This window comes from Ischnura elegans, chromosome 6 (genome assembly GCF_921293095.1).
Source record: "Ischnura elegans chromosome 6, ioIscEleg1.1, whole genome shotgun sequence".
NCBI classification, from domain to species: domain Eukaryota; kingdom Metazoa; phylum Arthropoda; class Insecta; order Odonata; family Coenagrionidae; genus Ischnura; species Ischnura elegans.
This window is the reverse complement of record NC_060251.1, coordinates 469,529-757,886: the sequence shown is the minus strand read 5'-3', so window position 1 is coordinate 757,886 and position 288,358 is coordinate 469,529. Positions and strand designations below refer to the sequence as shown.

Below are 288,358 nucleotides of genomic sequence, written 5' to 3'. Positions count from 1 at the left end.
TTATATATAGTTTAATAAGAGCTGAATGTAAAATATATTAACTAAAATAATTATAAGATAAAATTCAATAATACTACTTCGCTTCTTTTCTTCCCACAGAGCATACTTGAGCCGTAACAGAGACGTTAGCCGATACCATACCAACGATTATCGCATGTTGTACACCTATGTTGGTAAGTGTGTTTGGAATTTCATACGGAAATATATCAGAATTAAAATTTTTTACTATGAATCTTGCAAATAATTTCTTACCTTAAAACAATACTCGCACTACCATGTATTCAAAATATCTCCATTTTTAATTGTTGAACGCGAATGGAGAATAAAAGAGTATAAGTAGCATTTTTGTTATCAATTGACATGCTGTAATGCAAAATCAGCAAACCGGTAATGTGAAATGGTTATAAAACCTGTGATAAGGAAAATGCATAAAGGAAATAAATGTTTTTATTTTTATATCAAACAAACCGATACTTCTTGATAAGACTGCGCAAAAAATTACAGAGAAATATGACGTAAAAAGGCGTTACTCAAAAAATATTAATATTCTTCAAAATATGTTTCTGATAATAGTAATATGGATTGAATTGAGGGGAATTGGAATTGCACTGCCATGTGCCTGAGATTGTTTAACAATTCCCACACATCTACATCATACCCTATGCGAGCCACCTCTAGGGTGTTTGGCATGGGGTGATCATTTATTAGCATGCAAAATGAAAAAGGGTTCCCACATGCACTCCATAATTTCATAAAAATGCTACACAGTGTTATAGCAGTTAGTAGTACACACTTTGTTAGTATGCTAACTAAGTGTAATTCATGCCAAGGCAAAACTAGCCAATAACTTATGAAGGAAATCAATTCTAATACTTCGCCCTCTCTTCTTCAGTTGAAGGATTGGAGTCAGCAAGGGACACAAGGTCCACGAGTCTCAAAGGCGATGTCGATGAGCCCAAGAGAAAGAGAAAAGGTGAGCAAAGCGAGCGATAAGGAAGACTGTGGTTTGACTCTCACACACATTGCATCAATGATCATATACAACTTAACATTATTTCGCATATTTAACACCTTCATTGGTCTCATACCATTAATCGGCAGGCATTTCAATAAAACCGCATCAGTTGCGCTTTGAGTCACTTCCACGAGTGTACAACAACTTCAATTTAAAATTTTATGAAAACTTGGATTCTAAAAATCTCCCATAAAGTAAAGATTCAGAAGTTATACCAATCTCTAAAATCCGAATTGTTTTTGCAAATAGACCACCCAATTTGAATAGCCATTTTCCTTTACGGCAGAAGTCTAGAATAAGTATACGTGAATATTCTAATATTGTTCATTTCTCTTTGCAGTGACCTTCTCAGACAGCCATGTGGAATTTGCCTACTTGGAGAGGGATCCTGGTAAGTTCGAGAAATTGGGGCTTTTTCGGAGTGAAGCTAATTCCATTCACATATAGTCATTTTTTATCGTGTATGTCTTTAGTACAGTATTTAATTTCGATCCCTTTAAACCAACCAGCCATTCAATGTAATTAAAAATAATGGTTTCTATAGTGCAACTGTATCTATTCTCATTAATATTATGTATACCATGAGAGGATAGGAAATTTTTGCGCGATGAACTGTATGTCAGCAAAATTTATAATTATGAGCTAATTAGTTTTGCAATCACTGGAATTTTGGCTGCCACGTCAAACTAGCAATAAATTCCAGTTCCTCATTCAAGTTGCATTTGATTTTTAATTGAAAATTATCAACGATATGGTACCACTTGGAGCAGTATTTGAGAAATCAGTCACCTGTCTTAGATAGGTGTTTTATTCATGCCATAGCTGATTTGTACCGTTCTCGTTCTTTGCAGTGGCTCCCTACTTGCTATTCATCCCAGAGCCTGAATCATTGCAGTGGCTGCACTGTGGAGAAAACTGTGTATGTGGCACTGTTGTAGAAAGACATGGCATCAAGACCATCTAGACAAATCATGCATATGAATAAAAGTTTTTATTTTCCATGTGAATGTGTTTCTTTTTTTAAATATTCTATCAAAAAACTTTATGTTAGCTATATTAATGCCATTTTCTCTACATATATATACGGCACGGATATGGTGGAATATTTCTTTTAAATCACATTTTCACAGTACCGCCCATGAAATAACGGACATTGAAATAGAAAATTTTTCGGAGTGAAGCTAATTCCATTCACATATAGTCATTTTTTAATCATGTATGTCTTTAGTACAGTATTTAATTTCAATCCCTTTAAACCAACCAGCCATTCAATGCAATTAAAAATAATGGTTTCTATAGTGCAACAGTATCTATTCTCATTAATGTTATGTATACCATGAGAAGGTAGGAAATTTTTACGCGATGAACTGTACGTCAGCAAAATTTATAATTATGAGCTAATTATGAGCGTACAATTAAACATCGAAACAAAATGAGTAAAGATGTTTCCCTTTTTATGAATCTCCAAACTCCAAAGTTCATGTATTTTACCAATTAAAAATCAAATACAATAATTTACTTTGAGAGATAGCAAAAGTGTAATTATTTTTCGAGAGATTTTAATCTCCCATCTGAAAGTGAATGTGTTTCTTCTTTATTTCATCTGGAAAATTATATAAGTGTAATGACTGCTCTGCATTTTCCCCGCCTCCCGTCGACTTCCGTTCGTCGCTCGCTGTTGCTGACTCGCAATCCCACGGTAGGAGTGAATGCTCACCTCAAGGGGTGGGGGGTGGAAAGGTGCTGATGATGGGTCAGCATACACGAGGCGGACGACGGTTGCGCGGGTGGGACGCGCGTGGAGGAGGCGTCAGTCGGTTTGGTATAGTGAATAAAGCATGTCGTAGAATGTACTGTTGCCTACTTAATTCATCATCCCGTTCCCTTGATGCGTCTCCGACGAACTACTAATAATCAATCGATTTACATTGGTGTCAGAAGTGGGATGATATTGATTGATATCGATTGATCGGAGAGCACCAATATCGCGGGTGGTGAATTAAAGGTTACGACATGGCGGGCCGCGTGAGTGTGGGAGGCCGAGAGGTAGAGCTGCAGCAGGTGATCGACGAGTTTGGCGAAAGGCTGGGGCTCCTGTCGGAGGAAAACGCGAAGCTAAAGAAAAGACTGTCAGAGGATGACGGTGCGTCGTCTCCGAGACGAAGTTTCGCGCTCCTCTCCACGGTTGACGCTTTCTCGGGGCGACCTGGAGAATGCGTGGAAGCCTTTTTCGACCGCCTCGAGCAGGTGGCCGATCTCAGTGCGTGGACGGAGGAGGAGACGCTCAAGGCGGCAGAGATTCGGCTGACGGGAGACGCAGCGGAGTTCTGCCGGGCGAAGGAGGAGTGCCGCGATGCAGACACGTTTGCTGCCTTGAAGGAGCACCTGGTGGGGAGGTACAAATTGAAACGTACCGCTCGTTTCTACCGGGAGCTCTTGTCCACGATCAGCATGGGGCATAATGAAGACATAGAAGCCTTTGCCAACCGGGTACGCGTTGCTAATGCGCGTACGTACGATGCGACGGGGGACGCCAGTCGGAGAGAAGCTATGCGCTACGAGGCCGACCAGAGAGGACTGGACGCGTTCCTTAGGGGACTTCCAGGGGAGTTAGGGAGGCTAAGTCGATTGGCCATGCCTGAGACCTTGGATGCTGCCGTGGAGACTGCTGTCCGGACTTGCGAGGTGGAGAGGACACCGCGGCCGCCATCACCGGCTAGGAGAGTATTCCGGGCGCCGCGAGATGCCGCTTGCTTCAACTGCGGGCGGCCCAGCCATTTCGCGCGCGAGTGCGAGAGCGGTCGCCGCTGCTACGCGTGCGGGGGCGCCAACCATCTAGCCAGGGACTGCGGAAGGGAGAGCCAGCGCCGCAGAGGGCCTTTAAACGACCGAGGATCTGGCGGCGCCGTCCCCGGTGGATCCCTGTAAGTAAGACCCTTCCCCGAATCGCTTCGGCGGCGGCGGCGAGAATGGAAGACTTAGTGGCGGAAGTGACGGTGTGTGGGGTTCCCTCGAGGATATTGATAGACACGGGGGCCCAAATTTCCCTTATTTCTCGCGATGTGTGCGGATTGAGTGGCTTGAGGAAACCCTCGTGTAGGATAAAGGGAATCACGGGAAGACAGGTGTGGAATTATGGGGAAAAGACGATACATTTTAATTTTAATGGTGATTGTTATGTTGCTAATATGCAGGTGGTGGACTCGGTTGGGGGATATCAGGGTATAATAGGGTTAGACTTTTTACGTAAATTCCACGGTGTTGTAGATGTTGTAAGAAAGACGTTGAGTTTAGGTGAGCGTCAAATTCCTTTGATGGGTTGTGATGTGGGACAAAAAAGGTCTTGGGAGAGAGTTCCACGAGCGAGCGAGAGGCCACGTGACACAGTAGAAGAGATCCCAGTGATGTAAGCTCAATCCGAGGTAATACCCGCGAAGTGCGAAAGGTTGTTGAGGTTAAGGGTGAAGGATGAAGGGGTCAAGGAGGGCGATGTCTTTATGACAGAAACCGGGGACCTAGAGATAGAAAATTGTGCCATCGCCCGTAGTCTTGGAAAGATTTCTGCGGAGGGGGAAACATTTTTGCAAGTGGCAAATTTCGGCGAAGGGGCGCTTACTTTGACAAAGGGGACCAAGGTGGCTACACTATGTAGGGTGGATAGAGTAGAAATACAGGAAGTTTCCGATGACGAGGCCGTTCTAGTGAGAACCGTAGAAGGCGTCAAAAGGGTAGACTTCGAGAATAAGCTGAGCCATTTGAAGGGTCGGGAGAGGGAGGAATTACTTGCTTTATTGCGAGAATTTGAGGGAATTTTTTGTGAAACTGACCTACCGCCGGCGACGGATATTATTTCCCACCAAATACCGACGGGAAACGCTGCCCCAATTTATCGGCGCCCCTATCGTTTGCCACATCATCAAAAGCCATTAGTTGAGAAATTCATTGAGGATCAATTGAAGGCGGGAGTGATAGTACCAAGTGAAAGCCCATGGGCCTCTCCTGTGGTAATTGTCCCAAAAAAATCTGCCGACGGGGCCCCTAAATTTCGGTTCTGTGTAGATTTCAGGGCCCTTAATGCGGTAACAACGCCCGATGTTTACCCGCTCCCCAACATTACCGAAACCTTAGACTATTTAGGCAATTGCAGATATTTTTCGACATTAGATCTTACTTCGGGCTACTATCAGATTCCAATCCATCCGGAGTCACAAGAAAAGACAGAATTTAACACAAACAACGGCCATTATGAATACACTAGGATGCCATTCGGGCTTAGGAATGCCCCTAGTTCGTTCCAAAGATTGATGGACTGTGTGTTGCGTGGATTGAAGCCATCGCACTGCCTTGTGTATTTAGATGACGTCATCATCTTTGGGACGAACATGGAGGAACTCGTTTCTCGGTTAAGAGAGATATTTTCGAGATTGAGGAAGGCCAAACTATCCTTGAAATTAGAAAAGTGCAATTTCGCTTTAGAGGAAGTCAAATACCTGGGGCACGTTATTGGTAAGGAGGGTGTGAAGCCTGATCCAAGCAAGATCGAAGCCGTAATTAATTTCCCGACTCCCACTTGCGTTAAGGAAGTGCAATCCTTCCTTGGCTTGGCCAATTATTATCGGCGGTTTGTCAACGATTATGCAGTCATCGCGCGCCCGCTGACGCGCATGATGAAAAAGGGGGTTGCTTTCGTGTGGACGCCGGAATGCGATGAGGCGATGAGAGCGCTAACGAAGGCCCTGACCACGAGCCCTGTGTTGGCTTATCCAAATTTTGATGAACCTTTTATCATTTCGACAGACGCCTCCAACTTTGCAATCGGGGCGGTGTTATCGCAGGCAATTGGAGGCGTTGAGAGGCCTGTCGCGTACGCATCCCGGCAGCAACACGCAGCCGAAATTAATTATTCCACTACCGAAAAGGAGTTGCTATCTGTGGTCTGGGCTGTGACCCACTTCCGGTGTTATATATTTGGTCGAAAATTCATAATTATTACGGACCACGCGGCCTTAAAATGGTTGTTTGGGCTAAAGGACCCCAATGGACGCCTTATGCGGTGGACCTTGAAGCTATCCGAGTATGACTATACAGTGGAATACAAGCCAGGGAAGTTGCACTCGAACGCAGACGCTCTGAGTAGGAAGGTAAGAAGGGTAGAGATTTTAGAAGAACCTGACTTGAGAGCTGCGCAGGCAAAAGATGAAGAGTGTTCTAGGCTGATGAGTGAACCAGGGTTTGAGATGCGTGAGGGCCTACTTTGTAAAATTGTTCGAGGAGAGTGCAAAATAGTTGTTCCGAGAGAGGTGCGGGTACAAATTCTTAAACAGAATCATGACCATCCGATGTCAGGTCATTTGGGATTTAAGGCAACGAGCGCACGCGTAGGAGATCAGTACTGGTGGCCCGGTTGGAAAAAGGCTTGCGAGGGGTACGTTAAGGGTTGCGTGATGTGTCAGCAAAGGAGCCCGTATGGTAGAGGCAAAGCCCCTTTACACCCTCTGCCCATGGCTGATGGGCCATTTGAATTTATTGCGCTGGATATCGTTGGGCCCTTGCCGCGGACTGATTTAGGAAATAAGTATGTTTTATCGATAATCGACCATTTTTCGCGATACCTTGTAATGATACCCTTGCGGGATCAGATGGCTGAAACGGTGGCAGTGGCTCTAGTGAGGGATTGGATTCTTAAATTTGGTGTGCCAGGTAGACTCCTCACTGATCAGGGAAGTGATTTTACTTCCGACTTATTCAAAAGGGTTGCCGAACTTTTAAAAATTTCCAAGTTGAGAACTTCCCCTTTACACCCTCAATGCAACGGGAGAGTGGAACGAGTGCATCGAACAATCGCCCAAATCCTTTCCCATTACGTGAACTGTAAGTCAAGCAATTGGGATTCCTGGGTCGATTATGCTGTCTGTTCATATAATAGTAGCTGGCACTCTAGCATTAAGTTCTCTCCATGTGAGGTAATTTTCGGGAGGAAAATGAGGGGTCCGTTTGAGTGTGCAGTGCGGGATCACCCTGTTTTGGACAACACTTACGTTGCCACTTTAAACGAAAGGTTGCTTACAGTGTCGGATAAGTGTCATAAAAATAGTGGGGAGGCTCATCGGAAACAAGCGAGGTCTGCGAAGGTCACCAAGCAAAAACATTATCAGGTGAATGACCTCGTGTACCTAAGTGACCCGACGGTGAGGAGTGGGGGGGTAAAGAAATTTCACAAACCTTGGAAAGGACCTTATAAGGTAATTGAAATTCTGCCACCCGCTAATTTAAAATTGCAACTGCAGCATCGCACAGTGGTTGTTCACCGTGATCGCGTTAAGCCCCATCCCACCCACTTGTCACTTCCGCCCCCTCCCACTGGGGAGAGAAAAAGGGGAAACCACGGAAAAGTGCGCCGGAAAATAAAGAGGAAAGCTCGGGGGAATGGAGTGATTTCGACAGTGAAGTTTGCCCCCGACGCACCAACGCTTCACTCTTAGCGGACGAAGGCGGAGACTCCACCCCAGCCGTCCCTTTCCGTTCCCGCTCTGACCCCCCCTCATCACCGGGCTCCGCAGACAGCACGTCGCCTGCCGGTACAGCTGATAGCGAAGAAGAGAGAAGAGTTAGCCCCACTGCCCTCCCAAACCCCCTTGTGGTGACCGCCCCTGAAGAACAAGACGCTCTCGTCGAGCGCACACCCTTCCCCTTGCCACCGCCCCTCCCGCCCAGATCCCCATATGCATTGAGATCCCGAGGACCGCCGAATTCTCCCTCCGAATCGACCGAGGACCAGGGGGAGGAAGAGGGAGAGAGGAGCGATTTCCCCATAGAAGAAGGTTATAATTTGCGCCCCCGTAAGTAGTGTGAGAAGAAGAAGATGGTGTGCTTTACGCTGTTACTTGTGCTATTAGCCTGCGGGCTGGGGGCCATCACGGCATACTTGTGGCGTTATGGTTTAAGGTGGGCATGTGACGGGGGTATCGAGTTGGGGTAGTGGTGTTAAGTAATTGATTGTCACGGTTATTTCAGCTCATGAAGAACATTGAACTAATGTGTTAATTTGAAATGTCTTTTGTGTGTATTCATTTGTTTTTAGTTGCAGAAGAAGTTGTGGTGAAGGATGAGAGAGTAAAATATTGTGAATTTTGGATATGGGTGTTTCTGGGATTTGTCTCTTAATATTTTGTCTGTGGATTTCGTGGGTTGATTAAACATACGCCTGAAGAAATGGCGAGTTATTGATTAGTTAGTGATTAGGATCATCAATATTTTAATTTTGTGTCAAACCTTAGTTCCGTTATCTGCCAGTGGAGATTGTACTCACTGTATCTCTTTTTACCATTTAGAAATTTTATTATTTTGCTGGCTGGACTTTTCAATGCAATTTATGATTTGTAGAAAAATTTCCAGTGTGTCAATTTTTCTCTTTGTGGGGGGAGTAATGTAATGACTGCTCTGCATTTTCCCCGCCTCCCGTCGACTTCCGTTCGTCGCTCGCTGTTGCTGACTCGCAATCCCACGGTAGGAGTGAATGCTCACCTCAAGGGGTGGGGGGTGGAAAGGTGCTGATGATGGGTCAGCATACACGAGGCGGACGACGGTTGCGCGGGTGGGACGCGCGTGGAGGAGGCGTCAGTCGGTTTGGTATAGTGAAAAAAGCATGTCGTAGAATGTACTGTTGCCTACTTAATTCATCATCCCGTTCCCTTGATGCGTCTCCGACGAACTACTAATAATCAATCGATTTACATAAGCCTACTAAATACCTTTACCATGGACATGTCATCAAACTCTAGTTTATTGAATGGTTATTATTTCTTACATCCATTCGCACGCTCCTAAGGGCAATTATAATACTCGTGGTGCATTCATTGTCATAAAGGCGAAATGCAACTACTCTTGTAAATCTTCTCCGAGAGATGGCACTACCATCGGTAAGGTGCGCTCACTCTTGCTGCAATATCTCAGGGACCAAAGGGCAGAAATTTAATATATTTGAAATGGTACTCTACGAATGGGTAGAGAGTCATGTTAAAAGCAGGAAAGAAATAGAATAATCCGAGATGACATCATCTTCCGTTATGTCCAAAAAAACACCAAAAAATACCACAATTTCGAAACCTTAAGAGCAATGCGGCATGTTTCCCCGGTATCCGATTGCAAAAATAATTTTCACGATTTATTTTCTCATCAAAGGGTACAAAACAAAGGGGTTTTCTAAAATAAATTTGAAAAATAAGGGCCAATGTAGTGTTTCAACCCTCCACTATTGTCTTCAACTTACCTTTTTCACCTTACCTGATTTAACGCTTCCAGTTTCATTGGTCCTACTGCTACATGAGACACCTAGTGGACTCAGAGAAGGCTAATAAGAAACTTTGACATATTTGTATTTTAACTTCATTCAAATGAACTACTAGTTGCATGCAAAATATCTGATCATCTCTGACGTATTGAAACAGAAACAACAGGTATTTCAGAAAATGTTGAAGTACGTGGAACAAAGGAGCAACCGCCCCATGAAATATACTTCCCTTCGTTTGCGTCTAATCACTTTAATGCCACAATATCTACTCCTAACTCTTCGGAAGTACACATTTGCATTGAGTAATTATTTGAGTAGACCACATTACCTGCAAGAATGCGTATAATTTATGATTTGGCTAATACGGTTACTCGCAGGTAGAATATGCGTACCTCTGTATGGGCTGTAGGTATCAAATTTCATGAAAACTTATTTACCATCGCCGCGAAAAAAAAAACTAGGTACCCCGGTGGTGAAAAAATAATGTGAAATACTTAGGGAAATGTAAGTAAATAAGTGAGAAGGCAATAACGTAAAACGATATTCAGCAATGACATAGAATATAGTATAACATGGTTCTGGGGACGAGGCACAAATATTGAGAGGTATTATTTACGAATATTCATTAAAGGTACAAACATTAAAAATAAATAAACATATGCTGCCGGAAAAATGAAAATTCAATTATCATATATTAAAACATACTCTTCTGCAGGTAATTTAGTCAACATGAAAAATCGTAAATGCAAAAAAAAAAGCTTTTGACGGTATACAGAGCGTACAGGGATAGAACTTAGGAAAATAAGATGGAATATTATGAAGCAAACAGAAGTAAAAGAATTTGGCCATTTGCCAAATTTAGCCCACGCTAATGGTCACTCCCTCCGCAATGATCGGAGTTCTAGCTGTAACTGTTTGTTGAAAACTGCCTTTTCAGCACTGAGGTAATAATCTATTTCTTGCATTTAGAAGTTCCATCACGCTCAGATTCTATCATAATTTTCTCAAATTTCGTCGCCAAAATTAATGACATATGACAGCATAGTGAGATGAAGTAATCTATTGCCATAGGACTTCAAAAGGTGAACAGGGAAGACGAGCGTCGGGTCCCGAATCAACAATTCAAGACCGCGAGAACAATTTCCTCCCCCACAACCAATTGTAGCAATACTAGATGCAGTCAGCTGAAAGAGAGACGGATAGACGGACACAACGCACTAAATGTACGCTAAAGTGACAGAATACTTGGAAATTTGTCAAAATCACCATCAGTAAGTACATTAATCATTATGTTTCGTCTCCTTCTGCCATTATAAGTTAAATGTGTACACATTAATCCAAAAAATGCACGCTACATCTATCTTCCTTCTAGTGTGAAGTCGGAAAAAATGGACTTCAACTAATATTACAAAATGTATCAATATGTCTTCGCTTATTATAAGTGAATCTATGCAATCATAAAAACGTTACTTAATAATTAAATGCTACCGTACACAGTTTTTCTCTGAGGCTGAATGTGGAGACTAAAAAAAATCACTCTTAAACGTGAAAATTCCTTCATATATTAACACATCATGTATATTCACTCCTTATAACTGTGATATTTGTATCGGGCGTTTGCTAGAGAGTTGTGATATTATGAACGACGCACAGTGGCAAAAATCTATTAAATGTGGTCATAATTAGGAAAATAAAAGTACGGGGTCATAATTTATTATTACAAGGTTGGGAAGACACTTATTTGAGCCGCAAGGAAATAAATTCGAAAAGCAAGTAAGAATGCTCCCGTAGGTAAAAATCACTGGTGAAGTAATGGGTGCTCTACTGGGATGCATATTGTATAGCCTCCCTCTCCCTTAGAAATATCCTCATCTTCAACACTCCACTACAACTACCATATTGGCTAAATTTGACATTTAAAAAATATAATGGACGCAGCAATGTACAGTCACTTTCACAAGTCGGTCCCCACGGCCAGCGCGAGGAACTACGTTTTCCGCTGACCTCGAACTTCAGGTATTGCCAATGCCTTCTGTGCTTTGAAAGGGTCAGTTTGACTTACTCTCATCTTCCGCGAAAATCTTACGGAGGCATTCTTCTCTATTCCTAATTTCTTCGCCACTTCCCTAACTCCCGCTGTCAGAACACATGAAAAATTAAAGTTCTCAGTCACGCGATGCTCACCCTGATAGTATTCTATGATAGATAGTCTGAGAAGTCTGCCTTTTACTAAAAAATACTGCAACGAATATGCTTCCCAACGCAAACACAAGGAAGAAACGAAAATAGGAATTTACGTCTGAAAATGTATTCCAAAAGTTTCCTACAAAATAGCCTTCTAGGTTATGCATTTCCCACATTGTTAGTAAACACCATTGATGCAAAATGCTTTTAAGTATTTTAGACAACTGATAGGCGCATTCATTATTCCTAAGCATTGTTTTGGGGTATAAATATTATCCTACAACTTTCTACGTGACTAATCACACGAGAAATCAAAATACTAATGTGTGCTAAATTATTATTTACTTCGAAATGTTATTAATTCCAGTCGTTACTAAGTAATATTAAACTGAGCAAATACTTAAATAATTTCCAATAAATTCCAGATATCAGTAGGTAATTAAGCCACATCTTCATTTCCATCATAAGTTCTAACGTCTCAAATGATATCATAAATACATTTTCAATAACTACAAAACCATCGGAAATACTACTTATATGATATGTTTGCCTATTTATTACCATTTTAAGGCACATTTTGTACATCTTTTATCTTTGCCCCTTTCATTTAGAGGTCAAACGAAGCCATTTCTCGTTTCTTTTTTTGCTAAAATCACTCTTAGTTCGCACCAGATGATACCATGCATGACAACGTCCTCCACATTTTAATATATCAGTGGTTTAACAGAAATAATAGAACATATACTCACGTAATTTATACCTTGAGTCAGTCTTACGGGTGAACAAATACTTATCATCATGGAAGTTCAACAGGATAGGGGAAATTTTTTCGCAAGCATTTGCGACATCTATTCTTGTAGTTGTTGTTAAATATAATATTTGCAGCTATAAAAATGCATAATTCAGCCATGAATTTCCAATTTACGCAATGTTGCCTTTCATTATGATAATTAAATGTCTCTTTCTAATGATTTATATTTTCGGTCGAAGTGTTATAAGATAAACAAATGAAGGTAACATCCGCGTCCTCTCAAGTGAACTGTGCTGTTGCTGTTGTTTCGGAGTTCTGTAGTGAAATCGAAGAATTTCGGCATTTGCCAGAGTGCATCGCATTGTAATAGATCTTCAAAATTTGGAGTATCGTAAGAAATACGTTACAGTTGCGCAGTTAAGGACTGCCCTTCCAAGGGCTGTAAGTTTTTTTTGTTTTCCTCGTACAGTAGCCACGTAAGTCACATTCATTTTTATTGCACCTGCTGTCACGTGTTGGGAAATACTTTTCTGAAGACCGTTGTTGTTGTATGTTTAAATTTGGGTAACTTTATCCCACTCTTTAAGAGAACAGTGACATGTCAGTTTATTTCCTCTCAATTTATATAGACATCTTTCCCGTGGAGTAAGTACAGGAATGTTGAGAATGATAAATCCAAATGTAGTTCCTCTGCTTGAAGCGATTACTATTTCCTAGGGTGTCGAAAAAGGAATGCATAATTTTTACTCTGCTTCGCTAACTTCCATCCTTCGCTCGTCACATTGTTTTTATGCTTCTACGTGCTTGCACCAAACATCCAAACTCAGTGGTTTGAAGTTACTATGTATTAGAATTACTGTTTAAATCATTTTAATTTTCATTCATTTTTAATTAATACCTTTATTATTCACTTATCTACACCAAATTGTGTTGTTGGTGAAGTTAACTTTATGCATTTATGTGTCGGTGTCACGTGAATCTTTCTTTAATTTTAACCTGGTTTTGAAATATTCTTTGCAACAGTCTAAGATAGTTTTCTTATAAAAAATTACTGAGCTGTATTTCTACTTCCTTAAAAAGTCCTTTCCTCCATCTCCCATCGACATAATACATTATGCGCTACCACTCCATCGCTCTGATATCGTTTCCATTTCCTGAGGTTGGACTTTACCTAAAAGTTTTGTCGTCGTCAGGGATGCCGACTCACAAAAATTATTGGGTGGCCCAAACAGGGGATCTTGCCCCGGGAATTATAATAAGTAGTGAGTTTTAAGTTTTTTATGCATTTTATAAGAGTCATTTGATCATCATTAGAACCCTGATAACTCGAAACTCGATATCTGGACACTCCGGGGAAAATCGAAAAGCCTGGCACATTTTTTCCTCACACCCATAACGAATTTTTGGGGGGCTCGGGCCCCCTCAGGCCCCATGGAGTCGGCGCCTCTGGTCGTCGTCAACCAGAAATTTTCAGAGTAGGAATTTCAGGGTGCCCCAATGCAACATAAACGTTTTCCTCAAAGTATGGATAAGGAGGTGGAGGCGAGGAGAGTGTGACGCGCCCTCTGTCAATGGAAGAAGAGTCTGAAGGGGGAGGCACTCGGAGCAAAAACGAATGATTTGGACAAGCTAGGGGCAGACCGAAGGAAAGATAATTGCATTAAAAAATGCGAAAATTATAATGTAAGAAAAAGATACCAAGAATAAATCAATAATGTTAAAGTAGAGAATCATCAACTGATAAAATTATAAACTGATTGCCGGCCTCGGTGGCGGTGGGGTAAAGTCCTCGCCTGCCAAACGTAGGTCGTGGGTTCGAATCCCGCCTGAGAAGGTGATCTCTATCCAGGGCATGGATGTATGTGCCGTACTTTGTTAATGTCGGAAACCCTCGTTGTAAAAGGCCGTCAAGTGCTCTTTACGGGGAATGTGATAAATAAATAAATAAAAATTAATATTTCATTTATAACTCACATTTAATAATGTTGAGATTACCATATTTCACCAACGACAAATGTGGATTATAGGTTGATAATGCGGTCATTTATACCCACAAAAACATTGAAAACAAATTTTTTTTATCATCTCTAAATCTTCGTGCTTTTTCTGACAACGGCTTGAAGTCCTAAAGGAATCCGTTGCATAAATTTTACTTCACCGGATACCCAGACTACTTATAAGGTATGATATCTGTTACATACAAGTGATATCACTTCATTTATATCATTTATGCTACCAATTTGCCCACCAAAATATAAATAGGAAAGTACAAGTTCGCAACCCGGGAAAGTCAAATGGTCATTTACCTTCGCCATCGTTGGTGTTTATAATGTTTGAGCCCACGCGCGTGATTGCTATCACATTCATACACTGGTTTGAAAAACATGGACACTCTAAAAGGTTTCATTGCATCGATCTGCACTTAAAGGGCCATAAGCATTTTCAATAAGATGGCCTTCTTATTCTGGCCACAAAGGCACTGAAGGATAACAACATGCCTGCTCGCACAATTTTCCGATATCACACTCAGAGTGCTCAAACATGGAAGTGGGAAAATACTTCAGATGGCGACGCTGGCCGTTAGAGAATATTTCACAGTGTTTCGCGGTATAACTCCTGCGTATTTAGGAAACGCGAAGGCAACAACCTCCCGCAGGAGCCGACATAGCTTCAAATATCTCCGTTGTTGAAAGGAAACGCCCTCAGGCGAATTCTTGAAAAACAGGCGAACGGAAACAATAGAATAGCGAAATTATTGGGCGCAATTGATTCAAAACACATGCGATGCCCCAATTTGAAGAAGTCACGCACTAGTGAACGATACTGAACAAAGAATATGGAATTAGGACGATATTGAACAAAAAATATGGAATATTAGAAGGCATAAAAATGTGCAAAGTAAACGGAAATAACGACCGGAAGCAATGATCACTTTTGATGCATGAGTAAAGATCCCAATACACTTTTTTTTCAATACGAGCGAGAAATAAAAAGCTGCATCGCAAATTGCAAGAACAAGCAAGTATTTCACGAAAGGTAAAGGCCTTCCTTATTTCACACGACAAATACAAACCAGACGCGAAAATTTTCCCACAGAGTAAATTGTGAATATTATAAAGTAATGAAAAACCAGTTGATAAATGCTTCATTTTTATTCTGTCATCAGAAATTAATCCGAATTCGTAGTTGTAAGTTTTTCTTTCTCACAAACACTACATTACACTAGCAACAGAACGCGTGCGCCATTTTTAAATTAGATTGTAAACTGACTGGTTGGGGTGACTCTAGGCTCACCGGTACAGTTTTTATTCCCGCCTGCGGCGCGGTGACTCCGTGATGAAACATAGATAACAGTCACAATTCAGTGCTCCCATTCAGTAATAAATTCAACCAGAGTGCTAGTTTGGATTGGTGAAAATAGAGCCCAGCTAGTAGTAATCCACAGGCACGCGAATTTCACCCACCTAGGCTTTAGAGAAACAGTTCTTTTCCCTGGGGCCACCTTGCACGTACAGCATGTATTTTGGTGGGTTCAAAAGACTCCATCCGGGATTTGAACCCAGGACACTTCCAGCATCAGCGAACGCAGGTTAAAAGTTGAGCTGCCATTAGCAGAAAGGATGAATATTGAAGGTTTAACATTCGCAAAATTGACATTTCATTAAGTGAATGTTGCTGTACAGTTATCAACTTGGAGGCATGAGGGTGTGAAAACTGCATATTGGAATTTTTTTGTGACGCGTAGAAAGACAATGTGCCCCTCTTCCTATATAAGGGGCTTTATGTTTTGCTACTCCACTCATCTGGCAGGTGAGTGAGCTTCCGTCGCACAATATTGGCAGCAATTCGGAGGCGTGGCGGTGTGAAAACTGCTATTGGGACTCTTTATCACGCGTGGAGAATCAATCTGCCCAGCTTCCTTTAAAGGGATATGTGCACTGTTTTGCTGCTCAGCTCATCTGACAGGAGAGTGAGCTTCCGTCGTATCACATTGACACGTACCACATCTCCTTTTCAATACTCTCGCATGGGCCTCCTGTCATGTCCAGCGACAACACATTGATCCGTAGAATGGCAATGCTATCGGACGTGCATCGAGGAGACAGTGTGGCCATTCTGGACGACGTAAACGAAAAATCTGAAAAGGACTCGTTCCCCGTTTCATTCATAGATTAGTAATCAATATCATTAATTAGTAACAAAGATGCTTCAAATGGTTTCAAAAGGGAAATGTACGAATCATTTGATGATAGGAAATAAAATGAAATGAGAAAAAATAAACGTCGACACGGAATTATTGCTCTTATGGCAATGAGAGCGATGTTAAACTTTCCAAATTCCATGTGAATTTACATATCCAGTCCAACATCTGGCAGTAACAATTTGCGTTTTCATCTATTCATTACCACCTATATATTCTCAATTTGTGTTTGTCTTACAATTCATTCTGAATTTTTGCAAAATGTTAAACTTAAGGAGCGGAGGTGGTTTACAAAATCCGTTTTTGAAAATAAAATTCGTATCCGAGACCCTGGAATAAGTTAGGAACTTTTCCGCATAGGTCAAATTTTATCCTGAAGATAAGCCATTTATCAGCCGACCCTAATAGGCATGGTTTGTATGCTGGGAGTTGGACATTGACACGATTATTTGTAAGTTGACCTAAAATGTTCCGATTAAAAAAAGGTTTAAAGAGTGACTTTAAAGAGCTACAATGAAAAGCCAACATAGGAAATATTGCATAAGTATTAGAGAAGAAATTTATTTATTTTCCAATTCACCCTAATTCCTGCAATAAGAGTCATCTTTTTCTCTTTTAATACTTAACACAATGACATTGTCGACAGCTTTCACTAATATTAATAACGTTGTTCTCCATTCTCTGCAAATGGCCCATCTTCGCCCATGGGACAGATATGAAGGGGGAATGCGGAGGTGGGACAGAGATAGCGTGCATTACTATTCTCTGGAGATGACCACGTGCACAGTATAGAAAGGCAGGAGGGTACCATAACTAGAATGATAGGGGTGCGTCTCCTTGGAGATTGGTTCGAGAAAAATTTCGGGCCTACAATATTTCAGATAGTCCTACCTACATGGACATATCCATTGTACTATTGAAACTTCGAGCCAAGCGCTCCGATAGGGCGTGAGTTTGCCAATTGCTCTGGTAAACACATGACTTCGAATGCTTTGACTGCATTTGCCTTTGTCCGGCACCAGCGAAAACTCGCGTCCAATCGGGGCGCTTTAGTAAAAGTTTCTTCTGTTTTAAAATGGTGCGTTTTCGACTTAAAAATCATGGGTAATTTTCGTTCCAACTGGCATCAGCTACCTAGGTTGAAATGTCTTGACGCAATTGTTCTCCACTCTGTAATTTTCTCCCATTTTTGTGAGTGGGTTGGCTTTGACTTCGGGTGACAGTCACCGTGAGTGAATTTGCATCGATCGAACGAAGAAATAATAACTTCGCACAGTGGTGAAGAGGCATGCATTGGAAACATACGGTGGCCATTTGTTCCGTGGGAACGCCACTCAGCGCCCATCTCGACGAAGCAGAATACAAACTCCGGAGACACGGAAGAAAATAGAGCGGAAATCTCGGAGCGACCGGGAAGAGCACTTGAATAAATGAAGAGCAAAGCGAAGAGAGCTACGACGTGGCTGATAAAAAATTAAAATGGGAAGGCGGACATAAGTTTTCATCGATGAAGTGGAACACAAAGGTAAGCGAATGCGATAAAATACACGATTTCTGACGAAAGTAATTTAGTTTTTAATTCTAATTTCATTAAAAATTTGAAGCCATTTAATAAAGGCAAATTTTTATTGATACCACAGAAATAAGGCAATTGTGCGATACACCAAAAATAAAATCTATCTCTCGACCGTTAAATGAAATTAACTAGGTGTACTTTTAACGATTAATTTAAATTCAATTTTTTGATCGTTAATCCCAGCTATGTACTACCTGATAATCTGGAATCGAATCTTCGGCTCTTATGGAGTGATATTTACACATTACATTTTACCTATATCTATGGTGTTCATATCTTAACACATTACACAACACTGCAAAGTCCCTTTTACGTACTTTGTATCACTTGGGATGAAGTCCATTCATCCTGAAATTCGTTATTAACAAAGGGGTGAAAAATATAGACATTCAATCAACCGTTACGGTAATTATCGGTTATGATACGGCTTTTTCTATAAGCAGACGTTTTGCATGAAAGCGGTATTCATTTTTAAAATGTTTCCCGAGATTTAGAACAAAAGTATTAATAAAACTATCTTCTACAGTTCACAAGGGTGTGGCTGAAATTATTCATATTGAAATAAATACTTGCAGTTCTCAACGATTGCAAAATTAAATACGTAACCACGTAAATCTTGGTCGTAATACAATTTATAGTCGATTAAAATCGCAAGATTTATTTCAACACGGAAAAATCACACTCCATTATGAGTAATTATTAGATGAGTAATAATTTGTTTAAATAATTTTGTTTAACACATACCTCCAAAAGAATGGTCAATTCTGGTATGGCAACTGGGTTTGCTTGTGAATTGTTGAGGATATTTTTGGCCATTTCTAAGGCTTCTTTCACGGGTATGGAAGTGAAAAGGTTCTTAACGTCAAAGGAAATTAGTTTAGACATCTACAGATAAGGTCATTCCATCTGATTCGTGCCATGCCTTCAGTCACAAAATGGCAGCATTCCACTCTATGATTAATAGACTTATGAATATTCCACTTTCACGGGAGTCCTTTGCCAAAGAACTAAACTACATTCATCACATTGCTTCTGTTTACGGCTACGATGGGTATCTAATTGAGAGGATATTGCAGAATTCACGCAGGAAAAAAGCCATTAAAGAAATCACAGACCTTAAGCAGACCTCAAACACAAAGAAGTGGGTGAAGCTACCATACGTAGGTGAAGAGTCATACAAAGTTTCCAAGTGCTTCCCGAGAGACCGTTTTAAATTCTGTTTTTATTCCCTAGTGACGCTTAAAAAATTATTTGACAAATCATTAGACAAATCGGACCCTCTTTTAAGATCCGGCATTTATGCAATCAGCTGCGACTCATGCGATTCAACATATGTAGGACAAACTGGTCGGAATTTCAAAGTAAGGACAGCAGAGCACAAAAGATGTTTTGAGAAGAATGACACCAAATCCCAGCTAGCCACTCACCTTATCAACGAGAAACATTCATGCAGTTTCCAACCTAAAATACTGGCCTTCGAAGAAAAAGGACGTCGGTTCGACGCACTCGAGCAATGGGAGATTACAAGGAGGAGAAAACGTAAGGAAAATCTTTTGAATGACATTGAGTTCCTGAGTCATTCCCCGCTGTTAGCCCTCCCCCCTCTCAAACCTTCAACCGAACCCCAAATCCTTACGTATCCCAACCACCCCCCCAACCACCCCCCCATCCCCTTCCCCCATCCTTTACCCCCCAACCCCTCTCCCACTTCCGCCGACTCATAAATATACCCCTCCTATTTGCATGATTGTATATATATACCTATATATATGTATATAAATAATGTAAAGGAACTTCTTGCCCTGGGGTGGGCACACAAAAAAATTTAGAAATTGACAGAAAAACGAAAAATAAAATAAAAGTGAGGAACTTACGGGGAAAGGTTAATTTTACAAATTTTCGATGGGACGCAGCCCATCTTTCTCAAGTGAGAAGAGGAGGGAAAGTGAGGAAAGGGCATAAGGAAGGGTGCAAGGCAGAGGGCAAATATGGAGGGAGGAAAAACGGTGGACGGGGATTGGTTGTTCTTTCTAGTGGGCGCGGTTGATTCCTGGACCAGAAAACGCACGGAAAGCCCATATGCATTCCTGTTCCAAGTCCTTCAGTTCTAGGGGGGTGGTAGACGGGGGGAGGGAGGCTAATATTGTATGTCTGTAGTAGCCTATGTAGTAGAATGCACCACACCCATATCCATCCGAATGAACAACCACAGGCACTCCTGCAAAACCCCCCCCTTTCATGAACCCATCCCCATTCACACTGTCTCACACAATAGTTCTTTCGATTAATTTTTTTCCCTAACCATCATAGAAATTCTGCCAGAAAAGGCAACCATCATCGAGGTGAGAACGAGGGAAATGGCACATATTTGGGTTGAAAAGGCGTTTGAAACGCCCGGGCTAAACATTGCCCACTAATAGTCAAAGCAAACCCTACCCTCCCTTCCCCCCTTCTCCCCTTCCCCTTCTTCCACCCCCACTACTTCACCAAGGAGAGCTTCTGGAGGATCTGCCTGCAGCAGTTCACCTTCAGCACTGACGATAGCGGGTCAACCCGCTGAAACGTTTGCAAATGACTTCTTGACGAAAATATGGCATTTCGTACCTGATGATAGCGAAGTAAGGTCGCTGAAACGCGTCGTACCAAATAAAATTACTGTGGACATGCACTAAGTTTGCTCTTGATTTATCATTCTACCATTCCTCTTTTTAGACTTTTCCTCAAAAGCCTCGACTGTTTTTGCGAGATTACCAACCGTGATAAACGTGTATTGCGCTCAGAAAAATGTAGCGATTTGTGAAAAATTACGGCCCGCAATCCAGTTAAAATTATGGTGAATAAATGCCCTACTAGGTTCCTAAATCCGCGTAATAACGTATACAAGTGAAAGTAGAGCTACATCCATGACAGAGATAAGATGTGTTCTACGGAGTTGAGCAAACATTTAAAAATATATACTGCAAAAATTCTTAGTGACTGTACAATTTCTGGAAGACCAAATTAATATCTTTGGCTAAGGACCAAAGATAAGGAGCTTAAGAACAAAGAAAACACATGGAGATAGAATGAAGATAGCAATTCACATAGGAAAAAAATAAAGACGAAAGAGGAGAGATGCAATGAATGAACTGTCGTTGTGACAGAAGACCTTTCTCAAAAAGAGAGAGATTTAAACAATGACTCATAGGAAAAGAGAAAATGAAGGAGCATATTATTATCGTAAATTCAATGGGGGAAGGGAATAAAAATGGAGATGAATGCAGTCCTGCATAAGAGCGGAAATTCATCACGAACAGTATCCGGCATTGACGAAGTGTATGTAAGCCAGAGAGGTCATTTCCGCGAGAAAGAACAAATGAAATTTGAAGTGTCTTCATTTATTAAAGACTTGCTGTCTTTTGTTTTCCAGGGATGAAAACTATGGGAATATGATATAATAATCGCCTTAATATTATCACAGCGGAAATACTGCTAGCTTCGTCAGATGCCGTGAACAATCAAACGCCCTCTAATGAATTTCTGTTTCATCATATTTTCCTAGACACAAAGTTCCCTCCATTGTCGTTCCATGCACTTCGCTGCACTCGAGCAGTCCATATAAAATGGAATACCTGTTCAATACAAGGTAAAACTATAATACGAGCAGGCATTGTTTCTGAAGAGTGTAGAATCTCATTCCTTGTATGAAACTGACAAGGTCATTCACAATGAAAAGAGAAAGCCTCCGTGACAAGCATAGGATCGATTTTTGAAATACTGTTATCAGCTGCGATACACGCTTACGGACGCGGAAAAAATGAAGAAGTTAAAACACTAATTAATAATCAAGGAAAGAAGTTGGCTGTAGAACTTGACGCGTGGCCTGTTTTCTATCACTTTTTTGCCGTTGTCATTGGAGACGAACAGCAAAGGGGGTTAATAACATACCAAACTCAAATTCCTTCCCTCAATCCAACACTGGAAGATATTTCCTAGATTGAATCACTGAATATTCGAAGCAATAGACTGCACTGCAATGAGACACAAACACTGGAAATTAAGGGTATCCCAAAAGGTATATAAAACCGATTCAACCACTTTTCCATTACGTCCACTTACTTACTCCGCCATAAAAATCTAGGAATGAAAATAGTATTTGAAAATTTTCCGTCCGTCCGTATGCATTATAACCAATTCGCAAAAAATGAACGGAGATTCGATCCATCTTCCGCCATGCTCTGTCAATCCTCTTGTCGCAAATTCTTCATCTCACTCATCCTCCATCTCATATCGCCACTAAATACCCCCAATTTGCTTCGTTTCATTTGCCTCGAAGTGGTCAACGATAGCTCTCTCAGCCGAAATCGACACGGCGAGGCATCGGAAAACTCATTCGTGTGGAAGAAGGAGGCGATAAGCCACGCGAATATTTACACAGGCACTACACCCCGAGAGGCTCAAGTGAGTCTCAAATATACCTTGAGGACAGCCATGACTGGCCAATCCTCACCATATTTAGCATGCAAACTTGAGAATTTTAGAAAATGAATAATTACAAATAATTGATACATAGAGTAGTAATTTCTCATTGCTTTCTTCGTTTAATGACTCTATGCACCCTCCAATTCATTCAAGGGTAACTCTTTCGAGGCAATTGCATCACAATCAGTTTTTATTTTCATTGCGGCGAATCAACTGAGTGAATTCTTTAAAGCGATGGTCCGCGAATTCCCCTAGTGGAATGGCGACATGATAGGTTAAAAAATAAACGTTGTTATATTCGACAAAATATTTATATAAAACTCTACCGGTTTCAACCGGTCGTCGTCAAGTCGTCAAATCTAATAATGAAAATACATACACTCAATACAAAAGTTGTGTTACATGTTTAAACAATAGGGGTACTGGGTTTACAAAATTTGCATTAAATTTTTTAAAAATTATTACTTTGTTGTAAATCTCAGTATTTTTTCAGCGCTGTTTCCACAAAATATTTTTGCACTGAATGCGTACATTGGACGATTTATTCATCTACACCTAAATCTACATAGGTACTACCCCGTAAGTCACCTAAAAGGCGTGTGGCAGGGGATGCTAGGACACCAGCCATTTGCACATGAAAAGGAATTTGGAAAATGGAAAGGAAATTGGTGCAATGATTCAATGTGATGGTATTTGGCACCTTTTTCTTTTTTGCGCCCGTGGAGATATGGCTGCTGGATTTGGAGACGTGTAAATAAATTGATACATGCTATCCATCATATCTACTTCCCCTTTGTTTTTATTATGAAATAGGATGGTCTCTGGTATTCTTTTATTCGTTTCGGAAATAGTGTCGTCTGAGATCATGCTGCTGAGTGAAAGTACATTATTGTTCTAGTTTGCCTGATTCTACGAAAGAGTATGGCCTAAGGTATTTTTGAACACTCGCGTTGAATGGATTACATGGCTATTTTAGGGGTCATGGATATTAGTGCGTAACGCCTGTTTTTTTTCAGATCGTCCATGCAAGAGAAGTTTTCCATTTTTTTATGACTTCCTGCCAGCTGGATGGATGGAAAATAATTGTTACAAGTTACATTTATTCCTGAATTCTCGTATGTTACGGTCGCTTTAGTAACTATTTATTTCCCCAACGCTTGATTTGATGGCCAATTATCATCTTTGCCACAGAATGGAAATTCATTTAGGCTGTATTTTCATTTCACATCTGTCAAAACCCGGTACTCGATTCCAAATTTGTCTGGTTTATTTGGAATTTAGCTCATAACAGGACAGCTGCATTTTGTTGGATAGAGCTGTGCATTTGCTATCACGCCAAAGTCGCCATCGGATTCACTATCTTGGACTTCGTCGCTTCCATCACACGCAGATGTTGATGGATTGGTCAGAATGTCCTTGAACTGATGTTTACGATTCACTTCCAGACTGATCTTCATTATTCCCTACAGCTATTTGAATCGCGACGATTCTCTTTTATTTCTCGACTTCTTACTTTCTTCCTCAACTCACTACTGATATGCATGCAAAAAAATCTAAAAACGAAAGCGCATTATGGTAGAATCTTCTCTAATTGAATTGGAGATATAGAGAGCTGGAGAGCATTAGAAATTCGTACAAAAGGACAAAATTTTCAGAAGTAACGCTAATTGCCGTTAGAAAGCCAGGGACTCAAATGCCAACCGTATTCTGATTCGTATCTTCCAGGAACTTGCAGTAATGCTTCTTCTACGACCTACGTGCGGATTCCAAGGGTAGGATTTACAGTAGAATTTTACAGTCTACCCAATTCCTCCGCTCTCTCAAAAAGAGACAGGATTTTTCCCCAGGACGCAGCGTGCAGTCAACCCGCCCCAAACCCCGACGGGGTCAGGCAGCACTAATGCTGGACACACGGCAAAGGGGCTAGGTCAAGAGACAATGCCGTCAGGCCAGAAAAATGAAAGTTATTCGTAAACCTGATGAGTCGATATTGAAAATAATGTCTCTAAGAGCTCTGAATCTTGGACGACGGAAAACAATTCTTGGGATACGTGACGATTTTCCGGTCTGGGTAATACAATAATCATTGAACAATAAATAAAACAAAATTAAAATATCATAATTACATGAATTTACGCAAATCAAGGATTGAAAAGGTTTTATTTCCCTTTGCTGCCCAAAAAATATCGAAAGACTGTGCACAACAAGTCGCTATGCCTAGGTTTTCGAATACAGATAGGAGCCCTTGGGACAAAAATGGCATTGAACCGGGTACTTCCAGATTCAAAATGAAGCAAATCATCTACCACACTAGCCTCTTGCTGATAATATGATATACATAGCTTTAAATTGCCCACGGGCAAGAAAATAGCGCGAAGACCAGTAGTGGGTCAAATGACCCCTAGCCGTCCTTCTAGGTATAATACGTCACAAAAATGTATAACAAAACATTATTGTTGAATTTTCACTAATTTATCAAAATATAGACCAAAATGAACAAAGTCCAAAAGTTTCAAAATTTAAAAAAATATTTTAATGAGAGAAAAATAAATTTGAATTCTGAAAATGGGTCAAATGACCCCTGCCGTCCTTCTAGTGTTAAAAAATAACGCCAATCCCATCTTAAGATCTGCATCAAAAAACTTAAACGAATTCCGTTCCTCTTATCACGGATTGCCAGGATATTAGAAATTATTTAAGATTCCCATACACAGAGGCAAAACCCCAAAAAGCTAAATAAAATAGTTTGTTCACAGACTTATGTTTGTAACAGCAAGAATGTAAAAAATTGCTTCTATTAAGTAATTATTAGTTAATAGCATACCAACGGCAACATTGTGGCATTTAAAAATGATAAAATTTGTATCACATTGAAAGAATAAATTTGCTCACCATTCACCGCTCAAGATCACCCTCCGAAGTGGAAGAATTCCAAGAAATATCACTCGTAAAACTGAAACACCACTACTTCCACACGGACACGATTCACTAAAAATAATTAGAAAAAGACACATGTTAAAATAAATCAGTGAACAAGCTCGATCCGAGAGTAGTGAACAATGAAATGTTATCGCAGCAACATCCGGTTGCTACGATGATGAAAAAGTTTAGTAAGGAAATGGAATAAGAGATAAAATGATAGTTGAACCAATAAATTTTTTAGTCATCTTTCCTTATTTACTGCTAGGTCCATTTAAGTCAATAGGAAAGAAGAGAAAAATTATATAAGAAAACTAAAAGGTGTTTGTTGGTTGAATACAGAGGAAATTCCCGAATAATTGCAATAAATTTTAGCAATCACAGCCGCTTTCCGACTACACTAAGCACAGGCGTATATTTCAACTCTCAAAGCGAAATATTCAGAATGATTCCCTTACGCTCTCCACATAATACCATGCGAATGAACAGCAAGGCTACGTAAACCGCGCTCTAATGTCTCAGACTTAAAAAAATTTATTATCTTGTTGACAAGACCCCGACAGTTCTTACAGAAATTTTTTCCGGCAAAAGCTATGACGACGTGAAAATTCAAATAATTTCGCACATAGCTAATGATGCGAGACATATCTTTATATTTCAGCCATTATCAAACACTATATTTTATTTTTTGTACGGATTCAAGTGTATTCAAAAATGCTTAAAAAATTGTAGACCATTTGAAGGCAATGCTGAAAGGCAGAAATATGTACCAAATATGATTTGTTGTTCTACCTTTTTCTAAAGAATTTTTGAACGACCCTAGTACCTAACCTGGGTACTCAAAAATTCGCTTCTCAGCGCAGTGCAAGTAAATTGATATGAGGGCTGATGCGGCACATTGGATCAATAGCGCACGGCCAGGTGCGTATGCATTCTCACCACCTGAAAAACTTGCCTGAAATGAAAATTTTAGCAACTCAGTGGAGAGAAGGCTGGGACAAGTGCAGCTCAAAAAACAGAACCTCCGGCCAGGCGTATATATATTCTCCTCTATGATACTATGTTACGTATGCGTGCTAATTTATCCAGAGTGTACTTTTTAGCCATTTTACACACCAAACTTTTTTCATCCCTCTTTCTCTCCAGTGAATGGTATTAAGCTAGAGCTAGAAGTCGAGTATCTATACAGGGTTTGGCTCAACAACGGGTATCCATGGAGCTCAATGTCGGGGATACACGTACTATCATTTGCAAAAGTCTTCCAACAAATCGAGCGGCGCCACTTTCGCTCCATGGTCGATTTCTGGCCAACATTAAATTTGAATGATCACTATCTGGGTATGAATCTTCATGGTAGCTCGGGAACGACCCACGAACGGGTCATCGTGATACGGGAGGGAGACGTAGGAAATCATTACGATGCTCAGTTGAGTGAACGAGCGTCGATGTTGTTGCGTCGTCGCGGCGTTTGACATTATTTTTATACTCGTAGTTGACTAGTAGTTGACGTAGTTGGAGTAGAAAATTGAAAATATTTACCCGTTAAAAGAGTGGGTACCTATGAGGACTGGCTTCCAATGGTAAACCCCATAAGGCCGGCTGGGGGCACGATTTCGCCATAAGGAACACGGAAATCAACTCGCTCGTAAATTTTTTTAGTGATTCAACGTCATTCAGGAGACTTTATATTAAGCTGTTGAAGTATTTGTTCAATATAGGAGAATTAAGAAATGAAAAAAAAATATTTAATATTATTTTTTTTCCTTTTCTTGACCTTGTTTAATATGAACACAGTTTCTTCTCCTGACCTTCCTTATTATTACAACAATGTAGTGTTTATGATTTTGGAGTATAGGTCATGACCTATACTCCAAAATCATAAACACTACATTCTTGTTTAATATATAATATAGTATTTCTTGGAGTTAAGGTCATTAACAAAATAAGTTTCAGCCAACGTTTCGATTTATTTTCTAAATCATCTTCAGGGCTATGTAAGGAAAAGTGTGAACAATATAAAATACAGAGAATAAAACGATACACAATATTTATACATAAAAAAGGTACAATAGGTTTTTTTTTATACAATATAATTTAATAGGAACACACAGAAAAGGACACTCACAAAGAAGCTTGCAAACGTTTCAGCGGGTTGACCCGCTATCGTCAGTGCTGAAGGTGAACTGCTGCAGGCGGATCCTCCAGAAGCTCTCCTTGGTGAAGTAGTGGGGGTGGAAGAAGGGGAAGGGGAGAGGGGGGGAAGGGAGGGTACTCAGCGGTCGCACTCAAGCAGTGGTGGTCAGTAGCAACCTACAGTCAAACTGGATCCCTAATACCGTGGGGATAGTACAAGGCTCAGTTCTTAGCCCACTTCTTTTTCCTCTCTTTATAAACGACCTCCATGATGTGCTCATGCATTGCGACTACCACCTTTACGCCGACGATTTTCAAATTTACCGTCATTCATCGCCGTCCAGTATTATTAATTCAATCGCACTTATCAATGAGGACATCGAGAGAATTAATAGTTGGGCGCAGGCCAATCATTTGGTTCTTAATGACAAGAAAAGAAAAGCAATAATTATAGGGAGCAATTACTTCTTTTCCCAATAAGACCATGAAAATCTACCAAAAATAAGAATCGGTAGACACAATATACCTTATGAGGAAACGGTAAAAAACCTCGGAGTCATATTCGATCGAACCCTTAGCTGGAACCCTCAAACCCATTATGCGAGGCGTAAATTTTTGGGATCATTGCATCAACTTTTCAGAGCCAGAGAAATACTTACACCCGACATACGAATTTCTTTAGTTAAAACACTAGTCTTCCCTCACTTGGATTATTGTAGAGCCTTATTCACTAACCAAGACAACGTAAACAATAATAGACTCCAATTGGCCATGAATTCAGATGAAAGATTTATTTACGATTTAAAAAAATGGGACCATATTAGTAACTATTACAACCGCCTTAACTGGCTTAAGTATAAAGAGCGTCGCACCCTTCACATAATAACTCTAGCCTTTAGTGTCTTAACGACCGGTTACCCGCCATACTTGTACGAGAAATTCGTTAGAAAATCTGAGGTTCATAATATACTTACCCGTAATCATACCATTGACCTCCATTTTCCACAACATCACACGCCTCATATGAACAATTCATTTATAGTAACCGCCTCACGAATAAGGAACTCAATCCCAGCCCAAATAAGCAGTACAAATATCAATAGGTTTAAACATAACGCATATGGGTTTCTGAAGAATGCCTCCTTAACCCCAAGCTAAATTTCTTTTGTTTATATTCACTTTCTTATGTTCATATTTCTTGTTTATATTCAATTTCTTATGTTCATATTTCTTGTTCATATTTCTTTTGTTTGTCACCTTAAATTTTGTAATTAGTGTGTTATATCTGAGTGCGATTATTTGTTTTTTTGTCGAAAATATTGTTTTTTTTTTCATGCACTAGGCGATAGACACTGTTCAAATTTGACTGTATATACCTATATATTTATTTACTTTTTGTCTTTTATTTATCTATCTCAATGTGAATAGTAGAAACTTGTACTTATATTTTCTCATGGGCCCCAGTGACTACGAAAATAAACGATATTATCATTATTACTCCGCCGCCACCGAGGCCGGCAAATAACATTACTTAACAGCAATGATTGACATTAAATAGTTCTTTACGTAGGTTGAAGCTGATAAAGATAGCTTCATAAGCTTTCTTCTTCATTAATTATCAATTTCTGTTAATTGGATAAATATATTTACAGCAATGGAAATGTTTCCTCGGAAAAAATGGAATTTTGATTGCCAAAAAAAATCCCTTCGCCTCATCGTTGCTAGCAGAATGTTTCTTTATTTTTACTGTTTACATATCTAGGAGACGCTTAAATTTTTACGATAGCACGGATAGCGCTAAAATATTTAGTGATCATATCGCATTAATCTTCTATTTTGTTATAATAAATTAGTTATTGTTTCGATTTTAATATTTAGGTCATTATTATATTATTAAGGACAGCAAACTTAAAGAGTGACTTAATAGTACGACTTTTCCCAATCCATGTATGCCTCCATTGGTAAGGTTTCCTATAACAACGAAGGACAGAGATTAAATTGAAAGTCAATTTCAACCAATATTAGCCCTTTTTTAATTCCAGACTATCGATTAAGGAGGTAAAATATTTTGCGCAGAATTTAGCCGCTCCCTTAGCTCTTAACGCTGAATCGGTTGCTCCCGGGCCGTAGTTTTGGTCAGCTGATAGGTCCTGCAGCCTCGTCTTGCCCTACATCTTTATCGTAACTTTACCAGCCAAGGACGAGGAAGCAATTTACCTGGAGTAAAGCTAGCAGGCCGAGTGCGTGCACGATTAAGGATTACCATTACATAGGTTATTCGTAGGATTGAACTTAGTAGATCAGCTGGACTCTGATTCCGTCCTTTCCATCAAAATTCCTGTATTAAAAAAACGCTGATTATATAATATTGAGGCCTAAAGTTTAAAAGTAAAATTCTTCACTTAATGTATGTCTTTTTTCATCGAAGGATTTTTTCTTGAAAATTTTCAAAGAAAAGTTTCCGTCACTGCTCATTTACGAAACGGAAAAGGGTAAAATTATTCTGAAAAACTTTGCTGGAAAAATTAACGTAGTAGGAAATGGCGACACGTTGATGACAATTAGGTAGCATACTACATAGACGGACAGCATAATCGCTGCAAAATTTACAAAATATCACTCATAATTCTCTTTTTAATCAGCTAAAATTGATCTATTTAAGAAAAAACGTTTATGGAACCTTAGATTACAACGATAGTTCTCATCCCAAAGGTTAATAATGATGAGCAGTTACGGACCTGTAAAGGAAACCTTATAACACTGGGAATCACATTCACCAGTGATTCTGATTGGAGTTCCCTGAAGGGAAACGCAATGATTCGTCCTACCGCGCTATTAACGCAGGATTCTAGTCGCACGATTATTTAAATTAGAAATTGTTGCAAAAAAAGCTCAAATTCAACATTCGGTACCGTCTTAAGATACATTTTAAAAATATAAAAATTTTAAAATAAAATACGGCTCTGAGGAGGATAAAAAAGTTTTGGACATTGGAGGGAACGCCGACCCTCCCGTTACCAGCCAGGTATTCTTCCACTGCGCTATTCAGGCTTCAATTGTTGACGGCGATAATTTTAATTATTTCATGTGATTGTAACCCTGAGCTGCATTCATGTGCTTCTCAAGGGAACGAATTTTGATCAAAATAATCACTTTCTCAGTATTTTAGTCTTTTATTCGTTTATATGATTATAACTTGAGCAGGGAGGCTTTCGCATACTTTATGTTTCGGCTGGTTAGTATATACTATAGGAATATTATGATGTTGTTGCTCGAGTCGCCTGCGACTTCGGTATGGTATCGTCCTTATAAGTTATTATTATTTGTTATTATGTTTCTAACTCGTATTTGTATTTCTAATGAAGCAAGCGTATACATTCATTTCAAACAGAAATTCTGTTAAGATTTGCTTATGTCCTTCCTACTAGACTTGAAAGATTTTTTGAAATGAGCTGCAGTTCCACTGATTTCAATCTTGCCTTAAACATAAAACATATTGCCAACAAACACATTTCCGAATACCATGTAACCTAATTAATGCAAGTAGAGAAGTTAATTAATGATGCTAAGTAAGTATCCTACATTATCCCGAATTCATCAGAGTATATGTAAATGATTGCAGCTAAATATGATAACTGAATCATCAACGACATAGCAGCGTAGATTTATTATAGGTATTCACATTAACTCAGCAGCGGAACATATACCTGTTGAAATCCGAAAATCATTGATAATGGGACTTTTAGCTGGAATTATGTTTTCCTCGTCATACTTTGAATGCGTGAAAAGGTATACATATTTACGATTGACGGACGTTGGAGAACTCTGTTGTTACTTACGCCACGATTAATGCCCATCAGCTTAACAAATTTCATATTTTACGTGTTTGCTCAGATATTTATAGGATGAAACACTTGGAATAACAAAGCTGCCTCGTATCTTATGTCGTAGATATTGTATTAAAAACATCAACCCGAGTCGATAGATGAAAACAAAAGTCTGCCATGCTCACAGTGAACGACTCGTGATTTCCAGGTCTCTGAAAAGAGCTAAGATCACTCAAAAAGAGCCAAGCTACAAACTTTTTAAAATTTCTCCGAGGAATTACCCTCGATCTTTCCTCCCGCATAAAATGGTACAATGTGTTTGGGGGATAATAACGAACATTAATTTCACTTAAATGGAAGCGATCAAATCCCGAGACTGAAAAGGATGAAAAAAATACCTCACTCACCTAATGACCCGTTCTCCATATATTAAACCATGAAGACTAGTGTTGGATTGCTGCATACACCCTAAAACCATACATTTTCCGGGCACAATCTTTGTGGAGCGAAAGTGGCGCCGCTCGATTTGTTGCAAGACTTCTGCAAATGATAGTACGTATATATATTGCATGAGGAAATCATAGTAAATATACGGTTTTATTGACCGAATTGAATGTCTCCAATGTAGTATTAGTTTTCCTTTCTAATTTATTTCGTTCTACAGCTTACGTGAAGCGCAATTCATTTGCGTTCTATCGATCAGTCTTTGAAGGTTGTTCCTGGATCAATAACTAAGGAATAATATTGTTTTCTTCGGGGACATGGCGTCAATTCCCGGATAACGTCAGACTTCGCGGTAGCTTTCAATTAGTTACGGCTGAAGTAAGCTAAAAGGATTTATCTACTACAGATTTCACGACAGAACCCTTGGAAAAAACACTGAAGAACACCTTTCTTTCGTCCCAAACTTTTAAGGAGTGAATTTACATTCAACGACCTGCATATTGGAAAATCGATGCCGGAACAAAGGGATGCATTTGTCTTTGACACTGAAAAAGATTGAGTAAAAAACCTCATCATCATCGCTTCCCAGAAACATTTTCTCCCTCGGCGTCCGCTTATATTGGTTGAGCGTCTAAAAGAGGGACACACTCAATGGGCCAGAGCATCCGGAAGAGATCGCTTCCCACGAAAACGCATTTGAGCTCCACGGGGGGATGAAAGAGGACTCAGCTCCTTCCACCATATAAACTGCGATTCCTCCTCGGCTGAAATCTCAAAAATGGCGCAAAGAATGAGGTGCGCGCACGGCGATTCAACTGAGGACGAGGGGAATCGGACAGGGAGCAAAGGGGACAGCAACTTCGTTCGGCAACGCTGCACAGTGGGCTAGAATCGAAAAAAGCTTGCCAAAACCTCAAAAACGATTTTTTTAGCAAGGAAGTTGAAACTTTGCATACGTATACTCAAATAGGTTGTGCATAATTTTACAGATTATTTATTTTCTGCGTTTCCACGTTAACGATATATGTGGGGTCAAAGTTTGACAAATTTAGCGAAAAACGACCACCCTCGATTTTTTCTGTAAATTGCCATTTTTATCCTCATGCAGTGGTTTCATGAATAGTTTTATCGACAAAACTGTTACACCATTTTAATAAAAACTTCTTTTTCTTACATTAGAAGGGTTTTTAAAGATTTTTTTCATCAATACCCATAGATATATAACAAAATTGCGGAGCCTGTTTTCAGCCCTTTTTTTACATAAACGTAAAGAAAAAGTAGATATTACCACGGACTTCCGCCAATTGACTGATGCCACGTTATTCTACAAAGCTTCCACATTGTGGATCTAAAGTGAAACCTTTCACCAACTTGCAACGCTGAACTTTAAATCGTTTTTTCGAGCGTGCGGTCGACTCCGGTTCTGGCCGGCGGCGGAGAGTACGGCGACGTGGAAAGCGCGTGGATGCAATATGGTCTCATTCACTTATATCTGTGGATATTACATGTAATAGTGATGGAAAATAATCACCAGAAAGTAAAATTCATAAAACATTCTACGTATGACTCTTATTATACAATCGCTGGGCACTGCAAGAGGTGCACTGAAAGGTTTCTTTCTTTGAGTCCACAGTTGATAGCACCAAACTTCCTAGCAGAAGACAGAAATTTTTGAATTCCTTGCCGGCATGCCGCAACCGATTTTTAGAATTCCCTTCTGTGATTGGCTCTTCACCATGTATAACAGGGTTAGGAAAATAGACAAAAGCGAAAGTTTAGTGCCATCGACAGCAGCGTCTCTAGCAGTGCCGATTAAAGTTAGTTCCCCTTTTCTGCGCTGTCGAACCCCCCTCACCTAAGTCTCAGTTGATTCACGGTGGTGCGCGTTTCGCTTCGCATAAGCTCCCTCTCTCATCACGTTTTTTTCCCTTGACCACCTTCAATGGGGAAAAGAAGCTCCTTTTTTTTACCATGCAATGCAATGATCAATTAAAAAAAATGCTCTGTTCCTAAAACTATTTTGGATGGAAAACTACACAAAATGAAGATTATTCTCACCATTTTAACGACAGGAGAGAGACCAAGCTGATGTGGTGGAAAGGTTTTTTTTCGGCTTTTTATCTCGCCGAGCCGAGTTCAGATCCCGGCGGTGGCTGAGATTTTTCATATTTACGAATTCTACACCAGATACTCAAGTCCGCCACAAGAATTGTTGTTGCTCCGCGCGCATAAAAATCAAATTTCAAAATCGCCCCTCGCGGCGCTACCAGTCATCCGTATCCACTTTTCTCGAAGAAACACACGACAGTAATATGTAACAGAGGCAATAAATCATAAAAACCACACATGTAACGCACGAGAGACGATTATCAACTAAAAAAGATCACTTTCACCACGGCTAATGGTGAAAGTCACACCGAACGGGATACAGCTGCCTAGTGGCGCCGCCGAATAAAATACGCACGAAACCGCGACATATAAAAACGCTTAACCGCCATGTTCTTGATCCTCCTTTAGTGGAGTCCCCTTGGCCCGATCCCAGATTGAGTGCTGTGTGGAGGGCACTTCATGTACTCCTCTCTGATCATCAGGTGGGACGTTAAGCCGGGGTCCACCTGACACCTTTCTTCCAGAGCATGCTAATGCTTACGCCGGGTGTATAAGCCTATCGATAGAAATATTTTGAGGGGAATACATGAATAGTTCGTGCAACTGAGAAAGGTAATCTCAGAGCGCCTATATTCAGGTAATCGATAATCAGTGACATACAGGCAGGACAATCGCCTTCCAGGATGTAAATACCGCAAGACTTAAACCAATACTACGACTACAAAAGTCTTGGGCTTTATTACCGAAACTGGACTAAATTACTCCGACCACATTCACACCGTTAACAAAAAAGCTATGTCTCTACTAAGTTTTTTTTACTTTTGTACGGAAATTAAATATTCCAATGGACTGGATTCCTACCTCTAAACTATTGTCCTTCTCACAGTTTCGCATTGCTCCCCAATTTGGTCCATGGAAGCCACGACTACTCTTAAATCCCTTAAATCGAAACTTTAAGGTCGTACGCGGTGGAAGGACATCATGTTAGCAATGAAAGATACTTGAACAATTTTTTAAAATATTACGACCGGTTTCAGCTCTTACGCCATTATCAAGTGCATATAATGATGTACGTAAAAATGCATAAATGTATGTACTTACTTGATAAAGGCGCAAAAGCTGAAACCGGTAGTAATTAAAAACAAATTGTGAAAGTAATGACGCATCTTTCATTGCTAATAAAATTTGTTGATTGCATCTCTAACTTCTTATCAAAAATAGTGAGACAAAGAGTCCGACATTTACGCAACATGTACACTGATGCTGTGCTGTCCGCTCTCTTTATCTTGCCTACAGAGCCTTAAGACTCACAATGGATATAAAATTAATTCATAATACTCTAAACTCGACTTCCGACTGCCCTGAACTCCAATTATTGCTGAACTCCAGAATACCAACTCCTCCCACCCGCTCGCTCTCACCACTTTCCCATCTGCCTATTATTCCCTTATAGATATATCCCTAAACATGCGCTCACCTTTACATCGCCTCTCCTCCCTTTTAAACTCACTCCATCGATGCTTTTTACTTGCCACGCAAGAATTCCACGACACAAGCTTTGCCCACGTCTTTCTTGTGAGCTAATTGCATTTTTACTCTGTCCTCTGTTGTTTTTTTCTCTTTTAGTTTATACTTTATTATTTTACTTTGTCTCTTTCATGTTTTTTTAAATGTTCACCGGAAATTGGCGCCGCCATTGAATGTGAAAAACTATTCAAGCATATAAATGAATAAAACGGCCAAAAATAATGAAAATGAACTAGTGGAACGCTGCGGCGCAGCGGGCCGTGAGAAGTGATTTCAGCAAAAGGATCATGGGACATTTCGATCGGTGATATCTTAAGAAGGGGGTTCATTTGACTAAAAATGCCATTCAATACATTTTGGACCTGCAATGGCGATTTTAATTTTAATAATACTGCAGCAGCTGACGTTAATGATAAGTACGATAACTATTGCATGTTAACAACACTAATACTGACAAATAGAAAACAACTATTTCCAGTGAAAGAAAATGGGAAAATAAATACCAAACAATTGCACTTGTTCTTAACAAAAACATGTCAAAAATTAAAAAAATATTCATTCATTACTGAAAAAATCCACAATGTCCTAATGTTCAGGGCTATCCAGGATTATCGCCGTGTACAAAATTCACTTTGGTCGCACCATTTGCAAAGTACTTTACACAAACTCAATTATTTTGGCTTGCGTCCACAAAAATATGCTAAGAGTAAACAGGTTGAAGAATTTGGAACTTTGCATGCCCGCACTGAATGCAAAATATGTGCGTGGGAAATTTACACTTCCAAAACGAGAATTGTGGAGATCAGAACAAATTGGAGGACTTTTATTTCCCAGGCAGCAGAGCAGGAAAAACGGCAACCAGAAAATTGTGAGAGATCGGATATTGTGAACGAGGTTTTTTCCGAGGAGTTTAATTTATGTTTATAGGGGAAATTCCTAGCAAATAAGAAGGGAATAATACTACCAGAGGCACATAATCAGCAAACACCGCAGATGAATGCGCCAGGACACCAATGCAGAAAAAAGTTAACTACAGCGGTTAAAAATTCAGCAAGACCAATGGATCCCATGTTCTTGGGTCTCGCACAGCAAACAGCCGCAATGTGGATAGACACACCGCATGCTTCTTTGGCGGCACTGATTGATGGCAGAAGTGCTTTCATCACAACTACTGCTTCTGGGCGTGCTTGCTTCACCGATTCCAAGGCCAGGAGGAGAAGAAGGGCGGCGCGGCGTTGGTTGGAGGGAGAGGAGATATCTAGAGTTGAACGCACGTCTCGGAAAAAGGCCAAAATATTTGGCTATACGTAGCCATCCTTGCTAACCTTAGAAAAGGTCATATTCAAACATTATGAACGATTATCTTTTCTTTTTCGCCCATAAAATAATCGTTGGTCGAAAAAAAAACTCGTATGCGTCACCTCCCTGCCGTTCTAATTTACTCTCCAACTTAAGTACGTCTTCATTCATTCCGAGCATCGGCGGGGATTCGATGATGAGGGATTGCCTTCTCTAGCTTGATGCCCGGGGTTATACTTTTTCTTCTTACTTTCATTCAAGAAGCCTTCGCATACGAAATGGCCTACCTTCTATTCACACTATAGACTAGGAAAATGTGGACTACGGGTGTATCATTATGCCATGGCCACTGATCTAGAAGCTGGATGGAGTTTTCCTCGAAAACTGCTGACTGCTGATGGAGAAGCATCCCCCATCAGAATGTCTTTGCGCATGCCCTAATCATGGTGCTCAGCGACTGATCTCCAACCCAGACGCAAGAGGACGTAGGGGTGGAGCTATCTGGACCACAGATATATACAATAGATTGGCAGTGCCTATGTTTTCCTCACGGTGGCGCTGAAGCCGGCCGGCAGAGAAATTTTGCGCAAAAAGCCATCTTGTATTCACCGACCATTACTCGTGTGCCATTAACGCCCGTGTATTTGAGAGGCTACTTTTCCTGCTTTTGGAGCTTTTTAAAAGAAGAATGGTGAACCACTGCGTTGTGTGGGGGTGCACTTTTAAGTACACTACGAGGGAAAAATTTCCTGGGGGTGAAAATGTGTCTCTACACGCGTAAGTAATAGATTTAAGGAAAGCATGGTTTGCGTTCAGTAATGTCTCCGCTTCCACCTCACACAGCATGAAATCATTTTCCCATGCCTTTTTTTTGAACGTATCGCCACGAAATTTATATCACGTGAAGTGCAGGTTATGGTCTACCTTTGTAAATTTATTGTTGGCAAAATTCACATAGTTGTAGAAATAGCATCATGAAACTTTGACACATAATTTTTGCTGAAATGCAAATTGTTCTCGAAAACAAATTCTAAAGGTGTGTGACGGAAGCGGATATATACCGGAGTTTCTGAAAGCGATATCATTTCAAATGCAGTAGCTTCATATCTCTAGGATCGGTTATTAATAACAAGTGCATTCTCTGTCTCGGTACCTGTGTTTTGATGATGGAATCATGATGATTTTTCAGTTGTGTTTTTTGTGGTTACCAGGAAAAGACTTTCTCCAGTTTCCTTTATGTCATGTACTTTCCGCTGTTGCATTATTACATTGTATCGGTATTTTATTTCCGTTGCAGTATTATTATTTATTTAGATATTTAGAGCGTGTATTATGCACCTTTAACTCTATCTGGAAACTTACCGAATTTCTATCAAAAGCATAATTTTAGACTTTGTTAATATCTGTTGAGTGAAATTCCGAGAAACTGAACGCTTAAATAATGGTTTGTATGTGCTCGCGGTGAAATGACTTACGTTAAATTATAACGACCTACTCATGTCCTACTTAATGAGCATTTAAACGGAATATTGGTTACTTAAGAATTTAAACATGAAAGAATACAGGATGCAATCCTGTGAAATTTGCATATGGTTAATTCGACTCATTTCCCTGCTGTGATGAATTGCTACTGTATTTTTGTCATCTTGTTTGTAAGGGATGTACAACTGATTATTTTGTAAGTTATACGAGCTTGTACTCGACGAACTTGAATATAAACTTCTCATCTTTAGAAAATCGTGTGGATGCCCTCCAAGTGCATGTTAGATTTGCGTAACAGTTTTATGGAAACTGCTGACAGTGATTTCAAAAAGAATTTTATGCTGCCATGATAACATTGCTTCTTAGGTTTCGCCATGAGGCGTTAATAAACTTGATTCATTGTGAACCTTTAATCATTAGCAATTGTTGGCGCAGCTTGATGTATCTCGTAGTGTAGGAAATGAATCGTTAAGCTATCATGTTTTCGGATATTGCACCATGAGGAATATTTTGTGTTTCTCGGAATTGCATGCTGTCTAAATGTTGTATTTGCCTTCATTTAAATGTGGCATGTTTATTATGTATGAAATGCGAACATTTATATAATTCCTAACATTATAGATTTCCCAGTGAACGAACTAGAAGAGAACTGAGAGAGGCATGGGTGAAGGCCATTAAGAGGGACAAATGGGTTCCTACGAAGACTTAGGCTGTATGCTCGCAGCATTTTCGACCAGAGGATATGGACTACACTGGCCAGACTAGGCGGTTACGAGATGGTGCTGTTCCTTCTGTGTTCCCCTCATATCCGAGGTATTTGCAAAGTCCTAAGGTAATATCTCGTCCTGCCCCTAAGTTTAGGTCTACTCAGGCAAAGCAACCTGTGTTGAGTACCCCCTCTACGAGTTCCCTGGACTCTAATGAAGCCTGCGAGGAATCGACCAACTCCAGTGTTGAGGGTTCTGGATCCTCTGAGGAGGTGGGAGAAAGTGTTGGTTCATTCATTAGGGACCCTCACTTGTCTCCTACAGAAATGGCTCTTAGGAAAAGGAGTGGGGAACTAAGTACTTCCCTTGAGTCCACAAAAAAGAAAGTGAAAGTGCTCCAACAGAAAGTCAGGAGGCAGAGTAAAAGGCTGGATAGTAATAAAGAGGTCATTCAGTCCCTTGTTAGACAAAGTCTGTTAACTACAGAAGCTGCTGCCATCCTGGAGAATTCTTTACCACCTGGAGCCCACAGTCTGGTGGATAGAGCTCTGAAAGTACCTTCATTGAGTAGACATGAATATGACTGTGCCTTTGCATTAACCCTGCATTATTATTCCCCAAAGGCATATAATTTTGTAAGGGAGAAGTTTAATAATGCACTCCCAAGTCCGCGAACTATCCGCTCGTGGTATATGAAGGTGGATTGTGAGCCAGGGTTCAGCGAAGAATGCTTCTATGCCATCAAGATGCATGCTTTTCATTCCAGTCCTACAGGCGTCACACCATCTGTCTGCCTATCAATGGATGATATGTCGTTGAAAGAGAGTGAGGAGTTTGATGGCGTGAAGGTTGTGGGCTATGCAGACATGGGGACAGAAGTCGATAATGACTTCCTTCCCAGGGCCAAAATGGCATGTGTCATCATGTGCACAGCCATCAACAGCCATTGGAAGATGCCATGTGGGTACTTCTTCGCAGAGTCGCTCTCTGGTCTTGAGAGGGCCAACTTAATTGTTGTGGCTCTCGAGAAGCTACATGCGATAGGGGTGCATGTTGCATGTTTAACTTTTGATGGTGCAGCCAGCAATATCACCATGGCATCAGCTTTAGGTGCCAATGTAGCTGACAATGCTAATTTAAAGGTGTCTTTTCAACACCCCTTTGAAGAGGACTCGGAAGTTAACATTTTCTTGGATCCCTGCCACATGCTAAAGTTGATCCGAAACACTCTAACGGATGCAAGGGTCATCTATTATGAAGGCAGGGCAATTAGATGGTCGTTCATTGAAGCTTTGCATGAACTGCAAAGCAGTGAGGGTTTGCGACTTGCAAACAGCCTGAGCTCTTGCCACATCAATTGGAAAGGCAATAAAATGAAGGTGAGGCCAGCGGCTCAAGTTTTTAGCAATTCTGTGGCAGATGCATTGGAATATTGTGCAAATCATTTGCAGTTAGACAATTTTCAAGGATCTGAAGAAACTGTAGTATTCATTAGGTATGTAAATAACGTATTCGACCTTCTGAATTCCTCCAGTTCTTGTGGAAGATCATTCAAGTCCCCTCTGAGATGCTCAAATGAAGGCTCGTGGAGAGCATTCATAGCAGAGGCCATTCAGTACTTAGGGAAACTTTCCCTTGACGAAAATGGTGCAAGACCTCTGCTATCTGCGCCAAGGAAAATGGGTTTCCTTGGATTCAAGGTGTGCCTGTTAAGTGTGGTCAGTATTTTCAGTGCTGTTGTTGGCTGCAATACTAACAAGTACCTTCTCACATATAAGTTGAGCCAGGACCACCTGGAGATATTTATTGGACTTATTAGGCAAAGGGGTGGATGGAACAACAATCCAAACTGCCGGCAATTCAAATCAGCTTTCAAGAGGCTCATCATTAGGAATGAGCTTAAAACCAGCAAATCTGGAAACGCTGTTCCTCTAGGGGAAGTTAACATGCTCCACGTAAGCAGCACAGTGAGGGCTCGAAGTAGTCAGTTTCTGGTGGCCAGCGAGGAAAATTTTAATGCCCTGCTGAATGACTTCACCACGGGAGGAGATTTTGACCATGACTACATTCCAAGCTACACTTTCCTGACTGTGTATGTTAAGAAGGTGGTGGAATACATTGCAGGCTTCGTGGTGAAGGCAATGATAAAAGCCTTACATTGCGAACCTTGCCAAAAGGCTCTAGTATCACAAAAGGAGGATTACTCGTTCATCTCATTCAAGGACAAGGGTGGCCTTCTCTATCCGTCCAAAAACGTTGTGACTGTCTGTGAACTGACAGAAAAGTGCTACAGGGAGTTGGCAAGGCCTAATTTAAATACCCTTCTCAAGAAAAACATTCCTGCTGCTGTTGTCCACAGAGTGGTAGACATGTCTTTATTTGATTCCCTAAAATCACACATTTTAGATCTCGACCCAATGAACACACATCTAACAGACCTGATAAGAATAATTGCTTCAAAATATCTCCATATTAGAGTCCACCATACAGTCAGAGAAAGAAATAGATGTAATCCGGAGCACAGATCAAAATTCAATAGAATAGCCATTTTCAAACATTTATGAATGACCCCCTATAGACTCTGCTTGAGCCTTGTAACAAGTTATACCAGCCTTATTGGAAATTAAGAAAATGAAATTAAAGGCCCCACAAAGTGCATTTACCATGTGCATCAATACATGTTTATAAGTCCTGAATTATGTGATTTTGTGAGCACTGAAGGGATTGTGTTGATCAACAGTTCATTCAATTGTTGACATTTAGTGATGCCTAACCGGTGGACTTTGTGTTCTTAGGTATCATATCCTTTGTGATTAGTTCACTGACTATATTGATCAACAGTTAATTTAATTGTTGATTTTTTGTGATGCCTTCCTCTCTGACACTGTGGTTGAAAGTATCATTTACTTTGGGAATAATGCACTGCCTATATATGATGACCTGGAGTTTATTCAAATGTTGATATTTTGTTATGGCTGCCTCTCTGACTTTCTGAAAAACTGTCATTAACTGTGTGATTAGTGCAGTGACTGTATTAGAGATTAGTGCTCTGGCTATATTGAGCAACATTTCATTTACTTGTCAATATTATGTGATGCCTACCCCCTGGACTTCGTATTCTAAGGTGTCATTTCCTTTTTGATTAGTACACTGACTATACTGATCGACATTTTATTCATTTGTCGATATTTTGTGATGCCTGCCTCTCTCTTACTGAATGAAAGAGGTATTTACCTCATGTGCTGACAACGTTGGGTACCATTTCATTTGGTGAGTTATTCAGTTGTTAAATAAGGTGTTATTTCCATTAATTCTCCTTATATTGTTTGACGGATTTGAATTATACTTTTAAATTTTTCTGTAACCATTTAATTTATCCTTAGTTAACTAATATATACCCATATCATTTATGTTACTCCTCTGTTTTCCAATTTTGTTGCAGATCCAGAAATGGAAACATTTTTTTCCTTAATACCATTCTTAACTGGTTCCATAATAGTAAGAGGGTTATGCAGACTTGCTGAACCAGGCACGGGAGTATATAGCTGCATACCAAGCCTCTTGTGACCCCTACACTGACTTCTTTGGACAGTGTTTGGATCCGTGTGTTTTTGCATGTGTCCGCAGAAGCTTGGTTACCACATAATCTGCTTGCACATATTCGGTTACTCAATGTGAGGAAAAAACAGCTTTTGCACACATTAGTGATTTATGATTTTAAGTGCTTTGTTTGGAGCTATCCAGGCGTTTGTGGAATAATGCTCTGTTCTCCAATAGCAAGTAGCAGGTTAGTGGGCTAAGTTAATTTAATGGTAGATTTTAGTAATTCAGTTGTTAAGTAAGGTGTAATTTCTATCAATTACCATTATTCCTTTCGGCAGATTTTGATTTGTGTTTCTAAATTTTTGTATTACTATTTAATTTATCTTTAGTTAATGAATAGATACCCGTATCATTTATGTTACTCCTCTGTATTCCAGTTTTGTTGCAGAGCCAGAAATGGAAACCTTGTTCCTGAATACCATTCTTAACTAGTGCCATAATAATGGGGCTATGTGGACTTGTACAATCTTAGACGAGGGTGTAAGCCCTAGTCTTCCTGATGTTAGGGTTATGGACTTTGTAGAAGCAGCCTCTGTTTTTCATACTTGTACAAATGAACACCTGCTGCTGTTCCAGTGGAGTTGGTAAAAGAATTGATGGCATCATCCGATGCAATTGACCTACAATTTGTGGTTCAGTTTGTGACATGATTACAACGAATGTACAATGGTTGCAGCTGGTTTGTGCTAGTTTTTAGTTGTGCTTAGGCAGCAAGTGATTCCTACAGCCATCTTCATTTGTGTTATTTTCATTTTTTAATGTTGTTTAATATTGTATATGTTAAGGTAAATGACTTTAATTTTTGAATGACTGTCCCCTTTCTTAACATTCAATGCAATGAAGAGTTATTGGTAAGTGTTACAATTATGTTAGTGGATAAGTCCAACAGTTTATATTATAAATATTCATTAACTGAAAATAACCATTAACTATCTCATTTCAGGGTGTTTCATTTAACAGATAGGCACTAGGTTACTTTTCCATATGAAAAGATGGGAGTGGCAGCCTTAATCTCTTGCAGACATGTAGCAGCTGGTGTGCACATGCTTGTTGGAATAAGTTAATACTTAACATGTTCATTTAGACTTAATATCATAGATTTGCCCAATTCATCTGAGTAATTCTGGTATTTCTTTTCCTTCAAATATCTTAGGTATTGATTTACCGGCAACCACCCACTCCTTAATAGTTCGACATGCTATTAAACAGCATAAACTCCTGCAACAAGGCTTTCCATGAGGAGTTGAAGCAGGCTGTCACGAGGGATAGCAGGGCTGGCGTGTTGGCAGGAAATGAAGGAGAAGTTTAAATGCTGAATTACTGTGAGGAAACAGGTGGCCCCCTATTGGCGACTCAAATCACCACTAGCGGCGCTAGCGTCGGTGACGTAATTTTCCAAGATGGCGGACACACTGGTGATAAATTATGTTGCTAGATTAGATCGCAACGAGCTTTATATGGCTATTTTGCTCCATCTTCTGCTATATTTATCCTTAATATCTATCGATTTATTAAGTATCGTATTTGCACGTCACAGTACAGAGGATTTTCCGTATGTAGTGCTCTTTTTCATTCAATATATATCGTTTTTTGAACCGCTCTCCATTACATTGGTGCACATTTATCTATTCCGATGGTTCATTATTAACTTCATTTTAGAGCTTTATCGTAATTTTCAACTTGTAAAGCGTCATGGAAAACACTAACAAGGCGATGGTCCCACCGAGGAAAACGACGATGAGGAGAAATTAAGCGTTTCTCAATGTTATTCGGTGGTCTTATCGAACCCTGAAATAGGAACTCCGTTCCCATACATTCCCTTCAGATTTCTTTTTTGAAACAGGTTTCTCCATAAAACTTCCTCTTATTATACCCATAGTTTAACTGTGCTATTAATGTCCTCACTTATTTTTACTACAATGGCTTTGTAATTATGAAACTGCATGCTAACTAAACATTACTTCATAAACATTTTATCATTGCTCTCTCTAACAAATCACTTGTGTTACGATTGGGCCCATGATTGAACTGTGATTTAAATGTCCTCACTTTTGTTGACTTAAATGGCTTTGTTTTTATGAACCTGCTTTCTATCTGAACCTTATTTCATAAACATTTTTCATTTCTCATCCTAAGAAATAACTAGAGTGACGACTAGGCCCATGATTGAACTTGATATTAATGTCCTCTCTGTTGTTGACTTCAATGGCCTTGTATTTATGAACCTGCATAACAACTGAACCTTACTTCATAAACATTTTGTCATTGCTCTTCCTAAGAAATCTCTTGTTTGATGATTAGGCCCATGATTGAACTGTGACTTTAATTTCCTCGCTGTTGTTTACTTCAATGGATTTGTATTTGTGAACCTGCATGCCAACTGAACCTTACTTCATAAACATTTAATCATTGCTCCTCCTAAGAAATCACTTGTTTGATGATTATGCCCATGATTGAACTATGATTTTAATTCCCTCACAGTTGTTGACTTCAATGGCCTTGTATTTATGAACCTGCATGCCAACTGAACCTTACTTCATAAACATTTTATCATTGCTCCTCCTAAGAAATCACTTGTTTGATGATTATGCCCATGATTGAACTATGATTTTAATTTCCTCACAGTTGTTGACTTCAATGGCTTTGTATTTATGAACCTGCATGCCAACTGAACCTTGCTTCATAAACATTTTATCATTATTCCTCCTAACAAATCACTTGTTTGATGATTAGGCCCATGATTGAACTATGATTTTAATTTCCTCACTGTTGTTGACTTCAATGGTTTTGTATTTATGAACCAGCTTGCTAACTGAACCTATTTTATATTGACTTCAAAGTCCTTTATGTTATCCACCTGCCACTTCTCTATGTAGCGTACCACAAATGTTTTTCTTTCCTCCCAAGTTTACATCCCTGATCTGAGTGGAAAACCCATAACAAGTAATAGTCAACACTCATATAAACTTCATAACCTTGGTACTCTCTACCTACCTCTTTCTTGTATCGTGTTTTCAAAATGTCCAAAAAGTATAATAAAAAATAGAATCAGCATAAAATTTTCTTCAATTTTTCTTAAGGCCATCCTAACTTTCTGTGGTATTGCTGGTACCTTAGCTCATGGAATCTATTTTACCTAGTTACTTGTTCTTAGCTAATTTTGATGAATAATGGGGGAAAGAGTCGAGGACATTGACAGAAAGTAGTAAGTGGGCTGTGATAATGAAAAGTACATTGGAGTGGAGTGGTAAAAAAGTAGGTGTTAAGGTAAGTACTTGTAAACAAAGTGTTGCAGTATGGAGAAGAATTTAGTCCAAATTAGCAATTGCAACTGTATCGTAGATGAAAAGAAAAACTTTTTTGTATTCTTTTAATGTTAGGATAAGTTGTGTTCACACAGTTGATCCTGAGTCAATCTAGTTTATTGTCTACATGTTGCACCTTAAATTTATTTAATATATCCACTCCACCATCACTTTATAAGAGTCCAGTCACACCAAGTGATAGTCATCGAGGGGTATTTGTAAATTAAACTCAATAATGCTGGCCTTGTTGTGGTGGGGCAAAGGCCTCGCTTTGCAAGCTGAAGGTCATGGGTTCAAGAACTGCCTGAGATGGTTATCCTCTCCAGTGCATGGGTAGTTGTTATTGTACATAATTAATTTCTAAAATACTCAATGTCCAAATGGGTCCAAATAGGCTTTTTAGGGGTGCCATTAAGTTTTATAATTATGAATGTATTATCAGTACAGTTGGGGTTTGTTGCATTCTAATTTACCAATTTCAGTACATCATTTTAAAAGAGGGCTTTTCCTCTGTGAAGCAGTTGTAGGAATTAGGGATAAGGATTGCCCACCAATAATCAGAAAAATTCTGTGCTTCTCAGAACCCTATCTAACAGTAAACTCTCTATAAATATTTTATTGCCATCCCCACTTGAAACTTGTATTCACCACCAATGATAGGAAGCATAAAGTCAAAATTGCTTAGTCAACATTTGAGAGTAAAATCGTTTAGGTTGAGTCTATTTTGAGTATTTTTTTAAGGGAAAGGGGTCAGTGAGTAGGAAGTAAGAAATAATTTAGCGGGCTGGAATAGTTACTCACAAGTACAGGAACTGCATGATACCATTAGGTCGGGTCTGTTCTTAAGCATGCCAACTGGATGTTCATTTATTAATTACTGGAGAAAAACCAAAAAATCTCTAGGTGGAGAGGTAAAATAAGCTATAAGTGGAGGGAGTGATGAAGGAGAAGGTGCAATTGGGAGAAATGATTGCATTGGCTTATTCAGTCACCATATCTACAGAACAACTATCAGAGCTATATGAGTACCTATTGATACTGAGAAGCTTCTTCTAGGCAATAGGAGCATATATAAGAAGCATAGTGAACCAAATGGTACATGACGTATGGTTACAATAAGATACATTATTATCATCAAAGGTGGTGGTTTATTATTTTGCTCACATAGTAGGGAGAGTAACAAATGGAAAATATTTCAACTAAGTACTTATATAAATGATTTCTACTTCAAATATAATATACTCTGAGGAGCTCCAAAGAATATAATATGAATGCCCTAAAGGAGAGTCAACTATAGTTGATAGTAATATCACTTGGTTATTCTGTGGGAAGCTACTTCTGCAGAACTGGGATTAAAATGGAAGAAAGTTTGCATCAGTTAGAAATGGTGTTTTTTTTCAATCAATTAGCCGTAAAAATGTGATTCCCATGCACAATCTTTTTGATATTTCGATTGTTAAGTTTATTTATTTAAATGTTGTTGTCATCTGTATGTATCATACTCCAGATGGAGATATTAACCTTAATGTAGATAATTTAATGATCCTGCTTGATTAAGTGCTGAAAACTATAAGGAATCTTTGATTTTATGAGGTGAAGTTAACACTGAGTTTTCGACGGCTCACTGCACCATGTCTCCAATTAGGATATCAAAATACAATGAACGTGTTTTGGATCGCGATCCTCTCTCTTCACCTTAGCGCCAACAGGAACTATACCTACGCCTAGCTTTGACGACACATTCTCCCTAAATAATATTTCTTGAAGAAGAATTTCCACCAAAAAATGCGTCCATGACGCCGAGAGACAATCACCTTGCCGATCATTTTCCTCTTGAATGAAATATAGGATACATATGAAATGTACGGCGACAGTAAAATAAAGGTGGAATGAAAGGAATTAAACTATAAATACTTGAGACTTATTAAGAGGTTATTGCAGTTAATTTCCGAGAAGAAATAATGGAAATGACTGCAAGCGAAGTTCGAAGACGTGAGAGGCTGAGCTGTGAGAACAGAAAATTCAGTTACCTACGTTGTAGTTAAGAGTTACATAGAATATACAGTTTTAGAGGTATCACAGAAATGCAAGATAAGCGAAAGATCTATTAAAGAGGGATGATTGTCAGGAAAGAATCCATCAGGGATAACTATAAGGCACTACGCAGCCTATATTCGGCATATGAATTACACGTAAAGAGTCCACTCTCACCGCTATCATGAACATGCATGTTCATGACCGCTATCACCACCGCGCTGCTTACATTTTTCGCCGGTAGTTGGCGTCTTCCGAGCTGGAATCGCGATATTCGATATTCCTACCAAAAAAGGCTGGTTAGCATCCATTTGAGGGATGAGGATGCTATGGAAAAGGTTTTAGGGGGAAGGATCTCTGATTTTACGAAAAATTTTGACCAGGATCCAGTGGAAATGTTTTTTGTTTTGAGGCGATATTCTGGGAGAAATCACCATCTCAATGCTAATCAGTTCCAACCTGTCATCATAAGCACTTACATTAACAGTAGGGTATCAAACCTCACCCATTGAAACAAAGAATAAGATAGCTGCTCCTTGCTTCTGTCTGCTGCAATGGCTACTCTTAAGGGTGCATCCCCAATTGCATGCTCAATATCAAGAGTGAAACTCTTGGACACTATAACCCTATTGGAAAAATTCAATGGGAAAAAATTCAATTGAAATGTTCAATTGAAAAGTGACAAATTTCAATTGAATTTTTTTCAATTGAAAAAAAAAAATTCAATTGAAAGTGACAATTTTCAATTGAAAAATTAAATTGAAATTTGTCACTTTTCAATTGAGCGGTTCAATTGAAAAAATTACAAATACATAAATGCATCCAATATGGTAAACTTATTATTAGGTAGAATATACTTAACATCTAAATTTCACGAATCCCGAATTCTGAATAAATAAAATATGTGAACAAAAATTAAAGTTGAAATATTCTTAGAAGCAGTGTCATGAAAACTTTAATTGGGCTTTTCCACATGTTACAACACTTCTCACAATCATGAATAGCTATCGAAAAGCTGTATAGTTTTGCCATGATTATCAGAACAACAACTATACCACGAGAGCCACATCTTTTATCAGTTCGAACAACGTTGGAGTAGTTGTCGAAAAGAAAACGTTTTTCCGCGATTAGCGATAACAACTTCACCAACAAATATCTCACACGTCTTTATCTAAGAAAGGCTTCTTTAAAATACTAATAAATATAATTCTGGTTTAGCATGAAGCCAACATAACTTGTTTTTCACAACAGAAACATGTCACTCATGTTTATACTAGAACACGGGAATTTCACTTCACACAAACAAACCTGCGTGATACACACTATTCCGACAATGCTAGTAGTTTTTTGTCGGCGACGTAACGAACGTACGCATAATTAAGTTACATAAATATGCTTACATTTTAAACACAAACGTTAGTATAACCAGTCAAAAACTGAAGGCAAACGATGCATTACTAAATGAACACACTACAGCACAACAATCACATCAAGACTTCCACTATATCTCTGAAGAAACACACGAATGACCTAAAACAACGCTGTGGAGATCAAGCACAGGTTATAAATAACAACGATACTAAATAGTCTTTTCTCCACAAGCAAACAATTAACCATAACCCGGTCAACCATGTGCACGTAAACATATGAATAACGGTATAACCGGTATAACGGTATTTTTTATTTCAATTGAATATAGGAGAATTCCATTGAGTATTTGAGATTTCAATAGGATATTTGGGAATTCCATTGAAAATTTGAGAATTCCATTGAATATTTGAAAATTCAATTGTATCTTTTCTTCGAATTCAATGGAATTTCCTAATATTCAATTGGACATTCGTATTTTCAATTGTAAATTTGAAAATTCCATTGAATTTTTGGATATTCAATTGAAAACAAGGAAATTCAATTGAAAATTGGCATTTTCAATTGATTTCAATTGGAATTTTCAATTGAATCGGCTGATTTTTTCCAACAGGGAACCCCCCTCCCCCAACAGCAGAACATTATTCACAATATAAGTATCAATGTAAGTATGTTTTTCTACCTATTTATGTTAAAAATGCATTAATTATTTGCCTTTTCCCATAAGTAAGTCTTTCATTTAAGAAATCTCATAAGGCATTACACCATAAGACATTTGTGGCAGCTGCTATGCGAGTGATAATCTCCAGTTAGTTCGTACTGCTTACCACCAATGTTACTCAGTATTGCTGAGGACCAGATACTCATACTATGTATAACTTAAAAGTCAGTTTTCTTGTATGATCAATCCAACTAGATAAACTGAAATTGATAAGAGAATCGTCAACTTTTGCCTTAATATCATAGAAACTTCAGAAAATACAAAACCTTGCTTTCTGAGAACAAAGTCGTAAGGAAATTAGGTAATTATAACATTATATAGCAATATCTTTGTACAATGGAAAGGGATAATTTTTTACCAAATGATTGATTACACAGGTGTAAATTCAATGGTAGATTCAACATTATCTGAAATTTTGACAAATATCCATACTTTTTCTTGTGGTAAATATGCCTGCTGTTCTGATTTTTTTAATAGTCTGCTAATTCCATGTATATCTACATATGTGACAGAAATAGTTCCCATTTTCTGTTTTTACACATCTCTGTGTAAGTTCAGGTGTGTACACCATGTCATAATCTCTGAGGACATAGACTCACCATGACATAGACTCTGAGGACAGTAAGAATAGTTTATATGTTAGGGTTTCCCATCACATTTCTTTTGTAGGATGTCTTTTCAAGTTTCGTGAGTGATTGTCATTAAAATGTGCAATGATCAACAATACTATTGTTTTTTGGCTATGCCTAAAAATTAAGAAATCTGGATTTCACATAAGTTATTTTAGATTATGTTCCCTATCCTTGTTCATGATTATGTCATTCAAATTTACAATGCTTTAAAATGTTATGGACTTTTAAGGCTATGTGTAAAATTTAGAACTTTGGTTTCCAATTGCTGTAATTTCATGTTCCGCTGAATCTCTTCTCACACTTTGTTCATGACTCTGTCATTAAAATGTACAATGTTAAAATTTAATAAATGTGGCCTTTACAATCTCTCTGGAGTATGAACTGCCTTCTGAGGTACCTAATGTCCTTCTCCCAAACTTAAATCATCTGCTGCCAATTGGAAATTCTCGCTCTTAGTCTACTTCAAGGTCAAAATTATTGTGTGTGGGGAATTCATCATTGATATGTTTAAGAGAGAGGACTCGTGGACTGGAGACAACCTTGTGATATCTGAGTACATGCATTGTGCCAACTCAAAACCTACCAGAATTATGTCCTGTGGGTATATTATCTTGAAGGAAAATCCAAAACACTGCTTGTATAAAATATTGTAAATTATATTTCTGATGCTTAAGGATAGGAATTCAATCCCATTGACTCTTTACGACCTCAGAAAAACATTTTACAGCATCAAGCAGCCTGCCTTGCTCAGAAAGTTAGATCGTAATGGGTTTAAATAAGTTGAATCAAATTTAATTGGGTCATATTTTTGGCCCGATTACTTATGGTAGTGAAAGGTTAGGTAGCATTGCTTCTGCGTTCTTATGAATTGTGAATCTTTAATAAAAATCAGAGCAATTGATAACTCATACAGTCGGTGGAAACATCAAACCTTTGGAATTTTCGAATTATTTTGTTTGAATAGTTTGACAATGTCGCCGGTAAAGCTAAGGGTGAACAATACCATGTATTCGCGATTGTAGGCTAGCTTCCTACACTAGCAGACGACGTAGTTAACCATTTAAGCATGCCTTGTTCAGAAAGTTAGATCATAATGGGTTTAAATAGGTTGAATCAAATTTAATTACGTAATATTTTTGGCCCGATTACTTATGGCAGTGAAAGGTTAGGTAGCATTGCTTCTACGTTTTTCGTCTAATTGACAACTCTAACTGAGCAACAACTCTTTGACAACAAAAATACAGTAAGTGGAAGCATCAAACCTTTGGAATTTTCAAATTATTTTGTTTGAATAGTATGACAATGTCGCTGGAAAATCTAAGGGTGAACAATACCATGTATTCACGATTGTAGGCAACCTTCCAACACTATAGCAGACGATGTAGTTAACCATTTTCCCCATCTGCTACGCCCCTTCTACATTTGGGACACAATATTTTTTTTCGAGATAAATCATGCATTTGGATTCCAATTTCATTATATTGAGCAGGAACCGAATTAGTATTAATCTTAGCTCAGCTTATATTACCAATTTCATAACTTCGTCACGGTTATGTTCCGCTCAAAGATCGGTTAATTTACCACGTAAGTGTCACGATCGGTCCCTTTCTTTTTAATTGGATACATCTTAAACGAAAATGACAACGTTTTCTATAGTTCATAGCCTTAATTAATGCGCCATTATCTTTCACAATGTAATTTTCCTCCAGTTCCCTACTTACGCAAACGCATAGGTCGGTGAAAGCAACATGGCCGCCAGCAGAAAGGCATGGCTTCACCCCCCCCCCACCTCCATTGCCAATCTATTGTATATATCTGTGATCTGGTCGAGTCGTTCCGAATGGAGAAAGAGTCAACCGTCCGGTATACCCGACGACAGCGCCAAAACGGATGATAGAAGAACTACGTGAAAATATGCAGGGAAACCACACAAACAATAATAAAGCAATGGCGGGGAATGGACGAAAGGTTATGGAGGAATAAGAAAATATTTCATTGTATGAAACATGTTAATGAAGAATTTTTATGTAGGGACATAAAGTACATTTCTATTACTATCTGAATGAAAGAGTTAAATTTTTAGATTCACTCCACTATAAACGAATACGTAATTCCTCATTAATGCAATGAAGACGAATTGACAGAGTCCACATATTCGGTAGACTCATAGATTTTATCAATTCCTCAGAATTTGATAAAAACAAATCAACAGAAAGAATCAACCTTTTTCGTAGACTACTATATTTTATCAATTCCTAAGTGTGTAATCAAAACAAATCCACAGAAAGGGTCAACCTTTTTCGTAGACAACTAGATTTCATAAATTACTTCTTATATATGATAAAACAATACGACAGAAAGAGTCAACTTTTTTGGTAGACTAATAGATATCATCAATTCCTCAGTATGCATTCAAAACAATGCAACAGAAATATTTTTTTTTTATTATCCCGGTCAAGGCGAATGATTTTTTCTCTGTGGATTTTTCGCGCCACAGAAAGAGTTAACCTTTTTGGTAGACTATTAGATTGCATCAATTACTTCGTATATGTGATAAAAACAATACGACAGAAAAAGTTACCCTTTTTGGTAGACTACTACCTTTCATCAATTCCACAGCATGTAATCAAAACAAATCCACAGAAAGAGTCAACCTTTTTGGTAGACGACTATATTTATTCCATTACTTCTTATGTAATCATAACATTTCCATAGAAAGAGTCAACCTTTTTGGTAGACTACTAGATTTAATCCATTACTTCTTATGTAATCATAACAATGCCACAGAAAGAGTCAACCTTTTTGGTAGACTATTACATTTCATCAATTCCACAGCATGTAATAATAACAAATCTACAGAAAGAGTCAACCTTTTTGTTAGACTTCAAGATTTAATCCATTACTTCTTATGTAATCATAACAATGCCACAGAAAGATTCAACCTTTTTGGTAGACTACTACCTTTCATCAATTCCACAGCGTGTAATAATAACAAATACACAGAAAGAGTCAACCTTTTTAGACTACTAGATTAAATAATATAAAATAAATATAAAATAAAGTAGTAGACTACTAGATTAAATCCATTACTTTTTATGTAATCATAACAATGCCGCAGAAAGAGACAACCTTTTTGGTAGACTATTAGATTTCATCAATTGCACAGCATGTAATAAAAAAATCCACAGTAAGAGTCAACCTTTTTAGTAGACTACTAGATTAAATCCATTACTTCTTATGTAGTCATAACAATGCCACAGAAAGAGTCAACCTTTTTGGTAGACTACCTATTATATTTCATCAATTCCACAGCATGTAATAATAACAAATCTACAGAAAGAGTCAACCTTTTTGGCAGACTTGAAGATTTAATCCATTACTTCTTATGTAATCATAACAATGCCACAGAAAGTGTCAACCTTTTTGGTAGACTACAAGATTTCATCAATTCTTCAGTATGTAATCAAAACAATGCCACAGAAAGAGTCTACCTCTTTGGTAGACTACTAGATTTGATCCATTACTTCTTATGTAATCATAACAATGCCACAGAAAGAGTCAACCTTTTTGGTAGACTATTAGATTTCATTAATTCCACAGCATGCATGAATACAAATCTAGAGAAAGAGCCAACCTTTTTCGTAGACTACTAGATTTAATCCATTACTTCTTATTTTAATTATAACAATGCCACAGAAAGAGTCAACCTTTTTGGTAGACTACAAGATTTCATCAATTCCTCAGTGTGTATTCAAGACTAATCCACGGAAAGAGTCAACTTTTTTGGTAGACTACAACCTTTCTTCAATTCCACAGCATGTAATAAAAAAATCGACAGAAAGAGTCAACCTTTTTAATAGACTACTAGATTTATTCCATTACTTCTTATGTAGTCATAACAATGCCACAGAAAGAGTCAACCTATTTGGTAGACTATTATATTTCATCAATTCCACATCATGTAATAATAACAAATCTACAGAAAGAGCCAACCTTTTTGGTAGACTTCAAGATTTAATCCATTACTTCTTATGTAATCATAACAATGCCACAGAAAGAGTCAACCTTTTTGATAGACTACTTCCTTTCATCAATTCCACAGCTTGTAATAACAACAAATCCACAGAAAGAGTCTACCTCTTTGGTAGACTACTAGATTTAATCCATTACTTCTTATGTAATCATAACAATGCCACAGAAAGAGTTAACCTTTTTGGTAGACTATAGTACCTTTCATCAATTCCACAGCATTTAATCAAAACAAATTCACAGAAAGAGTCAACTTTTTTGTTAGACTACTAGATTTCATCAATTCCTCAGTATGTAATCAAAACAAATCCACAGAAAGAGTCGACCTTTTTGGTAGACCACTAGATTTTATCCATTACTTCTTATGTAATCATAACAATGCCACAGAAAGAGTCAACCTTTTTGGTAGACTACTAGATTGAATCCATTACTTCTTATGTAATCATAACAATGCCACAGAAAGAGCCAACCTTTTTGGTAGACTATTAGATTTCATCAATTGCACATCATGTAATCAAAACAAATCCACAGAAAGAGTCAACCTTTTTGGTAGACTACTAGATTTAATCCATTACTTCTTATGTAATCATAACAATGCCACAGAAAGGGTCAACCTTTTTGGTAGACTACTAGATTAAATCCATTACTTCTTATGTAATCATAACAATGCCACAGAAAGCGTCAACCTCTTTGGTAGACTACAAGATTTCATCAATTCCTCAGTGTGTATTCAAAACTAATCCATAGAAAGAGTCAACCTTTTTGGTAGACTACTTGATTTCATCAATTCCTCAGTATGTAATCAAAACAATGCCACAGAAAGAGTCTACCTCTTTGGTAGACTACTAGATTTAATCCATTACTTCTTATGTAATCATAACAATGCCACAGAAAGAGTCAACCTCTTTGGTAGACTACAAGATTTCATCAATTTCTCAGTGTGTATTCAAAACTAATCCATAGAAAGAGTCAACCTTTTGGGAGACTACAAGATTTCATCAATTCCTCAGTGTGTATTCAAAACTAATCCATAGAAAGAGTCAACCTTTTTGGTAGACTACTTGATTTCATCAATTCCTCAGTATGTAATCAAAACAATGCCACAGAAAGAGTCTACCTCTTTGGTAGACTACTAGGTTTGATCCATTACTTCTTATGTAATCATAACAATGCCACAGAAAGAGTCAACCTTTTTGGTAGACTACTAGATTTAATCCATTACCTCTTATGTAATCATATATGCCACAGAAAGAGTTTTCATTTTTAAAAGAGCTAATTTTGATGGGTTTAAGAGTCATCTGAAAAATGCTTTCCCCGAGTTTCAAGAATCAGTATTAAAGTTAAATGTAGAGAATACTTGGAAAGCTTTTCTTTCGCTCGTAACTTCGGGAATAAATAGCTACATCCCTAGTAAAATAGTAAAAGAAGGCAGCGAACCGAGATGGTACGACGCGGAAGTGAGAAAATCATTGAGGCGACAGAGAGCGTGTCATGCTAAAATGAAAAAAGTCAGCACGGATTTATCCGCTAATGAACGCGAGCTAATAATTAAAAAATATAGGATGACTAAAGCCGCCACGAAGGAAGCGTTGAGGAATGCGTTCACGAATTTTAAAAGAAAGACACTAGTAGAGCAGTTACAGGATAACCCAAAAGCATTTTGGTCATATGTTAGGGAAGTTCAAGGTAAACGATCTACCGTATGTTCGCTGAGAAACGACAATGGAGATGTGTTGACAAGCAGTTACGATAAAGCCAATTTATTAAATTCCTACTTTAAGAGCGTGTTCACGGAGCCTTCCGAAAACTCACCCGAGACTGATGACAATCCCTGTCTACATAAGATGCCAGCTATTGACATTAGTACGCTCGGAATAGAAAATATATTGAAATCGCTTAGTCCAAATAAATCACCTGGTCCAGACGAAATCCCTTCTCGCGTATATAAAGAACTAGCCTCAGAACTTGCCCCCTACTTGCAGTTAATATTCAGTAAATCCATCAAGCAACACGAAGTACCTAATGACTGGAAAATCGCTAATGTAACGCCTATATTTAAAAGTGGAGACAAGGAACAGCCATCTAATTACAGGCCGATATCTTTAACGTCCATCTCTTGCAAAGTCCTTGAACACATCGTAGTCAGCTCGGTAATGAAACACCTAGACGCGCAAAACTTATTAATGGGAAATCAACATGGATTCAGGAAAAGCAGATCGTGCGAAACTCAGTTAGCGCTTTTCGCCCACGATATTTTAGTCTCCGGGGAAGACAACATTCCAGTAGACGCGATTTTTCTTGATTTCTAAAAGGCATTTGATAAAGTACCCCACGGAAAGTTAATAATGAAACTGAAATCTTATGGTCTAGACGAAGATGTCATTTCCTGGATAAGAGAATTTTTGAGCGACCGCGTCCAAAGAGTAGTATTAGACGGTGCAGTCTCCAATGAGGTTAGAGTCACTTCTGGCGTTCCTCAAGGTAGTGTCATTGGCCCACTCCTATTCCTTCTTTATATAAACAACATTGGCGAAGTAGTGCAGAGTAAGTTACGATTATTTGCAGACGACGCTGTAGTTTACAGAGAAATCCGTTCCAGCAAAGATATAGATGAACTAACGAATGACCTTGCTGCTATCCAAGCTTGGTGCGATGCTTGGCAGTTAGAATTAAATTTGGAAAAATGCGTCGTAATGAATTTCTGGAAGAAGAATAACTCCCTAAAGCGTAACTATATCATTCGGGGCACCCAGTTAAAGGCAGTTGAATCCGTGAAATATCTAGGGGTTAGACTCAATAATGATCTATCGTGGAATAAACATATTCGAGAAATAACCGGTCAAGCTAATCGTAAAATGGGGTTTGTTAAAAGAATATTAGGAAAGTGCGACGACAAAGTGAGAGAAATTAGCTACTTTTCCCTCGTTAGACCACATTTGGAATACGCTGCCAGTGTTTGGGACCCTCATGAAAAAGGCTTAATAACAGAGTTAGAACGCGTGCAAAGAAGAGCTGCCAGGTATGTGAAAGGTCGTTACGATAGTCTTGTTAGTGTAACTGACCTCTTAGATAAACTCGGATGGGAATCTCTGTCGGACCGTAGATTGAAAAATAGACTAAACCTTTTAGATAAATTCAAGAGCAGTGTCTTTTCTGACGAAGTTAACCATATCTTGCGGACGCCAACGTACTACGGAAGATCAGATCATATAAATAAAATAGGAGAGATAGATTGCAGAACAGACAGATTCCGAATGTCATTTTTTCCACGATCAATAAGAGATTATAACGGCAGCAATAGAGCGCGTAAATAGATTGCATGACTTGTAGTGTAGCCTACTAACCTATGTAAAACTTACTGCATGTTTCTGAATTTCTATTCTATATTCTATTTCTAACAGCATATAGTAGTATAGTTTGTTATTATACGGGACGTTTCTTGGACGGTGTGGTGTGCATGTGGGAGTCCAAATGCATGCTGCATGCTGGTGATTGATCACCCCCTGCCAAACACCCTAGAGGTGGCTCGCAGGGTAATTTGTAGATGTAGATGAAGAGTTAACTTTTTTGGTAGACTATAGTACATTTCATCAATTCCACAGCATTTAATCAAAACAAATTCACAGAAAGAGTCAACTTTTTTGGTAGACTACTAGATTTCATCAATTCCTCAGTATGTAATCAAAACAAATCCACAGAAAGAGTCAACCTCTTTGGTAGACTACTAGATTTAATCCATTACTTCTTATGTAATCACAACTAATCCACAGAAAGAGTCAACCTTTTTGGTAGACTACGAAATTTCATGAAAAATGTCTTATTTATTGCGAAAACGGTAATTAGAAAGTGGAAGCAGTACCAATAGTAGCCGTACGTGGCGCTGCCGTTGGGTATACCTTGAGGTTGACTCTTTCTCCATTCTCTAAGACTCCAACGGGGAAGTTAGTCATCTGTCTAATCTCATAGGCAGCTGTCGCATGAATACCAATTCGATGATTCGTGATTCAACCGCATGGAGGCGCGATAAACGCTGTGGGTGTTTTCAATGTCCGTTCAGTGTTGGCGCAAATGAGCCAATGGCAGTGCGGGAACAAAAGCCGTCTTAGACGCACGTTATGCGAATGCAAGGAATCTATGAAGAGATAGAAGATAAGTGGAAGGATTTCCATGAATTAAGTGCCACGAGTGCTAATTTTACGTGTATGATAAATATTGAAATTTGGTTATTTTAAAACAACGACCAATTTCAGGGAATGTGCTAAAATAACACCATTAGACGAAGCCCTGGCGAGTAAGGGCGTAAGCTATTCCTCCTATTACCGTCGGCTGCAGTTGAAGCAAGGGAACGAAGGATTTCATCGCGTCAGCCATGTTGTTCCACCTCGGCCAAAGCAAAAACTCACGAGCTCTTATGGCAAATATTACTTTTGATTATTTTCAAACACTCTCTATATATAATTCTATTACTGATCTTTGAAATACGGGGAAAGATTAAAGAGAGATCATCAAAATAAATTCTTTTAAAAATGAAAACTTTCTGTTCTTGCGGATGCGCGATCCAGCGCAAATTAATGGAGTGGTCAATAGGTTAATTCACCGCTCCTACAAAATAAGCGACCAGAACAACTTTGCCGAAGAGAGGAAGAAGCCAGAGGCCATTCTACGGGCAAATGGATTCGACGACAGAGTTATCTCTCGAAAATTTAATAAAGTTATCAGAAAGAACAACGAGATCAAAATCAACACCGCAGAAGCAGCGAACTCCTCTGCAAATGACCTCAGCGACCAAAAGAAAGCCTTCCAGCCACACATTAAGGGGACGACGGACAGAATAGGAAATATCCTACGCAAATTCCAGATAAGGACAATATTCTCGCCTCACGTACAGATAAAACATCTATTGAAAACCGTCAAGGATAGAACTACACTACAAGTCGAAGGGGTATACCGAATTCCGTGCCAGACCTGTGGGAAGAACTACATCGGCGAAACAGTCAGATCGGTTAAAACACGTCTAGAGGAGCACGAGAGAGCAATTCGACTGGGGTAGTCAACGAAGTCCACGGTAGTCGAACACGCAGCGCTGGGCCACTCAATCGACCTTAAGGAAGCAAAAATTGTTGCGAGAGTGAAAGGCTTTAAACAGAGACTCGTAAGAGAAGCAATAGAAATATCTAAAGAGGAGAAAAACAACTTCAACAGAGACACTGGCCTTAAAATCAGCCGTACTTGGCAACCCGTAATCGGCAAAAATAATCGACAACCGACTCCTCCAACCTCTCACTCCCCTCCCCCCACCACCTGACACGTATACCTATATATATTAATTTTAAATCCCACCTCTTCAGATTCCCTTGCGAAAGCGACCAGCATCGGTCGGGAAACGTTGGGGCCACCGAAAATCTGACGCGGCGACATAGCCCAAAAGTTTTAATTCAACATGACGAGCACCCGCGAAAGTTTAAACGAAGAATTACGGATGAACATTGTTAGTACATTAAAAAAGTTAATGACCATTATAAACAAGCTTAGCCATATAATATGATAGCATCGCTATTTCTGTCTATTCCTGCGTTGATCAGCTGCATCAGTGCTTAAACTATCAGTTTAAATTAAAATAAACAGATGATGTTATCTTTAGTGTGCCGAAATACATGTTGTGCACCTATTGTATTAGTCTGCATGTGCATTTTCTTGTCTCTTGTTATGATTTCTTGAGAAGTATTCTTGGCATTAATTAAATAAACACTCCTTGCTGAAAGCCACTGTGAATTGGTGTTAATTTATAGGAAATCGCCAGGGAGGTTGTAAATACATAGTATATTTACAACCTCCTTGGAAATGGCCTACTTCGCTTGATATATTATCAGCACTCAATTGTTTAGGTAGCTGGGTAGGTAGTTGATTGATAACACATAAGATGGCTGCGCCGTCGAAGTACCGGTATTTCTAGTACCGATACTCTGGTAGTACTGCTAAAAAATACTGGCCGGTAATACCGAAGTAGAAAAAAAAGTACTCAGTACTACCGAATACCGGTATTTTTAGCGCATGCCTACTGATATATGACGACTGATATATGACGTATAATAAATGACGTTCGATAACTTTAGCACCTTAAATGATAATTTAAAAAATCTGCAAATTCTTCGATGAAAGACATTTTCATCAGCAATTCCGAACAATTTTTGCTAAGATTTAAAACCCTGAATTCGTTTAGCGTTAACGCTGAAATCACATAAAATACAATAGACGCTCACACATTCAACTCTCACTACCAGTGCCACATTTAGGCCTTCAACTCACTTTATTTTACTATTTCCACAATCAATAATCAGTCATTTTGGTTTGATTAATTTCCTAGACATTAAATATAGTATTCTACAGTTAACTTCAAACAGAGCTTTTATCTTTAACTTCTTCTAGTACATTCTGCTGACAACTTGTGAAGGTGTAATTTTAATTTTTACCTGTAAGTTCACTCTTTAATTTTTCCAGCCACCGATCAGAGCATCAGGGTGACTGAGAATAGTCAATGGGAGGCCTTGTGAAGCAAGCGCCGTCATCCATTCAAAAGGCTCTGCTGTGTCTCAGCGGTGGCGCGTGTTAATAGAGCCCAAAGGTGTCTTTATGGTTCCAAAGGTCGGTTGAAGCAACAACATTCCACGCATTGTTGTCGCCGTCGTTGTTGTGGTGTGTCCTATCGCTGTGGCGGCCAGGGACTCGCAACAATAGCCGCGAGGGACTCAATATCGGATCGGTGGCATGGCAACGCAGCATTACGGCCATGTACCGAGGACGTGTTCGGCCTTCCGAACCGAATATTCACTCTGATCCATCAGCGATAAGGCTCGATTCAATAACCAGGTAAGTCCGAAGGTATTTGAGTTTCCACTAACAGTATAGGTTTAGGCCTATCAACCTCAATCCACATAAACATCGCTTTCAAATGGAAATGAGGCTGGAACAACCGACAGGGTACAATTTCACGAATATAAGGAAGATAATGATTTGAAAAAGAATAGAGTTGTGACTCAAGTGGATGACAATGACAGATGCTCATGCGTCGTAAAAAAGACTGCCAGATATATCGCTGGCCGTTAAATGATATCAACACTTCGCCGTCAGGAGCCTCAGGGATACATTAGATCGCAATTCTAGAGTGGACAACTCAAGATAGATATTTCTATGGAATGCTAAATACGTTACGGACAGGAAGGAAATGGTTGCAAAGGAAATTATTGATGCTTGTGCAGAACAGCAAGTAAAATGGAAAAAGAGATTAAAACCCTAATATTCGAGGGGGATGGGGTGGCAATTTTGCCATATTAAATTAATTTTCCTCGATTTTAAAATTAATTTCAATGTTATTGCACCATTTTTTAGAATATTACGTCGTTACATTGATATCTTGGTCGTAATACATGTTAAAATCGTGGATAATTGCAAGTATTTACTTCAATAGGTGATGGGCTACGGATAATAGTTTCTTGAGCTCAGCCCTTGAGCGGGTGAAGCTTTTGACATCCGAAATGACCATTCTAAAACTATCAGGTGGCAGAGAGGAAAACACTGATTCCACTGAAGAGTGAAATTCACACGCTTGTGGTTTAGATCGGGGTGAGATCTACCCTCACCTATCAAAAATAACCTTCGCGTTGAATCACTGAATGGGTAAGTATAGTAGAAACACAAACAACTCATTGCCTGCCGACGTATCGCCCAAGAAAGTGGCTTTATCATCCTCCGATGCCCTCCGATTTCTTCCCGAGTTGGCAGAACGAGTGACTCGACTTAAAAGTAATTAAGGAGTATGAATTTTCTTCGAATGAGAACAATTGATAAGAGAGTTACGTGAGACCGGATTAATTAATTTGTAACATCTGAGATCGCGATATAAATTCATATTACTACCTCTCTATTTTTAAAGTTAGATAAAGTGTATTAAGAAGCGTTTTTGTGAACGACCATGAGTTGAGATTTGTATCCACACGTGGCCTGCTCGTACTAATTGTCAAGAGACAAGCCTTTAAGGATGGGTATGTTCAGTATACACACGGCACGAGAGGCCCAGGAAACACTAAAAAATGAAAAGCGAACTACGACGCAATTTATTTGCAGTCTAACACAGATGTCCAGGGATTGATTTCCTCGCTTATAATGATAATAGGAAAAAATGAGATGGTTGAGAATTTGTAACAAAGCAAGGAGGATTAGCATCAGATTTTACACAGACAATGGGGAAAACAGCTTAGGGGTCTAAATTCATCCACTGAAAATCTTGAGAGTATTTAAACTCACCTTGAAATGTAGGCACTCGCAGGTACCATGTATAGTGAATAATAGTTATTTCGATAAATTGAAATGCATTTGATGCCCATAAAACTTATTTTGAGGAACACCTAACCTTTTTTAATGCATGCCATAACTGCGGCTACCTTGACCAAATCGTGTTTCATTTCAATTTGGCGGAGGGCAGACTTCTCAATGAAGAGCAGAAAAGTGAAGTGGTTCTAATTATGGCACCACAGCATCGAATGCACGCCCAGCAGACGGAAGAAAAGGCGACGCGAGTCACTGTGAGAACGCAATTACCCTGCTTCTCCTCTTTATATTAATGGGAAGCGGCGAATATTATTAGTTGAGAGTTGAGTCGTGTAATATGAGCGATGCGAGAGAGATGCCACGCGTTTGGGCAAGCCTCCGCTCGCGTGATAAGATTTATGAAGAACAAGTAGTCTATTTTAATTACAGGAGGGAGGTGAGCTATGTTCCTTGAAACATCAGACCCATGGCCTCACAGCGGCAGAGAATCAAACCTTCGGGCAAACGAGACTAGAGATTTATTTATCCTCATCAAAATGTTATCATGCACTTAAGTACTATGAATGGAGACAGTAAATCGCATTCCACAACACACTATTAGCGATTTCAGGAATAATTCACTGTTAATCATTGTCATTTTCTTGCCCTTCATCGGGGCACGGAAAATATCTGGAAAGGGAAAGGAACGAGCATGTTATTTCATAAAATAAGTTATGTTTTGAATTAAATGGATCCGAGATATTATATTAACCGAACCGTTTGTTTTCCAGGCTATATACTTTTGAGGCCTTTCGAAAATTCAATAGTACAATCATAAATTCCTATATATTAGGGGTTAAATACGTGAGAATGGTTATAGAATGCCCCCAAATACAGAAAATATAATACCCCATTACAATGATTTTCGGATCCAATGCTAGATTTAATAAATGAAAATAAATCAACAGAAATCACTAGGGTTACTAGAACGGGATGCATGACATAGCGTGGTCATGTACACACAATGAAAGAAACACATGCAATACAACTGAATCTACTTCAATAAGCCACGTTGTAAAACAATGAATGCATGCTAATTTGGGTCAGTTAAGCGGAAGATATAAGTCTAAAGTGATTATTATAGAGTATAGCAAGTAAAAAAGGCAAAAAATGGCGACCGTGTCCAAGCCTTCATCCGCTCATCAAAGAGTGCTGCCATGGCGATATTCATTTCTCTTAGTTATAACGTTCGCAGCAGAACATCCTAAATTAATATAAAAATGTGATGACAAGCATACCATATCTTTTTAAATGTAAAAAAAATTAAATTCATGAGACGACAAAGGATCAAATAAAAAAATAATTATTAGCAAATATGACTGTACATAAAAGACGAAAACAGGGTCATTCCACTTCGATTTCGCAGGTCAATGTCTAAAAAGGGACAGAATGTAAACAAGTGAAAATTTTACAGAATGTTCTACACACCCATATAATATCTCACAAAAAAATGATGACTGGGACTCTACTACATTAAGAGTAGTGGAGAAGTGAATTTCAATAAAAATGCAACCACTTTATGTGCCTCTGCAGTGCAAACAAGGTCTCGGGCAGTGCAAGTTAGCACACAGGAGGAGGTAAGGGGAGGGGGAGGAGATGGGAATACCTGAAGAGGAAAGTGAACGGAATAGAATGGGGAGTGAAAGAGATGATGACGACAGGAAAAAATTGAGAAAGAGGTGGTGGGGGTTAGTAGAGGAGAAGATATGGGATATGCAGGTTTTTGGGTGGTTTTAGAAATATTTCCGCAGAAACATTCGAACATCCACGCGACGATCCTGGTGTAAATTCGGGGCTGTTGTTTTGGGAGGCAGTCCATGAATGGTGGCGGACTTAGTAGTAACATTGAAAATTAGGAAGTAAAAAATGTTATAATTGTGGAATAGTGTATGCAGATATGTATTTCGAACTGTTGCAAGGCTTATATGTTAACCTTATCTTGGGTGACTTTTCCCTCAAATTGAAAGAATTCAGGACTCAGTGCTTAAAAGAATGTAAAAATAGGTGCAAACTCGAATCATAAAATTAAATCGGTTGCTATAGAACCGTCGGGAGCTAAATATGGGTCAAATTTTTAAATGAACTCCACTGCCCCGAAAATAGCGAACTTGAGGCCTTTACAGCAAAAGAACCTAAAAAAAACAGCAATCAAGGACAATCAAAAACCCACATGCACTGGATATGCGCAACTTACCCAAGCGAGGCTCGAACCCGCGACCTTCGGTTGGGCGGACGACGAGTTAACCCCGCCTTCATCGAGGTGAGATATGATTGGTAATTATATTCAAGATGCGGGATTAAACCCAGGACCAAAACAAGAGTAGTGATAATGGTAAGCGTACCTCAGTCGGCTCAAATCCCGTAATAAATTCAAACGTTATAAACCACATTCACGAGGAACGAAGCGCCTCGCTAAGTAATGTGTACAGTGGGCAACAAAGAGTACAGAGCGCAACTTAATGTTGCCGAACGCCGAAGGATACAGCATTCACTATTCAGCACGAAAGAGAGGTGATTCGACGCAATAAAAAGATATTACTCCTTTCAGGAGGAGCAGCTAAAACACTGGAAATACCAGATCTCACGCTATGAAAAGATAATACGCTCATAACTAGAGTTAACGATCTGAATATTGGTATGACAGAACTCTTCTCCATTGTGGAGGGTTGGCGCAGAAGCCCAGTTGACACAAGAGGAACTACGACCGACCAAAACAAACTGCCCCTATTGACTGTGGGAATCACGGTTTGGGTGATAAATCATCGGGAGTATAGAACGGTTGTCGGAGAGTCCTATCTGATTATGACAATTGGTAGCGGAGTCATCAGGAGGAAACGGATGGCGCTGACCTTAACAGAACGGCTTCCAAGGTCTATCGTTTTAAATAGACAGCCCAAGAGTCCCACTTAACTGATGGGGTCGGGTCGGTGAAAACTTGAAGGCTGGAATATGATCAACCTCCATCCATTCCCTTGACGGCACCAAGAGCCGACGAGGATGGACGCGGATGCGACCGAGCTACCGAAGCTGGAGTCAAACACTCCAGTAGCAAATATAAGAGAGGCCGATGGAAAGCAGTGAGGAAACTCACGTCCACGCACACTTTGGGACCCCGGAGCGTTCTCTTTCGGGCTCCAGGATTAGCTGAGATTTTTACACGATATTTTCCAGAAATTGCTGTGATCAAAAATGATTTCCATTGCACCAAAAAAATCAAAATCTTTACCAGTAACAGTAATTCACATTAAAAAAGCTTAAATACTCACGTAAATTCCACGAAACGCCTCACGAAATTCAAGCATAGAAAATAAAAAAATGCCATGCAAAGGTTTTTCATGTGTAATTCAGTATCAACAAACGATTCTTTTAATGGAAATAAAAAACGTGTTTTTGAAATTATTACATTATAAACCTTAAAAAAGTATATTTGATTCTATATTATCCATAAGATGTGAATGCTTTCACTCAGCTATAAATGGAAAATTAGAAATACTAAGGGTGAAACGACTTTGAGAAAACGCATAACTAAAAACAGTATGCTAGCTTGAAATAATACGGCAAAGATCTATGACCCTTAAAATTCTGTGCTGTAAAATGCTGTGAGTGCTAAGAATAATTGTTGCAAAGGATATAGGAAGAGGTGGGAAGCCTCACATTTTAAAAGGTTCATCAACATCACTGGTCAACAATCCTAGGATTGGTTTGACGCAGCTCTCCACTCAGTTCTCCTATCAGCTAATCTTTTCACACCTACGTATTTCTTCTCTTTCACATCTCTCTTCACTTGTTCCATATATTTTGTTCGAGGTCTTCCTTTTCCATTCTTGCCTTCCACTTGTCCTTCGACGATTGTCTTCATCAAGCCATCATGCCTCAAGATGTGGCCTATAAGGTTGTTCCGTCTTCTTATTAAGGTTTTCATGAGGCTTCTCTTCTCTCCTACCCTTCTTAGGACTTCCTCGTTACTAACTCGGTCAATCCATTTGATTTTCATCATTCTTCTGTAGCACCACATTTCAAAGGCCTCTATCCTTGCTTTCTCCGCTGCGGTCATTGTCCATGCCTCACTTCCGAATAGAAGCATACTCCAGATGTAGGTTCTAATGAATTGTTTCTTTACTTCCATATTTAAGTTTCCAGCTGTAAGCAGGTCTCTCTTTTGGTGGAATGATCTCTTCGCCTGGGCTATTCTGCTGATAATTTCTTTCTTGCTTCTCCCGTCATTAGTTATCTTGCTTCCCAAATAACAGAATTCATCCACCTCTATCAGTTTTTGCCTTCCTATTTTAATGTTGGTCTTGACTTCTTCTCTTCTGCTGCATACTAAGATCTTGGTTTTCTTCGTGCTTATTTACAGTTGATATCTACTCATTGCCCTACCCATATTAACCAGTTTAAAAGGTTATTGTGATTTTATAAGGAAAGTAGATTGGCAATTTAATGAAAGGGTGTGAGACAAAAACCAGTTCAAATAGATAAATGAATTTACAAGAACCAATTTACGATGCTATACAGCACCACCACCACCAAGATAACACAAAAACTTATCAAATATTCTCAATTACCTAGTGGTCCTGTTTCCGGTAGCTGAGTGACAATGACTAAAGAATGGCACTGAGCCGTTAAAAACACTCGACTTGTTGGATGTTGAATAGGCAAAGTCAGACCGTCTAGAGCTCATATCAATGATAGTTGCAAGATTTTTCCACGCCACTGCGAATTATTTAATCGAATTTACGCTCGAAAAATTCCACTACGGAATGCATCGTTAATAGAATGATTTAGACAATCAGTGGATTTTCGATTAAAGTCAATTTTCTTCAGCCCTTGAATTGCACTTCAAGTTAGACGTGACCTGTACAATAGGGCGGATCGCAAAAACCGATTTTTTTCAAATCCATCTGGCCCAATGAAAAAAAGTTGTGGGACCGATCAAAAATAAGGCCTGAAAAATTTGAGACCTGTACGTGAACCCCTGACCCTCGCTCAAATGCAATTTAGGGGGGGAGGGTCAAAATTCGAAAAATATAATATTTTATTGTGTTTTCCTATAGATTTTGCCGAGTTACTGCCCTTTTAGGATAATAATTTCGTGCATTTTGACGTATCTGCCGCCGTTTAGCCACAAAATGCCTAATTTGAGTCCGCGTCCGCGAAGAAAATATTCCAACGCCCACGCAGCGTCGCAGATACCAGAGCCGCAGGCCGATCCCTTCCCCTCCACGCTCGCTTCTCCCCCTCCCACGCCTCTAACACAGCAAAATTCATCCCGCGCATGCTGATAGGAGGTCGTTTATCTTTCATGATATAAATCAGAAGATGGTACACGGTAAAAAACGATGCGTAGTGAGACGACTTGTCCCTTATTTGGCGCCTCGTCGGCGTTAAACAAATCGATGTTACCAACTTTTAGAGAAGTGATGAAATAATTTTAGACCTGCGCACGCAGGAAAGGAGACTACGGTCTATGAAGACGCCTCTCGAGTGGCTATGAAGGTTTGGGAACTTGGGAAGGTTATGCACTTCTATCCTTTCCCTTGGGCTACAACCTTGTCGCGGTGGAAAGGCTTGCGCGCTCCTATGACCCCTTGAGCTGCACTGGCGGGATTAATTCTAAATTATTCCCGGTAGGGCCACCCATGCCAGATAGGTCGAAGGGTAGGAGCCAGACGAAAGGTAGTCCACGTGATGGTGTCACGTGAAAAACACTGTTGGAATGGAAGTGGGAAACCCTACCAACTATCTCCTCCCTGAACACATGGAGTACAACCAAATGAGCCTCGGAATCTCATCGCCCGGGACCCGTCCGCAAAGGGCGGGTGTCGGGCACGGCAGCGAGGTCGGCAAGGTCCTCGGGGTCGTCAACATGCGAAATCCTTGCAGAGACTTATCATCATCAACATCAGTGGCAGCAGCAATGAAGAAAGAAGAAAAGAAGACCAAGAAGATGGAGAAGAAGAGGTCTGCTATAAATGTGGGGACGTGGAATGTGAGGACTATGATGAGGGCGGGAAAGTTAGAAAATATCAAAAGGGAAATGGATAAAGGGAGGATAGATATCTTAGGATTATGCGAGGTGAGGTGGAGGGATGGGGGGGACTATTGGAGTGATGGGTATAGGGTTATATATAGTGGAGGGGAAGAAAGCCAGCGAGGGGTAGCTTTAGTATTAAACGGGAAGATGGGTAAGCGTGTGGTAGGTATAGACCAGGTAAGCGATAGGATTCTGGTGGTAGAAATTGAGGCGCGGCCCACCAACCTTGTGGTGGTCCAGGTTTACATGCCCACTAGCAATCATAGGGAGGAAGAAGTAGACGAGGTGTATGAACAGCTCGAGGAAATAATTAGAGACACACCGGGTAAGAAAAATCTGGTAGTGATGGGGGACTGGAACGCCTCAGTCGGGGAAGGGAGGGATGGAAACGAAATAGGAGATTTTGGTCTAGGAATACGGAACGACAGGGGAGAGAAAGCAGCAGAATTTTGTAGGAGAAACAAATTATTCATCACAAACACGTGGTTCAATCATCATAAAGGGCGAAGGTACACGTGGAAAAGTCCAGGGGATGCGGGGAGATATCAAATAGACTACATTATGGTAAGACAGAGGTTTAGGAACAGTGTGAAAAACTCGCGCAGCTTCCCTGCAGCGGATGCGGATTCGGACCACAATCTAGTGCTCATGAAATGCAACGTAAGATTCAAAAGACTTATGAAAGTTAGGAAGGCGAAGAAATGGAACGTAGAAGCCCTGAAGGGGAGTATGAGGAGAGAATATCAGGAACTAGTGGACGTTAGTATACGGGAGATTGAAAGTACCAAGACGGTAGAGGAAAGATGGGATAATATAAAAACGGGAATAGTCAAAGCGGCGGAGAAGTCAATTGGTTACGTTGACAGTAGAAGGATAAAGAAGCCGTGGATAACTGAGGCAATGGTAAATGAAATGGAGGAGAGGAGGAAGTGGAAGAACGTGGACACAGAACAGGGAAAAAGAATGTATAGGGAATTGAATAATCGATTACGACGTGAAACTAAGAGGGCAAGGGAGGCTTGGTGGAAAAGACAGTGCGAGGAAATGGAAAAGTTCCAGAAGGATGGAGAAGTAGGCGCGTTGTACGCCAAAGTTAAGTCGCTATCGGGCGGCAAAAGAGGACAAGCCATGTCTAAAATTAAGGCTAAAGATGGGAGGATGCTAACCGAGCGAGAAGAGGTACAGGGTAGGTGGAAGGAATACGTGGAGGACCTGTATGACGGAACGAACAGACCAGAGAGATTGACTCTAGAGGAGGAAAGTGCAGTGGAGGAGGATAATCTTGGGCCGGATATATTAGATTCAGAAATAGAGAGAGCACTCCGTGATATGAAGGCTAGGAAAGCAGTAGGCGTGGACAACATCCCGTGCGAGCTTCTGAAGAGTCTAGGGAAGGAAGGTAAGAAAAGGTTTTTCGAACTAGTGCGCAAGATCTATGAGGAGGGATGCTGGCCGGAGGATTTCGTGAAGACGGTTTTAATTCCGCTTCCGAAAAAGAAGAAAGCTGTGGAATGCGGAGATTATAGGACTATCAGCCTAATATCCCATGCGGCTAAAGTAGTGCTGAGGATATTGAACAGACGAATGGAGGCGAGGGCAAACGAGTATTTGGGCGAAGATCAGTTTGGTTTCAGAAAAGGGAAGTCAACTCGCGATGCAATAGCAATAATGAGGGCCCTCGTGGAGAGGAACCTAGAATATGAGCAGGACGTATATGTGTGTTTCGTGGATTTTGAAAAAGCGTTTGATAGGGTGAACTGAGTAAAGTTAATGGATATTCTCAAGAGAATAGGTGTAGACTGGAGGGATAGACGACTGATTTGTAATCTGTATATGGCCCAGACTGCGCAAGTGAGGATAGCGGACGGAGAATCTGGGTGGGCAAGCATTGGCCGAGGTTTGAGGCAAGGCTGTCCTCTATCGCCACTGCTCTTTAACGTGTATGCTGAAGAGATGGTAAGGGAAGCGTGGGATGAGTTAGAAGCTGGGATAAAAGTGGGAGGAATGATGTTCAAATCAGTGAGATTCGCGGATGACCAGGCGTTGATCAGTCAGTCAGCAAGGGGGCTTCAGGCCCTAGTGGATGCGTTATACGAACGTTGCGAGGAATATGGGATGAGGATTAATCACAAGAAAACTAAGGTAATGCGGTTTTGTAAAGCATCACGAGCGAGGAATGTGAGACTCAAGATAAAGGTGGGTGGTGAAAAACTTGAGCAGGTTGAGCAATTCAACTATTTAGGCAGTACGTTAGAGGAAAACGGATACAGTAGTAAGGACATCAGGAAGAGAATAGCATTAGCGAAGGAGGCGTTCATGAGCAGGAAGGAGCTTCTGAGAGGATCGTTGTGTAAGAGTTTAAAGAAAAGGTTAGTGAAGAGTTTGGTTTGGAGTGTAGCTCTCTACGGTGCGGAAACGTGGACTCTGAGGAAAGAAGACGAGAGAAGATTGGAGGCGTTCGAGATGTGGGTATGGAGAAGAATGGAGAGGGTGAAATGGACGGAGAGGAAAAGGAACGACGAAGTGCTGGATATGGTTGGCGAGGAGAGAAAGCTTTTAGATGAGATACGCAGGAGACAGAAGGTTTGGATGGAGTTAGTGCTTAGCGGTGAGGGGATGTTGAAAATGGTGTTGGAGGGTAGAATGTTGGGGAAACGAGGGAGGGGAAGGAAAAGAATAGGATTTTTAGATAGATTGAAAGAGAGTAGGCCTTACAGTGAATTAAAGAAGGCAGTGCTGGAAGGAAAGGGAGGCTCCCAGATCACCTCTTTGGTACTCCATGGAAACCTACCTTAATCGGTAGAATACTATAATAATAATGCACTTCTATTCCGGTATTGTCCGACAGCTGTGACTAAATGGATGAATAAGGGTGAAGGCCGCCGGCGTACCCTCCCCGCTCCCCTCTCGAACGCCCCAGATGCAGCAAAATTCACACCAAGTGTGTCTTTCTTCGTTAGTCTTACTAATATTTGATTTATCAGCATCGTCCAGTGAGGAACAATCACGAAGGAATTATTCAATTACCTGCTTTCCAGTCTGTATTTCTTATGTTATTGTCATTCCTTGTGTTTTGCTGCTGTCAACAAAGTTTTGGTAAATTCTTTCGCGAATCTCTCGTCCGTATGTATAATAAAAGGAATATTGAAATTTAAATTTGAACTTTCATCAATAGATTTTTAAATTCCACAGCGCTAAGCTCGGATATAGCCGAAGGAACCGGAGTCTCTCTCCAATATATCATCGGCGGGTAGTACTTTACGTCGATATTAAAATCCAGCAATTAAAAAATATCTCGGATTGGTCGCCAAACGCATCCTTGCAGAGAAGCAAATTGCGTCCCTAGGTTACCCTCACAACGTTTATGTCGAAAATCCAAGTCAACATAGTGCAATTAGCAAATAGACCACTGTAAGGGATGAAATACGATTTGATGCTTTCCCGGCGAATGATGTGGGTAAACTCTTTCTGGGGTTCAACAAAATTTATCTCTTAGGATGAGCCCCCAGACGGAGCTTGAAATGTTGGCCATTATGGAAAAATTAACCCGGTGGGAATCCCGAGAAGAGTCTACCCACACTGCAAGGGATGTTGGAATTATGCTTATAGCAAAGGGATGATGCCTCCTTTTTGGGCGGTATTCGCTTGGTACCATCATAATCAAATCCTTTTTAATTCTGTGTATCTAATTTTCACTCGGAAAGGAATCGATAATCGCAGATTTTATGACTTTTGCTAATCCTCCGACGGGGGAGGCAAACCTCCAAAAGTGGGACCCTGTTTCTTCAACTAACACCACACATTCCCCTATAAACTTGTATTGATAAGTCCTCTTCCCTTTTTTCATCAGACAAGAGTATCGTCTTTCATTCCAATAAAAGGAGACCCTTTGATGACACCTCTCTTTTCTTATTCACAGAAATTAGCATATTTTTCTGTCTACGTAAGTAATTCCGGTACACTAGCTTTGATATATCTTACGAAGTTATGACTTTTACGTCAGCTAAAGTTGCGGGAACGATCATTGCTGTTGCTTGGTTCTTTCATATACCTCTATTACAGTTGGCAGACGCATTTTCCCCGAAGAAGTTCCAATTTGAGGTTATAGTCCTTAATGATTATTTCATGAGGAAAGTAGAGATACAAATCGGCTAATTTCTCGCCTTTTTAATTTTCTTCGGATGAATTGATGAAGAAAACTTTTGATACTATTTTCCCGTGCAAGAATTGACGATGATGACTCAACGCTCGCCTAGGATTCCCTTTTTTCCTAAGTTGTCGAGTTTCTATAGGGTTCAATCCAGCAGCCATCATCTTTCTTTTCGTCAGATTGTCTCTCAAAATACTTCTCATTGGGGGAACCTTATGCTCCTCCATGCACTTACACGCAAAAATATCGCATAATTTAAAATGTTCCTTTAAAATTGTTTGAGTCTTATACTTCAATAAAATCCTACTTTTGGCCTATTAGTGCTAATAGATTTTCCGTAAGTTTTAGTACTTCCTGTGGCACCGCTAAATCTATTTAGTCACATTCATAATGGAAGAGAAGCGCGTCACCATAGTTCGCACACCTTCATAGCCACTCGAGAGGCGTCTTCATAGACCGTAGTCTCCTTTCCTGCGTGCGCAGGTCTAAAATTATTTCATTACTTCTCTAAAAGTTGGTAACATCGATTTGTTTAACGCCGACGAGGCGCCAAATAAGGGACAAGTCGTCTCACTACGCATCGTTTTTTACCGTGTACCATCTTCTGATTTATATCATGAAAGATAAACGACCTCCTAGCAGCGTGCGCGGGATGAATTTTGCTGTGTTAGAGGCGTGGGAGGGGGAGAAGCGAGCGTGGAGGGGAAGGGATCGGCCTGCGGCTCTGGTATCCGCGACGCTGCGTGGGCGTTGGAATATTTTCTTCGCGGACGCGGACTCAAATTAGGCATTTTGTGGCTAAACGGCGGCAGATACGTCAAAATGCACGAAACTTTTGCCCTAAAAGGGCAGTAACTCGGCAAAATCTATAGGAAAACACAATAAAATATTATATTTTTCGAATTTTGACCCTCCCCCCCTAAATTGCATTTGAGCGAGGGTCAGGGGTTCACGTACAGGTCTCAAATTTTTCAGGCCTTATTTTTGATCGGTCCCACAACTTTTTTTCATTGGGCCAGATGGATTTGAAAAAAATCGATTTTTGCGATCCGCCCTACTGTACAATCAAGGCATAGTGAATGCTGTTTGGTTGTGAATTTCCCAGAAAAAGTCGAGCCTCGCCACCTGTTGGCGATACCACGAATTGTCGGGTTTTCGTTTTGGTTTTGATTTTGTTTTGTCACTCCGAGAATGGGAGTGAATAGGCAGTCGTCCAGTGAACTTCGCAAGCGTATGAGCATTGAGCAACCCCAGGAGGAGGAGCCATGTCGCGCCCCCGACGGGAACAACAGCAGCGGTGAGTGGTATGCCAACGGCCCGGCTCGACTTTGATTTAAACAGTATACAGTCCACATTTATTATCACGATCGGAAGTGATCATATGGTCCTTTGGGCCGGATTTGTCGTTGTAGAATCAGTGTTGGTGTTAGAATACTTTTGGTTTTCCCTTTCTTGGTTGGTTGTATTAGGGAACGTTGAAAATGCCAGTGATCGACGATGTAGAGTTTCGTATTGCATCTCTCTTAGCGAAGATGGGTCGTATTGATAATGTCGCTAAAGATTTCGAAAAGAATTCGAGTGATGTAAAAAAGAGGAATTTATTACGAGCTATGACGGACCACGTGGATAGTCTTTTGGAGGAATTCAATGAGGGTATTTTGAAATTAGCCTCGTTGTACGCGAAACAGTCCCCTCCCGTCGAAAAGGACAAGGAATTGCGTAAGTCTACGGAGGAGTTCGAGGCTATGTTTTTTAATACTAAGGCAATTCTTCTGACATATTTCCCAGACATAGAGCCACACTTAAGGTCAACGGGCCATATTGCGACCGGGGAAAGTAATTCAACTCATACCGTAGCTCTCCCTAAGCTCGATTTAGTCGCGTTTAATGGCGATTTAATGCAATGGCAGTCATTTTATGATGTATACCTATCTGCGGTTCATGAAAACCCGTCCTTGAGTGACGTGCAGAAATTTTTGTATCTCAAATCTATTCTTAAGGGGGAAGCTCATTCGTATGTTTCGTCTTTACCTGTGTCCTCGGCGAATTACTCGGTCGCGTGGGAGAGTTTGAAAGCGCGCTATATGGACTCAAACAGGTTGACTAATGCCTATCTGGAGGCTTTGTTCGATATCAACCCGATCACCCGGGAAGGTCAAGCTATTCGCAAATTTTGCACATTAATTACTGAGTATGTTGGTGCGTTAAGCGCGGTGGGGCATAATGTCGAAAGTTGGTCGGTCCCAATGCTTTTTATGTTGCGCCGCAAACTCAATTCCGTGTTACGGGAGCGGTGGGGAAAGGTAGCGCTCAACGTTGGTGAGCCTTCCCTACAAACATTTTTTGATTTTTTAAGTGAGGAAGCCAAGATTTTGGAAGCAGCCTCATCGTTTCATTCAGATACTGGTCTGAATAAAAGGCCCCATAAGCCAATGCAATCTTTAAGAAAGTCTACCAGTATGGTTGTTAATACTGATAGGCAAAGGGTCCAGAAATCGTGCCCAATTTGTTCGTTGCCGCATTCTTTGGAAAAATGCAGGAAGTTTTTGAAATTGTCAGTGGGATCTCGGCCAAGATTAGTTAAGGCTAAAGGGTGTTGTTTAGTTTGTTTCAGCCAAGACCATTATTTAAAAGATTGTGAATTCAAAATGCCATGCCCTAAGTGTAAATTGCCTCACAATGAATTAATTTGTTTTGCCAATCGTGAGGGTTCATGTTCGAAATTAGATAAAGATAATACTGCGGTAGAGCAGAAGCAGCAAAACCCTCAATTAGTGAGCGCAGACCCAGATGAGACGAAAGAAAATCCAGTTCGAGAGGTGTCTTCTTTCCAAACGTGCACTCATGGGTTGGGGTCTGTCGTGATGCTTGCGACTGCCAGGGCGATCGTATTGGATATTGATGGCAATGGCCGCGTAATTAAACTCTTGCTTGACACTGCAAGTCAGGGAACCTTTATCACGGAATCTTGCGTTCGAAAGCTACGGTTGAATTCCAATAAAATTAGAACTCCTATTTTTGGGTTCGGAAATAATAATTCCGTGATATCGTCTGGAATTGTCAGTTTGAAAATAAAACCTTTGTCTGAAAGCACGTTTAAATTGGAAGTCAAAGCTATGGTGGTTCCTCATATTGCTCAATGCCCAAAATTATCGGTCTTTAATAGATCATGGCCTCATATAAAGGGATTGAAACTTGCGGACCCGAGCTATTACGATGAGGAAGAAATAGACGTATTATTGGGGGCAGAATGGTTTGCACGCGTGGTAGTTAACGCGCCGATAATTGGTCCTCCAGGGACACCAGATATTTTGCCAACTGTTTTTGGTCATTGCCTAATGGGGAAAATTGAAAATAAAACAAATCAAATCCGAGTGTTCTGCTCAACACTTGGTGATAATATTGAAGGTTTACTGCGAAAGTTCTGGGAGTCTGAGGAACCTCCTAAGAGATATCAGTGTAGTCCAGAAGATGATGCTTGCGAGCAGCATTATAAGAACAATATTTCTCGTGAATTGAAACAGTATGTTGTTCGTTTACCTTTTATCTCATCTACCCTTGAATTGGGGTAAAGCCATGGTTCCGCGCTGCAAAGGTTCTATATGCTAGAACGCAGATTAACCAAAAACTCCGCTTTACGCTCGAAGTATAACGAATTTATGAAGGATTATTTTGAGCAAGGCCATATGATTGTGGCAACGAGTGCCCCATTGAGAACATCTTATTACATTCCGCACCATTGCATTTATCGTTCAAAGGCGGAATTATCGCGATTTAGAGTGGTTTTTGATTGTTCTATGAAAACCACTAATGGCATATCATTGAATGATGTATTGCACAAGGGTCCCAAATTACAAGTGGATCTAATCGACATTTTGATGCGCTTTCGATTGCATGAGGTTGTGGTGATCGCTGATATACGCCAGATGTATAGAAATATTAAGCTACACCCGGCCGATTATGATATGCAACGAATATTTTGGAGATTTAGTCCCGAGGAAGAGCTCCAAGAATATTGCTTGACCACTGTGACTTATGGAATGAAACCAGCTCCATTCTTGGCAATTCGGACACTTCATCAGTTGGTATGCGATGAAGGCGCAGAATTTTCACTTGCATCTCGAATACTTAGAGAAAATACTTACATGGACGACATAGTTTCTTCAGTTCGAACCATTGACGAAGCATTGGTATTGCAGAGCCAATTAAAGAAGCTTTTAGATCGTGGAGGATTTGAGTTGCGCAAATGGTTGAGTAACCAGTTGGAACTGCTAGAGAATGTACCCTCAGAATTTTGCATTCTGAAGCCAGAGTGTTTTACTTTTCAGCATGAAAACCAACCTGCCGCTGAAATTTTGGGTTTGGCATGGAATCCTAGGAAGGATAAATTTTCGTATAAGTTTGAGGCTGGATTTGGTGTCATCACGAAAAGAACCATATTGTCGGAAGTCGCTCGCTTATTTGATCCACTTGGATTTATTAGCCCTGTCACATTTTATGGAAAATGGCTCATCCAGCACCTTTGGCATTGCGGACTTGAGTGGGATGACACTCCTCCTGAAGAAGTGGTTGTCAAATGGAAACAATTCCGACTTGAGTTACCACTCATTTCGAAATTTGAATTACGTCGTTGCTTGAAAGTAGACTCGGCAATCGACCTTCAGTTGCACGCCTTTGCGGATAGTTCGGAGAGGGGATATGCGGCGGTGGTTTATTTACGAATTGTAAATTCCGACCAGACGGTTGCCACGTCATTACTGATAGCTAAGTCTAAGGTGGCACCGATCAAGCGGATATCATTACCTCGATTAGAATTATTAGGTGTGGTTTTGGCTACTAACCTTATTGATTACGCAAGAGATATATTGCTCCCTCACTGCGTAATTTCTGATGTTGTCGTATGGAGTGATTCAATGGTTGCTCTTCAGTGGATCCAGTCATCTCCTCACCGCTGGAAATCATTTATCGCAAACAGAGTCACTATGGTTCAAGAGAAATTATCTCCGAACAAATTTCGGTATGTTCCATCAGACTCTAACCCTAGTGACATAGCATCGAGAGGAGCCCTTCCTCGTCAATTGATCGAGGACGCAGGTTGGGTGACGGGCCCGTTATGGCTAAGTGAACAATCGGAGGCATGGCCGAGGGCTCCCAGCCTATCTCGCCAAACGGATCGTGATGCCCTTGAAGTGGAAGCTCGAACAATTAATCTCCATACGGCACTAGAGGAAAACACGCTGACTTGGTTGTTGATGTTTTCCTCATTTTCACGACTGAAGAGGATAGCAGCATATTTGCTGCGATTCATTCATAATTGTAAGCACCCTAACGAGAAACATATTGGTTATCTCACTACTGGAGAGTTGGACCAGGCTGAGGTGCGGTTGGTAATCTTAGTGCAGCGAATTGAGTTTCAAAAGGAATTAGATTTATTACGGAAAGAAGAAGTGCCTAGTCGCTTAGGAAAATTGAACCCATTCATCGATGAGGAAGGTGTCTTAAGGGTTGGAGGCAGATTGAAGCATGCCAAAATTGCATTCAGCCAGAAGCATCCAATGCTGCTTCCAAGTTCTCATCATTTAACGGCTTTGATTATCGATTATTATCATGAGACCTACCTACACCCTGGGTCACTTCATTTGCACTGCCTTATCCAGTCGAAATTTTGGATCATTAATGCTAGAGACGTTGTTCGTCGAAGAATATTGCACTGCATTAAATGTTTTCGTGCAAACCCCAAACCGAAAGAGCAGTTTATGGGCAATCTACCGCCCTCTAGATTGAAAAAAATGAATGCTTTCAGCATATCGGGTGTTGACTATGGCGGGCCATTTGCTCTAAAAATGGCTAAAATCCGAAATTCTAAGATATTAAATGGATATATTTGCTTGTTCGTTTGCTTTGCAACAAAGGCAATACATTTAGAGCTTGTTTCGGATTTAAGCACAGACTGCTTCTTAGCCGCGCTAAAGCGGTTTATCGCTCGTAGAGCCGCTGTGGCAGAAATCCATAGTGATAATGGTACTAATATTGTAGGGGCACAGAGAAGGATGGCGACTTGGAGGAAAGTAACGTCATCAACTGACTTCAATGACAGAGCCGAACGATATCTGGGTGGAAGAGGAATCACATGGAAATTTATACCACCGGGCAGTCCTCATATGGGAGGACTATGGGAAGCCGGGGTAAAATCGGTGAAAAGGCATTTGGGAGCATCACTCGGCGGTCAAGTGCTGACGTACGAAGAATTTTACACGGTGTTAGTACAGGTAGAAGCTGTATTAAACTCAAGGCCTATTACTCCAGTTAGTTCGGATCCTAACGATTTTGAGGCTTTAACTCCTGGCCACTTTCTCCTACAAGAACCAATTTACGCACTTCCTGAAGAACTGGAGCATGGTAATAGTGGATTGGGGAGACGATGGAGTTTGCTGCAACAAGTAGTAGGGACATTCTGGAAGCGATGGCAAAATGAGTACTTAATGACTCTGCAGCGGAGAGGAAAATGGACCTCAAAAAGTGGTAATATCAAGGAGGGTGACTAAGTTATATTGAAGGAACCGAATCGTAGCCCATGTAGGTGGAGACTTGGCCGAATAAACCGTTGCTTCTTAGGGACAGATGGCTCGGTTAGGGTTGCTGAGGTTAAAACCGAGCAGGGAGTGTTTAGACGGTCAGTAAAAGATTTGTGTCCATTACCTCTATCGGGTAATTAACGTTTGAGGTCAGGATTTCGTTTTGTTTTTTTTTTGTAATGTTAGGTTTAGTTCTGTAGTTGATAATTTAGTGTTTCGTATTTGTGAACCTTTCCGAGGGCTACCCATTCCTATTAAGTCTCCTATATGGCCCCCTTGGAGTGAAGAATAAGCAATCCTTTCCTTTTTGTTTTGTCTTTCCCTCTCCTTACCCAAAGTTGAGGTTGGTTTAGTTAAAGTTGGACTATATGATCACATTCGAAAGGTGAAGTAATATATGATTGTTTATCTATTCGATATTAATTTAATTGATAATTACTTTTGTTTTTTTTTTGCTTTGGAACGTTGTTCCAAGGGCGGGGGAATGTTTGGTTGTGAATTTCCCAGAAAATGTTGAGCCTCGCCACCTGTTGGCGATACCACGAATTGTCGGGTTTTCGTTTTGGTTTTGTTTTTGGTTTGTCACTCCGAGAATGGGAGTGAATAGGCAGTCGTCCAGTGAACTTCGCAAGCGTATGAGCATTGAGCAACCCCAGGAGAAGGAGCCATGTCGCGCCCCCGACGGGAACAACAGCAGCGGTGAGTGGTATGCCATCGGCCCGGCTCGACTTTGATTTAAACAGTATACAGTCCACATTTATTATCACGATCGGAAGTGATCAAATGCAATATGCTCGAACCCGCTTCTCGTATCTGAAATTAATTTTATTTAGTATGGAAAACATTAGAAGGTGATGTGGAATTAAATTACAAAACATATTGAGTCTCTGTAATGGCAAATCACATTCCCATATTTTCTGTCATTATTAAGTATTTATCCCGATGAAAAATTATTTTCACCAAGTGTCACGTCGATTTTTAAGAGAGGGTGCTTTAAGTAATTGTAAGTAGACGTAGCAAATAAAAGATCCAGTTCTTCGATAGAATTTAATAACGAAGAAATATAAATCAATCAATTTACTAATTTTTGATCAAGTTATAAAATAATTACATTTAAAAGATTTTATCCAATTGCAATTTCTGAGGAAAAGGGCCACTCCTCTATTATCTTTCCTTGATGACGTTTTGCCTCAGTATTCTGTGATAGAAATTTAGAAATCATACATCGTTGTATCGCTGAAATTCATTGACTAGAGAATAAAATCTTCCTATTATTGGTCACAGAACCAAAGTACTGGAAAAGTTAACTGATGACCAGACAATGTCCTTTTTCATTTGTTAGCTTTTACGATAGTAACCCTTAAAAATACAATTCTCCAACCATGCTCGAAAAAAATTCATTTACCGACGTTCCTTTTATAAACAATCCGTCCCCTGATGTCATCGATAAGCAAACGGATTTAATCACATCAGCTCTTAACGCAGCCAAAGAACAAGCAACTAAATCATTTCCTGCTCGTAATCGCAAATCTGACAGATTCCCCGCATTCATGGTTAATTTAATCAAACGCCGTAACGCCGCCCGTAGAAGTTGGCAAATTTCTAGAATCCCTAATGATATATCGGCTTACAATAAACTAACCAATCAAAGTTAAAAAAAGAAATTAACAAACATAGCCAAGTCCAATGGGAAAAACATATCAGTACCTTGTCTTTTGAAAATTCTCCCGAATTTTTTCCAGATGTATATATCACACCAATATAGCGGACAAAAAAGTCACTTAAAAATCGGCAAAACAAATTTTATCCTCCTATTGCTTCAGATTCCGGACTTATTTTCGATCCTTCGCAAAAAGTTGAATTACAAGCTGGTCACCTCCAAAAAGTAATGTCTCTAGATTCTTCCTCTCCACCCATTGATAAAGAAATTAATCTCTTCTTTAATAAATTACCAGAAATTCCCCTCTTTTCCGATTTCAACTCCTTCTTCTGTTCGCAATATTCTTTCCGCGCTTCCCGCTAGAAAAGCCCCCGGTCTCGATAACATTTCTAATTTCCAATTGAAATTTGCTAGCCGTATGAATAAATTCAACTCTCTTCTTTCTGCCCTATTCAACACCGCTTATTCTTTTCCTTACTTTCCCAGTAAACGGAAACAAGCTAAAATCCTTTTAATTCCCAAACCGGGGAAAGATCCCAAAAATAATAGTAATTCTCGTCCCATTTCACTTCTTTCTAAAGTCTTTGAAGCTATCATTCTTTCACGCCTCGAATCTCCCTCTTCCGATCGTAAATTGATCCGGCCTGATCAGCTTGGTTTCCAACGTAAAATGTCCGCCACACACCAAATTCTTCGCCTTGCAGAAAAGATAAGTCATTCCTTTAATCGCCACTCCTCTACGGATGCGGTTTTCCTTGATGTGGCACGGGCTTTTGACCGTGTATGGCACAGGGGACTAATTTACGAACTACACCCGTTAAAATTCCCTCCTTCTGACATCCATTTTTTATTTTCCTATCTAAGTAATAGAAAGTTCCGAGTCGCCGAAGGACCAATTTTATCGTCTCTCAGGCCCATGGAGGCAGGGCTCCTTGCTAAGTCCGTTATTATTCTCACTCTTTGTAAACGACATGCCATCTACACCTAAAACCACTTTACACATGTACGCCGACGATACTGCTATCGCGGCTACATCACTGAAGGGAGACACCAACATTAACAAATTAAATACACACTCACATGGAAATTCACATAAATGCAACAAAAAGCACACACGCTCACTTTTCATGCCGCCAAACACACAATTCACGCACACAGCCACATTCCAACAAAAAAGCGATACTAAGAGCAGCCACGCACAAATTCCTTGGGTTGATTCTCGACAGTAAGCTAACTTTTATTCCTCATCTCAAATATTGCACCAATAAAGCAATAGCTGTTCGTTAAGCCATCTCCGTTCTCTCCACCCCTACCTCTCCACTTTCCCACAGCTCTCGAATACGCTTCCACAAGAGCATTATCCGACCGGTAATACTGTACGCATGCGAAATTTTTGCCAAAAATAGATCAATTCTTAAAAAAATTACAAATCTTTCAAAACAAGTCAATTCGCCATCTTCTTCAAAACAAGTCGCCTTGATAAAATTTCAGACATCCCAACTGTGCACAAACTCCTTACCATGAACGATTTTATTTCCAATCTGGTCAATAATTTTAAGTCCAGGCTGAAGGGCACCAATAACACATTACTTACAGACATCTGGAATTATGATCCTCATGTTCCAACGACACATACACTGCCTCATCAAGTTACTCTTCTATGAGTCTATACTATGTCTTGACCTCCTTCTAATCATAAGTTTTAAAATTCTTAAATTCAGTTTCGATGGTTTATATTTGTTTGACTCGCTATGCTCGCTGGGGGGGCTCTGCCCCCCCTAGGCCCCCCGAAAAAGGCCTCCGGCCTGTTATGCTCACTGTGGGAGGTCTTACACTTTTTGTTTGCTACTTGTTACTTAAGGATCGTTTACTTTTAAGCTAGCTAGCTTAGGTATAAGCGATATTTCCACTTTCACGTAAAACGAGCGCATGGTACGTAGGCTACAATATGAATGTAAATATTTATAAAGAGAAACGTTTTTCTGAGGGGCTAAAAAAGTAAAATAAATTTCTACGATCTCTGCATTTCTCCAGGGTTTTCTTCCGCGTCAGATTGTTGGTTGACAACAGTTTCGCTGGCTATCCTGCCAGCGTCTTCAGGTCGAAGGTGTCGGCTGTTGGTTTCTGCCTCGCTTATATACTGTAGGCTGGATGGGAGCTGCACTGTGATTGGCTGTCTGACTGGGTGCTTCTCTCTGGTTGGCTCTCTCTTTGATCACTCTTTCCCAGTCAACTATAGTCAACAGCACGAATCATATTTCAAAATTGGCATTTAGTGCACTTGTTAACTTTGAAATTAATAACCACCACACTTTCGATGTAATATACCAAAAGCAACAACTAATTTCCTACCTTATATTTCTCCGCTTTTGATTTGAATGCGCTTTGATTTAAACAGATGTTTGTTCTTGCGGAAAGAAGACGCTAAGAAATAGACACTTCAAATATTACTTTCTTAATTTCCTTCTTTATATTTATCAGTTATTCGTTTTAATTCCTTTACCTTCTTTCCAAATTTAGCTCCTCTTGTTTGCATAAACAAATATGTTGCTATGATTGTTCGTTTGTATGACTGCCGCGCCGCCATTGGAATTTGGTTGCCATTCTTTGAACTAATCCCCATACTCAATTTTATATGAATAGACAGATAAATAATTGGAAATTTAGAGTTTTCATAATTTTTCCTGGGCTTTCAGACAATTTTAGAGGGGGTCTTCATTAGACTTCTTGCAGTGAATGAATGAATGAGTGGTCGTAAGTGGTCTTTATGGTAGATAGATTAAAAGATTTAATTGAAAATAATAATAATAAAAATCTCTTTGCTAATTCTATGTGGCAAAAATAAAAAAATATAATAAATACTTAAAAAAAGACCAAAAAGCATATGCAAAAAAATAATAAAATATTTATGAAAAAAATAAATATAAAAAATTGATAAAAAATAAAACAACCAAAAAATAATAAAACAAATAGTTATAATGTAATAACATTGATTGATACCAATGTGATGGCTATCAATAAGCCAATTGCAATACTGTTGTAAATATTAATTACAAGTTTCTATTTCTCACAGGCAACACTACACCCACAACAGAACACGTGCGCCATTTTTTAAATTAACAAATTGTTAACTGGCTAGTTTGGGTGAGCCATGCACTCACCGGTACAGCATGAAATCGCGCCTTCGATGAGACCAGGACGTGAACGTGTCATTCTCGAAATCCTAAATTACTGACTCTCGCAGCATATATTTTCAATTTGAGCAATCATACAGGCAATGGTATATAGGAAATAATACTCAACAAAGCATTAGTTTCAACTAAAAAATGGTATATCTAGATGCAAAGAGAAGTAAGTGGATGCTGGATGTACAGCGGCATACATTCCCGATTGAACTGAACCCTATTTAGGAGGTGGTCATCGTCCACACAGCAGATAGATATTTGAGTCGGGCACTTGGGAGAAGGGAAGCTTTGGACCTATAAATGACCTATTAGCGAACGGAGCTATGAGATTTCTCGCCACGGACAAACCCTTCGCCTCAGAGCATCCGATTTGGTTCACCGAGAATAAGAAAAATGGGTTTGGAGGGAAACTAACCGGGAACAACCCTAATTCAAATGATTAATAGTCTGGCACCCACTGCAATACGCTGCAGATGCGGTTCCAGGCATAGGAAAGATCCAACTGGCAAATTGAAATCTCAGGTAATTGAAAATATGAGTCATTAATCTTCCATCATAATGGTTTTGTCCAATTAAATGATGTAAATATCGCAAAAACCTACATATGAAAGAGGGTCAGTTAATTTTTCAAATAATCAGTTCTGTGGCCAATATGTAGAATATTTTATTCTCTAGCCAACGACTCGCAGCGATATTAACGGATCGCTGTGGTTTTACAAGTAAGGTAAATATTAATAGCAGCGTACGGCCATTTAATGATATTTTAAAATCACAGAAAATTGGTGGAAAATTATGCTTCTTTGTCACGTCGTTACCCCAAGCACAACGATAAAATAGCGTATCTTATAACCAACCTAATTCAACAAAATCATCAATTTCGACCAAATGAAGCAATCAGTCTTCAGGTATTTATAAAAAGATAACACCAAAGTAAATAAATGTTAGGGGATACAATTAATTGCAATGCTGTGCGACTGAAATTTAACATTAACGTCTTCGCATAGGGCGTTAAAACTTTGGATTTAAGGAAGATAGAGCATGGCATGCTAAGACTATTTTTAATTTAGTATGAGGTTTCATGCGAGATGGAGTGGAAACGTGACATAATGAAAAATGAAAAAGCAGGAGCAATTTCCAAAATATCTAGTGCGCTACGCTTAAATAGGAAAGGCAGGATGGGGGGGGGGGTAAGACGGGAAGGCGGGGGAAGGGAAAGGAGCTACATCTACATAATACCCCGCAAGCCGCCTAAAAGGCGTGTGGCAGGGGGTGTTAGGTCACCAGCCGTTTACAGCTATTAAAAAAAAGAAGTGCTCTAACGAGGTTGGGAGAAGCGTTTATTAAAGTCCTTTATTGTTCGGGGGAAAAACGAATTCCCATATCTATCCGTTCGGCAAAAAATCTCTCTTAATTTATCGCTTCTGTCGGACCTGGAAATATAGTGTGGCTCTAAGATTATGTTCTCTGTGTCGCTCTTAAAGATATCCATTCTTAATTGTTCAAGCAATCTAAGCCTAGCGCGCTGCCTCCGAGTCTCCAACGGCTCCCAGCCTAATTCGCTTAACATCTGGGTAACACTGTCTGTACGCCCGTAACGGTTTTTGACGAAACGCGCAGCCTTCCTTTGTATCTTATTCAGTTCGCGGATTAAGTCTTTCTGCACTGGATCCCATACGCTCGCTGCATATTCAAGGTGCGGTCGGACGAGAGCGAAATAGCACCTTTCTTTTACTTTCTCATCCGAAAATCTTCCCACAATACGCTTGACGAATCCTAATTTCTTCAGGGCTATGCCGCAAATATTCTTAATATGTGTTCCCCACGTGAGGTTCAAGGTTATCGAAACTCCCAGGTACTTCACTTCGTCTGTTGCCTTTATGTTAATGCCATCCACTGCATAAACATTGTTAGTGTTGGACGAATTCCGCAAAAAATGTACCGCCATGCATTTGCTCAGATTAAGTTCGAGTCCCCACTCTTGACTCCACAAATGAACGTTTAAGTCCAATGATAGATTTCCATAGTCAGAGTGATCACTAATTTCGCGATAGATGACAGCGTCGTCAGCAAATAAACGTATTTTACTGCTAATGCGGGAGCAGAGATCGTTAATGTATATAATGAACAACAGGGGGACGATTACGCTTCCTTGTGGAACACCTGATGTAACTTTTACAACATCAGAGCTAATTCCGTCAAGAACTACTTTTTGTTTACGATCTCTGAGAAAGTCGCGTATCCAGTTTACAACTGTTTCGTTTAATCCGCATAACTGTAATTTGTATAAAAGTTTGTTGTGAGGTACAGTGTCGAAAGCTTTCTTAAAATCTAGAAATAGTGCGTCAACTTGTCTTTTCGATTCACCAGATTTTATAACGTCGTGAAGAAAGAGCGCGAGCTGTGTTTCGCAGGATCTATTTTTTCGGAATCCGTGCTGACAGTCAAGGAGGAAGTTACGTCTGTCCAAGAAAGTCATGATATTACTAACAACGATATGTTCAAGTATCTTGCCTATAATTGATGTTAGAGAAATTGGACGGTAGTTGCCTGGGTCATTTCTGTTTCCCTTTTTGAAATTGGGTGTAACGCTTGCAATTTTCCAGTCGGACGGTAACTTCCCCTCGGAGAGTGACTTCTTGAATATGATCTCTAAGTAAGGCGCTATCTGTGGGGCAAACCCTTTGAGGACACGCGCGGGTATTCCCTCCGGACCCGGAGATTTACTATTCTTAATCGATTGTAGTTGTTTAGTTATCCCATCACGTTTTATAGATATTTCTTCCATCAAATCCTCAGTATATGGGATGTCTAAATTGAATTGAGTATCGTCAGTAGTGTATACACCTTCGAAGTGGGCATTTAAAGTGTTAGCTTTGTCAATATTTTCGGTGACAAGTTTACCATCTTTATCAAATAACGAATCTACGGTTGAATGTTTTCCCTGAAGCTCTCTCGCGTACGACCAAAAGGATTTCGGATTTTCTTCGAGTAATTCACCAAGTACTTTTTTCTTAAACTTTCGCATTGCAGTTCGCATTGATTTCTTGGTTATTGAGCGTTGAGCAGCGTAACTTTCTGTAGCTTCAAGTTCCTTCGATTTATTACGAGACGTGATGGACTTTCTGTACAAGTTGTATAGTTTTCTCTGTTTCCTAAGTTCTCTTCTGACATCGTTGTTGTACCAGCGAGGTTCCTTATTATCACATTTCAGTTTTTTGCGGAATATGTTCGTTGATTCCTTGGCGCAGAATTTCTAAGAAACGTGTCCATATTACATCTGTGCTTTGGTCCTTTGATGTAACAACGAATTTTTTAGTAGTCATTAAGCATCTCGCCAAATTTGGTGAAGTTACATTTATCGAATAGGTAAATATTGCGTTTTGGTTTTACGGCTGACACCACATCAACTTTTAACGTTGCAAAGATTACTCTGTGGTCGCTTATACCGTCAATAATATCGACTTGTTTTATCAACTTAGGATCGCTTACTGCTAAAAGGTCTAATAGCTTGTTTCCTCTCGTAGGTTTGTCAACTACTTGGGCGAGAGAGTGATTTGCAAGTATGTTGAGTAATACCTCGCTGATTTCTTTATTCCTTGAATTCGGTTTTACAGTGTAAGTATCCCAGTTTATGGATGGAAGATTAAAATCTTTCCCGATTACTATTACACCTTTACTGTCTCTCTGAGTAAATGCGGATATTTGATTTTCTAGAAGGTGCATAATATCGACTTCGGTTCGGCGGTCTATAAAAAGAGCAAACATGAATACTCCTTTTGTTTCGTTGTTTAATTGTACACCATACGCTTTCAATTTCGTTGTCAATTATTTCGTGGGCGGCGCTTTGTAAATGGGATTTAACTGCAATAAAAACTCCGCCACCTGTTATATTGCGTCGATCGCATCTGTAAATTTTATATTCTGGAGGAAAAACTTCGCTGTCGCTTATATCTTCCGTAAGCCAGCTCTCTGTCCCCATGACCACGTCTGCGTCCTGAAAAATATGCTCGATTTCGGAGCGCTTGTTTTTTACGCTACGGCAATTAACTACAACAAGGTTAATGTCATATTTTGTAGTTAGAGTTTCGGTTGGTTCTTTTCTAGGCTTTTGTATACTCAGCGGGAGAATTTTATTGGCAGTACTAATAATATTTGGTATTTTTTCTTTCTCTGGAGCACGCGTTTTGGGAATAATGACGCTATTGTCCGGCGTTAACGCTTCTAAGCTTACTTTCTTGTATATTTCGCATTGCGGATTTACTCGGAGGCTACGTTCAATTAAATCTTTGATAACCCCGCTAGATGACCTACCCTCTAGTCTAAAAAATACCTACAGTGCTCAAAAGTCCTACGAGCCACCCGTTCCGACGCCTCTTTGGAATAATGCACCCCAGACGAATTGAGGGGAGCCCGGCACGATCTAAGCACCGGCCGAAGATCCACGAACTCTGCTCCAATGCTCACACAGAGTTCCCACAGCCTCTTGTTGATCCAGGAAATCCTGTCCCAAACTCGAGGGCCGCAGTCCGTCCGTGGAACAATGCTACAGATGGACAGTCGCATATCAACACCAGTGCCCCTCCGAACGCGTTCCACTTCCGAGCTTAGATCCCTGAAGGAATTTAAGATCTCATCAGCTCTGCGTTCGGAGGCATCATTAGTGCCGACATGGGCCACCACCCGCAGTCTAGAACAGCCCGTCTCCTTCACCGCTTGGGAAACCGAGGATCCTCGGTTTGATACTTGATATTTTTTTACCTGATAATGCTGAAAAGCGAAACCGGCAGTATCAATAAATTTAAAAATTGTGGAAATCGCTCCTGCTTTTTCATTTTTCACTATTTTTAATATCTTGCAATTTAAAACGTGATTCGAATATTAGTTATAAGATTTATCAAATTAATACACCTTATAACAAATAAAATGTATCAAAAAGATAGTTAACGAAGTAATCCTTGAATTTAAAAGATTTATTCAAAGAATTTAAAACTTTGATGCACTTAATCTTTTTATATATTTTAGCTAAAATCTATTTCTACAGGTTAAAAAAATCGGTAGGAATTACACTTCATTTAAGACTGAATTTTTTTAGCGAACGCGTACTGCTTACCGCGGGCGGCTGAGTTGCGATGCCTGTCTCAGACCTCTTAAGGCCTCGTTGCACGGTAAGGGGGTATCCATTAATTACGTGATGTTTAGGGGCGCGGGTCAAGCCGATTCTCACCAAATCTCTTCTGCGGGGAAGGGAAGGTCGTAGCAAGTACCTACCAAGCAATTTTTCCCCCCAGAAACAGTGTAAATTTTCCATCAAAGAAATCTTAAATAATAGCCTTGCTTAAAAATTATTAAAACATTTGTTTACCCTAAACCAACGCAATGAAGTATAGTTAAACGTATTTACACTGAAACTACATATTTCTGAACAATTTCACGTGAGGCTAGAGGGAGTGGGTAGAGCCAAATCTCACGATGCCTCACTAGGGGGGTGGGGTTGGTGGGGGCGTCCAAATATAGCAAAAAAACACATTTTGTAATTATTCGACGCCCCCTCACTTAAAACGTACGAGTTAATGTATAAATGTTTCAACGCATGAATGAAGACGAAAATGCACCGCTTAACCATCCAACTTGTGAGCACACATGTACAGAAAATAGAAACTGCTCTAAGGTGGTTCCCGCGTTCGTACATGTTCCGTTCACCAAAATCGTTCTTTAATTCACAAATTAACTCGTTCTTGTTAATGTACCATGTAACCAGGCCTTTGCATTCGGGATTGTCTACATCATATAGGTACCCTGAAAATTTCAAAATGCACGCATCTTTTAAGGGAGTAGGTCAATGATGAATTAATCACAACGAATGGTCTAGGATAAGGTATTCGTCTTCCAAATTTCAAATCAGAGTGGTCAAGAGGGAGGATGGTGAAATGTCATGACAACTTCACAACAAGCCGGGGAGGGGGAGTGGAGAAATCGCATATCACGTGACATCAGTGGACGCCCCAACACATGCGGTACATAAACACACGCAACTCACAATTAGAGTAAAATGAAACCAACTTTGAGCAGGGAAAACTAGCAATTAAATAGAGCAAATGGACGACTTGCACTCGAATGAATTCAAAGGACGGAAAAAATAGCGAAAACTCAATCCCTTGTCAAAGATAAACATTCAAATTGAGGAGCAAAAGTAACTGCAGGCGGTATTAGGACTCACCTGACACACAGGAAAGATCCTCTAATTCCATTGGGCCGTTTTATTCTAACACACGCGCACACCCGTCATCAAAACACCACGAGATGCAACAAGTAATCCAGAAGTGAGTTTCCAAACCAGGATGTAACAGACTAAGAACACTATTCAAGGTTAACTATGCACTTAAAGTGGTGCGACACAACGAACTTATACGTATCCTTTGAATTAAAATAAGCATCCAAGAATTCAACACACTTGTCCACTCAAGATAAGAGATTCTGACCGAAGCGAAATATGTGATGCGAGCTTATTTATTTGCCATTATTGGGAAAAAAGTACACGAAGCAGCTCCGACTGTCAAGGAGGAGCGAACAGTGACTGAAACATCAGGAAACAAGAGTGGAAAATTTCACCGCAGTAGAAGGAAATTCCGAGTAACTTTTAAATCAGTTAGCTACGTAGTAAGTTAAAGCAGTTATGGAGCCAAAGAGAACGGAGGTATTAAAAAATTAAACGAATAATAGCCAAAATGAGTAATTTAGTCACTTGTCGCGAGCACCGACACTTAAGACAGTAACTGCTGAGGACACTTTCGGGGAGAAAAACTCAACTACAAAGGATAAATCACCCTTCAGGGGATTCACACTTGGTTTCACCACAAGCACAGGAGTTATTATTTTAAATGTGTTGCGGGACGCTTTGCGATATTACGACACGGAATTGAATTCGCGAACACTCTTCCGCTCCCATACTAACCCGAGGGTGGCAGGTGAACTGAATAACCGTTTGACGGAGAATCAAAATCGTACGGCACGCTCTTACCTCCCCTACGGAACAGCAGCGCTGCCAGCGGCCATACGGTGAGTCAGGAGGGGAGGGTTACTCCCGAGGCACGATGCAAAACGACCCCACCTGTCTCCCAGTGACGTCACACTCCAAATCACGCTTCCCTCGAATTCCCCATCGAATCGTAGGGAGGCATGACATCAACGCCTTATTATGTTTGCGCCCGAAACTATTGCCTTTGAAAGAGTAAATTCCATGGGATTGTTTGTATCCTTCAGATAGAATCGCCCAGAATGGCGATTTTGCAACAACAACGGCATCTACGTCTACACACTGCCTCGCATGCCGCCTAAAAGCGTGTGGCAGGGGGTGTTAGGACACCAGGCATTTGAAAATGAAAAGGAAACACTCAAACGAAATTACGACTGTCATTTATTAAAGTCCATTATGGTTCGGGGGAAAAAGGAATTCCCATATATATCCGTCCGGCAAAATATCTCTCTTCATTTAGCGCTTCTCTCTGACGAAGAAATATAGTGTGGCTCTAATATTATGTTCTCTGTGTCGCTCTTAAAGATATCCATTCCCAATTGTTCAAGCAATCTAAGCCTAGCGCGCAGCCTCCGAGTCTCCAGCGGCTCCCAGCCTAATTCGCTTAACATCTGAGTAACGGTAAGAGATGGTTTGTGCCTAGTTTGGCATGCGCAATTCAACATTTACATTGATTGAAAAAGAAAAGAAGCCGTTTTGTCTTTTATGCTTGGAAATTATCGATTAGAGGAGGATTTAATGTTATTTATAAGTTGGCAGACTTCAAAATGTAGACAGTAAACTTCAATTATTTTCACACGACGTTGTAGTTTACAGGGGAATCCGTTGTAGTAAAGATAGGAATGAATTAACGGACGACCTTATTGCAAACCAAGTATGGCGCGCTACATGGGCGTACCCAGCGGGGGGGAGAAGGGAAGCTCCTCTTACCCCCGGAAGCAAAAATAAATTGAGTAAAAAAACCCTTGGAAAATTTTTCTTTATATGCAAGAAAAATGATGTTAGCATAAAACATGTAATCACAATAAGAATATTTTGCTTCCCGCTGTTTGTTTTGATGAAAATACATCATTATCCTAAAAAATCGTAATAAATGAATCATTCAAAGTATATTCCACCGCTAGCCACAACGTTTCCCCATCTTTGTGGCAGAGGCCAATACCGTAACGGTATAAATGTTCATCCTTGGATGCTATTCACGAATGAAGCCATTCTTTGGTGTCTCCATTTGAGCGCAACTGCTGAATGGCCAGACCAGGTGCCACTGAGCGGAACAAGTGATATTCGGACGACGCAATGTCTGAGGTTCGGACTTCCCATTTGAGCGTCTACAGGTCAAGTGTTTTGCTTACCACAAGTCTAAGGTTGATTCATGGCTCTTCCAACGCACGTCAAAATCGACCAGCAATCAATACTAAAGCCAAGTGTTGACAAACAGCGAGAACTTAGTGTCGCATCTAATATTTTCGAGCAAATAATTTTAAAAGGTAACACAGCGCAGTTATAATTTTCTTTAAATTTCGGTTTTCTTAACCTTTCCTGTGCTACAACTGGAAGGACCACGGCTTGTTCCCCCCCCCTCTCCTAGTTTTGAACGTGGGTACGCCCTTGGTGCGATGCGAGTCAGTTAGATTTAAATATGAAAAAATGATACGCAGGAACGAATTTTTGGAAAAAAATAACTCCCCACGAAGTTATTTCATTCAGGGTACCCAATTAGAGACAGTATAATCCGTAAAATATATATTGGAGTTAGACTCAATAATGATGTATCGTGGGATAAGCGTATTCGGAAAATAACATCTACATCTACATAATACCCTGAGAGCCACCTCTAGGGTTTTTGCAGGGGGTGCTCAATCACCAGCATGCAGCATGCAATTGGATGCACACTAGACACAAAATGCACACTAGACGGTCCAAAAAACGTCACGCATACTAAATAAATATGCTACCACATGCTGTTACAAATAATAATGAAATTCAGAAACATCCATTAAGTTGTACCATAGAGTAAGTATATATAGAGAGCTCACCACACGTACAAAAATCGTATACGTTTTTGGTGTAGTTCTAGAGCAATTAACCAGATGTCATTAGAAGAATTTTGGAAATTTTTTTTAATTTGCTCGTTCCACAAGTCTAAAAACATATTCTGAAGCAGAAAGGGTTGCTACGTTAAGTGGAGACATTAATTATTCGATTTTGTTTATAACAATTGTTATAAAAAATATTTTCTCGAATTTCGGCTAGTTACTTCACTTTTCCGAGGTTATAATCCTAATCCATTTTCTGGCAGACTGTTCTTAGTATAAAGTTGAAACTTGCAGGAAATGTTCATAGCACATTTTTTTCCATACAAGTAAACTTTAATTTGTTCATAACTCAGTTTCGACGTTGTTATGTGTGTTTATATATCTTTCGGACGAAAAATCTGGAATTTTGCAGGGTAAAAATCAATCGCCTGCTAACTTTCGTATCTTACGATATAGGTCCATATATGCTGCGTATGAAATTTGGACAAAACTATAAATTTATTTTTGGTGAAAGAATTGTAACTTTATCTCAATTACAAGGAAAGTTATGCATTTTTAATGGCCGCACCTCGTCAGGCTTTCCTTACTGGCCTGGGTCTACGCAGAAAGCTCCCGCCTCCGAAGGAGTTCGTTTTGCCATCAGATAGGTTGGCGAGGTAAGGGTTTTGTTTTGACGAGGAAGAGATTTTCCGTGAGGGAAGATATTTTCGCTTCAAGAGACAATATAAATCTTATTGATGGTCATCGCATCGTTGAACGATCAACATATCGAATGAAATACATTTCGCGCAGTGTGCTTCAGAACTTCAGTTAGGAAATACCTCACTTTGGTGAAGTGTAAATGATATTTACAACACCAAGTGCCGGAATATTACAATAATAAGTTCTTATAAATTTTTTTTTTTTTTTAAACCAGCCTTTATATTTAGATTACAGGGGATGAGCAACGTTTATATATGACACAAAGCAAAAAAACTCAGTGACCCCGAAAAACCAAAAGTGACGTGTTAAAAAAGTCACTATATTTATTAAATTTTCAGTGAATGGTAAGCCCCCTATGTTTCAAAATGCCACCCCTATGCTTTTAAATGCCTACCCCTATGTTAAAAATGCCACGAAACACGAAAATCGACCATTTGGAACTTCTTTGATCAAAAACATGTTTTGGGGGGCTATAGGTTGACTGGGGGGTGGTTAAAGGGGGGTTGGAGAGAAAAAGTTATATTTTCATGTATTGTCATCGGAAATGAAGAAGTGTGCAAAATTTCAGCGTTTTTGCTTCACAGGAAGTGAGTCAAATTTCAGTTACAAGATTTGTACCAGACAAACAAACAGACAGGTTGGTGAGTTGATATAAAGGCTGGAAAAAGGGAATGCGAGATTGGATATCTACACTGAACAACAATGCACTGTTTGCATTTCGCCTCTTCGAACGGTCATAGCCTCTTCACCACAGTTGGTAACTAAAGCTTAAAAGTATTTGGTAATGAATTCTTAAGCGCGCAGCTGCAAACGAACACAAAGAGGCATGGATCAGAAGAAGCATTTTTAGGAATAGGGGTGGTCGGTGACCTTGATTTGTTTGCTCGCTAGCGGGATGAGTAATGCCCCATTCTGTTACCACGTCGAAAATGGAACGGTGTCTTTTGGCTCTACCAAATTTCTACTTCGGGTCTTACGTATGGGGCCAGGGATCGTCTAATGCATGTTCTTGTTTTTCCTTGAGACCTTATTCTGATCATAGTTGTGATAATCGTCGTCTCGTCAATAACAAGACGCATTGTCGTTTGAGGAAAGTTTTGTTTTAATATTGTGTCGGTTAACTTTTAGTTGAAGTTCTGAAAAGTAAAACAAATAGCGGCTGCTACCACGCCCGGGTTTACTCATTGCTTTAATTCTTGCAGTCGGGAAATAAATCCCTTCTGCCAGGGGCCGAAAAACGAAATATCCAAAGATACATTTTACGCGGTGATGATTTACACATCAATATCAAATGGAGTATTTTTAGTATGTTCAGAATGTAAGCTGTTGCGGCACTAGAAAAATATGGCTGCCCGATCTCTGCTTCAATGTAGTGTGGAGGACATTTCAAGCGAAATACTCCGTCCGTCGGATGAGACGCTAAGCCGTGGTCCCCTTGTCTCGTTCTTGGTTTGGCTTGGTTCGTTGAGAGAAGGCTAATGCCGATGTTCGGTTCCTCTCCACCCTTCCTTCCATACCCTTCCCTCATGGCGCAAATGACCTCAGCTGCCGGTCGCCTCCTCCAAATACCATGCCATACCAATATTACATTTACATCATGTTCATTGAAATTAATTCTTTGGAGTTCATAGAAAATTTAGCGGCAATACATCGCGTATGAATATAGCAATATAGGCCATGAATAGCTGAAATAGAGCACACCTTAGATCGACACATTTAATCCTTTGATTCATTGATTGCCATGAGCTCCTCATACTTACTTTACACTATTTCATCCGGCAGCTGAGATTCTCTTCCTTTTGTCATCATCAGTTAATTACTGAGTAAATACTGGGATTAGGGCTTGTTTGTATCGAAATTTAGAAATGAATTGATAGTTTAAATAATTCTTTTACTCTGCTTTATTTACTTAGTCACGTATTAAGATTCTGTTGCACATATTTACTATAAATTTGACAAAATGTTTATTTTTTGTTTCACCTGTGAAGCAGATGGGGTCAGCCACTTACAATTCCTTTTTATCATACATTGAAAAAGTAAATTTATAGTGAACATTAAATTTTCATTACATTCCTCAGGCTCAATTTTAATCTTTAAATTAAGGAACCTCTCTGCTTTTGAAAGCATCGACTTTCTCAATTTTCTTTTATGAGGTTTATCATGGAATTGATTTCTGAAAATTAACAGAGCTTTTTTACAAATTTTGATGAACCTCTTTGAAGGACAAAGCAAACCCTCAGCATCCTTAGGTATTCCGGGAAATGTTCTTTCCAGGATTAATATTTGACTCCAGTCCTCAATTGTTTTCTTCCCAGAAATTTTTTTTTTGCAGTAAATGCATTCACTTTTGAGCAAGAGTCTCTTAAGGAGATATCCAGCGAAGTAAACAGTTGAGCAATGCTCCAAAGTTAAAGCATTTTCGTTAATTTCCACTGTGTTATCTGAGACAAATGACGAACCACTTGAGCTGTCATCTTCTTCCTCCACTGTCTCTTGGTCTGCTGATGGCATGATACCACTAGTAGCTTCAGTGCTATCATCCAGGTGCAACATTGCGTCATCATCATCTTCATAGCTTGATGTTTTTGGTGGTTTTAAAATATTTTTCACGGACAGAATCCTGTATGATATTCTAAAACCTTTCACAGTGGGGTTTCTGTTGAATCCCCCCCCCCTCTGTCTAATAGATGAAAAAAAGTTTTCCAGTGCATCTTCATTAAGACGTGCCGTTATAAAATCTGCGATTATCGATTCCTTTCCGAGTGAAAATCAGATACACAGAATTAAAAAGGATTTGATTACGATGGTACCAAGCGAATACCGCCCAAAAAGGAGGCATCATCCCTTTGCTATAAGCATAATTCCAACATCCCTTGCAGTGTGGGTAGACTCTTCTCGGGATTCCCCCCGGGTTAAATTTTCCATAATGGGCAACATTTCAAGCTCCGACTGGGGGCTCATCCTAAGGGATAAATTTTGTTGAACCCCGAAAAGAGTTTACCCACATCATTCGCCGGGAAAGCATCAAATCGTATTTCATCCCTTACAGTGGTCTATTTGCTAATTGCACTATGTTGACTTGGATTTGCGACATAAACGTTGTGAGGGTAACCTAGGGACGCAATTTGCTTCTCTGCAAGGATGCGTTTGGCGACCAATCCGAGATTTTTTTAATTGCTGGATTTTAATATCGACATAAAGGCTGATGATATATTGGAGAGAGACTCCGGTTCATTCGCCTATATCTGACCTTAGCGCTGTGGAATTTAAAAATCTATTGATGAAAGTTCAAATTTAAATTTCAATATTCATTTTGTTATGCATACGGACGAGAGATTCGCGAAAGAATTTACCATAACTTTGTTGACAGCAGCAAAAGACGAGGAATGACACTAGCATAAGAAATATAGACTGGAAAGCAGGTAATTGAGTAATTCCTTCGTGATTGTTCCTCACTGGACGATGCTGATACATTTTTTAGTAAGACTAACGAAGAAAGACGCACTTGGTGTGAATTTTGTTGCATCTGTGGCGTTCGAGAGGGGAGCGGGGAGGGTACGCCGGCGGCCTTCACCCTTATTCATCCATTTAGTCACAGGTGTCGGACAATACCGGAATAGAAGTGCATAATCTAAGTTCCCAAACCTTCATAGCCACTCGAGAGGCGTCTTCATAGACCGTAGTCTCCTTCCCTGCGTGCGCAGGTCTAAAATTATTTCATCACTTCTCTGAAAGTTGGTAACATCGATTTGTTTAACGCCGACGAGGCGCCAAATAAGGGACAAGTCGTCTCACTACGCATCGCTTTTTACCTTCTACCATCTTCTGATTTATATTATCAAAGATAAACGACCTCCTAGCAGCATGCGCGGGATGAATTTTGCTGTGTTAGAGGCGTGGGAGGGGGAGAAGCGAGCGTGGAGGGGAAGGGATCGGCCTGCGGCTCTGGTATCCGCGACGCTGCGTGGGCGTTGGAATATTTTCTTCGCGGACGCGGACTCAAATTAGGCATTTTGTGGCTAAAAGGTGGCAGATACGTCAAAATGCACGAAATTTTTGCCCTAAAAGGGCAGTAACTCGGCAAAATCTATAGGGAATGACCATAAAATACTATATTTTTCGAATTTTGACTCTCCCCCCCTAAATTGCATTTGAGCGAGGGTCAGGGGTTCACGTACAGGTCTCAAATTTTTCAGGCCTTATTTTTGATCGGTCCCTCAACTTTTTTTCATTGGGCCAGATGGATTTGAAAAAAATCGATTTTTGCGATCCGCCCTACCGTACAAGTAGATGCACGGAGGGGGGCAGAAGAAGCACTTCTCCGTGCTGTACGACTTCTGCGCAACCTTTGCGTGCAGGATTATCACCACCATGTCGCTCCTCTCGCGCAAATACCTCTTCATCGCCTCCCTCGTCAGCCTCTGGTCCTTGCCTGGCCTCAGCGCAGAGCTGAAATGGGGGAAAAAGCACACCTCGTCATAGGCAAGAATAAACGAATTCAGAACTGTCTCATAGAATAAAACAGTTATTTTATTTTATTCTACAATGAATCAATTCCACAAAGTAACGCCTGATACCGTGTCTTACATGATAGCTGGCTCACCTTGCAGTGTCTGCTCCAGAAAGCCTAAATCACACAGTCATTTTTTTTGTCATTTTTGTGTGATCACTCCAGTGATCAATCGCTAATGATCGACGTGCACAATAGGGTAATTTCCAATTTTTTTAAATTGCCTAAATCGAAAGATTATTACTCTTGGAGTACGAAGTTACTGCTTTTTCACTTTTAACTGCAATATCTATTTTTTGCGATTCAATGGAAAGTGAAAAATTTCAAGCACATGAAATCATGAGGGTTGGGTATGAATTCTGGGAAAAACCCGTGTGACGTCTCACGGCCACCTGGGTACGAGGCTATGAACGCCACTATGATACAGGCTGCTTACTGCCAAGCATGGCGTTTGCATAGAGTACCCTGCTAGCAGGTAACGCTTTGGATTATTAAGGGTTATTATTAATACCCTATCGAAAGAAGGAAACTTTCCGACCATAAGTAATTTTAATAGGTGACTATCACGAGATGTTTCCCTGAAATCAGCGCCCCATGCATGCATTGGTGATCTCAGACGATGTAAAACTCCCATCTACTCGTATAGAAACTAGGACCCTGTGACGTCACGTGGAGTGGAATCGCATGGGCGCCAATCTGGCCTTTTTCAAATGAGGATAAATTTGACCATTAACATTCGTCTAAACAGGGATTCCTAAAGCCAAATAATTTTTACACAGTATAACCTCTTTACATCGTAATGTAGGGGACCAAAATTTGGGCAATTTGATGTATGGAGGTTCACTATAGAGAGGTTTTAGTGATAGGCACCATTTTAACATATCCTTTGGAAATGAAAGGCACTGCTGTCTTTTAAACCATTGTATTAATGTGTTTAAACAGACATGCATGCATCAGCGAACATATGCATATTTATTTATTGGACTGTTATTTCTTAATTGGACTAATATTGCTTATAGAATAGTGTGAGGATTAATAAAATATCCCTCAGAAAGCCATAAAAAATCACCATTTTAAACCATTTATCTTGATAATTTTCTGGCGGAGGGCCACCGTACCTCCCGGTTATCCTGGCGAGTATGCAATGCCTCAAGAACCCCGTATTAGTCTGCCGCAATGGCTTATGGAAATAAAAAAATGGAAATTACCCTATTGTGCACGTCGATCATTAGCGATTGATCACTGGAGTGATCACACAAAAATGACAAAAAAAATGACTGTGTGATTTAGGCTTTCTGGAGCAGACACTGCAAGGTGAGCCAGCTATCATGTAAGACACGGTATCAGGCGTTACTTTGTGGAATTGATTCATTGTAGAATAAAATAAAATAACTGTTTTATTCTATGAGACAGTTCTGAATTCGTTTATTCTTGCCTATGACGAGGTGTGCTTTTTCCCCCATTTCAGCTCTGCGCTGAGGCCAGGCAAGGACCAGAGGCTGACGAGGGAGGCGATGAAGAGGTATTTGCGCGAGAGGAGCGACATGGTGGTGATAATCCTGCACGCAAAGGTTGCGCAGAAGTCGTACAGCACGGAGAAGTGCTTCTTCTGCCCCCCTCCGTGCATCTACTTGTACGGGGAGGGGTGGAGGCAGAAGCAAGAGGCGTTGGTGAAGGCGGGCGAGTCGGAGCAAGGCGCGCAACTGTGCGCGTTCATTGGGATAGGGAACTCGGACCAGGACATGCAGCAGCTGGACCTCAATGGCAAGGTAAAGTCAGGGGGAATAATCACATTCGTCTCAAATCCCTCAATCTACCTCAGGGTCATTCCATACTATTCAGTTGCCCATTACCCATGGAAGAGATAGCTTGGTAGGAATAGTCCTGAAAGCACGAAATTAGCAGTACGTTGGGAAGTACATTCACATGATTGCTTATGTGTTTCCTACTCTTATAGCCAGTAGCATACGCCATAGTGAGATAATGCATGCTTCAATATTGTTTAATCATGAGTAAAAGCTTATATCTCCTCTAAATTGTGTAATATCTAGGTGCCTTGAAAAAGAGCCATTTTTTTCCCATGACCATGAATGAGTATATTTTTTTTTTTACCATAAGGAACGTCGGACTCACGATTTTTTTCATCAGGATCTTTGCTCACACATTAATGATTACTTTAAACTGAACCATGATTCTGTATTAGCATGGCCTTTTCCCGTTGATGCTGATAATGAAAAATAGTGCAAGGGAGATTTTTTTGTAAACTTTATTTTTTTGCAGCTGAATTACTTCATGCAGTGAATATTTAATGATAATCCTGGGATCATCATAGACCACTTAGCTTTATAAAAAAAATCATGGCTTTTCATCTCATGGGCATGGAGTTATGGATGAAAATAAAAATCACCATTTGTTCCACGTTGCGGCACTTTAGGGGCCACGCCCAAATTTCAATTGCTCATATTTCATTAAAAAATGACAATTGGGGGCTAAAATTGTACACAGTCTCTAGTTATACCAGGATGTATGACCATGGCAAGTTCCATGAAAATCCGAGTCTCTGAATGTCATTTGGTCAAAATACTGGTTGATTTGATATGGAATGACCTCTCATCAGTGGATTTATTAAAACTTATCACACAAGCAGACTTCCAAGTCTCTTTTTTTGTCTTTCAATGCTATTCCCATTTCGTACTTGTGGATGGGAAAAAATATTCTGTTTTAAATTATCTGTTTTAAGTTATAATTCTGATGCATTTGATTTGTGTTTCTTTCCAGCAATACTGTGCTGCTAAGACGCTCTACATCTCCGACTCAGATAAGAGAAAGCACTTCATGCTGTCTGTCAAGATGTTCTATGGCAACGGGCATGACATTGGCATCTTCTACAGCAAACGGATCAAGGTGATATCAAAGCCTTCGAAGAAAAAGCAGTCGCTCAAGAATGCAGATTGTAAGTTGCTCTCTATGACCTTTGATGGAATACTTTAGATCTTTGCTAGGTTTGAAGAAAACCGGGGAATCTCACTACAGTAAGATAATGGCCGTTTCAAAAGTAACTACTTCAAATATTTAAAGTTTGTCTATTGCACCTACTCAGAGCATGTGTAGATAAATTTTTATCATCTCGAGATGTTAGATTCAGGATTTAACTTGACCATTAGTCCTGTAGTAGTGAGTAATAGGGTGGTTTGCTATAATTTTTTTATTGCCTAAATCGACATGTTATTACTCCTGGAGTACGCATTTCACGATGTTAGACTTTTAAATGACTGTGTATCTCTTTTTTGCGATTAAATGAAATGTGAACATTTTCAGTCATGCGAAAACGCGACGGCTAAGTATGAATGCTGGGAAAAGCATGTGTGACATCATTCTGGTTTCAGCTGCCACTGTGTGAGGTCACCTTGGTGTGAGGCTGTGAGCGCTGCTACAATGCGAGCTGCTAGCAGGTAGCAGATTATCTTGCTAGCAGGTAGCGCTTGGCTTAAATAAGGATTATTAATACCCTATCAAAAGAAGGAAACCTTCGGAGCATAGGCAATTTTAATAGGTGATTATTAAGAGATGTTTCCCGGAGCTATGTGCCTCATGCATGCATTGGTAATTTCAGAGGATGTAAAACTACTATCTACTCGTATAGAAACTAGGTTCCTGTGACGTCACATAGAGAGCATCACATGGGTGCCAGTCTGGCCTCTTTCAAATAAGGTTAAAATTGACCATTAACATTCGTCTAAACTGGGATTTCTTAAATCAAATAATTTGTATATTATGAATTCACTAATGGTGAGTAAGGAATTGCAACCAATGCCTTTTGTTTTCTTTGATGGAGGAAACTACACTATTTTGATCGCATGAGAAATATTCACCTTCATAAAGTTACGTTCATGACAGATTGGCACCTTGGATATATTTAACGATGCATTTCTGCTTGGGAAGTAAGAAATCTCAAAGTGGAATTTTTTATTGCCAAGTGTGCAAGTGCAAACCTCAGTCTCTCACTTTTGCTTCATCTCGTTTCCCAGTGTGCATTGCAAGCGGAACCAAAGTGGCCTTATTCAACCGTCTGCGCTCGCAAACCGTGAGCACGAGTTATCTGCATGTGGAGAATGGGAACTTCCACGCAAGCTCCACGCAGTGGGGAGCCTTCACCATACATTTGCGTGAGTACATTCATAGAGTTAAAACTATTGTGGTCGGTACTAAATTTGAAATAAGATCTGATGATTTCCCATCATATGCTTGCGTATTGCACGTTTGATATGATAATAACAATAATAATATTAATAAATTTTATTGGTCCTGAGACTGGTACGTCACAACTATAAGACAAGTCAAATATATATCTTAAATCATTTGTTACAATACACATACATATATCGCGACATAGCACATTATTGTACATCAGAAACCCGTCCAGCACCTATGAATTTGTCTTACAATAATCATTTTCCCAGGAATTCATTTATATCATAATGACACTCGTTTATCTATAATAAATTTACTCTTTTTTTTAATTTTCCCATTTCTCTATTGATTTTATATTTTCTGGTAGTTTGTTTTAGCATTTTAGTGCCATTTTGTATGGGCCCTCAAGGTGTAATTTTGTATGGCTTTGTGTGGTGTGAATGATTGTTTTACACCTTGTGTTGTAACTGTGTATATCGCAGTTCTTACAGAAAATATGATTGTGTTTTTTTACAAATACAACAAGTTGGAGTATATATAAACATGGCAGTGGAAAGATGCCTAACTTTTTAAAAAGTGGCCTGCAGTGATCCCTACTCTTGATATGGGTGGAAGATGTGGGTTTGGAGGAAGACGGAGGGAATTCTTCTCCTTGTACTTATATATATTGTAGTATGCGATGACGGTGATGTGAAAGTGATGAATAACTTACCTCCTTGGTTGATTAAATAATTATTTTTTTTCTTCTTATCTTGACCCTGTTTAAATCATGGTAAAATAGTTCTTGGAGTATAGGTCCATGTAGGTGATGCAAAAAAGTTTGAGGCAATGTTTCAGTTTATTTTAAACTATCATCAGGGCTTCAATATGTATAATCCGCGTTGACTCATATTTTAGGGACGACAGTTTCGGGCTCGTTCCAGCTCCTGTCTTCGGGTCCAAATGATAAAAAACGGAGATGGAACACTTCCGAAACTGTCGTCCGTAAAATGTGAGTCAATGCGGAATGAACCCGAAAAACAATCACCAATCACCAAAACTCACCGCGGAAGCCTCCGTAATAATACAGGCGGTCCCCGACCTTCATACACAATGCGTTCCCGAAAACTTGTACGAAAGTCGAATGTACGAAAGTCGAACCATGGACTTCCATACTATTTAGGGGTTACGTTCCTAAAGAGTGGAATATACGTACTAAAACCTTTTTTTTCACAGATTTAATTTCAATTCACTAAATTTTAATAATATGTTAATAATATTCCTCAAATCATCTGATTTATTTCGAAAATACGCAGAAACTGTGAATAAAAGTTGAAGAAAACAAGAATTCCGTTGGCTATCGAGTGAAACTTCCTCTTGCCGTTTAAGTTGACATTCCTCTTATTACGTCCACTATAAATAAAAAGACATATCAAGAAGCATAAGAAAATGTAATTGTTGAACCCGCACTCTAGATACCTTTTCATTTTTACACCAAAATTCGACATTCGGCAGGTGAAATTCGTGATCGCGTATATTTCGCATGTTATTCAAAAAAGACAAAAGACAAACGGAATTCGGGTGATATTTCGTGCAATATCGTTGCTGAAGGCGTACATGAATTAAACAGCACTCGAACAAAAAAAAACAGAATTAGAAAGAAGATCTTACTAGTTTTATTGAAAGCTATTTGATGATGTCTAGTCAACTTTATTGAAAAATCTCTCCGAAGAAGGCTTTCTTCTTCTCTTGATGAAGGAGCCTACAGCAGGCAGTCTCTCTCCCAAATAAATCACCCAGGTTAGAGTCAACTACCAACAATTCCCTTAATTACTTACATTCGAGTTGTTCGCATATACTGCCATTTGAAACAATTGAATGTTGGGATGCGCAATAAGCATCGTGGGAATTTAAAAAAAATTACAGACCAGCGTCCGAAAGTCCGAATTTAGCGTACGAAAGTCAAGTGAAAGGTGTCAATTTTGAACGTACGAAAGTGTGAATTGTACGAAAGTCGAGTGTACGAAAGTCGAGGACCGCCTGTATGTACAATATGCTTTTGCTGAGGGTTTCAGAAAATAACGTCCATATCCAGATCCCGAACATCACTTTGGCGATGTCTCCTTGTAAGCTGTGGGGGGGATTTATCCCCCAAAACCCCCCCTCGATGCACCACTGGGGCTGATGACGTATCCAGGGTCGGTTTTAAAATGGTTTGAGTGAGCTCATCTCCCTTAACCAGTGACGTGCGGTCTGGGAGACCGCAATAAATAAAAAATTCATAAAATATTGCTACACCATTTTTATTGTTTTGTTTAATTTTTCTTTGAATGCTTAACTATTTTAAAACTTATATTATAATTTTTACACTCCCAATACGAACCAGTTTGTCATAAAAAATTGTGATTTGAAGCAGGATCAAAAAAACTGATGCCAAAAACACTTGAGTTATAATTAGTGATGGGTCGATTCCAAAATTTTATCGATTCCGATCCCGATTCCGATTCTGACATTTCGATTCCGATTCTACCGATACCGATTCCATTGATTCTGATGCCATAGGCTCCAAGAAAAACATCACTTAATTCCAGGCAATAAGAAAACCACTTTTAAAAATATTACTCTGTGAAAGAGTCAGTTGATAAAAGCATCTTTCATATCATCACTATGTAATTAAAATATAATAGCTATATTTCAAAACAGAACATACCTGAAAAGTGGTGTTACATGATAGGTATTACTTTAGAATATTGGCACTCATAATATGTCGACCATATATATGTATCCAAACTACAAGGGAGAGCCATGAGTACAGAAATTGTCATAGCTGTAGTAAAGATTGTATACTACGTATATAAATCATGTAATATTTGGCCCTTTCAAATTCTCAAGCAGAAAAACCAATTATTCTACATGCTCACCCAGCAGGTTTTGACGTCTCCATGTTACAGTATTGCTGCTGCATAAAATTGCCTTTTGCTACACACTTTTGTGACTGAGCAAGTACTTTCCTACCAAAATTGCAAGATTTCGGAGACTTTGGAATTTTTATTAAAAATTATATCAACGATTTTTTAGGACCTTGAATCTTCATGGAATTCAGGTGGACGAAGCAAACGAACTAAAGAACTAAACTTTATTTTGTAGAGCCAAAAAAATTCTATACTTCTCACGTCATTTAATAAGCCTTAAAATCTCTTCCTTTTTTCCCTTCAAGAAAGAAACTAAATGCTACAAATGAATATCACATCGGTCGGACACAGTAATAAAAAAGAATAAAAGAGCCTTGTGGTGTGAAAACTCCCCCTTCCGCGCGACTCACCTCGGCGAATGTGGAAAGGGAAAAAGGGTATCGGTTGTTGCCCTTCATGGAAACAGTTCATTTTTCTCTCTCTTAAGCATGCTGACTTAATCTCTTCACTTTACTTCAATACCCGAGGCACATTTCTTATGCGTGGGATAGTTCCGAAAAATATCCAAACCTTTGTATTTTCACTCGAGTAATGCGCTAAATGTTCTAGTCGATCTATGCATAATCCTTTTTAACATCCTCACTTTAGTGTTTGAAGTCAATTAAGACGATAATCCATGCTTTAAATGATGATTTTCAAGACTAATGTTTTAAAAAACTTGAAAACTCGGCCTCAGTTACCGAGTCTTAGAGTTCCGCGGCGTGTAGCTCAGCCTTGACGCGCGATTGAAAAATCGCTCTCATTTCCTTCGTAACAAACTTTTTTTTTCAAGATTTCTAATTACTAATCTTTATAAATCCCTACTTTATATTGTGGACCAAATTTTCCGAGTTATATTTTACGTAAACGAAAGATAATGTCTACTTTATGTCAAATTTCACGTGAAAAACGGGTTGGCCATTTTGCGTTGTAAAACCAGACAGATGAGAGCCAAAATCTTCAAAAGTCATTGGAAGTATAGGCAAAGCACCAGATCAAAGGAATATTGCGTTTTTATTCCATAAAACTCATACCAACGCAACACCACCTGGATAAATTTAAAAAATTTCGAGAATTAACGAGATCGCACATGGTTTTGAAAAGTTGGTCATGTTTGGGCCACTGTATCATCACTAAAGGGTCGTATTTTTGTAAAGTGGCATATAAATCTATATCTGGTAATGATTTTTGAGTATTTACGCTAAGTTTCAAGTCTCTACTCCCAAAAAGGTCATTTTGGACTTTATACCAGCTTTTTCTAATTTTGGACCGGTGTGCGCCGGGTCAGAAGACGATCGGCCGCAGCGGCTGGCGTAAAGGTATTCGGCGCCCACTTCGACAACTATAGAGTATACAGCAAGCTGAATCTACCAGGCCAAGGCATTAGAATGACTTATCGGCTTTAACCCATTCAATGCGGGTCTCTTTGCAAATTTCTTTCCCAGTGTCGGAATTTAAATTTTTACGTTTTCATATCTGTAAGTGTGTTTTGAGTCACCATAAACCATTTAAAAATATCAATTAGTATGTTTTACCTCATTTTTCGTAATTAAAAAAAATGGCTTTCATGAAAGACATCCGCTCCGCTGAAAATCCGTCGTTATGCAACCCGCATTTCTTTTTCTTTCGCTGCGAAAATTATCCGTAATCCTCGGTGAAAGTATAATTTTTTGATGTCTGAATTTTGGTAATTGAAATTTATTTGCTTTCACTCGTTGTATGTGGAATAAGAAATAGATTAATTGTTATCGGTATCATATTCATAAATATATTCATTGTGTATCTATAATATATTTTAGCCTCTCTTTTTGTAACATTATTGTCTTATTCTACACCAAAATGATATTAGGATTGTTTGTCTGCTCTGCATCATTGGTCGTTTTTATAAACTTTTGACAGAATGAATAGTACTGCTGACGAAATGTTTACGTTTTTTTTAACGTTGTAACTCTGTAGACGGAAATATCTTTTGCATTTGATGACTGGTATTTCAATTCCTTTACACTAGGACATGTTTTTACTCATGTTTTCGGCCTTTTGTCCCAAATGGCCATTTACTGCGTGGACTTTCCTCCCGACATTCATAAGCTTGCAGCTGTCCCGAAGATCCTACCCCCTCCCTGGTCATTATATTTTTATGGATAGTTAAGTGCGTCGCACCATTGTCCTCTCTCCACAGAAGCGCTTTCCCCTGAGCCCTTCTCGTTCGCCCCTCGGCATTCCTACCTGCTCACAGTCCCGGCCAACCCCCGTACTTCTTGTCTCAGCGCTCACCATTGGAAATTCCAAAATCTTTCCAATTCTATGTTTTCCCGAGGTCAATGCACCTAGCTTCATATTCATGCATGACATTTTTCCCTCTTTCCTTTCACATGGCATTTTAGTTTATTTATATCGCAATTTCGGGGTTTAGTCATCAAAACTTTTAAATCTCGAAAAAATATTCGCCTTCCGTATGTTACCTTACTTTTCTAAAACATTTGGTTTGGTGAATATTGAAAACAAAATTATTTTAGAAGAAATATCAATTAATATTTATTAATCTTAACTCATAAAAATTGCAGCCAAAAACATAAACAATGCATATCAAAAAATGAACTTTTACAATCTTACAGTTCAAATAAAAATTTCAATTATTTTTATGGTATTCATAAAAACAAGGGCGAAGGCAAAGCCCTGGTTGACCCTCACAGTCTGGGCAAATATTTACAACCAATTTTCTCACTCCTTTGGCATAGCAAACCCGACATCTTTTTTGCAATTTTTTTCCCTTGGCCGTGAATTCTGTTGGGGCAGGATAATGAGTTGCAGCAGCTGGTGATGGTATACTCCTCACGGATTTCTTTGAGCCACTCGAAATAAGGGAATCAATCAGTTCCATTCGGAATTCATACAGGCTTTTCCGTTCACCACTATACTTGTTGTAGAGAATGTAGCTGTTGACAACCATAATTTGTAAAATGTGAATTGCAACTTTTTTATACCACTTTAGAGTTTTGTGCTCACACGTATAATATGCAAAGAGCTGGTCGCAATGGTCGACTCCACCCATGAATTTATTATATGCAACCACGGCCTCTGGTTTCTCCTTGCCTTGTCTGGTGGTTGCCACTAGATCACTTCCAAACTCCGATGAGATCATAGCTATGTCCCGCTTGTCTTTCCAGCGAAAAACACATATTCCCTCCTCACTCCACCGAGAACAAACCTCTCCTTTCGCTAATTTGTGACCAAATATATCTTTTGGGTTGTCCTTCCTATTTTGCCTCAATGTACCTGTACAATAAATTTTTTTACAAAGAAGGTCCCTAGTCAATCCAACGTTGTTGTAATAATTGTTCATGAACACACTGTGGCCATGATTTTCAAAATTTTCCAGCAATTTCTTTACGACTTTATCGCCGTGTCCCCGTCCACCCAATTCATTATCCCCCGAGCCCGTATAAATTATCAATCGGTGGACTAAGCCAGACGGCTCACAAAGCATGTACAACTTCACACCATGCTTGTGCTTCTTTCCCTGCATGTATTGCCGAAAAATTAGACGGCCTCTCCACAATACCATCGACTCATCTATGCTAAGTTCCCGTCCTGGCAAGACAGCATTTTCCATCGTCTCCTTGAAACTGTCTAATAGAGGTCTTATTTTGTAAAGACGATCACTAGGCGCGGGTTCATTTTCATTGGGATTTTTTGCAAAATGCAATGCTTGTAAAATCCCGAGAAAACGATCCCTTGCCATAGATTCCCGAAATATCGGTAAACTGAAAAACTTGGACGTTTTCCAATAGTCCGACATTCTGTTAATTTTTATTGTCCCCATGTGAAATAGCAATCCAAGACAGACATTTAATTCCTCCCTACTGAGTGGCTTCCAATCCGTAATCCTCCCCCTGGGTGACGGATTACTGAGAAATATGTTCTCTGCATTTTTCTCAGTTTCCTCAAGGATTAAATTATAAATACTTTCCGAAAAAACCAAGGAGAAATAGTCCCTAGCAGTCGCAGCAGGTCTTACATTGAGCCCAGGGGACCCGGAGAAAGGAATTCTTGTTCTGTTTCGCGGGGGCTCAGGGGTCCAAGTGGCAAAGGAACTAGCGGTACCCTCAACAGCGGGTGTAGTGGTCATTGTCCCCTCGGCGGGTGTGTAGGGATCAACATCGCTGTCCGTTTCACCGTAAGTCTCGTCACTTTCTTCGCCATTGGAAAAGTCTACACTTGATGTTTCTTCTTCCGAAGAAACCGTTTGTACAAACGAAGATATTTCTTCCTCTCTAAGGCTTCTCCGATTGCATTTTTTTGGCTGTGCCCCTGAAATACAATAAATTCCACATTAGCCACTGCTTTGATTATTAGCGGGAGATTTATGTAAGTCTAATAAAAATGAAGATGGATACCTGAAACTCCAGAAGGACCGGCGGCATCCTCATCACGCAGATTTGCATGAGAAGCTCCAGCCCCTCCTAAATAAATATGGTGATGTTAAAAAAATTCCATAAACTGGCATAAAAACATTTTCGAAAATTAAAAAAAAACATTGCAATTATTGAAATACACACCAGCACTTGACGATCTTGATTCTTTTGCCCTTTTGGAAGTTCCCGGAATCGCACTTCGCTTCATTTTAGTTTGTTAAAAATGACCTGTAAAAGCGATACAAATAATAGTTACGCAACGGGCTAAGTGCTACGATAGGAATGCGTTGGAACAATTAACGGTAGGTTTTTAAAATGAAATTTTTGAAAACAAAATAGAAACCGTAATTTAATTTTTAGTTTAAGACTTACCTGAATTGGGATGAAAAAAAATTCTTGATAAAAGAAGTCCACTGTTTTCCAGGAAAATATAAAAAGTATTATCCTGTATACGTAGGCAATACACTCGCTAACAGATGAATATCACAATATGACCACAATCACCATTTTTCAAACCATTTTTTTTTAGAACAGAAGTAAAAATACTTCAAGAAGATATCAATTCTAATAAAAAAGACTATAGCACTTTCAAATACAAACTTATTCACCAAAATTCTCGTAAAAAACACTACGGAGTTCAAAAATTCGTAGAAAAAAGAAAAATTGGCGTAGCCGGAAACGAAGCGCACTAGACAGAAGCTAGGAACCAACTGAAGAGCGGCGTAGTGACTGCAAACCAAAGGGGCTGAGCGTGGTACCGTTATAACGCATAAGAAAGGATCCAAGGCCGTGTATTTCATGAAAGCCATCCGCATTGAATGGGTTAAAAACTGTATTACTACATGAGTTTCATGATAGCACATCCTGTCGGCAGATTGCTGGACCTACTAGCCCCGAAAGCTCTGTAACCTTAACTACTCGACTCGACATTTGTAATGCTACTCGAAACGCTCGAGTCGAGTACCAACTACTCGATCGATTTGAATTTTTGAGTACTCACACATCCCTGGAAGATATGTGTTTTGTTATTACGATTACGTGGCGCAAAAATTCAAATGACTGTTGGAAATGCGGTTGTATATTTTGTTGTTTGAAGTACTACTGGAATCGGAATCGATTTTTCACCTTGGCAAGTACTCGTTTTCGATTCCGGTTCTTGGTCGAGAATCGAGGAATCGAAGAATCGAACCGACCCATCACTAGAAATAACCCTATTGGATAAAATGTACCACAACAGTTGAAACAATGCAATAAAATTTGACTATGATTGGCTGAAAAACCACTGCTCACTTGCAAAAACGCTGCTGACAAGAAAAAATGTAAATATAACGAAATTTGGCGTCAGAGTCCACTACAGCCTACAAACATAGAGACGACATATGGGAAGACGTCTAACTATCAGAGAAAAAAAAATCAGGTTTGTCAGTATGAGCCTTTCCCAAGCGGACGTGCCCGTATCACATACGGGCAAATCCGTGAAGGCCAGTTTTTACTTGCTCGTACGTAGTACGGGTAAATCGGGGAAAGGGTAAATTAAATTGAATGTAACCATATTTTAAAATTTTTAAATACTTTTTTCTCTCAAACATGGGCATGCGTATATGGATAAAACCCTTCCACAGTATTCCTATCTTAGTGTCTACTTTCAAATAAAAAAGGTTTCATCTTCTTTCTTGACATCACTTTCGCAAAGTCTCCTTGTTAATAACAAATTCAGCATCAGAACAAGGTCTTAGAACGCATCTTGTTCATATGTCGAGGACTTACAGTACATCAGGATTGTATAGTGGCCTATGTTCCCGATTCTTCCTCATTCTCCACACTCCATTTTCTTTAACTGGTCCTTATACCCTACGTGATATCTTACTTTCAAAGACAATAAGTCTCACCTCATTATTTTTTGGCACTTGTCCAGACTTCCTCCCCACGTAAGAGTACTAATTGCATGATAACTTTATAGGTATATTTCTTCATTGACTGAATTTAAAGCTGAATCGAAACATGTTCTGATTTAAAATTGCTACTTTAATCTAAATGAGTTTATAACTGATGTTTTACATTTAATTATGAATCTTAACTTCAATCCTAATGGATAGCTGTATGTTTGTAGTACAGCATGTGCATATTTTAATACCTATTTGTATTGTGTTTGTACTTTATTCTATTTTAAGGATGAGTCAGTTCCTAAATTCTTTCGGTTCTCGGTACCGGTCCGGTTCTCCCCAATCGGTCCTCAATACTCAGTTCCAAGGATGAACTCTTACTATCTGAATTAATGGCAAATTTAAATGAACAACCACAAGAAGTGAATGAAAATAATTTCACTGAAGATGCACATTAGCAGGAAAGCTCTGAAAAAGAACTTAAGATGGTCTCCATAATTTTATTTTCCTAATAAAATAGTTTAAATAACACGTTGTTAAAGAATAAATGATCGACCAATATGTCACATTACATCAGGCAGCCTCTGGTTGTTTCTTCACATTTTGATTTTTAAAAATTAACATTTTTACCCTATCTAGGTCTAATCTATTCTTTTTTTGGCATAAATATTGCCTGCAGTGCTGAACAGGTGTTCACTGAAAACAGTAGTGGTCGATGTTGATTTTGAATGCCCGCACGAAATATGCTTGGAGCACAGCTTACGTACTGCATAGCATCAGGATCAATTGTGAAACTACACCAACTTCTGACGACATCATCCGTTAATTTGTTGTAACTTTTGGGTCAGTGCAAAATATATTCTGTATTCTGGAATGTAGCTTAAACTGTTACTTTAATTGATAACTTATTTGCATGCGTCACTGTCACAGTAATAATAACTTCAACAATAAACTGCTCAACACGCCGGTACAGTGACACCATGGATAAACTGTGCGGTCTTGAGTAATCGTAAAATTGCAATGCAGTGTTGCATTCTACAGGCTAAACACACTTCTATTCCTTGTATAGGTTTATCAACTTACGAACAAGCATTCAGAACGCATCTTGATCGTATATCGAAGAACTACAGTATATGTACATAATATAATTGTAAGACCGCTTTCAGACGAAATGATTTTCTGCTGGCTGCCATTAGGTAGAGAATATGCACTGCTCACGGCGTCTCGTCTGAAAGCCATCTGAATTTCTCGTGTACGGCAGCCAGCAAAAACTCGTTTCATCTGAAAACAGCATTGATGTAGCATTGTCTGTATTTCACGCCATTGACAACGCATTGCCGGGCTGGATTGAACGTTGGCACACGAAAAGTCAGCTCGTTTGATAGCGGCAGCTTCGGAAATGTTACAATGTCGGCGAGAGTGACAAACTGACGATCCCTTAAATGCACGTGCTAGCAAGCAACTCTCAAAAGAAACAATCTTAGGTGACATGCGATCCAAACGTTTTTTAAATCTTTTTTTATTTTCTCTTTTTGGCCTTGAATACGCTGCAGACCATTGGGTGCAAAATTCAAATCCTTGCCACTGTTCCGAGCCGGTTCCAAATAACCGACTTTACGCGATCGGTTCTCAATACTGGTTCCAAAGGCAGAACCGAGAACCGGCAGAACCGAGAACTGGGTATGGGAACTGACCCATCTATATTCTATTTCTATCTTGACGGAACTCATGTTTATCCATGAGTTTTGTCAAGATACACACATATAATAAAGTATTATTTTTATTATTATTACATCCGGTACCTCATTCTGGTGATCAATGGTCTTACTTCCTAGGAATTTCGATAGACTCCATAAGCATCGTTGAGCTGAAGCAGATCTTTATAGAATTTCATCATCTTGTTTATTTTCATTTGTTATTTTAGCACCCGAATCTTCAAAAGTATTTGTTTTTCCAAACTTAAAATTTAGGGCTTTAAAATCTGGTTGGTTATCAGAGGCAAAGTTTTGCGGTGAATAAATTCTTGGAGTGTCGTCAAATAAATTGTAAATTTTAGTTTACTGTGAAAAAAAAACAAAATTTCCTAATGCGCATAATGTCTTTAAATAACTTAGTTCCATTTTTACATGGCAAAAAAAGAGATTTATCTAGGATTTTCAAAGGATGTGTGCTAGGGAAAAGCAATGAAATTAATAAATTAGCTGTTATCTATAAATCAAAACATATTTTTTAGCATAAATGAACAAATACAGTCGGATCCGGATTTAACGTCTTAGCATTTAACGTTTTATTTTTTGGGGTCCCGATTCATTCCCTATTAGGATAATGTAAAAATTATCCGTATTTAGTGTTTCCACATTTTGCATTTTCTGGATTTATGTTCGTAAAAATTTTTCCGCACAAGATTTTTTTGCCCGATTTAATGTTTTTTCATGACGGCTCATGCAAATGATTATCCAAATCTTCGAATTTCTGCTCATCAACAAGAAGAGTCTCATGAAAGTTTACCAAGCGTCAATAGAATCTACGGGGGAACGCTTCTTCAACTGCTTTCTTCCGGGAATGCAGCACTGGGACCTTCAACTCCCAAGATGGGTGATTTGTCCTCTCGTAATGTTTCGCTTCCCTTCTGATCCAAACGCCAGACATTTTTTGTATCAGATCTGATCTAATGGAGCTAAGTCATCCCTTGATAACCTCTAGCTACCTTATCCTTCACTTCGTGAACTTCAATGGTACGTGACGACTGATGACACAAGTTATCCTCCGAGGGCCGCTACAATGATGGTTTCCTCGTAATGTTTTCAATTGATGGCTTATGCCCCTTTCAACTCTACTCTCTACGGGCAGTCCATTGTTAGCCCAATATTTTTCCAGTCGGCTACTTACTCTTTTCAAAAGAGGCCCAATGTCATTTGCACAGTTCACTAGAAGATTCTTTCTGTAATCCATTCCAAGGTCAGTTTCCTCAGAGGAACAGCGAAAGAACCGAGGAAGTGTTTCCCCTGTCATGATCATGAGTGAAAGCATTCTTTCCTAACGGAGCAACATTATTTTACATCGTAATTTAGATATGCCGGAGCCCATATACCGACATGCGGCTGGATGATATCGCTGTCGATTCAAAGATATTTATCTGGTGCTATTATATGTCAAAAGAGAGTTAAATCAAAACTTGAAGCATTTACGTCGTGGAAGGGTTCCATATTAACAATGAAAATACTTTGTTACTTCCACAAAATACCAAGTGGAAGTAACCAAGTAAGTGGAAGTAACCAAGTAAGTGGAAGTAACAAAGTATTTTCATTGTTAATATGTCAAAAGGGAATGACAATCAGAGTTTTGATGAACTATCACGGTCCATGACTCTAAATAAATTGCTCATGCTGGAAAAAAATCACCTCATACTCACGGTAAAATAGATGAGTGCGGAAAAATATGAAAATCCGGCAGGTATCCCTTGGTGGTTGACTTCGACATCATAACCCTGACGAAATGCCAAACTCCAGAGGCACTGACAATTTTTCAGATGAAATCCAGTTCTGTTGAAGATTAAACCTTTTCACTTAACTTAAAGTTTAGCTAATCGTCATTCAAGGTCTAACCAAATTTCATTAAAAGCTGCCGAGAAACAAGGTGAGTCGGAGTCAAGGTGATCAGCGCGCTGCATAAGCAACTTCTCCCGGCTCCATTCGACCTGCATAAGGCCGCGGATAATTGACAACGAATCTGGTGTTATCATCGAGTTGAATCACCATCGACTTGTATAACGCATACTAAAATAAGATTCTACTTTTTTGGATGGCCTTGAAATCCAAAATGTGCACATAGGAGGCTTTTTAAAGGCTCATAAATCCCTTGTTTCGCCGAGGCAACAGAAAACGTTAAGTTGGCAAAATTCCAGAAAACCTCCCTACTAGATATTCGGTAGTTGAGAATTCGGGATTAGCAATCTTCTGCTGTCCCTTTATTTCACTCATTCCTGATGATTTTTCGAGTACCTACTTACACCTTTTCTTATTATATTAGAAATGCTATAGTCACCTACATGTCACTTTTACAGAAAAAATTCTAAATTTCATCGAGACCTCTGAAATATGCATAAAAATGGAATCACTAATGTCCATAATAATAATCTGAGTGGGAATGCTTTTAAGTTGGTCTTTATTAGAATTTTCGTAAAATATTTCATTAAAACAATTGTCATCCTCTCATTACTTATTTTTACTACCCATTTTTTTAGCTGATTCCTGAAAAGTATTATCCAACCTTCATAGGGCAGAGAACATTTCATTAAAGAATTTTTTGCTGCATTCAGCACCTATTAGTTACTTAAAATAATATTTTTAATTCATAAAAAGCCATTCCAATCATAACAGACCCTAAAACCTGAAAAAAATGGCAGGTCCTCATTTAGTGTTTTTCCGTATTTGGTGTTTTAAATTTTGTCCCCCCTGAAAAACCTTAAATCAGGATTCTACTGTTCAAGCAAGACTTTTTTGTAAACTTTATTTTTTTGCAGCTGAATTACTTCATGCAGTGAATATTTAACCCATTTCCAAAATAACCTTCGTACGTTAATATTTCGAGTAACTCCGTATTTTCAGTTGAATGTGCTATCTTTTCAATTAGTTATTTTCATTGAGATTCAGAAAGATATTACTAAAAAATCTGTTATTTATTTTCTTTTTGCCCTTCTCCATCGCCGCTTCCACCATGGTTTCTCACTTGCATAAATGGGAATGAAATTGGGGACCTATCTCGTGAGCCAGATCAAAATATCTTAATATTTGGAGGGCAGCGTGTACTTCTTTTTAATTTGGTGGAATTACTTCCTTACTTTCATCTTCGTCGTCACTACTATTCTGACTAGTCCCGGCCGCTGCTTCTTCCGACGTATGTACCGGCGTCCCATTGTCGCAAGCCCGGAGATCATCGTCAAGGGCAATGTAATCGTTTGATGTTGCGCGCTGTGCTCTTCCTGCTTTTTCCAAGAAATTTTCAAAATCATCTTTTAAGCCTCTAATCTCCTCCACGATTTTATCCGCTGCAGCTTCCTGAAGGTATAATGTAACGAATCAACCATAGCCGTGATATTATAGCAGTAGAATTACTAGTGGGCTAGTTGTATCAATTACCAACCTCGAGAACATCCTCGTGATGCGCTATTTAAGGGAATCCGGCCGATTTCCATCAATTTGCAATTGTAGTGGAGGAAATAAAGTATCTACGTCGTTGAACCGTGTTTCTGCGATGAAAAACAACAATTTTATTAACTTGGCCATTTTAGCAAAGTTAACAAAATCGTTATTTCTCATCGCAGAAACACGGCTCAGAGACGCACTTGAATGCCTGATTGACAGGAGTGTGATGCAAACAATTATTTTTTGATGATGGCATGGATTGATAGATTTTCAAAATGCAGTTAGAGCGGTCACTTTTGGGGAGGGAGGCCCACCGCTCGGAGGGTCGAAGAGAGGGGCCAGCGAGGGTGAGCTCGTGGAGGAAAGGGTCCCGGATTAGGGACCCTTCAAAGTGCTTCGGCGAAAATTAGTCAAGTAGTCTTCGAAGTACGTCACAGCAGCCTGTCTTGCGAACCAAGTACGTTTACAGCAGTGCAAAGGGTTAATTATGAGTGTACGAAATACACCGCGCAACCTTCCTGACATGTTAAACTACGAAGTATTGTCGATGCGATGTTTACGAATAGGCACGTAAATTGGGGCATTATGTAAGTCGCGATATTTTACTGAACTCCTAGTTCCCCTAAATTCCCACCGTGATGTTTTAGGCGAACCCTTTCTTTCCAAAGTTGCACTATCATTTATGATGTCACACTTTTGATGAACCACAGTTGGAAGCGCTGATTTTTTAGCTACTTACGCCGGCGTAACTAGTTTTGTTGACAAATATTTTGCCATAGTTCGTATAAAGGTATGCCTTTTGCTCCTGGGGACCGATCCGAGGTTCGTTAATTCTAAACATTTCGTATAATCGAAACTTTGTATAACCGAATAGCGCCATGTATTTACCATAGGCTTTTCGCCGGGACCGCAATATCACTTCATATAATCGAAAACTTCGTAAAATCCTGCTTCATATTATCTAGAGTTTACTGTAATCAGTTTAACCCTTAAACAGCGGAGTTTTTTTTCGGAGTTTTATTTTGTTTTTCAGTTAAAAACTGCTTAATTACTGCCCAAGGATTCAGATAAATACTTAATTTTAAAATTCTGTTGATTCGTTCTTGCTGGAGGGGGTGTGCCCATATGGGCACGCTAGCCGTTCCGGCCACCGGTCTGCATTCTGCAGAAGAATCTCTCGAACAATCATATATCTCATTTTTATTGCGTGATACACCATATATTTTTGCATTTACCTATAATACTTCTTTTATTTGGCAATTTGAAGTATTTTCAAATCATTATGCTCCATTTTTTCGGTAAACATTTTTTTGGCTGTCCAAATAACTTAACAGTGTAAAATTCAGATTTGAAAACAGTTATTGAATGAAAAAAGAACACGTTATCAAGGCGTTTATTAACAAAATTAGTCCTATATTGCTGGTACAGTCTTTGACAACTATATATTGGGTTTTCAATTGCTGAGTATGATAGTAAGAATTTCATTGAAGGCAAAGACCTGGGCACTTACCACATTCTGAGCGCGCGCGGGAAGAATATTCTTCATAAGAACATCGGCGTCTATTAAAAAGGGCAAATTGGTTATCTCTGCCATCATACTTTATGTCATCAGATTTTCTATGATTAGTTGCACTTGATAGGGAATGTTAAATACGACCACCAGATCTGGGAAAGGTACATCTTCGTTACAAAAAACACTTGTGCAATCTCTTGCCTTAAGGCTTACTGTGGTATATTTGAACCAGAATTTTCCATACAGATCCAGGCATTTACAACCAGGCTTTGAAAAGCATCAAGGAGATAACTTCATGTGGACCATCACCATTTTTTCCTCTGATGACATTCCTGTACCTGTTGATATTTTGATCCGTGGGATCAGTTCCGCCCATCTAAATATTGTTGCTAGAGACCACTGCTGGCTGCCTAACTTGTACCATTTTTGAGGTAACGCTTGGGAATCTCGTCATCTTTGTGAGCAGGTGTACACATTGGCAAGGTGGCTTGACTGTCACTACCGAATAGTCATTCTAGGTACCTAACAACAACAATATTCCCTTTTTTCTTCCTTGCGAAAGCATGGGAGCAAAAAGGGAATGCTTAGCTAGCTGTTTTTTCGAATCGGATACCTTTGGGTATCCTTTTTCTAAGAACTGTTCCAGTTCCCTCATATCCTTGAGATTGCAACTGACTTATAAGAGGAAAGCTAATAAACCAATTGTCAAAATAATTGGAAAAGGTAATATGTATCGCTTGCTCCAGTAAATTGTCCGACATGATAACCTAATACAAAGAGCATTTACCTACGAATTTATAGTAGTTATTTTTTTTTCAACACTCAGTCCCTGCTATATGCTGCTATCCACCAAGTAATCTTGAGGAGCATTCAAGCACCATATTTTAAAGCCGAAACTTATAGGTTCACCCCGTATGAACTGTTTGCAGCCATGATTGCCAAAATATTTTATCATGGATTCATCATGTTTTAGCTTTCTCATCCTTAACCCTTCCACCATGCCCTTGATTGTTGAGTATGTATACCAGTGGTAGAAAATAACCCTATTATCCTTCAAACTAGATAGTTGAGCAAAGTATAACGCAAGCAACATGAATAAAAGTGTTGAATAGTATAAAATGTATTTTTTGTACTAAAACTTAATGGAAATATTACAAAAAAATACAGCAAAAAATATTGAAGTCGTTAAAATTGAGTGACATAAGAAAAAAATGAAAGATTGACAACAACTTAGCGTTTTACATAGAAATTATTTGATAACAGACCCAATAATGACGTTTGTAGCGAAGGACACCAGCCAAAAAAGACACCCTCGGCTACCGGCTAGCGTGCCCATATGGGATCACCCAAAAATAAATTCAAATTCCTTGTTTCATACGAAAGATATCACAATGCTGGCAAAAGAAACCGAGGTTTACAACATTCATTTTGAGGATAAGGTTAAATACTTAGCTGAGTATAAAAAATAAAAAGGAAAAAAATCGCATTTACTGAAGACACTTCTCCATTTTTCCTCTTTTGCCACCTCGAACAGAGTGAGTAAGAATACCTATCCTGCCACAGTCAACTGCTGGTATAAATGCTGGCCGTAAGCACACGAACCGAATAAAGTGATACATTGTAATCATTTTTGGCGAAAACAGCATGCTCTATAATGTTTGGGTCGGAATTTATACGAAATTATTTAGACCACTGCAGCTGTGCCCATATGGGCACGCTAGCCGTTCAAGGGTTCACTTGATTGACATTAAATAGTTCTTTACGTAGGTTGAAGCTTATAAAGATACCTTCATAAGCTTTCTTCTTAATTAAAGGTCAGTTTTTGTTTATTGGATAAATATATATGCACCAATGAGAATGTTTCCTCGGAAAAAATGGAATTTTGGTTGCCAAAAAAATCGCTTGGCCTTATAGTTGTTAACAGAATTTGTCTTAGTTTTTGCTGCAAAAAATCCACAGAGGAAAAATCATTCGCCTTGACCGGGATTCGAACCCGAATCCCTCGATTTCCGGCTGAGTGCTTTAGCCAGTTAAGCTACGTTTAAAAAGCATTTATTGCTTACTTTGGCACAGTACAATATATAAAAATTTACATATTTACATATTTTTTCAATATCCTTTAAAATCAACTACAGCTATACAAATATTTAGGATAGTTATATGGCACACCTTTATACTTGCATTTTTATAAATATTTATATAAAAAAGAGAGTGAAGTTATACATAGGCAGCACTACATAATAAAAAAAGAAAGAGAGAAATGAGCCAAAGCAGAGATCACTTACTTTTTTTTATTAAAAAACATTTTGCAACCACTCCTTCTGTTCCTTTGTAATATTTACAGTTTTGTTTAGAAATCTCACTTTTTCAATAAAACTATACCTGATGTCTCCTCTATAGTGTTTGCTAAAAACATAAGCAGCCACAAGTTCAGTTAAAATCTTTTTCTTCGTGCATGGGAAGAGTTGGAAATTCAATTTTAATAGATCCTCATCGTTAATTCTTCCCGTGCCGAAAGTATCGAATTCTTTATATATGTTTTTCAACGTTTGCCAAAACACATTGTGCTTTTCTTGACAACCAAGAACAGTGTGCGGTATGTCGTCATGCCTCCCACAATCCGGACACTCGTCCTCTGCACATAGACCTAGTCTCTTTCTCATGGCATTAGTCACCAGGCAGTCCGAACATATGGTGAACATTATGCCCGCCTCCCTCGCACCACTTCCCAGCCTGGAGTAATTTTCCCAGGTTCTGCTTGACCTTGCGTAAGGAGTCGCTTCCAGCTCCTCCTTTAGCACGCTTTCGTATATTTGTTTAGTGGACTGCAGAGTATTGTTAAGTGCATATTTGTCCCCGAAATTATTTGCTTCGTGCACGATTTTCTTGAAGTACCTCAGCCCCCTTGTTCTTTCCATGGAGTTAACCAATAAACGCTTTCTTTCGTTATCATCTGCGTGTAAGATCTTAGCGATATTTTTAATAGCTATTATCCGTGCCTTTATTGCTGTGTTGATTAGGTTTAGACCACCCAGTTTTGGGGGCGCGAATAGCCTTTTCCTTGCAACTTTTTGAAGGAAGCCGCTCCAAATAAATTTGTTCGTCATCTTTATAACGCTAGCGTTTACTCTTTCAGGCATTGGCCAGACGTGAGCCACATACCATAGGTTTGGGAATAGAACTTCATTGAGTAGTTTGATGTAATCTGCGTGTTGTATTCCGCATAGCCAAATATGGTTTTCCGAATTTTTGCGGTTGCCATGTCCCAATTTTTTTTAATGGTGGCGGCAAGGTCTTTCTCCCACCATAGCCCTAATATATTTTGGCCATCGACTTTGTTCCAACCTTTTGTATCAGAAAACTCTATCCCTTTAACATGCATGAGAGCGGATTTGGACATGTTCATTCTCATGCCTATTGAGGTGTATTTTTTTATTATTCCACTTATTCTGTCTAGTTCTAAATTATTTTTTACAAAGACAGTGATATCATCGGCATATATACAGGATGCGTAACTTTTTCCACACCTCCTGATTCCGATGCTGTGTTTCAAGTCTATTATAAGTGGCTCCGTTGCCAAAGAAAATTGCAACTTAGACAACGGACACCCCTGCCGGACTGAGTTTTTAATCATAAAATGATCGGATAATTTGTTTCCTATTTTAATTTGAGATGTAATCTCATGATAAAGCGTTTTAATCATACTTATAATTCCTTCTGGAAAATGTTTTTCTCTCATAATCTTAAAAATCCATTCTGTTCTGATGCTGACAAAAGCCTTTTCTAGGTCAATAGTTAAAATATATAGCGAGTGTTCCTCTTCTGGCATGCTACTTAGAATAATGTCCCGGATTAAAATACAAGCGTCAATTGAGGATTTCCCTTCTCCCACTCCAAACTGATTCTCTAGGCCTACGCCATTCTCTATCATGGTCATTTTTTGGACGACAATATGGGCTAATATCTTATAGTCTGTATTTATCAGAGAGATTGGCCGAAATTCAGTAAGGTGCTTCGCGTTTCTCTTTTTGGGAACCAGTGTGATTAATGCATTTTTCATCCGCTCACACATTTCCCCATCATTTAAGATGGCGTTAAAGACTGCACATGGAATAGGTTTCATTTGTTCCCAAAATGTGAGATAGAACTCATTAGGCAGACCGTCCTCCCCTGGAGCCTTTCCCTTTTTCAGCTTTACCTTCACATCGTCTATTTCCTTCACTGTGATCCTTGCCTTGAAGCTCTTTGTGTTTTCGGGGTTGAGCTTGGGGAGGGGGGGATAGGCGGCCCATCTCCGTCTTCCCATACCCCGTACTGATTATAAAGTCGACTGTAAAAGCTCGTCGCCTCCTCGAGCCGCTTTTCGGAGTCAACTAGCCCTCCCACTTCACCTCCACTCGCATTTTTGATTAATATCCGTATTTGTTCCAAAGTCAGAGCTTCTGATTCACTCGTATCGTACCCTCTCTCCCATTCCCTCGGGGCAAGTTTTTCCATCTCCCGTCTGTAAATTTCTTTTTTTAGTTCTTTAATTTCGAAATTTACACTGGGTGTCCTACAATTTGAATCTATCAGCTGTTGAAGCACCTCCCTATAAAATGCTATTCATTCATTTTTCTCTCTATAATAATCACTAGTTAGTTTTTTAAGTTTTTTTATAATACCTGCTTTAAATATCTGTTCCCACCAGGTTAAAATGTCTTTTTCACAAAGAGCGTGGTTTGAGAGCCTTAATATTTCATATTCAACCTTTTTACAGAATGTTACATCTTTTAGTAAGTTGGTATTTACGCACCAAATTTGTTCCTTCTTATTGTATGTCCTCTGTGTAACAAGGTCCAGTTTAATTTTAATGTGAATTGCATGGTGATCTGAAATGGCAATAGGGGTCGTACTATATTGAATTAAATCATTCTTTAGTTTCTTTGATATAAATATGTAGTCGATTCTGGTTTTCGAGTGTGTACCTATTCTGGTAAATTGTAATCTGTTTTGAGCTGTATTTTTACCGGTGTCTATTGCATCCATATTGCTGACTAGAATTTTAAATGTCTTGTTTATTGGGTATCGTATTTGCGTATTGTTTGCCGAGCTGTCCTCCCTCCTATATATCGCGTTGAAATCTCCCCCATTATAGCCTTGTCCTTGAAAAGGCATGCGTAAGGCAGAATGTCGCTTGCCAGGAACTCTCGCATGTCCTTCCACATCCCACCTCCTGCAGGGGCATATACGTTAATAAAGTGCGTGTCCCCGATTTGCAGTGCAGTTATCCTCCCGGAGGCATGACGACGCACATTCGTTATCTCTAAAGACTTTTTAGGTAAAATTGCTGTACCTAAAGAGGAGCCATCAGTATTGCCAAATATACAGTAATGTTTGCTCTGCCAAGCAGTCGATTCTTTATATTCTTGGATGAAGATGACGTCTGCTTTTAGATCATTGTACATAAAGTTCTTAATAACATTGATTTTTAAGTTATTCGTAATACTGGCCACATTCAGTGACGCCACCGTTATCTCTCGTTTATTTGGAGAGGTACTCATTGTTGTATTTGAAAAAAGTTCTTTCTAATGTTGGGGAAACAAATAGAAACCATTTGAATGACAGCTTTGGTATTTAAAGAAAAAAATTCAAGAGAAAAAATGTTCAAAATTATAAAGTAAGGAATGAAAGTAAAGTCTGGCCCTCGGCATGGTTCATATAAAAAAACTCTGATTATCAAAGCGAGGGTTATTTGACAATTTACATGCATAGTTATAATCAAAGCAAAGCAAGTGCTACTTAAATTAATTTACGTTAGATTTACAAAGACTTTGGAGGAATTATTATCCATAATTTTTTATTTTTTTTAAATTGGACGATCTTTTTTATTCCTTTTTGTGCTCACCACCCTGGATTCTGATGCCTCGTTTTCTAAGCCTCTCATTCCACTTCTTTTTCTGTGTGAGGTCTTTCCCAAATAGTTTTTTCGCGACTGCGGCTGCAGTTCTATTCGTTTCGTCATCCTCTGCAGGGGTGAGGGCCGCGTTATCACTAGAGCCCATCTCCTCGTCGTCTCGCTGCGACCACAGCCTGCTTGGACCTGGTTGTGTAAGAAAGGAAGAAAAAACTCCCTCCCCTCCCACCCCCCCAAGGGCCGAGGACGTTTTTTCTTCTTCCAGCACTTTCATATTGTCATCACAACCTCCCTCCCTCAAATCCATCATTTCGGTCGAACCCACAATGCCTGAGGCATTCATTAAAACATTTCCTCCCTCCCCTTCACTTATTATCTCCACAATTTACTATCGGGTTTTCCCCCCTTCACTACAAAATTTCTCTCCAACACTACTGCTTCTTCCGTGTCCGTCTCGGTTGAGGAAACAAGCACATTGCTGTCGTTGTTTATGCCGTTGGATATATTTTTCTTACGTTGCCTATTTCTCTTTTTCTCCTTTTTCTTCACTTCCACCCCCTCTGTTGCACTCACAGCACTTTCGCCGTTATTTTGCGAAACATTGCCCCCACTTTCAACCGATTTGGGCGTCTCCTCCACCACTTGTACAACCCCGTCTTCTACTGGGATGTCCATCCTCTCCTCGTCGTTCTCATCTTCTCCCCCCCCCCCAGAATTTTTGAGTGCATTAGCGTATGACGGTCCGGCCTTCGTTTTGGGGCACTGTAGCCTCAAATGTTCTTCACTTCCGCATCTTGAGCACGTTAACTTTGGCCCATCGTAATGAATGACAGCGCGTTCACCTTCAATACTAATGACACTTGGTATATTTTCGGTGAGGGATATCTTAACGGTCCTAGTGCCCGTCAAAGTGCCCTGGTGTAACCCATCGCCGGCCCACCTATTTTCCACATACGCGAATATTTTTCCGTACTTGGATAATGCAGCTTCCACTTGCTCACGTGACACCTCGAAGGGTAGTTGACACACTTTAACGTATGTATATCTTTCGGAGATGGACTTGCACCTGAAATTTTTCTCCCGCTTTCACCATAATCCTTTCGAAGGTAGTCTCTTGCTTGACTTTAACGAAGATCGACTTCCTTGCCGGACCCAGCCTGATTCCGTAGATTTCCTCTGTCTTCAGCCTGAGGTCTCCACCGAGCAGTTGGTGGACCTCAAGGACTGATGGCGCCTCACTCACACTCTCTATGTTGACACGGAGAGTGTTCTTCTTCTCAACTGGCATTGTGACGGCTCACTCTGCGTACATCGACACAAAACACTGTCCGCACACCCCTGGTACAGGGGTGCGAACCCACAAAAAACAAAGTTTTTGCCTTCAACCGAAAGGCAAAGCACTCCACCGGGAACGCAAAAACCACGTTCCCGGCGATCAAGGGCTCGATCGCCGGGAAAGAAAACCGCGGTCGCTGACTCACAGATAGCTCCGAAACACGTCCACTCCGTCCTAGCTACCGAGGCGTCATTCTCCCCTGTGGAAATTTGTGGACTATACACCTTGTCCGGTATAGTCCACAAATTTCCACATGGGAGAATGACGCCTCGGTAGCTTAACTGGCTAAAGCACTCGGCCGGGAATCGAGGGATCCGGGTTCGAATCCCGATCAAGGCGAATGATTTTTCCTCTGAGGATTTTTCGCACTATTTGTGCATTGCGGGTGACTCCGTAAAAAGTTATCACCGTGGCTAGTCCTGGTATACTTTAATTTGTTTTTGCTGTTTACAAATCTAGGAGAGGTTCAAATTTTTACGATAATACTAACATATTTAGAAATTATATCGCATTAGTCGTCTATTTTGTTATAGTAAATTAGTTATTGTTTCGCTTTTGATATTTAGGTCATTCTTTGGACAACACGTTAGAGGAAAAATGACACCTCAGTGGCAAGAATATCGAAATGAGAATTGCGTTTGCAAGGGATGATATATGAATAGGATAGATCTGATGTAAGGGATGAGTGAAAGCGTCAATAAAACAAGCATAAAATCTGATCTTGAGTATGGTGCTTTATGGAAAGGAAACATGGAGGTTAAGGAAGGAGGACGAGAATAGACTTCTAGGTGTTCGAGATATGGTATGCAGGAAAATAGAGGGTATATGTTGCAAAGAATAACGAAAGATATAGTATTAGACATGATTGGTTAAAAAGAGGAGACTAGTGTGAATCCAGAGGATACAGGTCGTGGATGGAGCGTGTAATAAATAGTGGCGGCTGTTGTTTAGGTGCTGAATAGCCGCAGCACACCAAATATTTGGGAATATGACTCATGAATTTTGAATGGATTCGAAATGATTTGTCACTAGTGATGCATTTTGTGAGAAAAAAGTGTTAAAAATTCCCCTCCACACGTGGGGTGGTGCACTACGCGACGTGGCGTGTGCTGGTAAGTTCATAGCAAGAATTTGTAGGGTATCCTCCTCATCTGGTAGAAAACGCGGTTCTGCGCTTGCGCGCGCTATGTAAAAAGTTGGCTGTGCATTGGACATTGGCGAAGCGGCGGTTGTCTTTGAAGATATTTGGCTTGGACGCCGCCAAAAAAAGGCAAAAAAAAGGTCACCGTATGAATATTATGCCAAGCTTATACTTTTGTTAGGAGTAGAAATACTGAAAAAATGTTTTTTTGTCTTATCAACAATAAAGCATTAGAATATTAGATACTTAGCCTGAGGGATAAATTGACCCTTGACTTTGGGCTTGGTGTACTTTTCAATCGGTGAACATGGAAATAGAAATGTTCAGCCACGGGATCACCCTATCTCCTGTAGTCGATTAAATCATTTAAATTCTCACAAAATAATTAAAACAGTACGAAAACCGAAGTTGTTTTCATAAAACTTTAGCTAAATAATTATTTCTGAGATTGAAAATTTCTCATTTTTAAGTGGAAGTACGCCTGGGAGATATTCACACTTACTAAGAGGTTTTTTTTATGAAGGCATGATTATTCTGGACGCAATCTTAGCTCTGAAAATTGGCATTATGATGCAATATTGAAAATTCAATAAAATAGTTAGCCATGTACCCAACCAAATAGGAATTTCTTTCTATGTTGTTAGACGCGTTTAGCACAATGGTCAAGATGGCAAAACCAACATTGCGCGTGATATATTTCTTGCAATTTACGGTACGTTTCTTAAATCAACCTAAACTTGTGGCACGCGCTTTCCTTTCTTGCCTTAATTAGCGTGCAGGAGATCCAGGTACTTGTGTTTATTTGAAATGCTAGTTTGAGTACCGACAGCATTAACGCTGGGTGCTTACCATAGTTTGAATGATGATGTAAACTTTTTTGCTACCATTTTTTATCATGTACTATCGTATATGCTTTTAGAGACGCATTTGCGTTAATTCCAACTTTTCCCAAGATTTACAATTCTATATACAGAAAAAAGGAATATAGGTTTGTGAGATGACGTGATGTAAGATTTCTAAATTTTATTATTTTCAATTAAAATGATAATAATATCAATGCAAGAGAGGCTACTTCCTGTATAGACAGTGGAAAGATTTATTTCTTTTGGTAGAGACCAGCAAAGAGTACACTTCCTTGCCTACTGGTGTTTAACTGGCGAGCCGTGTTATCCTACCCGCAAGGTAGGGGTGGGACTGGAATGAGAAAGAGGATTAATGGGGATCCCGTCAAGTAATAGCGCGGTGAATTCCCCGCGTGGATGTGGGTATCCACCGTCAGCGCTCAGCAACGCCTGTGGAGAATCGAGAAATATTTTGTGAGCACCGCGATGAATGCGTTAATTAATTTATTTATTTATTTAATCCTGTCCAAAAACAGCACGAGGCCAATTACAGAGGAATACAATAACATGAGAAAGAATTTAATAATATTAAGCAACGTAACCAATAATGAACAAAAATATTCAACGGTATTTACAAATAAATAACAATGAATAGTAAATTTCATAGGGTGGTGTGAGGAATACGGGGGAAAATTACAATAGTGATGGTGCAAGATGGATGAGGGATGAAAAAAGGAATCAAAATTTGGAACACATTTGGCATAGGAGTTAATGGAAGAAGGAAGTCTGAGTTGAAAATAATGTGAAACAGGGTGGTGAAACAATGAAATAGGTCACTCGACCTCGTCGTGCGCGAAGGAACACGAAGCTGAAAAAAAAAGAAGGTCAGATGATCTGTATTTGCCATTAATGATTTTTAAGAAGAGTCTCCGTTCATTGAGGATACGGCTATCAGCTAAAGTAGCAATGCCAAGAGGGGATCTAATCTTATTGTGGGAGAAGTTACGAAAAGGCAATTGGCGGTTGCGGACAATAAAGAGGAAAAAAATTCAATGGGCATTCTAGGAGCTTTAATGAAGAAGTTGGGGCCGTAGACCAGATTTGGCTGCAGTATTCTAGGACTGGAGAAACACAGGAAAGGAAGAAGGTGCGTAGAGAAATTAAGTCCAACACCTCACTGTGGCGATACATCATACTCACCAAAGTGGGTGGAAATGGATTTAATGTGCTCACGAAAGAGCAGCTTAGAGTCAAAAATAACCCCGAAATCCTTCTGAGACGTGACTGAAGGAATATGATGTCCAGATAATCGGTAATTCATACTCAGGATAGACTTGCGTGTGTGTGAATGGCAGGTTGCGTTTCTGTGAATGGTAGGATGGTAGACTTGGCTGGATTAATTTTCAGACTCCAAATCTCAGACCATTGGTCAATGCAAGAGCCTTCTGCAGAGCAAGGCAGTTTCTCGGGGAATCAATATGTTCAAAAATTTTGCAGTCATCTGCGTATAATAATATTTTACAATTGGTAGAGGAGATAATTTTAACCAGATCATCAATATACAAAGCAAACAGTAAAGGCCCGAGGACACTCCCTTGTGGAACTCCAGATGTAACCGGTGCCATCAAAGAACGCGACCCATTTACAATAGTGTGTTGTTGCTGGTTTCATAGGAAAGATGATAAGATAGAAAGAAAATTGCCATGGACATTATACCGATTCTCTAATTTGAAGAGCAGTAATTGATGGTTAATTTTGTCAAAAGCTTTGGCAAAATCAATGTAGCATACATCCAGCTGTGATAAAGTCTCGAAAGCGTCAATGCAATTTTTGTGCAAAATGGACAGATTTGTAACTGTAGATGATTCGGGAAGGAAACTATGCTATTCGTCAGATATTAAGGGAAAAGAGAAATACAACAGACGTTAATGAATGCTGCGCTCACAAATAGTTGATATAATTGGCAAAATTGAGATAGAACGGTATGATTCTACAGAATATTTCTTTCCGGATTTGAAGATTGGGAAAATGCTGAACAATTTTCCACACTAACGGAAAATGTGCCTTTGAAAAACATCTGTTAAAAATGATGGATAGGGGTACAGCCAAGGATGGGGCTGCATTTTTTAGGAACAATGCAGCCAGCTGCTCTGAACCAGTTACATGGTTGGTCTTATAGGATATCAACAATTTAAGACATTCATCGGGAGAAGTGGAAGGTGAGGAGAGAGAGTGGGAACTAACACAATTAATATAAAGAACAGAGGTATCCAAAAGTTGGTTAGAGTTGCAGGTGGATGAAAAGAACTTGGAAAAAAGGTCAGCACACCCAGGACCAACAGCAGTTTCATCACCAAAAGACATTTCCAAAGGCGTGGAAGCAGAATAACGCCTCGAGTTGATCATAGACCAGAACCGTTTTGGGTTGGAAACACATTCGGAGGAAATTGAGGATATATAGTTGTTAAAGTCTAACTTAGTTAGATAATTGGCATGGTGCCGAAGGTTTTTGAAAGTTTTTAATGTGCTGTGGTTAGGAAAATATCTGTACTGGTGCCAAGCACTTAGATTATTTTTTACAACAAAAACTGTCTCACTGGTCATCCAAAGTAGGAACCTTCTGGAACAGGTTTTCCGATGCGGAATGCAGTCCTTCAGGACACCTGCCAACCAGTCATAAAACATATCAAGGGATTCGTCCACAGAGCCTTCTTCCAAGAGGCACCATGGGAGGCAGATGAGGGTGTCATTTACATGAGCCCAATCCGTTCTTTTCCAGATGGGGGTTAGAGGACGTGGAGAAGGGGGCGGAGTAGACCTTGGTGTAGGGGTGGCCACCCGCTGGGTTCAAGCAAAATTTCTAGGGACTCGTGGTGGGAGCAGAAATAGTCGCCAGCAGGGCAAACTTTCAACTCAAGCAAGGATAAGACAAGATCCAGGACTACCAACCCTCGTAGGAACATATTGCATTGCTTGAGGCCCAGGCCATTAATGAAATGATCAACAAAAAACTCCTCAAGGCCAGATAAACTCTTAACATTCACAGGGTAGGACCAGTCAATGCCTAAATTAAAGTCACCTAAGAGAATAACTTCACCCACACTGAGGGCTAGTGACACAGAGTTGAAACACCGTTCCAAAGTGTTCTTCTCATCGGAAGGTGGTCGATAAAATGTACCAATTAATAGTCATCTCCCTACAGAAGACATTGTATTAAAGGAGAGAGTTACTTCGACGCATATTATCTCGGGGCCTAACTCCAAATCAGGGCGACGTAGCGCCAAGAAACGATTGTCAACGCCAAGAAGGACACCTGCACCACGCTTACCGACTCGATCACATCTGAAAATTTTATGAGAAGTGGATATAGATAATTCGCCATCAGAAACATTGTCGCAAAGCCACGTCTCCGTGAGGGATATCACATGGTGACTTCGTAGTTCATGAAAAAACGAGTCCATTGCCCCAAGCTTGTTTCTCAAACTACGTAAATTTTGGTAATATACACTCAACTTCGTTGCACACATTTTACGTAGAGAAAGGACGCAAAGAAACTAACACACCATTCATTGCATAACACTCAATTAGAACCTATGCACAAAATTTTTGGGATGGACTTGAAGTGACAATGGGAAAATACCGGAAGGGATGAAAAACGGTCGCCGGGGTGGAAGCAGGCCAAATCCCGGGAGCGACGAGTCACGTTGACCGAGAGTGTTGGGCCCGATTGAGAAGGGTGGCTAAAAAACACCAAAACCAGTATAAAGCACAGTAATAAAAAAATTGCATTAACAGCATTTCTGCAACTCATCCCAATAAAGTGAAACACTATCTGCGTTGGAAAAACACAAAACATAAACGAAGACGTTGTAACCACAGAAATAAAATAATACTGTGGAGAGACATGCACGCCTGGCTTGCCTTGCCACCATCTTGCTCTCGTAATTAGCAACCATATATTGACTATGTAGATAGCTTTGAAAATATTAAAATATCTCTTTTTCTGGCATTTACTCAATTCCACCTCGGGACATTCTTGTCAGTACCTGAAATTGCAAATGTTTGCATCCGGATTACATTGAGGACAATCATTTTAAAGAGTGACCTAATGGTACATATTTTCCCTATTCATGTACGCCTCCATTGGTTTCGTAAAACAAATACAGATAGAGATTAAATTGAAAGTCAATTTCAACCAATACTCACACTTTTTAATGCTAGACTAACGTTTTATATGTCAAATATTTTGCGCAGAATTTAGCCGCTCCTTCGGCTCTTAACGCCAAATCGGGTACTCCCGGGCCGTAGTTTTGGTCCGCTGATAGGTCCTGCATCTCCTCTTGCCCTAAATCTTTGTCTCGACTTCAGCAGCCGGAGACGAGGAAGCATTGTACCTGTGGTAAAACTTGCACGCCGTAATGGATTGTCACAAACTTCCAAAAAGTGTAAATATGGCCAATTTGTAGCTCTATTATATACATGTCAAAAGGCAGTGGTGCCAAATACATATCAAATAATACACAAATTGATATACTTCCAAACCAAAGTACATACCTGTTTCCAATGCATAATATAACCCACATATTTGTAAGCCATTACGCTATGCATTCCAACTTATTTCGAAGTCTGTGCAAATATTGTCTAATTTACACGATAATTAAATTCACCTACATCTATATTACTCTAGCAGAACATCCAATTATATCAGCAATCATGAAAAAAGTGGAATTATGTTATTAAGAGCCAAACGATTAACATAAACAACATCATTATAGATCACTCTACGCAGGATAAGGTGGGATGACACCAGAGTTTTATGGCGATTAAACGAATTTTGGGATTGTTAAGCTGAAAAGGCTATAGAGATAAGACTGGTAAATGAAATGTCTGGATACTGGATATCCGATCAGCAGCTCTTGGAATCGACCTCTGAAAAGAACATTGATTTCTAGAGCTTTTTTTACGCTGGTCCGTGGTCCTCCGCAACAAAAATCGGGAGTCAACAAATCCCGCCCCTCCTGATGCAGAGCTTCAACGGTGACCTCAAATATTCCTTAAGTAGCCTTGGGAATGGGTGACGAGTCGGAATACGAAAAGTCAGTGCTCATCGCGAGAGTGATGTCTGAGTGCAAGGAGGCATCGCGAGAATACATAGTTTCAGAAAATAATATCGGCAACCAGATCAGATCCCGAGCATCATTTCAACATCGCATTAATCATTTATATTCTTGTGACCATCGGCACTCCTTAGCATTGCAAATCGTCGTTGTTTTCGAACTGAATGTCCATCTTGCATATGACTGGTGGATGGAGAATACGGTGTAGATCCTCGCGAAAGGAAATGGTGAAGCAAGTAGAATTCCTTCCTCGTGGGGGATAGATGTGTAAAGGGACACGGCATCAACTGTTTCCATAAGGATGTCGCTGCCGTTGGGAATGTGGGAAAAATTATGAGTATCAAGAAAGTAATAAAAGCAATAATAAGAAAGTAATGAAAGAAGGGAGCAGCATTCCATGCCCACTTACAAGGTAATATATCATATTAGTATCTGGTAAAATTCAATTTTGTGTTTGTATCTGAAATAGTTTAACTAGTCTTAATTGATTGCATATAGATAGATAGAAGAAGGTAATACTTAGTTCACCGGGTCATCTAATCACTAATAAAACTGCCAACCTTCCCGAAAAGGGGTCCCATTGCTTCTGAGTTGTTGTGCAAGTCTAGTCACGTTGCGAAGTACTCACACCACACTTGTCAAACTTGCGTTGGAAGTGGTTGGTGGTGTTGCATCACACATCAATTACGCATTTCTTTATTGAGCGGCATGCGAAAAGGCATTTTCATGTTTTTCATCGTTGCGCGTGTTTCCAACGGGGAACGAGGTTACCTCGGAATGTGCTCTGGATATGATGTTTCGTAATAATCCGCACGCATTGTCGTCTGTCGGACCTTGTGCAAGGACTACCTTTCATCCTCTACTTTTTTCTTATGGCAAACATGAGTAATTATATTGTTGAGCAATAAATGTAAATCACATTTTCAGAATTTTAACTTTCTCTTCCTGCATTAACCTGTGGTTTTCTTCCGTATCCATAGGTTGCAGGTTCATTGCACTCTCGATTGCCATGGCCCTCTATCCATTGTGGTTCTCTGTGGCTGCTATTTTCTACCTGGGATTCCGCTTCATTTATCTCTACTACTGCAGTGCCAACCGACATAGTTACAGGTAAAGTAATGTTTTGCAAATTTAAATCATAAGAAAAGTCATAATCATTTAGTTTCTATTTCTTGTTCTACGGTCGATCCTTCATTAAGTGGTATGAATTATAAAATTTAGATTAGTGTTAGATGTAAAAATTTGAATTCAAATTTTGATAAAATTGACACGTCCTTTCCCTTGGTGAATATTTTTACCTTGAATAATCTAGGCAAACTATTTTTGTCCACCCATTGGTATCAAATTCGGTGTGGTTCAACAGGATTGAGGAGGTACTACATTTCCATCAAAATGGATTAAACCAACGAATGAAATAAAGCCTCTTGTCTCTTAGACCAATTATCGCTTCTTTCGTCGCGTGGTGTGGTCCTGAAACTGGAAATGAGCTAATATTGATCGTCAGATGCTATGGAAACTCTCATTAAGGCAAGCCATATTTAAAAGTTCATATAAATTACGAAGGAAATTACATTTTATAATCAAAATGCAAGAAGAGGTATTTCCGAAAAATAAATGAATTCCTTAAGGAATCGAGACCGAATGCTACTGGCTACCTTTTTCTCACAATATATTCACTTTGTTTTATAATATTCATGGCTATTTCCTTTCGTAGATGTCCACTGCCATGTTAAAAGATTTCAGTCAATGAAAAAAAAGAAAAGCGCTGCAAATGGCTACCATGGAATTTCACGCAGATAGAATGCATTCACCCCTACGGTTATTATTGCCGTTATTTCACCGTTTTCTTCCTTGTTTTTCTATAAGCGTTCACTACAACACCAGGGCTTCACTTTAAATACCTTTTGCTCAACATTTTGCTCATGGTGCGCTCGCTAAAGACCGTGCTTTCTACTGCTTCTTACAACTCTTTCCCTGCTTTACTACAACTGCCTCGTCTACAAACGGCACTTCAGTATACATTTAAAACTCATTTCTGCTATTTATACTCAACAATGGCCCTTCCGTTCACACAGGGGTACTTAATTATGAGTCGCACTCAAGAGTCAACTTTTTTATTCCACTTTTATTTGCGTATATTGTTGTGGTAACGTGTATATTTTATGGCAGTAATTCTAAATCGATGGAAAATTTAGATGAGTAGAGTAAATTAGCAGTTTAATGAGTTTTGCGGGTAAATAAAAAAAATGACGAATTTTAAAGAATTAGTTTTTGTTATTTTTGGCGAACATTGGAGTTATTTTTATGCTATTTTCGATTTTAATGCTACTACAGGTCATTTCATGTGGTACACACATTGGTCACTCACACTTATTTATTATCGCTATTAGTGCAATCTTATGCATTTGTGCTTGTTTGAAGAAAACTATGCCGTGCGCAATAGCAAATGAATAGGCAAGAGTTTGCCACTTTCATATGAACACTAGGAGGACGGGAGTTTCGCGCTACGTAGAAGGACGGCTAGGGGTCATTTGACCCCTAAAATGTATTTGGAATAAAACGCCTAATTTTCAACCAATATTCAGTTTAATCGTAATAATTGTTGAATAAGTTCATTAAAAACACTATATAACATTATTAAATATTATTTCCATCGTCAAAAGTTAATAACAATTATTTTAAAGAATCATGAATTGAACCGTACGTAGTACAGTGAGTCCTCGTTTAACGTTGTTGATTTGTTCCTGAAAAAGTCGACGTTAAGCGAAACAAAGTTAATCGATGCAGCGTTTCCCATAAGAAACAATGTAAAAAATTTAAATTGGTTCCTAGCCATGCTCCTAACAATCCATTTCTTCGTGAAGAATCCAGAATTTCCCGGGCGAGAATCCAAGGAGGCCAATTATCGGAGCCGTAACTTTAAGCACACTTCGTGACCAATCGGGAGACACCTGAATCAGGCCAAAATGAAAAAATCTGAATCTGACACTCGGAAGCACGAGGATGAAGGGCGAGTCAATTTTCGTGACGATATGAATTCTTTAACGCGGCGGAAATCGCGAGAAACATTCATTACCGATTATTCACTTCAGCATGATAACGATTCATTCGAAATGAAACGAATTTTCATAACGAAAAGGTTGGGAAGAAGGCATTATTAAATGAAATATAAAAACTAAAAAGAAAGTATTTTAATGGCGAAACATCGATATTTTCAGTAACAGAAGAAATTTTTATTGTAAAAACTCGACCTGCAAACCTAAAACTCGACCAATCTCTCCAGCAGTTGCATCTTATTCAATTCTTTTAATAATACCAAGTTTTTGTCCTAATGTCGCCGTTTTTTCTTCACGTCTGAAGAACCACCAGGATATCCACTCTTCTTCGTGGACATTGTTTTCGGTTGGCATCAGAAAAATATACGAATAATGGGTAAAGGAGGCGATAATTATTCACTCAGATGCATATTTAACATACGCTACCCACGCCAACTTTTTCTGTCGAACGAAAATTACCAATCGCATTAAAATAGTAATATTTACTATACATCAGATGCGCTTGCGTCCTATTTGCCATTCATTTTTTTCGCGGCGCATAATTTGAACAACGTTATCGCGAAGCAATAGCGACGTTAAATGATCAAGGGTTTCAATTTTTGGGCAACATTATCGTGAAACAACGTTAAATGGGACGACGTTAAACGAGGACATACTGTAGTTGATTGCAAATCAAATAATGAAAATACATACACTCAATACAAAAGTTGTGCTACATGTTCAAACAATAGGGGTACTGGGTTTACAAAATTTACATTAAAATTTTTAAAACTTATTACTTTGTTGTAAAACTCAGACAGGCAGTATTTTTTCAGCGCTGTTTCCACAAAATATTTTTTTGCGCTGAATGCGTTCATTGGAAGATTTATTCATCTACATCTTAATCTACTCACTAACCTGCAAGCCGCTTAAAAGCGTGTGGCAGGGGGTGTTAAGACACCAGCCATTTGCACATGAAAAGGAATTTGGAAAATGGAAAGGAAATTGGTGCAATGATTCAATTTGACGGTATTTGGCACCTTTTTCTTTTTTGTGCCCGTGGAGATATGGCTGTTGGATTTGGAGACGTGTAAATAAATTGATACATGTTATCCATCATGTCTACTCCCGCTTTGTTTTTATTATGAAATAGGATGGTCTCTGGTATTCTTTTATTCGTTTCGGAAATGGTGTCGCCTGAGATCATGCTGCTGAGTGAAAGTACATTATTGTTCTATTTTGCCTGATTCTACGTAAGAGTATGGCTTAAGGTATTTTTGAACACTCGCGTTGAATGGATTACATGGCTATTTTAGGGGTCATGGATATTTGTGCGTCACGCCTGATTTTTTCAGATCGTCCATGCAAGAGAAGTATTCCATTTTTTTATGACTTCCTGCCAGCTGGATGGATGGAAAATAATTGTTACAAGTTACATTTATTCCTGCATTCTTGTATTTTACGGTCACTTTAGTAACTATTTATTTCCCCAAAGCTTGATTTGATGGCATATCATCATCTTTGCCACAATGTGGAATTTCATTTGGGCTGTATTTTCATTTCACATCTGTCAAAACCCAGTACTCGATTCCAAATTTGTCTGGTTTATTTGGAAATTACCTCATAAAAGGACAGCTGCATTTTGTTGGATAGAGCTAAGCATTTGCTATCACGCCAAAGTCGCCATCGGATTCACTATCTTGGACTTCGTCGCTTCCATCACACGCAGATATTGATGGATTGGTCTTAATGTCCTTGAACTGATGTTTACGATTCACTTCTAGACTGATCTTCAATATTCCCTACAGCTATTTGAATCGCGACGATTCTCTTCTTATGATATATTTCTCGATTTCTTACTTTCTTCCTCAACTCGTTATTGATATGAATGCAAAAAAATCTGCAAACGAAAGCGCATTATGGTAGAATCTTCTCTAGTTTTATTGGAGCTATAGAGAGCTGGAGAGCATTAGAAATTCATACAAAAGGACAACATTTTCAGAAGTAACGCTAATTGCTGTTCGAAAGGCAGGGACTCAACCGCCAACCGTATCCTGATTCGTATCTTCCAGGAACTTGCAGTAATTCTTCTTCTCCGACCTACGTGCGGATTGCAAGGGTAGGATTTACAGTAGAGTTTTACAGTCCACCCAATTCCTCCGCTCTCTGAAAAAGAGACAGGATTTTTCCCCCGGAAGCAGCGTGCAGTCAACCCGCCCCAAACCCCGACGGGGTCAGGCGGCACAAATGCTGGACACACGGCAAAGGGGCCAGGTCAAGTGACCATGCCTTCAGACCAGAAAAATGAAAGTTATTCGTAAACCTGATGAGTCGATATTTAAAATAATGTCTCTAAGAGCTCTGAATCTTGGACGACGGAAAACAATACTTGGGATACGTGACGATTTTCCGGTGTGGGTAATATAATCATTGAACAATAAATAAAACAAAATTAAAATATCATAATTACATGAATTTACGCAAATCAAGGATTGAAAAGGTTTTTTCCCCCTTTGCTGCCCAAAAAATATCGAAAGATTGTGCACAACAAGTCGCTATACCTAGGTTTTCGAATACAGATAGGAGCCCTTGGGACGAAACTGGCATTGAACCGGGTACTTCCAGATTCAAAATAAAGCAAATCATCTACCACACTAGCCTCTTGCTGATTTTATGATACACATGGCACTCAAGTACCCACGGGCAAGAAAATAGCGCGAAAACTAGTTGTGGGTCAAGTTACCCCCAGCCGTCCTTCTAGGCATAACACGTCATAAAAATTTAAAACAAAACATTATTGTTGAATTTTCACTAATTTATCAAAATATAGACCAAAATGAACAAAGTCAAAAAGTTTCAAAATTAAAAAAAATATTTTAATAAGAGGAAAATAAATTTGAATTCTGAAAATGGGTCAAATGACCCCTGCCGTCGTTCTAGTGTTAAAATAAAACTTAATAATTTGCTCACAAAAACTTACTTATGGCATTTGAGTATTCCTGTTTTTCAGTCGATTCAATTTTTATATTCCTATGTCTAGAGCAGGGAACCGCACTATTCATATTTCATTAACTAGCATATGTACTATTTGTAGTTTTCTGAACTCCGTGAAGGTAGATGGTCGAAGGTTATTTTAATTTATATTTATTACATACAAATTAGAAATTACTTGTTGTGAGCATAGTGATTATTGCGCTGTGTGCAAGATTATGGCGGCCCCGTGGCATTTCATGCCCAGCAAGTTTTACATCTTTTCATAGAAAGTAGGGGTCGGAAAAAAAACTTGCACGTACATACTCAACGCACAGGCTCTTATTTTAAGTTGGTATGGCAATATGGGGTGCAATTAACAGCCTTCTCAGGTCACTTTTGTTTGTAAAATATTAGTTTACTTTTTTAAGGAATCCATACTCTTACTGAGCACTATCTATAAGGTAAAATTAATTGCTTTTAATCGTTTTGCGGGCCATTTCGAAATACCGTTAAGGGATATGTACGGGCCGTGGATTACCCACGCCTGGTCTTCAAAAATGAAGGTTGTATTGGTGGAGATGAAGCCTAGGCTACTGAAGTGTTACGTAGCTGCTGCTTAATTGGGCGAAATTGCCGGTTTGGTTATCGAAAACGTAAATTATTTCACCTTTTTTTGATTATTCTAATGTGTGAAGTATGACAATTTTAAGATCCACCAATCCCACTTCCATGTTTTTTCTAAAATGCTCACTGAAGAGTTTTTAAAGCGAGGCCTTCGTAATGGAACATGTACTAGAAAATCAAAATCGAAAGGCATATGCGCTAGTTGCATAAATTATGTTATTGCGATAGAAAGCTACGCGTAACTATATCTCATAAATGCAGAAGTGAAGGAAATGACGTCAAGTACTAAATTTTGGGGAACACTAAGTCCATTGTGGATTTCGTTTCCAATTTTTTCAAACTAAGAAATTCCAGAAAAATTTTTTTGAGGACCAACTTCTGAAAGAAATGAACGTCGACTAATGGAATTTTGGATCTCGATGTATGTAGCGAATCTCGATCATAAACGCACACCTATCACTAACCAAGCTTGTCAGGACAAGCCTGCAAGCTCGCGGCAAGCTTGAATCAAACCTCCTAGTTACGCTTTTTCAAACTTGTAGCAAACTTGTTGCATCAAACCTGCGGCAAACTTGTCACATCAAACCTGCAGCAAACTTGTCATGACAAGCCTGCAAGCTCGCGGCAAGCTTGAATCAAACCTCCTAGTTACGCTTTTTCAAACTTGTAGCAAACTTGTCGCATCAAACCTGCGGCAAACTTGTCACATCACACCTGCTGAAAAAGTGTAGTGTCACACCTGCTACATACTAGAAAAACTAGTTCCACACCTACCATTTCTGTAGTGACACTTGCTGAGGGAAAACTGCCTTAAAATTTCTGCTAAATAAAATGCTCTCCTAAATAATGATCAATTTACAGCAACAAAATTGAAGATTTTCCACTCTATCAATTGTTAGTCATTTCACATGCACAGAATTTGGGTGCTAGAATTATACAATAAAATGGGCAACAAATAAATGCTGAAGAGTTTATTTTTCTCATTATTTATGTACATGTTGAGGCAGCGGTGGACATACCAAAGATAGATATCTAGTCATCGATAGTTAATCATTATTAATGAAGTGAGTGAAATACTTACAAACTGAATAGGAAACATCTAAGACAGAAACACTTAAAAAAATTTATGACCCCCTAGGCCACACATGGTAATAACTAAATTACAGAAATCTTCAAAAGGTAAAAACATATTGCTCGAATTTTATCAAAACATTCAAAAGTATGCTGATTGGCTTTGAGGATTTAAAATTAAAACTTCATTCTTTTGAATTCTTGTTAAGTTATGGGAGTACAAGGCTGGGCATGGAACTTACATGGTTACATACTTATAGATCGTTACTGGTGAACTTATTAAGCAAAATTATTGTCTTCATCAGCCTGATCCTCAGTCTGTTTATCCTGCCAATCCCTGAAGAGAAAATAGTAATTACTCCATGTGAAATGATATATCATGTATCATTTGCTTAAATCAGGGAGGTAAATTGAGAAATTATTAACTAATATTCCAAAAAGAATAAGCAATCAGATTCAATAAATAAGATGTCCATATTGTACCCCCACATTCTCATAATGGCAGTAAATGATTCAACTTCCATGGAACATTATAGTGTATACCTATTGTAAGAGGGAATGGAAAATATGAAGAAAATGTCTGGGATGATCGAATTAATGTGGCAGGGAAATGAGAAGCGACTACTTACATTCTTATTTTCCTGACTTTAGCCAGGTTGAGCCAATTACTCAGACACCCTTTCAGCACCACATCTGATGCATCAGGGTAGACCCTTCTGCATACACCTATGAAATTATAAAAAAAAACATACTTAATGCGGTACGTTAAAAGTTCATTTCAATGATCAATTATTATAATAATCTTAGAATATCTTATTGGATGCACTCACGAAAAATAACAGGAGACACTGAAGTGCTATAAAATGATTTCTTAACCGAATTCTTCTGAAGTTTGCCCGTAAGGGAATACAGCTCTGCTACATAGTCATTCTAAGACGACGCAACATATTTTGTAGAAGTGTTCATTCATTTCTTCTACCAACTGCTACCAAACATTGCATCTAGAGATAAAAAAGATCAGATCAATTAAGAGTTAACAGCTTATAAAAGAATAACAAAAATCATGTTTATAGCCAGAAGAAAAATTCACCAAAAAATTAACACAATTGTCATGGTTAGTACGCACATGTAGTATGTGTGCAGAAGTGCATATGAAATAGCAAAAGTCCAATCATACCATAATTGTTTAATATTTCATTGGACAATAATCCATACGCACTTCAAAATTATGTTGTACTTGAGTATTTTTATAGCACTTTGAATTCCAAACACCGAGTGTCTGGCGAGCTCCAGATTTACATCGATTTTGAAACTTTCTTACAAAAACTTAATTGTTGTTTCATTAAAAAAATCATACATTGTTTGAATCAGGATGGCAGCACACAAATTATCATTATTCACTTACCAACTTTGGCTCAAATGAGGGATCTTCACTTATCCTACGGCAGAGTTTGATGAAATCCTCATCTGCTGTCAATGGCAATTACGCCTCGCAATACTGAAAAATGAATTTCCTTCCTCCTACTGCTACTGAATTTTCGGCACAATATTCCACGAACCGATAGTAGTTGAATGATACTCGTTCTAGGATCGCAGAAGCACTACTTCTTCACTAATTTTTCATTGTGTCGTGCTCGCTGTCGCTGTGTTTGTTGTTCACTTACTCGTAGCATTCTTAGCTTATCCGCTTCATTTCCAGTTGTTCTATAACGAAATTCTGCCACAGCAACATGGCTATTTATTATTATCTGTCTCTCTCTGCTCATCAGTGCGGTTAGCTCGTCTCACATTTGATTGAACTCAACGACGCAACGTAAGTTTGGTCGCCATCTCCTTGGCATTGTAAAAAATTAAAGAATAGGAAGTTCTCGTGCAGTCAGCAGTTAATAGTGTGACTAACTTAGACTACGTATGCAAATGATTATATAGACTTAAAATATAATAAGTATACTAACGAAAATAGTTTAAAGTAAGTTTAAAATATTTCACCCACTAAATTTATTAAGAAATTATGATATAAGAGCATTTTAACAACTAAATCTAACGATTTGTTCTGTGAATAAACTTAAAAAGAGAATCAAACTACGTAAACTGATGGTCGTTAAGGGGATTGTAAATCAAAAAACTCTTGACTCAATTCCGCTGTGTTAATGACTGTTTTTTCAAAACTCAGAGTAAACAACGTGAAAAGAGAAAATCAAATCCAATATTATAATTATTTTTTTCAAATTAAATATCTTTCCCCTATATGTAACAAATATCTCTAATTTAAATATTCAAAAGTAAAAAGATCTGTAGGCATTGATAACGAACTTTAAGTGAGTTTCTCATAGAAATGATTCTCGGCCCATTCCAGGGCCTCATGGGCCCTATGGAATAATAATTTTACACTTTTAACCCTACCTGAGCTTGCACTAATTTATGAAAACCAAAATTAATGAAATCGATCCAGCCTTTATTATCCAATCGGTCGAAATCGGTCCAGGTATTATTTTTTTTATTCAAAAGATATATTTAAATTTCCATAATTTAAGATCGCCCTGACAAATATTTTTTTAACTCAAATATTGCTCGAACGACTAATTTGTTGACATTTTGGTTGTATTCATGCATTTTTAAATGGTAATTGTAAGAATAAGTGAATATTTAGACTGTGCTCAAGTTTTGATGGAAATATTACAACTCCAAAACTATTTAAAAACTATGTATTTATTAAAGTTTTCACTGGGATTTGACCCATCTGATTTGTTACTTAAGTATAAAGTGAGTACTTGTTGAAATTGCATGGGAGTAATATATTTACTTGAACTCACTGCCTCGTATTTATTGTGATAATTAATTATTTTGATTGGTATTAATGAAGTTGGTGGACGGAAAAAATGGTTCTATCTTATGTAATCGGTCAGAGAGAGTTCTTATTATGAAATCATATCATCCCTACACATGGATGGCCTGTAACATTATTTTATGCACTCTTTCATATGTGTAATATCTATTTTTTGCGTTTGGTAGGTTATTAGACTTGATGACAGAATTTTTAAAATGAACATCTTTGTATCAGTAGCCTTGATACGATGAACAATGTCTTTCTTGTTGGTGAAAAGAAATTTTAGTTTTGGCATTAATTCAGGATTGCCATTATTATTATAGATTCGGATGTGATGCAAAAACATGTATTTACCAGAACTATGTATACCTAAAATTCTTTCAAAGACACCAAGAGAATCTCATGGTCTCAAGATACTTCTAAAATAAATGTTGTGAAACAAAATTCTTGAACGTGCCTTATTTCACCTGAAACTACAAATGGCATGAATACAAATAATTTGTTATCTTTAACCCTTAACCAGTGACTTGCAATTCTTGTTACACTACCAGTGACGTGCGGTCTGGGAAAAAACATGTTACATGTCTTGAGTGAGACTAACGAACAGCAATTCATTTTCACTAAAGAGATATTATTATAACTTCCCACTATTGTTCTGACGTTGTTATAGGAGAGATGTATTGCAATATCAAGCATATACATATTTCTGTTTATTCGGTCAATAAAAAATTTATCTCGTCTATTATTTGCAATATTTTCATTTTGATGAAAACTTTGCGATAAAAAGAGCTTAAGGTAAGTCCGGGTGAGATTCCCCACCGGGAGAGAGGCCCAGATCATGGTAGTTTAAAAACAAACCATCAGATTGCTCTGCTGGTGGTGTCCGTTAATTAATTTGACAACTAATATCAAGCCTCTAAAGTTTTGTGGTGATTCGTTTTTTTACGCTACTTTAGAACATAATTTGAAGTGAGACTCCGAATTTTCCGCTCTGTTATAAGGTAGAGCATAATGATTCTGGTCGGCATCAGTTAAAATGTTTGAATACTTTGAATTAACGGGTGAAAACTTGCTGCAGCATGTTTATCAAATGCCCAAAAGCAGTGACAAGTCATCTTAGACCATGTGTTGGCCCGCTGGCTGTAAGGGCAACTCCACCATACTGAAAGGAGAGATGCCCCACCTCTCCTCGGGATAGATGCCCCAGTGCTATCTTAAGGTATAGATGCCCTACCTGTATTGTTTTCAATTAATTATAACCAATACGATAGAAGCAGTGGCTGATGTATCGGGGGGATCTAGAAGGGGGATAAATTGGATATATATATATATATTACACACACGTTTGAAATAAACTCACACGAGCATTATAAATAATGTAAAAGAACTTCTTCTTGCCCTGGGGTGGGCACACAAAAAAACTTAGAAATTGACAGAAAAATGAAAAATAAAATAAAAGTGAGGAACTTACGGGGAAAGGTTGTTTTTACAAATTTTCGATGGGACGCAGCCCATCTTTCTCAAGTGAGAAGAGGAGGGAAAGTGAGGAAAGGGCATAAGGAAGGGTGCAAGGCAGAGGGCTAAGATGGAGGGAGGAAAAACGGTGGACGGGGATTGGTTGTTCTTTCTAGTGGGTGCGGTTGATTCCTGGACCAGAAAACGCACGGAAAGCCCATATGCATGCCTGTTCCAAGTCCTTCAGTTCTAGGGGGGTGGTAGACGGGGGGAGGGAGGCTAATATTCCCACTTTATAGCAATGGTCAAACAGAGCTTTGTGGGAGGAAGCATGAACGGCGACTGGAAGGGAAGCAGAAACAGAAGAAACGCTATTGCATGAAGAGCGATGCCCGTTCATTCGGATGCAAAGGGGAGTGGTGGATAAGCCGATATAAAAAGCGGGGCATTTCTGGCACAACAGTATATACACAATGTTTTTTGTTGTGCAAGAAATGTCCGACACTGAGGGGAGAGGGAAGGCAAGGAATTGATCGGGAAGGGGTTCGGTGATGAGGATGTGACAAGTTTTGCATCTTGCACGGTTGCAGGGCGAGGGCTGTGGTTTAATATAGGTACTTTGTTTGGGCAGTGGTTTGGTTGTTTTTAAGATGCTGGCCAGATTTGGTGGTCTTTTAAAAACGAGTGAAGGGCATCGCGGGAAAAATCTGGAAGTGGTCGTGTTGTCTGAGAGGATGGGGAAAAGGTCTTTTAGGGTCCTACGCAGTACGTCCACGCCCGGAAAAAAGGTCGTACAGAGAGAAAGAAACTGCGACGAATTGTCCCCGCCTAGTTTTTTCGGGACATATGATTTTTTTCGGATCTTATTCCAGAGGAGGGGTTCCAGGTAACCCCTTCTCCTGAGAGCATGGTGTAAATTTGAAAGGAATCTATTAAGGGAGTCTGGATTATTACATATTCTGTGACCACGGATGGAAAGAGAAAAAGGGAGGGAGCGTTTTGTATTTGTCGGATGACAGCTGTTGTAGTGTAGATATTGCTGTTTGTTTGTGTTTTTAATGTGTACAGATGTGTGAAATTTTTTTTTTGTTAGAAAGATGTCCACATCAAGGAATGTGACATGAGTGGAGGAGGAATATGAAGTAAAATTTACAGATGAAAATGAATTGAGGCAGGAGATGAAAGTGATTAGGGATTCCATGCCATGTGGCCACAAAAGAAAGATATCATCTATGTATCGGACCCAAAGGGTGGGTGTGAGTGGGTATTGGGAGAGAAAAGACTGTTCTAGGCGGCCAAGAAAAAGGTTTGCATAGGACGGACTGAACCGGCTCCCCATAGCGCACCCCCTAGACTGTGTGTAGTGATTGTTATTGAACGAGAATAAATTGTGTTTCAATATTATCTCGGAGAGGTCGACGAGAAACTTTGTGCTCGGAATCTGTGGAGTGGAGTGCTGCTCAAGGAAGTGTTCGAGAGCGGAGAGGCCTTCTGTGTGCGGTATGGAGGTGTAAAGAGATGTGACGTCGATGGTCGCCATTATGACGTCTTTGTCTCCAGGAAGGGTGGTCGAGTGAAGGCGTTGGAGGAAGTGATACGTGTCTTTGATGTATGAGGGAAGAGAGTGCAGTATGGGTTGGAGGTAATGGTCAACAAAAGCGGAAATTCGTTCTGTGGGAGATTGAATGGAAGAAACTATCGGACGGCCGGGATTATTAGCTTTGTGTATTTTAGGTAGTATATAAAAATGAGGGCTTCGGGGGTTGGAAGGTGATAGTAATGCGATGTCTTGGGTTGTTAGTCCTTCATATGGTCCGTTTTCCTCGAGGAAAGAAAGAATCTTCTCTCGGTATTGGGGATTGGGATCAGCAGGGATGGGTTGGTACGCTGAAGCGTCGGACAATTGCCTAAGCGCCTCGTTGTTGTAGTCAGCCGCATTCATCACGACCACCGTAGACCCTTTGTCTGACGGAGTGATGACGATGTCCGGGTTACGGATGAGGGAATTTAATGCCAACTTTTCTGTTCGCGAAAGATTGTCCCTAGGTTTAATTGATTTAATGAAAGATTTGTCCGAAAATTTAGAGAGGAGGAGATTACTGAAAATTTCAATAGGATGATTGGAGGGAAGAGGTTTGGGTTCGTGCGAAGAAGGAGGCTTAAATCTCATCAGTGCACTATGGACGGTAGAAGAATGTTGGGTGGGGTTAGGATGGGTCTCCCAGAAGAACTTCCACTTAAGTTTACGGCAGAACTGGAGTGTATCTTTCAGAATGTGAATGGGGTTTACTTTCGGCGTGGGGCAGAAAGAAAGCCCTTTGTGGAGGAGAGAGAGCTGGTCAAGAGAAAGGGGGGTGGAAGAAAGGTTGACTACACTCTCTTCCTGGGGTTCCAATCTCTCCTTCTTGGGTATCCAATTTACGCAGGATAGAATGGTAATTTTTTCCGACCCCCACTACTGCTGGAATTTTTAACCCCACTTAGCCCCCCCTGGTCCTTATCCTGGATCCGCCACTGGATAGAAGTAATATTAGTAAGTACGTCAATAGAAGAATGCTAAAGTGAAAAGTGCCTCCTAATTTTTTAATTGTTTTGATAGTCTGATTTGTGGAGATGGGTATGGAGACGATCTCTACGATTATCGAATCAATTTATTAGAGCTTTTTATGCCATGCCCCTTACAATCTTAGCCCATGACTTATTGCTTAAAGCATCAGACATTAGCATCAAGCATTAACAAATCAGCAAGGCCTCCTTGGCTACAAAGTAAATAATTATAGAAACATTCGCAACAGCTTCATCATCATCTTCTAAAGGTAATCACTTGTTGCACTATTGAGAACTTTAAGAGATGGACTGAAAATAATTGAACATGAAGAAAAGAATCCGGGCTAGATACGCGTGAATATTGCAGAGCGCCTTGGGTTGTCCGCTACCATATGACGGTAGGGGTGGGGGTAGAGTGAGCTACCTGGAGAAAACAAGTAGAGATATGAAGGCGAAGATCCAGGTGGGCGTGCCACTGACGATTAACGCAACATTGTTCACGCTTTACACACTACCTCAATTATATTAAAAAGATATTCATTAGACAGGAACAATTCAAGTAACAGACTATTTTTGGCCTTCGTCATCCATCTCACAACCAGTCACTGTGCCGGCGAATGTGGTTGTTTTAGGCACAACATGCACATTGCTCTCGTGAACACGTGTACTGGAAATGGTGTTTGATGGATAAGAATTTTTACATCAGACTGAAATCCATAATAGCAGTGTAAATGCCGAGTGGAGAGCAAAAATTTTTTTAGTGAGGTGGCGTTTTCCTTCAGAATTTTGAAAGAGATATGGGTCGAATCAACAATATGACCTATGTGTCTTGATAAAGTACTACTATTCCTGTTATTATCTAAAATATTGTTTGAAACCTTTAATGAATATCTTAATTACTCGCCAAAATCCTGCATTTCCTGGGACATAGGCCACCTAGCAAAAAATAAAGCATTGATCGTTTTTCCGCATTCATTTTATAATCGTATCGTTATTAGGAAAAAAAATTTTTCTCCTAGTGGAGTTCCAAAAAAGGAGGGTAGTCTTAGAATCGTGTTCGCCTTAGATTTGTGCTAATACGGTGTATGAAATTGTTTTTCGATTTATTATGTTCTATAAACAATTTTCATAAAATATTTTCCGTTAAATAAGAAAGAATCAATTTATTATATTCTATAAACAATTTAAATAAAATATTTTCTGTTAAATAAGAATGATTGGGGTGGGGAAATTCGGTTACTGTACAGTAATAACAACGTGCGCAAAAAACAATCTCTCGGCGAGGAATTAAAAAAGGACCTCGGGTGTCCGGACGGAAGAAGGTCCGAAAGGTATTTGGCGTCCAGGCAAGAGCGCGGTTGGGCTGGTCCTTTAGTCGGCCCTGAATTTTGCAAATGATAGATCACGTCATAACAGATATCACTTTTCATTGCGGCGTTAACATTCACGGCGTTTGTCGCGTACGTTAATTTTCTGTTGATATACGGCCAGTGATTTTCTTGTTGTTGGCTTATTAACGGACCGTGAATTTAGCGAAATTGAGACTGTGAAAACCGGAAAAATAACCGTGAAAACCTGGAAAAAGCCGTGAATTTCATTATTCAGGTAGAGTGGGAACCCTGATCGAGTTGAATCACCATCGACTTGTACGCATACTGGAAAAAAGATTCTCCTCTTTTGGATGACCTCGAAATCCAAAATGTGCGCACGGGAGGCTTTTTATAGGCTCATAAATCCCTTGTTTCGCCGAGGCAACAGATAACGTTAAGTTGGCAAAATTCCAGAAAACCTCCCTTTTACTAGATATTCGGTAGTTAAGAATTCGGAATTAGCGATCTTCTGCTGTCTCTTTAGTTCACTCATCTTTATTAATGCAATGACGATTTTTCGAGTACCTGCTTACACCTTTTTTATTATATTAGAAATGCTTTAGTCACCTACATGCCACTTTTACAGAAAAAATTTTAAAATTTCTTTGAGGCCACTGAAATATGCGTAAATGGAATCACTAATTTCAATAATAATATTCCATGTGGGAATGCTTTTAAGTTGATCAATATTATGATTTTCTTAAAATATTTCGTTAAAACAATTGTCATCTTCTCATTACTTATTTTTACTACCCATTTTTTTAGCTGATTCCTGAAAAGTATTTTCCAACCTTAATTGGGCAAAGAACATTTAATCAATGAATTTTTTGCTGCATTCAGCACCTTTTAGTTACTTACAGTAATATTTTTTATTCATAAAAAGCCATTCCAATCATTAAAGACCCTAAAACCTGAAAAAAATGGCAGGTCCTCATTTAGTGTTTTAAATTTTGTCCCCGCTGAAAAACCTTAAATCAGGATTCTGCTGTACTGTGTCCATGGTCAATTCAGAATGGATTAAAATAGTGCTACGAAATTTTAACTCTAGATAGCTGATGCCAGATTCAACCAAAATTACTAATGAGGACCTCTTATTATTACAGTAGAACCTCTTCACATCGTAATGGAGGGGAGCAAAATTAGGGCTATTTGATGCATGGAGGTTCACTATAGAGAGGTTTTAGTGATAGGCACCATTTTTATATATCCTTCGGAAATGAAAGGCAATACTGTCTTTTAAACCATTATATTTATGTGTTTAAACAAACATGCATGCATCAGTGATTAACATTGAACATATATAAAGCTGGTTTTAAAAAGTGTCTTCGACGCAAGGATCGGGAAGTTGTCAGACACTAATGTTCCTCTGGTTTAAATAATTCAAAACCTATGGAGAGTAATTCATTAAGTCCAAATAAAAGCCCGTTTTGGCAATAAACAGTGATAAATATAGCATTAAAGGTTATATTGACGAATTTCATAGTTTATCTAAAGAATTTTATGGTTTTACTATGAGTGAGAATGATCAACAAATGTAGAGCACATGCAACCAGCGTGCCACCAAAGATGTCTTCCTGGGGTGGGGCGTGCTCACTCTTGTGACGATATCTCGAGAACCACTGGTCACAATTGGAATATATTTTAGGAGCAGCATTCCAAATGTCCAGTGTATCATTAGTTACTGTAGAAAAACAGTTGAAAAATACCATCACCTTTGTATCGCCATTCCTATCCGAAAAACAGCCGAAAATACCAAAATTTCTCAACTTTGAGTGCGATGCAGCACGTTTTCCTGTCATCCAATTGCAATAATATTTTACAGTCGATATGTTTTCACATACCAGTTGGCATAAAATGAGGGGGCGTCCCGAAAGAAATTCGAAAAATCAAAAAAAATAAGGACCACCCTAATGCCGCATTCTTCTATTGAGAAACTGAGACGAATTCTCTTGTTTTTATGTATTTGTGCGTAATTTAATCATGTATATTTGGTATGGTTTTTTTTTAACAAAAGCGTGGTTTCCTTTTTTTTGCCTAAATCGAAAGATTATTACTCCTGGAGCACATATTTCACACTTTTAGATTTTTTTAATGACGATATATTAATTTCACGGTTAAATGAAAAGTGAAAATTTACAAGCGAGAAAAAACGTGACGACTAAGTATGAATGCTGGGAAAACTCTGTGTGACGTCGTTCTGGTTCCCGCCGCCACAGTGAGGTGACCTTTGGGCGAGGTTTTGAGCACTGATACGATGCAGGATGCTAGCAGGTAGCAGAGTACCCTGCTAGCTTAAAGCTTGGCTTAAATAAGGATTATTATTCCCCTATCAAACGAAAGAACTTTCCGAACTTAGATATTTGTAATGTGTGATTATTAAGAGATGTTTCCCTGAGCTCTGTGCCTCATGCATGCATTGGTAATCTCAGACGATGTAAAACTCCTATCTACTCGTATAGAAACTAGGTCCCTGTGACGTCACGTGGAGTGGCATCGCATGGGTGCCAATCTGGCTTTTTTCAAATGAGGATAAAATTGACCATTGCCATTCGTCTAAACTGGAATTTCAAAAAACCAAATAATTTGTATACTATGAATAAACTAATGGTGGGTGACGAATCGCAATCAATGCCTTTCATTTTCTTTGATGAAGGAAGTTACCCTATTCCTAAAAAATAAACGGTTATACGAACATCATTAATACGAACCTCCAGTTTTTCGCTCTCACAAACTTCGTAATAATGACAGTCTATTGTAGCTCTCACAGCTATGTTTGCATTTGCTGTGTCTTTTGCGTTTGATAAATTTTTTAGTTACTCTGCATCCAGTGATTGTTACGTGATCAATTTTTCTTACTAAATTGACCTGTCATAAGACTGTGAATTTGATGGCGTTAAGACCCTGAAAACCTGGAAAAAACTGTGAATTTTATAATTTACTTGGAGTGGGAACGCCGAAATTACTAATGGTGTTTATTACTGAATCTCCGGCAGGCAAACCATTGGAAGTGGAAATGTACTTTGAGGGCTGGGGGTGTGCGGAGGAGTGTAAAGCACAAGAAAAAATAAAAAGGCACGGTTGAACACAAGTATCAATCCATTAAATAACAAAAGAAACGGTCGATTTAGAATAAAAATCACCTCTCTGAACTTTGGTAGCGAGGAAACCAACTAAAGGATTTGGGGAAAAGACGAGGTTAGGAACAGGGATGGAGGATTGCTCTACCTTGGCTGTAGGAGGTAGCGGTGGTCGAAAAAGGTGCCTTTGGTCGCCTCCCGGGAGCAGCTCTTCTCACGCCCAGACACTCGACAAGAGTTCAACAGATTCAGGCTTCCAGTGGTGGAAGTTAGACATTATAATTATAGTATTCTACCGATTAAGGTAGGTTTCCATGGAGTACGCAAGAAGTGATCTGGGAGCCTCCCTTTCCTTCCAGCACTGCCTTCTTTAACTCACAGTAAGGCCTTCTCTCTTTCAATCTACCTAAAAATCCTATTCTTTTCCTTCCCCTCCCTCGTTTCCCCAACATTCTACCCTCCAACACCATTTTCAACATCCCCTCACCGCTAAGCACTAACTCCATCCAAACCTTCTGTCTCCTGCGTATCTCATCTAAAAGCTGCCTCTCCTCGCCAACCATATCCAGCACTTCGTTGTTCCTTTTCCTCTCCGTCCATTTCACCCTCTCCATTCTTCTCCATACCCACATCTCGAACACCTCCAATCTTCTCTCGTCTTCTTTCCTCAGTGTCCACGTTTCCGCACCGTAGAGAGCTACACTCCAAATCAAACTCTTCACTAACCTCTTCTTTAAACTCTTACACAACGATCCTGTCAGAAGCTGCTTTCTGTTCATGAACGCCTCCTTTGCTAGTGCAATTCTCTTCCTAATACCCTTACTACTGTATCCGTTTTCCTCTAATGTGCTGCCAATCTGCTCAACCTGCTCTAGTTTTTCACCACCCACCTTTATCTTGACTCTCACATTTCTCGCTCGTGATGCTTTACAAAACCGCATAACCTTAGTTTTCTTGTGATTAATGGAAGTTAGACATATTTAAGTTAATAAAAGATCGTAGCACTTTTCCACAAGAATTTTTAATGCATACATTGCGTTTCGGCTCACTCAATCTGGCATTTACAAGGTTAATTGTGATTCATGCAACATGTGTTACATCGGTCAAAGAGGCAGAAGTTTCATTACCAGAATGAAAGAACATAGAAGGTGCTAGAAAAATGGGGATGAAACGTCACTTCTCGCCAAACTCCTTCTACAGACTTTGCATTGTTGTAATTTTAAACCTGAAATTCTACATTTTGAAAGTAAGGGCACAAGACTGGATGTTTTTGAGCAATTCGAAATTGTACAAAGTGATTTGAATACGCTCGTGAATGAGCAAGTGTTTTTCACCCATGCCCCTCTCCTAAAGATACCCTTCCCCAAAAACAAATGGGGAAATTCTTTCTTCACCCACGCCTTAAGTGACCCCAACATCCACGGGGTGTTTCCTGTCCGCCCACCCTTTCTCCGTATTGTGTTTGACCATTTTCTTTTGCTTGCAATTTCCTCCCTTGTACCCCCGCTAACTTTCTCTCCTTCTCAGCTAACCCAAAGGGACTCCTCACCCCCGCCTCTTTTCCTGCATCGCTACTTACTCCTCTCAATTTCAAAAGACACGCGGCCTCTTTTTACCCTAAACCGTCCCTTTTTTCACTCTTCTCAACACCCCCTCCTCCCGTTTTGCTATGATTCTTCCCCACGTGTCGTCATTTTACAGTTATGACTAGAACCCTCCCTCCAATGTGGGTTCTCCACATCCCGTAGTTGTATCTTTTCCCACTGTCTCTGCTCTGTAAGCCTATTCCCATCCCCCATCCTCAAAGATATCAAATCCTCTCCTACCCCCTCCTTTCTCAAGGGTTTTTCACATGTTCTGAAGTGTCTTGTACCAGATGATGGCTCAGTGAGCTGAAACGCGTTGTACGCATTAAAAATTCTTGTGGAAAAGTGCTACGATCTTTCATTTACTTAAACTCGACAAGAGCTTTAGCAAAACAATGCACACCGCTCGCGGACAAACATTCCCTTATACAACAGACTCCCGATTATCCGGCTGCGGTGTATCCGTGTTGCGCATTATCCGTATGCATGATCTTCACTCCCACTCAATTTTTTCTGCGATCTTTATTTTAAGAAATCGGATGCAAACTCATCGGCATTACTGCATTAATGCGAAGATACACCTATTATGCTTATTATTTCTGTTAGAATCCCCTTCATAGAATGGAAGTGATCGCGCACTAGCTGCATTCAGTGGAGTACCATGTCTCTGTTTTCCAAGCTTTGCAGTGCGCGACCGTGGTCCTTGATCACGGATACACGTCCCGCAGCAGTTGCAACCCCGGCAACTAGTGCCATACGCGACTACGTGGCGTGGTGCCTGACAGTGTAGTTTCCGACATCGAACAGTGGTTTTTGAAGAATTCGTGCAAACCACTTTACTGTGTCCGTGATCACGCAGACACCGATGAGGGGTTTTTGAAACCAGGCCTTACATGGAGCATTAATGATACGACTACAACCATGTTATCGCCGCTAAAAAAATTCAAAAACTGGCAAAGAAAATTCTCATTGAGTCTGAGGAGCACTCTAAAATAACAGAATAACTGCATAAATAGTAATATATTGTTTGTTTTATGTAAATAATGAAAATTAGAAGATGTTCAAGCAAAAGTTTGGATTGATGTTTTCTGATTTCCGTATTTCTCCGAATATAGTCCCCCTCCGAATATATTCCCCCCCCACCTAATTTTGAGGCTTCAGTTTCAGGAAAAGTTGAAAAAATGCATTTGAATGTAGTACCCCCCCCCCTTTACTTTTACCACGGGCATTTTTGGAAAAAAGGGGCGACAATATTCAGACTTATAAAAATGGTATTCGTGCCATATCTCTCCCCATCATTATCCCATATACAGTGAGACCTCGTTCTACGTCACCGCGTTTAACGTCATTTTGCGATAGCGTCACGAAAATTTTGAGATCGTCATTCGTTTATCGCACCTTCGCTTCGGGATAACGTCAAGTCTTTTAAATTTCGCACGAGAAAAAAGGCGAAGCGGCGGGCGTTGCAGGTTGTTCGTTTTGTGGGCGGTAATACAGTCAGTCTAAGCAAAGTGTAAAACGGTGTGTTTATTGTTAATTGCGATGACAGTTTTAGCAAACTTTCTTCAAAATGAATTCTTAGGTAGGTGCGCAAGGTTTTACTTGACATTATGGTTTTCAGGAACCTAAAAAGTTATTTCAAGGAATTTTCCGTGTAGAACTCGGGAGTTTTGTCGTCACTCTTTTCGCCGTGTTCACAATAATTTTGGTTCCTATAACTGCGATGATGTTTCAGTGATGATAATGCCCAGGCGACACTCGCCCGGGCGGCCACCATAGCGAAGCCGAAAAGCAAATGCGGGAAGATGCGAAAATGGAGAAGGATTTACGTCACTGCTGCTATTGTCGTCGATGAAGACAGGAACTCGTATTTATGCCATAGTTTGGCATTCCCATCGTAAAAAATGCCCCAGATTTGATACGCTAAAATTTTTTTGCGTAGGAATTGTGAGGTCTAGGAGCCGATATTCACTTTTAACATTGTTTCTTATGGAATATTATGTTTCGATTAACGTCATTTCATTTATCGTAACATTTTTCAGGAACGGTAAGGGTGCGGTCCGTTGAACGCTACCAATGCTTCGGAGCGCCACCAAGCGGTCCGTTATTCGCTACGGAGCGCTACAGGTTATGCTGTGACGTCACGGCAAACGTCATACACCCGTTTCCCGCCTCGCTCCGGACCAGCTCCAGACGCTCCCCTGAAAACTTGGGTCAGCGGAGGAGCGAGTCAATTTTTGGCGGAAATTCGAAGGGAATGCACTGAGGCAATGGAGAGTTTACTCACGTTGCAGATGATGGACGCTGAATGTGGACGCCTTTCTCCTATATAAGTGACTACGAAGTAACGGAGTAGACGCACTTAGTAAATAGATGTAAATTTAATTGTGATTTAAATAAATATATAGCAAGAACTAAATATCGACAAACATTCTCGTATCTCCCCCGAAATGAACTCAAATGTCTTTGGAAGCAGCCTTTACACACAAAAGGCAACAAAAATTATTAAAAGGGGCATTTAATATAAAGAAAGGATTGTAAGAACATATATCGACAAATTTACTCATGCCATAAATTAAAATCTGAAGAAAAATAGGATATACATGAAATAGATTAATGTTTTTTAATAGTCGTTAGCCATTATAAGTTGATATGTTTCAACTGGGAAAACGGTAGAGTACCTACTTTTTCCTTTACTAGGGTAATGAGTTTCTTTGAGAAGGGTAGGCGAGGGTTGGTGTGAGAAATACAGTCCAAAGTTTCTTCCTTTACTATTTGGAGCCTCGGTATTGAAAAATAAAATTCATTTTAATGATATTCAAACATATTTATTAATATTCAATGATCATAGTCACCTCAATTCGCAATTAAAACCACATCTTCGATTTCATAATCCCAGTTTGCCCACCCTCGTTCATTTCCGCCATCTTGACTTCGCTCCTGACCGGTCCGAAAAGAAATTCTCGTAGCGAACGTAGCGCCTATGGACCGGTGCTCCGGAGCACTTCCGTCTGTAGCGTCTGGTAGCGAAAGTAGCATTCATTGGACCGCACCCTAAGTGACGTTAAACGAGGACTCACTGTAATCAGGAGTGTGCTGTATTTTATTTCGCATGGTTACCACCATGGTTCGCATGGTTCATTGTTGTCTCCCTCCTAGATCTGTGGTCGTGCGTTCAACCGCAAGGACAAGCTGTCTCTCCACCGCAAGACACACAACGCAGAGAAGCCGTACCAGTGCCCCACGTGCCTCAAGCGCTTCTGCCGCAGCGACTACCTGCTCATGCACCGCAAGACTGCGCACCCGGAAGAGGAAGTGTCGCAATTCCCTTGCTTGGTGTGCGGCACGGTGTTTGGCAAAGGCAAGGACCTCTCGGCACACATACGGACAGCGCACTTCTTGTGTCCTGACTGCGATGCGGCCTTTCTCACGGAGGGGGAACTTGCGGCGCACGCGGAAGCGGAGAAACACAACAGTGGCCAGCAGCTGGATTGCGTTGACTGTGGTAAGACTGAAGGGTCACTGAAATGCCACCTTATTTACAGTAATACCTCTTCACATCGTAATAGGGAAATTGCATACTTTTTATAAACAGTATGCTGATATACTACAGTAAACACTAAGTACCGCAATATACTTTTTTCCGCTTAAAATTCAGTTTTTACCCTAGAAAATGACTCCCAAAAGTCTCCCGAGTTTCGCGGGCTAAAAAATACCGCCCCCACTAATCTTTGGCCGTGACGTCATAGTTCAGTACGAGTCCAAGATCCAAGCCCAGTAACTGCAGGTTTGGAAGAGCCACGTTGCGTTTAAAGGAGAACATGGCTGAAATAAGGAAAAATTACAAGTGGTGCATTGTTCCTCTGTGCAATAACACCCCAGAAAAAATTTTCGTCTGCATTCCCACGGAGGAAATTAGAAGAAAAGCCCCGATGCATGCCGTCTGTCGGGATAAGCGTTACGGAAAAATAAGAGTATAATAATCGGAATGATAAACCCGTGCGCTATGTGAGCGAAGATAACTTTAATATAAATAATATTTCGATATTTCATTGACTGAATAACTTGAAACTGAGATTTTTCGATAATTCGGCCGCCGTAGAATAAAAACTCAACTTCACAACAAAAATCGAGATAGGTGTTTCTCGATGGTTATGATGGACTCAAATTATTTATGGCACTTGTTCAATTTCAGTTACGGAAGGACATAGAAAATTCCATGATGTTTAAAATCAAGAGAGGAAATATGAAAATACAGAGCAACGTTGATCCTCATGCATTCGAGTGCCAGCCAAGAAGACAGCGTTTTCTTCTACTGTCGGCGTCAAAATGATGTGCCGCAGTACTTTGCAAATTTATACCCTGGCTTCACTGCATGCTATAATAATGAACTATATGTCATTTTAAAGGAAATTTTATCCTAAATTCTGATTTATTTTATTACAAAAAAATTGAAAAATGTATAGACACGGCCAGTGCAATATAAATGACTCCGCGCACCGAAAAGTTAGCCGTTTTGTCAACTTCATGAACTTTGCAACTCAACCTAAGGAAAACTACTACGTCTACAGCATTCATCTTCCACATTAATTTACACTCGTCAGTGCGGATTAATAAAATGGCTTTTGGGTATTTTTAGAACTTATATTTTGTTATAAATTAATGAAAATATTTAAACATCGTCTTGTCCCAAAGATAAGGGAAGTTGTAGATGGAAAAAGAATGGAATCCAGAGGTGGTCACAAAAAATGAATCGCAGCATTCTTTGATTTTATTCTACGCCGGCTTGCTTTTCAGAAAAAGTTGAGTCACAATGAGGAATGTTCCGCGGCCCTTGATTTGGAAACTGTGGAGATAGAGGAAGACGTGTGGATCAGCAATTTCCATTTAGTTGGTTGTCAGGATAAACCCAGGATCCATTTAAAGGTTGTTAGGCTATCGTATAAAGATAGGACTGATGTGCACCACAGGGGAAATGGGATGTTTGAGGGAAAGTCAAACCCAAAGTTGTCCAAAGAATGTGCAGTTCTATGTTGCTCTTTCCCAGTTAAAACCAAATAGAAATTGGATTGGGATGATATTTTCACCACGGGTTCCAGTGATAGTGAGAGTGCAGGTGATCATGATCATCGTCGAAGGTCATCCCTCTAGGATTTCCGATACGGAATTTTTAAGTGACAACCGATCGCAATGACGATGAGCTCGCCTGAGTAGGTTTCAGATATATCGTGAGAAAAGCTCCCAAAATGTATTAAAGACTCTGTTTGGAAAATATTAAAATTTTAATGTTACTTTAGGAAGGCCTTCTAATTACAAAAGTAACTTATATTAACACCTGAAGACGTTGTATTTATTATATTAATCGAAATGCGATTGACCGATTCTTTCTGCAGAATAGGAAGTGGTTTCGGGGTTTTGAGTTACAAGATGGTAGATTGTGTTGGAAGTTCGTCTATATTATCGCTACTAAATTGAAACATTAATAGTCTGGCTTCCTCAGAGCTTCCTGTCGCCCTCCAGGCAAGGTATTTTTAAGTTGAAAGAATCATCGACAGCTTCGAGGTGGAAATAAGTTCACCGTAAGACTCTCTACCGGACTGCCAAAAGAATACACATTTCACATGAGTATACGCTTTCGCCAATGTTATACGCAAGTCTCACTTTGTTATGAACTATAAAACATTTCAGATGCACATCGGTTGGATCCTTTAATTGCGACGATGTTGCCCGGGCGACCACCATATCGAATTCCCATCGTAAAAAATGCCCCAGATATGATACGCTAAATTTTTTTCGCGTATAGAAGCCGATATTCACTTTTAACATTGTTTCTTATGGGATATATGTTTCGAATAACGTCATTTCGTTTATCGTCACATTTTTCAGGAACGTTAAACGAGGACTCACTGTACTGGAACTAAGAAATGCCTCACAACCAAGCCGTCGCTTGTGTCCAAATACCTATGCTGCTTCCTTCGCTTCCTCGTACTGAACTATGACGTCAATTTGCCGCTAGCCAATCATCGGGCGTTTTCGAGTCCCACTCGTATTTGAAAATTCTCTTGAACTTTAATGAATAAAATATCGCTAACGACATCAAAAAGTAATAAAACCTTTTCACTGTGAAACGCAAACATGTATTTCTACATGATTTTGGAGCTCACAACTGTTTCTGAAATGTATGCAAGTTCCCTATTGAGGGGACCAAAATTTGGGCAATTTGATGTATGGAGGCTCACTATGGAGAGGTTTCAGTGATCGGCACCATTTTTTCATATCCTTTGGAATTGAAAGGCACTACTGTCTTTTAAACTGTTATATTTATGTGTTTAAACAAATATGCATGCATTAGTGAACATATACCGTATATCTCCGAATATAGTCCCCCTCTGAATATAGTCCCTCCCCCCCTAATTTTGAGACCCCAGTTTTGGGAAAAATTTAAAAATGCAAAGGAAGGCAGTTTTTCTGTGGTTAGCAAGTTGAGATTCTAGAGTCAATAAAAACTATTTTTTTCTGTGAATAATAAGAACAAATCTGTTTACACATTTTCCATCACAACAAAATAACTATTCCTAAAATATGTTGTTATCCATTGCATGTATCAGTAATTTATAGTTCCTTAACCAGATGTAATGAAGTAATGAGAAAATTTTTCAACTATCCAAGGCTATTGTATTTTTTTAAACATTCACAAATTATAATATTTTTGATTTCCAAATGACTACAGACAATTTAAATATATAAGCTTTAACATAAAGCCCATAAAGAGTATTGCATTTGGCCCTGAAACTTCCTTAGACCCAGTGTAACACACCCATCAAGTCATGTCAAATCCGAGTGACTAGAATAATTTAGGAAATCTAAATAAAATTGTGTTAAATAAATTATAAATATTATAAAAATATTGCCATCTAATGCCTGCTAAGCCAAATAATTAAACTACAGGATTTCAAATATCAAAGTAATAAAATTAAGAAATAAACTTTTTCCAACAAACATAAACACTGAAAAAATATGTTATCAATTTTCAATGCCTCGTTGCGAATCATTGCATAAGATACACAAAGAGTTTCTGCTCTGCATTTGCGCACAAATTCGACGATATTTTCCTCTAATAGGGTTGTTCAAGCCTATCAGAACGGTCTAAAAAAACGAATGTATATCACTTCTGATATAATTTCATTTCGATTGGGATGAATGACAGATGCGTTGAAAAAGTAATGATGGAATTATTAGCAATCAAAATACGAACAATTTTAAACGCCGCCAAAAAACGGTCGGCCATCTTGAAATAGAGGTGATGACGACACAAGCCTGTACGGCTGGCCTGTACCCTCGATCGCTCGATGCTAAGCTGAGTACTCTGCGTGCCGACTGGACATTTGCCAAGGTTATTCCTTATTTTGAAATGGCCTATGTTGTGCATGAAGCTTCCGGATGGATCAAGGCGACATGAAATCCATTCTTCAAGTTAGGCAGGCAACGTATGTAGCGTTGACAGAAATTGAAAGTTTTGTATAGCTGCATTTGCTAGGAAACTACGTGCAGTGAACTTTCATTGTGCCTCTAGTGGAAGTGAACACAATTTGTGCCCTTGATGTACCCCTAAGTGAATGATTGCATATAGACGATGAAGTAAAGAGTGAAGTGAGTTGTGAATGTAACTGCTTTGACGAAATAATTTATTTCTTCCATGCTAGTTCAATCAACCCTATACATTTCGATCTAAGGTATCTAACTATTGCCTAGGGGATATGTTTCATATTTGAGCTAGTTGTGCTTTAGGGATACTGTAATGTCTGCACATTAATATAAGGAGCCACTTTTAAGAACGGTCTTTATTCTCCAGATCCACACCATGACAACCCATAACAATTCAATAAACAAAACACACCAATACACCACATCTCCTCCCCCCATACTCCGAAGACCACCATTCATAACAAATTCAAATTTAGCAACCTCCACAAAACTTTAACATCAGCAAACCTGAACTACTACACAAAAACAATATTCTTCCCAATGCACAAAAAAAATAATAATAATACCTTGTATCATAGAAATCGACAGAAACAAACAATCATAATGAATAACATACATAAAGCATACAATGCACAATAACAAACAAATTCAAATTAACAAGCATGAACATCAAATAATATATAATGCTTACAAGTTTAACCTTTCCACCTGCCTGCGCTCTCGCACAGGGTAACGCCTCTCTATTCTCTGTTTTGGACTATCAGATTTAACTAATTGCCGTGAAGTTAAGTTAGGTGAAGTGACGTCATGCTGAGGCATATCAGACTTCAGCCTAGCGTATTCACTGCTAGAATGATGAGGCGGTGTATTCTTGGGACTGTACTGTTGAGATGGTGTGCTCTGCAGAGGTGACCCCCCCTCCTTCGACAGCCTGTCGTCTGTCACTCTAGGCAACAATAATTGTTCCGGTGGAATCACCTTATCAGGTACAATTGAAGGCATGAGAGGCTCACTATTTAGGTCTATAATTTGATCGATATGACGTTTCCAAATGACATCATTCTTTAATTTCACCAAGTATGATACTGCACTCAGTCTCTTAACAATTACTGCTCCTATCCATTTATTTCTGCCTCTGAAATCCCGTACAACTACAGGTTGACCCTCAGATAACATTCTCGTCTTACAACCCCCATAATTTGCAACTTGCTTACTCTGTTTATTGTATACATAACTTTGAAGATTAGGTCTAATGAGATCTAACCTTGTTCTGATTGGTCGCCCAAACATTAACATAGCTGGCGTTTCATTAGTTGTTAAATGTACCGAATTTCTATAAACAAGTAGAAATTTATATAAAGCCATATTTACATTGTCATTACTCCTTAAAGCTAGGTTAACACGCTTTTTTACATTCTTCACAGAATTTTCTGCTTGACCATTTGTAGCTGGATGGTAAGGTGGCGATAAGGTATGCTTAATGCCATTGCATCTTAGAAAATCCTTAAATTCACCAGAATTGAAGGGTGGACCATTATCTGAAACTATTTGTTGCGGTAAACCAAACCTTGCAAACAAAGCACTTAATTTTGTAATAGTCTGATTAGCTGATGTTGAGCTTACCTCTTCCACCTCCAACCATTTACTATGAGCATCTACTATAACAAGATATAGTTTGTTACTTACAGGCCCTAAGAAATCAATATGTAAACGTTCCCACACACTCTTGGGATACTCCCACACATGTAGGTTACACTTTTTAGGGTTCTGCCTCACAGACAAGCAAGGTGGACAACTGTTGGCTAAATTCTCAATGTCTGAGTCTAAACCTGGCCACCAAAAATACGAACGAGCCATGGCTTTCATCTTAACAATGCCAAGGTGTCCGCAATGCAACTCTGTTAATAATGGCTTACGTAAACTATGAGGTACAACTATCCTATGCCCCCAAACAATAATACCATTTTCAATAGCTAATTCACCTTGCCGCTGGAAATACGGTTTTAATTCATTGTCCATATTTGAGTGGTTATTTGGCCAACCATACAATACATAGTTGTACACTTTCCTTAACAAAACATCCCTTTTTGTTTCCTCTATAACGTTATTAAAATCAACTGGTATGTCATTCTCTTGAATAAATTGCAAATAAGTACCTACATAATTTACATCCTCTGACTCAAACTGAAATTCTTTTACATTCAAAGGCAATCTAGATAAGCAATCGGCGTTTGCATTATCCTGTGATTTAACATATTTAATGTCAAAGTCATAATTCGTTAAGAACAGCGCATAGCGCTGAAGTCTGCTTGCTGCATAAGCAGGTAAACCTTTCTTTGATCCAAAAATAGATATCAATGGTTTGTGATCAGTTATTAAAGTAAACTTTCTACCATACAAATATTGATTAAACTTTCGCACACCATAAATAATACCTAAAGCCTCCTTGTCGATGACACTGTACCCCATTTCAGCCTTTGATAAGGTCCTTGATGCATAACAGATTGGTTTCTCAGAACCATCCTTCTGTAACTGACTTAAGACACAGCCTAAACCATAGCTAGAACTATCAGTAGCTAATCTTACCGGTAGGTTAGGGTCATAATGTGCCAATATTGGAGCTGAAACTAATTTATTCTTGATTAGCTTGAATGCTTGTTCACCCGAGATTGACCACTCAAAAACACTATCTTTCCTCAACAAACTATACAAAGGTGCTGCAATAGTAGATAAATGAGGCACATATTTTCCATAATAATTAACCATACCTAAAAATGCCTTTAATTGTGAAACATCAGTGGGAGTAGGCGCCTTTTCAATAGCGCTTATTTTAGATGGCGATGTACTTAGGCCATCCTCACTCAAAACATAACCCAAGTACTCAATTGACTTGCGAAAAAATTCACACTTCTTTTTACTGACACTGAGACCACTCACTTTTAATCTATTGCAAACTTCATATAACCTTTCCTTGTGAACCTCATTATTTTCCCCAGTAATCAAAATGTCATCAAGGAAACAAACAACTCCTGGAATACCAGCGAGAATGGTTTCCATTATTTTCTGAAAAATACCTGGTGCAGAGGCCACTCCATAGGGAACTCTATTGTACATAAATAGCCCTTTTGTAGTACTTATAGTACACAATTTCTTTGATTGGTCATCTAAGCATATCTGCTGATAAGCTTGGGATAGGTCCATTTTGGAGAAAGTTCTACCTTTTTGTAACGTATTAAAAAGATCTTCAATCCTAGGTATTGGATGTCTATTGATGATTAGCGAATCATTTAGTGAAGAAACCCTGAAATCTGCACACAAACGTAATTCCCCGGTTTTTTTTACTATTGGAACAATGGGACTTCCCCATTCACTATCACTCACAGGTGACAAAATACCTTCCCTTACCAATCTATCTATCTCAGCCTCTACCTTGTTTTTCAGGGAGAAAGGTATCGGCCTAGGCTTCAGAAATCTAGGCACAACATTATCTTTTAAAACTAACCTAGCTGGCTCACCCTTATAACAGCCTAATTTATCAGTAAACACCTCAGGAAACTTTTGATATAAACTATTAACTATTTTAAATTCTGCATCTATTATACTACATACATCCCTACTATGCTCTGAGTTAGTGCTCATAATAATATTACTAACCCCACTAGGTATTTTAATTACCAACCCAAGATCACGGATCCAGTCTCTGCCCATTAAAGGATTTGCTCCCTTAGCTATTACATATAAGGATAACTGTTTACATATATTTCTATATTTTACCATTACGCTCAATTTCCCTAATGGTTTGATAGGCTGGCTTGTATATGAGCTTAATACCAAATTGGTACTTACCCATACAAAAAAATCTGTGCTGTGGCTGTACTAAAGCTGCACTGTAACTGTGCTAAAAGGGCTGTACTGTGACTCTACTTAAACTGCACTCGAATTGAAACATCACAGTACGGTTATAGCACGGTCAGAGTGCAGTTGCCATAGCACAGTCACAGCGGAGTTGTCATAGCACAGTCACAGTGGAGTTGTCATAGCACAGTCGCAGTACAGTTGCCTTAGCGCAGTCATAGTGCAGTTGCCATAGCACAGCCACAGTGCAGCTGCCATAGCACAGTTTTTACTGTAATACTCTTTCCATGAATCAATAATTGACAGTCTTGATGTGGCTATTACATTCCCTGAACATCTTATTGAAAACAAGAAGCAGAATTAAATCAATATAGGCCAATTAGCAGAGATATATAGTTCCCTTTTTAGGTGTTTGAAGATTGGTTGCCTGATCCAATCAGAAAACCGCAAAGAGATAACAGTGGCCAAAACGACTACACTCATTCGAATGTTGACTAGTCTAAGGAAAGATAAACCATATTCCTACGGACACTCACTGAATTTGTTACGTTCCATTTCCTTAATATGAACAAAGTTTATGGTACTAAAAATATTGCTATCGAAGCACTTAGGTTCTATGAGAAAAATTGACAAATCCTATTCTGCACATCAACGGGCACTCAACATAAAAACCATCAAAATTTACTTCAGTGCTATTTGTCTAGTTGCCACAAATATCTATGCCCACCTCGATAGTTTTTGTTGATGAAATTTCAGTACTAACGCCGTGGAGCACAATAAATGACAATAAGATATGAAAATAAAGAAATTTATTAAATACAAATATACTCATGATTATAAACATAAAAATGAAAGTCTTGTTAAGGCATGGCCGCTCAATTCATTTGCCTCTTTGGCTTCCTTCCTGAAATTAAAAGGAAATCACATTACATACTGATATCTAATAAAGTGTTACGTCAAAATTTGACTGTTTAAGTTTGTCTGAATTTAATTTTAGAAAGTTGAGTACTTACCCCCAGCAGCAGAGTATAAATAAAGATGTCTTTTTTCAACTCTCTCGTGCTTCGCAAGGAGTAGATTGCGAGTCGTCGGAATCAATCGTGGAAAGTTGATTCATCGCGAACCACACGGATTTCAGCAAAATCGACGATATCACTTCACCAGCAAGAAAAATTCCCGGCTAAGTAGCTAATTTTGATGTAATTGAAGTAAAGTTCACTTCTTCACGTTCTTAGCGTCGATCTTACATCGACGCATCCATCGTACAGCGTAGAATTCAGAGCACGTAAACAAGTAATGTTACAACCCGTTCAACACCAATGCTGTCCAACAAAGATGGCTGAGTATCGGCGGAAGTTGTTCTTTTGACCATGCTTTACCAAAATAATAAGCAAGCTGGAGCTATGTATAGCCGCGGTAATGTCAACATAAATTTTTTTATAATTTACGCATTCATATTCTCATGGAAATGATAGTTGATCGTAATATGAAATAATATAGGAAATACTTTCTCCCGTCAATGACTAGTTTAAGTCCAGCCCTGTCACAGTGCTGTTTGAGCCATAGTACAGTTCCAGTCATGTCACCCAGCCCAGTCACAGCCCACTTTTAGCCACAGTACACTTCCAGTCATGTTTTCTAGCCCTGTCACAGTCCAGTTTGAGCTATAGTACAGTTCCAGTCCAGTTACCCAGCCCAGTCACAGTCTAGTTTGAGCCATAGTACAGCTCCAGTCATGTTACCCAGCCCAGTCACAGTGCAGTCTGAGCTCTAGCACAGTTCAAGCACAGTGATCCAGCACTGTTACAGTACAGTTGTTCTCGAATTCTAGCTGCCATAGTACAGTCTAGTACAGAAAAGTGTACTGTGACTGTGCTAAACACAGAGTTTAGTCCAGTTACAGTGCAGATTTAGTGCAGTCACAGCACAGATTTTTTTGTATGGGTAGTAACTTTACTGAAGTAAAATTGTCTTGATAACATTGTTCATTTATGACACTGACACAAGCACCACTATCTACTTCAAAATACAAAAGCTTATCTTCAACTTGCAATTTTACCATAATAGGCCTTACCCTATCATTGGTTTCATCAACCTCATTAGCTTTACTTACATTAAATAGATTAGTTAAATCATATATATAATCATTAGTTGGCTTATTTTGCTTGGAATCGTCAGTAGTAGGCTTGTTTAGCATACAATCATTAGAATCACAGGGACACAATAGTGATTAGATGGCTTAGTACTAAAATTATTAGGCTTTGGATTTGACACACCCCTATCACTTATAGCACTTGTATGACTTGAATTTACACATATTGGCCCTATGGCCTGACTTTCCACAACAATAACACTTTACATCACTTGACACTCTCTCCTCCCTCCTAGTTGTGTCCTCCCTCCTTTGGTTTGTGGGACGTTGTTGTTGCCGGTTCACGTGAGAACAGCTGCCACTGCGATGCGTTGTCCCCATAGCCGCCGACGTCGTCGCCAAACCCTTCCGCCTGGCGTTGTAGTTAAGTTGACTTGTTTGTAGATTCCCTCGCGCCATCAACGTCGCTGCATCGTGGTCAGCCATCTCCATGTTGGTAGCTATCGTTACTGCCTTTTCAAAAGTAAGGTCTGTTTCCCCCAGCAGCCGCCTCTTAATTGCGTCATTACGGATACCGCTGACCAGTCTATCTCTCAAATAATCCGACAGATTATTTCTAAATTCACAAAACATTGAAAGTTCCTTTAACTGTACCACATAATCGGAAATTGACTCGTGCTCCCGCTGGCTCCGTAAACTAAATTTATAACGCTCCGAAATAAATGATGGCTTTGGACTTAAGTGCGTTGTTACTAGCTGCACTAATTGTTCAAATGTCTTAGTTGCCGGCTTATCTGGTGCACACAAATTTTTTACTAAATTGTAAGTTTTATGCCCAATTACTGTTAACAAGGTAGGCACTTTTTTCTCGTCCTTAATGTCGTTTGCATCAAAAAATAGTTCTAAACGCTCAATATACGAAGACCACGTCTCTTCAGCCGCGTCAAATGCATTCATTGAGCCGATGAGTCCCGCCATTTCGCCGTCACCAAAAAATCTATCTTCCTGCACTCGAACTTGGTACTTTTACTATCACGATCACGCTCAATCACGGCTACGCCCTTCCGCTGTTGACCGTAATTATGTGAATTCGTGCTTCCTCGTCGCCAAATGTAATGTCTGCACATTAATATAAGGAGCCACTTTTAAGAACGGTCTTTATTCTCCAGATCCACACCATGACAACCCATAACAATTCAATAAACAAAACACACCAATACACCACAGATACATCGAACGCATATTAATTTTCAATCGTTTGTTCGCTTCTAAGTTCCGTTTGATGTTATTACCTATTCATTTTGAGCACTCACGAGTGTTTACATTTCACGAATTTCGTTGCGCTGTTGTTTGTTTTTGTTTTGGTCATATTTTGGTTACGGTAAGAGTACGGGTAAGAGTAATAGTGAAATTCGAAGTTTTTTGATGTTACAATAACCGGTTTAGCAATTTGTTTCAGCCTATTCATTTCATTGTCCTCGAAATGTCAATGTGAAACAACGTAAACTGATTCTAAGTCGTTAGTGATGAGTGAGAAGTGAGGTGTGGAGAATCTTTCGAACTTCAAGTAGTGCAAATTCTTTTAGCGTGTGCAGAGTGATTGGAATACCGATTATCATGTTTTATTAGTGTTTTATATTTATTGTGAGTCAAGTTTTTCATTGAATCAGTTGATTCGGAATATACTGATTATATGTATCAAAAAGACAACTCGTGAAATGTGTACGTTGTAGTGCTATTTATGATATGATGAGCAATAAAAATGTACAAGTAAGGGTAATTTTGCTTATTATTACTCTTACTAAAGGATAAATTTGGATTTTCTTTAAACACTGATCTGGCGGCAGACGCTGGAGATATTGAAAAAAAGTGGAATAACCCTGCTGAGCCACTTAAACAACACTGCAGTAGGGCATCTACAGGCTTGTGACGTCACACATCAATTCAAGATGGAAGTAGGGCTTTTTGGCGTAACGTTAAATTTGTCACTGTTTAAAGCCTTCTCTAAACATGTACAATGAAGAAAATAGCATAATATTATTGTCATTGCTCCTTCTGAAGCACGATCTTTCGATTTCTTAAATAAAAAAAATATGGTGAACAACCCTATTCTATGAATCTGCCGCATCGAAACCCCCGAAATGACTTCCACGATGTATTAGTGCTTTGCAATCTTTCCAAAGACTTTCTTTCCACGCCAAAGTTTTCAGCCGTCATATGAATGCTATGATTTACGGTGCATTCTGCAATGGCTATTTTTAAATTGGCATCGAAACTCCATCTTTGATGGCTTCTTATCTGCCGCAGGATTGATCCTCATCTTTCTACTTGATCCATCACCTCTCTGTTGAACGTAAAATTATTTTTAATAAAGAAAATATCGCGGAAATAATTGCGAAATATTATGTGACGTAATTTATCGATCCTACTTACCCTGGCAAATTGAAGATATTCCTCCATAAATTGATCACACTTTCGATGCTGAGTCGCTGGATTTCGATCAAATGCAGTAATGCTGGCGCTTCTGGTTTAAAGCCATTGATTATTGCGCCTTTTCAGAAACAAATGCATAACTATTGCGCATTCTTGTTCTGTGAAGGCGGTAATGGCAGTGGTTGTAAACACGAACTGCACAGGCACATGGACATATAGTAGCTACGGCCGCAATGAAATGCGAAATCGTCACGAAAGGTTTACTTTATCTGTTTATTTTTTGCAATGATTTAAATCGTGTTACTATTAAATGAGCGATGGGTACAAATACTATTGATTCAATTCTAGTGTTCAATTAGTGTGATAGTGTGTGTTTAGTTTTGATTTTAATTACATATTTATTGTTTTGCGTCATAAAGTGATGTGTCGATTGAATTATTCTAACAATACTTTTCCAAGAAAAATTAACGGCTACCCGGTGGATTCCGTGAAAACGCGTACAGGCGGTCCCCGACTTTCGTACACAATGCATTCCCGAAAACTTGTACGAAAGTCGAATGTACGAAAGTCGAACCATTGACTTCCATACTAATTAGGGGTTACGTTCCAAAAGAGCGGAATATACGTACACTAAAACTTTTTTTCACGGAATTCATTTCAATTGACTTAATTTTAATAATATGTGAATAAAACTCCTCAAAGCATCTAATTTCTTTCGGAAACAGGCAGAAAGTGTAAATAAAAGTTTAAAAAACAAGAACTCCGTTGGCTATCGAGTGAAACTTCCTCTTGGCGTCTAAGTTGACATTCCACTTATTACGTCCACTATAAATAAAAGGACATATCAAGAAGCATAACAAAATGTATTTGTTGAACCCGCACTCTGGATACCTTTTAATTTTTACACCAAAATTCGATATTTGGCAGGTGACATTCGTGATCGCGTATATTCCGCATGTTATTCAAAAAAGACAAAAGACAAACGGAATTCGGGTGATATTTCGTGCAATACCGTTGCTGAAGGTTTACATGAATTAAACAGCACTCAAACGAATAAAACACAATTAGAAAGGTCTTACTAGTTTTATTGAAAGCTATTCGATGATGTCTAGTCAACTTCTTTTGAAAAATATCTTCAATGAAGGCTTTCTTATTCTCTTGATAAAGGAGCCTATAGCAGGCAGTCTCTCTCCCAAATAAATCACCTAGATTAGAGTCAATTACCAACAATTCCCTTCATTATATACGTTCGTATATACTGCCGATACTGACATTTGAAACAATTGAATGTTGGGATGCACAATAAATATCGCGGGAATTTTAAAAAAATTACAGACCAACGTCCGAAAGTCCGAATTTAGCGTACGAAAGTCGAGTAAAAGGTGTCAATTTTGAATGTACGAAAGTGCGAATTGTACGAAAGTCGAGGACCGCCTGTATTCGATATGCTATTTGAATCAGAAGAATCATATCTTTACAACATTTGTGGCAAAAATTGTCTTAATTTCCGGTAAAACGTGGCAGTATTTACTCATATCTTCGATTATAATCCTCATAAATATACTCAAATAGAAAGACTACGAGAAAATTAGCCATTATGCCATTATTTATAACTTGATAGTCACCTTTAGTATGCTAAATTGGATTACACTCGATTATAGTCCCCCCCCCCCCTTACTTTTCCTCAGCTATTTTTGGAAAAAAAGGGGGGACTATATTCGGAGATGTATGGTATTTACTATTTAATAATTGCAGAAAGTGAGCGCTATTGCATGAATTTTTACCATGATTCATGAGAAATTGATGTGATCTCTCTTAAATCAACAGTCACTTAAAATGATTAGGATAGTTGGAAATCATTTTTCATATTTACTGTTAGGTATGTTCTCATATTGAACAAAATGGCCATAACTAATGGTTAACGTGAAAATTACAGCATATTAAAGGAGTATAAGAAAAAAAATTATTAAATTATTAAAGGGTCACTGAAATGCCATCTTATTTATAGTAAAACTCCTTTACATCGTAATAATGTAGGGGACCAAAATTTGGGCAATTTGATGTATGGAAGTTCACTATAGATAAAGTGACCATATCTTGGAAGGGACAAAGTGGGACACAGAGCATATGCATTTTCGCATGTGAAATTATTGGGGTAGGTTTTTAAATTTTGAACTTTGCCTTTTAAAATGGTCAGGTGATTAAAATATGGAAGACTTTCAAACATTCACTTTTTTAATTCCCATTTCTTTAATCCCCAATCCTTGTTTGTTCGCAGGTGGTTAAACGGATTTCCTGAAAACTGCTTTTAATGAGAATATTTTCGAAAATTAGCTTCTCTGCAAGCATTTAGTATCACCATTCCGAAATTTCTCCTGCGTAACAGAAGTAATCTTAGTGCCAGAAATGCTAACAGTTCAACCATTTTAGACATTGTTCAGGAATGCAACCGTGTTTCTCTTAAGGTAACACATCATCTGTGGTGTTGCTTGCGAGTAAATAAGATTATTAGGCTTCATTTTCTTGCCTCCAAATGAGTAATTGAATCTGGGAAACATATAACTGATGCGATTGAAAAGGATTTCATGCTCTTTTAGTGTAAGGCCTCACATATGAGACTTTTTCTGGATCCGGTTCTGGCTCAAATCAGAACTGTACAAAAGTGTATGACTAAGCGTTCTAAAAATAATGATCAAGAGTTATCCTGAAAACTATACTTCACCTCAATACCAACTCTTGATTTTTACACACTTTGATTTTACACAGTGCCCATATTTCGGTCCCTCCAACTGCGTAAAATCAAAGTTTTACTGTAGTTGGATATCTTTTTTCTTATTTACTGTTAGGTACGCTCTCATATGGAACAATAAGGCCATAACTAATGGTTAACGTGAAAATTACAGCATATTAAAGGTGTATAAGAAAATTAATAAGGGTGAAACATCTATAGCTGAAAGTGTCATTCCATTTACATAGTTGCAGCTGTAGTTAATGGTCTCTAGTTGTCTCGGTTTGATTTGCAGAGGTAGTTAGGTAGTCTCAGGGGTATCTCCTTAGTATGATAAGTGGAAGTTTTATGAAGGAAGTAAAGAGGTTCACTACAAAGAGGTTTGCCTATAAATTAACATGTAAATCTGACGGGACCGTGGGCGTGGTATGAAGTGTGGAAGTTCAATATGTAATAAAGAGTTTCACTACAAAGGAGGTTTCACTGCATTTGCCATTTGACCATCTCTTCACCAAATGCACTTAACAATGGCTGCTCACAAAAGTTTCTCTACAAATGCACTCAAGTGGGAATTGTTTGGCTATGATTTTTGGTTTCGTTTATTGCTGTATGTTACGTAAGCTTGGTGTTCGTTTGCCTAGTCTAAAGTGTAATATGTATTCGATGACCACAAGATCGAAATAAGAATATTTGAATAAACCTAATCCATGGGACAGCGGTGTGACAATGATGAATGAATGGAAATACAAGGGTTGTTTTTTAAGTAAGGGCTGTTTTATTTTTTGGTTAATTAAATAATAAAATATGCTTAAATTGTCAATGTCGATCTTATATTACAACTATTTTTAGTTTTGAAAATACAGTGGAACTTGGTTAGTACGTTCCTCCTTAGTACGTTTTCCTCCTTAGTACGACGATTTCTCTCGGTCCCGGTACCATCGGAACAAAATACAGGTAAAAGTATTTGGTTAGTACGTTTGAAAAAATTGCGCTTTCCTGGTTAGTACGCTCAATAGGGAACTTGCATACATTTCAGAAACAGTTGTGAGCTCCAAAATCATGTAGAAATACATGTTTGCGTTTCACAGTGAAAAGGTTTTATTACTTTTTGATGTCGTTAGCGATATTTTATTCATTAAAGTTCAAGAGAATTTTCAAATACGAGTGGGACTCGAAAACGCCCGATGATTGGCTAGCGGCAAATTGACGTCATAGTTCAGTACGAGGAAGCGAAGGAAGCAGCATAGGCATTTGGACACAAGCGACGGCTTGGTTGTGAGGCATTTCTTAGTTCCAGTACAGTGAGTCCTCGTTTAACGATCCTGAAAAATGTGACGATAAACGAAATGACGTTAATCGAAACATATATCCCATAAGAAACAATGTTAAAAGTGAATATCGGCTTCTATACGCGAAAAAAATTTAGCGTATCATATCTGGGGCATTTTTTACGATGGGAATTCGATATGGTGGTCGCCCGGGCAACATCGTCGCAATTAAAGGATCCAACCGATGTGCATCTGAAATGTTTTATAGTTCATAACAAAGTGAGACTTGCGTATAACATTGGCGAAAGCGTATACTCATGTGAAATGTGTATTCTTTTGGCAGTCCGGTAGAGAGTCTTACGGTGAACTTATTTCCACCTCGAAGCTGTCGATGATACTTTCAACTTAAAAATACCTTGCCTGGAGGGCGAGAGGAAGCTCTGAGGAAGCCAGACTATTAATGTTTCAATTTAGTAGCGATAATATAGACGAACTTCCAACACAATCTACCATCTTGTAACTCAAAACCCCGAAACCACTTTCTATTCTGCAGAAAGAATCGGTCAATCGCATTTCGATTAATATAATAAATACAACGTCTTCAGGTGTTAATATAAGTTACTTTTGTAATTAGAAGGCCTTCCTAAAGTAACATTAAAATTTTAATATTTTCCAAACAGAGTCTTTAATACATTTTGGGAGCTTTTCTCACGATATATCTGAAACCTACTCTAAAGGCGAGCTCATCGTCATTGCGATCGGTTGTCACTTAAAAATTCCGTATCGGAAATCCTAGAGGGATGACCTTCGACGATGATCATGATCACCTGCACTCTCACTATCACTGGAACCCGTGGTGAAAATATCATCCCAATCCAATTTCTATTTGGTTTTAACTGGGAAAGAGCAACATAGAACTGCACATTCTTTGGACAACTTTGGGTTTGACTTTCCCTCAAACATCCCATTTCCCCTGTGGTGCACATCAGTCCTATCTTTATACGATAGCCTAACAACCTTTAAATGGATCCTTGGTTTATCCTGACAGTAGTCAGGATTTGGGGAGTCTGGGACAAGGTCAAATTAAGCGTTCCCTTTCACTCCCAGTGAATTCCAGACACGTGCCGAGCCCATAGCTTCTCCCACTCGAGTTGGATATGTTCCCATTGGCAGTTACCAAGGTCTAAACACGTGCGGTTGCAACGTGAATCGTATTTCCCCGTCTCGGCATCGGAAATAACCGAAATTACACCTCTAACTTCTTTGTTATTGAACATTTTTGAAAATAAATGCTCTTAAGTGAAAGAGCAAGTAATTATCAGTAAAGAATATCTCTAACACTTTTTCGATACAAGTCATAGTTATGAAGATAAATAGTATCTTGTCTTATAAACAATTGTTGATTATTAAAAATCGCAATAACTTTGTTAATATTTATGCTATGATCACCATTCAAATTCCTATCATCATCAAATTTAATATAGAATACTTTAGCATTTCCAAAAATTTGTCACCACAGCGATAAATACTCATTTTCAGAACCCTCCACAAAACTGCACATATTGTCTATGGTATGAGGCAAGGCTATAAGTGAAAGGCGTTCCCAAGCGATCTAAGTGGGATGGGTAGGTTACGCCTAGGAGGCAAGGCTATAAGTGAAAGTCGTTTCCAAGCGATCCAAGTGGGATGGGTAGGTTACGCCTAGATTTGCCCCTTCCACGGTACCTTCTAAGCAGTATATAAGGCCGTGCAGCCACTGAGAAAATCACCAGCGGTCTCAGAACTAGTCTGATTCCATCGGTCCAACTGAATCATCGAGTAGGTCTTCAAGAAGTGAATTCTGTAGGAATTCTTTATGAATTCTGATTGAATTCCGGAAGAATCATCAGAGACCCGGACGCCGAAGGAGTTTGCCGCTTAAGGTAAATATGATCCGTAAAACTGAGTTTTTCGGATTTTTTCCTATTTTTTCTATTGCTTTTGGAACCGAGAAAATTCATGAGCATGTTATGCTCAATACCCCCCTTCGACTCCCGGTCAAAAAACAGGATGAAATTTTTTATGTATCCTAGGATACTTAGGGTATGGTAGAAATCCTGGTCCTAGTACTCCCGTTTTCTCCTCTAAAATTCGGGGAGATTAGTAAAGGAACAACCCCGTTTAAAAAAATTTGATAGAGCAAATAGTTTAGATTCGGTGGGCCAATATATGAATGATGGTATTAGGAGAATATAGGTTAGTAGCAGGTATCTTTGTAAGAAAATCTTTAATATCTCCCTTATTTGAACAAATAGGACCATAGTTTAAATTTGAATGTTGATGAGTAAGTGACAACTCATCTTTTGTATGTAAAAGAAATCACCTCACTCCAAGGGCGTGGCCCATATACTCTGGAGATAATTCCTACGATGGTCTATAACTCCCTTATTTGAACAAATAGGACCATAGTTTAAATTTGAATGTTGATGAGTAAGTGACAACTCATCTTTTGTATGTAAAAGAAATCACCTCACTCCAAGGGCGTGGCCCCTATACTCTGGAGATAATTCCTACGACCGTCTATAACTCCCTTATTTGAACAAATAGGACCACAGATTAAGTTTAAATGTTGATGAGTAAGTGTCCACTCATCTTTTGTATGTAAAAGAAATCACCTCACTCCAAGGGCGTGGCCCCTATACTCTGGAGATAATTCCTACGATGGTCTATAACTCCCTTATTTGAACAAATAGGACCACAGATTAAATTTAAATGTTGATGAGTAAGTGTCCACTCATCTTTTGTATGTAAAAGAAATCACCTCACTCCAAGGGCGTGGCCCCTATACTCTGGAGATAATTCCTACGATGGTCTATAACTCCCTTATTTGAACAAATAGGACCATAGTTTAAATTTGAATGTTGATGAGTAAGTGTCCACTCATCTTTTGTATGCAAAAGAAATCATATCACTCCAAGGGCGTGGCCCCTATACTCTGGAGATAATTCCTACGACCGTATATAACTCCCTTATTTGAACAAATAAGACCATAGTTTAAATTTGAATGTTGATGAGTAAGTGTCCACTCATCTTTTGTATGCAAAAGAAATCACCTCACTCCAAGGATGTGACCCCTATACTCTGGAGATAATTCCTACGACCGTATATAACTCCCTTATTTGAACAAATAAGACCATAGTTTAAATTTTAATGTTGATGAGTAAGTGTCCACTCATCTTTTGTATGCAAAAGAAATCACCTCACTCCAAGGATGTGACCCCTTTACTCTGGAGATAATTCCTGCGATGGTCTATAACTCCCTTATTTGTGGATTTTTTACCTTATTTGGGGTGAAAGGAAATAGGGAATGACTTCGCAATCCACCTGGGGAGAATTGAGCTAGGTATTTTCCACACTACTGGCGTCATTAAGTAGCAGCTTTGCGCATTCCTTACCTTATTTGGGTGTAAGGAAATGCATAACTTTATCATCTATCCGTGAGGATTGACCTCGGTTTTTTTTCTACTTAGTTGGAATACCTCTGCAGCTGACATCATTCACAGTCTTCTCAACCCACTTGGCAGCCATCCGCTGAAGAGTAGGAGGAGAAGATTTCCTTTTATAAATACCGATCGAAGACGGAAGCATTCATTGCAATCTCGTCATTTGATCCGAGAACTTCCTCTTGGTGACTACTCCTCAAAGACAACGTCATCTGCTCTCAACGAAGACAACATCATCGCCATCTAGATCTTGGTAAGTCTAACTTTTTAGACATTCCAAGTTCCCACCTTAAAATACTACCTTGAGGAAGTAATCACTGCAGAATACACTACCATTTTATTTTTATTGAGATTTTAAGTAGATTGCATTCGTTACGAGGTTAGAATTGAACGTTTTTATAATCCTACATCTGATCCAAGACGAAGAATTAGCTAAACTTTTCTCTATTTTTTCAGATTTCTCACATTAATCATGACATCTATTAGAGACATCATTTTTAACTTTAAAAACAATACATATAGAACTAAAGAAGAACTTGAACAAGCGTTAGCGTGCATTTACAGAAAAGTAGCCCTTGAAAACGAAAGCATTGATGACATGGAAACTTATCATGAAATGAAAGATGCATTAGATAAAGCAAATGGTAGAAAATTTTGTCCTTACTGCGAAATCTTCTATAACATTGATGAGGCTATGCCTCATGAGAATACCAACGCACACCGGATCAAAATTAACGAGCAAATAGGGAGAGGGTTCAATGAAATCGAATCGGCAATTAGATCCAGGCTAAAAACATTTTGGATAACTCCCGAAGGGGATGTTCAGGACGTTGTAACTTTTCTTGGTGAAATAAAAAATCTGTTGATTGAGAAAATTAGAGAGCAAACAAGGACGAACAGGAGTATAAAGTTCAACCTCGTATTGATTTGCAAATTTCAAAAGGGAGAACACGAGGAGCTGAATACCTCATTTAAGACTAGTAATCAACGAGTCCTACTTGTTGATCAGTTAAATGAGATTATGGACGAGAAATTTTCGAAACTTTTAAAAGAAAAGTCCGAATTTCAAGCTAAAGGGTCAGGATGGACTTTGGCTGAAGTTATAGGTTTAGAGCTTCGTATTAACAAGTACACCCCTCTTCGAGGTTCTACATTCATCGAGTTACCTACAAAAATTAAGCATACGAAATCCGTTATCAATGTCAAAAATGATGATCAATACTGCTTTAAATATGCTATATGGGCAAAATATGTAGCCAATCATCCCGAACGAGTTTCAAAATACGATTGTGAGGAATTTCGGGAGACCTATACTTGGAACTGTATTGATTACCCAGTAGATCTGAAGGATATCCCTAAATTCGAGCGTGACAATAACATTTCAATTAATGTGTTTGGACTAGATGATAAAAACAATGTGTATCCTATAAAAATTGTAGATTATGAGCTTGAGGATCATCGCGACCTCCTCTACATTACCAACGAAACAACTGCTCACTATTGCTGGATAAAGAATTTTGAAAGACTCGTGCGCTCCCAAATAACTAGACATAAAACTAGAATTTTTATTTGTAAACGGTGTCTAACTTATTACCATGACGTAGAAAAACTCGAATCTCACAAAGACTTATGTAGAGGAACGGGGACACCAAGTAAAATAGTGCTACCAGACGAGGACAATAAATTATTGAAATTTACCAACATTAATCACACTTTCCGTGTACCTTACGTGATATATGCCGATTTTGAATGTCTACTGAAAAATGTAAACACATGCGAACCGTGTTCTAATACTTCGTTCACTAACATCATACAGAAGCATGAGCCATTCAGCTTTTGTTATATCATGATGACTCCAAACGGATGCGAGGAGCCAGTATTGTATCGAGGGCCTAATGCAGCACGTGTTTTTATTGACAGTATAAAAGATGAAGCCCAGAAGGTTTTCAAGTTGTACAAAAATACTATTCCTATAACACCACTCACAGAGGAAAAAGAGAGCGCTTTCCAAAACGCATCGACGTGCCACATTTGTGGGAATGAGTTGAACGAGGATAGGGTTAGGGATCACGATCACCTGACGGGACAGTATCGAGGTCCAGCTCATTCCTTTTGCAATGTGCAGTATAAGATGCCTCAATTTCTTCCAATTTTTATTCATAACCTGTCCGCGTATGATGGTCATTTCATTGTACGAGAGCTAGACTATGATGAGAGGGAAATATTCATTATTCCAAATTCTGAAGAAAAATATATCACTTTTTCCAAGTCTATAGAGGATAATTTCAAAATTCGTTTTGTCGATACCTTTCGATTTATGCCCGCTTCTCTTGCTTCTCTAGTCTCGAACCTGACTGAATTTAAAAATACCTCAGAAATTTTTGGTGACAAGACGCGACTAGTTACACGAAAGGGGGTTTATCCCTATGATTACACTGATTCGTTGAATAAGCTCGATGAAACCTTGCTCCCGGACAAGGATAAATTTTACAACAGGTTGAACGACGAGCATGTGTCAGACGAAGATTATGGTCACGCTTTGAACGTATGGTCTTCGTTTGGATGTGAAACACTCGGTGATTACAGTGATGTTTATTTGAAAAGTGACGTCACTCTTCTCGCCGATGTTTTTGAGAACTTTCGTGACGTGTGCTACGGAGCCTACAAGTTAGATCCGGCGTGGTATTACACTGCACCAGGTTTAACATTTGATGCAATGCTAAAATATACCGAAATAGAGCTAGAGCTTTTGACTGATTACGATATGATACTCATGATCGAAAACGGAATTCGCGGAGGAATTTCACAGTGTTGTAAAAGATACTGTGAATCGAACAATAAGTACATGTCAGGTTATGACCCAGGTAAAGATTCGATATTTTTAACCTATCTTGACGCGAATAATCTCTACGGATGGGCACTCTCCAGACCCCTTCCTTACGGTGAATTTCGGTGGTTAAAACAGGAGGAAATTGACGATTTTAGCGTGGAAAATGTTCCCGATGACAGTGAAACTGGATACATTCTCGAAGTTGATCTTGAGTACCCACATTGGCTGCACGATACGCATTCAGATTTCCCTCTTTGCCCGGAAAACAAGACACCACCTAACGGTAAACATGAAAAACTTTTGACCACCCTCGAAAATAAAAGTAAATATGTAATTCATTACATGAACCTGAAACAGGCATTAGAATTAGGCATCATACTCAAAAAAGTGCACAGAGTTATCGAGTTCAAACAGTCTTCGTGGTTAAAGACCTATATTGACCTAAATACAGATCGTCGAAAAGTTGCTAAAAATGAATTTGAGAAGGACTTTTACAAGCTCATGAATAACGCCGTATTTGGCAAGACAATGGAGAATGTAAGGAAACGGATGAATATGCAATTAGTGACAAGCGAAAAAAGACTTCAAAAATTAATCAATAAATCGACATTTTTGGATAGGACAATTTTCAACGAGTCTTTAGTAGCCGTTCACATGCGGAAAGCCACCATCAAAATGGTTAAGCCAATATACATTGGTTTCTGCGTTCTCGATCTCAGTAAAACTCTAATGTACGACTTTCATTACCGCACCATGCTGCCCAAGTACCAAAATAAATTGTCACTCGCCTACACAGACACTGACAGCTTCATGTATGAGATTAGAACGGATGATGTATACAGAGATATGCTAGAATACCTAGATGCATTCGACACCTCGAATTATCCAAAAGAACATCCGTGTTATTCTGAAAAAAACAAGAAGGTCATTGGAAAGTTCAAAGACGAATGCGATGGTCTCATTATGACGGCTTTCGTTGGATTAAGAAGCAAATTGTACTCATTCAAGATGGAATCGGGTAAAGAAAAAAAGAAGGCAAAGGGGATAACGAAATCTGTGAAGGAAAAATGCCTAAAATTTGGTGATTATATTAATTGTTTAAGAGAGAACTCGACGCAATTTCGAAAGATGAACGTAATCCGTAGCAAAATGCACGAGTTATACACTGTTAAAATAAATAAGGTGACACTAAATGCATCCGATGATAAACGATATATTTGCGAGGATGGAATGAATACGCTTGCTTGGGGACATTACAAAATTCCACGGAAACGTACACATGATCAGGCATTTGGTAATGATTGAAATTGATAAAAACTAGTTTCATCGTAATCATAATTCCAGTGTTAATCATGACGTTGGCCTGGAAACATCCTTTCACATGCATCTGCGCGGGTCCGTCAGGTTGTGGAAAAACCACATTTGTCACGCAGTTTTTGGAAAAATTGGATTATATGATAGATAGTCCAATAGAGCAAGTGGTTTGGTGCTGTGCCCCAGGGAGTGAGCCTAACATACGAATACCAGTTGAATTTTACTCTGAAATACCTCCTTTCGAAGAATTTGGTGGTGTTCCTACTTTGTACGTTATAGATGATTTAATGAGTGAGGGAGCCTACAGCAAAGATGTGTGTAGATTATTCACCAGAGGTAGCCATCATTTTAACATTTCGGTGTTTTTGATCACGCAGAATATTTTCTATCAAAGCCAGCAATCGAGAAACATATCATTGAATTCAAAGTATATTGTAGCGTTCAAAAATCCCAGAGATAAGTTACAATTTGGTCATTTAGCTAGGCAGGTCTATCCGGAAAAATCGGGGGAATTGGAGAGGGTATATAAACAGGTTACGCAAGAACCATTCGGTTATTTGGTTCTAGATCTTGGTCAGGACACGGACGAGAGATTCCGCTTTAGAACCAAAATTTTTCCCCAAGACGGGGCCACTGTCATTTACATGCCCCAACGCGATGAAAAGGTTGAAGAACAATAAACACTTGCTCCACGTCCTAAAATCTGCAAAGCCTAAATTACGTACTGCCATATTGAATAGCTCGGACGAGGAGTTAATTAAAACAATTTGCGATTGTTGCCTCAATACTCTAAACGGAAATCATAAGATCGATAGGCGATTGAAACGAAAATTATCCAAGCATCGTAACACACTGAGAAAGTTGGCTGAACGGAGGACGAGTGTAAAAAGAAAACGAGCGCTTCTCGTACAAAAAGGTGGCTTTTTGCCATTACTACTGGGTTCGATTTTAAGCGGTGTGATCGGTAGCCTGCTGGGAAAATGAGTTTGCAGAAAATGCTCGTAGTGAGTCCCGAAGTCTTTGATCGAAGTCATGCAAAGGCTAGGTTGAGTAAATTGGATAAGGAAATGAAACTTGTGTTAGCGAGTAAAGGGCTCAAGGATATTGACAAGTGGCATTTGTATAAAAGAATACTCGATAAATATCTCGACTCAGTGTCAGACTTTAAATCTCCCGTACACGTTCCGATAGTGAAACACTCACCACCAACACGGCTATATGAGGGTAGCGATGCAATGAGAAGGCGGTTAGATGAAATTAGGAGGACAAATTCAGAGTTGGATTCGACATGGGCACGAATAAAGGAACAAATCGAAAGCGATTCTCCACCGAGAAAAATGAAGCGGATAATAGCAACTCCAAGAGAGCCAAGCACACCTCCAAGGGAGCAAAGAACATCTCCAAAGGAGCGATGGACATCTCCGAGACCAATTCCAAGGCGAAGCAAGCGAAAAAGGGTACCAAAAATGTTCGGGGCAGAGTGGGACACGACGTAATAGCTAGCGTGTACAACAATCCCGCACATCCTGCTGGTTTTTCCACAGATAAAAAATTAAATAAAGCGACTGGAATCCCTATAAAAACAATTCGCGAGTGGTTGGAATCTCAAGAAGCGTACACGCGTCACAAGCCGGTGAGAAAAAAGTTTGTTAGAAACCGTTACGAAGTAAACTATATAGATGAGTGTTGGCAATGTGATTTAAATGATTTGAGAAGTTTGAAAAAATACAACAATGGGTTCTGTTACATTTTAACCGTAATAGACATATTTTCCCGTTATGCGTGGGCTAGTCCTCTCAAGTCAAAAAGACCAGAGGAAATTATAGAAGCATTTAAGGTCATATTTCGCGAGCGCAAACCATTGAAAATTCAGAGCGATAAGGGAGGGGAATTTGTTAATAGCAAGTTTAAAAGTTTTCTCTCGAATCAAGGTGTAAAGTTTTACACTACAAATAATCCAGAAATTAAAGCTAGCCTCGTGGAACGCTTTAATCGAACTCTCAAGACAAAAATGTATAAATATTTTACAAAATACGCAACTTACAAATATATCGATGTGCTTCCAAAACTCATTAGTTCTTATAACCATAGTACGCATTCTAGCATTAGGATCGCTCCCTCTCAAGTGAATGCTAAAAATGCATTTATCATTGCTAGTCGGAGAAAAAGCTTAAAGAAGACGGATGCAAAATTTAATAAAGGTGATTATGTGAGGATTAGTAAAGAGAGGATTCCATTCACCAAAGGATACACACCAAATTATACCAAGGAAATATTTCAAGTTACAAACATTGATCGAATGAAACTAATACCAACCTATAAATTGAATGATTTGAACGGGGAGGATATAAAGGGTAGTTTCTATGCGGAAGAATTAGTCAAAGTTAACGTGTCTCCTGACACGGAGTATAGGATCGAGAAAATATTGAGACGTCGGGGGAGTGGTCCTAATTTGGAGTATTTTATCAAGTGGGACGGATACCCACCGTCTTTTAACTCGTGGATTTCAGCTTCTTCCGTGCGTAAAATATGAACGAATTTTATCTTACACTACCCAGCGATAGCTCGAGGGATTTTTTCCCAAGAAATACAATCGCTCATTATCGTACAAAGTTGAGTCATCGCATCGATTTAGAAAATAACGAGTGGTATGTCGGTCTAGCTGAGATTTCGATTCCTTCTATTGAGGTAAAAAAAAAGTTTCCAAAGACACACCAGCTGTTATCGAAAACTTTACTCCAGCGCCTCGCGTAGCAGACGAATTGCCTCCTAAGGATAATAGGACCCGGACTGAAGAGGGATTAGTTCGAGGGGATAAAGAAGTTATAAACGTGAAACTTTTAGATGATTCATACTTTACAATTCCCATTGGTACTTATGACAGTATTGCGGCGGCATTTGCAAAACCATATATTACCTCCAGTACACAAAAACAAACGTACATTTCAAATGAAGTAATGCGTTATATTGATAAACTGAGTGTAAGGATTAACCAGGTTGGAGTTGATGAACGCATATTACCACGGTCTGCGCAAATTTTTGCGAGCGGAGTAAAATACTCGTTGTCTCCGGGAACGTATGTTTCGTTTGCTAACTTATTCAATAGAACTTTGTCAGGCTTTAGTGGAAAAGGCAAGGAAAAGATAAAAAATGACCTATCATTATTATCGGCTGTTCTTATTAGATTATCATTTAAAGATTCAACGTTGACAGATGATGAGTTAGCTGATATCATCGATGATGCCAGGGTAGAGATTAACACTAAAGAAGACAAAGGAAAAAGAGGAAAAAGAAGCATTGCAACCTCCTCAAAAAATGTTTACGTTTACACAGATATAATAAAACCGCAGTTGGTGGGTGACACTTTGAGTCGATGCATCCGCATCATAAATGTCAAAATTGGTGAATATCAAACTTTCAATCCGATTTATTACTACCCCGTCGAGAAAAACAATATCGAGAGTGTTGAAATTCTTTTTGCTGATAAACTCGGTGAAGCAATTTCTTTTCATAGTGGGGAGCAAAGCTCGATAGTTGTGCTACACTTTATAAAAAAGAATTGATTCACGTTAGTACATCATTTTACGACGAGATGGCGCCGGTGATGGATCGATATTATAGTTATTATTCAAAACAGGTGGGAGGAGAGATTGGATCCTAGTATAGAGCTTCTTATAGGGTGCAAAAGGGACGAGGTATCGGGAGTTTCCTCGCGGGATTGTGGCGATTTGCAAAACCTTTGCTATTTAGCGGGCTTAAGACTGTTGGTAAGGAGGCCGCGAGCGCTGGGGCAGCAGCTCTTGGAGACCTTGGAACAAAACCGGTTAAGGAGATACTGCGCAGTAGAATAAACGAGGCAGGTCAGAACTTGAAACGCAAGGCCGAGGAAAAGATAAAAGGCATGTCTGGGGGTGGGTTGAGGATCGCGAAACGTCCAAGGTTAAATAAAATAAAACATAGCTGCGTAAGAAAAAAGCGACAGTCGATGAGAAGTCGAAGAGGAAAGAAGGTTGTTGGAGGAGATATTTTTTCGCGATAATGGCAGAGCATATGCTGACTTCGTTGGATTTATTTCAGCCCAATCCGCCGGTGCAAACTAACATCTTGGCAAAAAGACTCGTGTCCTACAAACCCATATCTTCGCTAGATAATCGATCGGTTATAGAATTCCTGATCAAAGACTCTGGGGATGCGTATAAGGATTTGAATAGTATATATCTTAGACTTAAAGTGAAACTTTGCAAAAAAGACGGGACTGATTACAATGAATCCGCTACCAATCAACCGGGAGTAGTGAACAATATTCTGCACTCTCTGTTCGAGCAGTGTAACGTTTATTTCAATGGAACGTTGGTCACACCATCAGAGGATAATTACCATTACAGAAGCTACCTGGAAAATGTGTTAAATTATGGAACAGATGCGAGCAAAACACATTTACGAAATGTGGGGTGGGAGTTGGACACGGGAGACGATATTAACTTGACAGATACTTCAAATTCTGGTTATACAAGGCGTAAGGGTTGGTTTAAGAACAGTGCAGAGGTTGAGTTGTATGGTAAACTGCACGTAGATGTAGACTCAACTTTTTCTGAAAAGCAAGCCGGCGTAGATTAAAATCAAAGAATGCTGCGATTCATTTTTTGTGACCACCTCTGGATTCCATTCTTTTTCCATCTACAACTTCCTTTATCTTTGGGACAAGACGATGTTTAAATATTTTCATTAATTTATAACAAAATATAAGTTCTAAAAATACCCAAAAGCCATTTTATTAATCCGCACTGACGAGTGTAAATTAATGTGGAAGATGAATGCTGTAGACGTAGTAGTTTTCCTTAGGTTGAGTTGCAAAGCTCATGAAGTTGACAAAACGGCTAATTTTTCGGTGCGCGGAGTCATTTATATTGCACTGGCCGTGTCTATACATTTTTCAATTTTTTTGTAATAAAATAAATCAGAATTTAGGATAAAATTTCCTTTAAAATGACATATAGTTCATTATTATAGCATGCAGTGAGGCCAGGGTATAAATTTGCAAAGTACTGCGGCACATCATTTTGACGCCGACAGTAGAAGAAAACGCTGTCTTCTTGGCTGGCACTCGAATGCATGAGGATCAACGTTGCTCTGTATTTTCATATTTCCTCTCTTGATTTTAAACATCATGGAATTTTCTATGTCCTTCCGTAACTGAAATTGAACAAGTGCCATAAATAATTTGAGTCCATCATAACCATCGAGAAACACCTATCTCGATTTTTGTTGTGAAGTTGAGTTTTTATTCTACGGCGGCCGAATTATCGAAAAATCTCAGTTTCAAGTTATTCAGTCAATGAAATATCGAAATATTATTTATATTAAAGTTATCTTCGCTCACATAGCGCACGGGTTTATCATTCCGATTATTATACTCTTATTTTTCCGTAACGCTTATCCCGACAGACGGCATGCATCGGGGCTTTTCTTCTAATTTCCTCCGTGGGAATGCAGACGAAAATTTTTTCTGGGGTGTTATTGCACAGAGGAACAATGCACCACTTGTAATTTTTCCTTATTTCAGCCATGTTCTCCTTTAAACGCAACGTGGCTCTTCCAAACCTGCAGTTACTGGGCTTGGATTTTGGACTCGTACTGAACTATGACGTCACGGCCAAAGATTAGTGGGGGCGGTATTTTTTAGCCCGCGAAACTCGGGAGACTTTTGGGAGTCATTTTCTAGGGTAAAAACTGAATTTTAAGCGGAAAAAAGTATATTGCGGTACTAAGTGTTTACTGTAGCATATCAGCATACTGTTTATAAAAAGTATGCAATTTCCCTATTGCTAGCCGTGACGCAACCCGCAATTCGTTCTCCAGTATATTCTTAAGGGTCGTAAAGCTCCGAATTCATGATTTAATTTATTATTACTAGCCATTAAAATTCTTGCATTCATTCTACATATCTTTCTTCGACCGTGTTTTACCCAAATGCATTTTTCAATTGTTATGACGCGATGAATAATAAAATATGGCCATTTATCAGGAATGTCTGACTATGCAAAACTGCAGCCAATGAGAAGCCCCAATATTCCCCACCCCCAGCTTCTCACCTTCTGTTGCCTCTGGAGTGCCCACTGCGCACAAATTTAACGAGTGGGCAATTGTTGCTATTGCACGAGTTATCATGATGAAGAAATGAGTCTTATCCAATTCCCTCTTTATCTAAAGCAGTACTGCACGACGTCAATGCTACGTGGTACGTGCGTATTTGACTACTGCTGTGGGAGCAGACGATGCTCTGGATCTCCACGCGAAGCTTGGCTTAAAAATACTTGATCTCGGCACGAAAGCAGACGACATCAAACAAATTTTAAAAGTACATTTCAACTGTATAATATAAAATCTTGTAATTACCTCGTAATCTAATAATCTTGCGTGTTATTATTCGATATATCGATCGCTATAACAATCGATATGGCTTTATTCCAAAAGCGCGAATGTGTACGGCTGTTGCCGTAATTTAAGGTTAATATAATTTTGTCCAACTTTTATGATGTTTAAAAACAACCCGTTCACATACTCAGGGTTGTTTTTATATTCTCCGAGTATGCTGTGACAAAAAAGAAATGACTTATCTGTACTTGTCCTCTTTCTATAAATACATATAGGATAAATCACGGGAGAAAGATGCCGTTTTCATGTAATTGTCTTCGGGATATCTATGAAACATTGTGATTTTTTATTCACATGGTATTGTTTTTCAATGTAGTGCCCATTTTCTTTATTTTAATGGTGAAAAGAGTTCAGGAAGGCGATCCTACGAGAACTACCGATAGTAATTGTAATTATGACGACTTTTCCACAGATTGCAATAACCCCGACAGCTATTTTTTACTTTCCTCGTTAGCACGTTTTCCTGGTTAGTACGTTCATTTCTTGTGGTCCCTTCAGAAACGTACTAAACAGGTTCCACTGTATATATGATGACTTAAAATAATCTTTTTACTAAATTATTTTCAATGTCTAAAATAGAAACAGTTTTATTTTTTCCGGAGAGCCGAGAGTCTCGACGGGTGTCGAAAAATCTCGAAGGGGCGAGACTTCTCGCCTCTCGTCAACACCCTCGACCCAGGCGAGACTCTAGCCGTGCCGAGAGTCTTGTCCTGACAATGCCGAGAAATGAAATTCCTGTCTTGACTGCCGAGACGAGATTCTCACACAGCACTAGATGCCACGTCTTTTGCTCTGAATGGCACGTTGGAGTCTGGCCACGGTTGCACAGTAGGCTTCTGAATATATCGTCATTCCTCTTGTCATAAAGTCTGCCTGTCCCAGAACACCGTTGCCTTTATTTTTCAGAGCGACAATGTTTGTGATCAAAGATGGCCATCCTGCGCGATCATCATCGTCATCGTGAACATTTTCGCGGCCATCTTTGAATTCTCCGACCCATTTCCGCAGTTTACCTTTGCTCATTGCATTAGCAGCATACACTTCACAAAGCTGACGGTGGATGTCTGCTGCCGACATGTTTCTTGGAGTCAAAAATTGTATCACTGACCGAATCTCACATGCGGCAGGCAATTCGATAACACAGGCCAACAAAAAAATTTTGTTTGAAAACTTTTTTTATTTTAATAGCTGATCTTAATAGATGTTTATGTGTTGAATCCAACTTTGGCCTTCGTTTTTTTGTATCATCCATAGTTTCCAAGCAATATGTATTTAATATTCAGTCTAATACCCCTACATGTAGAGGTCCATGAAAGTGGTTTTATTTTTTTGCTAAAATTCGTTTTAAAACCATGTGATTTCGATGTTATAGAAAATCTTGGTGTTGTTATTATAATGCTACAATTTTTCCACGTTTACAGGCATTTTATTATTTTATGGTACACATTTCATGAATACTTATACTTTCATTAAGCATTTTACATAACATTTAACACAAGTTTGATTGTACAAAATTACTGATAAAACTAAATGAAAGAAATGGTTCATGGCATAAGAATGGTTTATGTATGTAGTCGTGGCGAATACAATCGGCAATCGGCAAATCCCCACTACCTCAAATGTGTATACTTCGAGAGCTATTCCAGAATTTTTGGATTGTCAAGTTCATTCTACACTAAATAAAGCCTTTAAAAAAGCTTCTGTAGTAGCAACAACAAGCTCCTCCTTTGCTTTCTTTGACTGAGTGACTGTATGTTCAAATGATAGCTGTCGTGTTGCGGGTGTCCCCTTTCTTTCGAACGTTTATATGTATCGCTACTGATGTGCTTTAACAAAGTGTCACATCTTTCAAATTAAAATCTTTTATCGCAAACTTTCCACAGTAATACTTAGTCTTTCGCATAAAATCCTTCTCAGCTGAATTCACTTGCCCTGGTATGAGTGGTATCACTAGCTTTTGGCATTTTAAAATTCCCATCCTTCGTTCGATATTTAAAGATGGAACTACGATAAAAAAACAGTCCAACTGCAAAACACAACCACTCACGATGGTGTTTTCAAACTGAGTGCTGGGTGGCTACGGTATAACCATAGTTCTGTATAACTTACAAATTGGCCGAAATGTTTCATGTTGTGGGTTCCCTTTCGATACCCCTCACCGGGACGGTTGGCAGCCCCTGTGATCACCACGGCGCCCATTTCAATCACGGCGTAAAATTCAGGCGGCTTTCAGGCGAGACGACTCTCTGTGAGCCGTGCCGTGAACGGCGGCCCGTTCCCAGCCAGCAGTCGTGTTTCAGTCAAGAGAATTGTTACATTTGATCCAAACTCAAGGTTTTCCTGCGACAAGTTATCCATTAACACTGTCTAATGTGTCGCGATGAGTCACCGGAATTACTGCTTGGCATCGACGCGTGCCGGGTGCATCAGCTTATATTTCCGCTCTTCGCGGCCGCGTTATATTTCTTTCAGCCCTTTTTAATTCATAATTTCTAATTCTTCAATTGAGAAAGCGCCTCATTCTAAATATTTAAGGATTGATACATGTATGGGAATCGAAGAGAGAGACTGTGATAAATTTAACGACAAATTCTGGTGGAGAAATCACTATGGTGCACGATATTACGCGGATGCGTTATGCACGAGACTTAACCAGCCAATTGACCTTGGAATCGTAATAAAGGTTGAGCAAATGAACGTCGGCAGTGTCAAAAAATGAAGGCTTAGGCTTTAATAGATTATGACTCATTGGATGCGATTTTTTTGCTAATTCACCGAAAATTGCAAAAAACGCGAAATTTCGTTTTTATTTACCGATTTTGCATTATTTCGTGTTATTTCGCGATATCGCATCTCAAAATTCACAGACCTCTACCTATACAGTAAATAGGGAAATCAATGAAACACTGTGTTACATCATGAAATTGTTTGTATTTACTGTTCACTACAACGTGATAAAATTGTTTGTATTTACTTCAGCGTGATAATACAGGGTTCACTTGTCAACTGGAATTGGTCTTCATTTTCTTTCCCTTTTTCCCTTGAAGCTTCTTGTGTAGCTTTTTCCGCGATGAATCGCTTGCTGAACTTCTCGGTGCAGTACCAACAGTAATCCCCCATTATCTTCGTTCATTAGACCTACTTTTTCAATTTTATTATGACTGTAAAAAAGCTGTTAAATACTTAAAATATTGCTTGAGTTCATAAATTCAACTGTAAAATGTGAATAAAAGGTGGGTGATACAACTTTAAAACCATCATATTTGGATTCAGCAACTTTAAAAACATTAGAATAAGGTATTTTCAGTAAAAAAGTTTTTCATTGTTGGCCTGTGTAATCTTAAACATTTATAGATCCACAGTAAAGCATAAAGGTTATATACAGAACTTCAACTGACACATGGTTGTATGCAAGGAATGCGGGGAGGCGGCAAGCGCACACAACCTACTACTACAGTGTACAGCAAAACGGCCCTTACTTAAAAAACAGCCCTCGTGGTAATAGGGTGGTTTCCTATTATTTTTTATTGCCTAAATCGAAAGATTATTACTCCTGGAGTACATATTTCATGGTTCTAGATTTTTATATGACGATATCTATTTCTCGTGATTAAATGAAAAGTGAAAACGCGACGGCTAAGTATGAATGCTGGGAAAACCCCGTGTGACGTCCTTCTGGTTCCCGCTGCCGCAAGTGAGGTGACCTTGGGGCGAGGCTTTGAGCACTGATGCGACGCAGGATGCTAGCAGGTAGCAGAGTACCATGCTAGAAGGTAGCGCTTGGCTTAAATAAAGGTTATTAATACCTTATCAAACGAAGAAAACTTTCCAACCTTAGGAAGTTTTAATAGGTGATTATTAGGAGACGTTCCCCTGAACTCTGTGCCTCATGCATGCATTGGTAATCTCAGACGATGTAAAACTCCTACCTACTCCTATAGAAACTAGGTCCCTGTGACATCACGTGGAGTGGCATAGTATGGGTACCAATCTGGCCTTTTTCAAATGAGGATAAAAATTGACCATTGCCATTCGTCTAAACCGGTATTTCTAAAACCAAATAATTTGTATATTATGAATACACTAATGGTGGGTAACGAATCGCAATCAATGCCTTTACACCCATGTCTCGTATAGTGCAATTTCGATTAGCGCAATTTCGATGTAGCGCAAATGCGTTCCTCGGGGAAACATTGCAACGCAGTGTAGCCTAATCAAAAATCTTAAACACTCTCATGATAAAACGTGGACTTTCGCTAAGTACACAAGGAATTGCTATCATTTTACGCATATTAATATTATTCCTCGCCTCAAATATTCTTTTTTGTTTATATATTAATCGAAATCCATTGCTGTGCAAGTGCCAAAAGTATTACTCGTCATTTGGTCCAGATAGCCGGCCTACCGAAGTAATTTATCTGGTCTCCTTAACAGAATGATAATAATTAATTTAGATAATTTATTAAGCGTGGGGCTATTGGAAATGAGTTTTTATAAACAATACTGTTTGAGATGTAATTTTTGCCATCATAGGTTATCGGGCAATTGACTTCCAGGTAGAGTCTACGCTAAAGCCTTCAAGGTCATCGGTATTCACGGGGGAGAAATGGAGCGGTGGCCGAGTTGCGCATGAATAGCATCAACACATAAAAGGGTCTGCTATAGAGTCTCAAACACAATGGCTTCATTCCCTCCCCGCAGTTGTATGTCCTCTGCGTCTCAGGAATACAGTTCAGCTGTAGCAGGTGATTTCGATAGAGCCATACAGAGTAAAAACCAAGAGAATAATGGCAAAAAATAGGAATGCGGGTAGAAAAAATCAAGAATTTATCAAGAAAAACCATAAATCTAGAAGAGAAATTGAAAGAGGTCAATTGCTTTGAAAATGGAGCGTGTCAAAGCGATATTGCGTGGAAGTTTAAATGCACGATGCCTTATTCTGAATAAAGACGAAGTTAAAACATTAGTGACCTTAGCCGCACCAACATCAACCAAGCGGTCAAGACATAGGGAAAGTTCATGGTGAATGTGTACAAAAAGACGAGGGCGGTAATGGCTCCGAGACATTTAGTGAAAGCTTGGTTGCTTCCAGAATTTTAAACTGCAAGCAGGTATTTTCACTGCGGCAATATTAGGTGGATCTGCAAGTTTTGATAGCGCAGTCACTGCAACATTTTCTGATGAACTCCAAGCTGTGATTGAAAGTGGCTCCTTTCCCCCTCAACCAGTTTCTAGGGTTGATGAGACGATATTGTTTTGGAAAAGAATGCATTCTCGTTCATTCATTTTCAGGGAAGGAAAACCTGGGTCAGGTGTCAAGGCATTTAAAGACTGTTTCACGTAGCTGCTAATGACTCGCAGGACTTCAAATTAAAATGATTTATCATTCATAAACTCCACTAGCTATGAAATGGCAATCAAAGTAGCATTTTCCTGTCATTTTGATGAGTGACAAAAGGGCCTGGGTGACACAATAGTTGTTTTTAGACTGGTTTGAAAAATCGTCAACTGTCGGCAATGCATTACAAACCCCTGAGATAGCAGATGTTAGCCCACCCGCACGACAGGAGGAAATTTCAAAAGCTCATAAGAATTTTTTTTAACTTGAATATAAGTCTTTGAATGCATGCATTCTATAATTAAAGATATTTTAAACTATAAACATTTATATAAATAATATTTTCTAAGGCTATTTATGCCAATATATGTTTTAGAGGAAATTCAGAAAATTTTTTTTTCTGTCTTCTGGCTGGCAATTCACTCTCTATGCTGATGTTGTTGGAATATTGATCCAAAATTGGATTTTCTTCGATTTTATTAACCAGACATTTTGACATGAACTTGACAAAGATTTTGCAGCATGGACAATGCCTGAAAACTCTTCTCTTATTCTCTTAAGACTGTCTTGAGCTGATGAAATCAAATTCCAAGCCTGTGCATAATCCAAATTTTTTGTTTGAAGATAGTCCAACAAAGGCGATGTTGATTTGAAAATAATCAAGAAAATCATAGCAGTTAGGATTGTTTCAAACGACAAAAACTTTTGAAGAAGACTGTTTGCTTCATTTCTTGTTTTGGAACTGAATTCTTGGGTATTTGCCACGATAGAAAGAGAAATGATCAACTCTGTGTACACAGTTTTAGGTTGTTTTCCTTCATCTTCCGCCAATTTCATCCAGAAATAGCCAAAGATCTTGGAAGTGGCGTCACTCTTTGATCTCCATCTAGTTGCACCAATAGCACCCAACCTATAACTTGGATGTTGCTCCAAACAAATATCTAGTCTCTTGTGAGATTCCCTTACAAACACTTGAGTTTGCTGCAGTAAACCAAAAAACGAAATCGAAGCCGTCACAACTTGTGATGTGCCTACCATAACCAAGTTTAGGGAATGGGAATAACACCACGTATGAATGTGTTGTGTGGGATCTGCTCTTGCAGCCTGGCTGAAACGCCCTTATATTGACCACTCATGTTTGCAGCTCCATCAAATGAGTTGGCAATGCAGTTGTTGATATCAAGTCCTGCTTCCCTTATTACTTCGGTAAATGTCTTGAATAAACTTTCTCCTGTTGACGACGACTGCACGTTCTGTAAGCCAAAAATTCTTTCTTCTACTTCCGTTCCCAACACGTATCATAAAACAATGACACATTGGTCAAAACCAGAGACATCTGTTGTTGAGTCAATTAAAACAGAGTACGACATAGCTTGCTTTACTTCATGAGCAATAATTGATTAGATCAAACATTTTATAATGCTCATTATTTTATTAACGGTGGTTTTACTCAGAAATGTCACCTGGCTTCCCCTTCCTCTGGCTTTAGAAATATCATCGTCTGCTGATTTTAACGCAGCTTTACTCGTTTGAATGGTTTTTTGCACATGATTTTCTAAGTTTCTGTCATAATTGTAGAGAAGAAGGATTGTTTCTAAAAATTTCCATGGTTCAATGAATGGTTATCAAGGGAATGGGCACTTTCTTCCGATGCCCTATAAGCAAGGACTTGTTTTCCAATAAGTTTTATAACATCTATAATAGCAGACACCACTTGCCTTCGATCAAATACTTCTTTCTGTCTTTTTGCAAGCTGTTTTTCAAAAACTTGCTTGTCGATGGTCGATCCCCTGTCATGCGCCACCTTAACCTTAACTGATTCTTTGTGCGATACTGAAACCTCATGTTCAAGTACAGTTTGTGTCAAATGTCTGTAACGGTCAAACCCCTGGTAGAAAACTGATGAACAATCCGTAAAAACTAAGCATATACTGCAAGACAACTTTTTTGAACTAGTGTTGTAAGTATGCCAGCTGCGTTTAAATTTTTTGCCATCAGTATCTACCGTGAAAATGCTTTCACTAAAAGGCAGTCGTTTGGCGTTTCTGTCAAACTGAACAGGATGAAACTGGAAAAATGAAGCAATGTCCAAGTCTGTCCGATTTGGCTTTTTTTAGTACTTGTCATTTTCGTTGTCCAACATTAACTCTTCATTTGTTTGACTCTGTACTGTCAGTGAAACTTCATTGTCTGTTTTGTCTGTCGCTGCTGCCGGTTCACTTGGCTGTACTACTTTCACTTCGGAAACTAACAAATCCACTTGAATATCACTCCCCGGGTCATCCTCCGCCACGGAATATTCTGAACATGAGATTTTTTTTAAGTTTTCGATAGTCCTCCCAGATTCTCCATCAGCATTGGAAGAATAACTTGGCTGTAAACCATGACCATAAAAAGTGGTTATCTTTGGCAAATTTTGAGCAACTTTTTCCCTCTGCCTATCGTATTTTTCTTTTCTGTATTCATTTCCTGATTTTCTTTTTTTCTTTAGCCTTTCTGCTTCCATTGTGCCCTAAAAAAGAAATGTATGTATGCGAAAATGTCCTCAATAATCGCTTTAAAGAAATATGTCTAGTTTTGTGGATCAGTCCACCATAAATTATTGACGGTGACACGAATGTGGGAGTGAAGGTCTAAGGCCAAATATCGGCAATACAAAATTATTGAAGTTTCTTGTGTAGTCAGAAGTAATCTTACAACAAATTAATGGATATTACCAAAATCAAGTAAATCAAAATATAGAGATGGGTCGAAAAGCAGATTTCTCAAACTCGAATATCGAATTCGAATATTAAATCATTGCTCGAATACCTCGGATTTCGAATATCTCGAATACTAAACGAAGAATGCGAGAATTTTTGACTCAGTTGCCTATGCAGCAGGAAACCCTAGATTTTGGGGAGTAATTTTAATTTCCTTTAAAGGATTCGAACAGGAATTAAGCTGATTAATAGAATATTTTAATTTTATGGAAACAATTGGGCATACAGTTCATTCAACTAACATCTCTTTCAAGTATTCTAAGGGGACACACCACCTTGCGAAAAAAGATTTCATGCCGTCTAGGCATTTACACTGCAACGATGGATTTCTGTCGGATGTATACATTCTTATCTACCAAATGCCATTTCAGCGGTACGCCCATTTGATACTCGGCTTCATCCAACTCCTTATTTTCAACAGGTAGGTCGCTTTACTCCCTCTCCTGCTGTCAAGTGCTAGCGGACAATCTGAGGCGTTTTGCAAAATACACACGTTTTTCCACCGGATTTTCTTAAATTATTTTCAGTCCATCTTTGGAAGTTCTAAGGAGATAAAAAGATGAATTCGAATTGCAATCAGAGAGAAACCAAATATCCTGAGAAAATATCCCTTTGTATGTGACTGTAACAATAGAATTTATAGCACAACTCATAAATTTTAACTTGAAATATGTTTTCGGAATAAAATACCGCATCAACTTCCGAGAAGCTCTGCTGCTCATATTGAGTCTCGCCAGAATGCTAAGTCTCCGTAGTATTTTGACATTTATTTCCTCGCATAAAATGTTTAACCCCTCAACGCCGCTATGCGTACCCAGTACGCGCCCTTTAAATTTCGTATGCCGCAGTCATGGGACCCAGTACACTTCCTGACCTATTGTATATAATATTTATTCTCCGCCAGATATTTTATTTTTAATTAAAACTAATTACTCTATCTTTTGAAGAAATGTTTTTCCTCTTCAATAATATATACATAGCGACTTTATGCCTTCAGGATTTTTTTAAATGTTTGGATAAAATTTCGTTTTAAACTAGCGCATTTACGAATTCGATCCAAAAACTCAACGACTTCCTTCAACTGTACTATCTTGAAAACTGCCGCCTATTCTGCTTGCGAGGCATCAAGAAGGGTCAGCTACTTTAGATTGAGATACGGTATCTTCTAAGCTCACTGCCTTCTCTCCGTCTTCTCCTTGTGTGTCGTCTCCTCGAGCCCCAGGTGTGTTTGGTCCGCATCGTTAGTGCTAAACGTCCTAAGCGAAGGGGCCATGTTCTTCGCTCTGAATTTATTTATTTTTTCTGGACAGTAATCAACAAAGATAAGATTCCTTCTAAACTGTCAGCATATTCCAGGACCCCTTCGGGATATTTTCTCATCTCTTGATGGAGCTTCGAAACCACACGTGCTTCAGTCCACTAGAGTCATTCATGCTGTGTGGTTTTCTTTCAGGCAGTGTGTTGAAATTCTCGTCAGGTGTACTTCCTGTGGGTGGTATTGTTATTTATAATTGGGGATCCTTCGATATGGGAATAGTATTGAAAGGCAAAAAAGAGACTCGGAAGTCTGTTTGTGCGTTACCTTAAAATAAATTCATTGGTGGGGTGAATTTCAAGGACCTGTTATTGCATTCGTACCTAATGGAAAGAAAGGGCCATTAAAAGTGGTGTATGAAGTTATTTAGGAAACTATTGAATTCCGCATTCCTAAATTCATACGCTGTTCACAGGAAAAACACATATAAAAAATTTGCACTTATCATTTCGCGCTAGGGATCGGGTTGGTGTGGTTGCTAGAGTGTTGGCTTCCCACCCGGTGGGCCCGGGTTCAAATCCCGGCAGCGGCAGAGAATTTTCAGAGACTGCCCGATCCCTGCTTGAGTGTTATGTGGAGGACATTTCAAGCGCAACACTCCGTCCGTCGGATGGGACGTTAAGCCGTGGTCCCCTTGGCGCCTTTCGTTAAGAGCAGGCTAATGCCGACGCCAGGTTTCTCTCCACCCTTCCTTACCTATCCTTCCCTCATGGCGCAAATGACCTCAGTTGTCAGTCGCCTCCTCCAAATACCATACCATACCATACCATTTCGCGTGCAATTGGTCGAGGTAATATTTTTGAAACATCCAACTTCATAAGGACTGTTTGCATAGGGCCGTCATTCTTACACAATTTAGTACCGAGACTCACAGAAATGCATTTCTTAAGGAAAATTCCTGCAGCTGGGAAGAAATCAAAGTCCTAAAGGAGGTGTGCAGTTTGTGCCTAATATGGGAAATGAAGAGACAGCGTGTACTGGTGTAAAAAAATGCAGTGGGCTTATGTTTGGATTGCTTCAAATCATGTCGCAGGAAGCAGATTTTCTAAGATGATATCATTTGAATATTCGCATATTGACGTTTGAAACATTAGCACGTGATTACCTATATGGAATGATACGGTAATAAGAGAATAAAGTCAGATAAATGGGCGAAGTGATAAATTTTCAAGTAGGTGAAACGGGTAAACCTATCACAAGTATCCAAACTGTTATGAAAACCAAATTTAAATCTTTCAAAACTGAAAATTTATTCAATAGTTCAAAGAAGGAGATACATAGAATAATAAATATTTATTCAAATCGCTCGAAAAATTGATATATAGTAGCGCATTATACGACGCAAGTTCACAAACATTTTCAACGATACTGGTCGTGTATCATAAAAGATATAAATTATTGAATGATAATATGCGAAAAAGGCGGTCATTTAAATATCATCCGGCGGCTGGAATGGGATTTAATTAAATTTCTAGTATTTGAGATATTCGAGTACTCACGGATACTATTCGCACATCTCTATCAAAATATCTTTTTTGACTCACCAACTTGGCTGCGGCGGCACGTCCGCACTTCAGCCTTCGGCGCTCGGCGTGGACTATTCACAATGGAGGACTGTTCGTGGCAGTGGTCGGAGTAGTACTGGTCCTCTGTCGCCCGGGAGGCCGAGCTAGGGTGTTGCCTATTTTTTTATTTTTTTCTCGGATTTTTTATCATTGAATCTATATCTGGTAATGATTTATGATTATTTACGCTAAGTTTCATGTCTCTATCCCCAAAAAGGTCATGTTGGACTTTATTCCAGCTTTTTCCGATTTCGGACCAGTGTGCACGGGGTAGGATGATGATCGGCCGCCCGCGGCTGGCGTAAAGGTATTCAGCGCCCACGTCGACAACGTGTATTCGGCAAACTGAAACTACCAGGCCAAGGCATTAGAATGACTTATTGGCTTTAAAAACTGCATTATTACATGAGTTTCATGATAGCACTTCCTGTCGGCAGATTGCTGGACCTACTAGCCTCGAAAGCTCTGTAACCTTAACTGCTCGACTCGACATTCGTAGTGCTACCCGAAACGCTCGAGTCGAGTACCAACTACTCGACTCGATTCGAATTTTCGAGTACTCGCCCATCCCAAGATATGTGTTTTGTTGTTACGATTATGTGGCGCAAAAATTCGAATGACTGTTGGAAATGCGGTCATGTATAAATTTGTGGTTTGAAGTAGTACTGGAATCGGAATCGATTTTTCCCTTTGGCAAGGACTCGTTTTCGATTCCGGTTCTTGGTCGAGAATCGAGGAATCGAACCGACCCATCACTAATTTATACGATAATACTTGATTTTTGTTGAAATTTATCTTTATTTGTAGAAATTGACACTTTTAAAAAGCCACTAGAACTTTCATATTTTAACCCTCTATATTTTTGCACATGTATCTGTCACAAATATCATGCCATTTTCACTACTAACAAAAACCTTTCCGTAATTAAAAGATCCTCCCAGTAAATGGTCACCTTGATTGCAAACATTCTACACATACCAATATATTCTATTTGTACACTCATGGGAGACATTAAATGTCTAAAATGAAACCCTAAAAGTTCTGTAATTCTAATTTTAATTCCACCAATATTCGCAGATTGAATACAAATCAGCTGATTGGTGATATACTTCAATTTTACATGGAATACTTTACTGTAAATAATAACCTATTGTGAATTTTAACTTTTACATTTCATATTAGTATTCACAGATAATCTCATAAGGGGAGAGAGCCTAAGAGCTCGATTATACAAGTAAGCTCGATTATATAAAGCAAGATATTACAAAATTTTTTATAATATATGTAGTCAAATTGTGGTCCTGGCAAATTGTAAATGGGACATGGATGAGGTGAATCAAATTGTGAAATCTTAAATGATATTACAATTTTGGATGAAAAGGGTTCGGCAAAAAAAATTACAGTGGGAATGGAGGGGAAGTAGGACTATACTGGCTGACACTTTGCCCATATTTAAGTGCCCACTCATAAACATTGCATCGACAGACAATACTTAACTAATTGCACATCGTGTTTTATTAGTTCTTTCTGAAATGAAGTGCTAGAGAAATGCATTCACTGATTTATGTAAAAAAGAAATTCTTTTGCTTCTTGCTTTCCTAAACATGTATCTGGAAAATATTTTTTCATTTCAATTGATGGATGAACACAATAAGTTAGTATGTGTTACCGGTTAACCATGATTGAAATTATTCAGTGCATTTAGCAAGTAAAAATGAAGCTGAAATGATTTGATTTAGGCAATAGTATGAATATACCTCGAATATTAGGTACATATTGTCCATACATATGGGATGGTTGGAGCTCATGAATGAATTAGTAGGCAATTTCATTTTGAGGAGGAAATTAACCTTATTATCATTGTGCTATAAATTTTTTAGAACTTCTGTAAATAGTAAAATAGTATGAATAGTAAAATCTGCAAAACCACAGTAAATCAAGAGTTAGAGAATTTTGTTAGCCTCATTATGAGGAGCAACTTGCCAAAATATATCCACTCCAAAATCATTTCTCCTTGCCTAAACCCATACTCAATGAATACTTACACCTCTCTCTCGTGCCTTGCCTTGGCATGTTTCAGCCAACCCTTCACTATGACCTCCACACTGGATTTGGTGGCTGTAGCATCCTGGTTAAGTACTATATCTGTAAAAAATGAAGACAAATAAGTTTACACACAACGATAGGAAGATAATCAAGTTTAACTTGAACCCTGGACTCGAAGACAAGCTGGACATTTACCATCAATAACTCTTCTTAATTTCAACGAGCTAAACACCCTCTTTCTTTTAGCTCCCAACCAGCTGAATTCCTGGGCTACTTCATTTCTCAGCAAACTTGCCATCACCCTGAAAATGATTTCCTTCACACTGGAGCCTCTATCTTTCTCAAAGAAGACACCTAAAAGGGAAATCGGAATTTTCAGGGTAAAAATCCTTCAATAACCTATTTAAAATAATGTTGCCTGACTGGGACTCTTATATACATATATATTTACATATATACTTACATATATGTAGCCGCCTCATGGCCCAATAAAGCGGCATGCTGTCCCAATTAAGCGGAGAATACTCTGGGATGTTCCTCTATTGGGATCTGTTCTTCATGATCTGCCCCAATTAAGCGGCTGCCCCAAGTAACCGGTGGACCCATTAAGCGGAATATACTGTAATAATTTATGTCTCGTGAGTCGAGCAATCATTTCCACAGTCAAAGTCAGATTTGAATTTAGAGACTAATGTCGACATAAAAATCGATAAGGGTAAATCATGATCGGACTTCACTCTATTTATATTATAACCCTAAACATTAATAGTATGATATATCATACGATTTTGTTACTTGTCGTTACCTGTAAATATACAATATACAACTTGTATAAAATAAAAGTAACGACAAGTAAAAAATCGTTGATACCCTTTACAAGTTACATCGCAAAACCAGGACCAATTAATCGGCGAAAGGAAATAATTAACATTAACTCTAACCAAGTTTAAAACTCCATTAGTCAAAATTGTGCTTTAGGATAACTTCTGTCGGAATTTTCACTAGGTTACAAACTTCATTTCTGCCGAAGTTTCAAGCTCCGACTCGGGACTCGAAGTGTCGGCAGAAATGGAGTTTCAAACCTCGCGGGAATCCCGAGAGAAGTTGACCCACACCACCCACACTATTCGCCGGGTAAGCATAAAATATTTTTTCAAACTTGTACTCACCTTCTAATGAGAAACTTATAAGAACAGCGGATGCACGAATACTTAGCGGCTTCACGTAATGATGGCCGCCACAGTTTATTTATAACTATTGTTGCTATCGTTGCTATCCATAATTTGTGCCTTAAGGCACAAATTATGGATAGCAACGATACCCTGTAAACACAAATAGCTGCAGCAGCGCTGCACAGGGGTTTCACAGCTGCAAGTTCGTTTCCGTTTCAATGAAGCGCGGTAACAGCGCTTGTGCAGCGCTCTTTCGCAGCACGCTGGCGAAACATGCAATTGCAGCGCATCAACAGCGCATGCCCAAAGCATGCCTGCAGCACGCTGCTGGAACGCTGCAAATGCGAGTTTGTGCAACAATCCTCCGCTACGCGATACGCGATTGTTTACCAGGGTGCTTGGGAAGTTTGCTGAGGCTATGGCGGCCAACGTCGTGGAACTGTTGATCGTCCTTGGGGATTCTAATTAGGTAAGAATTTATCATCTTCTTTTAAAATGTATAATTTTAGTTACTTTAAATTCAATGCTCCTTGAAATTAGGTAGAATTGGCATTCTTTCATGGTGAATATAAACACATTTTAAGAGTGAGTGTTTTTGTTTACATACGTGGTCGTAGTTATGTTTGGAACCATTGGAAATAAGCTTTAAAATAATAATCATATAGGTTTCCATTAATAGTGAAATAGGAAATTTGTAACGCATATCTCAGGAAAAGTTCACAGCTGAAAAGTTTTTAGTTAGCCAACCTTTTTAGTAAAATACTAAAAAGATTGTCTAACGAGATGGGCTGACGCGGGAGTGAAAAAATCATTAAAGCGACAGAGAGAATGCCCTGCTAAAATGGAAGATGTCAATACTGATTTATCCAGTAATTATCTCGTGTTACTAATTAAAAAATATAAGTTGTTTAAAGCTTAAGTAAGCCTTCAAGAATGCATTGACGAATTTTAAAATGAAAACGCTGGTAGAGGAGTAACGGGATAACTCAAAAGCATTTTGGTCTGGTGTTAGGGAAGTACGAGCAATGTAAAATATCTTCCGTTTGATCGCTAAAATACGATGATGGATAAATATTAGCAAACAGTTTCGTGAAAGTCAATTTATTGAATTCCTACTTCAAGAGTGTTCACTGAACCTTCTGAGAACAAATTAGAAAATATTGACAATGTTTTTGCAAGTTCTAGCTTCAGGGTAGATTGCCTTCATGAGTGTTTGGCAAGTTTAGCCTTTATATAAATGAGGGAGTGTAATTTTCTGGCGTATGTAACATTGTTGTGACCGTGTGGTGTGCATGTGGGAATCCTCTTGCGTGCTTATGATTCATCATGATAAATATTATAATTATTGCAAAGCTATTCTTGGTATAGTTTTTACTCTTGTCATTTATTCCTTCCCTCCTTTCACAATTGATCTCCCATTGATTGCGTCTTTTGTATCAGTAGATGCTTTATGTGTGTTCTTTGGTATTTCCTCAGATGCTGATAAGAAGCCTACGCTGGTTCATGTTGGTTTTGGTAAAATAAATAAAAAGATAGGAGAGTGGTACCAGTATTTGGACCAGGATAAGGAGATCCGTTTTTGACAGCGATTGTGTATTCTGTTGCATTATTATGAATATATGCTTTTATTTTTCATTGAATTGCTCTTGCTTCATATGATGTGTCTAGCATAATTACTTTAAACGACCACTGTTTATTTTCTAATTTTCAGTTTTGTATTTCGAAGAAAGAGCATAAATACTTCCACTGCTATTATATGCCATGCAATTCTGCCCTTGGGTACTGTCATTTTATTCTGTAACTAGGAATTGTGGTGCATTCTCATTCTATATTGAGTACCATGTTTGTTGCCTTTGCTTTTGATGATTTTTCGTTGCATTGCTTCTGCTGACATATCATGCATTAATTACTTAACATGAATTTTGTTTATTCTCTAATTTTCAAATTTATATTCTGAGGAGAGGGCAGAGAAACTTCCACTGCCATTAATTGCTATTTAAATCTGGCCTTGCATACTGTCTCTTTGTTCTGTAACTTTTTGGGATGCAAATTAAAAGATGCACTGAAAATAAATTTTTTAAAGCATATTTTGAATTTTATTCTTCTACCATAAACTCATTCTGCTGTAAGGATAATGCTATATAGCGAATGGTGAGTAAGTATCTGTGTTTAAGGTATGCTTAGTTATTCTGAGGATTGTTGTACGCTTTGTATGGAGTGGTTACCAGTTCTTAATTTTGCATTCTTTTTTGATTCGAGATTTGAGAACTAGGGCTGTTTTTGGCTGAGTGAAGTACTGATGGTAAGCCTAGAGTGAAAGTCTATGGAAATTTTACTTTCTAGGTTATGACCGTCATAGAATTCTACCCTGTGTGCCAAACTTCTTGTCAAGGTAATTTCGTTTTGGTTTACTACCCTGTGGCCATAGTTATGCAGGTTATTCCGGACCTTTTCATTGATGGTATGCTTTCAGTGTAAATCCCCAAAAGCAATTCCATCATTCATGTGCAGGTCTGAATTATCATCGCTGCTATGCTCGTAGATATGTCTACTTGTCCGGGCACTAGTCAGCCTGGCAGGTGAATGAAGAAATGGCTATTGGGCATAAGCTATGAAGGAGTACTGAAATAAATTATTAGGTCTTGATTGAACTGCGTAATTCAATCAAGACTAATAATTTATTTCAGTACTCTTTCATAGCGTATGCCCAATAGCTATTTCTTCATTCACCTGCCAGGCTGACGAGTGCCCGGACAAGTAGACGTATCTACGAGCATAGCAGCGATGATAATTCAGACCTGCACATGAATGATGGAATTGCTTTTGGGGATAGGCCACCGGGTAGTAATTGGCAAGGATAAGCTTGATTCAGTACGCAATTAAAGCGAAATTCGGGCGCCGCAGCACCGCTGGTGTAGCGCTGCAAGACGGTTGTTGCAGCGCTGCCGCAGCAACTGAACGGCGCTGCTGTAGCTGTTCAGCAGCGCTCGTGATGCTCCTCCGTTACGCTGCCGCAGCTGTTCTGCAGCGCTACAGTGGCGCTGTAGCAGCGCGTGTGGCATTCAAAAAACGGAAATTTGAAGGTTGCTGTCGCGCGTCAGCAGCGCGTGGGCACCGTCTGCAGCGCTACGGTGCAGCGCTGCTGCAGCGCTTCAGCAGCTATTTGTGTTTACAGGGTAGCGTTGTCAATTGACGAAGTCAATTGACAACGCTAAATGCTTATTTATTTATTTGCAATAAACCCAAAAACAGTACATGAGACCTTTTACATTGGATTTTGTTAACAAATGGTTAAATAATAAAGTATAACAAGAAACAACGACAAAAAAAACATGATTAAATACACTCAGATATCACGTAATACTCAACTTCTATGAACGCCTCTTCCGCTCGTATGTTATGGCGTCATCTCATGTTTTCATCGGAAAGTTTAATGGTTTGACTCTTTTTAACGCTTACGTGTTTCTTCGAAATGTTTTGTCGTTTCATCTTTGCAACTTTGTAAACAATACGCAAGTTAAAAACAGTGTATAAATTCGGCCGGAATCGACGTAATGGCTCTTCTCAGGTAAAAATTGGGCCATGTCAAAAAATATCATCGTATTTTTCATATTTGGTACTCACACAATGACAACCTTTCGCGCACAGAAGTCCGGTAACAGCATAGGTTTTATCGCGAATCGCACCCTCGAGAATTTAAAATAATTTATATGTACTTCAAAATCTTAAAAATATGCAGAGATAATTCTTTTAGTGCTATCAGGGCATAACTCGAATGAATGAGGACGTCAGTTATTTGCAGAATAATCTGGGCAGATTTCTAATGATAAATTATAAAAGTGTCATGTTTCATATAAAACCTTTACAGTCATTCGCCTTTGATATGATTTAATCCCAAAAGAGTAAATATTTATTGATAAATTGGTTTAAAGAGTTCATATAACCAGTGGGAATGGAATGTCCCAGTGACGGACCCGTGACGTCCGCAGGACATGAGTAGAAAATATAATTTTTCAGTAAAAATCGATATATTTCTTCATTCCCGTTATCACTCTTCAATAAAATGGGTAGAAAACCTATTAACTCTGGAAACTATCGTAAGGATGTAAAATCCCGGCGGGATACCTAGGCAACGTCACATGGATATCTCGGACGTCATCAGGACATATGAGACCAAATTAGGATATCCTGATGACGTCCTGTGCTGTGTGGGTAGTGCAACTTATGGTCTCCATTCCCATCCACTGCTGAAAAAGTGTAGAATATTGCTGGTGGAATTAAGAGACCCTAACATTTTCACAGTAAACTCGTTTAAACGTTTATACCATATCATGTGAAGTAGATTGTGAGGGTAAACAATACTAATCTTGAGAATCATAATCTTTTTACTAAGCATGTGAAATAGATTCGGTCATAAAAACAGAACGACAGAATTAAATATTTTAGTGAAAACATACTAGAAAACGTGAAACATTGAGATTAAAAAAATGCAAGAAAAAGACTCGGATGTACGATTTTACAGCCTTTAAAAGTTAGTTTCACAAGTCATCAGCAAAAGGTGGTATAACACTGGGTGCTTTCCATTCATGCGACTCATGAGTCGACTAGTGCCGACTCGCGGTAAAGCCCGTATGACACTTGCCAATTTATTGGCCAATATATTGGCCAATAAATTGGCCCAATATTGGTAAAAATATTGGGCTTTACGCATCGTATGACACGTACCAATATTTACACCAATATTGGCCTTTATAGTGTTCTAATACCCCACTAGAGAACGCCACATAACACAAAATGACAAAAGAGCATCTCAAGACGCAGGTTAATTGCCAATGAGCTACAGAATGGGAGGTGCCTTAATAATTGTAAATTTAATAACTATTTCGAGGGGCTGCAAAGATATTCTCGAATTGCTCGAAATTTCATTCGGGTGAGTTCCTTGAATGATGAGAGATAGGCAATATGGTGATCTCATAGGTGAGCCAAGATAACGTAGCGGCTCGTTTTGGCTGGAATATGTTCATCGAATAAACAGATTGTGTCATCAATTGGGACTTTCACCCGAAACTTTAGCGCTCAAATCATGAAAAATAGTTTAATAATTGTAAAATAAACAAAATATAGACGCTATCGAGGATAAACACGACGTTTTTATTCATTAAATATCCGAAATGTTATTTCCGAATTACCCACTTTAGACAGTTGATGTTTGTGAATTTATATTCTCTCAAAGTACACATTAATTATTTGAGCTATTTCATGGGTTGCTATGCTTGTAAAGTTTTTATATATGATATTAAAATTCCGAGGTGAAATGTTTTGCAAAGAGCTTCTAGTTTTGGCCACTAGGAGTCGACAAGACTGAGTTCTGATTGGAGATTGGCCTCGAGAAAATAGAACCTGTTCTAAATTGTAGATTGGCCAAGAAATTGTGCCCAATATTGTGAAACTGAGATTGGGCTAGAAATTGGCGTGTGTCAGTGGGTACACAATCCAATATCCAATGGATTGGCCAATAAATTGGCAAGTGTCATACGGGCTTAACTGTTTATAACTCTCCAATTCCTGCGCGTTTTCGTTTGTTGACTTGTGTCACAACAGTCGGCGACACACATAGAATGGAACACGAAAACCGCGACACAACGACTTAAGTCGACTTGTGTTGACGTGTGTCAATGAATGGAAAGCACCCATTGTGTGCTCTTGCTAGCCATAGCATAAGCAATGGCCATGTTTTTGATTTTGACAGCGACGAAATTTTAGATCATGAGGCTAATTCGAGAAAAAGAATATTCAAAGAAATGGTTCACATATCTAAATCAATTTACAGTTGTAATAAAAAAACTGACATTGAAAACCTTAGCAAAAATTATTTTTATTTAATAAATCAAAATTAATGGTAAAAAGGTTTGGTAATAGCTTAGTAATGTAATATCAGTAAATATGTACAAAGGTAAGGTATGTCAAAATTTTTTGTGCATTCTGTTCTTATATATAGTGACGTAACACTCATGGTTCTGCAAACATATCGCGTGACACAATTTCTACCAGAAATTCCCATCACACTCACCTTCTTAGTGCATTGATGCCCTGACGGGATTATCTCCTCGCCGTTCCCATAAGGATTTTGGACCCTAGATTTCAAAATAAATTCCAAAAAGGGCACCACTAAGGCCAAATTGAACCCCTGAAGCCAGCTCATCAGTTGATGGAGCAAGGAGGGAACTCATCCAAGGGCATTGGATACGATCCCGATACGTTAACGACGACCAGATTTGAATCCGAGCGTCGAACAAGTCGAAAAGGCACAGTTCAGTAATCAGAATGACCACGTCTTTTGTACATTTAAGTGAATTAACCATTTATTCTCATTGAACTAAAATTACTCCACACAAATTAACGCATAACTTTCCCCAAAATATCTTAAGCTAATGAAAGATGTAATGATTGGTTGGTTGGTGAATGATAAGATGGAATTAAACACGGATATTACAAAACAATTTGGCAATTTCAAAAATATACGGTGGCAAGCATCAATAAGAAAATTACAGGCTCCTCAGGATAATGTGAAAAGTCTTTAGACGACAGAACGGGAGAGTTGTGATACAGAATGTAGGAAAATATGACTTTCTCGTCAAAAAACAAATAAAAGAGTTAAACGCGTTAGGGATACTCGTTTGTGTGTGAGAGACGCACTCGGAAGGAATCAGTCAGTGATGAGGGTAAGGGATCACTGATCAGGGTGATCTCTGGAAATGGGGAGATTCGTGAGTACTTAATTATGCTGTGATGCAGCTCCTTACTGGATCCTTGCTCCTGTCACAGTCCATAGTACTCGTTGACATTGTAGGGAACTGCGTTGTCTCCATTTGCCATCCAGGAGGGCCTTCCTCCCACAGTGGATGATTCAGCAGTCAACCCCGTAACGGCTGTGGCCGGCTCAGCTGGTAGCGGCTTCCCCTTCCACTCTCTCGTTCTTCCATCCTTATCTCTCTCCGAGAACTCTTGTTTGTCTACTAACTCGTCTGCCCTTCATCTGCTCACGTTCATACATTTCTGCCCCTTTTTATATCTCACCAAAAAAACCTATGATACTCGAAATGCACTGTGGTATGTATGTAGATGACCACCAAAATAGTACCAAGAACTCGCTCGATTTGAACGCTGCGTGGATCACGACCAGCAAAAAACAAGCGCATCAGGAAGGAATATAGCGACCCTATCATTACAATATATTTTTTAAATTGTTTTATTGTAAAGAAAACTCTATCGTAACATTTATTTATTTAACAAAGTGTTCCTACTCAACCTTGAAAACCTTAGGATCGTGAATAAGCTGTGAATTTCGTACACCGTTAAAAAAAAAAAACTGGAAAAAGCCGTCAATGAACCTGAACCAGTGATGTGCAATTCTTGTTACGCTACCAGTGACGTGCGCAGACTGGGAGACCGCAATAAATCAAAAATTCATAAAATGTTGCTACGCCATTTTTATTGTTTTGTTTAATTTTTCTTTAAATGCTTCTCTATTCTTAAACTTATAATATAATTTTTACATTCCCAATACGAACCAATTTGTCAGTAAAAATTGTTATTTGAAACTGGATGAAAAACTGATGACAAAAACTATAGGGTGGTTTCCTATTGTTTTTTTAATTGCCTAAATTTAAAGATTATTACTCCTGGAGTAAGTATTTCATGCTTTTAGATTTTTAAATGACGATATCTATTTTTCGCGATTAAATGAAAAGTGAAAATTTTCAAGCGGGCGAAAACGCGACGGCTAAGCATGAATGCCGGGAAAACTCCATGTGACGTCGTTCTGGTTCCCACTGCTGCAAGTGAGGTGACCTTGGGGCGAGGCTTTGAGTGCTGATACAACACAGGATGCTAGCAGGTAGCGCTTGGTTTTAATAAGGATTATTAATACCTTATCAAACGAAGAAAACACTCCGACCTTAGCCAGTTTTAATAAGTGATTATTAAGACATGTTTCCCTCAGCTCTGTGCCTCATGCAAGCATTGGTAATCTCAGACAATGTAAAACTCCTATCTACTCGTATAGAAATTAGGTCCCTGTGACGTCACGTGGAGTGGAATCGCATGGGCGACAATCCGGCCTTTTTCAAGTGAGGATAAAATTGACCACTAATTTTTGTCTAAAGTGGATTATCTAAAATCAAATAATTTGTATATTATGAACACACTAATGGTGGGTAATGAATCGCAATCAATGTCTTTCGTTTTCTTTGATGAAGGAAACTGCCCTATTTCAGCACACCGTATGGCGGGATGGAGTCGTTTGTGGAGGGGAGGGAGTCGTGATTCACCGAATAAGACTCTCTCAGCTCACAGCTCTCTCGCTCTGCTGAGTTCCTCATTCCAACTGACTCACTCTCACACTGCCCATCACTGCATTCATTCAAAGTTGAGATCTTCGGTTGACGTATGTCTTAGAGGGGAGTTTGCAGGTGGAGGCCTCAAACGTAGCTGATATATGTTTTGCGAAATGAATGCCTTTGAAGGAAGGAAAGCGGTCGGTCAGGTCCCGTGGAAAGTATATCGTGCGAATGGAAAGAAATATGGCACGATTCGTTAAAAATTACTACGGGCTAATATATAGCTCAACAGCGCTTTGGCACGAGTGCTTTTGGAAGCCACTAGTGATTCAATGGCTACGTTTTAGACTTAGGCGGCTTTAAAAATTGAGGAGCCACCTATCATAACTGGAAAAGAGTACATTTTGAAAGAAACAAACTATTTTTTCAGATCGGTCAGAAGCGATACAATACGAGAGATAATTCGCCCAAGAGATGCGTATGGGAATTTTTTATTATGCACGCACAATTAAGAATTTGTTAGAGAAGTTGAACAAGCGTCGTAACACCCACAACATACACAGTGGCGGACTGTTCATAACAACTCTCGGTCGCCGCCCCTTCCAAAGATTTCAATAAGGAAAAAAGTTATGTGTCCATTCAATTACAATTATACATCTAATTAACCAAAGGGTCTTTCATATAATATGGTATTTCCTGGAGTATAGGCCATTTAAACAAAAGTTAGCAGCCAACGTTCCGATTTATTTTCTTAAATCATCTTCAGGGCTATGTTAGAAAAAGTGTGAAACAATATAAAATACAGAGAATAAGACGATACACAATATTTATACATAAAGAAGGAACAATTGTTTTTTTTTATATAATACAATATTATTTAAAGAAATATGTATATATAAACATATATATAAGAACAGAATGTAATATACAAAAAATTTTAATGGTAACCTAGGTTGTGGCAATACCTTAGAAACAAAACATAAATAAATATGTTCAAAGTTTAGAGGTATGTCAAAATTTTTTCTATATTACATTCTGTTCTTATATATATGTTTATATATACATATTTCTTTAAATTATATTGTATTATATTAAAAAAACCCAATTGTTCCTTCTTTATGTATAAATATTGTGTATCGTCTTATTCTCTGTATTTTATATTGTTTCACATTTTTTATAACATAGCCCTGAAGATGATTTAAGAAAATAAATCGAAACGTTGGCTGCTAACTTTTGTTTAAATGACCTATACTCCAGGAAATACCAAGGTCAAGAAAAGAAAAAAAAATAATGATAATAAAGGGACTTTCTTCAATCGCATGCATCGAAAATGTGGGAAAAAACACGCAAAAATAGTGCGAGAAGTTTTAATTTGTCAAATCAAACCTTTCAACTTCTTCAGCCTCTTCCTACGGGTATATGGGGAATTTGTGCAATAATTTATCCTTCCTGTCTCGGGAGTCTTACATTTGACATTCTCCTTTGACATTTAAATCGTGTCATATCTCTCATATCTTTCTCAGACTGCTGAAGCACGAAAGAGTTTACAAAGGAAATATTAAATATTCTGGAAAATACTTCCATTCGCAACCACCCGGAATTGTATCTACTGTACGTTTTGTCTAATGTATCTACACCACCTTTAGTTGCATTGTAAAATGCAATTACTACTGGTTTCTTTAACTCCATATCACCTCTTACCCTGTAATGCATTAATGAAACTGAGCAAACAGACATATATTATGGGGACATTGGATATTACAGTCTTGTTCTCTGAGAATCCGTAAAATGAAGAGCCCATTATGCGTCCTTTGGATGACGAAAAATCATTAGGCCCTTTTATTTTTTTTAATCATACCAACGTATTCAATTGTAAAATTTTCTCTTAAAAAATCTGAGACTAATAATCAAGAGGCTCAATATCCCTACCTAGTGATGTTATGTAATACTTTAAACCGGGTTTCTGAGTAACGGTGTTATGGAAGGGTGTACGAATTTTCCTCTTTGGCTCATTGGATGACCACTTATTGCGATTTCACCTGTAAAAAATTGTTCTCGCCTGTGGAGATCTTATACTACATCACTTCTGTCATCATCAGTGCTCCCTCCTTTACTATCAGTTTATTTTTCTGCATTTGTCGACAGATTGCATTACTTGTGAAACTACGCACTCAAGGGTTTTCTGGTTGTTTGAAAAAAAAGGGGCGTAACGTCACGTAGACGTAACGTCACGTCACTTGCATTTCGACGTTTTACTCTCTGTGTTTCCTAGGCTTTTTTTAAATTTCTTCTTTCGATAAAAATCAATGCTAAGATACTCTGTCCCCAACTGCTGAAAGATACCCGTAAATAAATGTTGCGTTCCAGCCGAGGGCATGCAAAATTTTGGGGTTCAATTGGTTCCAATTTACAAAGTACATTACATGTGTACTGCAGCTAGGAGTACGAGAAATTCACCACTATTTTATTCTAATTATTGATAACACCTATAAAAATGTTAGCATTAAAAGAACAAAAAGATTTTTAATAAAAACTGGATGTCATTTGTTTTGCGTTCACCTTCAGAAATTACTTGAATGGTCATTCTAATGCAATGAATTTTAGAAAGATAAGGTGCTTAATATCCACTTTGTACAACAAAAGATGCTTCCTAACAAATTATTAATTATTATTATGCTCGATATATCACTACGAATTGTTTTATCAACTTTTTGAATCATTTCCACCAGCATTACCTTCATTGATTTTTCTAATTTAGTGACGTGTGGTCTCTCAGACCGCTAGTTGAATTCAATTGCTAATTTACAAAAATTAATAAAAGGAACGTTAAATTTTAAGAATGCGATGTCCTTGCTATCCAAAAATATGAAGCTAACGAGAATATTAGATCTTTTGAAAGACTAATTTTGAAAATATTCATATTTTAAGAAATGCAGCGGTCTGTCAGACGCACGTCACCGGTAAGGGTTAAAAATCTCTCAATCCTGGTTTTACGATCGTAGAACTGCGATTGACAGATTAAAAGAAAAATGGATATTTCGATCGTATTTCAAGGTCAGTCACGCGCAGACATGGCCACGAATTTATCAGCACACGTATATTCGAAGTGCAATTATTGGTCAGTGTGCCATGACAACACACAGACCATAAGCCTGTGCCAAATCCAGAAGACTGGTAATCAAAGTGTTCATTAACACTTGCGAAAATTCAGACACTTTTTAATTCCCCTGGCATTCTTCTCTCTCCATTTTCCCGCACAAAACCTTTAGCTGCAGCTGAATTTTGCAAAAGATATGTGACGCAGGGAGGGATAGCACTTTTATTGATGCGTTTACATTCGTGGTGTGTCTATCGCATTTGTTAAATGTTTGGTTAATCTGCATCCGATGATTGCTACGTGATCTATATTTCTGACTAAAACAGATTATCTTCAAACCGTGAATTTGAAGACATTTAGGGCCATATTTATAGTCCGCATCTGGGAGCCTTCTAACGATAGGACACTTCCACATATCTTCCAAGTACGAAATCGGTATTTATAGATGCATAGTAACCTTCCCACCCATTGGGTGCATTCAGGGGGAGTGATCGCTCAGTGATCAGTGAGCGGACTCTGACGTCACCGCTCACTGAGCGATCACCGAGCCCCCTGGATGGTGAAAGCTCAGTGAGCGCTTCGGAGGCGACTTTGAAATTGTTAATTAAAGACATACGGTAGGCCACTTAAAATCTAACTTTAAAAGAAATAGGTAGGGTAATTAATTAATTATGGAAAATATTTCTGTATAAATTATTATACATTTAAGGTAATTTGTATTAATAAGCAGACAAATGGTTGTTAACTATGAAAATATTAAGTATATGCTGTGTTGTCATAAATCTCATAATCGTTGCGACAAATGAAGAGAGACAAGTCAGGTCCTCGTGGTGCACGTGTAGACATCTTTCATTTGCTGTTCCGGTTCCAGAGTGAGTAGTCGTATTCGAGGTTTGACAAGGTAGAGAATTGCTGAAATGGAGGCTGCACTTCAGGCATTTTTATTGGATGACTTGAACCTTAACGAAATTGTAGCCAACGTTATCCAGCTTGCCTACCCTATTGAAGAGGAGGAAGTAGTGGAGCGGCTTGTTCCTCCTGTGAGGAACGAGCAGTACTATGAAGAAACTGTCCCACGCTACAGTCCGGACGACTTTAGAAAACATTTCCGGATGTCGAGAAATTGCATGGAGGTACGTAAAATGTTACTTTTATGTCTTTTAGAATTGTTCCTTGCTCAACTAGTCAGAACTGAAGACACGTGTTTAAAGGAATTCGAGTTCTTCGATGGCTATTTTACATGGGGATTGATAATGCATGTTCTATAGCCGCATCCTTAGGCGTGTTTACACGATAGATTTACTGGGGCAAGTGGATTCGTAACGACACTTTCAAAAGCCACAACGGCCGTGTGAACACCCGGTAGTGTGAAAATGCATGTCCAGCTAATATCCCGGTCTAATTTTGTGTATCTATCGGATCATTTGTCCCTTAATGTACTTGAACGGGTGGTCTAAACACGGCTACATGCTGGGGAGATCAATGGTAATTTTATTTAAGCGTGGGCTGTTTTGCTGTTCATGAAATTCACAAATTTTTGCGAGATATATTTTGGAATGCAAGGCAGTAGTTTTCGTATGCCCCCTTTGTCCCCCCAGAAGCAAAAATTGCAAAAGTCTTTAAGCGAAATCAGTATTGAGTTGAAAGGAATGTATTCAACAAATCTTCTTTAAACCCACAAAAGCAGATGTATATTATTATAAGATATGTAATTAAAGTAAAACTTTATTTCAAGGAAATAATCTCATAAATCACATGGCTTGCCCTCCCAGTTATGATCTTGGGTACGCCCTTGGTATTATATATTTCTGTCTATTCCAGTTGCTCTGCGTGGACATAGGGGCACGATTGCAATCCGCCTGCCGAGACGTCCCACTACAGAAGAAGGTGATGGTTTGTGTTTGGGTGCCAGCCGAACAAGAATCCTTCCTATCTGTGGGGGACAGATTCGGAATAGCTCCCAGCACAGCCCACTTTGTGTATGAGGAAGTGGTGCAGTGCCTCCACATGGCCATGGATGACTACATCAAGTGGCCCACTGAAGCCAAGGCCCTGGAGTCTGTGAACGTAAGTGCAGGTGCTCTTTAAAGGGCACACAAAAATTACGCTTAGAACTGCTATTACTATTAATGTGCCATATGAGTTGTGGTTCAATAAGAGATTGTTGGAAGCGGAACTGTGCTGTTGGAGGGTATTCAGGCGGCATTGGCCATTTACAATGCCCTGGAGGACCAGTGGGTACCATCGGGGGTGCAGCAACGAATTAAGGCTAGAAGGGGTTTTAGGCGCAATCAGTAGTGGGGGTCTGAGGGGTATGGAATACCTGCCAGGGCAAGCAGGAGGTGCGGGGGCCCTTCCCCTGAAAATTTTTAAGGTGGTTCAAAATGGGGAGTTTTACGGCTTTCTGAGGGACATTTTAGTAATCCTTACACTATTCTAATATTAATATTAATGCAATAAACTATATTAGATTAAACTTAAAAATTTATCTGAGCTCTTGGGGGGAGGGATTATCCCCCAAACTCCCCCCACCCCTTGCTGTGCCACTGGGCACCATGACTGTAACTTAGTTGCTTCTCTGAGACAATTTCTGTGATTTCACCACCATTTCAATCCTGAAAAAACATTAAATTTCTAATCTCAAAAGTTTCAGGCATTATTCTGTGGTGCTATAAAAATACTTCATGTAGTCCACATTGATCATTTTCTGACCTTGATCCCCTCATAAATCGTAATCAGTCACAAAAATGAATAGAATATGAAAATGCTGGAAATAGAACTGTTATCAACATTTTATTCATAGGGTTACCTGAGCTAACAATCAAATGAATAAATGTCACATTGTCCGAACTTTGAATTTTTGAAGAACATTTCATGCACACAGCATTTAAATTTCGTTGTAAATAGAATTCTATTTTAAACTGGTTACTATTAGTTACTTCTTTTTTGTTTCACCGCAAGTCAAAGGTTTGCATAGCAATGTATCTTCACCAGCAAGTCGCTTGAAGTTGTTGATATGTTTTCTATGTACAGTGAAATCTGTTATTAGTTGTGCTGCTGTTATTAGTACTTGATGAATTTCTTTGGTTGGCTTTAAATTCATGTCGGGCAGAGCTCTTAGAAGTGCGGAATTTGTAAGCAGTTGTTTATAATTCAGCAACCATTTATATTATTTCTCTTTGCTTTTTAGGTCTTCCAACTGAGATCAAGGGGTATCCCCGGAGTGGTGGGGGCTATAGATGGGTGCCACATACCCATCCAGCAACCTGCTGGAAACCCAATCGATTTTTATAACAGAAAGGGGTTCCACTCAATTATATTGCAGGGTGTATGTGATGATGGCATGCGATTCATCGATATTGCTGTGGGCATGCCTGGAAGAATGCACGATGCCCGGGTATTTGAAAATAGCCCCCTCCGTCAAAAGCTGGTGGTCGAGAGGGTTCTTGGACCAGATAGGCACCTGATAGGGGATGCTGCTTATCCCCTGTTGGGGTGCCTAATAACTCCTTTCCGAAACACCGGGCATTTAACTAACGCCCAGGTTGTTTTCAACACCAGATTGAGCACCATTCGGAGCGTGGTTGAACGCGCCTTTGGACTTTTAAAAGGCAAATTTAGGCGCCTCAAATATTTAAATATGGGAAACAGGGGGCTACTTAACAGGAGTGTGGCTGCTTGCTGTGTGCTGCACAATTTCTTATTGCAGACAGAGGGTGAGGAGGAAATGGCTCAAGACTATGATGAAGCTTATGAGGAGCCAGAAGGAGATGCCGATGTGAGGGAAGGGGGAAATCAAGAAGGGAGAGTGAAGAGGGAATATATTATGGGGTTGTTGTAATTTATTTTATTTGCAAAACAATTTTTTTTTAACTGGCTGATGTTATGGAATGTAAATAATCTTGTCGTATGGTGAAAGGGATTTGCCTTTGAAATAAATACACTAGTATAATATCTTCTGCTTCTTTAGTCACAACTGATTTTCCTTTTCTTATACAAATGCTTTTGTGATACCATTGTTTTTTTAGGAGGCGAGAGGAATTGCACGAGTGAATATAGGCCTATTTGTATACTTTGTTTTAGCTAAGGTGTACATAAGCCTGTTTGCAGATAGACTTCAGCCATTACTTCACAATATTTGTGCAAATTAACATTGTGATTCAGTAGTGGCAGGTTATTCGCATGCAACACAACAGTTGCAACTACTTCACTACATGCCCATCATCTTTGCTGTTACTAATTTCCCCCCGTTGCAACTACTTGTCCACTCCAGGATAATATAGCTTGTGTATTTTGAATTTGGATAAATTTGAGGCCTGTATACTTTTAAAATTCAACTTGCTTTCACAGTAAAGAGTTACATAGTACCTATCAATGTGTTCTTCTGAGCTAAAGGTTGGACAATTTTCAGTTACGGTTTCATAATGGAAACTCAAAATAAAGCAATGCTCTGGTTTTCATCCTTGCAAGTTGTGTCGCAGTCCAGTTCTTACGGCCAACCTTCATTTCAGACTTGGATTTTGTTTTGAGTTATGATACTCTTCCTTTGAGGAGCATACATGTTAACTTTATAGACCTTGAAGAAATAGTGAAATATTATACCAGGATGATCACATCTAGGTTTATGCTTGGACCATTTCATACTACCAAGTGAATTTGTTAGGTAACATTTCCTGTCCTTTGTCATTCATATTTGAATGACACATCTTACCAGTTTATCAATTATTGGGGACTACATTAGATAGGCTTACAATACACAGTAATGGTCAGATTGAAAAGAAGAACAAACATTGGTGAAATTTACATTGATGTATATTGTCAAGACATGCTAAATCTCTAGTTCGTTCTTCATTGCGGTTGCTAAAATTTAATTGCAATAAAATATTCCTCAATTAAAGTGTTGCATACCTGTCTGTTGTAACATCAGAATGTGAATCACCACCATAAACTACACATATTATTGAAACTGGGTTCATTGAAGTAAATTAAAAGTCCTTCCAGCTTCTCAAAAATACTGAAACAATGCCATCGGGGGATCTATGCTGGGCAACCTTAAGATAAATGGTTTCTAAAATGGTCTGTGGATGATTATAAATGCTCTCGTGCGGACGTGCATCTGTGGCACACATGGCAATAAACGCAGTCGTCATTATTTCTGTACAAGTTATCGAAGTGCGTATCGTTACCACAAAAACCCTTCCCATAGGAATATCTCTGGCTTACAAAATTTTCTGGAATGAGCATGTTACAAACATCAGCAGCAAAGTCAGTTCTTCATATTACTTACTAAGGCAGCTCAGTTCCACTGTGGATAGAAAAACTTTGCTAAAACTATATTATAGCGACTTCTACCCTCGTGAACATACTTATACAAAATGTCATAGTGATATAGATCATAAATTAGAATGAACAAATGTTGCCAAAAGGGGGCCGAGAGAAATAGGCATTACCACAAATCTTTTCCCGCTGCTGGCACTTACATTTAGATCCTTGGGGTTCACCAAAATAGAAATGGGTTGATCTAATTACTGCTACAGAATTCACAATGAAGCAGACATTAAGTTACACTGAAACCCTTCCATCCATAGGCCTACCAAGCGAGGGGTAGGGGAGCAGCTCCCCCGTACACCAGAAGAAAAAAATGCTTAAGTCTAAGCAAAATCAGAACTGCATTGAAACAAAAACATTCAACAAATTTTCTTTAAACCCACTTATATGCATTACGATAAGATCGTTAAATTAACTATTTTTTCGAGGAAATAATCTCAAACTAATGCCACAACTTTGTCCCCCCCATACACAATGGCTTGCCTCTCCTTAATATGATCCGGGGTATGCCCTTGCTTCCATCAAAAAATTATCCGAAACAATAACAGGGTCATTGGTAAGTCATTTAACCAACATTTTCATTTAAATGAGAAGAGATCCATTCACGAGAAATTTAAAAAAATTATATTTACAGAAATCAAATACATAAAAGGAAACATTATATATAAATAAGTAAAAAAATTATGTCTGCCTTCCGTTACTCAAATACTCTCTCAGCAACTCGTTTCTTTCCTTCTGAATGTTGTTGCTCTCCTTTAATTGCTCGGCAATTGCATTGAGCGCCTCCACTCTATATGGAAAGAACAGAAAAAAGTTCGGTCATTATCTTGAGGTGTTTACCAACCAGCTACATTTATAGACTACATTATATGTCCTTGAATGATAACTTATTACAGAAAGACAAGTGATTACATAAATAAGGTCAGTGTCTGTAATAATTAGTAGTTACCTTTTCCTCTCCAACTCCTCATTCACATTCCTCCTTTCCGCCAGGCGCTTCCACCTGCTGGGCAGGGCTGGAGGAGTACTGAGGAGGGGACCGTGACCCCCCAACACCTCCGAAGATGCACTGGCAGCAGCCACACTTTCTTCCGCCCTAACCCCAGTGCCCACCATCTCCGGTATATTCACCGTCTCGTCATTAGTCATAATGCCCGTCATTAAGTCATAATATGGCCAGTTAACTGCGTTACGGCCAGTGGAATTCTTCGTCTGTTTCACCTTGAGAAAAGTTCTCTTTAGGTTTCTAAATTTCCGGTCCAATAAGTCATGTGTTATGGTGGTCATACCGGAGCGGCTAAACACCAGGGCAATCTCCTTCCACAAATCTGTCTTTTTGACTTTGGGGTCACGGAACCTACCTAGCCTCTCCCGGTACTCCTCCAGCATCATTAGAATTTTTTTGCCATCCCACTCCTTAGCATCTGTAAGTCAAGGATAATGAATCAGAAAAGACATAACCACATGAAAGCCAATTGCAGGGGGATGAACAATACCGCCTGCTACTCTTTTACAAGGATATCATCACAATATTTTTAGCAGGCCCTCTAGCATTCGTGAATTGTGTTTGAAAGTTTTAGCCAAGATTAAACAGGTAATTTTGTAAGTAACCTTTAAAGCCTTCAGCTCCAGCAGACTGACTCACAACCCACACCTTAAGAGGATTTATAACTTCAAAATCATACTGAAAATGCAATGTGGGCTCAAACCATCCTTACGGGCAGCAAGTGGTAACTAGGCTTTTACAAGCCAAATGAAAGAGTTATTACATATGGTCAAGGGTTTCTCAATCTAATCCCAGACCTTAAGCAAGCCCTTTTTAGCCTGGGGCAAAGATACTAGAGACAAGTAGTAATCATGAATGGAGCTGATGACCTTTGCTCCACCAAAGTCTTTACGGCAGTCGGATGCAATTAACTTAATATCAACTTTTGGCAAGGTAATTGAAGGCACATAGAAACATAAACGCAAGATGATGACACAGAGTGGCGTGGAGATGTATTGAAGGCCGAAAACACGTGGAAAAATTATATATAGATATAATTTTGTTTTAATGTCATTTTTTACCCTTAATAATCACAGTAGCTTACAAACCTTGTAGATCCGCCTCTGCCTGCACCGGATGCGCCTCCAATGACCCTAAGTGGTTGCACAAAATTTTCGCCGCACGCTCAGGGTCTGGGGAAAGTGGTAGAACACAGTTAATTACATAAACTGAAAGAGTCACGTTCGTAATAACCACCTTTCTAGAATAAAGTTAATTCCGGTCCAATATAATTTTAAAAATTCATCGGCATGACTGCGGGAATAGAAGTAAGGTAAAGATTATTATATTTGGTTGAGGTGTAAAAATGTGATGCAACCAATGACATTGCAAGCACACCAAAACCAAGGCGACACTTCTTTCCAGCACCCAAGGAGCAGAAAACTTGTGATTGACAATCCTTGAAACAAGAAGGTGCAGTCAAGGTAGGAAATGAAGTTCCCATGGCTTAATGTTATAATCGAGAACCTAATCCCTGGCAATGAGCAAAAATAGGTAGCAATAACTTTTCTTGGAGTTTACAAGAAATTTCTGAAGAATTGGAAACACATTTTAACTATTAGGTTATCCCTTTCGCAGGCAATGCTACATCTGAACTTCATGTACTACTACGAGCCAGTGGTGCAGCGATGGGAGTTTTAGGGGATGAACCTCCCCCCCCCCCCCCCATGAACTGAGAGAAATTTTATCATGGAATGTTTCAGATTAATTGCATAAAGATTACTCATAAAATAAAGTAAGGATTACTAAGATATCCCTCAGAAAGCCGAAAAACTTACCATTTTCAACCATTCATCTATAAAAAAATTCTGGGCACCCACACCACCCATATTCCACACACCAGGGTTAGTTGCCCCTAAAACGCACCCAGCCTTAATTTCTTAGCTGCGCGCCTATTACGAGGTACCGTGCAAGCCACCACGAAGGTGTGTGGCAGGGGGCGATACCGACTTGGCCTACGGCTAATTTCCACTGCAGAATAACGCTTCAGCTCCTTTATGCCTTATCACTGACCTATATCATTGTAGGCATTTAATGCACGCGATATTTTACGCGATTAGGAATTCGTGCCACGTGGGGTGCTTTGGGTAACACTGAATTTGAGCACGACGAAAACCTTAAGTGCTTACCACAATAATCACAACATCAAGTAAAACATCAAAATAGTAAATTAGATAAATAGTTAAAACACTACACCGTTCGCCGGATACCAAACCTTTACATACCCTGTCCCCTTCACCAGCAAAACCGAAGTTGCCAAGAGTGCATGAAATGATATGGAAAGTATAATTTCAAAATTTCAATTCACAGACAAGCATTTTGGCTCCCTAGCGGAATACGTCACATTGTGGGCATCTAATATTTGCAGGTACGTTTTTTCAATAACTATACCGTGCCACGTGAGGAGGGTAACACCAAAGTCTTGAACGGAGGAAAGAATCTTAAGCAATTATCACAATAACCATTATTTCATGCTACCCTTGTTGGTGTGATTAATAATGAAAACACTAAAACTAACTTCAGACACCAAAGTCTTATTCACATATTTTCCTCACCGCTATAAACGAAGTTCCCAACGAAATACATTAAGAAAGACGGAAAATATTTTTACTGCACACTTAAATAATAGTAAAAAGTATTATATATCACCTGATTGTAATTCCTGGTGGAATACATGGGATCCGTGGACTTGATATACCACCCCATCCACAACATAGTTGTGATAATAGTTGGTGCCTTCCATGCCTGGATGTTTCCTCTTCGACGACCAAATAGCAAAAGACCCTCTACAACTCAACTTTCTATGACATACATTACGTATGACTCATGCAGCGCGCGCAACTTGCCGTAGCGTATGACTAATACGGCTGCCCGACCCGATGCCTCTCCTGTCACCATTTGGAAATCGCGCCGCTCACCTACCTAGGTGAGCGCTGATCATACCCGAGAGTACGCTCACAAACATGGCGGCCGCTCACTAGTGATCGGGTGGTGAGCGGTCGCATCCAGGGGGAGAGCGGTGGTTCGCTCACCTTCCGCTCAGTGAGCGGAGCTCCCCCTGGATGCACCCATTGTCCTTGCCCATTGTCACAACAACCTGGGTAAGGATTCAAGCAGCCCCCTCCAACTCCCGGCCGCTAGGTGGCCCTAAAGCTTCCGTGCGAGGGAATCGCCGATAGATGGTGCTAGTGGGTATTTGCGCGTCCAGCATTACGAAATTGCATTGAACCAAATACAATACTTGATCGCTGGAACAACGAATTTAAAATGCCTTCAACTGAATTGAACACTAAGAAGCAATTTAATAGCCTTTTAATTTCATTGACAGCCAGTTAGAAAGTCCATGTACAAAAAACATTGCCTTTAGAAGAAATTGAAAATGAGATGTTGTCGTCTGCTAGCAGTCGTATTTTATTAGCTCTACTTCGTAAAAAAGAAGTTATTTGCGTCCTGATCATCATATATTTATCGCTAACGGCATACTGCCTGACATATAATTATCAAGGTATCGGTCCCCCCAAAAAAAATTGGCGATACAGACAATCGAGTCGGCGTTTCCTCCTCCAAGGAACTCCAGCGCAATTATGCTGAATGGGGAAATAAGTTTTGGCTGCAGAAATCTCCGTTAAACTCTCATTAGGTCACCTTAAACAGGCAATCCTAAACTGGTAGCTACGAGGATACGGTTATCTCCGATTCAGAAATTACAAGATCCGCAATGAGAAAAACTGGCCCAAAATTAATTACTGAAAGCTTCACATAACGACTCATATTAAGATTAGATTAAGACTTAATGGTTATTCTGAAATGGAAAATGTACGTTTGAGAACCCTAATTAAGACTTTGGGCACAACAAAAACACCTTGCTAAATTCTTAACCCAAGAAAGTCACAGAAATACACATCACAAGATCAACCGAAACAGCAACCAATGTAAAGGAAAAGGGGACGTCTGGGAACGGTAGTTGAAGGAAGTGATTGTTGTTAAATTTAAAATGCATTTATTCATGAAAGCACAAGCACTATCATTAACACTGTACAGGCGAGCTTAAAGGATAAGGGCAAAGGTTGGAAGTGTGAAAAATGTAAATAAATCTCGAAGTTCATGAAGATTTGAGGGTTTTCCACGGTTGTGGCAGTATCACTTCCACCAAAAGATCTGGAGATGAATGACCGCCTAGAAATAGAAATTTTTCAAAATTAGGCAAAATTTAAAAAAATATATTTAAAAAATGAGTTGCAATCCTAGGTCGTATCAGTTATAAATGTGGAATGACAATACTTTTACCACGAAAAATCTCCACAGTTAGCTAATAATGGCGTTACACGAGGTTATGTCTCACCAAAAATGTGAGGCTTTGAGGCACGAGAAAAATATCATAATGAAAGGGTGGGGCCAAATTTTCGATTGCAAATATCAAGAGATAAGTTCATCCTTTCAATTCTTAATATTACCAACATTTACTCTATTCTCATGACTTCCTTTTTTATTACAGATAGTAACCCCTGCCCCTTTTCAGCAAAAAATATCCTGACCACATTACTGTTGTTGCACTTTGTTTACAACTACAATAATTTCTAAACTGCAATGGCAGCAAATCCACAGAAGTAAAAAAAATATGAAATTAATTATATTTCAACATCCGTAGGCGGATCACCGTTAGTCCGTGTATATTATTGTACGCTAAACAACATCAATACTTGCATAAAATGAGCATGGATGCAAGCATAACTATCGCTAGGGCGCCATAAATCTTATCCCACCAGATAACAGAAGCTACCATTATAATTTCACTGTCATTAAGTCCTAAAACTAGAGTAGGATGCACATTAACACTTTCACCATGATCATAAAAACATAAATTCACTGCACAACTGTATCTAATAGGAATGAAATAATACAAGTTTTCAATTCGTGGTGGAGCGATATGTTTCCTCCTCTTTCTGTACTGACACAAAATTCTTCACTAAATATCTAAAGCCATCAATTAATTGCAAAGCGAGCTACGAAACCACCGAGGTTATACAATTGTAATTAAGTACAATAACACAATTAGTAAAAACTGATGGAACTATGCCTCCACGGCAACATGGCATGATATTATTTCGGTATTATGTGAAAAACATGAACCATTGATTTCCCGCGAAGATAAAAATAAAAATTTCCGTAAATAAATATCGGATGCTTTGCCATATCCTCTTTAAAAACAAGAGAAAGGGCATGCATGGAAGAGTAAACAAAGCCGCCATTGCAGATACTGCAGTATTTCCGCTATCTATTTGCACCGCTAATTTATTCTTAGCGAATAACACATATTTTCAACTAAAAAACGAGGTCACTGAGATCTAAAACCACGAAAAAATTACCAAATTAACGTTAATAGAGCCATAAAACTAACATCGGTATCCCACCGCATTTTGAGTACTTACCACTGCTTTGAAAAAACTTTTATTTTCAGCTCAGCATTCCTTCCTGGTTTTCCTGTATCTTGTAGAATTATTAGACACATATCAAAAGCGCGACGCACGAACCATCTTCAAATTTAATAGCTTTTTAGCAATATAACACATCTTCCAAGTGATGAGCTTCGCTGGTTCACCATTGAAATGAATGTAACAGCAACGCGATACTGGGCGCGCGACAGGCTCGCAGCGCCACTCTGTAACGAACTAAAAAAATTGAATAACGTGGGAGGATTTTGGGACCAGCCAACCAACGACATAGCAGCCGAGTTGGAGGGGGCTGGATTCAAGCTTGCCCTGCGACATATTCACGAAGTGGTGGAAGCAGGAACTACAGTAGTTTGAGATGAAAAAGAATCTTTGTGTTATTGTGCAATGTTTTTCAGGCTCAGTTGCTTCTGTAGTGCTCTCTTGAAGTTATGTATACTTAATTATACCTTATTAGTAGAGGTCTGTGAATTTCGTGAGACCCGATATTGTGAAATAACACGTAATATCACGAAATCGGTAAATAAAAATGAAATTTCACGTTTTTCTGTGATTTTAGAGGGTTTAGCGAAAAAATCACATCCAATGAGCCACAATCTATTAAAGCCTAAACCTTCATTATTTAACGCTGCCGACGTTCATTTGCTCTACCTCATTACGATTCCAAGGTCAATTGGCTCGTTTAGCCTCGTGCATAATGCATCCGCGTAATATCGCGCACTGTAGTGATTTCTCCGCCAGAATTTCCCGTTAAATTTATCACAGCCTCTCTCTTCGATTCCCATACATGTATCAATCCTTAAATATTTAGAATGAGGCGCTTTCTCACCTGAAGAATTAGAAATTATGAATTAAAAAGGGCTGAAAGAAATATAACGCGGCCGCGAAGAGCGGAAATATAAGCTGATGCACCCGGCACGCGTCGATGCCAAGCAGTAATTCCGGTGACTCATCGCGACACATTGGACAGTGTTAATGGATAACTTGTCTTTTTTGAATAACATGCGAAATATACGCGATCAGGAATGTCACCTGCCAAATGTCGAATTTTGGTGTAAAAATTAAAAGGTATCCAGAGCGCGGGTTCAACAATTACATTTTGCTATGCTTCTTGATATGCCTTTTTATTTATAGTGGACGTAATAAGTGGAATGTCAACTTAAACGCCAAGAGGATGTTTCACTCGATAGTCAACGCATTTCATGTTTTTTTTTAACTTTTATTTACATTTTCTGCGTATTTTCGAAAGAAATTAGATGATTTGAGGAATTGTATTAACATATTATTATTATTATAGTATTCTACCGATTAAGGTAGGTTTCCATGGAGTACTAAAGAGGTGATCTGGGAGCCTCCCTTTCCTTCCAGCACTGCCTTCTTTAATTCACTGTAAGGCCTACTCTCTTTCAATCTATCTAAAAATCCTATTCTCCTCCTTCCCCTCCCTCGTTTCCCCAACATTCTACCCTCCAACACCATTTTCAACATCCCCTCACCGCTAAGCGCTAACTCCATCCATACCTTCTGTCTCCTGCGTATCTCATCTAAAAGGTGCCTCTCCTCGCCAACCATATCCAGCACTTCGTCGTTCCTTTTCCTCTCCGTCCATTTCACCCTCTCCATTCTTCTCCATACCCACATCTCGAACGCCTCCAATCTTCTCTCATCTTCTTTCCTCAGAGTCCACGTTTCCGCACCGTAGAGAGCTACACTCCAAACCAAACTCTTCACTAACCTTTTCTTTAAACTCTTACACAACGATCCTCTCAGAAGCTCCTTCCTGCTCATGAACGCCTCCTTCGCTAATGCTATTCTCTTCCTGATGTCCTTACTACTGTATCCGTTTTCCTCTAATGTACTGCCCAAATAGTTGAATTGCTCAACCTGCTCAAGTTTTTCACCACCCACCTTTATCTGTTATTAAAATTTGGTGAATTGAAATAAAATCCGTGAAAAAAAGGTTTTAGTATGTATATTACGTTCTTTTGGAACGTAACCCCTAATTAGTATGAAAGTCAATGGTTCGACTTTCGTACACATTTTCGGGAACGCATTGTGTGCGAAAGTCGGGGACCGCCTGTATTCCTTGTCCTTTTATATACATAAATATAATATTATTTAAAAGTATATAAGTAATTTTGGGTGTTTTAAAATTCTTATCCATCGTGGTAATAACTTGGAATGTTGTAAAATTTCTCCACTTGGGGGAGCTCCCCTTTGCGTGTGGGGATTGCGGACGACGATACGTCAAGGCAAGTGACCTGACCCAGCACGCAAAGAGCCATAGTGCCGTCAAACCGCACAGGTAAAGTCATGAACTGAAAGTCTCCTCTCGTGGAAAATGCTTCGAATTGGAGGTGTAAGGAATTCTAAATTTTCCCTCATCCAATTCGTGAGAGATTCTCAGAAGTTCCCCGAGGGTGTCTGCTTACCTGTGAAGCTGTGATATCGTGGAATCATGTGGGCCTTTTTGTCTTTTCAGAATACTCTGTGAATTTAATGAAGTACACCCTGAAAAAAGTCTGCTTTTGCTCCACGCAGCAATCTGCAAAAACTATTCAACTCTATTGAATTTGTGCGATGACTTGATTTGATATTTCACATTCATATTTCTGGGTCGAATTTGGCAATGACATCCCCTCGTTCTCCAACCCATACGCTCTCATATACAAATTTAATCAGTTACACAGCCTGAAAAAATTGATTTCACCCTCGGCCATGCGCCTATTGGGACGGCTTGAGGGGTAATATGTTGATGTTGTAATTGAGATTGTTGATGCTTTCCAGGTGATTTTAATATTTCAGGGCATTAGAACTCTTTCAAGGGCTTTGGAAAAATTATAGGCTAGACAATATTAAGAAATCTCTTCTTTTACTATTTTAAAGGTCGTTTTACAGGGTACATGGAATTGCGCAGTCTGACGTACGTCCGAAGGCGCAATCAAAATTGTGTCGTGTAAAGCGGTGAATTGCTAGAACACACGTGAGAATGCATGGATGCGAGACGGCAAAATAGCCCCTGTTCTAATTTCGTTCATGCATTCCTGCAATTCCACGCCACTTTTGAAATTAATGCAGCTCTAACCTGCGCAATTCCATGCCCTGTGTTAAACGGCCTTAAGAATTCATTATTTCTGTCATGTAGTTTCTGTTCGCTCAGCGTGACATTTAAATTTTTACGCCGATGTTTCTCCTATCATTACAAAACCATTGCTGTCTTCCACACAAGAACCATCGCAATACCTTGAGTCACAGCCTCCGGCATCGCAGCCAGCTTCCCAGGCCCTCTCCCTGGAACAAGACTTTCGACAGCTTCTCCCGGCCACTGTGCCTGGAATGCTGCCCACACCCGCAGACCAGGAGGTTCTGGAGCTGCTTACGCTCCTGGCAAACAACAAGGACTCCCCGAAGCTCACCAGGTGGGAGGGACACGAGCTCCATCTCTTACTCACATTGGGGTCTGCATGGCCGACTCTTTCGACCACTACGAGGAATATTGGGTACAACCGTACTAGGATCCTTGCCATCGCCGCCACCCATGGGTGGGAAACAGCATCACGGGTATCGACCCCAAACGAGATCCTGCGGCGCCTGCACACTCTCTTGTGGGTGCAGACGGGGGAGAGGCCCTTTGCGTGTGGCGTGTGCCACAAGCGCTTCTCGCAGATGCTCAACCACCACGCAAAGATGCACTGAACGCTGTTCGTTGGGTGAGAGAAGAATGATAATAGTAATAAATGCTGGGAACTCTGTGTGATATCATTCTGGTTCCCGCTTTCGCCGTGTGAGGTGACCTTGGGGTGAGGGTATGTGCGCCGCTGCAATGCAGGCTGCTAGCAGGTCGCAGAGTATCCTGCTAGCAGGTAGCGCTTGGCTTAAATAAGGATTATTAATACCCTATCAAACGAAGGAAACTTTCCGACCTTAAGTAATTTTGATAGGTCATTATTAAGAGACGTTTCCCTGAGCTCTGTGCCTCATGCATGCATTGGTAATGTCAGACGATGTAAAACTCCTATCTACTCGTATAGAAACTAGGTCCATGTGACGTCACGTGGGGTGGCATCGCATGGGCACCAATCTGGCCTTTTTCAAATGAGGTTAAAATTGACCGTTGCCATTCGTCTAAACTGAGAATTCTAAAACCAAATAATTTGTATAGTATGAATACACAAATGGTGGGTAAGGAATTGCAGTCAATGCATTTCGTTTTCTTTGATGAAGGTAACTACCCTATTGATTCCATATTTTGCAATGGGTGGTACAAAAAGACCTAGCGTAAATAGATGTTTGATAAGGTGGGGGGGTAGGGGGAAGATGGTAAGGTGGTGGGGGGGGTATTTCTGAACAAACATTTAAACATTTCCTAGATAACAATTTGAAAAATTGATATAACCATTTACTGCCAACAGGCTGATATATCAGTCCTTGCTGGTTGAGCGAAATTTTTTCACTTTTTTTGTGATTGTGGCCCTTTTATCGGCTGTAATTTAAGTAAACCCCCTAAATCTATCTATGGTTATAAGATATAAATATATCTTAGGAATTGGGAAAAAGTCTAGAAGTATTAAATATTATTAAGTAGCTGAGAAATTTTTAAACCTGAAATGTTGCTAATTCCGGAAAATAGCCTTGGCAGTCTTCGTGCATCCCACCTGAAATAGGCTGCTGCAGTAAAAGGGTTAAAATCGATCATGTATTGCATAATCAAAATGTTTAACAGGTGATATAATTGATGAACCATTTCTGGCGATACTATGTTATATCTTTCATGGAATACGGAAAATGTATTCCGTTTCCTTTCCTTGGAGATGATGACAACTGAAAAATTTCTGTTCTCACAAAATGTTTTCTCCGAAACCACGTGATCATGTTAAAAATGCATAATTAATTTCCTCGATTAATCTTAGTTGTTTGTGTTGGAACTAATTTTCAGTTTTGTCTCGCAGATATTATTTTCATAAATTTGCTTTTCCTGAAAACTTTTACATGACCATCTTCCAGCATTTTTATTTCACGATGAATGGAACATGCAGGAGAGGGAATTGCAATAATGGTCGTATGATATTCTTTAGAGTAATACCCCGAAAATGAACCAGGAGAATCTTTCAGAGACCAAAAGTTAGTCAGAAAAAAGTCACAGATCTAAGATTGCAAAATGGATGTTCCCCAGTGTAATTAATGATCAATGTATATAGCATTCAAGGTTATTTTGACAAAGTTAAAAGTTTATCAAAGGAGTTTTATGGTTTAGCAATTCGTGACAATGAATAACAAATTTAGGTCGTATGCCTCCCACGTTCTGTTTAAAATGTTAGGCTGAGTGTGGTATGACTTTACATTTTGCCTTTTTGGAAGCTGAATTTTGTGGTGAATTTTCTACTTTTTTTGCGTATAATCCCTTTTCAAATACAGCAGACTCAACGATTATCCAGCTGTGGCGTATCCGTGTCGCAGATTATCAATTCATGATTTTCACTCTCATTTGATGTTTTCTGCAATCTTCATTATAAATAAAATTGTATGCAAAATCACCAGAATGACTGCATTTTAATCACCAGAATGACTGCATTTGTTAGGAAACACAGGGCTTATTATCCCATTCGTAAAACGGATGCGATCGTGTGCTAGCTGCATTCATGGGAGCTCCGTGTTCCATTTTCCAAGCGTCTCATATTTCCAGGTCTTATATGTACCAGTGGGAATACGAGTACACTCGTGTTATCATCTCTAAAAAGATCTTAGAAAGAAGAAAGCTCTTAGTGAGCCTGGAAAGCAATCTTAAATAAGAGAAAATGTACGCAAATAAAAATAAATTGTTTGCTTTACCTTCATTATAAATATGTAAGCACTAAGCTTATAGGAAGGGCCAGCCGGCCAGGTTCGTAGAAGGCAGAATGAGATGACAAGTCTGGTTCCACACGTTTAATTGTCACTAGCACAGGTACCAAGAGGCCTATTACGAACGGCTTACCGCATGCGGTGAGATACCGCCTGCGGTATCATACCGCCCCGAAGCGCGTTTACCGCCCCCGAGCGATTACGAGTGGCCACCGGTCGGTATCATACCACGGCTTAGGGGTCGGTATGATACCACGGCCAGCTACCTCGGTGGTGAGATACCGACCCCCTAATGGCGGACGTCTGTTTACATTTTTCGGGTCGAGTTGGCGTTTTTAAAACAAAATATCCGACGATAGAAACTCGGAAGCTATCATATTTTGTGTTATTTATAATATTAATGTCTGAGTAAGCGTATAAAATATAAAACTGGAGTAGACTGGAGCAGTTGAACAAAAAAAGTATAATACCCATATAACAACGTTGTAGCCGTCTGAGCCACGGCCGTAGGAGATGGATACGTTGATTGTAAGTTGACCCTCATTCATTTATTTAATTAGAACAATTTGGATGTTTTTTAATTTCCGCTGTGTTTTTATATGCAAAAACATCTTCCATTTCTTCATAGGTGCCGGAAAATTCGTCGTTAAGGACTGCCTGTGCTTGTATTGTATGGTGAATACAGCTGTTGCTCGCTGCTTGGAGATTTCTACGAACATCTTTTGTGGCAAAATATTATTTTTTTCAACGTGACAACTTCTTGTATTGCAAGGTGAATACTACTTTTGCTCGCTGCTTGGAGATTTCTACGAACATCTTCTGTGCCAAAGTAGTGTCAATTTCAACGTTATAACTGCTTGAATTGTGAGGTGAATGTAACTTTTGCTCGCTGCTTGGAGATTTCTACGAACATCTTTTGTTTCAAAATAGTGTTATTTTCAATGTGACAACTACCGTTAATCACAGTACCAGTGGTTGTAATGCACAAAGTTTGACGAGGTTGACAAACATCTGCCAAGAGCTGTAGTTATCACTGTTCCATTGTGGTTGGTTTTTAAACAGTGGTTTACGCTATCGAGAAGTGTCTGATAGTAATGTAAAGATTGTCAGTGGCGTTTATACCTTCGTCATTCACCGCAGAGATAACATTTCACGATCAAGCTATCAAGTGAAAAGCCATGTGTGAAATTTGTTTATACTAGTATATCAATTTCGTACCAAGGAGTTGTAGTGAGAAAAGTCACCTGTGCCACTTGCGTACGATAATGTGAGGCTTAAAATCAGTGATTAAATAGTTGTTTTCATCATAGCGAGCTCTTGATTGTAATGTTTACGTGATGAATATAAGAATGGTATTGACTTCCAGTTTTTTATGATCGTATTTGCCTATTTACCATTATTTACAATGGTGTGAGCTTGTATCGATTGTGGATTTTACCTGAAATATTGAAATAAGTTGTAGCCTGTGTGTGTGATTGCCGCGGAACCGATTCGCGATCTCACTTGTTTATTTGGGCAGACTGTTTTGCTGTGGTTGTGTACCCGTGATTAAACCAAAGAAATGGTGAAACTCTGTCACATTATATTGAAATAAAATTTTATTGTAACCAGAAGTGAATATCTTGTGTTTTTTAATTCTCCATTGCTTTTCATAGATAACAGCCAAAAAGTTATTTTTCATTATTTTTAAAAGTGCCTTTCTTGTTCTCTGAATTTGCATTAGGTTTCCAAACCCCGTTACTAACACGAAAGGAATGCAGAGCAACAGATATTTTGTCATTTCACAGATGTTGAGTGTCATATTGTCTGTGATTAAGGCTCTCCAGCTAAGTATTCGTGGTGGATTTTCATATATTTTTTAAGAATGGGCATTTCGGTCAAAGCTCTAATGGAATTGGTGGTTCACCTTGCCCGTTGGCCCTAAAAGTACTTCTATCGTAATTTTTCGATGGTCTGCAATGCAATTTGTCACGACCTGCGTCTGCTCATACGTGATTTTTTGATGATATCTTCCGCAAGTCACAGCTAATTATTGTTTTATTCAACTTTTATCCTATAAGTAAGAATTGAGGAGCAAAATTCGTTCATTTGTCAAACTTTTAAGGTGAATTAACGAAGGACACATCCGTATTAATCCATAAATACCACTAATTGTCTTTATCGACTGCCAACAACTCTTGCCGAAATATTCGTCTGCTAGGAACAGTTGCCGCGGAATTGGAACACCGCACGCCCTTGCCATTGGCTACAACATTTTCGGGCTGAAGGAACTCAGAATTTTTCATACAAACGTCACTTCCGCCGCATCGCTCCTTACCGACCCCCTGACATGTACTCTCCGCCCGGCGGTGACTTTCCGACCGTCCCACTCGTAATCGCAAGGGGCGGTATGATACCGTATACCGAACGAAAACTCCGCCCGGCGGTAGCGTACCGCCCGCTCGTTCGTAATAGGCCCCCAACTCCCCCTCCGAGATACAGCGTAAGACTCTATTCCCTCCAAGAGGCTTCCTCCCGTGTCGCGTCCGTCTCGTGACCCTCTCGGCATCTTCCTATTGGCCGGAAAAGGTCACATGATCATGCACATCATACGCCTTCCCACGCCAAGATACTGCAACGTGTTACGGCATAAAGTGTTGGAGGAATACGCGGAGACTAATTCCCACGCGAGAGCATGTTGCAAGTTGTTAATCGGAGTAGGGTGTCAGAGTCATGCACGAGGATGGATCCCACGCGAGAGGTTGCAACGTGTTATGAGTTTCAGATACTGGACCCATCACTCGAACGCGACTCTGCGATTCTTCCTTTACACCGAGAGCGAATCCGAGGTGGCACGAGACGGCAATCGAGACACCCTTACAAATATTAAAAAAAATTAAAAGTCAAAGTTTGGTTTATCCGTGTATTCCGATTGTTCGTGCCGTCTCTTCTCCCTGTCATCTCAGCCCACTAGGATATAATTGGGAGTGTAACGTACCTCAATGCGGCCGTTCTTGCACCGTGTGAGATGGGCTGTGGTTATGAAATACGTTCATGTGCAGGCAGGAAAGTTTCATTTTCACTTGCTATCCAGTGGTGTAGGGAGGAATTTCGTTCGGGGGGGAGGTCCGAAGCCATGGGGGAAAATGTTTGAAAAACAGGATACAAAGTAATGGTTTTTCAACTAATTTTAATAATCGACAAAACTTTATATATTAAAGAAATAATTTTTAAATTCATGATTTTTCAATGTTTCATTTTCTTTTATGAAGGAAAATAATTTTGTTTTTATATTCTGGGGGGGGTCCGGATCCCCTGGACACCCCCCTGGCTATGCCAATGATGCTATAACGAGATATGAATGAATTAAATGACTACCTCTGTAAATGGAAAAATATTCATTAAGCTGTCCTAAGGAAATAGACGTCATAAAAAGAATATATGCACAGATTTGGAATAAGAATGAAAAATATATCTAAGATCGACCAACTATGTCTCTAGGACATAATCTATGTCGAACATTGTAAATAATGATGTATATAATTTTCACGATTATTTTAACAAAGTTTTAAATTTATCAAAAGAGTTCTATGGTTTAACAATGGGTGAGAATGAATAACAAATTTAGTGTATGCCGTTTAAAATATATGGCTCTGTGTGGTATGACTACATTTTGCCTTTTTGGAAGCTGAATTTTGTGGTGAATTTTCTTATTTTTCACGTATTATCCCTCTTTGAATGCAGTGAAATGTCTTTATAACGAAATTCTATGAACTGCCATGATAGGTTTGTTAAACAGAAATCTCATTATGTTGAATGGGGAACTTGCATGAATTTTTTTAATTTCACAGGCGGACAGAAAATTATTTTCTGAATACAACAAAGAAAACTGCATTTATATCTGAGTTTTCCTTCGCGAGATATTCAATGATAAATATAACGAATTTTAAAGCGCGGGAAAAACTCCCTCACCCCCCAAGCCACGGCCGATGAAGCCTCGATGACGTCAAAGGTGCCTAAACATCACGCGAAGCTATTGTTGTGATTGTTTGTAATAGTTGCCAGCACTTGTGAGAGCTTCGTTTGTTAGACGTGTTGATTATTTTATATTTAAAGATAAATATCCGACGATAGAGGCTCGGAAGCCCTCATTTTTTGTATTATTTATAATACTAATATCTGAGTAAGGGCGTAAAATATAAAACTGGAGCAGTTAAACCAAAAATTTTACAATACCTAAATAACATCGATGTAGGAGTCTGAGCCACGGCCGTTGGAAGGGGGATACGTTAATTGTAAGTTGACGGCATATCATTCACTGAGTATGTAATTAGAATGATTTTGATGTTTACTAATGTCCGCTATGCTTTGATATACAATAACTTCATCCGTTTATTCGTAGATACCGGAGAAGTCGTCGTTTAGGACTGTCTGTGCTTGTATTATGGGGTGAGTTCCAGTCAATGCAACTTTTGATCGCTTATTGGAGACATCTAGAAACATTTTTGTGCCAAAATAGTGTTATTTTCAACGTGACATCTCCCGTTAAGCTACTGCCAATAATCACAGTGCCAGTGGTTGTAATGCTCAAAGTTTGACAAGGTTGAAAAATGTCGGCCAAGAGTTATCAGTGTTTCATCGTGATTGAATTGTGAAAAGTGCTATTAGCTATCGATAAATGTCTAACAGTAGTGTAAAAATTGTCAGTGGCGTGTTAACCTCCGTTGTTCACCGTAGATATGACATTTCACGATCAAGCTATTGAAATAAAAACTGTGTGTGAAGTTTGTTATTCCATTATTTCAACGAATAGTTGTGAGAAAAGTCACCTGTGCCACTTGTGTGGGCTAATTTAAGGGTTTAAATCAGTGAATAAATAGTTGTTTCCATCATAACGAGCTCTGTTATTGTAAGTTGTACGTGACGAATATAAGAATGTGACAGTGACGTCCAGTTTTTGATAAGAGTATTTGCCTATTTCCCACTACATTTTTATGGTATGTGCTAGTATATTGTTTATGGATTTACATATATTACTGAAATAGGTTATAGCTTGTGTGTGTGTTGGCAGCGGAACCGATTCGCGATTTCACTTGTGGATTGTGTGCAGACTGTTTTGCTGTGAATTCGTACCGTAGGACGGATAGGACTACCTTCTCCGCTAATTCGGCGTTGCCAAATTCAACAGCACAACTTACTCTAATGTCAACAGCACAGCTTACGATCGTTATCCTCTAGTATTAAAAGTTTCTTTTACATCTCGATTTGCCGCCGACGTATAGCAATAATTTGTCTTAACAAATTCTTTGAGGGTCGTGGCATCAATTTTTGGTGTCCTAAAAAAAAAGCTGGTGTCCTAACACCCCATGCCACACGCCTTTTAGGCGGCTTGCGAGGTATTATGTAGATGTAGATGAATTTCAGGTGTACTATTCGAACAAGTGGCAACGTTATCATCAATTTTTCTGATAACTAAAACATACGAGGTGAAACGCTTGTACTTCATCATGCTGATGTCGCATTATTAATATCTCAAGTAATAATCGTGGCACAATAGCAATAGGAAAACTTGTCCAAGAATAACAGTACAAAATAAAGCGACGATGAGCGGCTAAATACTCCCTCAAAACAAATTGTACATCATGCGCTCAGCGTATTTCCCAACTCCCTACGGTTGTTTAGGCACCTATGACGTCACGCCTGGCCTCGGCAACGCTCGGGTGTCTTCGCGCAGTGGTCGGCTCAGAGAAATTTTTCTCGATTTTAAATGCAATTTTTTTATTTCTTTTGATGTTGAATGGAGAAACTGAAGGCATTTTTGCGAGCTAATATATCCATTTTACTCATTCAAAATAGTTTTTAGAGCAATCTACGACCCATGCAAGTTCCTCATTGTGCAAAAAATATTGCATGGAACCACACGAATGACAGTGCATGAAAAAAACTTAATGAAACATCATTAGTGAAAAATATATTTTGTCAAATACAATTGAAAATAACAAAAATTCAAATTCATGTACTTACCAACGGTATCTTCGATGGTGCTTCTCAGTAAGGTGGAGGATTGAAAACTTTTTATGTCCACACCACGTAAATTCAATCATTGACACTACTCCTTCATGGAGAATGTCCAATAGGGTAGTTTCCTTCATTAAAGAAAACGAAAGGCATTGATTGCAATTCCTTACCCATTAGTAGTGTATTCATGATATACAAATTATTTGGTTTGAGAAATTCCAGTTCAGACGAATGGCAACGGTCAACTTTATCCCCATTTGAAAAAGGCCAGATTGGCGCCCATGCGATGCCACTCCACGTGACGTCACAGGGACCTAGTTTCTATACGAGTAGATTGGAGTTTTACATCGTCTGAGATTACCAATGCATGCATGAGGCACAGAGCTCATGGGAAACATCTCTTAATAATCACCTTTTAAAACTGCCTAAGGTCGGAATGTTTCATTCGTTTGATATGGTATTTATAATCCTTATTTAAGCCGAGCGCTACCAGCTAGCAGGGTACTCTACTACCTGCTAGCAGCATGCATCATAGCGGCGCTCATAGCCTTGCTCCATAGTGGCTTTACACGGTGGTAGCTGGAACCAGAATGACGTCACACGGGCTTTTCCCAGCATTCATACTTAGCCGTCGTGTTTTGCACGCTTGAAAATTTTCACTTTTCATTTTATTGCGAAAAATATATATCGTCATTTAAAAATCTAGAAGCATGAAATGCGTACTCCAGGAGTAATAATCTATCGATAGAGGCAGTAAAAAAATAATAGGAAACCACCCTATTATGAACACTTTTTACATTCACTGTACACAAATCTATTTACACACGACACTTTTTAAAATAAATCAGTTACTTTTTTTCCACACTGTGTTTCACACAACATCGTTCTACAAACTTGCTTACAAATTCAACTGAGTGCTCCCGACAATTGATTTAACGTCCTCCTTCGACATTAGAAGTTTATGCATATTCAGAACAAAGTTGTGTGTCATTGTTGTATGTGAATGACTGTAACCAATTGATTTTTCTTTTTCAATTGCAGCTGATTATATTTGCTACATGATTACAAATTTTTATGTATATCTAAATACTTTACGCATGGCTGATGATATTCATGAACTATTAGCTGATCAAAATCATTTAAGTTGAATGTCAGATATCTGATATTTTCTTCTACTCTTGTTTGAATACTCTAAATTATAAGCATTATGCATTTTGCGGATACATAGTAAATAGTCTTAAATTGTAGTTAAAATGAACTAAACTCACTATGGTCCACAAACCTATTGTTAAATTTTTAAAATGCTCAGGATAGTTATTTTCAATATACTTGTAATGGTAACCAATTAATTTATAAAATAATAATGGGTTCTAGTTACTGATTACAATTTTTATTGCAAATTATATTTCATGCACTCATGATAATCTTCTTGGACTGTTAGATGATCAAAATTTTCTTTTCATTCCAGGTGAATTGCAGTTGAGTGTTTAGTCCAACTGATGCCAAAGAAGATGAGAAAATGCCCTAATACATATTAGGCGGAGAGAAGGTGCCATTAGCCATCTGGGCTCTGGTACAGGATTTTTTAGTTAATAAAGTCTGGAAGTTTCTATACAGTCAATTCATATACATCGTTTTGCCTCATTTCTGTTTTTTTTATAGAATTCTTTTTATAAGATTTTCTTTTATATTATTTTTTTTCAAGAGTGGGGCTTTACTGGAGGATTTGCGGCGTTTATATTCCCTTATTGTTGGTGCCAGTTATCCCCCAAGACAGATCTGTCTCCGATGCAACAGTTTACATCCCTCGTATCAGTTTATCTTTAGGCTGCCCTACATCTGGCGGCGATTCAGCCGAGAGTGACTTGTGTCCCGACAACATCATCATGGTGGTCATTTAATAAAAAATTCTGTGGAAAAACAAATTTTTAGGTATTCATTAAAAAATGTCTTGCCAGGTACAAGATGGTTCCTTAACTAGAGTAATTTTTAATAGGAGAATACTCAGTCAGGTTTAAATGGAGATCATAATCACTTAATTAACCACGCTTTCACTTAGCTCCTGCTATAATTAAGGTCAGCAATTCTCAAGTAATGCAACGCCTTCACTTACCTGCAATGAAACAATTTACATTAACTTAGCCCTGTAAATGTGTGTAATCAGATGTCAGTTGCCTACTTCAAAAATATAAGCCCTGGTTTTTCCTGAACCTGCTTTCATGACGGCGTGGGATAAGTGTTATTTTTTATTGATTTGGTATTACAAGAATCATCAGTATGTTCAGAGAAACATTACCCAGGATTCATGGAAACACATAAAATGGTCTCTCAGGTCGGCCTTTGGTCTGCGTTGGGTGGCAGTGACATGGGGAATACGATCAGGGTGGGACTGTCGTTCTTGTTCTCGATATTTTACCATAAATTCCAAGTTTCCCACTTGTATGGGTCCTCTCCTTCCCTATCAATGCGAGGGTGGCATGCTAGTATTTTTAACAATATTTGCTTTTTTCAAGCCAAAAAATTAAACAAATAGTGTGTTTTTTCAGCACGTCATTCCATGTATGTATGTACACATGAGCAATGTAAACACAGTATGTTAGGTGGGCATATATATGTATATGGTCATCTGCTATATTGCAAGTTATTTTGACTGCTAATAATCAGGGAAAAAGATTACATATGCTTACTACTTCCCTTTCAACAGAGGATATATGTATTCAATTTTTTATTTAGAATCTATCTGAAATGGATGATTATTTTTACCATAATTACTTGTCTCAGGCGTGACATCATGGAATTGAATCAACATAATAAATAATTTGGGTTAATTTTATTAATAAGTTATAAGTTACAATATGTTAGAGTTCCACCAGATTAAATCTGAATCATTTCTCTCCGTATACCGTATTTGTACGAATCTAAGACGAGGTTTTTTTCCCTCCTAACTCCTGCAGAAAAGAGAGTTCGTCTTACAATCGGATGCAAAATTCTCGACGTCAATCGGGTTGCATAATTTACGTCGGAAAAATTATGGACACCTGAGTTTGCCACCTGATAACAATTCAACGAAAAATCAACGTCAAAAATATCTTAACAGTAATTTAGCATATTTAATTTTGTGTTCAAGTAAAAAAAAAAACATTTTCCATTTTTGGGCAGCAGGCAAAAATTCGGTGCGTGCCGATCAGCTGCCGGGTGCACTTCTGCCGCGTCCGCGAGATTGCCTACTTTACCCTGGGTTTGGCTCCATTCAAGTTAAAGCTCGATCAACTCACAAAATGTTTGTGTGATTGGTTACAATTTACCTAAATTGTAATGTTAAAGCCTCAATGCCGTCGCGGAATAAACTGCTACAAAGTCGTTGCATTTTTCTCAGAGCAACGGTAAGAAGGCAACATGATTTGCCTCTGATTAGAGAGATCGATTCAGTTGTAATTCCGTGCCTTTCAGAGTATTACGATGGCAGAGAAAAGAAGTTATTAAGTTGCCGCTGCCACTGCCGCTTTCAAAAGAAAAGGTATTCAGTGGAACCCCGATCTATCGTACCTGTATTGAACATTTTCCTGCATCTCCGAAGTATCGCTTTCCCCGCATTGATTGTTTGAAGATCGTGGTCCCGATGTATAATTTTTCCTGCATCCATCTTTTGACGAAAATGAGACGAAATAAATAAATATCACGTTACACGAGAACAATAGAAATGCGTTTCACACCCCCCATTTTCTCACCCGCTAACCTTTTTCAGCCTACTTGCTTCAAAGTTCCCAGTTTCTGGAGGTCAACCGCTGCATGAATCACCTATTAGCTCAAAAGGTGTCTAACAATGAATTTCGGCAATTGGTATTATACTTTTATTAGGCTGGAATATTTGCAATGTGCTCGTAATTCAAAAAAGAATGAGACCAAGCATGACGTATTTCTAACGTTATTTAAGTATTTGCAAGGAACTAATTGGAAAAATACGATAATGATTTTTGGGGAAACTCTATATCCTCGTAGCTGAGCTTCTCGGCAGTTAATGCCGCATTTTTTTTCTGAAAACAGGATATCAGGTTATTATCAGTTGTCAATTTACGAGTTATACCATAAGTCTCACTTGTCAGAGTTACTGACGAAGGGATATCTTCTCAGGATATTTTGTTCCTCCCTACTAGTAATCCGAATTCATCCGCCCATCTGGCGCTACGCTAATTAGAAAAGAATGGGTATCTTTGGGACGAAAAATTTCATGGCGCAGTCAAATGGCCATGCTTCACCCTCAGCAGTATACTCTGCGTACGCCGAACGCCATAGCATAGCTCGTACGATTGGTTCCCTACTTTCCAGGGTGTCTTGCCTTCATACCACCGAGTGTTTTCCGTGTGGGTTTAATAAAGTCAGGTTTCATTTTCACTAGTTTAATTTTATTGGTCTTCGGACCATGGCCCCTCCAAAGAAATTATTAGTCGAATCAATAATAAGACCTAAGTGTCTCAATAAAGTACTACTATTCCTGTCATTACGCACCAAAAATCCCTCGTTTCCTGGGACATAGACAACCTAGCCAAACATCCCCACATTGAACGTTTTCCCCTAGAAAAATTTTTTCCCCATAGTGGAGTTCCAAAAAAGGGGGGGTCGTCTTAGAATCGTGTTCGTCGTAGATTCGTGCAAGTACGGTAACGTTGATTTCTTACTCCATATTGTTCTCTGGAATTGTACGTTCCTATCCTTACTCTTCAAAAATCACTCCCCATTGTGTTGGAAATTGTCCTCTTAGTAAATAGCAAATATAATTGCACTGTAAAACTCTACACTCCAGTAAATACACCTTTCTCCAACCTTTTCTTTTACCCTCCTGTACTGTACTTAGAAAACTTTTGTGAAGGACATTGTTGAGTATCTCGCGGGTACCCCATTTACAATTCATAAATAATATGCCCTGTTTTTGTATTTCCTACAATTCCATGTTATGTCTTTCTTTTTTAATTATATAGTGTCTTGTTGCATAACTTATAAATACATAGGAGGCTACATTTAGGTTTTTACATTTCTTTTCTCCGAAATGGCAGTCGAATATTTCATATTAATTGCTATTGCATGTAACTGTGCATTGACTCTCATGGAATGGAAAAATAACTACAAAAGGTGCCATCATGTAGAATGTTGACATTGTTGAAGTTGTAAGTTAATAAAATTTATTGCATTCAACTTTTATCCCTGCACTCATATGAATGAACAAGTTTTTTTTCTTCCCACCAACAGCTGTGGGGTAAAACTCAAAGTTTTCAAAATAAAAATTGAAGTTTTCAAAAACAATATAAATGTTTAAAAAATCATCCATCATCTAAATAATGACCAAGTGGTAGAGCTCAAATACAAAATTTGTCAAAGGGACAAAATAATTAAAAAGTGAACAAGATTAACGTAATTTGGGGTGACTAAGTTATTCACGCAGCACAGTCACAGAAAGGTTGAAATTCTTATGTGATGATCCTCTCAGAAACTCTTTCCCGTTCATGAATGCTTTGGTTAAGGGTTTGCCCCCTTGTATACTAGTATTTATAGATATACTTTCCGATACATTAATATTTACCTACTTTAACGAAATGATATACAAACAGGCTCTAAACATATGCCCCATTTTACGTGCTCTTTTAGTATGTTATAATGGAGTGGTATAAGATGCTTAAAGGGCCACAGCCCTCCCCTTGGGTATCCAATGTATATATACACTAGATAGAATGGTCATTTTCTTTGTACCCCCACTAATGCTGAGAGGTATAATAGATACCCCCACTGCTCTGGATCCACCGCTGGCTGTTACAAGTGTACATGCAGAACCTATTGTGCGTGTTTGGTTTCAGTATAAGAAGCAGTGAAAAGATTAACAAAAAAATAAATAAAGTCCTCCGGAATTATAGCCTTCTTACCTTGCGTTCACACTCTTTGGTCAAAGTCCGCCCAGCTGGGAATAATGCAACCCTTAAGACCCTCCCCTATCAGACCGCTATGTTTTTCAGTGGCACAGCGCACAGGGGGATTTAGGGGATTAAACCCCTCCCCCCCCAGAGCTCATAAATGTTTTTAAGTTTATTCCATTTCACTTAATTAGATTGATATTCCTAATATATAATTGTATAAGGATTAGTAAAGTATCCCTCAGAAAGCCATAAAACTCACCATTTTGAAACATTTATCTTTAAAATTTCTCAATTTATTAATCTCGCACCTACTGCTTATCCTGGTGGGTATTCCATACACCCACACACCCCGGTATTAGTTGCACCTAAACCTCCCCCCCCCCCAAGCCTTAATTGCTAGCTGCACCCATGGTAACTGCGATTCTTACCTGTGATTGCGATCACCGATAGGAGAATCACTTTTAAAAGTCAGCCGTGATTTGTGGCGATGCTATTCTTGCTATGTATTTTGACCGATTCCAATGAACGAGCTCTCCGCAAAATGAACGAATCAACTAATGGAAGATTAGGCAAAATATTCTTTGAAGGAATAGTTCTGATTCTGAGTTTATATCACGATAATTAAGTAAATTTGATATGGTAAAGGAATTGATAATTGGCAATCATTAAATTCCCTTTCGGCATTTTTTAAACCTAATTAATATTCAAACCGTTAGCTGTACATTTCGTAAATAATGTGTTATTCATCGTAAAAGTTGAATTAGACAACCTATATTGTACTGTTGGTTGCAGCCGAAGTTATCTCCACCGTATTCACAGTCGCAGTGATTTTGAGTATAGGGTGGTTTCCTATAATTTTTTATTTCCTAAATCGAAAGATTATTACTCCTGTAGTACGTATTTCACGCTTTTAGAATTTTAAATGACGATATCTATTTTTCGCGATTAATTGAAAAGTGATAATTTTCAAGCGCGTGAAAACGCGACGGCTAAGTATGAATGCCGGGAAAAATCCGTGTGACGTCGTTCTGGTTCCCGCTGCCGCAAGTGAGGTGACCTTGGGGCGAGGCTTTGAGTGCTGGATGAAGGTACCAGGCAGGTAGCAGAGTACCCTGCTAGCAGGTAGCGCTTGGCTTACATAAGGATTATTAATACCCTATCAAACGAAGGAAAATTTCCGAACTTAGGTATTTTTAATGTGTGATTATTATGAGATGTTTCCCTGAGATGTGTGCCTCATGCATGCATTGGTAATCTCAGACGATGTAAAACTCCTATCTACTCGTATAGAAACTAGGTCCCTGTGACGTCACGTGGAGTGGCATCGTACTTATGGGCGCCAATCTGGCCTTTTTCAAATGAGGTTAAAATTGTTCATTGCCATTCGTCTAAACTGGGATTTCTAAAACCAAATAATTTGTATATTATGAATTCACTAATGGTGGGTAACGAAACGCAATCAATGCCTTTCGCTTTCTTTGATGAAGGAAACTACGCTATTCAGTGATTTAATCACCGGCAGTGATCGGCAACAATCACAGGTAGCGATATATCGCTGATCAATTGTTAGCAGCCTGTGCTTTCATCACCGAATCCAGTGATCCAATCACAGTGATTTCGAGTATAGAATCACCGACAGTGTTTTCTACTTTTCTGCAACGGTGATTCATTTAGCGATACATCGCTCAATCACAACCCTATTCGCCACTCCCAGGACAAAAACGTTCACAGTACGATACCCAAACACTGCCGTTCGTTGGAGTGATACTAACGCTCTCCGAAATCTCCCCGGTTTCTTAATTCGTTTCTTGGCCCGTATTCTGTATTTCGTCGGTACCGCACCGATCGGTTTCCCTTTCAAGCCCACCGACTGGACATCATTCCGTACCGACAACGGTTTCCGTACCGACGACGGCACTTTCAGCGATTCAGTAAGTTCGTCGTTTTCAAACCAGACGGTACCATTCCCCCTCCTTCCCAAACAGGGAAAATCCGAAGGTATCCGAAACTATAAATCATGTGACGTGTGTCACCACTAATGAAAGAAAGGTAGAAAAAAGTGAAGACTCATTGGTACGCAGTTTGTTGTCGTCGTTTTATATCTTTTTATTTTTGGAAATTACGACTTATTGTTAGATTAAAATGATCGATATTGGGTACCTTGTTAACAATGCTTATATTATGTGTGGTAGTAGTGCTCTGCCTACAGAAGCGAAGTAAACAATATCTTTTAAAACATCGAAATATATTTTGCATGTGGTGGAGATTGTTGTTGCTGGAATGAATTGCTGAAATTATCTTTGAGATCGTATTTTCTTTTTTAAATAATGTTAACGGGTATCGCTATTTATTCATGATATAGTAATATAGTTCACTCGTTTCTGAACGCATCCCTCTGTGCTTTCGTGAATAGAATGGGTCGACATGATCTGGTCTACGAAATGAGTTCAAAATCTGAAAAGGAGAGAGAGAGAGTCACTGAAGCATGTGAACATGGCGAGCGACAGTGGGTGAGGGGAGGGGGACGGCCTCAGCCGTCTGTTGCGCCGCGTCGCGCGAGCCGCATCGCTTGGCGCCAGGCTGCAAGGGCCGCAAAGCCGAAGTGGTGAAAGATACGTAAAAAACGATGAAATTGTAGTCCAATGGGTAATAACTACCCTGATTACCCTATTTATAACAGTTTTCGCGAAATCGTAGGACAAATTAAGGGTGTTGGTATATAGGCGCCTCTCCCTAACTATATTTATTTAAAAATTTTCGAAAATATGACGGAATATGAACCCGAGGGTCATCGAAATCCGGTTGACTATTTAGAAATTTAAAAAAAATGTTTTTTTTTTTTTGGGACAGCCTAATGGGCCTATTTTGGTCATGGGACTTCCTCAAAGGATTGCTAATTTTTTAATTTACAAACTATGATGGAAAGGGCAAATAACAGTTGAAGTTGCCTGTGAGAGAATTCACATAAACAATCCACGAGAAACGGAAGCGACAATGAAGTATTGCGGGAGTGGAAGAAGTAGCGGTTGAGTGTTGTGGGAGCATTTTAAATGTTGTCACGGTATTGCACTAAAAACAGCTCGTTCAGGACATTTCACGGCTTTGCGCCAGTGGCGGACACATTTGGGGGTCGCAGGGGGAGCGCGCTCCCCCTTGCGGGGCCAACGAACATTGCAGAATTGTAACTTTTTTATATCATAGGATAGTATTATCTTGTATAATAGGGTAGTTTCCTTCGTCTAAGAAAGCGAAAGGCATTGATTGCGATTCGTTACCCACCATTAGTGAATTCATAATATACAAATTATTTGGTTTTAGAAATACCGGTTTAGACGAATGGAATTTGTTAATTTTAACCTCATTTGAAAAAGGCCAGATTGGTGCCCATAAGTACGATGCCACTCCACGTGACGTCACAGGGACCCAGTTTCTATACGAGTAGATAGGAGTTTTACATCGTCTGAGATTACCAATGCATGCATGAGGCACACATCTCAGGGAAACATCTCATAATAATCACACATTAAAAATACCTAAGTTCGGAAAGTTTCCTTCGTTTGATAGGGGAATAATAATCCTTATTTAAGCCAAGCGCTACCTGCTAGCAGGGTACTCTGCTACCTGCTAGCAGCCTGCATCCAGCGTCGTATCAGCACTCAAAGCCTCGCCCCAAGGTCACCTCTCTTGCGGCAGCGGGAACCAGAACGACGTCACACGGATTTTTCCCAGCATTCACACTTAGCCGTCGCGTTTTCGCGCGCTTGAAAATTTTCACTTTTCATTTGGTCGCGAAAAATAGATATCGTCATTTAAAAATCTAAAAGCGTGAAATAAGTACTCCAGGAGTAATAATCTTTCGATTTAGGCAATAAAAAATAATAGAAATTGGATAAAAAATAGAAAAGTCCTTTATGCGAGATGTTATATGAGTGGTTTATGATTTATTCTTAAACAGTTCCCTTAGAGAATACGGAAGGATGAAGAATTATTCCGAATACCTCAAAACGATCGTAATATTATCATCAATGAACATTTACATACTAAGCATGAAGTTGTAAGTAAGTTGTGAACAATCATTAGTGATCCAAAGAATAGTTTGACTCAATTCTCTATTGCACTTACTTGTCTAATAAAATTCAATTCATATTTGCGTATTTCTTCACTTTTACTCTCTTATTTTACTTGCCTAATATAACTCATTCGAGACCTTCCTTTGTTTTTCTTTCCATCCACTTGTCACGATTCTCTTCATCAGGCCATCAACCGTCAGGCTTCGTGAAGCTTATTGTGGGAAGATTTTCGGATGAGAAAGTGAAAGAAAGGTGCTAATTCGCTCTCGTCCGACCGCACCTTGAATATGCAGCGATATCATATGGGATTCGGTTCAGAAAGAGTTAATCCGCGAACTGAATAAAGTACAAAGGAAGGCTGCGCGGTTCGTCAAAAACCTCTACGGGCGTACAGACAGTGTTACCCAGATGTTAATCTAATTAGGCTGGGAGCCGCTGGAGACTCGGAGGCTGCGCGCTAGGCTTAGATTTCTTGAACAATTGAGAATGGATATCTTTAAGAGCGACACGGAGAACATAATATTAGAAGAACAAGATATTTCCATGCCCCACAGAAACGATAAAATTAAGAGAGATATTTTACATATCGGATGAACCATAAACCCCCGCCGAAATCATAATAATTCTAAGCGTCCCGGTAGCTCAACTGGTAGAGCACCTGGCCGGCAACCAGGAGGTTCTGGATTCGAGTCCCAGTCAGGCCGCATTTTTACCCGCTGATTTCTGGCTTTTTCCATCTACCACAGCACCTTGTCCTTTTTCTATTATATGTTCCTATCCCTTTCTTTCCTTACCTATGAATTCATACGCATGTTTGCGCTTAAGGCGTCGTGTGAATGAATGAAGTTGTTTATTTAAAGTAATATATATGCCACCCAATTTCTCCTATAGTTATAACAGTTCGGGTACTTATTTTTCGGAATATTTAATGGTTTCTCAATGTTTCATAAATTATTGTCCGTATGATTTCGGGTCCACTTTGTTATTTGTATCTTATCGCGTAGTAAACTCTTATACAGAACAGCTGTTGATACTGACGTGTCAACGTTGAAATAGTTGTGGAGCGAATGAATTAGCATGGGAAATTACAACAGCTGTTAGTGGGATTCATAATTGAAACTATATTCATATACGGATGCAATTTCGTTGTTTTTAGCGTCGTCGTGTATAAGTCCACAGCGTCACCTATCGCATGCTTTAAACGCTCAATTTGTTTAGAATAGAAAATAAACTAAGGATGACCTCTTGAGGACTTAATTACCAATTATGAATCAGTAACGTTGTGGACCTAGGGATTTACAAAGACGCCTAGAACGAAACTATTCGACACACAGTGGGCTGAAATCGAAAAAAGCTGGACAAAAGTCCAAAATGACGTTTTTCGAGACTTCAAAATTGGCGTAAATACTTATAAATGATTACCAACTATAGATGTATGTGCTGTTTTACATCCATACGACCCGTTACTGAGATACAGTGACCCAAACATGACCAATTTTTTAAAACACGCGCGATCTCGTTTTTCTTCGGAAACCTTTGAATTTAAGCAGGTGGTGTTGTGTTGGCATGATTTTTATGGAATAAAAACGCAATATTTCTTTGACCTCATGCTTTGCCTATACTTTCCACGAAATTTGAAGATTTTAAGTTCTCATTTCATCGGAGCGACTATGAAGTATTGCGGGAGTGGAAGAAGTAGCGGTTGAGTGTTGTGGGAGCATTTTAAATGTTGTCACGGTAGTGCACTAAAAACCACCACGTTTAGGCCGCTTCACGGCTTTACGCCAGTGGCGGACACATTTGGGGGTCGCAGGGGGCGCGCGCCCCCCTTGCGGGGCCACCGAACATTGCAGAATTGTAACTTTTTTATATCATAGGATATCATTATCTTGTATAATAGGGTAGTTTCCTTCATCAAAGGAAACGAAAGGCATTGATTTGCGATTTGTTACCCGCCATTAGTGTATTCATAATAGTATACAAATTATTTGGTTTTAGAAATCCCAGTTAAGACGAATGGCAACGGTCAATTTTAACCTCATTTGAAAAAGGCCAGATTGGCGCCCATGCGATGCCGCTCCACGTGACGTCACAGGGACCTGGTTTCTATACGAGTAGATTGGAGTTTTACATCGTCTGAGATTACCAATGCATGCATGATGCACAGATCTCAGGGAAACGTCTCTTAATAAACACCTATTAAAACTGCCTAAGGTCGGAAAGTTTTCTTCGTTTGACAGGGTATTAATAATCCTTATTTAAGCCTAGCACTACCTGTTAGCAGCCTGCATCGCAGCGGCGCACACATCCTCGCCCCAAGGTCACCTCAATTGCAGCAGCGGGAACCAGAATGACGTCACACGGGCTTTTCTCAGCATTCATGCTTAACTGTCGCGTTTTCGCGCGCTTGAAAATTCTCACTTTTCTTTTAATCGCGAAAAATAGATATCGTCATTTAAAAATTTAAAAGCGTGAAATATGTACTCCGGAAGTAATAATCTTTCGATTTAGGTAATAAAAGATAATAGGAAGCCACCCTATTGTAAAATCAACTTAAATGAAAATAATTTCTCAAACTTTTCATGCGACTTATTTTTCATTCCAATCAAACAAAAGGTAGCTCAATAAATATTTTGTGCCCCCCCCCTTGAGTTTTTTTCTCTATCCGCTACTGCTCTACGCAGAGCAATGTATGGTTAGGAAGAGGATGGACGTGCCGTCGTAGAGTTTCTGAGCCCCACAGCCGCCAGCGAGGGTCGCAGTTAATCATTTACAGGTTCGTTGTAATCCCTTAGACATACATCCTCATCATTATCCTCATTATCCTCATCAGACCAGCAGTGGTAGACCAGTGGTTGCCGTATCCGACGCATAAGCCCATAGGTTCGATTCTTGTACTCGGCATTTTTTCGTTAAGCTTTTCTACCTTTCATTCTACGAAAGCCTGCTGTTCATTATTATATCCATGATTTACAGTTAAAATTTTATTTTTCTGCGTGGAAATCTTTTTCTACAATGTGGCAGCGTCAGGTGTCGGATGGACACTTCCCGAATGCTTCCAAAACGCTTCCGGAGACGTTCCAAGTGGGCCATAATCTGCTTCCCGTACACTTCCGCGACACCTCCTAAACTCTCCCTCTATAATCGACCGCTAGTACTTCCAGAACACTCCGTCCTACGCTCCCGCAACAACACTTCATCAACGCTTCCGTAGTTTCGCCTGGGTTATTTATTACCTTGTGTTTACTGACTGTGTCGTTATTAACGCTGGAAACCCGTTTAAAATTCCACAATGCTTAAAAATGTTAGTGATTCCAATAGAAGAGAAAATTATAGGAAATCTGTTGTAATATTTGGCTTTAAAAAAACCTCTGGTAACGCATTAATCCAATAGTAGAGAAAATTATCGGAAATCTATTGTAATATTTGGCTTTAAAAAACCTCTGATAATGCAATAATCTGACCACGGATTCATGCGGGTGTATTCTAGTGGGAAGTGGTAAGTGGACGGTTGAGTTGCGTCCCAAATCTGAGGGACGAAAATAGCCAGATGATTAAAGAAGTTGTTTGTGTGTTGGTTGAAGCGTAAAACTCACAATACGACGGCACTCATGCAACGTTAAATCATTGAAATACAATGGCCTTTCTGCAGCGGGACATTTGAACACCATATTATGACCAATATTGGTGCAAATATTGATACGTGTCATACGTTACGCAAAGCCCAATATTTTAAACAATATTGCGCGCCAATAAATTGGAAAGTGTCGTACAGGCTTGAAAAAAGTAAAGGCCGAGGAAAAAAAAACGATCCACCGCCATCGAATGTCAGACAGCTTAGAGGTTCATATAGCTGAAACTCAAATTTTGTGGGAATGTACGTGGGCCGTTTTATTTCAACTTCCGATTGGCCATGAACAGAAGGCGAAGGGATTGATTGAAAATTATTTCATTCGTAAATATTGTGCACACTATGAGTGGTGTCCTTTCGACATAATCGCATCGGCGATTGAGGAATCGGTCGTGATTGTGGACTAGCTTTACTATATGAGTACCTCCTTCATAGGATGTTGCCGCCGATGACTTCAAATGAATTGAGTGACTTCGAGTGAATTTTTCCTTTATCCTGAAGTTCATCGCTCCGTTGCGAATGCTTCCGTCCTAGTCACATCTCCAACTCAGCGTAAAGATGGAAGTTACACAGCACGAAGTCGGCATTGCACGGCGGGTGATCGTAAATGTCCCAATGAAATTGCTCCAGGAGCAGTTGGGCTGCATCAGCGTTGAGATGAGGGTCGTTGAAATGGATCAGAACACTTACATAAGTGAACGTGTCTCTTCTTTTGTTTAGGATGAAAATGGATGTAATTGTTTAACACGAGAAGCTGCATTAAAGTTGAAATTCTCTGTTATCGGCACAAAGGCGAAGACATGTCATTGATGAAGGTATTCGGTGAGTTTTCTGTCTCTCTCTCCGCAGTGCACAATTGGCGGAAGAATCAATTGAGGCAGTGTAGTTAATTAAATTGCCACTAACCTTAAACTAACTACTTACAGTGAGAAATGACTTGAGCGTGTGGTGCGGAGGACGTGCAGTTGCCCTACCTGCGCAGTACACGCCTGTCGCTTGTGTACTGTTTTTGTTGAGCTATCGGAGGTTGAAAAAAAGAAACTGCCCTCGCATTCTGATCTAACCTTTCCTTTGCTGCGATATTTCGAGGAATTAAACCTAGAAGGTATGAAGAGAATTATGCGAAGAAGTTTAATGCATCATTAAAAGAAGTTGCATTATTGCAGGAATGCAATATTAAAAGAAGCTTTTATTTTAGATTCGGCGATGCTTCAAGGAATTACGGAAACAACTAATCAGATGCTATATATGGAGATTGTTTCTCTATGGGAGCGAGTCTTGGACGTTGACAGCATCAGAGAAGTCGAGTTACTATCGCCCGAGATACATTTATAATTTATGGCCAAAATGCTAATTTTTTACCATAATTCATGCCAATCCACCCTTCTACGGAGCACAGTGGGCGGAAATCAAAAACCCTAAACGAAACCCTAAATTTTCACTATTCTTTTTGGAAAGCAAAAATTGTACAGTCTGAGAGTATAATGACTGAAGATTAAGGAACTATATGGCTATCTTAATATTTGGTTCATCCATAAAGTCACCAGAAGCTTTTAAAAATGAGAAAAAATAATCTAAGTTTCAAATCTGAATTTTCGCACAAATCAAGTCTTTACTTTCGCTCGTTAGTCGATCAGCTTGTTTTCTATAAATTTGTGAGCATAATTGCTGAAAAAATTAACTTTTCATAAGAATTATACATAAAAACATATTGATTTTAATTATTTTTTTCCATATAATAAATAATTAAACATTGAAAAGTTTACTATATTGCAGTTACGCTGCGCATATATAAAGCTGCAAAACCACATTTTCGTCGAAATTCGCAGCCCAAACTGTGATAGGTGTGGATATTTGGCTTATTGGATGTGAAAGTAAAAAAAAAATTCATCGGGAGGAAAAATCTGAAAACTCGAAAAAATCGATTAGTTTTCGAGATATATCGACTTGAATTAACATGGGAGCCATATGGGACTAAAGCTTTTTCGCTTTTATTACGTACTTTTTAACGTCTGAGGAACATGATATTCAATGGACGTAAACTAGATTTTTTGGTTGATATTTTGAAACGGATGTCATGGCGACCAATTGATATTCAGTATTTTTTATTACGCTTGAACTTTTCCAATGCCTTTCTTATGGGCTAACTTTAGGAATTTTTTTGACCAACTTGCAATAATTGTAGGACAAATTCCTTGACTTATTTGGTGGAGGATTTTTCGGTCAATTTTTTGGCTATCTTGAAATTTTCATATGTCGAAACAATTCCGAGTAATAAACGATTTCGATTTTACATTGTCGTGATGGGCGAATTTTCAAAATCGGATTTCGGCCTTGAAACATGTGCCATATGAAAATTTGGAATCTCCTGGAAAAACCGTAGAGGGTACTTCGACCCTCACGATCTACCTTACTTTTCCCGTAACCATCTTGGTTAATTCATAATAAAATTCCGAAAAATATCCTGCACGCGAAAAATCATTGTCGCCATTTTTTTGTGGAGCATACAATCTTGAATATCTTAGCAACCGTTCAAGCTAGATGGATGAAATTTTCAGGGTAATACTTTTATCAAAAAGGTCAACTTTTGCAATGATGGTCATTCCGCTCGATCGATTCATGTGCGAGTTACATCGATACTAATCTCCTTAGTTACGCTTTAATCGCTAATAACGTTATTGTTAATCAAGTTTTGAATTTGAAAGTCATACACAATACAATTTCTAATGTATTTTATCCGATAAAAGTTAAATCAAGCGGATCAATTGATTACAACTGAAGTAATAATCGATACAAGTGTGCATTCGATAGATCCCTTTATGAGACTTATTTACATAGTTACGGGGATATAAATTATAATATTATGGTAATACGGAAAAGCTCTATGCACGCATGTAAATAATTTTGATGGGTAACGATTCCTAATGAAAATATATTGATATGAATTTATATCGATAGGTCTCATTTTCTCCCTTGCTATTGACCGTACCTGTCCGTAATTTTCAGGGTAGTATCTGAGTGGCAATATAAATGTTTCTTTATAATGAGGGCTCCATGACAACCATAGTTTTCGTTTTATGTCGATAATTATTTTAAATGTAAAGTCAATGAGGATATACTCAAATCGTTCTATATACGTTTCCTCTTTTGCGAGATGAACAAAGATTTAAGGATATAATCCTTATCACAGGGGTCATAATTAGAAATGATAGAAATTCCGCTTTACCCATTAACCAGCAAGAAAAATCATATCGAAAATCCTGGAATTCGATTTTTACCTAATATATTTTTAATTAATTAAGGCAAGAGACTGAAACCCTTGCTGAATTATAATATTATAATACAAAATAATATAAAAGTAAAAGGAAACTAATGCAGTTATTACAGTCGAAGTTATGATCGATACAAGTAAGCATTCGATAGATCCCTTCTACAGAAAAATTTCAACAGTAATTAGGATAAAACTGTAACCATTATTTTGAGAAAGCAATGTACTATTCATAAATATAAATTATTTTCATGCGATTCGTTTCCTTATGAAGATATATCGATATGAAGTTATATCGATAGGTTTCATTTTCTCCTATGATATTGACCTTACCCGTCTGAAATTTTCAGCGTCATACCTTATTAACAATATGATTATTTAGTGAAAATTACGTCTCCTTGCCAACCATATTTTTCATTTTATATCGATATCTATTATCAATCACTCCACTACGTAAATATTCAATTCCAAACGTTCCCTCAACGCTTATATCATCGTGGTAACTAAGACGACCTTAAGTATTGTTGAGGGCGAATGAGCGTGTTGTTCGTACATTCCGCCCATTTCAACGATACTTTGAGTGTTTTTTTTCGCTTTTTAAGAAACTTATGGACCCAATACTTGAACACACGTGACACAAATATGTTCCCACCCCCCTCCAAAACCCGCTTGATGAATTCAAGCGCCCATCGACTCGTTTATTCATAAAGTGGAAAAAAATCTTTAGGAGGGCGACGAGACGCGATCGAAAAATATATACGGCAAGAAAGATCTTTGCTATATAATTCAGGAGAAAAGTCTTGCTTCAACTTGCTCCTTTTTCCATTAAGAATGGGATATATATTGGCAGCCGCCCGACCCGATAATAAGCCACGAAAGTTTCCTAATTTGATTGTTGCTGCAATTGATAGCAAATAAACTTTCCGCCGCTTTGATTTTCCTTCCAATTATTGGTAAAAGGTGCTGAATTCAAAAGGAAAGGCTAATATTTGTCCACTAGTACTACAACACTCTCTTTCAGGCAATTTTGAAAGTGGAAGGTACGCCGCGCCGTGACGTAGCAAAGAGTTAACTTTTACGCAGGCCTCCGCGATGATGAAATTGATGAAGGTTTTTATGGTTCATAAAATTAATCATTGAAAAAGTTCTTTTTCCACCAAAAATGAGTCAACGCGTCGTTATCACGAAAAAACTTCCTCAAAATGTTTACGATTCAAATGGAGGCCACTGATATTCGCCGGTGAAAATTTATTATTTTAGGATTTCTTTCTTAGTTTTTTTAGTATTCTTATTGTTTTTTTACTAAAGCCTGAATAGCATAATTTTTTTTCATAATTTTCGAGGGGGAGGCTAAAATTATAGTGGAAAAATGACCGTTTCACTTTGATCATTTTTCGCTATGACTCCAGGGATGGGAATCACATCCCTTTTATCCATCACTCGACCCTTTGTCCCTTTTCCCACTGATAAAAACTTTCGCTGATACCGCCTTACAGCCAATCAGAACGCCCTTCCGCTTGCAGCGATCGAAACATTTGATGTTAATGTTAATGCTTAATTAATACTTTTATTAATTCGACGTCTGTGTTGAAATTGATGTTTATGTGGAATGGGAGGATGTTTAAGAGGGATGGGAAGTTGCTAAGGGTTTGTTGGGTTATGAGAGGGTAATTGTTGCGTGAGAAGCCATTGAATAAAAGATCTGTAATTGAGAAGAGGAGGGAATTTAATTTTAGAGGAGGGAGAAGAGAAGGGGAGGGCGTTCTGATTGGCATATTATATTTGAAAAGAAATAAAATAGGATTTGGAAGGAAGAAGTGTCTGACGTTGCTCCATGCTCGGTTTTTAATTGAATGTTACATGTGGGAAGTGACAGAGTCAGCGATGGAAAAAGAGAAGTTGGGAATGACCGAGTGATACATATAGAATTATAACTCAATGAGTGATGACTCTTTTGGTCCCTGAGAACCTATCACTGGAGACAGTGAGGGGGGGTTTGTGGGGAATAATCCCCCCCCCCCAAGAGCTCAGGAAATTTTTAAGTTTAAGCCATTTTACTTAATTGGATTGATATTACTAATAGAATAGTGTAAGGATAAATAAAATATCCCTCAGATAGCCTTCAAACTGACCATTTTGAACCATTTATCTTAAAATTACGTACTTTATTAATCTCGCACCTACCGCTTATCCTGGTGGGTATTCCATACACCCCGGCATATCTTTTTGCAATGTTTATTTATGGTAACTAAGGCTCATGGTTACCTGTCAATTTTGGTTAGTTAAATAATAAAATATGCTTACGGTGTCAATATCGATTTTATATTACAACTATTTTTAGTTTTGGAAATATATAAGATGTCTTAAAATAATCTGCTTGTGAAGTTATTTCCAGTGTCTAAAGTAGAAATAGTTTTATTTTTTCGAGGAGCCTGGAGTCTCGACGGATGTCGAGAAATCTCGAAGGTGCGAGAGTCTCGCCGCGCCGAGAGTCTCGTCCCGACAATGCCGAGAAACGAAATTCTCGTCTTGACCGCCGAGACTCTCGGGTGGTCGAGAATCTCGCACAGCCCTACTGTCTGTAAAAAAAAGCAAGATACTCGAGTTTGAGGAGATCTAGCGTCTAAACGAAGCAATCGATTTCAATGCAATTAAAAGTATACGAAAGAGAATTTAGTTCTACGTTATATCATGTACTTTAAATTTTTTTTGGCTAAATAGTATTTCCTGTACTTAATTTTTTCTCAAAAAAGTACCCGTTTTTTGCGCGTAAAATCAAGGTGCCCAACTTTGAGCGCTTGGCATTCCTGTAGTTTTCGTTCCTTTAACTTGAAATTTTGAATTAAAGAAGCCACATCTATTATTAGCAGTTTGCCGAAAACAAATTGTTTATAACACTAAAATTAACGGAGTTGTTGTAAACAACGCAAACCTCTGCTAACTTCGAAACCAGTGAGTCAATTGAAAATTGATTGGTATTGTTGTCTTCCGTAGAATGTTAGTAATGCAAGCACATATGAAATGTATATTAAATATCAATATTAACGTCAATATCACTTATTAATTATCTAGATGTTTCTATGCGCGTACCGGCAGCTCCGTCGTGGGAGGGGGAGGCGAAAAGAGGCGCGTGGTTGCCACCGACTCAGCAGAGGGCGCGCTTCCTTTAAATGACCGACTCGCACGATGAAAGTATCGTTGTAGCACCCTTCAGGTAAACTTAAGGTCAGGTTGGGCAGAGCTTTCATAAAAATGCTTTTCTACGACGTAAATTCTAAGCCATAATAGCGTAAATTTTATTGGATGGTAAAAAAAACTATTTGAATCAATTCCCATCAGCATTTCTCATGTGGGCTTCGGACCACTAAAGGCTGCTTTAAAAGGAAGTAGGAAGTTCACCACTTGTGTTCTCCTTTACACAATCCTTCTGTTTAGCCGCGACTCTTTTCACTGATATCAAGCTGATACCAAGACAATCAGACACAGTTTGATACACAGGATATCTTTTGTCCATAATTTTTTCTGCTTCGCAACGAAAAAAGCAAGTTGCACTCAATAAATTCGTCCCTCAGCTGAATCAGCATTAGTGGACCACGACTTCTACCTCCCTTGAGTCTTCCTCATAGTAACGGCAAGACTCTCGGAAAGAACGGAGTGAAATGAGTTCAGACATCATTTTCGAGGAGTTTACTGTGCTTAATTGCCGATTAAGAAGTTTCTTAGTGCTGTGTGTACATTCAAGAAGACAATTTTGAATTAATCAACAGTGCTTGTTTTTGTTTTAGGGAAATATAGGGGAAAATTGTCCCCAATTCTGTGTCCAGGCACCTTGTTCTTTTTGGTCGTATTTTTCGTCGGCCCATTTTGTGTCGTCCCTTGTTTATTAAGTCCTTTGTATATTTATGGACTAGTGCCCTTTCCATGTGTTCAATCGGAAAGAAATTGTTGTCCGGCGCTGATTTCAACGAACGTGTAATTGATCACTTTGCTGGACAAAAGGAAAGAAGGATGGACTTCTGCAATATAACTAAAGGCATGTGAGCATTTCAGATTTTGTTAAAAATGTGTGAGAAACATTTAATTATTGATTTTAAATCACACTGTATTCAAGAAGCAATGCGAACACCGCAATGCAATGTTTACATCTCGCCTCCCTCCTCAGGTGTTACAAATGTCATTGCTACCTAAATCATTGTAAATGTTGAATAGATTTGACAAATAACGCATTATGATTGCAAAACGAACAACATAAGTGTATTGCGGGCATATCCGCACGAAGAATGTAGGCGCTAAAACCTAAAGTTACGTATTTTCGTTTGTATTTGCAAAATATCGCAGCAAATATATTTTTATTCTTCAAGATCATTGATCAGTATAATCGAGAGTCCGGACTAAGCCGATCCGTGTGACCGAGAGTCTACTGCATTTAGTATTTATTAATCAAGCTTCATTACGAAAACTAGGTATTGTTGTTGAAAAAAACGGAACATATGGCATCACAAAATTTTATTCCTAGATTGCCGTAAAAACATAATAAAATACACAAATTATTAAAAAATTATGACCCCTCGGTGGAGTGCGCCCCCCCAGCATTTGACTCACTAGCCGCCACTGGGCAGGGGATGATCAATCACCAGCATGCAGCATGCAATTGGACTCCCACATGCACTCCACACAGTCCGAAAAACGTCACGCATACTAACAAATTATACTACCACATACTGTTAGAAATAATGACATAATTCAGAAACATACATTAAAGTATACATAAGTTATTAGGCTACACTACAAGTCATCTATTCTATTTATGAGTTCTAACGCTGCCGTTATACTCTTATTGATCGTGGAAAAAAGGACATCATGAATCTCTCTGTTCTGCAGTCTATCTTTCTAATTTTATATATATGATCTGATCTTCCGTAGTATGTTGGCGTCCGTAAGATACGGCAAACTTCGTCAGAAAAGACGCTGCTCATGAATTTATCTAAAAGCTTTAGTCTATTTTTCAATCTACTGTCCTACAGAGATTCCCATTCAAGTTTATCTAAAGGCCGTATCACATTAGCGACTGCGGCCGGCGCTGAGGCTGCGACTGGCCCGTCGACCAATCAGAGCGAGGCAGTCGCAGCCAATCAGAGAGCTCCATTTCAATCTCGCGTGCTTGCGGCAGACGTGTTTGTTTTGTTTACCGTAGCGAGGGAAGTTCAAGAAGGTTGTGAGATAACGCTGAGATAATTTCGGATTTTTAAAGTGAAGATGGAAGCCCAGCATCAAGGAAAAGCACGATCAAAATTCTCCTCGGCGTAAGATATCCGTATATTACACGAAGTAGAATGTCGGCCAATACTGTGGGATCCGACCATTGAGAATTACAAAAGAGCGGACCTGAAACCTCATATGTTGGGCGCAGGTAGCCCAACATATTGGACTTCTATTAACTTCCTATTACGATGCCAGTACAACTGCCTTAATTTCAACAATTGCTGCTCTCTATCCATTCTTTGGGAATTCGTAAACAAACAAGCCACAAGCAGAAACGTTCTTAATGTCTGGTTTCGCTGGTGCGTCCCGCGGCTGCGTCCGACTGCCGCGGCCGGCCGTCACTGACTATATGTGCTACACATTCTCTGGCAAAAAAATTGCAATTAGTGCCAACCATGGCTAATAACACAATAGAATAGTATTCCTTGAAGTTCAAGAACAAAGATCCGCTGGCTTTTGGGCAGAATATTCTAACGTGTTTTCCGTCAACGGGGGGCACACAATTTGGAAAGTTCCACCTCTCCCAAAAATCCAAAGCATTCTTCTTCAAAGTGTTAGTTGTTTCCGTCATCAAAGTTCCGATTTTGCGGGGAAGTACACAAAGGTACTAAACGGCTACACAATGCTTTCAGTGTTTCTTTAAGTATCACACTTTAGTAACTGTATGAAATACGAAAAGCAAAGCTCAGAGACCGAAAGGTTTCTCCTGTGGCTAGACACTTGAAAAAGATTATCTGTTTATGAATTGACTTATTGGTATTTTTTCTTTTATCATAAAGGAAATGACTAAAAAAGGTAGAAGAATGAAAGGGACAATTACTTTAAAGGTGCTATTTCGCTCTCGTCCGACTGCACCTTGAATATGCAGCGAGCGTATGGGATCCGGTGCAGAAAGACTTAATCCGCGAACTTAATAAAATACAAAGGAAGGCTGCGCGTTTCGTCAAAAACTACAACGGGCGTACAGACAGTGTTACCCAGATGTTAAGCGAATCAGGCTGGGAGCCGTTGGAGACTCGGAGGCTGCGCGCTAGGCTTAGATTGCTTGAACAATTGAGAATGGATACCTTTAATTTCCAGCTCCGATAGAATCGATAAATTAAGAGAGATGTTTTGCCGAACGGATAGATTTGGGAATTCGTTTTTCCCGCGAACCATAAAGGACTTTTATAAACGCTAGTCCCAACCTCGTTAGAGCACTTCATTTTTTTATTAGCTGTAAAAGGCTGGTGTCCTAACACCCCCTGCCACACGCCTTTTAGGCGGCTTACGGGGTATTAGGTAGATGTAGATGAAAATACAATTGAAGGCAAAAGCTCGGGACAGGCTCTCCTGCTTCTGTCAAAACGTCAAAATGGCATCGACATTGAGCTGTTAGACCAAGAACCTCTGAATCATTATTGCTAGAAAAATTGTGAAGAAGAAACAAAATTCAGACGATTCAAGAGCGTTAACCCCAGACTCCGATTGTAAACAGAAGTGTACGAAATTGAGGAAGACTTCAAAGGCAGCTAACATGAGTAGTACTTCAAGGATGGCTGAATATTTTGAAGAGAGAGCAAAAAAGGGATTGGAAATAATTAAAGACATAAGAAGACGAAGTTCACCATTTAGTGAAGATCACGGCTTTAGAAATGAAAAAAATATACCCAAAGTTAATTGCGAAGGCTCAATGCATCAGGAGAAAATCGTCGTCCATTTCCACCTTGTTCCAAGCCAACCTCTTGAGAGGCAAACAGCTGAAACTGAAATGCATTCTCTGCTCTAAACAATGTTGTCGGGCAGCAGACGTCTTGCGACCGGGACGCCCAAAGAAACAAAACACCCTGCCGCAGCGTCCAACCGCGACGACCCAACGCGGCAGTCGGAGGCAGCCGCGGGACGCCCGCCCCAGCGAAACCAGACGCGCTTTACGTGCGCATGCGCGACCGTGGCGTCGGGCGCAATGTGTGATGGAGTGCAGCCGAAATGGTGGTCGCTATAGTGTGATGTGACCTTAAGAGGTCAATTGCATTAAGAAGACTATCGTGAAGACCTTTCACGTACCTGGCAGCTCTTCTTTGCACGCGTTCTAACTCAGTTTTTAAGACTTTTTTACGAGGGTCCCAAACACTGGCAGCGTATTCTAAATGGGAATCTAACGAGGGAGAAGTAGCTAATTTCTCTCACTTTGTCGTCGCACTTTCCTAATATTCTTTTGACAAAATCCATTTTACGATTAGCTTGACCGGTTATTTCTCGAATATGTTTATACCATGATAGATCATTATTGAGTCTAACTCCTAGATATTTCACGGATTCAACTGCCTTTAATTGGGTGCCACGAATGAAAAAGCTATGTTTTGTGGAGTTATTCTTTTTCCAGAAATTCATCGCTATGCATCATACATAGAATTACAATTACTCTTCATTTTGCGGGTATTAATGATTTTAAATATCCATTTGTTTATGTTAAAATGAATTCATTGCTTCATTAAATAATCTTCCTTCAACTATCAATAAAACTGAGTATTTTTTTTTACAAATAATTCTTCAATGAATACGTTAAAATTAACAGTGGTCACGAAGCTTCTGTTCAACTACCCTCATCACCACTCACTATGGCAGATATACAGATTATTTCAATTCAAAAAGTAATAAGGCACTTCTAATGCATAAATGTGCTAACTAAAATATCAAAGTGGATGGACGTAATATGGTGTTGAGATTTTCCGAACAGAACACGCGTCATAAATAAAACAGAAACATATAAACCGTCATTTTGACAAGTTTTAAGCTTTTGAGAAAGCTATTAAAACCCCATTTCTATAATATAAAAATAATTATTTTTTAAAAAGAATACGTACCGTATGAAATAAATAAAAGTCAGAAAAATGAAAACGACATTTAAAAAATTGTAGGCAATATGAATAATTAAGAGGTCGTCCATCAAAGAAACAGTTCCTTCTAATGTTAACAAAGTTGTATAACATAGGGTATATTTTATTTAGGTATAGAGAATACCTAGCTCTTCATTAAAATTGATGCAAATATTTATGCAAAAACAAGGAACAATTGTGTCCCGCAGATGCTTCGTTTATATAATTGTTACTTGGGGCGATTCAAAACGGTTTTCGAGTACGCTCGTATCCTAGCGATGAGTAAACAGTGTGAACCGATTGTTTCCATAAACAAGGGCGTATCCAGGATCAAAAGTAGAGGGGGGAAGCAAGCCGTGGTCGTTCAACATTAAACACGAAAAAAGGTTTAGGGAACCAAAATTTCAAGAAAATTAAAAGAACGCTTTCTTAGTTTTTAAAAATGTTTACTCATAAAAAATCTTTTGATTTTTATTTACACGTTTTACAGTAATATCACTTTTCTTGGATTTAAAGAAAATTTGTTGAAATTACTTTTTATCCTTGGGGGGGGGGGGCACTTGTCTCCTGCTAGGTACGTCCATGTTAATTATATTTGCAACGGATTATATCTGCAAACGCGAGGAATAGCGTGGAAAGGAGATGAATTTGATGTATTATGTCATCTTGGATGTAAATTTCTGTTATAATCCCCAATCAGTGCTGTTAAAAGCACAGAGAATAAGTATTTCAGTAATTAAAAATGTAATTAAAACTATATGATTCATCTGATGCCGTAATGTGGCGATCGCTATTCAATTGTTTGTATTCATGAGACCTCGTCTCTCATTTATGCTTTTGTATTTGAGTCTACGCTATCGCATGCCGCAGCGAGGTCTTATATTTCATCCTTCTTTCCATATTATACCTATTTGCCAATGCGCTCTATGGGAAAGATTACTCTGGATTCCGTATACGAAGGCATCGTGCATGATCGCTATCATTCACCCGATGCATCACTGTCGTTTAGCTCGCTGCGTCGTCCAAGAAAAATCCGTTCGTGAATTTTATTTACTCTTCGTGAAGGCGGCAGTAATCCTGCGATTTCGAATTTGTGTTTTTTTGTGCGGAGCTTATAGGTGTGCAAATATGCAGGGGAGGCTCTAATGGGAATGACGAATGCTATTAATTTCATTATTCACTATTAATTCCAAGTTTTAAGCCATTGATATTTCTAATCTTTACTAAACATTTTAACCCTAGATTAGACTACAATCACTGAGGAGCGTAAATTAGCATTACACATACCCAAAGAATAACTGTGGATCCCGTACGGAGTCATCGTGAATGATGGCTAATATCATTCACTCTCGCTGTGAACATGGCGAACTACTGCCTTTCGGCTGGCCGCATTTTCTTCAATGTTTACGGGCTTAAGATGCAGCGAACTGTGTCACGCACTAACCGTAGGAAGAGTTCGTGTCTATATGGCCTTCGGCATGACGCAATTCAGAGTTGAGGGTGGAGAAAAAATATCGCATCGACTATGCGAAGTGACTCTGAATATCGTTCAGTTGCTGGGTAACCGAGTGACGAGAGTGTTGAATTTTATTCCCGAGTGTGCCTTTTCTGTCTAGTGAAGAAATTATTCCCGTGTTCTGACAACATATGAAAGAAGTGTTTTACACTTATCTAAGATGTTAATCTTTCGTGGTGCAAAGTGAATAAGTGCATTGGTGAATGTGGATTAATAAAATAATCCGAATTTGGAAATCACTGGATTAGCCCCTGGTGCATAGTGTCAAGTGTGTTCTATGGTGTAAGTGGGGAAGCACCTTGTAGTGATTGTGTTGTATTGTGTAGCTTGTTGGGTTAACATTAAATAAGTTACCGAAGAAGAGTAACAAGGATTATCGGATCTTACGATTTGGCTTCTTTCTTGTGGAAAGCGTCTAACGGCTCCAATTACAAGGAAAAAATAAAGTAAGGATAATTTTCATATTTAATTAAACTAATTGTATTACATTTATTTATACCTTTGCTTGTGGGAATCAAGTTTTTTTGGCTTTTTTAATCACACTGATTGTAGGTATTTATAATTATTTATCGCCAAGGTGTAGCATTATTATACTTTAAAACCCACTGCCCACCTCTGGTTTACAGAGTCATAATAATGTTTCGTGTGAACGAACAGGAATACGAAAAAATCATGGTATCCAACCCTACCGAAATTTGTAGAAACACTAAATTCTCTATCTAATTTTAATCAAGTGAAAGTTTGGTATCACCTACACAAATCCTTAGACCAATAGAAATCATCTTTCCCACATCGCCTCCGTGGCGAAATCGGCTAGCGCGTTCGGCTGTTAACCCAAAGGTTGGTGGCTCGAGCCAAGCCGGGGGCGTTATTTCTGGACGATATTATTAAGAGTGACGGGAAAAGACCAGAGGCCTTTTTCGAGGGGAGGGTATTTGGGGGACCCAAACCACCCTACAACGAGAGAAAGCGATTGCAGATGAACGAACGATTAAAAAAAAATGACGTATTTTTTCTGACAAGGAGACTTTATGTAAGTAATGTCAAGAAAGAAATGAAACTATTTTTATTTGATAGTAGACACTTAGGTACGAATACTGTCGAAGGGTTTTGTCCATATACGCCCGGGTTTGCAGGAATGAAGCATTTGAAAATACGCTGCCTTTGTAGTCTCGTCTTACCTGTCGTGGAAAAACCGACATTCTGAATCAATGTGTCTATTATATCTCTTATTATATTTTTATTATCTGATCTTCCGTAGTATGTTGGCGTTCGTAATATATATAACTAACTCCCCTATAAACACTCTCACTACTTCTTTACAAGGATACAAAAATTGTTGGACCATTAATTATAAACTCTTTTAGATAAAATGTGGGGTTTATGACCCCTGTTACCCCCCCACATCCGTGGTTATTAGCATCTGTTTTCGCAGGATTAGGTCTTCAGTGAGGGTAAGCTGAAGTACAGCCATGGGGTTGGGGGAGTTGGCACCCCTGTGTAGATTGCAATAGCACTTCCATTCATATGAAAATTCATTTTCTTTACTAACGTGTTCAAAATTTTTTCCCGTGAAGTTCTTCTCCGATGCCATATTCGTACCAAATATCGACACTGCATTTTCTCCTTGCTTATTTCTCATATCCGTGACAGCAGTTCCGAATAACACTTGGATCAATGCCCAGGAAAACGATTGGAACAGCATCACTGTAAAATTACACCACAAAAGCAAACAAAAGATGATCATAAATATCAATAAGTGACCACATTAAATATTGCTGAGATACAGGTAGTTTATCCGAGAAATTGAAAAAAGTACTTGTAATATATTATGGGACTGTGAAAACAATGTCAATAACCCATCCTATGCAACCCGATAAGTTTATGGAATATTAATGAGGGATTCCTGTTGAAAAGACAACACAAAGGGCGCCATTGAACAATTGCGGTGGGGCGTGGAACTATATTTGAGGGGATTTACGAAAATATAATTATATTGTAATCACTCACTCGATCGCTGCATCAAACGGAAGGTTGCTATGAAGAGACGTAAACATGGGGAGGACATTCCGTACCCCCATTCTCTGTAAGCAGTAAAGCACGTGTACCGTAGGATCATTTCCCAGCAAAACGGCGATGAAGAATTTACCTGTAGAAATACACAGAAGAGACCGTCACTTACGGCCTGTTTACACGGAATATCAACCATTTACAACTTAATGTCTGAATGTACGAACGCGTTTATGAACATGAAAATGCACCGGGTAACCAGGGCCGGCCCCAGCAGGTGCGGGGCCAGGGGCGAACTTTCAGTGCGGGGCCGTTCACTTAAAATATTAAACTCTATACCCCATCTACAAACTCGAGCATTTTTAATCCCTACCACTCTCTGGCTAAGTATGCGTTCCCCTCCCAAATTCAGACTTCGTAATTACGCCGTTATGATACCATCACGCAGTTGAGTTCGTTGTTATCACTCACACGCCACAGTACTGTACTGACAAACGCAATTGCACAATAAATTTACTGCATTATTATACCTTTTTCATGATATTAATTTTTGTCTAGCCTGGACTTAACAATACAGTAATAGTTGGAATTGGGTTTTCAAAACTATCGCATATTTTATTTTTTGTTCAGGAACGCGGGGCCCGTGGTGGTCGCCCCGCCCTAAGGCCGGCCCTGCGTGTAACCACCCAGCTTAAGCAAATGCATCTACAGGAAATGGAACCTGTTCTAATTTTGTTCATGCATTCGTGAAATATTCCGTTTATATCCACCAAAGTCGTTCATTCATTCACACATTAACCCGTACGTTTTAATGTACCGCTTAATTATGCCTTAAGAAAGAAATACCGTTCGAAGGGAAACCGATTTTCCCGCTGATAAAACGCAGGGCGGCCAGATGTTTGTGATGAGTTGTCGAGTCAAAAAGTGCAGCAAATTGAATCATAAGATCCCAGCAGTTGACCATGTTATTGTATTTTGATGGATATTAGCCAAACAACGACGAATCAAGCAATGAAATGCATATTATACGATGGCAATTATAATGATAATACACATTAATAATAATATTTTACTCACGGACCCAAATACTGCCAATCACGTTTATGTCGTCCCAGCAAGCCGCTCTTTGCACCAGGATTTCTTCCAATTCTGACCTCTCGTGCACACGCTATTTCACTGTTTTTAAATTTCTCCAGCAAACTCCGCGTGCACGAAAAATAATCACGTATCTGCATCCGTGTATCCATTGGGTCGTCATACAGACGTCAATGGAGTTAGAAACAGCCGTCTGTTGATGTAGACAATGTTACGCTATAGCGGTGTGCAAGCAGTTTGAAATGAGACAAAAGATAACGAGTCATATGGTGTGATGACGGTTAAGAAGACCGTTGAGTTGTGGGTGGAGGAGGAAAGTCAGGGAGGTGGGGAGGATACGAAAATGGAAGTTGAAAAGAGCATTTAAAAACCGTCGGAGAGTCAAAAGGGCCCAGACACTGAGACAGACGAACTTGTTCCGCGCACAAGGAAAGCAGACGTGACGTCAGGAAAACAAAAGCCAATCGGTGTTCGAAATCTTTAATCAAAAAGTGGCGTAATAGTTTTAAAATTATTTTAAAAGAATGTATTCAAAAATATTACATTTAAAATTTATTTTAAATTTTATATTAATTATTAGCTGAACACTGATACTCTATTTTCATTTTTTACGAAATAAATGAGACTCAAATTTTCGTGACGTCACAAACGTCCTTCACTCAGGTGACGAATCGCATCCACGGAGCCCCAATCCTTCTCAGTGTCCTGCTAACCACCGTGGAGTTAAGACGTAAGTAAACAAGCCATTCATTAGTTCACGTTTTTATCGTGTCATACATATGTCATTGCTATAACATTTTAGTGTTTAATATATCAGTGAATCTGCTTTGCCTGGTGCTTATAATAATTCGTGATTTTCTCTACTTTATTGAGATTTATCCCGCCTTTGATTATTTTGTATTACCCTTGGCAAAGAACCTCAAATGTTTGAAGGTAGCGTAATTGTGATATATTAGAGAGTGATTACTGTGTTTCCATTGTTCCTGCCAAAGATAGGACGATATTGGGATATATTTTCTCTTTTCGATTTTCAATACATTCCCTATTCATTACCGCTTTTTCGCTTTCACGAATCCGAGAGTTATTGCGAGTCTACATTGTTCACAAATTGAGTTCGATGTCTAGTGATCTAGTTTCAGTAATGTCGTCAGAATGTCTCGCATATCAGATGTTGGTAAATTGTCCGTTGCAGCGATCCATTTTGCGATCTTATTTTCACTAATGTAAGGCGGATTCTGATCACTAAGACATGATTGCGATAATATGTGAATTGCTTGCCAAGTACTTTTTCCCTAAGGTCATACGAACTCACTCCTCCGGTGAGACGATTTCCTTAAGAGGTTTTGAGAACAGCTTACTCGAAGGAATTCGTCCCCCATCGTTTGGTTTAAGCGATTGTTATCTCGTATTATTCTCGTATTCGGAGGTAGCTCTTGCCGCAAGAATATTCCGAGTTTTATGGGCCTTATCACCAAGGAGATGGAATTCTCGCAAGACTGCCCCATTTGACCATCGCTTGTTACACCCAGATGTTTTCAGTCGCGAGAGTTATGCGGAGATCTTACTGGACTAACTTCTTAATATAATTCGCGTTTATATTTGAAGTAGACGTCTCTCTCCTTTCTGTCGTCGGCAAGCAGTTGTGATCGCTTAAGTTTATCGCAGTTATTCGGATATTTCGTCTGAATTCAACCAAAAAAACTTCTCATTTTTTTTCGCTAACTTTCTCTTCTTTACCGTTGAATCACACGACTGTTGCAAATTATAAGAATTGCATTGAATAGTTAAGTTGATTAACTATCATTTTTCACTATTTTTTAATTTCCGATGTACACTTTTCCGTGTTCACAATAGCCGGACGTTGCATCGGTAATATTTAATCATTCGGGTTTTGTACTCTTGGTTTCTGCTTGATGATAGCATTATGTTAATGTGTGTCCATTTCTTATTATTTCCAGTAAATTTTGTCCGTGTAAAAATAGTGCTGTGTCAGTTATACGAGTGTGGAATTTATGGGAATTATATTACGTCGGAGAGATATCCTGAGGGGAGAAATGGTAAGTGGATTTCATTTTTTAATATTATACATTATTTCATTATGTTAAATGCCAAAATGTTGCCATTAATATGCTAACCTTTACTTCAAATGGAAGTAATTATTTATTTACATGTGCGGGGTTATATGCTTTCGTCTACGAACTGAAGATTTTATTTTTCTTTGTCTTGTTCCTCCGTTAATCGAATTATTAGAAACAATGCAGGGAAAATACAAAATAAGATCGATAGAGCTTCGTATGCGTTTAGGTTTTTTTGCGTAGATCTCAAGATGGAGGTGACGATTTTTTTTAAATTTCCCTGTCATAGTTTAATATTTCAAAATTAATCATTTTACCACTTAGTGGATTCTAAAATTTTACCTACACCTGAGTATTCGTCATGGATATTAGCGCCTTGTGAATAGGCTTTACGAGTGTTCTTCCGTCTGTATTTGCATTTGGTGAAGGATTGGCCTTATTCGATTGTTGCTGTTATTCGATTATATTTTAACGTGATGAACGAATGTTAATAGTGTTTTCTAGTTGGCATTTACTGAAAACCTACTCATAAGCCTTTAATGAACTGCCTACTTTGCAACGGATATACATTTTGATAAGATCTTGCGTCGATCTCTACTGTATGTTTGAAAGCATGGGAAAGGCTCCTAACTTAATCGTCCATTTCTTCGTAATGCATTTACTTATTAAATAAGTTAATGAATTCTTTGTCATTGGGAAATCCTTGCTATAGGTATTCAAGTTTAACGACTGAATAACCTATCCAGCTGTTTTCATTTACACCACGAGACACCTACCGTCACTTTATATTTTTACGAAGTCATTTAAAGGGCAATCTTTCGTCGCACATTGCCAGATTTGGAGTTAATGTCTCCACAATAAAATAGGCAACATAATGTTCAGCAACATATATATGGTTGAGAGTACGAGGGAATTAAGATAACTTGGCTGCTTACTCCTTGCCGAGAGAGAGACGATGACCTTCAGGTATATTGGCTTTGAATTTTCGTGTTTCGAAAAGCTTCGCCGGTTCGAAAGACTGGTTGGTTTGGGTTCTTCTTCTTTTGAAGGTCGACCTTGTTGCTTCAGACAAGACTTCAAACTTAACTGCATTTTCATCTCTTTTTGATGTCATTGTTGGACGTGAATCTCACTTACATCGCAAACACGTTTACGCATGGAATCCTCGATCGTCATTTTTTATTTTTCTACGAATCATTTCTTCCTTAGTACTCTGCATTAATATTTGTTTTCGTATTAATTGACAGATGAATTTTCCTCTCTCTTGGACTATTATTATTTTTGTTGTCATTCTAAAAAGGCGTGTGGCATGGGGTGTTAAAACACCAGCCGCTTATATATGAAAAGTGAATCTTCAAACAGAATTACGCCTGGAATTTATTTAAGTCCGTAATGAATCGGGGCAAAAGCAAATTTCCATATCCATCCGATCGGCAAAATATTTCTCTAATTTTATCGTTTATGAGGGATTTGGAAATATAGTGGGGGCTCTAATATTATGTTCTCCGTGTCGCTCTTGAAGATATCGATTCTCAATTGTTCAAGCAATCTAAGCATAGCTAAGAAAACACAATTTCTGCCAAAGGTGGTTGAAAATACGATCAAATTATTCTAATTTGTTTACTTACATTTCTTTGATAGAGACACGTTGACCTTCAGGTTTTTCACGAAGCTTTGCTGTTGGTATTTGTTTGTTATTTTAAAGGTTGACCTTATTTATAGGCCATGACAGCCAGCATAACTTCATTTTCAAACATGTCTCCTTTTTCATTTTATATTTCGAAGTTCATTTAATTCATACCGCTAGGACTATTACGAATGAAGTTCACCATCGTCATTTGTCTTTTTCTATTAGTTTTTTCTTCTATAATATTCTTTGTCGTGATATACTGCCTGTGTGAGTGACAGATGCATTGTGCTTTCAGTTGGGGTATGTGTTTATTCTCCCGCATTTATCGTACATGAATGCTCTTTATTAATTTGTTTTTATATTTATTGTTTCGTTTTGTGGCCCATGGATACCTTTGTTTTGTTTAGTATCGTAATGAAAACGGTTCCGGCTTATTTAGCTTCGTCCACTTTTTTAGGCTGTGATTGCGTAAAACCAAATACGTTCTCATTTTGATGTTTTTCCATCGATTACTTCAATAATAGGACGTCATATCGTATTTTCAGAATCAGTTTTCTGTAGGTCCACCTTGTTCTTGTACTTCTCCTCCAAAATTACATTCCTGCAAGTTTTAATTTGGTCACTTATGTTATCCATTTCTATCTTATTGACCGCAATCATATCCATGCATCAGCATCCACACTACATGAAAAACTATTCAGGAAATTCTTCACAGAAAGAGGACAAATCATAGTGATGTGTTTTTTTTTGCGAGGAGATAAGTATTATAAGTGCATACGTTTTATATATACATATGTGCATATGAAGACTATATTATTATGATGGAGGGTACGTTATTTGGAAATCTGATTAATATTATAGCGTGGGCGTTTTCTGTTGTTTTTTTATAATCCCTATTTTTAGATTGAAATGAATTTTTATTCTCGACTTTTTTCATACGCGGGATTTTTGTGTCTACAATGCGGTCATAAAATAATAATGCTAATTTGCGTGTAACTTTATTACATCTACCTTTGTGATGTACATTTTGTGCCGTTTTAAGTTCGATAGACTCAGTTGCGAACCAACATTTTGCGAATAAAAATGAGTAACGCTCTACACATGTCTATACTTTGTGCCTTTTCGTGTGAATTTTGTGTCCTTTTAATTTCAAAAGACTTAGTTACGAGTCAACATCTTGCGAATAAGAAATGAGTGACGTGTTACATAGTATATCTATCGGAGAATTGCATTTATTATATTGTTGTGATCCGATGAATTATCTTCCATTGCGGTCATTTATCTGTATTTTTATTTGAGGTTATAGTGATACCCATCCAATGAAGTGGTACGTTTGGGTTTCTTAATTAGCTCTTGAATAGTGTTTGTTCGAATTTTGCTAATTTCTTTGCATTGGAATACTATCCAGCAACCCGCTGAATGCATACAACTAAAAAGTGCGTCAAGTATAACAGAATTGCGTTCACTCCAAAGAAATTTACTTACGTGATATATCTCGTGCAGCTAATGCCATACTAATTTGATCACCTGGCTTTAGTCTCGCGTAATTTAGGCCTATTGAAGGCCTACTAAAGTACCATAAACCCTAACATTTACTGAGAGACTTTTCTTTAGATGAAACACTTTCTTGGCTGACAATATATCCTTCTTTTGACCTCAGAGGAACAGTTGATATTATGTTCGGGGAAACTTCACAAAACTAAGTCCTGTCCACAGTCGGATTCAAAAGAACTGCAAAGAATTGAGCGGCGCCACTTTCGCCGCAGTTTGGAAATTGAGTTTCATTATTTTCTATAGTACCAGTAGCAGCGGCAGCTCGTTTGTGTAACGGTTTTTAGACACTTCTTCATTAAGCTTTTCAATTCTTAATCTGCACGCACTATCTAATTGGACGCTTATGTCAACTTTGTCTAACACGGCGTACTCAATGCAAGCATTAATGTGTTTTTCGCTAAATTGGTTTTTTGACTATCATTTAAATGTTTAAAACCGAGACACCATCCATGCACTGTCAGTAACTTCCATTTCCACAAGGCACAAGCTTAAACGCGTCATAGCACCAGCAGATCGGAACACTACCACTATATCATATAACTGCATGTTAATATGGATTGGGACGTTCTGGACAGCGCCCCACGGCTACAAATTAATACTTCTCGCGCTATTCTTCCTTTTTTTCTACATTTTCGATGCATGCGATTGATAAAATACTTTGGTTAATAATATGTATAATTATAATTGAATGGGTATTTAATTTTTTTTCCGTTTTCAAATCTTTGGGAGGGGCGGCGTCCTCATGGGCAAGCCGCCACTGACCAATAGGAGAGAAATTTGATCAACGTTCCCATCTCCCGCAATATCTTCATCATTATTACACCTTAAAAGAGAATTTTGCACACGGGATGTGAGCAATCTTTAATGCTACATAAATTGTGCAGCTCATGCATGAATCCACCTCCATAACTTCAAATCACTTTATCTCGTAAATTGGCCAATCCGTGGAAGTAATTTTTATTACTATTAACTGCGTAGATTTTGAGATGAGAAATAACGAACAAAGCACACGCATAAAATATTCGCCGCAATATCACGGCAAATATTGGCACAGCGAGTTCCAATTTAGTTTGGTTTCATGACACTAGAAGACTGTTACGTTCTCTTGCATGATTTCAGAAAGCCCGTAATGAAGCAATATTGAAATCAGTGAGTGAGTTGGCTTAGTGGAAAAGCAAATTATTTTTCACGGCAGCAATTTGAAGTCACGGATTCTGATCTCTACGAAATTTTTTTTTTCCCGAAGCATATGATGGCATTACCATATTTTTGTTATCCACTCTAACGCAAATGAATCGCTGCTCTCGTTATAAAATTTTGAATGGCGTAAATTTATTTTGTTTTCCACTGATATCGATTTTCGAAACAAAATCTCATTTCATGAAGAATTTGGAAAATTATCCATACAGTTTTTCATTTCCATCTAGTCCTTTTTCGTACCCTGCGAATGTTCTATTGTATTCAATCAGGGGCGCCGACTTATAAAAAATATTGGGGGGGCCCATATCGTAGGTCTTGCCCGTGGAAGAGGTTAAATTCAAAGTGTGTCGCAGCACCGAAACACTACCATGATTCACACCACTTGATTCAGTTAACCCTTTATAACCCAGAGCTGCTTAAGGTAGAAATCAAATTTCAAGATTTTTTATTCTGAATAGATGAAAATTTTGCACTCGATCATAATTGTCGAGGCAGATAAATATTTCGTCATCAAAATTTACACCCCAAAATAATACGTAGTTTAGATATTTCCTATATAGAGCTGAAAATTTGTATATTTTTGACGTTGCTTTGAATGAACATTGGATTATAATGGGTTAACCTGCTTAGCATTATAATTATTTGTTTCAGCACACGTTGTTGAATTTATTTTAAAAGGTAACTATTGTCAAACATGGGAAATAAAAATCACCAATATATTTTTGTGATTTCGCAAAGCATTATATTACTTAATTATTTTCTTGAATTATTGAGGGGGCTCCGCCCCCCCAAAATAATCTTTGAGGGGGCTCGGGCCCCCTCAGGCCCCATGGAGTCGGCGCCACTGTATTCAATAATATGTAGACAGCAGTGACTACGACTTAACTGATGTAGTAGGGTCGGTGAAAACGTGAAAGGTTGGCACATGAAGCAGCCTGCATCCTTAGCCTTCGTGACACCAAGAGCCGACGAGGACGGACGCGACAGAGCTACCGAAACAGGAGTCAAACTCCAGGAGCATGAGCCCAATCAGAATTCAGATTAGTGGATGGAATGCACTGAAGAAACTCCACACTCATGTTGGGGCGTCGGAATGTTTTCTTTCGGGCTCCGTGGCGAAGTTTTTTCCTATCTTTATAGATTCGTATTACGTCTTGCTGTTTATGTATCACTAATACTTAGTTCCTTAGGCGATTGGGTCTATATTTTGAGTAGTAGTTGCGGAAGTGTTCTTAGAGTGATGGAGTCCGAGGTAATTACACATTATGATTCACAGTGTCCGGCGATATATAGTGGAAATGATTTATATTCATGAGGATAAAATAAAATGGTTAACTTCCACACACTTTTTTATTAACAAAATACCGACCCGGTTTTGACACGTAGTATCAAAGTGGGGTCAAGATCTAGCCTCTGAAGAAATGTGCTTACGCTAGAAAGAATTTAATTGCAATGACATTGTTTCCAATCCAATTCATCAATTTATTTTCACGCTGGTAATGAATTTCAGTAGATATCAACCAAAATAAAATCGATTTTCAGAGTTCTTCTAATCTTTCACTGACACCCCATATTTGGCAATTTAAGTGTCCTTGCGCACGTTGGGGGTTGTGCTGCGATGAAAATTCGCACTTAGTAATAAATTTTGAAAGTTCCTTCCTTAACTGACTGGAAAACTTGAATTTGTTTCACACCTCTCTCTGCACAATCAATTACCACTTGTGGACCGCGAATAATTTACAAATCGTTCTTGGTTGTTCATCCCATCCTCGCATGTGCGCATCAAAGAATGGAGTGCATATTTACAATGTATTAAATAGCTTTCTCGAATGAGTGGTGACAAAATTTGATAAAGATACCTTAGTCATGTCTTTATGTTTATAGAATGCCTTCTTCGGTGGATCATATTTTCCCTCACATGCCCTCATACGGAGTATCACGTTTCCCTTTTCATACCTATAAAAGAATCCGTCAAAGAATGCCAGGCCTACAACTCCTCACTCAGGTACCACAAGTGGTTTGAAAACATCTTTTGTACTGCTTTCTCTATGTCCAGGTTAACACTTGCGTAATTAACAAATCTTTTTAGGAACTGCGGGTCACTGTTGGGAGCAGATGCACCACAAGGAGCGTAGAAGCGAATCTTTTTCTTCCTTCTTGAATATATTAAAATCTATTCCACTAACACCTGCATTTCGTGCTCCTCTTTGATTGCGTAAGAATTTTACTCCCTCAGCCCAAGCACATTTATCCGAGAGATGAACTGCACTTTCCTCCTCGTGCGTCAAAAACTCAATGACACCGCTCCTTGCAATGTCAAACAAATCATCAAGTTTTGTTACGACTTCATATCCACTGTATTTCGCTCTCTCTTTATTTCGTCGCACGTTCATCCATTCTTTGCGTAATTTTTCTAACTTTTCGATCGCTTTATTTTCCGTATTAATTCAGGAATTCTCGTTTTGTACTATAGATGAAATTCATTTCTTACGGTTTTTCTCGTACTAAGTCTCATGCATTTTGAACCCATTACTTGATAGCGAAAACATACAGTACTATTCTCACTGTAGGTAACTTTCAGCCAAGTTTTTCTTCACTTCTTTTCCAGCGAGTTGAATGCCTGGATTGGGTCTTGATTTCATGCCTTTCCCTGTTGGCCTATTCTTAAAATGAACGTCACGTGTATTCATCATAAGCTAGTTATTTCGCCATTATTCTCCTTACATCCTAAAAAACTTAGCACTTCCTATCCTTTGCACTCTATACACTAGAACTATATGTCCACTGTCCGTGAACTGACACCCTCGTTTCTTCTTCCTTGAATATTTCTATCTACTGTTGGAGCCTTGGAAGCCTTGCTCATCTCCTTATTTCCTTTATGATTCACAGACACAATTTTATCACATACTTATAGTATTTTGTACATAAAGAGCATTTTGGAACTTGCTAGACTGATTCGCGGTCGTATGGTGGCAACAAATTAAGGTTTAAGGGGTCGGTACCTAGTGCATAGGATGGCACTGAAGGGATAAATTGACATTGTGCGCTTAAACAACATTAATCATGACACAAGAGGATCAGCATATTCAATTCTATACCATTACCATGTAAATATTGTCATGAGGAGGAAAGACTTTGTCGAGAGGGTGGAGGTGAAGTCTCTAGTAAGTGGTGCGGGCCGTAACTCAGCGGCGCCGCGGTGCGGGGTGGCGCCCTGGGGGGGTGGATTACATTACGACGGGCTATATCTCCTAAAAGCTTAGAGATAGGTCAAAATATACAGAAAATCGGTCATGAAGGACATTACTTTCACCTTGTACATAGGAATAGCTATTTTACTGCTCCAAAAAACTCAATTGAGGGTCCTCAGTACTTAGGGCTTTTGGGGCACGGGTTGCCGTTATTTTAAAGTAACCAAATTTTAACACTTGAATATAGACCTCATTTGGATCATTTTGAGACTAGGAAAACATAGCTTTTCGCAATTCTGAAAAATAAGGGCCGGCCTACTGTAGAGTGATTTTAGACCACCTCTTTCTGCATCTTCAGGCCTTATTACGGTTCTAACTAACGGTTCATATGCAATGCACCACGGCCTCTGCTTCCTCCACCATTTGAAGGACATTTTCTTCGAAGTTGCGTGTAGTGCACATTCCATAGTAGGGAGGTTTCCTATTATTTTTAATTGCCTGAATCGAAAGATTATTACTCCTGGAGTAAATACTTAACGGTTTTAGATTTTTAAATGGCGACGTCAATTTTTCGCGATTCAATGAAAAGTGAACATTTTCAAGCGCGCGAAAACGCGCCGGATAAGTATGAATACTGGGAAAAGCCCGCGTTTCGTCATTCTGGTTCCGGCTACCACCGTATGAAACCACCTTGGTACAAGGCTATGAACGCCGCTACGATGCAGGCTGTTAGCAGGTACCGATTGGCTTAAATAAGGAATATTAATACCTTATCAAACGAAAGTAACTTTCCGACAGTGGCGCCGCGCCGACTCCATGAGGCCTGAGGGGGCCCGAGCCCCCTCAAAAATTCGTTATGGGTGTGAGGAAAAAATTTGTCAGGATTGTCGATTTCCCCCGGAGTGTCCAGATATCGAGATTATAGTTATAACTTTATACGGGTTCTAATGTTGATCACATGGCTCTTCTAAAATGCTCAAAAAACTTTAAACTCACTACTTCCAAAATTTCCCGGGGCAAGATCCCCGGTTTGAGGCCCCCTATATTTTTTGTAAGTCGGCATCCCTGCTTTCCGACCTTAGAAAATTTAAATAGCTTATTATTAAGAGATGTTTCCCTGAGCCCTGTGCCTCATGCATGCATTGGTAATCTCAGACGGTGTAAAACTCCTACCTATTCGTATAGAAACTAGGTCCCTGTGTCAGTGTCAAACAGTAATCTGCTAACATGGTGCTGAAATTTCCTTGGTACCATTTTTCCAAATGTAAACTATTTTGGTCGAAACGCTCACTGTGTTCATCTCTAGAAGCACCGAGGTTTGGTGGAAAAAGGCAGGGTTAGAGCCGAGAAAATAGTTTTTAAAATTCATATTGCAGCCCATATTTTGGTACGATTTAATTATGTTAATATAGCCACCAGATCACGATAATTTTCAGCCATGATATTTCCTAAAAATGTTGAGATATATTTCTTAATGCGTTCCACGCGCTTTTCTCCATTCACCTCACTTGCTGTTGAAAATCTGAATCTTTTAATCCCTAATCTGTGGCCCAATACGTATTCCTTATTTGATCTTTGCGTCACTTAATTGAAGGACTTTTTGTTTCAAATAAAGAAAAACCAGCACCATTTTTGTCCATGGCTTCAAGAAAATAAAAAAAAATTCCTTACTTCATATGTAGAGGTGAAAAAAGAATGTTTTTTGGATCGACCAAAAGCTTAAAAGGGACATTTTTGAATTCAGGGACGAGTTCTTTACGTTCTGGACAAATTTTTTCAAGTAATATTTTTTCTGTCTCTCATATCCCATTCACAGAAGAAGCAACAACATTTCGTATAGCCAAGCTGTAATTATAGTAGCACTGCAATTACTTTAAGTGGCCACAAATTTTCCATTTATATTTTGGGTAGTGATTTTTTCTAAAAGTAACTGCAAATTCTAGTAAGATTCTTTCATATCAGTTTCATGAGTTAAATGTATTGATGGGAGTTCGTTGCCATTATGTAAGTGATTAGCCTACGAGGAATAAATGAACAAACGCTAATCATCTGTGTTTAATTTAAAATTAAGAGTATTCATAACAGAGAGAACATCATTGCATAAAGCAAATAGTTTTTTAGAGAAGAAACCAAATCAAATTCGTCATGGAGAGGAGCGGGACTTCAAAAGTTTCGAATTAAGATCCAACAATTTTCAACCCTTTAATTGTGATCCTGCAGGGTTAGATTTTACCCTGCTTTTTGGATAAATTTCAAATCGTGGAGTAGATCATTTAAATTCTCTTGCGTTATGAAATGAGTTCAAGCAGATTTACTCGGTCCAAAATTTGGGTCCTTCGAGTTTCCGAATCCTTCATTATCACGTTCTTGATTACTTTCTGAATCTTTGATAAGATTAACATACTCCATTGGTTTCGGCACTTTTAAATTTTCGGAGTGATTGAACGGCAGTGTCGCTGTTTCAAAGTTGTCTGGATATTTTACCGTGCGTTTTGACTACGTTGTAATTCCTTTCATTTCTTCAACAAAGATAACAGTCTGAAAAATGATCAGCCAAATCATGGGGACGGTAAATTCCTTATGATGCTTTCCCAGACCAACCAGTAAGAAGCTCTTGCCTGGTGCCACACAACACATGGGGAGCCCATCCTTTATCTTGGCCACCCAATAGGCAGCCAAAATAAAGCTTATAACCCTGTCTGACAGTGGGAGTAATTTTCCACCTTTGAGCCGTTTCAAGTAACTTCACCGCATGCATAATAAAAGTCATCAGGATGGTTCACGCACTATCTAGGCCAGATTAAAGCTAACAAGGAGACTTTGCCTTATGGATGTCAAGAAAGAAGATGAAACCTCTTTTTATTTGAAAGTAGACACTTAGATAGGAAAACTGTTGAAGGGTTTTGTCCATATACGCCTGGGTTTGAGAGAAAAAAGCATTTAAAAAATTAAAAATATGGTCACAGTGAATTGAATTTTAAAAATTTCGTTCATTGTTTAACGTCGCTTTGGACGAGTGGTAGCGTGCCGCGATTCTGTTATGAAAGCCAGGGTTCGAGACTGGGGGAGTGTAAATTTTTTCCAGTCTGCCACCTCCTCCATTTTTTTATGATCTGTTTTTTACTTGTTCGTACGCAGGTTTCCGCGGTGATTACTTGAGTACAGCTTTCTTTCGGGCTGCATCCGCGTCCGTTGTCGAAGAACCACAACAGTTTCGCCAGCTCTCCTGCCAGCGTCCTCAGGTGAAGGATGAAGTGAAGCTTTTAGTCCTCTCTTATATAGGCAATTTTTTTTTTTTTTTTTTTTTTTGCGCCAATTCGGTGGATTTCCACCGAAATTTCGGTGGAAATCCACCGAATTGGCGCCAAAAAATTGCCTATATAAGAGAGGACTAAAAGCTTCACTTCATCCTTCACCTGAGGACGCTGGCAGGAGAGCTGGCGAAACTGTTGTGGTTCTTCGACAACGGACGCGGATGCAGCCCGAAAGAATGCTGAACTGTTTTCTACTTCTTCAGATTTGTTCCTTTAGAACGTTTTATATTTTTTTAACTTAACTGCTTTTTGAGAATAACCCCTAAACTGACACATATGTCGCTTGCTAACCCTTGCTTCGAATTATTCTTTCCGTGCCAAGATTCCTCAAATCAGGGGTGATAAAACTGTGGTGCTGTCATCGAAGTGAAGGGAACTCATTTCCGAAGGAAAAGATTTTAAACATACTGTCTCCGGAGAGTTTCCCAGGTGCCTCCTGCGAGCGAAAACAAGAAAAGCAAACAATTGAAAAGCACCATGCTAATTCTATAATACTGCTACATGAGCATTCGCCCTTGCGTTTCTTTAAATGTTCAGGGAAACATATTTCCCTAAATATTAAGCCACTTCTCAGCGATTACATCGATATAAGCTGTAATTTCCTGCGAGCAACAAAATATGGTAGTTTCCTTCATCTAAGAAAACGAAAGGCATTGATTGCGATTCGTTACCTACCATTAACGTATTCATAATATAAAAGTTATTTGGTTTTAGAAATCCCAGTTTAGGCGAATATTAATGGTCAATTTTATCCCCATTTGAAAAAGGCCATATTGGCGCCCATGCGATGCCACTCCACGTGACGTCACAGGGACCTATTTTCTGTACGAGTAGATAGGAGTTTTACATCGCCTTCGATTACCATTGCATGCATGAGGCACACAGCTGAGGGAAACATGTCCTAATAATCACCTATTAAAACTGGCTAAGGTCGGAAAGTTTTCTTCGCTTGATAAGGTATTAATAATCTTTATTTAAGCCAAACGCAACCAGCTAGCATGGTACTCTGCTACCTGCTAGCATCCTGTGTAGTATTAGCGCTCAAATCCTCGCCCCAAGGTCACCTCACTTGCGGGGAACCAGAACGACGTCACACGGAGTTTTTCCGGCATTCATACTTACCCGTCGCGTTTTCGCGCGCTTAAAAAATTTTCACTTTTCATTTAATCGCGAAAAATTAATGTCGTCATTTAAAAATCTAAAAGTGTGAAATGCGTACTCCAGGAGTAATAATCATTCAATTTAGGCAATGTAAAAAAAATAGGAAACCACCCTATTCTCTAACTATCTTCAGAGAAAGCAAACGTCTTCTCGCTCCTGCAGCTGGTCACATGCTGATGTGAAAGGGCAGCTGAAGCAGCATTGCTTTGAACAAAACGATAAGATAGTACAATTATAAACATATTTTTACAGTATAAGAAGGCATTACATCGTAGGACAACATCTTTTTGCAGGAAAGTTTTATTTTCACTTTCTCATGCTATCACGATACATAAATGAATTAAATTACTACTTTCGTAAAAGCAAAAACATACATTAAGCTTTCCTAAAGAAACTAGATGTGATGGAAAGAATCTAAGCGCATATTCTGAATCAGAGTGAAAAATACTCCTAAGATCACTTCACAACGTCTCTAGAACAAAACCTTTGTTGACCAGTGAGACGTAAACAATTATCACTTTGAAAGGTTTTAGTGCGTCAATTGCGATTGAAAATTTTCTCAATGATATGGACATGATTGCTACAAATTTAATTGACGACACACAATTTTTGAGTTAAATTCCATAAATCATGAAACAAAATTAACATTAAATTTTTTCCTAGACAGTGACAAAAAAATTATTTTCTGCATTTTGATACCTTATTTTTTTCAATTTCTTTGAAAACCAATTTTGTAAAATTAAAAGAACGCGCGACATTTTGCTGTCAAATTACTTTTGACAGTATTTTAAGGTCAAATAAAATATCTAAATTACTGTGGTCAAAAAATGAAGAAAGAAAAGTATACTCCAATGAATTCACACTTCTCTTGGGACAATATCTCTCCTTTTATTACATTCGAAATCTCAGCAGCACTTCAATGTATTATAATATGTCAGCATCAACATCTCCGGTTGTACACCTACGTCCTAATCGGTTACATCTCAGGTGGAGGTCTTCTCCGATTGTTCAATGACTCACTACCATCCCTGTTGCGTTTCTCCGAGCAGTACACGGTACTTCAATTTTTATTCATCCTTTGCTATGTGTCCGCTACTGATAAGCCTGCATCCAACAAGGTGATTACTTTTCGCTCTTTCGCCTGCTGACAAAGGCATCTTAAATCAAGATAGGAACATATCCTTCTCGATCGAAAGAAAAACGCGTCCTGGAAATGTGCACGGCAGTCCTTCCGGTTAAGGTAAAACTTTTTCAAAACCAACTGCATTCAAATACGTGGCCCATCGAATATTCTCGTTGACGGTCTTGTTTACCTTAAGAGAACGCTTACTATGGCCCGTGGTGATTTTTGTAGTTTCGTTCAGATATGCGAAGGAAAATTCAGAGGAGCGTTCCCAATGTGCGCACCTTGTGCCGTCGAATGCGCCTCAATTCTAAGGAGTTCATCGCCAATCATGCTCTGGGTTGCGGGAGACTCAGTAGTCAATCGCGTGTTATGACAACGAATATAGGAAATGGTTTGCCTTGTTTGAATTTCCCCCACTGACCAAAGAACAGTAACCCACTGGAAAGGAATTCCACTAACCCGCGGAGCGATAGCGGCGGCACAAATTTTGTCGGGATACTTTTCCCCCCCTTAGTACGAATGAAATATTTTGCCCGTGACGAGATGAATGAGACGACTAAAATATTATTTTATGCTTTCCCGGAGAATAATAATGTGGGTAAACTTTTCTCGGGAATCCCACCGGGTTCTATTGAGAAAAGTTTACCCACATGAAGACTACTGTTTCGCCGTTCTCATCGTTTTTCGCGTGTTCGTCTTCACTTGTTCGACTGTAGAAGCTGAACGATTGCGTCTAAACAATGTTTAATAAATCATTGTTGTAGTCGAAAAAACAATGAGTATAACAATGTGTGACAAGACCCTGTGGAGGTTCGCCAGAATTGAAAAAAAGGCTTTGAGTTAAGTCTTTTACCTTTTTGGCGCTGATAGTAGTTCATTGGCAATGGCATTACGAAATGTTAGCGCGGTAAGGGATACAGGCATGAATTATGACAGTTGGATAAAATAACGTGAGAAATGGTCTCTCGTCATCTTCCGGCGTGACTGGCGAATTATCCAACTTATTTTCCATCTGCTAAAAGTCTTTTTATTCTCAATAATTATTTCTTTGAGCTGAAGAAATGATACTTTTCGAATGAGTTGCTATGAGACGTCACTTCCCGAGATGAAAACTCTGCTCATCCTTTAAAATCAAGAGTAAATTGTGAGTGTTCGTTTAAGTGGGTCAAGGCGGTTTGGTTCAAGGACGAACGGCGTGAAATGGACACGCAGAATTCGCCTTGGCTTTTTGGAGCACTTCAACTCACAATTCACATTTTTCTTTCCCTTATTTCGGTACCACTATAACTATAATTAGTTTCACGTGCGATGCATCACGGTTTAATCCTCCTCATCCATTTCAAGGGCTAATTCCTTGAATTTAGGCGAAAATTAAAAGATAGAGCCTCGTAAACCCCCAGCTTTCCATTTTGAAATTTCGGGCGTCCGCACAATATTTGTATTTCTGGACAAATTTTTTCAAGTAATATTTTTTCTGTCTCTCATATCCCATTCACAGAAGAAGCAACAACATTTCGTATAGCCAAGCTGTAATTATAGTAGCACTGCAATTACTTTAAGTGGCCACAAATTTTCCATTTATATTTTGGGTAGTGATTTTTTCTAAAAGTAACTGCAAATTCTAGTAAGATTCTTTCATATCAGTTTCATGAGTTAAATGTATTGATGGGAGTTCGTTGCCATTATGTAAGTGATTAGCCTACGAGGAATAAATGAACAAACGCTAATCATCTGTGTTTAATTTAAAATTAAGAGTATTCATAACAGAGAGAACATCATTGCATAAAGCAAATAGTTTTTTAGAGAAGAAACCAAATCAAATTCGTCATGGAGAGGAGCGGGACTTCAAAAGTTTCGAATTAAGATCCAACAATTTTCAACCCTTTAATTGTGATCCTGCAGGGTTAGATTTTACCCTGCTTTTTGGATAAATTTCAAATCGTGGAGTAGATCATTTAAATTCTCTTGCGTTATGAAATGAGTTCAAGCAGATTTACTCGGTCCAAAATTTGGGTCCTTCGAGTTTCCGAATCCTTCATTATCACGTTCTTGATTACTTTCTGAATCTTTGATAAGATTAACATACTCCATTGGTTTCGGCACTTTTAAATTTTCGGAGTGATTGAACGGCAGTGTCGCTGTTTCAAAGTTGTCTGGATATTTTACCGTGCGTTTTGACTACGTTGTAATTCCTTTCATTTCTTCAACAAAGATAACAGTCTGAAAAATGATCAGCCAAATCATGGGGACGGTAAATTCCTTATGATGCTTTCCCAGACCAACCAGTAAGAAGCTCTTGCCTGGTGCCACACAACACATGGGGAGCCCATCCTTTATCTTGGCCACCCAATAGGCAGCCAAAATAAAGCTTATAACCCTGTCTGACAGTGGGAGTAATTTTCCACCTTTGAGCCGTTTCAAGTAACTTCACCGCATGCATAATAAAAGTCATCAGGATGGTTCACGCACTATCTAGGCCAGATTAAAGCTAACAAGGAGACTTTGCCTTATGGATGTCAAGAAAGAAGATGAAACCTCTTTTTATTTGAAAGTAGACACTTAGATAGGAAAACTGTTGAAGGGTTTTGTCCATATACGCCTGGGTTTGAGAGAAAAAAGCATTTAAAAAATTAAAAATATGGTCACAGTGAATTGAATTTTAAAAATTTCGTTCATTGTTTAACGTCGCTTTGGACGAGTGGTAGCGTGCCGCGATTCTGTTATGAAAGCCAGGGTTCGAGACTGGGGGAGTGTAAATTTTTTCCAGTCTGCCACCTCCTCCATTTTTTTATGATCTGTTTTTTACTTGTTCGTACGCAGGTTTCCGCGGTGATTACTTGAGTACAGCTTTCTTTCGGGCTGCATCCGCGTCCGTTGTCGAAGAACCACAACAGTTTCGCCAGCTCTCCTGCCAGCGTCCTCAGGTGAAGGATGAAGTGAAGCTTTTAGTCCTCTCTTATATAGGCAATTTTTTTTTTTTTTTTTTTTTTTTTGCGCCAATTCGGTGGATTTCCACCGAAATTTCGGTGGAAATCCACCGAATTGGCGCCAAAAAATTGCCTATATAAGAGAGGACTAAAAGCTTCACTTCATCCTTCACCTGAGGACGCTGGCAGGAGAGCTGGCGAAACTGTTGTGGTTCTTCGACAACGGACGCGGATGCAGCCCGAAAGAATGCTGAACTGTTTTCTACTTCTTCAGATTTGTTCCTTTAGAACGTTTTATATTTTTTTAACTTAACTGCTTTTTGAGAATAACCCCTAAACTGACACATATGTCGCTTGCTAACCCTTGCTTCGAATTATTCTTTCCGTGCCAAGATTCCTCAAATCAGGGGTGATAAAACTGTGGTGCTGTCATCGAAGTGAAGGGAACTCATTTCCGAAGGAAAAGATTTTAAACATACTGTCTCCGGAGAGTTTCCCAGGTGCCTCCTGCGAGCGAAAACAAGAAAAGCAAACAATTGAAAAGCACCATGCTAATTCTATAATACTGCTACATGAGCATTCGCCCTTGCGTTTCTTTAAATGTTCAGGGAAACATATTTCCCTAAATATTAAGCCACTTCTCAGCGATTACATCGATATAAGCTGTAATTTCCTGCGAGCAACAAAATATGGTAGTTTCCTTCATCTAAGAAAACGAAAGGCATTGATTGCGATTCGTTACCTACCATTAACGTATTCATAATATAAAAGTTATTTGGTTTTAGAAATCCCAGTTTAGGCGAATATTAATGGTCAATTTTATCCCCATTTGAAAAAGGCCATATTGGCGCCCATGCGATGCCACTCCACGTGACGTCACAGGGACCTATTTTCTGTACGAGTAGATAGGAGTTTTACATCGCCTTCGATTACCATTGCATGCATGAGGCACACAGCTGAGGGAAACATGTCCTAATAATCACCTATTAAAACTGGCTAAGGTCGGAAAGTTTTCTTCGCTTGATAAGGTATTAATAATCTTTATTTAAGCCAAACGCAACCAGCTAGCATGGTACTCTGCTACCTGCTAGCATCCTGTGTAGTATTAGCGCTCAAATCCTCGCCCCAAGGTCACCTCACTTGCGGGGAACCAGAACGACGTCACACGGAGTTTTTCCGGCATTCATACTTACCCGTCGCGTTTTCGCGCGCTTAAAAAATTTTCACTTTTCATTTAATCGCGAAAAATTAATGTCGTCATTTAAAAATCTAAAAGTGTGAAATGCGTACTCCAGGAGTAATAATCATTCAATTTAGGCAATGTAAAAAAAATAGGAAACCACCCTATTCTCTAACTATCTTCAGAGAAAGCAAACGTCTTCTCGCTCCTGCAGCTGGTCACATGCTGATGTGAAAGGGCAGCTGAAGCAGCATTGCTTTGAACAAAACGATAAGATAGTACAATTATAAACATATTTTTACAGTATAAGAAGGCATTACATCGTAGGACAACATCTTTTTGCAGGAAAGTTTTATTTTCACTTTCTCATGCTATCACGATACATAAATGAATTAAATTACTACTTTCGTAAAAGCAAAAACATACATTAAGCTTTCCTAAAGAAACTAGATGTGATGGAAAGAATCTAAGCGCATATTCTGAATCAGAGTGAAAAATACTCCTAAGATCACTTCACAACGTCTCTAGAACAAAACCTTTGTTGACCAGTGAGACGTAAACAATTATCACTTTGAAAGGTTTTAGTGCGTCAATTGCGATTGAAAATTTTCTCAATGATATGGACATGATTGCTACAAATTTAATTGACGACACACAATTTTTGAGTTAAATTCCATAAATCATGAAACAAAATTAACATTAAATTTTTTCCTAGACAGTGACAAAAAAATTATTTTCTGCATTTTGATACCTTATTTTTTTCAATTTCTTTGAAAACCAATTTTGTAAAATTAAAAGAACGCGCGACATTTTGCTGTCAAATTACTTTTGACAGTATTTTAAGGTCAAATAAAATATCTAAATTACTGTGGTCAAAAAATGAAGAAAGAAAAGTATACTCCAATGAATTCACACTTCTCTTGGGACAATATCTCTCCTTTTATTACATTCGAAATCTCAGCAGCACTTCAATGTATTATAATATGTCAGCATCAACATCTCCGGTTGTACACCTACGTCCTAATCGGTTACATCTCAGGTGGAGGTCTTCTCCGATTGTTCAATGACTCACTACCATCCCTGTTGCGTTTCTCCGAGCAGTACACGGTACTTCAATTTTTATTCATCCTTTGCTATGTGTCCGCTACTGATAAGCCTGCATCCAACAAGGTGATTACTTTTCGCTCTTTCGCCTGCTGACAAAGGCATCTTAAATCAAGATAGGAACATATCCTTCTCGATCGAAAGAAAAACGCGTCCTGGAAATGTGCACGGCAGTCCTTCCGGTTAAGGTAAAACTTTTTCAAAACCAACTGCATTCAAATACGTGGCCCATCGAATATTCTCGTTGACGGTCTTGTTTACCTTAAGAGAACGCTTACTATGGCCCGTGGTGATTTTTGTAGTTTCGTTCAGATATGCGAAGGAAAATTCAGAGGAGCGTTCCCAATGTGCGCACCTTGTGCCGTCGAATGCGCCTCAATTCTAAGGAGTTCATCGCCAATCATGCTCTGGGTTGCGGGAGACTCAGTAGTCAATCGCGTGTTATGACAACGAATATAGGAAATGGTTTGCCTTGTTTGAATTTCCCCCACTGACCAAAGAACAGTAACCCACTGGAAAGGAATTCCACTAACCCGCGGAGCGATAGCGGCGGCACAAATTTTGTCGGGATACTTTTCCCCCCCTTAGTACGAATGAAATATTTTGCCCGTGACGAGATGAATGAGACGACTAAAATATTATTTTATGCTTTCCCGGAGAATAATAATGTGGGTAAACTTTTCTCGGGAATCCCACCGGGTTCTATTGAGAAAAGTTTACCCACATGAAGACTACTGTTTCGCCGTTCTCATCGTTTTTCGCGTGTTCGTCTTCACTTGTTCGACTGTAGAAGCTGAACGATTGCGTCTAAACAATGTTTAATAAATCATTGTTGTAGTCGAAAAAACAATGAGTATAACAATGTGTGACAAGACCCTGTGGAGGTTCGCCAGAATTGAAAAAAAGGCTTTGAGTTAAGTCTTTTACCTTTTTGGCGCTGATAGTAGTTCATTGGCAATGGCATTACGAAATGTTAGCGCGGTAAGGGATACAGGCATGAATTATGACAGTTGGATAAAATAACGTGAGAAATGGTCTCTCGTCATCTTCCGGCGTGACTGGCGAATTATCCAACTTATTTTCCATCTGCTAAAAGTCTTTTTATTCTCAATAATTATTTCTTTGAGCTGAAGAAATGATACTTTTCGAATGAGTTGCTATGAGACGTCACTTCCCGAGATGAAAACTCTGCTCATCCTTTAAAATCAAGAGTAAATTGTGAGTGTT

General features: G+C 39.1%; 5 protein-coding genes and 2 long non-coding RNA genes across 9 annotated transcripts in view; 6 read left to right on the top strand and 1 right to left on the bottom strand.

The window, feature by feature from the left end:
• LOC124161065 overlaps positions 1-1,983 on the top strand; it is a 3,001-nt gene extending 1,018 nt beyond the window's left edge. The window contains exons 4-7 of the mRNA XM_046537238.1: positions 100-173; positions 893-973; positions 1,356-1,406; positions 1,867-1,983. Coding sequence (XP_046393194.1) covers positions 100-173; positions 893-973; positions 1,356-1,406; positions 1,867-1,979 — 319 coding nt within the window. The 3' untranslated portion in view covers positions 1,980-1,983. The remainder of the gene's footprint in view (positions 1-99; positions 174-892; positions 974-1,355; positions 1,407-1,866) is intronic.
• Positions 1,984-100,332: 98,349 nt separating this feature from the next.
• On the top strand, positions 100,333-126,066 carry LOC124160379 (suppressor of hairless protein-like). Its single transcript, XM_046536214.1, has 4 exons — positions 100,333-100,635; positions 101,645-101,819; positions 102,895-103,032; positions 125,945-126,066. The coding sequence occupies exons 1-4, from the start codon at positions 100,381-100,383 to the stop codon at positions 126,064-126,066; spliced, it is 690 nt and encodes a 229-aa protein (XP_046392170.1). The 5' UTR covers positions 100,333-100,380.
• A 7,501-nt stretch (positions 126,067-133,567) lies between these two features.
• On the top strand, positions 133,568-238,947 carry LOC124160172 (zinc finger protein 367-like). 3 transcript variants are annotated; one of them, XR_006865104.1, is made up of 6 exons: positions 133,576-133,686; positions 134,255-134,384; positions 156,999-157,344; positions 228,448-228,637; positions 238,525-238,629; positions 238,762-238,947. XR_006865104.1 is itself a non-coding variant. In XM_046535935.1 (5 exons), exons 3-5 carry the CDS (start codon positions 157,122-157,124, stop codon positions 238,526-238,528), a joined length of 417 nt encoding a protein of 138 aa, XP_046391891.1. In that variant the 5' UTR covers positions 133,579-133,686; positions 134,255-134,384; positions 156,999-157,121; the 3' UTR covers positions 238,529-238,685. The 3 variants fall into 3 exon arrangements, 2 of the variants coding, with proteins under 2 accessions (XP_046391890.1, XP_046391891.1); XM_046535935.1 differs by lacking the exon at positions 238,762-238,947 and having other exon boundaries at positions 133,579-133,686; positions 238,525-238,685; XM_046535934.1 differs by lacking the exons at positions 228,448-228,637; positions 238,525-238,629; positions 238,762-238,947 and adding an exon at positions 171,983-172,023 and having other exon boundaries at positions 133,568-133,686.
• On the top strand, positions 175,340-177,673 carry LOC124160173. The gene is made up of 3 exons (XR_006865105.1): positions 175,340-175,622; positions 177,210-177,435; positions 177,639-177,673. It is a non-coding gene; the product is annotated as an uncharacterized LOC124160173 (long non-coding RNA).
• On the top strand, positions 202,353-203,599 carry LOC124160174. The gene is made up of 2 exons (XR_006865106.1): positions 202,353-202,428; positions 203,436-203,599. It is a non-coding gene; the product is annotated as an uncharacterized LOC124160174 (long non-coding RNA).
• On the top strand, positions 213,362-217,341 carry LOC124160170 (putative nuclease HARBI1). The gene is made up of 3 exons (XM_046535931.1): positions 213,362-214,528; positions 215,217-215,462; positions 216,586-217,341. The coding sequence occupies exons 1-3, from the start codon at positions 214,313-214,315 to the stop codon at positions 217,234-217,236; spliced, it is 1,113 nt and encodes a 370-aa protein (XP_046391887.1). The 5' UTR covers positions 213,362-214,312; the 3' UTR covers positions 217,237-217,341.
• LOC124160171 lies at positions 219,405-222,795 on the bottom strand. Its single transcript, XM_046535933.1, has 4 exons — positions 222,418-222,795; positions 220,818-220,901; positions 219,673-220,147; positions 219,405-219,513 (listed from the first exon to the last, which is right to left on the bottom strand). The coding sequence occupies exons 1-4, from the start codon at positions 222,509-222,511 to the stop codon at positions 219,405-219,407; spliced, it is 762 nt and encodes a 253-aa protein (XP_046391889.1). The 5' UTR covers positions 222,512-222,795.
• Positions 238,948-288,358: the final 49,411 nt, after the last annotated feature.

What these genes read in the sequence shown, in the direction of transcription:
- LOC124160171 (XM_046535933.1), bottom strand. Translation starts at nt 222,511, where the DNA reads ATGGAAGGCACCAACTATTATCACAACTATGTTGTGGATGGGGTGGTA. An exon ending in CCACCAGGAATTACAATCAG is followed by an intron (nt 220,902 to 222,417) that starts GTGATATATAAT and finishes CACTTTCCCCAG; the next exon opens with ACCCTGAGCGTGCGGCGAAA. An exon ending in GAGGAGTTGGAGAGGAAAAG is followed by an intron (nt 219,514 to 219,672) that starts GTAACTACTAAT and finishes CTTTCCATATAG; the next exon opens with AGTGGAGGCGCTCAATGCAA.
- LOC124160170 (XM_046535931.1), top strand. Translation starts at nt 214,313, where the DNA reads ATGGAGGCTGCACTTCAGGCATTTTTATTGGATGACTTGAACCTTAAC. An exon ending in TGTCGAGAAATTGCATGGAG is followed by an intron (nt 214,529 to 215,216) that starts GTACGTAAAATG and finishes TGTCTATTCCAG; the next exon opens with TTGCTCTGCGTGGACATAGG. An exon ending in AGGCCCTGGAGTCTGTGAAC is followed by an intron (nt 215,463 to 216,585) that starts GTAAGTGCAGGT and finishes TTTGCTTTTTAG; the next exon opens with GTCTTCCAACTGAGATCAAG.
- LOC124160172 (XM_046535934.1), top strand. Translation starts at nt 134,284, where the DNA reads ATGGCCCTCTATCCATTGTGGTTCTCTGTGGCTGCTATTTTCTACCTG. An exon ending in GCCAACCGACATAGTTACAG is followed by an intron (nt 134,385 to 156,998) that starts GTAAAGTAATGT and finishes TCTCCCTCCTAG; the next exon opens with ATCTGTGGTCGTGCGTTCAA. An exon ending in GCTGGATTGCGTTGACTGTG is followed by an intron (nt 157,345 to 171,982) that starts GTAAGACTGAAG and finishes GTTTGTTCGCAG; the next exon opens with GTGGTTAAACGGATTTCCTG.
- LOC124160379 (XM_046536214.1), top strand. Translation starts at nt 100,381, where the DNA reads ATGAAGAGGTATTTGCGCGAGAGGAGCGACATGGTGGTGATAATCCTG. An exon ending in AGCTGGACCTCAATGGCAAG is followed by an intron (nt 100,636 to 101,644) that starts GTAAAGTCAGGG and finishes GTTTCTTTCCAG; the next exon opens with CAATACTGTGCTGCTAAGAC. An exon ending in AGCCTTCACCATACATTTGC is followed by an intron (nt 103,033 to 125,944) that starts GTGAGTACATTC and finishes ATCCTTTCGAAG; the next exon opens with GTAGTCTCTTGCTTGACTTT.